Source organism: Drosophila kikkawai, chromosome 3R, assembly GCF_030179895.1.
Source record: "Drosophila kikkawai strain 14028-0561.14 chromosome 3R, DkikHiC1v2, whole genome shotgun sequence".
Lineage (NCBI taxonomy): Eukaryota > Metazoa > Arthropoda > Insecta > Diptera > Drosophilidae > Drosophila > Drosophila kikkawai.
The window spans coordinates 31463023-31750543 of NC_091731.1; the positions used below are offsets into that span (position 1 = coordinate 31463023).

General features: G+C 40.5%; 15 protein-coding genes across 49 annotated transcripts in view; 9 read left to right on the plus strand and 6 right to left on the minus strand.

The window, feature by feature from the left end:
* Positions 1–2794: 2794 nt before the first annotated feature.
* Positions 2795–8200, minus strand: LOC108077620 (putative inorganic phosphate cotransporter). Of its 2 annotated transcripts, none has more exons than XM_017171026.3 (3): positions 7974–8200; positions 4282–4545; positions 2795–4210 (listed from the first exon to the last, which is right to left on the minus strand). In XM_017171026.3, exons 2-3 carry the CDS (start codon positions 4486–4488, stop codon positions 2900–2902), a joined length of 1518 nt encoding a protein of 505 aa, XP_017026515.1. In that variant the 5' UTR covers positions 4489–4545; positions 7974–8200; the 3' UTR covers positions 2795–2899. The 2 variants fall into 2 exon arrangements, with proteins under 2 accessions (XP_017026515.1, XP_017026517.1); XM_017171028.2 differs by having other exon boundaries at positions 3955–4210; positions 4278–4545.
* A 1541-nt stretch (positions 8201–9741) lies between these two features.
* On the plus strand, positions 9742–179756 carry LOC108077683 (polypyrimidine tract-binding protein 1 heph). Of its 18 annotated transcripts, none has more exons than XM_070287490.1 (16): positions 9742–9760; positions 10673–10887; positions 30632–30661; positions 52014–52112; positions 104747–104788; positions 120676–120717; positions 143119–143242; positions 152214–152479; positions 161664–161987; positions 162063–162348; positions 162614–162807; positions 163596–163629; positions 170728–170820; positions 177203–177419; positions 177823–177900; positions 178041–179361. In XM_070287490.1, the coding sequence occupies exons 4-16, from the start codon at positions 52023–52025 to the stop codon at positions 178171–178173; spliced, it is 1923 nt and encodes a 640-aa protein (XP_070143591.1). In that variant the 5' UTR covers positions 9742–9760; positions 10673–10887; positions 30632–30661; positions 52014–52022; the 3' UTR covers positions 178174–179361. The 18 variants fall into 18 exon arrangements, with proteins under 18 accessions (XP_070143591.1, XP_070143593.1, XP_070143602.1 ...); XM_070287492.1 differs by lacking the exon at positions 9742–9760 and adding an exon at positions 9980–10265 and having other exon boundaries at positions 162063–162336; positions 178041–179387; XM_070287486.1 differs by lacking the exon at positions 9742–9760 and adding an exon at positions 9983–10265.
* On the plus strand, positions 85578–92528 carry LOC138927868 (transcription elongation regulator 1-like). Its single transcript, XM_070287503.1, has 4 exons — positions 85578–86368; positions 87456–87592; positions 89639–90184; positions 91576–92528. The coding sequence occupies exons 3-4, from the start codon at positions 90182–90184 to the stop codon at positions 92440–92442; spliced, it is 870 nt and encodes a 289-aa protein (XP_070143604.1). The 5' UTR covers positions 85578–86368; positions 87456–87592; positions 89639–90181; the 3' UTR covers positions 92443–92528.
* A 10108-nt stretch (positions 179757–189864) lies between the features above and the next one.
* RhoGAP100F (Rho GTPase activating protein at 100F) lies at positions 189865–234194 on the minus strand. Of its 12 annotated transcripts, none has more exons than XM_070287505.1 (12): positions 232908–234191; positions 226482–226547; positions 226196–226429; positions 202112–202741; positions 201773–202049; positions 200593–201710; positions 199099–200212; positions 198939–199018; positions 198560–198872; positions 197386–197639; positions 195180–195315; positions 189865–195114 (listed from the first exon to the last, which is right to left on the minus strand). In XM_070287505.1, the coding sequence occupies exons 3-12, from the start codon at positions 226280–226282 to the stop codon at positions 193460–193462; spliced, it is 5664 nt and encodes a 1887-aa protein (XP_070143606.1). In that variant the 5' UTR covers positions 226283–226429; positions 226482–226547; positions 232908–234191; the 3' UTR covers positions 189865–193459. The 12 variants fall into 12 exon arrangements, 8 of the variants coding, with proteins under 8 accessions (XP_070143606.1, XP_041630505.1, XP_070143610.1 ...); XM_041774571.2 differs by adding an exon at positions 211729–212238 and having other exon boundaries at positions 201782–202049; positions 226196–226547; XM_070287509.1 differs by adding an exon at positions 211729–212238 and having other exon boundaries at positions 201776–202049; positions 226196–226547.
* Positions 234195–234338: 144 nt separating this feature from the next.
* FeCH (ferrochelatase, mitochondrial) lies at positions 234339–235997 on the plus strand. The gene is made up of 5 exons (XM_017171249.3): positions 234339–234473; positions 234531–234912; positions 234971–235072; positions 235130–235451; positions 235514–235997. The coding sequence occupies exons 1-5, from the start codon at positions 234437–234439 to the stop codon at positions 235826–235828; spliced, it is 1158 nt and encodes a 385-aa protein (XP_017026738.1). The 5' UTR covers positions 234339–234436; the 3' UTR covers positions 235829–235997.
* A 125-nt stretch (positions 235998–236122) lies between these two features.
* Positions 236123–237373, plus strand: LOC108077651 (nucleosome assembly protein 1-like 1). Its single transcript, XM_017171066.3, has one exon. The coding sequence runs from the start codon at positions 236211–236213 to the stop codon at positions 237306–237308; it is 1098 nt and encodes a 365-aa protein (XP_017026555.1). The 5' UTR covers positions 236123–236210; the 3' UTR covers positions 237309–237373.
* Positions 237374–237580: 207 nt separating this feature from the next.
* Rift (Riboflavin transporter) lies at positions 237581–242162 on the plus strand. Its single transcript, XM_017171405.3, has 2 exons — positions 237581–238171; positions 240525–242162. Exons 1-2 carry the CDS (start codon positions 238050–238052, stop codon positions 241882–241884), a joined length of 1482 nt encoding a protein of 493 aa, XP_017026894.1. The 5' UTR covers positions 237581–238049; the 3' UTR covers positions 241885–242162.
* Positions 242163–242706: 544 nt separating this feature from the next.
* Positions 242707–248917, plus strand: LOC108077747 (DDB1- and CUL4-associated factor 5). Of its 2 annotated transcripts, XM_017171215.3 has the most exons (8): positions 242707–242915; positions 242986–243530; positions 243603–243786; positions 244361–244627; positions 244688–244962; positions 245029–245159; positions 245228–245921; positions 248262–248917. In XM_017171215.3, exons 2-8 carry the CDS (start codon positions 243314–243316, stop codon positions 248750–248752), a joined length of 2259 nt encoding a protein of 752 aa, XP_017026704.1. In that variant the 5' UTR covers positions 242707–242915; positions 242986–243313; the 3' UTR covers positions 248753–248917. The 2 variants fall into 2 exon arrangements, with proteins under 2 accessions (XP_017026704.1, XP_017026703.1); XM_017171214.3 differs by having other exon boundaries at positions 242707–243530.
* Ir100a (Ionotropic receptor 100a) lies at positions 245986–248134 on the minus strand. The gene is made up of 2 exons (XM_017170962.2): positions 247195–248134; positions 245986–247138 (listed from the first exon to the last, which is right to left on the minus strand). Exons 1-2 carry the CDS (start codon positions 248055–248057, stop codon positions 245986–245988), a joined length of 2016 nt encoding a protein of 671 aa, XP_017026451.1. The 5' UTR covers positions 248058–248134.
* Positions 248918–249530: 613 nt separating the features above from the next.
* Positions 249531–255399, minus strand: Acf (ATP-dependent chromatin assembly factor large subunit). Its single transcript, XM_017171213.3, has 5 exons — positions 254812–255399; positions 250827–254447; positions 250581–250759; positions 250023–250479; positions 249531–249955 (listed from the first exon to the last, which is right to left on the minus strand). The coding sequence occupies exons 1-5, from the start codon at positions 254931–254933 to the stop codon at positions 249853–249855; spliced, it is 4482 nt and encodes a 1493-aa protein (XP_017026702.1). The 5' UTR covers positions 254934–255399; the 3' UTR covers positions 249531–249852.
* A 521-nt stretch (positions 255400–255920) lies between these two features.
* Positions 255921–259855, plus strand: Set8 (SET domain containing 8). 2 transcript variants are annotated; one of them, XM_070287238.1, is made up of 4 exons: positions 255921–256069; positions 256313–256744; positions 256818–258736; positions 259546–259855. In XM_070287238.1, exons 2-3 carry the CDS (start codon positions 256465–256467, stop codon positions 258701–258703), a joined length of 2166 nt encoding a protein of 721 aa, XP_070143339.1. In that variant the 5' UTR covers positions 255921–256069; positions 256313–256464; the 3' UTR covers positions 258704–258736; positions 259546–259855. The 2 variants fall into 2 exon arrangements, with proteins under 2 accessions (XP_070143339.1, XP_017026776.1); XM_017171287.3 differs by having other exon boundaries at positions 256818–259855.
* Positions 259856–259974: 119 nt separating this feature from the next.
* On the minus strand, positions 259975–267099 carry Afti (aftiphilin). The gene is made up of 4 exons (XM_017171327.3): positions 266518–267099; positions 265004–266298; positions 264778–264925; positions 259975–263240 (listed from the first exon to the last, which is right to left on the minus strand). Exons 1-4 carry the CDS (start codon positions 266660–266662, stop codon positions 261652–261654), a joined length of 3177 nt encoding a protein of 1058 aa, XP_017026816.1. The 5' UTR covers positions 266663–267099; the 3' UTR covers positions 259975–261651.
* A 169-nt stretch (positions 267100–267268) lies between these two features.
* On the plus strand, positions 267269–268068 carry ATPsynE (ATP synthase, subunit E). 3 transcript variants are annotated; one of them, XM_017171401.2, is made up of 2 exons: positions 267269–267426; positions 267555–268068. In XM_017171401.2, the coding sequence occupies exon 2, from the start codon at positions 267596–267598 to the stop codon at positions 267839–267841; it is 246 nt and encodes an 81-aa protein (XP_017026890.1). In that variant the 5' UTR covers positions 267269–267426; positions 267555–267595; the 3' UTR covers positions 267842–268068. The 3 variants fall into 3 exon arrangements, with proteins under 3 accessions (XP_017026890.1, XP_017026891.1, XP_017026892.1); XM_017171402.3 differs by having other exon boundaries at positions 267391–267496; XM_017171403.3 differs by lacking the exon at positions 267269–267426 and adding an exon at positions 267463–267487.
* A 150-nt stretch (positions 268069–268218) lies between these two features.
* Positions 268219–269907, plus strand: spn-B (spindle B). The gene is made up of 4 exons (XM_017171400.3): positions 268219–268768; positions 268830–268991; positions 269046–269389; positions 269443–269907. The coding sequence occupies exons 1-4, from the start codon at positions 268714–268716 to the stop codon at positions 269905–269907; spliced, it is 1026 nt and encodes a 341-aa protein (XP_017026889.1). The 5' UTR covers positions 268219–268713.
* The window catches only part of NK7.1, a 49259-nt gene continuing 31644 nt past the window's right edge, over positions 269907–287521 (minus strand). For both annotated transcript variants that reach the window (XM_017171009.3, XM_017171013.3), the window contains 2 exons: positions 284111–284487; positions 269907–271749 (listed from right to left, as the gene is read on the minus strand). In XM_017171009.3, coding sequence (XP_017026498.1) covers positions 270823–271749; positions 284111–284487 — 1304 coding nt within the window. In that variant the 3' untranslated portion in view covers positions 269907–270822. The remainder of the gene's footprint in view (positions 271750–284110; positions 284488–287521) is intronic.

Genomic DNA, 287521 nt, shown 5'->3' on the forward strand with positions numbered 1-287521 from the left:
TATTATATGAGAGTGGCAGCGGTGGAATTTCTGTTAAATAACTTAAACTCCTCTTTGGTGGCTTTTGAAAATGAAATATCAAGTTTATTTTTATGAGAAGATCTGATATAAAAATTGGTTTATTTTATGAATACTTTTATTTATTAAACTTTATTTTAAGCTTCTTAAAAATATATTTTCAGGAATTATTTTAGAATTATTTTGTAAGAAGATCACAGATTAAAATGAACTGATTTATTGAGACATTTATTTATGTTTTTTATTTATTATTTAAATATATTTTTAGTACCTTAAAAAATGTAATTATTGTTAGCTGTATTCTTGGGTTTTTCATAATATTTTTCTAATATTTCTTATTAGTTTAACTATAGTATTTTAATGAAAATTTAAGCTTATTTATTTTATTTGGTATTCTCAGGTCGGTGTAATAATTCTAGAAAAAATTGTTTTTTAAATTTGAGTTGCTGGGCGCCAGCTAAAAAGTTTTACGGGGATGGAGAACATTAATTAGAAGCTGCCACGCTCGGCAGACACGCGTCCAGGTGCCTAAAAAAAAGAAAGTTGCCAACGTGCAACAACATTTTCAGGAACAGAAGGGAGCCGGGGGGAGTTGCCAAAAAAGTTGCTCTTAGTTTGTGTTGCGTTCGAGTTTGACTTGCAGTTAAAGTTGATTTTTTATATACACAACCAAACACACATACTTCCACGGTAAGAAAATGACTAAAATAAGTCAAGAAATTAATAAAAATAATAAACAAAAATCTTTTAAAAATTCTTTAAAATTTTAAAAATATTTCCTAATACAACATAATTTTCTCTGCTTAAATAGCTACTAAAAATAAACATTTTCTCTAAGTGCATTGCCCTTTTTGTTGGCTCTGGGGAGTTGCTTTTAATTAAGGCCATGCGTCAGGCACTTAAACCAGCCTAAGAATCCAGAGGAGGCGAATAGGTAAGGGAATGGAAAGCTCTGCAGGTGGTTCGGCGGAAAATGCATTTTACCAGCCAGCCAGCCAGCATCATTAGCCTTCTTCTTGTGCTCTTGCCATCAGGTGCTAACTTTTAAGCGTAACATTTAATTTGCCGCTGAAAAGGAAGCAACATATGCAGGAAGTGTAGGACCCAAGGTGAGTCGAGGCCGCAGGATGGGGGGGTCAGTTATAAATAACGTAATCTTCACGCACGTAATTCAAATGTGGCGGATGGGGCGTGTCTCGGTTGCGTCTCATTTAGCGCACGTAACCAAATAATGACCGAAATGATGCTCCTCGCTGATGGCCAACGCGGCGTATACATAACGCGGCGACCAGGATTGAGGGAAGGGGGAGCAATGGCATGAAATGGTATGGAATGGTGGAAAAAAAAAAGAAAAGTAAACTGCGTGCGTATTCTAAATAAAATAAAATGTAACGTAACGAAGCGAAATGTTTTATCAACGTGCCGGAGCGCACTAAACAGGAGATACAGTGAGGGAAATGGGAGGATTTTTATATTTTTTTTGGGAATTAAGTTATTAAATTAATTAAAAAATATAAATTGAGACAGCAAATTAATAATTAATATTAATATTTATCAAAAAAATGCTATTATAATTTTTAATTTTGTATGTTTTCTAAAGAAACAAATTTTTAAATGTTGAAATTCAATTTAAAACTGTTAAAATATATTTTTGTTTACATTAATTAGCTACAAATATCTAAAAAAAAATTCTATAAATTAAAAATAAATCATTTTAAGTTGATAATTAAAAAGATTAACAGGTAAAATAAAAAAACGAATGTTTTCTATTTATAAACAAATACTTAAAAAGAATTTAAAATTAATTTTAGCTTTCTTAAACATTTTTCTCTCTTAAAAAACATTCTTAATATTTTTTTAAAATTATTTTCCAACTATAAACAAAATCTTAAAAATATTTATATCATTTTCCTTAACTTTCTGCACCATTATAAATCTTTTCCAGTGCAACTGCTTCCTCTACCCACCACAATTTCAACCACTGACAGATGGCTCGCTGACCAAAGCGGCGCCTGTGGTCCACTCTAGCCGCCACCACCCCCATCCCTGCCTCTCAGCCATCACAGCCTCGTGAATCGGCGGCGTTTTGGTAGTATCCCCCCGCTGATTATCGCTTCTCGTTCATGTGATATCTGTTGTTGTAATTGTTTTGCTTTTGTCGTAAATGGGAAGGCGCTGCTCTCCGAGCAGGAAGATAGATTGCAATTGCTACGGGCCATTACCAGGATGAAATGAGGATGAAGGTAGCCAGGGGCGGGCACAAATTTCTTGTCATTAAATTAAAAATAAACGACAATATTTTATGCGCCTATAAATATGCAACGGCAGCAGCAGCAGCAAGCGGAAAGTGAGCAGCTGTTGTTATTTATTTATGCGATTCCTTGTTGTAGTTACACGTTTTAATGTCTTCCTAATGCAGGACTTTTGCTCAGTGTCCATTCTAGAGCACAGGTGTGCCTCTATATAGCTGGAGAAAAAGACGGCTGAGGGGTGGCTCTGGCTGGCTCTAAGCCTTGTCCTAGAAGAATTTATATCTGTTTGGTTTTGCTAGAATTTTGCCGTAAATTATGTTTAGCAATTGGCAGCAGGAAAAGGCTTGGGGAAATTGACATTTTGCAATTGCATCATGCTGCAACTATTGCAGCCGGATGAATTATTGATGGTCTTGTAAATCAACAATAAATTGAGATATTACCTTGAGGCATGATTTTAGTTTTTGATGAGAGATCTCTTTCTCAGTAATCATAGAATTTATAAATAAATGCAAAGCTTCATCTATATGGTTGAGATTGTATTTATAGTACAAAAATATATCGCAATAATTTGTTCTTAGCAGTCTCCTTCCATTTAAACAATAAAAACGAATAAGTAAATCTACTTCTCAGGGATTTTTACAATTCAATCTTAAAGCTACACCATTGCCATCCAAATTCTCCGACCCCATTTCCAGCTTGGTATGCTGGAAGAGCTTCTCCTCGGCTTTTAGTTTCCGCCTCGCCTCTTTGGAGTCATTCCAGGGCTGGGTCACCGCTGTGCCCCAAATCAGAAAGATCACATTCCCTGCGAAGAGACCGGCGGCCACAAGAATGAAGACCACCTGCCATTGGCTACGCTGAGTGGAGTCCTTGACTAGGACGCCCACAACCAGTGGCGTTAGCAGGGACACCAGATTGGTGAAGCTGGTAAGGATTCCGGCCAGGATGCCAGCATGATTAGGCGACAGATCAATGGTATTCAGTTCACTGCCAATGGTGGCTGCACTGCTCACGCCCACACTCAGGGTTACAAGAACCAAAACCAATGTCTTCTGATCTTCGCCCACAAAGGCAAGAGTTAGCAAAATGGAGGCTGGTGCCCAGAGGGCCACGCTCGTGTAGGTCTTCCTCAGCGCCGTCAGACTGAACCAGTTCTTCTGGAGCCAGAAATCCGCGATGATCAAGTACACATAGCACATGAACCACATGAGCAGGAACGGCAGAGCCGAGTAAACTGCATTTTTCTTCATGTCCAGGTGAAGGACGCCGCTTAAGTAGGTAGGCAACTCCGCCTGCATGGTGGCCAGGCCCCAGGTGTCCGCACACCTGGCACAGAGCAAAGCCAACACAGGCACCGAGGTAAAGATGCCTTTCCATGGGATCTCCATTTTCTTTGGCGGATCCTTGCGCTCTTCCCTCTGCAGATCCCCAACGATGTAGGCCTTCTCCGCCTCGCTAATGCACCGGGCTTCGGTGGGCTTATTGGCTCCCAGCAGTAACCAGAGCAGGCACCATACTAGGCCCAGTCCTGCCGCAGAGTAACTGATCCCTGGCCATCCTAAGGGTGATCCCGCTATCATGCCCGCACCGAACATGGCCAGGACATTGCCGCAATCGAAGCCCGTATAGGCAAAGGCTCCGAGTCGCGTTCGCTCCTTTGTGGGACACCAGTTGGCCAGGTGCTGGTGGATGCACGGCCAGGTCACCTGGCACAGACCCTGCATCAGTCGGATGCCACAGTAGGCCTTCCAGCCAGCGGCATAGACACCATGAGGTGTCAGGGCACTCAGTAGCGAGGAACCCAGAGTTCCCCAGAAGAGCACAGCCTTAGAGCCGAAACGCTTGCACAGATAGCCGGCGGGGAACTGGGCCAGAGCAGAGCCCCAGTAGTAGCTGGACAGGACGTACGCCTTCTCCGTCTCCGACCAGTTGTAGTGCTATAGAAATCATGGAAAAGGGAAAAGCCAAGTGAGTCAGGGTGCCGGAAGCTGCCTTTTCGCTTACCCACGGGCGTGTCGCCATCGTCACTCGATGTCGTCGTCGTCGTCGTCTCTGTTGTCGAGGATGTGCCATTGGTCATGGCCACCATGGCAAAGCCCACATTTAGCTGATGGATTGTGTTGGCCGCCAGTCCAACGAAGAGCAGGGCCGCCTGCAGGTGCCGCATTCCCAAGCGACTGGCAGGTTTTCCTGGCACCTCCTCCATGTCAGCCATTTTCTCTAGATTTTATTTCTAGTTGTCTATTTGGTTCAGTGACAGCCTCTGGAGAATCTAGAAAAGATAAATGGCATTTTGGATTTTATTAGTAGTTAATTTATTGCTTTATTTTAAAGAAATTAAATTGTAAATATATTAAAAACTTTTTTTTAAAGGTTCTACATTTACAATGCTTACTCAACGGAAGAGTCAAGTTTCTTGAGTTGTTTTTGGCTTAAACTATAACACTTTTTACATCTCGAGTTACTACCCATGACACATTCTGTTAAACACTTGTCAAGAGTGTAATAATTTTTATAAATATCAGGTTAAACTGCTTACTGAGTAGTTTACTGATTTAATTATAAATTTGTGGAGTGGATTTAAGGTTAAGAATTTGCTTATTAAGCTTATTGCTTATGCTTTTATTTTATGTACGTATTTATATTTAAATGAAACTTACACTCATAAAAATTATTTTCTATATTTAAAAAAAAAATTAAAAAAAAATAAATTTATGACTTTTTTCAGTTCTTTTCTTAATATTAATTAATTGCATTTCTTTTGCTGGTTAATTTTCCATAGAAATCATGGCGACTTCGCAGTAAAATGTAATGAGAAAAATCACACAATTACTCTTATGATTCCCAACTAGTTCTAACACCCCAGGAATAAAGCAACGCTGTATCTTTTTATACATCTCTTAATTTAGCTTTATCGTTTAATAAATTAAATATAAATAATATAAAAAAAATAATAATAATAATATCAAATTCAGGAAATGTTCAACATTCATTCTGAGAGTGAACTGTTTCAAAAAATGACTCATTTCACTCAGGTTTGGCCCATCTCTTTACATGATTTTCCAACCAAATGACCATTCGAAAGCATATCTATACCTAAACATATCTTTATCTAATCAGATTGATGAGAGAAAAAGGGCAGCCAAGCGAACTTGCAAGCTTTTTGCTTTTTGAATCTCTGTTCCAGCTTCGATTTTAGCCAAATGCAATTGCAGAAATTTTGTTGCACTTCTGTCTGGGCAAACACACACACACACCCCCTGAAACCCTTGTATCCTTCTCCCCCTTTTTGCCGGATATTGCTTCTATGAAATTCCCTTGTTTGTTATTTTAGATATTTTTCGGGTCTTGTTATTTTTTGCGATTTTTGTGCTGTGTTCCTCTGTTGTTTGGCCAATCTGCCTGAGCCCGACTCAGTTGGTGTGCAAATTTCCTCGATAATACCCATACGCAATGGGGAGAAAAAAATATAGAAACAAAAACAAAACGAGAACGTAAAGAAATAAAAGAGTAAAAACTGAATTTAAATCTCAGCATTTACAATTGTATTAGCGCAACTAACAAGATACTTTTTCAGTGCCACCCAGATACACTCCCACACACACTTTTTTTTATTCAATTGTTCTAATAGTTGGCAACGTGTGGACGACTGCCAATCGTCGAAAGTTGGGCTGTCGGTGTTCGGTGGGTGGTGGGTGTTGGGTGGTGGCACCACCACGCCTGCTGTCCACCTATATAAATGCCGCTCAAAATAAAAACAATGACATAGATGAGATATTCAGGGAAGTGTATCGAATACGAGATGTGCTCTACTAGCTGAAAGGAATTTATGCAAGTGGTTGGGGTTTATATTTATTTTAGAAAAATATAATAATAATAGGAATCCCCAAATCTTTTTTAAATTTATTTATTTGAAGAAGAAATATTTATTTAATAAAATACTAATATTTAGGGTAATTTTCTAGATAAAATTATATTTTATATGAGGTATACCAGCAATAGGAGTAAAAAATTACCTTAAAATGTTTCCCTATAATATAACTTTATAAGATATAAGATATTTTTAACTATAATAAAGCTTAAAATTAAAAAATGAATTCCTCTCAGAGTTTTTTTTTTTAAATTTCCTTATAATTCCCAAGTAACTATTTTGAAATTTTGTGAAATTTCCTTATAATTCCCAAGTCCATGTTCAGGATATGAATATCTTAGAAAAATATATTTATGTTTAATGAAAATATTTCCTAAATTTGAGCTTATAAATATATTTTGCGAAGAATTAAAATATAGTTTAAATAAATAAATATGCAATTTTTTTGTCTATTTGTTTATCAATTAAAAATCACCACTAAATAAAAGTTCTTTTTTAGCACTCAATCTCATAAATAATAAATAATTATAATTAATATCAATTATTCTATATTATATCACTCCATTTCCTTTTGAGTACAAAAAATATCCCATTCATTATCGATTCGGTGATTGATATAATCACCTTAGATAGCAACTGAAAATATATATACAAACTCACATAAAACTAAGCTCATTTTGTATACACTGTGGTTATATTTTAGAAAGGAAGACAATGGAAACTATATATATATTTAGGGGAATTTTATAAATACATATAGATGCTATTTATATGTATTTAAGACTAGAAACCAGGGATGGCCGCATGGAAAAATGTATGAAAATAATCGTGAGCTGCTTACCACTTTTGATATGTCTGTCTGTCAGTCTTTTTGGCTTATACAAACACACGCAGACAATTTTTATTATCAATGCCCGGTGTGTGTGTGGTGATAAAAAGAATGTTTAAAAATATATATTTTTGGTTTCCAGACAAGACAATATACAAAAAGTTTGGCCTTTAATTTAGACACGTGTCATGGCCCAAAAATCATATCAGTTTTTTGATTAAATAGGGGAATATTTTATGTTACAACAGGGTTAAAGTTCAACGAACTTGCTTTTTGTTTGATGAATTTTATGATGATCAAATTATTAAAGACATTTTTTCCATAGAAATCTTTTTGAACTTTACTGTTAATTGAAGATTTTTTGTGATGATGAAATCTTGAATTTATTTAAGAAATATTTGCCACAGAACTCTTTCTTCAACTTCCATTTTCAACGAAGATTTTTTTGTGATGATAAAATCGAATAAATCTGAGAAATTAATTGCCAGAGCAAACTTTTATTAGCTTTATCAGCAAATTGTTTTTTTTCTGTTTTGTGGACCCTTTAGTAATTGAAGCCTTAATTGTTTATGCGCCAACATAAACAAGAAAGCGACATTCCCGCCGGTTTCAGTGAGTATCGGGTGTAGAAAAAATATAAAAAAAATCGATTCAATGCGTTTAGTTGGGTGTCCTTGTCTGTGTATTTAGATTTCAGAGTGTGTTTTTATTTTTTGGGACCAAGTCTGCACATATTTGCACACTCGAAATTGTTTAGTATTGCATTTTTGTGCCACATTTTCCAAATTACTTCAAGCCTGACACGGCCATTTTTTTGGGTTCGTTTCACTTGAATTTTTGATTTTAGTTTTATTTCATTTTTATTTTATTTCAAAACACTAAAACCACATTTAATTTAAAGAATTTACTGCAAATATCTTGGGAGGTATGCAAATATTTTTGTGCAACATTGTTGCCATTGCTATATATGCAAATATCTGCATTCACTTGTTAACCGAACCTTTTGTTGCTGCTGTTGTTGCTGTTGTGTACTATTAATATCTGATTTTAATTTGGTTTTTGTTTTGATTTTGTTGTTCGACCCGTTTTTCCGATTCCGATTTGCCGCGTGCTTGTTAGTTAGCGCTTCTTTTTCCGATCTTTCTATTTCGAAACTATTCTATTATTTTTCTCTATTTGCTGTGCGCGATCGCCTTGCTCCCGCTGCCGAATGCCGATTGGCGCTCTCAATTCTACTTAATTTTATTTTATTCGAAATGCGAGGCGACGCGTCTCGACTGTTGTTGGGTCGTTTGTAATTATTTTCTGTTCTCGGCTCTCTGAGCGGGGAGAATCGGGAAATATAAGTCGCGCCGCCAGAGAACTGTGGGGATTTTTTACGATTTTTTAGGTTTAAATTAAAATAAATGAATTTACGAAATCTTAAAAATTTAAGTTATATCGCTAAGCAGATTTTTTGAAAAATATTTGGAAAATACGTAAATTATGAAACTAAATCCAAAAATATTTAATAGAAACACCGGGTAAAATGTAAAATATAAATATTCACTTTTGAGAATCAATCTTTTAGAAGAATTTTGAAAATATCGTCAAAATTGCATTACTTTGAAAACTTTAAACCTTTAAATCCTGCAGCAGTTGTCATCTTAAAGATACATTTTCTGTATGGATGTTTACTAACAGCTGTTAAATATTTCTAGAAAGGGCTTTAACTAACAGCTGTTAAATGTATTTTAAAAATATTTAACAGTTTAAAAATATTTAACAGCTGTTACAGTTAAAGACCTTTCTAAAAATAATATTTCTACTAACATCTGTTACAAATTTAAAGTCAAGGCTAATAAAATAAAATAATAAAAGTATGCACAGACAGATATTTAATCAATTTTTAACATTAAAATATACTTAATTTCCCATAGTACAATGCCGACAGCGTGAGAGACGAAAATTTGGCGATCGTCTCGTCACGCGTGAGTCAGCACGTGGTATCAGTTAGTGGGACGAAAGTGACGTCAGCGGAGATCAGTGGGAATTCTAAACGTACAACGGAGGTTCAGATAATAGGAGTAAAGTTTAATTTTCAGTAAAGTTGAAATTTATTAAAATTTTTTTTTAAAGTTTAAGAAACCAGTCGACATTAGTTAACCAAAAAATCAGCTGTAAACTAAATAAGTATTAAAATAACCAAAAAAGAAGACCTAGACATTTTACCTTGACTGTAAAAATATTCTTATCTAAATGGGAAATGTTTGCTTTTTGATTGTTAAATTTTTTGGCCGCAGGCCAAATTTGATTTTTTGATAAATAAAATGTTTATGGTATGGTAGAACAACATTTTTCATATTTTTATATATTAGTTTACTTAAATTTTTTTGCAAAGAAGTTTATTTATTTAATTTTCACTTTATAATATTTTTCATGTTTATTTTCAAATTTCAACGTATTTACTATTTAAACAAAAGCCAAATGCTACGAAACCAAGGCGATCGTTTGGGACCGGAGGTTGTAGTATCAGATGTGGTTCGAATATCAGTATGGGTTTGAGTATCAGGTGTTGTTCGAAACTAAAAAACAAGGATTTTAGGGGTAGTGACAGCTGGTCACACTTTTACTCGATCAGCTGGCCACATTATAAACATCACCGATCAGTTTTGTTGTTGTTGTTGCCAAAAGAACAAACAGAAAGCGTGCAGCGCGAGTGATTTAAATTAATTAATACTTGATTTGCCGACAGCCGTTAATGCGCATGTGGCGCCTAGAAAAGTCATAGAAAATAGCGAAAAATCCGTGAGTTCTCAAGGCAACAAGAAGAAAATCCAACAGTTGGAAGAGTTGAAAGTGTGCGAGAACAAAGCGGAGCTGCGGATAAAAAAAAGCGCGCAGTTGACGAATTTGTGGGAATAATAATAAAGTGGAAACACACACGCAAAAACGTATACCAAAACGTGGGCAATTATTGCCGAAATAATAGTTTGACTTTGATGTCATTTTAAAGTTCGATCGACGCTTTTCCAGCTCCGCCTTCCAGTTGGCATTCGGTTATACGTCAATCCCTTTTGTCCCGTTTCGGTCTCGTTCCGTTATATTTTTTAGTTTTCCCCCGTGTCCTTTCTTTCGCGCCTCGTCTCACCTCGCCTCGTTTGTGTTCTTATTGTGTGTGTGTTTTGTGTTTCAATTGGCCACGGCGATCACCTGGCCACGTAAAGTAAATAGATCGAAAATCCGGAACGATTCCGCCGCCGGTTAGTCCAGTTACCAGCGAATAGGAAAGGAAAACAAAACAGAAATCCGCGTGGGTGCACGCACTGGAATACTCTGGAAGGATCGTGTGGATGCACCCCTTCCGAATTTCAGTAAAAATACAGTGTTTGCTCGCAAAAGTGAAAAAGCTTTAAATTGTCAGAAATAATGTTAAATAAATGCATAAATCTAGTAATTTTTTAACGTACTTTCAAATGTGTAAAAGTCATTGTTTGTAATAATTATCATAATTTCCTAAGATATTTGATCTTAAAGTAATTTCCAACTAAACCATGTTTGTTTTATTCATTTTATTATTCGTTATTTTATTGTATTATTACATCAGTCAGATACTTGATCTTTAAAATTTGGAAAATATGTAAATAACTTTCATTTTTCGAGTAATATCTATTTCTGCTATATTGCAATATTTGAACATCTTGAAATTTTCAATTGCAGTGTTTACATTTCATTTGGATCATATGATATATCCTATATTTCTTCGTGTAACGTCCCTCTTCTTTAAACAAACGTATTAAAATTATCAAAAGTGATTCAGATCAAAAATTTTAAACCCGGTATTAATAATAAAACAATAAAAGCTGTGGATACAACATTCAAAAACTATATCAACAGCAAGAGAGCAAGTCTGCTGCCGTTTTGCTCAACCTTTTGTAAGTTTTATTTTTAAAATTTTAACCCATTTTTATTGTATTTATCCTCGCCTGCATATTACTGTAATATTTATCTTTATTTTCAACAATCTCTCTGTTTATTAATACATTTTTATCATTACCGCTTTGTACCCTTGGCCTGCCTGATTCCGAAATTCCGGATGCTCAGCTCTCTTTACCTTTTTTTTATATTCAATTTTTTACCTGCTGCCCACGCACTCTAAATAACTCCCCGCTCTGTCTCTCTTTTACTTTCGCTGTCTCTGTCATGCACTCATTGTCCGTGATTGCGTTTTGTGTTTCTTTCACCTTTTTTTTTTTTGCTACCTCATTTTATTTGTATGCCCTACAATTGATGGGGTATGTGAGTTTTTTAGGGGGGTTCGACTTCAGGTTAGATATTGAGCCAGAATTTGTCTAAATAAGTTAAGTATTATTATTTTACATTACCCCAATTTATTTAGGTATTTACTTTTTCCCTCTTTCTCAATTAATTGCAAATCCCATAATTATTTATTAATTAAAAGAAATATTTGAATATTTGAAAGTTGACCTTGATTCCAGGGGTATCTTTAATGTCTTGAGTGATTTTTAATTTCAAGGGTCTTGTACTCTGATTACAAATTGTTTATTTGGTTTTCTTTTGTTGCTGCTGTTGTTGTCTTATTGTGCAATTCCACCGATCTCATCCCCTTTGTTCTCTCTCACTTGGCCCTTTTCTTTTGATTTTTGTTTCGTTTTCGTTTTTATTTATTCACCTTTGATTATCCATCGTCTGTCTCTCCTCCTAGCTCTCTTTTTACATAATTTCGCTGACTCATTTTTGGCATGCTCAATGTAATTTTCATAATTTTTTTGGTTACTGCGATCCGCCCATTGCCCCGCGGTTTGCTTTGCTTTGCCTCGGCTGTGGTTTTTGTGGTTTTGACCACACACAGGACAGATCCGCCATGCACCTGACTTTGACTGCCGTGTCCGAGTATAGGTTTTTCATTTTGTTGACATTTTTGAGGTGACCTGTGGCTGCCGTTTCTCGCTGGCTTTTGGTCAAACGGGGGAATCCCACGGGGGGTCACTGGAGCTATTTATTCTGTTTAGTTTCAGTCGCGGGTGCTAATGAATACCACCAGTGGGGAGAGTCAATGTGCAACATTTCGGGTTCCACAGGGAAAACATTGAAAGATTTATGAATGAGTGTGTGATTTTGGCTCTTTAAGATGTAGTTTTCTGTGAGCTTTGAGGCTGCTTTACTTATTTTATATTTATTTTGAGAAATTTTATTTATATAAAAAGGTTTGACTGAGCTTTAAAGACCCTAAGGATATATAAAAATGTTTAATAAAATCATCAAATTGATTTTATTTTTATTAAAAGTTAATTTATGGGAACTTTATCTTCAAAGTGTTTTCAATATGTTATTGAAAATTTTTTTTTAATTAAAAAATAAAGGGACAATACTATTGGGGCTTATAATTTAAAATTTTCTCAGTTTAATTTAAAATTTAAAGGTTATGGGACATTTATAAGGAATGGATTTTATTTGTATGGAATATTTAAGTTATAGGAAGTGGCTAAAGGTTCATTAATGACTATTTTTATTCAGACCTCCCATTGAAGTCCCTTCCACACGCACAACTCGAATTGCATTCCGGAGCGAGTCGTGTTCGCTTTTTAAAGAATAAAAAAGTTTACGTGAAAACAAAAAAAAAATATATATATGAATAACACTCACAGTATCCAGTATCCAGTGTCGTACAACTAGCGCCGTTATTTTAGACACAAACGAGTCATTTAAAGAGGGCAAAGTGGGGGGCTCACTACCCAGCGGGTTGGAAGGGAAGGTTGCAGGGGCGACGCGACGCCGAGTCAAGCGTAATTTGCAAACAAAAAGCCATTAAAATATCAAATTAGCGTCTGGCTTTGGATGTGCGAGTACGGGATTTAGTGGAAGTCTCCAATTGTTGTCGTCGTCGGCAGTGTGTTTGGCCCCCCCTTGCCACGCCCCCACACATCCCTGTCCATTGGTTTTGTGCAAAATCGAAAGTAAATGAAATGTGGCACCCGCATATGTGCTGCATTCAGTCATCAATTTGTTGATTAACAGTTGTCAGTCTTGTACACACCGCCCACTTACCCAGCTACCCTCTTGCCACCCCCTTCAATATTTTTTTTTACTCCGATAAAAGTCGCGTGTGCTGGATACACCAAGAGAAAAAGCATTAAAAAGAGGTTTTTTATGTGTTTAAAATTATTGTTGTTTCTGGCTTAAGTTTTTGTATCTTTATATATTGTAGAAAGTCTGGTCGTGAAATTTTATAGGTTTTATTTCAGTGTAAAAAGCGGAAATATGAAATAATTACTTTTTTATAGGTAGTTCTAATTAATAACCAGTGTTAAGTGCTATATAATTATTATAAGGGGAACAATGTTGTTCCATAAAATCAAAATATTATAACTAGTCCCTACTTATTTTCTCTCTGTATTGTACATAGTTATCAGGGGGTTTTCATTAGTTTTCTCTCTTATCAGCCATTAGAAGAAATTGTTTCTGTTCGCCACAAAAAAAAGAGTCTCGTTTGCTATTTCTAGATAACCGAATTTACACGCCGCATTAAACTCCATTTGTTTCACTGCCAAGGCTGAATGCGTGCGGTAATAAAAGATAATTAAAATAAAAGCATAACAGAAAAGAACGAAACAGAACCGAAACCGAACAGAAAGCCAAAAGCTGAAACACGTTTTACCTGTACTGCAATCGAAACTGAGTCACTGGGTTGAAAGAACTTCTCGCTTGGGGATGAAGCCCAGTACAAAATGGTTTATTTTTTTTTTTATATTTATTTGAGATGTACAGAAAATGCGACAAAAAAGCGGACTAAACGGGGCGGCAATCAAATCATCAAGAGCAAATTTATGACGGTCTGAGGCAAACAGACCCCTTGCGCAAACTGCGTCGAGAATAAAGCCGAGATCAATGGATCGTATCTTTCTCAGAGACCGGGATCTCCACAGACAGAGACAGATCTCCCTGCTCCATATTTGGATGAGCTTATCTTGCCGTCTCCCTTGCGCCAAAGCGAAAAAAGCGAAAAAATTCTGGGGGCCTGGAGCCACGCTTGCGCATTTTGTTCATTTTTGGTTTTGGTTCGGGGTTCGGTCTTCAGTGATCGTACCCTTCCCCTACTCGTAGTTACTCGCATATATATATGTATATGTACGTACGTATACCCAAACGCGTTTCATAAATTATCAAGTTGAATGCCCAGTTTCGAAATTTCAACGGGCCTGACCTTGAGCACAAATTTTCGGGGCTTCGGCGCTTCAGGCTTCTCTCTCGTGTTTTTAAGTGTGTGGCGCGATTGTATCTGCATATGGTTTCTATACCCGGCATTCACTGAAGGAGGGTATGCTGGAGTGATTTAAAAAGTTGGGTTTACTCTGCTTCTCTGTATGGGAAATGAGACTTGTGAGATGTTTAGGCAAATCTGATTTTTCTAAGCTCAAAAAAGTAAAGATTCATTTAGAATTTTATGGGTTTTATACAAAAATCTTTTGCTTAAAGTCTTAAAGATTGACAAAACAAATTCTTATTCAATGCCCAACCATACTTTATAGTAACTTAATATTTAATGTGTAATAAGATATTAATTTAGGGATTTTTAAAATTATCATATAGGGAAGAACCCAAGAACTTTAGTTTCTTTTTAAATAAATATAAACGAAATATAACATTTTACAAAAATTATAAAAAAGAACAAACATTTGTATAATTATTGGGTACCCCAAAGTCGCAAGATTCAGGCTTCTCGTTGATTTTTGTTTTCACATAAATTTGTTACATATATTTGTACGATGTTTGATTGCTTCCGAGCCAAGTTTTGGTTCTCTAGTAGTTTCTCCGTTTGCGTTCTTCTCCACTCGACGCTTTCAAGCGTTGCGATTCAGTCTGTTTCTCACAGCTAATGGTTGCTGAGAGGAAACAAAAAAACAAAATTCGAGGAGGCCAAATCTTAGGGACAAGTGCGCAAAGCCTTTTCGCTTTGGTTAATTAACGCAGCCATACAAATTAACTAACGCACATGCGTAACCCGAAATATACACACACACTCTGCCGGAGATTGTCGGCTGTGAAATGATTAATGATACTCATTTTTTTTGTTTACCTCGACTTTACTCTTTGAACTTGGCTCTCAAACAATACGAGCAGAAAAAAGTGCGTGTGTCTGGTAACTGAAACCGGTTTGGGCCCTCAAATTTGGCACTCTAAAGAAATAGAAGAAAAAAAAATCAAGCCTACACCAGTGGGAAGGTCGAGTTGATTAGGATTGATGGACTATTCCCAACCATCTAAAGGCATTCAAATCTTTAGTATATTTATCCAAATATATATCTGCACAAACAAATATTAGATTTAATTATGTCTGGCGTGGAATTTTCATTGATTTTCCAGACGAAACTCGTAAAACATGAAAGGCCAATCAGCGCACACGCTCAGAAATGAGATGAAATAGGAAAATCTGCTTCGGAAAATACCCAACGGACCATCATCATCATTATCGAGTTGTTTAGTGGCTGGTCGGGGAGAGGGGGGGTCAGTATTTATTGATATTGGGCATGATCGATCTTTTTCTGTTTGGCTTAGTTCTCAACCTCATTGCCTCCTTGCCGGGATGTGTTGAGTGTGTAAAATGCGTCAATTTGTTAAGGTGTTGATGTGTGATGCAAATGAACACGGCGTATGAGTATATGGAGATGATGACGATGATTTTGCCTGTCATATTATGGGGCATTATGCGGCCAGTGTGTGTGTGTGCGGGGGTTTTGGGGGTGCATGCATCAATTGGGGGAGATGTGCCGCATAATAGACCGCTCAAATGGCCCACAAACCGACGGACACAACACATCAATCGAGTGAGGTGGCGATGGCCGTGTGTTGTCACTCACTCTATCATTCACAAGGGGGGGAGGTTGGAAAATCCCCTCTACAATTCTCTGCAATTTACCGTTGATAATTGTACACTGGAAATGGGGAATAGATTTGAGGTTTTGCCATTAATCGAGTAACAAATTTGAATAAATATTATGTGACTTTAATTTTATTAATCTTTCTTGTCAATCCAAAGCTTGGTCACTCTAATCATATTTATGATATGATTTTAAATGTCGCAAAATCAGAATTATAATCAGATAGATCTTATCTTATTCTTATCAAAATAATTTTAATACAATTATATAAATTTAACTTAAAATCACAATTAAAATATATTCAAAAAATAAAATTTATAATTATCATAGCGGACCTCAGTCTTATCACTCATCAGGTATCTTCGATCAAGCTATAAATTTAGAACCAACCTTTAATCGGTTGCTGATACTTTTCTTTTTCCGTGCATCCCGTTTATTTTTTTTATCAGGCTGCACGTATGTGTCAAACATAAGCTTGACAACTTAAATACCACACACGTTACCTTTATATGCTAAGATTGTGTGTGATTGTCTGCTAGTGTTTGCCGTTTGATTGATAAGAAAGTGAGACGACAGCTGTTCGGTGTCTGGAATTTGTTCAGCTTCTTCGGTTGCCGGGTTAAAAAAAAAATAAAAGAAAAGGGGAAGCACGAAAGGGTTTCTAAGGGGTGAACGTGTTGCTTCTATGTAATTAGGGGTGAAATTTTTGTCGGTTAAACCCGATACTCAAATGTCAAGGGTTCAGTGTCAAGAAATCTTAAGAAGTGCCCAAGGACACTTATAAATAATGTACAATACAATCATTTGTAACCACATAAGCTACTATAATATCTCCATCAATATATTCATTTTATCAATATTCTCCACATAAACACATCATAAGTTAACCGCCAAATAAAACTATCAGACAAACAAATCCAACTGTAGATAAACAAATAATCACTCAAATAAATGAACACACATTCACCACACATCCTTTCTATACTTGGATGTATATTCAAATTCTATATCCCTATGTACATACCAAAATATATATATATTAATAGTATTTTATGCGCTTGCTGTTGTGCTGTTCCACTTTTTTTTTTTAATTTTTGTTTTGTTTTGTTTATTATTTTATTTATTTATTGGCCACCATCAACCAACACCCCTCACTATATTCTGCCTGTCCCTAAAAGCTGTTTTATTGCCATATCTCTGTTCCTCTCTCTCTCTCTCGTCTGCACACTATCTCTGTTTATCTCTGTCTATCTTTCCCTCTTTCTCTGTCTCTCTCTTTCTCAATCCCTGTCTCTTGTTTTGGTAGCCTGTCTGGGGCCCTGTCTTTATCGTGGGTGTTGCGCTATTTTGAAATGTTTTCTAAACATTTATACAATAATTTTAAATGCCATTTTCACAATAAAAATATTCTATAAATATATTCACACAATCGAATGGGGAATGCTCCTCCTCGTTTTGTATTCTATTTTATACTATTATAACCCGCTATGGCAAGTCTTCTGTATAATTCTACAAGCTCTGAATATTTTAAAAAAGTTGTACCTTTCTTTTTCTTCTCTTAAATCTTATAGAGTTCTAGAAGAAAGAACATTTCCTTTTCAAAATTGCATTTTATTTTATAAAAAAATTTAATAAATTATTCCTACAACAAATATGGCTTAACGCCAAAGAGTATGCAATGTTTTTTACGAGCTGTTTGCCGGGTATTTTATGTCGTTTGCATAATACTGCCCGTATAAAACTATCGTAGCTTTTTTTTTTTCAATAAGGCGACTTTTGTCAAAGTTTTCTTTCCTCAGCTCATTTTCCAAGGCAAAAAGTTTTTCCTAACTATTTTTCCTAGACCCTCCTCTCTTTCTCTCTTTCTCTTTCTCTTACTCCCTATTTCTATCTATATCTCTATCTCTGTGTCTGTCCCACTTTCTTCTTGCAAGCTTAACAAAGATCATGCCTTGCATTATCAATATATATTGTATATTTGTGTACAAATCAAAACACCACCTCCAGAAAACCCCAAGATATATATATTGATATATAAACGAAACTTGTTGTCTCATATCGGAATTGTTTTGTTCTCTTTCGATTCTTACAGGCGCCCGTCCGCTCCCCCTTCTACTAGTACAACCACTGCTACTAGCTACTAGCACCACCATAAAAAAAATATATATAAAAAACAACCAAAACCAACACCACCACCAATCCAACAGCAGTGTCGTGTGCAGTGTCAGTGTGTCTTGAAATCGAAATCGAAATCAAAATCCAAATCAAAATCTCAATATTTGGCCAAGTTGGCAGGCACAGCAAGCCGCATAGAATATATTGCTAAATAATACTACTTGATGTGTGTTTGAAAAATAATCAAAAAGATATCAAATCTTTTTGTGTTGACATCCAAATGTGAGATGTCTTAATCCCCCGAGCCTTAGGTGAATGTCAAATGCAAATTTATTAGAGTGCTCCCTGGCCAACGAAATTAATTTCTTTGAATGTCCATTAAATCGCCGGCCAATTACTTGCTTGATATTCAGTGAATTTGTGTGTTCTCATAAATAATCAGGAGAAGGAGAAACCATCTATTAATAACCCTATCGGCTAATATATTGTGTATTATATTTTTAGTTTTCTTAATTTGTATTTTGTATTGTGTGTGACTCGATTTTTTCGGTTGTCCCTTCAGCCCCCTAACCAGCCTATTGGCTCACTTGAAAGTTCGTTAGTTTTTGTCGCGATATCAAGAGTTGCTTTTAGCGAGCCGAAATCAAAATCATTTATCACTAAACTTAGAAGGCGCCAGCCAGCGCTGAATGCGGCTCCACATGTGTGGGTTCTTCTAAAGTGGGTGAGTAAATCAGCAGCAAATCTTATCACATAAATCTACCCATATATATATTTATAAATATACATACATATATCTATCTGATTTCCCTTTTTATTTTAAGACATTCGGAAGTATCTATGAGGGGGGCAGCTGTCACATAAATTCATTCGGGCGTTTCGACTTTGACTTTGAATGAGAAAAAAGGTGGCTGCCTGAGCTGCTGCTGCCTGCACTTTTGTGGCAGTTATTAAAAATATTTCTTGTGCATATAAGACAGACAGTGCGTTTCGGTATAAGTAGAGGGTCTTTTTTGGAAACCTTTTTAATGCTTTTAATATAAAATATATCGGAAAACATTTTAAAAACATATTAATGGCGTGAATTATTATTTTTCTGATATATATTTTTTATAAAATTCAATCTTCGAAGAATATCTGTTTATAAGTTGTTTGTTTAGGCTTCTGAAAACAACTTTCCCAAGATTTCCTAAAAAACTTCCACTTAGTTTTTAATAACTAACATAATTCTAGCGTGTAAAAACTGAGTTAATCATCAAAAACTTTGCAATTTTTCAAGACCTTATAATCTCGTATCGCACTGCATATGTATATCCAAACTTGGCTTTATTTTTTCCTTCGTCTTATCTTATTTTATTTGATTCACCCGCTGCATATCATTTATGCAGACGCAGACAGAGGGCGACTGGCTTCTCTGCATGCTAAATAGAGTGAGCTCGAGTTGGGGTTCCACTGAGAATGCCAAGGAATACGAGTAGTTAAACTTGCTTAGAGGCGACACGCACATTGCTGGGTAAATTCTCTCCTGTCCTCGACCTGGCAGAAGAGGGGATTCATAGATAACTTTGGGTCTAGCTTGGGGGCTTGCCTTGTGGCAACAGCTGCTGCTGCTGCACTTGAAGTTTGTCTTACAATCGCAATTGCATTTCGGTGGTTGCGTGAGTTCCCTGCCAAAATGTGTTTGTAATTGAATTCAATGGAATTATGGAAAATACAAGAATCGTGAGAAGGAAATGGAAGCCAAATAAATATTGTATAAAAAAGATTAAATAAGCATTCAGTTACATGTAAATCCAGGCCAAGAAGTCTTTATTACATTTCGGAGAATTTCACAAATTAAATTTTATTAATTGTTCATGAAGTATTCTTTTTATTAAATATTAAAAAATCATTATATTTCAAAGAAAATAACGAATAGATTGAAAAAGAACATTAAATTTGATAATCTAGTTTTTCAACATTAGAATCTATAGTTTCAACTTTAATTTCCCAGCGATGCTTTTCAATATATATATAATAGCTGAAAACCAACATGTAGATGTTCATTTCATTTCATGTACAAAAGTATAGCGCTCGGTGTACATAATCTTTATGTATTTTGTTTATTCCATTTAATGTCATCATATTCCGACAACGTCGCTCCAAATGCACTCAAAAAAACGGAAAAAAGAAACCAAACTAAGCGCAAACACACGACTTTTGTTGCTCTGTCAACATGGTGGTTTGAATTTTGTATTTTTTCTAGCTAAATAATGACGCGAACCAAACAAAAACAATGAAATTCAGGGAGAAGTAGCAAGCGGGCAGTGCAAATAAATTTTGAGCTTTTGGATAAATAATTTTTTATGTAGCAACAGCAGCAACGAATGACAGATCATCGAGCTTTGGCTCCATTATGGATTTTTTTCCATTTCCTAATTATTTTTTTGTTGCTTTAGACTCCCACGCGTTTTCCATTTCAGTTGTTTTATATATTTTTTTTCTGCTGGGAAATAAAAACTACTTGAAACTCCCCGAACTGCCCTCAAGTGCTGGAGCAAAACTATGAAATGCGACACAAATGTGTGGATGGGAGCTCATTGAGGCCCATTTACATGGCCTCAGCAGTTTTAAGTGCATTTGGACATTAGCCCCACCAACGAGCAAGAAAGACAAAAATCTCAGAGTTGCCGAGGGGCTACTATACACAGCTTGTTTGCTCTTCCTCCATCATCATCATCTTGTTCCCGCCTTTCGTTTGTATTTTTGCAGTCGGGAGCAATTTTGCCTTAGAATTTATTTCAATTGCTCTTAAACGAAATAAACTGTTCCGATTGCGATGTTCTCTGTGGGTGAATGCGATTGCGATTGCTTCTGCGACGACATCATCACCTACAGCAAGTCATTAGAAATGTGGCCCACGCACTCCGCCGCGAAAGCAATGAGGCAATTTTCACAGGCAAAATGTCATATCCATAAACCTGATGTATTTATGTGCAGGTGGAGAACAAATTAATAATTTTAATAAAGACAGTGGAAGAAAATAGTCAATTTTTAAACACTAACTTGATAATTTTTAAAAAGGTTTGCTTAATATTTATATTAATTTACAAAAAGATTAGGTCTTTGTTTAGTTAATAAACCTTTTCTAGGAAATATTTAAAAAACATTTAATTTAACCTTTAATTTTATTTTTTATGATTTTTAGCAATTCTTAAAATTTGTGTACATTTATTTTCAAGGCAAACTCTTTTTATTCAATTTTTAAAATTAAAAAATGTCAAGGAAATATTCAAAAATTTGATTGAACTTTTAATTAAAAACATTCTTTTACTTAAATATAATTTTTAATTCTTTAATTTGTTAAAATTTCACACCTTTTACTCTGCTTAAAATCCTTTTTATATAATTTTCCCTTGGCCAATTGTTGCAGTTGCTGGGCTTCGTTGGCCTGGGCCTGGGCCAACTATCAGCAATAAAATCAAAAACTTTAATTCAACAAATTAGCCAAACAGCAGGCGGCGCTCCCGAAAACAAGCCAGAAAGCAGGCACCACCACCTGTTGCTGATTCCCTTCCTGGCCAGGCCAGCCCTGGCCTGTGAGAAGATATCATTAAATTTCACTTAAGCTGTTCAAGGAGCCCCAGACAACTCCAGACACCGAAAACAAGAACGACAACGACAACGGCAATTCGTGATGTCGTCGGGGGGCAAAAGAAGGAGGAGGAGCAGTTCCCTGCTCGACGTCCAACGAGCTCCAGCTCCGGGGCTTCAGACAGCAGCAGCAGCAGCAGCAGCAAGTGCCAAAAAAGTGGTTTAGTTTTTTGCCTTTGTTTTTCGCCCCCATTCCCCGAGACATTTTCCGGCGGAGGCGCGTGCGGCGCTGTATTTTCCCGGGATTTCCCCCCCTCTTTGCGCCTCCTCAGCTGCTGCTTTTGATGCTGGATGCTGCTGCCTGCTGCTGTTGCAGTGCGTGCGAGTTGTTGCACTTTGCGCTTTCGACCCACATTTGTCTCTGGTCGGGATTTTCGCCTCGGATTGCCTCCGTCTGCTCTTGCAGTCCGTGTCTCCGTATCTCCGTCTCGGTGTCTCAGATTTTCTTCTTTTTCACAGTGTTTGTGTTAAGCATTTCCTCGTACAATTTAAATACCCAGTGTTTGTCAAAGGCAAAGGGGTATGATGGAAAAGGTTTTATAAAAGGCTTGTTGAAGAAAAATAATAAGAAATTATTCTAAGATTTTTATAGATTAAAGAAATTTGTGTTTTTTGTTTATAGAAGCTTAAAAGTTTATACTTTATCTTTAAATATTAATCTCAATCGGGTATTTTATGGTCGATTTACTTTGACCAGCTTCTTTCTTATTCTTGTTGTTATTGTTTGGCATGGAATTTGGCTCTTTTGTGTATTGCATTCAATCTTTGCTCGGATGCTGTTGCTGCCAGGCATTTTTGCTTTAGTTTCTGCAGTTGCTAGTTATGAGGATGCTGTTGCTGTTGCTGCTGCTTCTGTTGCTCATGTTGCTGCTGCCTGGCGTTGCTCGTTTCGTTGGAGATGTTGCTGCCTTATCCACCAATGTTGCCCTTAAATCCTGTGGTTGCTGTTCTCTTTTTGGCTCGTGGCTCTGGGTGTTATGTGTGTGTGTGTGGTACGCTTCTCCAAGGTTGTTTTCCACTCGGTGGCATTTTTAAATGAAGTTTAAGCTGGTCCTTTTGCATAATGCACTTCCTTTTTGTGGTCAAATAGGCGGAGAAGAGAGAGTATGTGGGAGATGTGTTGCAGGAAAATGCCAGAAATATTTGCTGTCTGTTTGTGTGAGAAACAAGACTTACAAATCATGGAACAGACTTGGTTATTTTCCTTCATTTACTGCAAAAAGAATACCTTTCTGCCTTAATAAAGTATAAGAAATTTAATCAGGAGTGGAAAATCCTAGTAGTCTTTGGCCGACTTCTTCAATATTTCTTTCCCTATTTTCATTTGTATTTATTTTTCCATTTCCATTTCCATTTTGCGTGAGCGACATTTGATATTTGCCAATTTTATTTCATTTGCACTGTGGCAAATTGATTTTTGCATTCGGTTGGCATATTTGATTTGGTTTCTGGGTTATGTTTGCCACACTATTTATTTGTGTTTTCAATTAAATTTCTTGTGTTGCAAATAAATAACATTTCTTGCCCCATCTTCTCTGGCTTTTATATTTTAGCATTTTTTTTAGTCTTGGCTAGAGATCATTTCTTGGTCTGCTGACAAGATTTCAATTTGACTTATGGTGGCCTGTCGCTTTACACGATGGAAACCACTCGTTCTTCTGCTCGATCTCGCCGCTCTCTTTTTGTGTACAATAATATATCTTATAGCACACGCGTATCTGAGGGATTGCCGACTATGCAGCAATCCTACAGCTAACACATGTTTGGCTAAATAATTAAGATTTCTGGCATTGTGTGTGCGCCAAGTATTTGGCATTTTTCTCATCTCTCGATGTCATCCAAAATCGGGCATGCTGCCAGCCAGGGGCCAATTTCTACTCCTTTCATCTCCCCATCAGCAGCGGCCCTTTTGTCTGAGTTTGGGCCCAAAACTATTTTCGGGGTGGTCCAAAAGTGTCCATTCTTCGACTTGATGGGATGTCAATGTGCTTGGCCTGTTAGTCATGGAATCAAATATGCAAATCTTGCGCTAAATAGGCAAGACAAGAAGATAAATATTTACACGAGACGTTAAAGGCGTCTTGGGCCTTGTCTGATAGTTGTTGGAGGGTTTAAGAGCCCCTGCACTTGAGAAGACAATGAACCTAAGGTTGGAAAAAAGTACATGTTCCAAGTCGAGAAGAAGACTCTTAAGCTATAGGAATACACGTTGATGAATTAGTCATCGCCACAAATAGTTCTTTGGAATTACTTTTGATATTCTTGAAAACATTTGTCAAAATTATAAAATATCAAATAAAAATTTCCAACCTTTCCTAATAAAAAATGCTTTATGAACTCAATTTCATAATCAATTTTAGTAATATTAATTCCGCCTCTTAAATTCGTAGAAATTCAATTATAGAATCCACAATTTTTTCTCAATAACTAAGCTTTTAAGAACAGATTCGCCCTTGCCTTTTCTCGGAACATAACTAATCAATATTAAAAAAATTTGATGACAACATCAAATGCCCACTGAACCGGTCACTCACGCCAAGTCTTCCCCTATCACTCTCGATTTTACCCACTTTTTTTCCGCCTTATCTCGTCACAAATGTTCTCTATCAAAATCCATAATTTATGGTAGTAATATTTCGTTGGTTGTGTTGAAGTGTGCCTCGCTCATTAGGCGCGCCTAAATGATCGTAAAAATCAATAAAATTTCGCACAGATTTTAAATGTGTGCCGTTTAATGGGAATGGAGCGTGTTAAAGCGAGATGGAAAGCTTAGGCATTTTAGATAAGGATGAGTCCCATATATAGTAGACTATATATATGAATTTGTAGGGGAGCTCGTGTGCGTGGTCTTTTTGATGATATATATTCGTGTTTGCCGTCGGACAACAACACAACACCAGCAAGCGAGCGAGGCAGGTAAATAGCAACAAATTAGATAAGCGATTTATTAGCAACAAAGATACGAGGTAACAACAATTGAAACGATTACAGCACAGCAACAACAATGTAAATAACACATGGGAAAAGGTTTACCATGTGTCTGTGCGTTTTATGCAAATTACCTTTTCACACACTATTAAACGCTTGAAAAGATGTCCGTTTACCACTTTGTGTGCTGTCCAGTAAAAAGTTGTGTGAATGAATTTTATATTTACCCATTTGATTAGAGTAATGACTCACTGTATTCGGGCTAGCATTCCCTATTTTTTTTACTGACTGATTAGGGGAAATTTATTTGATGAATAGGAAAAAGTATTAAATAATTAGTTTGATTTGAAATTTTATGAAGAAGTTAAGTTAAAACTCTCTCAGATGATGCCTAAAAAGAAGCTCTCTCGTTTGCATTGCTTGTACCATGCAGGCAAAGCATGCAAGAAAAAGAGAGAGAGAGAGATATTGTAGACGAAAGTGCAATAGATGCAACATTTAGCGATCTTTTATTTATATGAAGTCTACTAATATGCTTTACGTTCTATTCCATTGTAATTTTACTAATATTTATAACATATCATTTTCCATTTAAAATTAACTTTTTGCCAAAAGTTTTTGCTCACCTATCTCGACTTATTTACGCTTTATTGTATTGATCTTATGTTTAAATCACCAATCCTATCCTACTTATTTATCTATTTCTTTGCTTAATTTCCTTGCTAGAAATTTATTGTAGATTTCCCATTTATCACACGATACTCTCTGTTTTGTTCTCTGTTTAAAAAAGAATCTTGCTGCTTGGTGGTTGTGTAAATAAACGCGTCTCGAATAACAACGAGAGGCGAAAACAATTGAAAATAAACAATAATATATAAACAGGGTCAGTGGTTTAACAACAAAAAAATGAGGTTTTGCTGGCAGCGGAAGTTTGCATGATAATCTTCTATGGCCTCTGGCCTCTGTTCTGTTCTTTTCTTTTTCGACTATTTTACTTTTTCCCTTAACCCATAAAGTAGTGTTTAAATAGGCTAAGGATATCCTTAAGCTCAAACCCCACAAAGAATATGTTCTATTTACCTTTCTTTTCGTTTTAGGTAAGTTTGTTGTTTTGTGGTTGTCTGGGGGCAAAAAACAGTTGTTAGCATGAGTCAAACTGTAAGTGAACACACACCAATTCCTATATATACTACATACATACCTATATATTTTATTTCTAAAACGTTATATCCTAAGTAGACTTAAGAGCAATCCAGCTGTAAATGCAGCTCCAGTGTTAACAGCAGAGAGCAAAATGCTAAAAGAATTTGAAACATTTTTGTTGGTTTTCGGAAAAAGAAAAAGAATTACATATAAAATGTTATTGGTCTGTCAGTCCGTTTCCTAGAATATTTTTCATAGCAACAGCAGCAGCAGGAGGCAGCCATTGCTAAAGCTGGCAGATATTTTTATATTTTTTTTCGATTTGATTTCTGCTGTCGTCGAAATGTATTGTGCATTTTGTTGCCTCTGCAATTGAATTGCAAATATTTGCGCTACAATTTCTTCTCAGCGTGCCATAGATAAATAAATGAATTTTCGATTGTATTTTATTAACAGTAAATAAAGTTTTAATTTTCACATATTGCGTATACGCTCCGTGTGCGCTTCGTCAGTTCATTAGACAAAGTGGCTTAAACCAGGCAACCAAGATACCATAAAAAAATTCTAGAAATTCTATTCATCTCGCTGTGTGGAGAGAGCTTCAGGAGCTAAAAATAAAGTTTACGATTCTATTTCCTTTTTCATGTCGCTCGCCTGATGCTGTTTGTTGCCCGATAATTGGGCGTGTGTGTTGTCTGACAGGGGGCTGACTTAATGCGGACCTCTTGGCGGTCATAAGTCAATAGTTGGGGACGTTTTAATGGCTCTTTCGCCGTGTAAATCTTGGCGCTAATGAAAACTTATGAATTTGGCTGCTGCCACCGCTGCTGTCTTTCTGCCTGCCTCGCGCCATTCAATTTAAATTTTGTATATATAATTCATGTTGGGTTTTATGGCAGGCCTGCCCGAGATCAGAATGTTGTCCATCACATGCCGTTTGGTTGCATTTCCACGTTTTTAACGACCATGTGCTTTTCCCCATTTTCCCTCCCTATTTTTCTTTTATGGCTGCTTGTCAAGTATGCCTGGCTGGTAATGTTTTATTAATTGAATCGTCAGAGTCTGGCGAGTGGTTTTCAGGAATTTGCATAGATCCATCTAAATTGAGAGAGTAAGAGTAAGAGAAAGTATATCTGTACAATTATGAATCATTTCTCCAGCACGATATCGTGACATCAATCTTGAAGCACGCTTCTGCTAGAGACCACAGTCTCTCAGTTTTATCCTCTCGCTTTCATTGAGCAAAAGAAAATTTAAGAAAATAATAAATTTCCATTGTTTCATGTTCAAAAACAATAGTTTTAGTATTTGTTTTACAGCTAAATGATTTTTAAAACATATTTATGAGCATAAACAAATCCCAAAATCCTTTAAATTATAGCTTGTTTTCATTAATTTCCTTATTAACAACCAATTAAATTGACTCAAGTGATACACCAAATATTTGAACAAGATTTCTATATAGAATCATTTGCGGTTTCTAAAAAGAAAGATAAATGAACATGTTTCAAAAGATCTATTTTCCCATGGATATAAATGTCAACTATAAATTTGTGTCGTAAGGCGATCAAAGCTCTTTCCACCTACTTAAAAATTAAACTCTAGAGAAAACAAGAAAAGGGGTACCTCAAAATTTTCCCCCGAGAGTCTGAATTTAGATTTTGTTATTAATTTTTGTTTTAATTTTTGCAAAATCACCGGAAATAGCAGCAAAATGGAATTTATGGATGTAGCCATAGTTTTGTCGGTTGCGGCGTATAAACAATGCAACAAATTGTATATTTTTAGTGCCATAATTATGGCATGGATTTATGGCCGCCACAACAACGCATACACACTTTGGCTGTGTGTGTTTTTAAGGCTCATAATAATCTGAGGGTAATCTTTGTCGAAGATTAATGCGACCAACCAGAAAGTGGCTAATGTCTCGAACGCTTTTAACAAAATTATCAATTCAAAGTGGGGGCGCCGTCTTAAATAAAAATTTGCTATATATTCCAAAGAGAGTTGGGAAAAATGCGTACAGTGCGTTTCATTTGTAAAGAGATAAATGGTTGTTTTAGCTTTTAAATCTTAATTAAAAGTGTACTGTCTGTTACAGCTTAAAAACTTAAGAGATTTAGTTTGATTACAAAAATAAAACTTTTAGAATTTTTTTTGGAAACAAACAGCTTCCTCAGAAGTACAAAAACACAACCTATACATCTAAACGCATTTGCCAAGTTTCAGGTTTCTTTTGATCTATGATTTCCATTTAATAATAATATTTATTTTCCTTACCCATTGATTAGATTCTTTTCATAATTTTGTTTAATAGTTTCGTATCGCACCGTCTCCATGCTCAATGAAATAAATAAATATTTAATATTTTTTTGGCTGTGGCTTATTTGTCCACTTGATCTCACACTTGTTGCTCATAAAAAATGCTTTTTTAAATATGTCTCTCAGGAAATATTCCATACACTATTCTATATTGTCTTAGGCGACGGCGTGGGTTGAGTTAGAATCGGTTCGTTTGGTTGGAGCGTGGCCAAGTTATGCACTTCTTGACGCCGAACCAAAAATAAATCGCGACGTATAAATAAAAAGAAAATAAATTTGATATGTGCATATAGAAAATATAAAGGAAAATGTGTGTTTATGTGCGAGAGATATAGTTGTCTGATAAACTAAGAGGCAACGTCCACCCAACCGATGGGATAGCAAATTAATTTGCCATGATTTCTGATGATGTATTAAATGGTTTTAGATGGTTTAGAACGAGTATGATGCTCACCTGTGTTAAGTGAATTATGCGGAAAACTATTTGGTTTTGGCATTATGTTCTCTTTCATTCTAGAGAAATTAAAAGAGATGAAACCTGCTAATAGCAGGTTATTATTTTGAGATTTTAATATTCAATTCTTAATTTTAGTTACATTTATTTTCTATATATTTATTTATATATTTTTCCTGCTTATATTTCCTGAGATCTCAATTTCTTGACCAAATCTCCAACTCCATCTCAGTGCATTTTGGCCTGATGATGGGTCTTGACGGCCTTTTAGCTAATGAACTTTGGCAGGCCAATGGCAGCTATAGAGAGGCAGCAGCCAGAGCTGGAGGAGCTACAGCAGCATAATGAGCTATTATGATGCCTGAGCTGAGCTGCACAAGCTACGGTGTGTGGTGGCTCCTTGGGGCCATGGAATATGGAATTAAGCAATGTCCATTTAGCATTTGAAAGGCTCACGTTTGACCCAGTGTGTGTGTGCGTGCTATGGCAAGGCTTTCAACAATATTCTTCCCACCTTGCTGCTCCACCTCACACACACACACACACGTGCGCCAATTTGTATGCAAGCCTCAGCGCCTCTCGGTGGCTCCTTTGGATCCTTCACTCTGCTCCTCTGGCTCCTTTTGGCTTGCATCACGTCGCTAAACGATTGCGCTCTCGAGTGCAATGAGGTCGCTTCTGCTACTTGTTCTGCACCATGTCCTGCTTGTTCCCCTTCCACGGGAACAGCTGCTAACCCGTTTAAAGAGCGCTTCGGAGATCAGAGGGCTCCAGCGGCGAGGTTAGCTCATTGGGTTGTGTGCCCCCATCAGTTTGCTAATTGCGTTTGCGCAGATATAAGCCAAGCTGTGATATAAGCCAAGAACAGAACTAGGTTTTAGGCAAAGGAATATCTTATTTCATAAGATGTAATAGTATTTATTTGTGTTGTTTTTGATATAAATAATTATTATAAAATCTATAATAGATAAACTAGAATGTTTCTTAAATCGAATTCATAAAAATTGAGCATATTTTTCTATAAATATTAGTTTGTTTTATAATTGTTTTTGAAAGCCACTCTTTCTTTTTCCCAGTGAACATTAAAAATGGAGCTAATAAAACTTTAATGATCTGTTTCCCCCCACTTGTGGCAGCGGCGAAAGAATAACTGAGAAGTTAGTCTCCTTTTTTTCACTTTTTTTGTTGTGAGGGATTTTTGGAATCACGTGTAAATATTTTCGCACAACTGCAGTCGAGCGTAATGTATTTAGCTGTACGTGCCGCAACTCCAGTTAGTTTGGTCCCATGCTAAGGACGAGCGCTTCGGCAATCGCAATTTGAAGTTATAATTTATTTAAGCATCCATTAAGGTGCACATATTGATGATACCACCCAGGATGTTGCCGCAGCAGCTCTCCGGGAGCCACTTGCCAAAAGATGTACCCAGCTCTTGAGAGCTGAGTGCAATTGCTACCTCGACAACGCCCGGGCAATTACTTTTGAGTTATTTGGCTTAATAGAAATTCAGCGAGCGTGCCGTGTTTGTCTTGTTCCAGCCATTACCCTCACTTCAAGTCGAACTGGAACTCCTCCTTCCAGTGAATCCCCAGGACTCACTTTGATTTTCATAAGTAAATGTTGGACCTTCTACTTCTTCCTTTGCCTAGCCAAAAAAAACCTAACGAACTTGTCTCCAGAGAAATGTGGGGAGAGAGTGTAGGCGGAGAAAGTGAGTTGAGGGACAGCGCGTTGAGCGCCTTTGAGAATCGATTATGAATTATTTGAGCTGACCGAAATGACTTATGAGACACAAAAGAGGCCAACAGACGCACAATGGCCAACACACACGACGGGGGCAAGCTATCATTGTTGCACGTTCAGTGGGAAAAAGAATCGTTAAGGGCTGTGTGATAAATTTGCTGCTTTTGTCCTGCGGCCAAAGGATACTCAGGCTGCCTCTGCCTTTTGTTGCCATTTTGACACTAATAAATTGAACAAAGAAAAAACCGCACATACTAAAGCAAACAAAAAAAATATTGATATTAATTTTTTCGCACATTCCTGGACCCGGTGATTTATGCCTCCCCACATTTTGATGAATTTTCAATTTTCAATTTTCCAACATGCCCATAATTTATGCTCGAATAACATTTACTTACAATGAAATTTAATTTTCCGTTTTCCTCTTCTTTTTGCTTTCAGGTAAGTTTGCACTACGACGAAAAAGAAAACGTAAGTTGAAATCATTTTTGGCCATTAATTTATTTATTAATTACCTCGAGGGGATGGCAAACAGCCAGCAGAAAGCGAGCAACTTCCTGGCCATTTCCGTGGAAACCTTTTAAATAATTAATAATGCGCAACGTAATCGATTTTCATATAAATTGAGATTTATTTCGCCCGTCGACGAAAAACCAGCAACAAGACCTAATTTATTTTCCCCAGTTGCGCATTTTTATAGTGCAATTATCACACGCTCCCCCCCAAAAATTCACCTTCGCCACATCCAGGATAAAAATCCTATAAATTAGTTAAGCAAGCCGAAAAGCGAGGGAAGCACGACGACCCTAACTACTTCTATTTGGACAGTTGATTAATCGACAAACGCATTATGTTTTCCTAATGTCTTTTTCCCAAACTCAAATGGGATGGTCCAAGTGTGTGTGTGTGGTGTGGTGTGGGCTTGGGTTTGGACTTGAGTGTGGGTTCTAAGGCCTTTTGTTGCCCTTGTTGCGGGTAACCGATGCCCAATTAAGTCGTTGCTCAAAGTGTCATCAATAGGCCCCGCAATTGGAAATTAATTGCCAGCAAATTTGCCCTCCAACTTGTCTTAGGTATCATTTGCCACAAAGAGCAGATAAACGATCTATTAGGTTGAGACTTTTGTCTTTTTTTTTTTTCTTCGCCTTTGCTCTATTAGGTTTCACCTACTTAGCGCTTTCAGCCTTTTCCCCATTTTTCCCCCACATCTTGAAAACTTTTTCTCCTCGGAAATAGTTTCTTGGCAGTTTTCTGCCCTTAATTGTTTCAACTTCAAAGTTAATTTTATTCGGATTAAAGTGAAGTGTATGCATTGCCTCCTTTCATCCAAAAATGCAGTTGTCATAAATCTTTTGCGTGACTTTAGAGGAAAATGTATGAATGAATGGGTGGAAAAGTGTGGGGGGGGGGAGGCAGCAGGGTGCTCAGCTTGTTGTGCTCAATCAAGGCGTCATGGTGTTGTCTTCTTTTTTTTCTCTGCGTGTGTGCAATGGTTGATAGTTTAAATGACATTTACGAGGGGGGATAGTAAAATATTTTATAAAAAAAAATATAATAAAAAAAAGTTGAATAAATAAATTGGTTGTTTAAACAATTGATTAAGAAGGATAGGTTTTCAAAACATCTTCTATTCTTTGTTTCTTATTTCATTAAATATATATTTTCTTTTAAAAAATTGTCTTATATTAAGTATATTTCCTTGAGATAATCCTTGGGACAACCCTCCCTAAAATGGCTTTATTTTTCCTCACCGCCGCCCATTTGTCCCCTTCTTCAATTGCAGTGGCGTCGCTGTGTGCCCCCACCGGTTGGCTTTCCGTCACTTTTATTTTTCTCTCTGTTTTGCCTTTTACTCAATTATGAAAAGAAATTATTAAGTGCGAGCTGCGCTAAATTAGCGCGCAATTGAGTGTGGCCAGGAGAGGGGGGTGGTGAGGTGTGTGGAGGAGGGGTAGGAAAAGCGGAAAAAAGGTAGAGTGGGAGTGTATAATATAAGACAGCCGACTTTTCCCTGCCTTTAATGCGTGTGCCATGTCTTTGGATTTCTTTGGCCACACTGTAAATAATATTTAAATTATTTTCCATTAAGATTTTTGATCTCCATCAACAGAAGATTCGATTTAGGCATCTCTAAAATTCTAAAACATGTTTATTTGACTAGAATTCAATGTATATTATATATATTTTCCAGTGCATAAGTGGCCTGTCAGTCTGTGGCCTGTTGTTGGCTCATAATTTTTGCCACATTTCTAGCCAGACTCTGCCACACGTACAAGCTGCCAAAGGCGTGGTAAGAGAGGGGCAAAGATGGCCATAGCATGTTATAAATGGCGCATATTTTGTGCATTTCATTTGCGTGATTTGCCAGCCAAAATGTAGCATTTTCCTAGTGAGCTCCGAGTTCCATGCAAGAGAAATGTCTCTGCATTGTCCCACCAAAGGGAAGATATATACCCCGACTGACTGCCTGCCTGCCTGCTTGCCTTGCCTGGCTTGCCTGCCTGCCTTCCGACTGCCGCCTGACGGATGATGATGATAATTCCGGGAGGCGAGTGGTGGAGTACAGGGCACCAGAGAGACCCAACTGACAGCAGGCAAAGGCACTTTTGCATCCCAATATCCAACAGGTGGCACTTTGGCCACAGCTACTTAGTTGGGAATACTGGGGATTTCTCTGCATTCTGCTTGGACGTCTGCCAAAATGCATTGTCTGGCGTCTCTCCGTATCCGTGTGACTCTCATCGCTTCGGGTTATCAGAGCGAGCCAAGATGGATGTTTAATTGACCGCAAATAGAAACTATAAATTATGCCAACGAAAGATCTCCCACTTCGTCTCCCGACTGTCTGTTTTCCACACATTTCAAATTCAGATTCAACCGTTGCTAATAGGAAAATTGCCTTAATGAGGTTCGAGATTCAATAGCGGAGAGAAATCATATGGCATGGTGTCGTTAAAAGTCACAGCGATTGTGGAAATTTACAATTCCGATAGATAAATTTATATATTCCTTTAATATATTAAGTAACAGTGTGAAATATTATAGCAATTTTTATATATTTATAAATTGTAGAAGAACCTTTAAAGTGTTTACTTTGAATAGTTGAAATACTACCATGAAGCAAGTATTTGGATTAGCAACCAGTTTTTAATTTAAATAAAAATTGTCATTGATCAATGAAAATAAGAAAATTTGTTACAGTCTCCAACTATCCGATCAAGTAGGATATATATATTTTTCCACTGCTTAATTTACTTTCAATTTCCCTCGGGTAATAAAATTTTTCTCAAAGCCCAAAGTCAACACAAATTCTGCCCAAATTCTGCTTAAAATAATAAACAAAAGACAAACCACTTGGAAAAAGAGACATATCATCAGAACTCTGAGACAGATATACACATATTCAAATCTCTTATTCTCAAGGGGACGACCGAACCTCGCCAGCTAAACATTTATGCATGAGCCAGAGATCAACATTTGATCATCAGAGATTCCAAGGAATTGGAAACTAAAAATTGCACAATCCTCAAAAACGAAGCTAACATATTCACAAGATCTTTTCGTCAAATGGAATATGAGAATAGCTTTTGAGGGTTCTGTTGAAAAAAAAAAGAAAAGGTGATGTCTGATGCTTGGCGATTACAGTTGCAGTTCGTGTTGATTTCCATGTTCGTGTTTATTATGCGATTCAGCAGACCAAAACATTAGCAATCTAAATACGAAACATATTCCCCAAACCATCAGTAGAGAGTAAACAAATCGTAGAATACGAAAAACCTTGTAAAATTCCATGATGTGATGTGTGTATCTTGAAGAGACGACGACGAACGCTTTCTTCCATCACCAGCTGCTGCTATAGCTCGTGACTCAACTCCCTTAATTAAAAGCATGTGTTTTTGAATTACTTTTAATACGATTACTAATTCCCTGCTGTGTTTAGAACTTGCTTAATGAGTGTAAAGAAATAATCGAGAAAATTAAGAAGAACCTCACAAGCTATGCTTCAAGTAATAACAAATGTTATTAGAGCGTAGAACAATTATTTTTGCTTGACAAACTCAAATGTGTTGTAGAACCTTATGATTTCTAAATTGTTGACCAATTCATTAGATTTATATGTCACTGCAATCTGTGGCTTGCCACACATTCTGCGGCTTACAAGTTGGTTTGCGCAGTTACCCGTGGATTTCCCTTCGCATGTGGCAACCCAGAAAGGCAGTCAGTCAAGTCAAGTCAAGCAATCCGTATTTAATATTATATCAAGAGCTTTCAAAGTTTGATTACTTTGCTGATTCCAAGTGACACGGATACGCGCTAAGTGCCTTCAATTGCTGTCGATCTCTCAATTTATAGAGAGAAGTCTGACATCTGAGAACTATATATTTCCGCTGCAATTCAATTATGACAAATTTAGTTTATAAACTGTAAAAGTGTGTTTGTGTTAATTACACTCCTTGTCATTTGCAGGCGGACAACCCGCTGACAGGACAATTTTAAAGCCTTCAGAACTTTTCCAACGGATCTCTATCCAAAATCCCATCTGAACTTACGCGCTTTTCCCCGCCAGCCGTGTGTGCATGAGTTTTTCACATTGTTTGGCATTTTATGAGCGTGAAATTAAATTAATTAAAACTATACGACGTCCCTTGCACACACACACATAAGCAGAAAAGCTGTCGGGAGGCGTGTCAAACTTGGTCGTATAACCAATTTTCTGTTGCAGTAACGTTTTCCGTGTTAGCCCAACTATGTAGCTGTCTGTTTTGATTTTACCTGGGTCCTACGAGTATGTGTGTGCCATGGAAGGGTTTAGTTGGCAGGATTTTTCCAAGGGAACTTTATTGAGAATACAGGTGATTATTTACCTGGTTAATAAACGTTGATTACTAGGCTAGAACAACTTCTCATTTGGAAGCGTTTAGTGAAAGTATAACTCTTGTAACGACCCCTAAAAAATGCTCCTACATTTTAAATAAAGAGAAATTATGAAAAACCTATAAACAATGGTTGCAAAAATTATATTTAAAAATATTTTCCTTACAAATAAATATGAATTGCCTTAACTCATGTTACTGATAAAAGAAAACGAGTCCTGCAATTGTGTTTTTCCCAATTAATGGCCGTGTCGCAATTTGATACTTGCTCAAACGAAATTCTCCTATAATTTCAGTGAAAACTGAATGCACACATGAAAAGGCTTTAAACTTATATTTACCATTCAGCTGGGGACATATTAAGCTGTAAAAAAACGGGATTAAGTTTCAGTTTGTACAAAAAAATAACAAATGAAAAATATTAAAAGATATGCATATAGAGCCAAAGCCTGCCAACTAATTGCTGATATCTGTGCGTGGCAAGGACTAAGCTGCTTGCAGCTTTCACACGCTCTCGAGTATTTGTGCAGGATGTCAAAGGTGCAACAACTAAAACGCTGACCATTCAACACGTCAACGGCGGCTTAACTTGTTGCAACTACGGGGAAGCTGGCAACTGGGAGGCCAAAAGCCAAGGGCTTAGCTGTCCGACAGAGTTACACCTGCAGCTGACCCATTCGTTCGACCTGTGGCGAGGTGTCCTGATCACAAAAAGGTCCTGCCCTGGCCTCGGTCTGGCCCTCTTGTCCTGGCCCCAAAAGGGCTGACTCATAAATTATGTAGAACGTGAAAATGCAGCCAGGTTAAACACGTTTTCTGTCAATTTAATTTGTAATTAGTCACGGCGCTCATTTAAAAGCCCGCGTCCAGGGAGCTCTCTGCTTCTGGCCAAAAGCCAGGCCAGGCTATGCCCGGCCCAGCTTCTTGGCTTTAATTGAAATTGGCAGCTGCTAAACCCGCAGCCCAAAAGCCAGCTACTTGCACGTGATTACCTTGCTAATTATTGTGTGAGGCTCTTCGAGGAGAGGAGCACGACCCAAGTGTCATCATCCATCTCAGCCAGAGTTCGGGCCCAAGGGCCGCCTCTACGTGCCGCAAAATTCACTTAGACCTGTCTCTTCCTATCGAGTCGCCTCTATTAATAGTCGCATGCTAATCAGACATTAAACATGATTCCGCTTCTTCAATTTGCATTCAACGGCCAGTTTGCCTTACGGAAAGTACAATGGCATTTGTTTTTTACAAGTACTTTAGACTAGGTGAGTCAGTCTTTTTACAAGCTGCAGAAATAAAGCAAAACGAGTAGAAACCCTCTAATTTATTCATGAGTTTTTTATTAGAATTATTTATCGTTTTAATTATAAAGAATTTGTTGGACATTGCTAAAGGTTGTTAAAGCGGCATTTTAATGGCATTTTTTTATGATCAGTAAACATTTAACTTTTGAATTTTATTTAGACTTGAACTACTGAATTTTAAATCAAGATTGTTCTATCAGCACTCTATAAATTATATTTCTTATAAATTAAAGATTATTTTTAATGAAAGGTGTTGGTAAATTGCCTTTAAAGGCTATAATTAGTTATTAAAAATCCTATAAATCACTTAGCAAGTAGTTAAACAAGATTAAAAATTAAACAAATTGTTTAACTAATATATATTAACTACCCAACTACTCGGGAAAATATTCAGTAAATGCTCAAGCCTTTATTTACTTCAATTAAAGCTCAACAAAATTCCTGGTAACAGCTGTTTCTATCATATAAATCAACTTGCTAAAGTTAAGAACTAAACCCACTGACAGATATAGCGTAAAACACTGTAAGACAAGTACATCCGCTTGTTGCTATCCTACCAGGAAAAAACCCATAAAAAGAACCGCCAAAAGCAAGTGAACAAGTTTCGTTTCCTTTTGCCCCGGCAGACACAAGAAGCCTTAAAAGTTTCACATGGCTTAGACGATAAAGCCCAGCCCGAAATTCGCTTGAAAAACTAACATACAAATTGCCCCCAACGACACCGACGACTACAACGACGACGACGACGACATCATGATAATAGTTGTTATATAATTTCATTCAGTGGCGGCTTGTGGTTGTGTTGTAAGTGTGCCGAGAGTATTGTTGTTGTTTTTAGCCGGCCGGCAGCCGGTTAAAAGTAGTTGGACAAGTTTTTCCACTTCCACACGCACACACACACTCACACACAACAGGCGACAATGAGGGAGAGCATCGAGAAGGTACTCGGAGATACAGCGTCGGTGCGCGCAACGACAGAGGACTCAAAAGTCCTCGTCTTGGAGGTGCGCAATATCGAGCCGATCTCGACGAAGCAGGAGGTCTGCGCCGCACTCGCGGGCCAGTTTAACTTCGAGGCGGAGAGGGTGAAAGTGCGGAGCATGCGCCGCAGTTTTGCTGAAACCCAAACTGCGATAATCAGCCTTCCCGTATCCCTTGCCAAAGCCGTCCTCCATAGAGGTGAAGTTCGGATTGGATGGACCATCTGCAGGATCCGGGAACGAAGTGGTCCCGTGAGGTGCTTCAGATGCCTAGAACCTGGGCATATTGCGATCCACTGCAAGGGCCCTGTGGACAGGAGCGGTTGCTGCATTAACTGCGGCGAGCCGGGACACAAGGCGGCTTCGTGCAACAAGGAGCCGTCTTGCTTCATATGCTCTGCGGCCGGAAGGAAGGAGACGAGGCACAAGGCAGGCGCCAGGGGATGTCCAGCCTCGAACAGTGGGTATGCGAATCCCAAGCCTGCATGCAGTTGATTCAACTCAATCTGAATCACTGCAGGGCTGCGCAGGATCTCCTGTCGCAGACGGTGCGGGAGCTGGGCTCGGAGGTGGCAGTCCTGAGCGAACCCTACAGGGTCGGTACCAGCCGCGTCTGGGCCACTGACCGCTCTGGCAAGGCGGCCTTGTGGCTCTGCGGAGCGGATGCTCCGGAGATGTGCGACACCAAAGCAGCGGAAGGCTTTGTCCGGGCGAACGTCGGCGGCACTTGGCTGTACAGCTGCTATCTGGCACCCAGTCTCTCATTGGAGGCGTTCGGCAGGATTCTGGACGAGCTGAGCAGCGATCTGCGTGGGCGGAGCAACGTCGTGGTCGGCGGCGACTTCAACGCCTGGGCCATGGAATGGGGATCCTCCCGGACCAACGCCAGAGGCCGAGCGGTGCTGGAGACCTTCGCCTCTCTGGACGTAGTCCTTCTGAACGAAGGCTCCCGGCAGACCTTCAGCAGGGCCGGGGTGGGCTCGGTAATCGACCTCACCTATGTCAGCAGTGCGCTGGCCAGCCGCGCCCGATGGAAGATCAGCGAGGCCTATACCGCCAGCGACCACGAGGCTATCGAGTGCTCGATAGGCGCCGCGCATCGCACGAGTGGGTCCCTACTCCCGGATAGGAAGGCGTTCCGGCAAGACACCTTCAGGCCGCGGGATTTTGCATATGCCCTCGAGGGCTTCACGGCAGGCGAAGCAGACGGAGCCAACGAGACGGCCGACAAGCTGGCATGGGCCGTGGACGGCGCTTGCAGGCAAAGCATGCTACTGAGAAGGCCGTTCAGAAAGCACCACTCCCCGGTGTTTTGGTGGAGCGAGGAGATCGCGGACCTGCGCCGTAAATGCCACCGCAGCAGAAGATTGATGCAGCGAGCTAGAGGCACCCCGCGCCTTCTTGCGTGCAGCGACCGCTACAAGGCAGCAAGAAAGGAGCTTAAGACTGCCATTAAGAACAGCAAACGAGAATGCTTCCTCAAGCTGTGCGACGCCGCCGAGGAGGATCCATGGGGAGGAGCCTACAGAACGGTAGTAAAGAGGCTTAATGCGGGTGGCTGTGCCCCAACCGACCCGGCGACGCTGGAGAGGATAGTTGGCTCCCTGTTCCCGAGCGGTCGGCAGGTCTTGATCTGCCCCAGCACCGAGTTGGGCGACATCCGTTGGGTCACGGAAGCTGAGGTTCTCCTTGCCGGTAGAAGCCTGAAGCCCAAGAAGGCTCCGGGGCCAGACGCGATTCCGAGTAGAGCAACCAAGTTGACTCTATCGCTGCTGACGTCCGAAGTTGCCGGCCTGTTCAACAAGTGCCTTCTGGAGGGGACGTTCCCCGACAGATGGAAAAGGCAACGTCTGCTTCTGCTGCCCAAGCCAGGCAAGCCACCAGGAGAAGCATCGTCCTACAGACCGATCTGCCTGCTGGACTCGATCGGCAAGGTGTTCGAAAGGGTGATCTCAACCCGGCTGAGCCAAGCTATCGAAGCCGCTGGTGGACTCTCCCCGGAGCAATATGGCTTCACGAAGGGGAAGTCTACGCTGGACGCCATTGCAAAGGTAGTCAAAGTGGCGCAGGATGCCATTGCCGGAACCAGGTGGAAAGGAGGAAGCAAGTCCTACTGCCTGGTGGTCACCCTGGACATCAGGAATGCCTTTAACTCGGCAGACTGGAGCCGTACGCTAGAGTCCCTGAGGAACTTTAACGTCCCTGGGTACTTGCTGAACGTAGCTCACAGCTACTTCAGCAACAGGGTACTCTTGTTGGACACGAGCATGGGTCCCAAAGAGCACAACGTCTCAGCCGGAGTCCCGCAGGGCTCTGTCCTGGGTCCTCTCCTTTGGAACGCAATGTACGACGGTGTGCTGAGGCTTCCGATGCCAGTCAGCACCAACCTGGTTGGATTTGCGGACGACGTCGCTATAGTGGTGGTAGCAAAGGAGCTAGCATCTGTGGAGGCGCGCGCGGACACGGCCATCCAAGCCGTAGAGTCGTGGCTGGCGGTTGCAGGTCTGGAGTTGGCGGCCCACAAGACGGAAGCGGTCCTAATCTCGAGTCGGAAGGCGGTGGAGACTGCTAGCGTGCTGGTTGGAGGGACGAGGATCCGGTCGCAGAGGGCGATCAAGTACCTGGGCGTTATCATCGACACCCGGCTGTCCTTCAAGGAGCACCTGGAGTACGTCCACCAAAAGGCTAGCGGCACGGCTGGAGCGCTCTCCAGGATGCTGCCGAACACTAGAGGTCCAAGGCAGTACACGAGGAAACTCCTCTCATCGGTGGTGACCGCGCAGATCCTGTATGCGGCACCAGTTTGGGCTGAAGCTATTTCGGTCAAAAGCTACATGCGAGGAGTGGAGGCGACTTACCGGCTATGTGCCATCCGGATCGCATGCTCGTTCCGGACAATTTCGGAGGACGCGGCACTAGTGATCGCAGGGCAAGTCCCACTGACGGAGCTCATTAGGGAGAGGAAGGAGATCTCCGAATCCCTACAGGACAGGCGGTTACCACAGTCCTACGCTGAGGTGAAGCATACCGCTAGAAGAAGGAGCATGGAGAACTGGCAAGCTCGATGGGACTCTTCCCCGAAAGGCCGGTGGACGCACAGGCTCATCCCAGACCTAGCGCGATGGGTTGAAAGGGCGCATGGCCAGGTGAGTTTTTACCTCAGCCAGGTGCTTAGTGGCCACGGATGCTTCCGCCAGTACCTGAAGCGCTTTGGCCACGAGGCGGAAGGCTGGTGCCCGGAGTGCGGCTCCGGCATAGTGGAGGATGCGCACCACGTTCTCTTCGAGTGCCGCAGGTTCGGCCTCGAGAGACAGGAACTGGAGGAAGCAGCGGGATCCTCGATTAGCGCCGAAACCTTGGTGCCGAGGATGCTGGAAGACCCAAAAGTTTGGGAAGCGGCAGAAACATTTGCCGCACACGCCATGAAGACCCTCAGAGCGATGGAGCGAAGGCGGAAGGAGCGGCCGGAGTAGGGGCCTCCACGCCCGCGAAGCAATGCCTGGCGGCGGTACCGCACGGCGTGAGCTTCTATTCCCAAGTACCTGTTCCGTCTTGTCCTAGTTGTAACTTTAAGTGTATTATAGTTGATTAGTATTGTAAGATGGAATAAAAAAAAAAACACAACAGGTGAGCTCATCACCTGTGTAAGTCCGCGATCAGCTGTGGCCAAGTCTCCAAGCAAAATCTCTACAGGCGGGAAAACAAAAAAGCAAAACAGCAACTAGAGTGGGGGTAACTTTGGGGCCTTTTTGAAGTCATTAATTTGACGATGCTAAATGGGAATTTATGTGTCTACTGCAGCGAGGCAATTTCTCATGCACAAACATTTTTCAACGCCTGACAGATAGACCGAAAAGAGTCACTCGCACAGGCCCAAAACTCGTTCGTGTTCTTCAGATGTCATTAACACTCGTTGCCCGGCATGACCAAAACAAAAAAAAAATAAACCACCAACGGATAACAAAAAAATGAAAGATTAAACAAGGAGAGAACCAAAAATGGAGACAGCAAAAGTTCTCAGAGGCCAAGACCCTCATTACGCAGGCTTTACTAAAAATTATTAATAACCAAGTTGCTAGCTGTCTACGTAAAAGGATTCGCAGAGCCCGAAATGGTGTATCTTATAGATACGCACTGTCTACAGTGCGTTTCATAGATGTAAGAAGGCTTAGACTCTAAATTTTCTTAAAATTTTAAGTATTTTTAAATGAAAATGGTAAATAATTCAATAGAAAAAAGATTTGCTTTACAATTATTTTTATTTTTATTTTTCCCTTTCCTCAATCAAATCCATTTCAAACATAAACAATTACTCTTACTACCCTAATACAATAAGATCACTTATTACCAAACTCTTTCCCAAAATCAGACTAATTTGGATCCCTAGCCACATAGGTATACAAGGCAATGAGAGAGCAGACACAGCAGCTAAAGAAACACACAAATACCCTCTAATATTTACAGACAACTTCAACACCAAAGACATCACACAACTCCTTAAAAAACACTATACCGATAAACTGAACAGTCTTCAATCACAAACTACCCAATGGTACAAACAGATCTTACTAAACACCCCAGCAAACTTCTCTTTCAAAACCACAAACCTCAACCGACAACAACAAATTATAATAAATAGACTACGACTAGGACACACACAACTCACAAACGCCCATTATATGAATAGATCCCTAACAAGTATCTGTCCCTTTTGCAACACCTCAGCGATAGACATCCAACACATTTTAATAGACTGCACTGCACTTTCACATGTTAGAACAATTTGCTTTTCCAATGATAACCCAATCCATCTCCTTGCGAATCCAACAGCAGCAAACTCAAATAAAATTATATACTTTCTACACAAAATGAATCTCATACATAAAATTTAATTATAACATATTCCACACACATATCTTTGTTAATACACTGTAGAGCGGAAGGCCTCGGCAGCCATTGCTCATTATCCTTTGTTAACTTTTAGTTTATAACTATTAGTTAGCATTAAATAAATAAATAAATATTCTTTAACTTTTCATGACCTTTTGTCTTATATTTATGTTCTATACTGTTTAAAATTGTTCAACTGATTTATGCCAATGCCTTAAACAGTTTACGTTATTAATTTCTAGAACAATTCACCGCTGGATGAATCCCAAAAATGGCATAGTTGAAAAAAGAGCACTTGATCCCCTTCAGTTTTGGTTTTTTGGTCTCATTGTTATTTATTTTTTCCAAGTATTTTCAACTTTTTTATTGTATAATTCATTTAAACTCAAGGCATTCAATTTCACACTATAATGAAGCTCATTTATTTGCCAGGCAAACCATGAAATGAGAGTACGACAAAAGCTCGCTCAATGTTTTGCGAGTTTTATTCTTTTGGTTCTTTGATGCCTTTGTCTTTATTTATTCGATTTTTTTTGTTGACAACTCAATAGCTTTAGCCTGTTGCGCAGCCGCACAGTCCAAGGTTGCAGCAATCAAACTTTTTAATATGGATATGGTGTCTTTTCCCCACTGCACAGCAGTCGTCTGAGCAAACTAATTTTGTAAAAATCTTTTCGGTTTTTGTTTCAAACTAATTTTTGTGTGGATGAGAACGTGGCAACCATTTGTTTGGGTTGCCTTTGCTTTTGTGTTTTTTGTTTTCTGATGTGTCTTTCTTTTGCATTTGTTCTTTGTGGGTTTTTGCTTTTTTTTTCGACTAACAAATTGCGAAAAATAAAAAATTGTTGCCAAAATGAGAGGGTATACCATGGATGATGATATTTGGGAGTTTGTTAGGTTATTCGAAGATACAAATACCCAGCTTGAAGGTATAAATAAATAAATGGATTTTCTTAGGTATTAAAACTTATTTCTTTCAAAATCTTTTTAAATATAAAAAAATATATATTTCGAATTAGTTTTAAATAAACAAACGTTTCAGAAACCACAAATATTTAGCTATTTCATAGAGTTTCTTTGATGTTTTAATTTTATAATTTGTTTTTCATTTCAAAATATAAGAAAGGAACATTTTCTTTCACTTTTTAGATTCTTTCCATCCTCGAAAAAAAAGAGAAAAAGTGAAGTGATAGGTAGAAAAATCTACAGAAGAGAAGCAAACTCTTCTCCACGAAACATTCGTCGGGAGTTATTGCTTCGAATATCATCAGGTGTTTTCATTTAATTTGCGAAAAATGTTTGTCTGCAGTCTGCGGGGCTGGCTGGCTGGCCAAGATGAATGTTACGTATACGTCTAGATGGTTTGGGTGTAGCTTTTAGTACGTGGTTGTGTGTGTGTACTGTGTAGATAAGAATGATTGAAACATTGTGTAATGAAAATGAGACAAAAAAAAAAAACCCATAACAATTCTTTGTGAGTTTCCATTTCCCCCCAAAAATACGAAACATCTTGAATTGAATTAGAAAACTTTATCGTTGCAATTGCAGCTTTCATTTCTGTTGGTGGAAATCCTTCGCCTCATTTGCAGGCCGAATCGGGCACCGTACCTGTGATTGCATGTCCAACACCTAAACCTAAACCCAAACCTAAGTCCAATCCCAATCCCAGACCCATTGTGCGTTGACATTTTTAATTACACACAGACACACACACTGCGATGTGCCAACTGAGTCGCTACGACGAATGCTAAATGATGAATGATGTTGCTGCTCCTGTTGGCCAACTTTGGGGAGTCTGCTTGGATTTCGCATGCAGCATATGGAATGTGAAGGGGGTTACAACACAGCGAGAAATCTTGTCTTAAGTTGGGATGATACAGTGTTATAGTGTTCCCTCGGATACTACTTAACCCAAACGATCTCATTCGGCTCCATTGCAAAGCTCTCTCACAGTACTCTCAGTCGTCATGCTTGTACTTTGCAGGAATTTCCATGTAAATAGTATTTATATCATTATTTTTGCTCAGTGCAGGGAAGTTGCAGCTTGCAGGCACCAACTGAGCCGCCTTGCCATCTGGAGGAGGCTTACCCAAAGCCTGGCGAAAGTAGCAGCATTACAGCCGTTACACACACTCTGTCTAGAAAAGAGGAGGTTGCTGCTACACTCTGGCACCTCCCCTCTACCCAAGCCTCTGCCTTCCCCGTCAACCAGGCAAATAAAGGCTACGCGCTGGTTTAGGGCGTGAGTGGTAGATCAGATCAGAATGCAAAAAGGCGAAATCCGTTGACAATGTCCTGATGTAAAGCAAACAAAGGACGATGAGCCTGAGAACTGAGAACAGGAGAGTGGTAGATGGGGGGCAGAAGACGAGGCAGCGAAAGAGACAGCAGCCGAGATGGGTAAAGGAGACAAACTGAGACTGAGACTGGATTTTCTATGCTTTTCTCGCTGCCTCCTTTTTGGTTACTGCTTTCAACACTAATGCAATTTGATGCGGCACAAAACCGCACACATGCACTTTTACCATACACATGAGTGTGTGTGAGCCAACAAAAGCTGTTAGCACTAACAACAAAGGGCTGCCGCAGCAACAACAGCCAGGCAAATCCTTAACAGAAAAGGATTTTCAACACATTTGCTTGTGCGTTGCATAGTTTTAGGCGCTGCACGGATCCCGCTAAGTCCTCAGACACGCCCACACCACCACAAAAACACACACAGACACACCACTTGCCGGCCCCCCGTTTCGTTGGCTCTCAAAAGAAGGCTATTATTTCGCACCTGTCTCGAACAAGAACTTCTTTCAGGTCATAGAGATGACAGCGATCTATCAATGAAAAATATTTAAATTTTTTCCTCTAAGAATTATATAAATCTTTGAGAGATAGAGAACATTTTTATGGATGAAAACCCTCAGACGAGAGCGTAATAGAAAAATAGCGAAACTAAGCGGTTGTTTTAATAGAGTCTTTTAGCAACCGTTTATTTTGAAAATAATGATTGAACAGAGACTTCCTCTTGTCTGCTCAGACACAAATTTAGCTTAGCAAGTAGTAAGTATCCCAATTTTTATAAAAATATCTAAACAAAAGTTCAGTTAGCATCACTATTTCCCTATTGTGGCGTTGCCGGTCTTATCATTATCACGGTCGCTTCCTGTTCAATAGCCATCCCCGCCCTCCAGAACCTTTTTGGCGTAAACTGAATTTATGCAAATGCTCGCATTTCGCTTTTCAATTTCGCTCGTCTTACAATTCCATTTCCCCTGCCCCTGCCCTTCGTCGCTTTTCACTTTTCCTTGATCTCGATGTTGCAACAAGTTCGGTTCCGTTCCATTCCGTTCCGTTGTGGGGCCTGCAACTTTTTGACGGCAGCGTGTTTTCCCAGCGCATTAAGCCAACACCGAGTTTTGTGAGTGAAATATGGGCGTCATTCTTTGCATAAAGTGCCAGCTCAATACGGAGAGGAAAATCCTTGGCCACAGGGCAGCCCCAGCACGGCTCCTCCTCCAGACCATCTCTCTCTCTATTTACTTTCACTTGTCATGCTAAATCTGCACAATTTCTTGGTAAGATTTCGTTATTGTTGCCAAGGCATCCGCAGTGGTTGTGATTGTGGCAGTTACTGTGGCTGTGCTTGTGCTTGTGCTTGCTGTGATTGCGGATTCCGGATTGTGGGTGGTTGGCTCTGGGCTCTGTGGTGCTGTGGCTGCTTAGTGTCACAAATCTAAACGATTTGAGCTTTTTAATGCGATTTGTGCGCCTCTCCTCCCCGCTGATTGATGCAGTCCTTGTCATCGAGAGTGCATGGAAAAACCCAGATAGGAAATTTGTGTGTGTAAAAAATCTGTTTGATTGTGGATAAAATGTATGTCACAGAACATGTGCTTAAAAATTAGTACTTCCCACTATTGATAGTTTCATTTATGGGTTTAGTTTTTTACAAGTTCAATGAAAGAGACCATGAAACACAGATAATTTTAATTATAATTAATTCCTTACTTACTTAAAAATATTCAGTAAACTTACAATAACTCATTTCGATTAGAAAACTAAATTGTTTTATACTTTTAACAACCTCTACTGAGTACAACCGTAGTTTTCTGTTTTATTTTAATGAAAGCTTTTACTTTCCGCTTATTTTACTTGCACTTCACCTTCTACAAAAGCTTAGCAAAAAACAACACAAAAATAAAAAGGTAAACTGCTTCATTAATTAATCATTCAAACGCAGCAAAAAAGATCGACTGTTGATTTATTGTGTTTTGTTATCTATTTAAGAGATTCTTCCATTGATTATGCAAATTGATTGGAAGTAATTGTACTCATGACCAGGTTCAATGCTCTTGGCCAAATGCAGTCGAGTCGAGTTGAGTTCAGTTGAGTCAGCGGCCAGCGGCCACCTGTTCATTAACCAGCCGCCTTTGCGTTTGTGCTGTATGCGATATCAGTGCCAGGGGCGCGGCTATCCCCACCCCTTATATTTCGTCAAGTACTTGCACTTGGAAAAAGAATTCATCTGAAAGGGGGAAGTGGTTCTAAGAGCTAAAAATATATTAAATATTAATTAAATACTTTGTGAGAGGAAGATTCTTATAACAAAAGCTATGAAATGTGAGAAAATCAATCGTTTAATAATGCTTTTATTATTATAGATGGTTTTTTAAAAGATCTGTCTTTATAATATATAAAATCTCGAAGTATTTCTGGCTAATTTTACTTACCTTTGATCGTTTTTCTTGGAATAGTCGTATGTTTTCAGTCTCTGTAAAGCAAATTTCATATAATTCTAATTATATTTTTGCTCAGTGCATGGCCCCGTGCAAAAATGTTCGCTTGATTTGCTGCACGATTGGCACAGCTGTTGCTGCTACCTCTACTGCTGCTGCAGTGGCAGTTATTGCTTTTGCATCTGCTGTTATTGTTGTTGTTGTTACTCCGGGCTTGATACCCTGCAGCTGTGTAGATGCGTCGCGCATGCCCAGTGAAGTGGAAAACGCAACAACGTCGACGACTACGTCGGCGACAAATGCCATGAACTTGCTGCAGGTTGCTGCAATTGTGACAGGTTGCCGCTGTCGTTGTAGCTGTTTGCTGCCTGGTTCGGCCTTCAACTTCGCTCAACTGAACTTAACCGAATGATGTATGATTGCCGTTTGCTGTTGTTTCTGCTGTTGTTGCTGCAACTGCTCATTAATCATTGTTTTCGTGGGCGGCTGGGCGAGCTCCCCCTTATCCCGCAGGCCTAATTGCGCATGCAGCTTCAATGGCAACCGTCCCGTTACGACGTTTCGCTCTCATTGCTGCCATATTACATTTATTATCCTGCTCGAATGGCCGAGCCATGGTTGTGTCCACCACGAAGCTGGACAAATTAACGCGTGGGTGGACGGTCCGGGCCCAATGGGTGGAGCATTGCGACAGGACGAGGGCGTGGCAGGGCGACTAAAGACGGCTCGAGCCATGCATCAATGTCCCCTGATGAAGAGGCGATAGCTGGGGAGAACACTAGTAAAAAAATCATGGAAATTTGATGAATATAAATAAATTAAACTGGTGCATGATAAATTAAATTTAAATATATTTTATAGACATTTTCCTAGAGATGATTTAAAATATGATATAAAGTATTTGAATTCTCCAAATTCTCAAGTAAAGTCTCAGTGTAAAACTTTGAAAGTTGGACATTTATTGCAAGAGCACAGTGTCCATATGGCAGCCACATGCGGACTCTGGCAGAGGTTCATATACCACTCTAATTTCTCAATTCTCGATTCTTCGCCAGTCCGTTTCTTTGCTTCTCCGCTTTGGACATTCTCCCTTCTCCGCCGTAATTTTCTCCTTTCGCCAATTCCCGTTGTTGTGTCGCGTGTCAGCATAAAAAGCCGGCAACAATGTTGAAAAAGTCAGTCAGGCAACGTCAATTTCCGTTTGTTGTCGTCATTAAAATGCAAGCCAAGCCATGCTCCGTTGCACTTTGCCACTACTTTTGATAATGATGACGGACTGGCAACTCCTGCTCCAGCTAAAACAACACAAAAAACATGCTTAAAACGAGTTGAAATTCTATTAATTAGTTTGCCATGCTGCCCATGTAAATGACACTTTTGTAGCACTTAAAGCAATTTGCTGTGAAATGCGTAAACAAACTGACAGCCGACTGACAGTTAGTGAAACGGAAGGTGATGGGGTTACACTTGAAATAAATATTATTATAATTTAAAATAAATATTGAAATTAATATAGGGAAAGGTATCTTTGAATTTGGGATTTTAATGAGCCAGCATGAAGATAAATTATTGGTATAAAAGTTTATAAAAATAATAAAAACAAGTCTAGATTTAAAAATTCCAAACATTTTATAAATTTCTTTCAAATTTTATGATTTCTTATGAGTTATTACTTGTCTATATAATTTTTCTCATTATAACAGTCTATACCTGAATTCGTACTTGGGAATTTTAAGAGCACTCGTCGTAACCAATTTGCCCCATTTGCTTTTTATATTTACTTTTTCCATTTATAAATATATTTAATCTTTTTATTTCAGTGTAGTTGACTTGCCGTCAAGTTAAAATGAGACATAAATAGTTTTGTTATGATGCCTAGAAAAAGTTGTCTTCGGTAATCGATGCCATTGACAACTCATTGAGTGCTGGGGCTGGGGAAACATACCCATTAACACGTGCCTCTGCCTAGGAGACCCCCCAAAGCTGTGAGAATGAAAAGGGGAAGCTCGTTTGCCGACAAGTGTAATGCGATAGGAATATTGTTTGCTTAAATGTTTTACCAAAATATTTTTTAGTTGAACACAAATTGCTGAGGAGGGGAACAAGAGTTTCCAAAGGAAGGCTGGCAGACAAACAAAACCAGAAGCAGTCGCCGCACTAAAATCGAGGCCGGAAATTGAAATACTGTCGGGAGTGTGCACGCGGGCATGCAACTATTTTTATGACGTTCACTGTCCGTGTCCCTTTCTTCACGCCCTGGCCATAACACATTGTCCGTTTTTCTTGTTGGCTGCCGGTTGTTGCTTTGCCCAAATGCAAAAGTTTTGACAACATTCGCCACTTTGTCATGCCATTTTAATTTTCAACAATTTCCCTTGCACTGCAAACAAAATTTGTGAAGATTTCTTTTAGAAAATTAGGAAAAATAATTGTTAAATAATGATTAGTAAAAATAAAGTTTTCACTTAAGGGGGTTTCCTGAATTAGGAGGCCAAAAAAATCGATTTTTTTTTTATTGCTTAAATCGATAGATAAACTATCTAAGAATATACCACAAAAATTTCAGAAGCCAATTCGAAGTATTTTCGAAGATATAGAGATGAAAGCAAAGGAGCGCCCAGCAGGTTTGCAGGCGCTTGGCGAACTTTGAAGCGCGTTTTCTCCACTTTTAATTTTTACGATTCTTTCGAATTGGCGGGAAAGATAACAAAAAAACTACTGGACCGATTGAAACGAATTAAGGCTTATTCTCTTTAGAATTAAATTCTCTTCTATTTGAACTAAAACGGTTGTTGAAAACAGCTTTTTATATTTTTTACAGCATGTTAAAGTCAAAATTTCATTTTTCGGGATAAAATATTGACTTTAACATGCTGTAAAAAATATAAAAAGCGGTTTTCAACAACCGTTTTAGTTCAACTAGAAGAGAATTTAATTCTGAAGAGAATAAGCCTTTATTCGTTTCAATCGGTCCAGTAGTTTTTTTGTTATCTTTCCCGCCAATTCGAAAGAATCGTAAAAATTAAAGTGGAGAAAACGCGCTTCAAAGTTTGCCAAGCGCCTGCAAACCTTATCGGCGCTCCTTTGCTTTCATCTCTGTATCTTCGAAAATACTTCGAATTGGCTTCTGAAATTTTTGTGGTATGTTCTTAGATAGTTTATCTATCGATTTAAGCAATAAAAAAAAATCGATTTTTTTGACCTTGTAATTCAGGAAACCCCCTTAACAGATATATAAATATATAACAGAAAAGCAATGTATACTCTACTGTTAAAAGGAATGTACATGATGCTTTGCCTGCAATGTACAACAAAGCAGCAACCCCAGCTAAAAAGTTCCAGTAAGAAGTGACCAAGAGAGTTTTTTAGGCGATCTTTGCGAAGAAAAGAATGTCTTTACTTAACAGATATATGACAGAAAGCTATTTATTCTTTTTTGTTAAAAGAAATTTACATTATTTATATTTTCTTGTAGAAGCTTTGCCTGCAATGTACAACAAAGCGGCAGCTGATAATTTCCACTCAGAAGTGAACAAGTTTTTTAGGCAATCTTTGGGATATTTTAGTGTTTCTTTTTAGTTTATATGAAAATTTTTGTTTCTGTGTTTTCTTATATCTTAGTTTCACTCTCATTCCCTCTCTCCCTATTCTCCTTCTGTGATTTACTTTGTATTTGTTGTTGCTGCTCGCTTGCCACTATTTGGCGCTGCTCTTTATTCTCGCAGCTTTTTATTCTCCTTTTTGCTCGTATTATGACAAAGTCGAAAAGTTTTTATTGGTCGGGAAGAAAGGCGCAGCAATGGCAGCGAAAGGGGGCTGAACTGCTGGCGAGGAGGCTGGGTTATGATTTATTTGCCGCCCGAAACGAAACTGAAAATGAAAAAGGAAAAGCAAAGTGCAGTGTGCTACGAAATGAAGCCATCAAAAACGTTGACATCGTTACGCAAAAGCGGAAATGACAATGATGATGGGCGCCAAATGAAACGTTGGTCACGCCTCCCCTCCCCCCGGGTTTTCTTTAGCCCCTTGCCGCCCTTCGAATGAAATGAAATGCAATGCGGTCGTGATTCGTATGTATGCGTGTGTGTGTGTTCATCAAGGAGAAAGGATGTGAGAGGGAAACGATTCCTGTGTTGGCCGCCATTAAAACGCGCGAAATTGAAAAGGCGAAAAATTGCAATGCCAACGGTGAATTGAGAACTGCTGGGGCAATGGTAAAAAAAAAGGTAAAATAAAAGGGTTTATGTGTCAGAGGGGAAAAACGGCAGCAGCTGTGGCATTGATTTGGTAATCAGCAAGGCTCAATCTGCTTTTTTTTATTAAGAAAATCGTTTTATTTAACAAATAAAGATTTAAAGGACAACAAACAATTGAATAAATTGATTTCAGTAAGCTTTTTGATTTATAAATTGTCTTTGTTTGGTTTTTAAGCAAACTAAACGGCTTAATAAATCATTTATAATTGTATACATAGCCACTTAAATCACCTTAAAAGTTTGGTATTAAAAAACAAGGAAAACTAAAAAAGTTAAAACGAATTCTTGACTTTCAGTAAACATAAATGTTTTTATGGCAACTACTCAAAGTTGTTTATTAAAAGGGATTAAAGATGCTCTTGGGAATAAATTGTATGCACAGTTTTGATAAAGTTTCTCAATTTTATATCTTTTTTTTTTTTTTTGTGTTGGCCAGCAAATATTTTCAAGGCATTTTTTGTCTTAAGTAAATGGATTCGTTCTCAAGTTTTTGATTATCTGACATAAACTTTTTTAAAAGCCCTCTTAAAAAACAAAACAATATCTTCAATACAAAAGTAGGTTTTGTGATTTCAATTTTGATTTCTTATAAGAATTTAAGGTAAATAAAATAGTAATTTAAAGGATTAGCTTTCATCCTTGTTGGCTCTTAATAAACGTAGAAAGTGATTTATTAGATAATTGCATTTTTAGAGCTCATAAACTCACCCCATACACTCGCCTCCCTTTCATAATTTGCCAATCCTAATCCAAATCCAACTAACAAATCTCTATCTCTTCTGTTTGCATTCACAGGTAGCGACCATGATGTCCTGCCCCCTTCCCATGCAATTACCGATACCGATTCCTTCAATACACAAAACAGAATTTGCACCGGTTCACATTGGAGTAAAGGTAAGTTGATACTGAACGCTTATTACATTTAACCATTATCCATTATGCCTTGCCTGCTAAATGTACATATATCCTTTTTATAAACCCACCTACAGTCCTCCCCATTTAAACATTTGTTTGCTTCCTATTATTTAATAGTAAATTAAGCGCATAAATGCGAAAATCATGCAAATCGACGGGATGTGGAACCCGCTGGCAGAAAGTCAACAAGTGGGGCAAAATGCTAAATGTAAATGTTGCCAGTCAAAACTGGAGCACACGAGAGCACTGAGAAAAATGTTTCGAAGTTTTGAATCAATTATTTAGAGCTTTTTAGTTCATGTAAATTAGAAATTCTATTTCAAAATATTTGTTAATATTTTAACTCGGTAGAACATTTCTGGTAATTTTTAATTTATTTTTGAACGTTTCAAGTTTTTAAATTCTAAGTGAATTCCAAGTTAAGTTAAAAACATGAAACATTAAAATATAAAAAAAATAATATGAAGATAAAAAAAACTATTTAAAACCAATATTCCTGTCCAGGCTCGAAGGACCAAATTTTTGCACGAAACAGTCTTTAGACTAACCTTTTTTTTCTGACCTTTGTTTTATTTTCTCATTTATATCTCTAACAATACTTTCCAAATTTTCTCTCTCTGTACACACGCACACATGTCAAAGAGCTTCGGTCTATTGTTGACATTATTGCAAAACATATATATACATAATCGTACACCCATGAAGGCAGCCCTACAACAACGCAGATATTTACGTGAAATAATGTGTGGCACTAAATCAAATCGCTGTTGTTGCTGCCCCAAGATGGCGCCACGCCTCCTGCTCCGGCGGGCCTCCTTTCCCGCCCCTCATTTGACTACAGCTTTAATGCGAAGTGATCACATTTTAATGATACCAAAATGCAGTGCACATTGTTGAAGAATAATGATGTCAAGCAGTTCTTTGGTGAAGGAAAAGCAGGACGGTGGAGTTTTGAAACATTCCCACGAATTTGCGACGGCATCACGTTTGATAAATGCTGCAGCACATTTTTCTTGATTTTGTTTGTGTTGTGTGTCCCTTTTATTTTGTTGTTACTTTTTTTGTTTGTTGTCTCCTCGCTCACCCCCCATTTTAAATGCCATACATAAATCTATTTTTGAATGAAAGCCACTCGCAGGATGCGTGGCGTATGCGCAATATTTTTACCCCGCCGTCCAGCCAGAAAGGATATTTTCATGCGTTTCGTTCCGTTTGTTTGTGGGTTGGTTTGTTATCTGGAAAGGAAGCTTGTGCTTATTGTTTGCATAATGGACGCTCGTTAGCGGGGGTGAAGTCCTTCAAAAAGAAGTCCTGCAATCCGGGGGAGGAAAAAAGAAAGAAAAAAAAGACAAAAGTATAAATAAAACTCGCAACTCGGAGGCTTAACCAATATAAATGCGCTTTTAATTTGTTCCCCTTTTTCGGTTCTTTTACAGCTGTTGTATGTTTAATAAATGACACACAGTCGCCTGCAGTTTGGTCAGGATGATATTTTTTTTAAGGAAAAGCAAGCAAGGCAAGCTTTTTATAAGGGTTATTTATTGTAATTGATTCTTTAATTATACATTTAATTTAATACAAACATTTTAATACAATTTAAAGATATCAAATATGAAAATCTCAAGGCCTTAGCCCTTTACGAAATGCTCTTTTAATTTAGCACCCCTCGTTCCCTTTATTTTTCTTGACAGTTTTACAAATGACACGCCACACAGCCTGCAGTACATATTCTCAGGGCTTTTTGCAAAATTAAATGGTTTCTGCCCACAAACCCACAAAAAGATATAAACAAAAGTGTTTGTCACTTCAAAGGACAAATACAAATTTGCTTTATGCCCGGGATTTCCTTTGTGCGGTTTCTTGTGGAATGCATGGGGATATTGTCAAAACAATTTGTGCGACAAACAGAAATTCGAAAAATAATTGAGTGTCGAGTATGCAGAAAAGTATGTAACTGACACCCCGACTGCCCTCTTATTATTTTCCCACATTTTCCAATACCGAATCCTTTCTCTGCAACTGGCGATTAAAAAACAATCACAGAGTGTCGTGTCCCTTCATTTGCATTCTTTTATTATCCATCAGCTCAAAGGTTAATGAGTAGCCAATAAATTGTGATTTATTAACAAACAGAAAAGCTGAAAAAAAAAACGGAAAATGAGAGGGAAAAATGCCACTGCAGCTTAACCGCTGACAGGCTTTCACAATTATGAAAACCAACCCGGCTCAGTTCGGTTAATATCCCGACTAATTAAGGCAAATCGCAACACGCAAAGTAGTCCGCTGATAACCAGTTCATAAAAAAAAGTAACGGGAGGAAAAAGGAAGGTATATATTTAATAAAACGTTGGCGGAAGAAGAAAAGAATAAAAAAAATTGCCTGAAATTAAACGAGCTGCCAGGATCCCGCTGACTGCCGCCGCCGTTAAACCCAATTTCCTGCCCCGAGGTGCCAGCGGTGGAACTTACACTTGACCGCGCAGCATAAATCACGAGGGGATGGCCAATGGCCCCCAAAACAAGGGGGGAGAGGTCGCTTGGCCATCTTCGTAGGCCATAAAAAAGGCGTTTAAAAAAATATCGTGTAAAGGTGAGGCTGGCAAAAATAATATTTAATAACAAAAGAAATGCACAAGACAATGAAAAAAAAATCTGGATTTTATGGGGCAGAATAAGAGGGGTTGGGGCTGCATCTGGGTTTTTTCCTTTTTTTTAAGAATTTAATTTAGTTTGTAATGCTTAAATTGTTGATAAATGTTTGTCAGACCAGTTAAATTTCTGGCAAAGAAATATAAATAAAAACTGAATGCAGCTGGCAGAAAAATCATTTATTTATATAAATAAAAACTAAATTTAATTATTTCTTTCTGCATTTGATTTTTGATATTGAGTATCTCTCAGATTCCTTAACTATTTTCTTCTTTGGATTTAGTTAGGGATTAGAACGCATAACTAAATCTTTTGGCTGACGTGACTTGGTTCAAAGGCCTTCAAGCTTAAGGACTTCCGCTATCCCTTCAGCAGCAGCAGCAGAAGCAGCTTGTCCAGCAGAGCCACTCAGGTGTGCTCAGCTATTCCCTTTGCCAGCTTGAAAGATGGTGATGATGAGAGCCCACCATTGCCACCCACTGTCACGCCTGATTCACCCACTGACCCCACTATACCGACCATTGCACCGCGAACTTAAAGGACAAGACAGAGGGCAGAAACCGGTGACCGAGCCAGGAAATGCTTCCGTTCCTGATTTTCTTCTTGTTGTAAAGGTTTTACACTGAAAAAAATCTCAAAATGAGTAGTTTATTTTAATAAAATAAAAAAGAGAAAGAGATAAATATGTTAAATACACAAAAAGAGTGGTACAAGTGAAACAAACTAGTTAAACCCCAATAAGTAGGCAATGCTTTTTACGAGTTAGTATTTCTATGGTCGTGATATTTATTTATTTCTTTGTAGTATTCTTATTGTTATTATAAAATATCCTTAATTTGTAGAACATTTATACAAAATGTATAAATATTTCCCTTTGTGCATTTCCAGTTTCTTCCTTTTTTGGAAGCGTCTTTATCTTGCTAGCTGCTGCCCGGCAGCATACACTCGCATTTATTTTTCTTATGCTTTCTTATTAATAATTTAAGCTGTGTTTTACTCCGCGACGAGGAGGACAACGCATTGTTTGCCGAGTAATGTTTGTCTGTCTGTCTGAGAATCCTGAGGATCCTGCTGCTGCTGTTGCTACAAAGGATTGCGTCCTCGCTTACAGTTTTTGGGGCGTGTTGTGTTAAGCGCCCTACTACCTCTCTCTGTCTTTCTTTCCTTAACCCATCAGCTCTCTGGCTCCAGGTTGTTTTATTTTTTATTTCCACTCAAATTGTTTTATTTGCAACACACACACACACATATACACCCAGGGAAGACCCCAGACGCTTGGCTTTATTACGGTGATTTTTCTTGAACGCATTTCGTGAGCTGCCACTGTCTGCTCTCCTCTACTCTTCTCTCCTCCCTTTTACCTTTTGTAATTTTTATGATTTTATTTGGCTGCCTTGGCCCCAAACTTTTGATATGCGTTTTCCCCTCGCATTTTCCTTTTTCTTTATTATTGTAATTCATATAAAGGAGCAAGCAGAAGCAAGCTAAAAGCAGCCAGTAGTTCGTTCTTCTGCTTTTCAACTCATTCCACTCAATATTTGCCTTTGTGCGATGCGTAATAAGCAAGAACAACAAAAGGGAAGAAAACCTTTTCAAGAAATTAAAAGGGAAACTCAGGTGAAGACCGAAATGGTGATGGAGGGGAAATCCCGAAGCCATGACCGAATATTCGTGGTACAATGCACATTAAACACGCGCAAAAAATGGGATATATGAAAAGGGTTTCAACTAGAAAATACCCTAGGAAAGGATTTTAATATTATAAATATTGAAATTAGGTCTTTAAATAAATTAAACATTTGTATGTTCTTAATTTTTAAATATAACAAAAGTTCCATTAATATTTTTACATTACTAGAATTTTCTTTATTATTTATAAATTAGCCTATAGAAATATATAGTTCCTGAATATCCTTTATGCTCCCTCAATCTGCCTTATAATCCACCAAGGAAATCGTCTTTTGTTGTCCTTTTTGGTGGAAGCTTTGATTCCTGGCTTTGTTGCTCGCTTACCAGTGTTTCTTTGGCTCCATAACAGGCGTTAAAAATTATAGTTATTTAGTGGGATTGCGAAGGCACGAATATGAAGTGGAATATGTGCCAAGTGTGAGGCAATTTGGCCACCGAAAGTCTCAAGGACCTTGGCACATTAGGCATGCACGCATGGCCATCTTTTAAAATCAAAATTCCGTTGGCCCATTAGGTTCGTTCCCTCTTCTCTTTTGACATAATAACAACAAAAGGCTAACAGCTAACGGCTAACGGCTAATTATTCCCCCGTTTACGGCCGACGGCAGCACAAAACAGCCGTTAAACGGAAAATATATATAATATAATATTTTGTGCGCTTCCTCTGTGCGTGTCCAAACTATTCGGGACACGCAACTTGCAAAGAAAAGCGGGAAATAACACAAGGACTTGGGGGTTACGCGGGCTGCTGTTGTTGTTAGCCTGGGATGCAAGACAGTTAACATGCTGCTTGTTGCTTGTGGCATAAGTCAATTTGGCCGGAACAAGCACAAAACAAAAACTATTCGCCATGAGTAAGGGGTACAAGTACTATAGATACCCACACGAATGAGGCAAGCACTCAACGAAAATGGGTTTGGTTTTTGGGAATTGTGGCTTGAATAAATATAGAAAAATATGTAATATTAAAAATACAACAAAAGTTGTTGAAGTAGCAGGAAAACTTTCTTGTTAAATCGAGTTTGCAACTAAAACCCTTTGGGAATTCTAAAGCTAAAAGCGATGAAGCGAGGATACACCAGGGTCATCTTGTGAGCTTTGGCCTCCTGGAATTATTGTTTATAAAGAGAAAATCTAATAATTCAATTTATAAATACAATAAAATAAAAAAATATCAAGAACTCTTTCATAGATTTAAACTTTCTCCAAGTGCATATAGTACAATACATTTATCTACGGCACATATGTGTGCCATCGAAAAGGGATATACATTAATTTCAATTAAGGCGTTGCGAAACGCCCCATTGCTACTTGTCCTCTCATTCGTGCTGCCCTGCGGCTCCCAAGTCTGAGAGGTCCTTCCTCCAGTTGTTCGTTGTTCTTCTTCTGTGATTCCTTGTTCTTCTGCTTGTCAAGCCTGCGTTTTACTTACTATTTCCAGGGGGAGTGTGGGGGGGGCAGCGAGCATTATTTATTATAGTTGCACACAAAGGACAACAAGGACAACACACACAATGGTGGTAGGGCGAAAGAAATGACACGAAATGATGCAATTCCCAGGTGTCTCGTTAAAATTTCAAGACGCAACATTTCCCAAGAAGAATCAAAAGTCAAGAGAATGGAAACCTTGAAACGAAATCTTAAAGCGTAAAGTGATTTCTAATAACCACAATTCTAAGCAGGATATGCTCCTGTAATTCTAATTTTTAGAGTAAAATTTATACAATAAATATGAACATTAAATTGCAATATTCCTTGGCTTCAATTTAAAAAACTCCTTTGCCAGGAATAACTTTCACATAGAGGACACTCTGTCCTTTTTAATCCCTATTAGTTGCAGTTTTCTAAAAAATATTCGTCGAACGGTCGAACGTCGATGGAAAGTTGAATGAAAGCCCTACTGCAAACAAGCCAATTACTGCGGGACACTTTTAGCACTGGCAGGGGAACGTAGTCAAAGCAGAACTTACCGGGGCATCAGGTGCGCCTGGTGGAAAGCGGCTTTAACCCTTAACAGCCCCCCAAGGAAGCCGGCAACGGAGGACGAGGACCCATAACGCACACACACACATCCTTGGCAACGTTGACTTTGGCTTTACAGTTCAATATTTATTTTCGCGATTTTCACGCCGTGTGCAGCAGAAAGATTGCTTTCTCTGCTGAATCACGGCAAACCGAAAAGGAAGATGTCCTTCGTGCTTCGATGAAAGTTACCGGCGTTGTCGTTGTCCTGGCCGTTGTCGCATGTGGACACAACAAACACAAACGGACACATGCATTAGATGAGCTTAAATGTCGCCCAGGCATCCCATGCTCCTGCTTCTGCCCCTAGCTCCTGGGCTTTGTTGTCCTTGTCGGCAGGTGTGCGACTCGCCGAAAATGCGAAGGAAACTTGTTGACCAAAAACTGCAAAAGACAAACACACCAACGACGACGACGACGACTGAGACACAAACACAAACAGTGGAAAACTTTCGGCAAGCAAAAGTGTTGGGCCAGAACAAACACATTGGCCAAATAAGCATTATGAAATTTGCAAAAACTTTTCAATTGAAAGCGAAACGCACTGACAACGGCGGGGAGAAAGTTTTACCGAAGGATAAATGCAGAGAGAAAAAGGATTACTAGCTAATTTAAGTGATTAATTGTTAACGAAAGTTTTAAAGAGACTTTAAAATCTTAAATAATGGTTATCTGACCTCTAGATATTATATTTTAAAAGTATTTTCATACTCAACCCCACTTCTTAAACTAAAGAGCCTATAAACTTGATAGAAGTAATCATTTAAAATCCCCTAAAATAAAGAACCCTAATTTTCTGTTAGTGTCTAAAACACCTTTAGACAGCAAAGACTTTTTTGGGGCGCTGCGATTTATTTGCATGTGTGCCTATAAATTTGTAATAAAAACTGCAAACGACCGCAAGGACTGGCGCGGATGGCATCCCTAATACAGTCATCTCTCTGGTTTTGAGGGGCAGGGGTGTGCCGAGGACATGCCCAAATACCCATCCTTTCCACCCCCCAATACCCTTTCTTTTTCGCCATCGCCAACCCCTCGACATCGGTCGTCGTTGCTGGCTTTTGTTGTAACTCATTTGGCATTATTATGTGAACTTTTTATGGCCTCGAAGGCTCAACACGCGCTTCAGGGCTTCAAGTGTGTGAAGGCGGCCAAGGATGAGGTGGGCAAGTCCTAGGCTCTCACACACAGAGACATCAATAAATTTCCATGTCCTCCTTATAGACGGGGTTCTTCTCTCAAAGCTTTGGGTAATTATTATTCTGGTTTATGATTCGGTTTTTGCGACGGCGCGTCTTTACAATTCTCTTTATTACACATCGAAGTGGTGAAGGTGTCGTCGTGTCCCGTGTCGGCATAAAATTTTTACTCGCCTTACGTGTGCATATATCCCAACCATATGTTTATGTGCAATATATTAAAGAGTTCTCTCTCTCAGTTCGGAGTTCTATGGAAAGTAGGCCAAAGTCTCATAATTTTTATGGCGCAGCGAATAGTTAATGCGCTTCTCATGTCTGGCCATGTGGATTTGTCGGCGGCTCTTTTGTGGTTATGGCCATTTCTCTAGTCCTGATTGGACTAGTTAACCCAATGAGTTCTGGCCTGGCCTGTGGCCCTCTTAAGGAAGCCAGCAAATCTAATCTCGGGTTGATAAAGGTCGCCACAAGATGATGCTTTAATGACATCAAAGTGTAGCCAACAATAAAATGAATAGGTGAAGTAATCTGGCCTCGGTGGGTAGATGTGTGGCATGCAACAAGGGGACAGTGGAGGAAATTGTGGGAAAATTTAGGCTAAGTGAAGAATTTTGTGTTAGGTAATCAATAGAAAACCTTTGTAATTCTAGAAAAACCAAGAATCCTGAGGTTTCTCATATAAAAACACCTTGAAACTATTATTATTTCTATTGGAAAAACCTTAGTTATAAAGGGTTTATTAAAACATAAAGATAAACATGGCCAAAACAAATTATATATCAACCTTTGGTTTTTAAATAAATTGTAATAATTTATTTTAATTATTAAAAAATTCATGAAAATCTTCTTTTTCATCCCATTGTACCTTTATCCTCATCTCCTCATCATATGGCTTTGTCGCTCTCGTAATGCCAAACATAAAATTCAAAATCATAAAAAAAAAGGAAGGCAGCAACAATAACAGCCCAGGATTCGCATTCGCATAGAAAGCAAATACAAATATTGACATTGGAAATGCGATTGCTTTGGCCAGAAGATTTCCGCGTGTGTGTATGTATGCTGTGGCGGGGTTTCCAAATGCCGTAAATGTGTGTGCACTTAAGGAGCTGCTCCCACGAAAGGATTCCCTTTCGTTGGGGCTTTTCTTCTTGGCTTGCCTTGCCTTACCTTTACGATGCCAATATAAATTTGTATTTACATTACAATAATAAAAGCGAACCGAACCACGCACAGGGCTATTCAATACGGGAAAAACTTGCAGCAGCCGCAGGACCGATTTCTGATTTATGGCACTAAAAGTGCACTCAAAGTAGCAGTAGCAGGAGCAGGAGCAGCAGCTTTGCCTGGCAGCCAGCCTTGGCAATATGGCGACGTTTTTTTTAATTCCGCAGATAACAAAGCACTTGTGGCCGCCAAGCGAATAGCGAATGGAGCAATAAGCCGGGCCTCTCACGGCCTTCTAAGGATCCCGATGCCAATCCGGATACCCCGCCCACTTCCACTCCAGATAAAAATCAAAACTTAAGCGCCACGCGGTGGTTGCAACAGAGTGCAGTGGGAGCAGGACTAGAGCTAGGAGCCAAAGCTGCAACAGGCGCTGCGATAACAATTTCTAATAAAACCACATGACAGCCATTTGCCACGCCCCCACACACACATGGCGGGGGGCTACACAAAGAAAAATAAAACAAGGAATTATACATAGTTGCCAATTTGTAAACAGAAAGATAAAACTAAATTTTAAATTTAAAAAAATTAAAAAAATGAATGGATACAAAGTAAGGAAAAGAGAATAAATATTTTATGTTGTATGTATAAAACAAAATTACACCATGATTATATATCGAGATTTTAAATATTGAAAGGTATCACATGAAACGATAAAATTTCGATATTTTCTAGACCAAGACCTTAAAAAAGGTATTTAATTAACATTTCCCTTAATTTTAGTTTGATATATTAAAAGAATATCGCTATACCGCACACAAATCGAAACAGCTTAATGTTGCACTCAATATAATATCGATAAAATCGTGTCTAAAATATCAAAAATTATCGATATCTGAAAAATTATAGTTTCTGTAATTGTCTCTTTCAATTTGTATGGAACCGATATATAATAAACAGAATATCTATTAGTGGCAGATAAATCGATTTTATCGATTTTATCGATACAGTATCGATATATTGATGTATTTTGCCATCACAAGGCTAAAGTCTACGAGGATGGAGATTTTCCGAGAGTTAATTTAGCAATCTTCTTAGTTTCTAGTTTCTTTTCAAGTACATTCCCTCTTTTTCTCGCAGTGCAAGTGTTAGTAGCGCCAGGAGCAAGGATTATTGCGCCGATGAGTTTGCCTTGGCCATAAAGTCGTATTATGCATGGATGTGAAAACCAGACCGAGGCTCAGCCTGCATGCAGGCGTAGTCAGGCCAAAGGAGGCAGGGAAATTGGTAATATTTATTGCCCAGCGCGTACACATGGCGGATACTTGATGTGGCACAGCGATTATATAATTGGTTAATTACTCACAAAGCGCTTGGCAAAAAGTTGGCCACTCGAAAAGTTTTGAAGCCGCAGAAAATTAAGCATAATATTCAAAAGAAAATAAGTCCAACCAAAGCGAACCGCTGTCTGTGCCAGATTCGACAAAAAAAAAAAAATCTTGGCCAGAAATCGGCGTGAAATACTCGAGGAGAGCTCAAGTGGGGCGCCATAAAAAAGTGAGCTCCTCAAAGTTTTCCTCGAGAAGAGGGAAAATCGGGAAGAAAAGCTGGGAGAGAACCCTTTGCTTCTTTGCCTTGCAGATTTCTGCCGTCGTACTTATAGCTTATTGTGTATGAACTTTTTGAATGGCACGGAAATGAGTGCGAGTGAATTTGTTTATATTCTGTTTTCTTTTCGCGAGGCAACAACCAGTCTTGCCTATTTTCGCCCAGCTCTCTCCTCCACCCTTTGTTGCGGGGCCCACGCAATTTGTCTTAAGTGGCCGCCACTCTGCCACCGCTCCCTGTTTTTTCCCATTCACCCATTTTTCCAGGGTAAAAACCGCCGAAACACCAACCCGCTCCGTTGCGTGTGAAAAAAGCGTAGAAAACGGCATAAAGTATGCAAAGCATTTGCATTTAGCATTCAACAAGACAAACACAAAATGAAGTGCGAAGCGTCGAAGCCGCGACAAATTTTCCAACTAACTGGGAACCAAAAAAAAGAAAGAAAATGAAAAAGAAAAGGGAAAAGCACGAAGGATGCGTAAAAGTCGGAAAAAAAGGGTTGCTTTCGGGTTCCTCGCTGGCTTTTGTGCTGACAAATTCAGGCGTGATAAGTTTTATGTGCGCTTATTTGACTGTTTTTAAATAGACCCACGAAAGGATCAGAATTGGTGTGAGAGGACGGCTCGAAGGAGTTTTAGGCCAAAGTTAAATAATTGATGTTGACAATCAACAAAGCAAATAAAGTAGAAGTAGAGGGGCGTGCTTCGGGTGTTAAGCGAAATGAATGAATAAACGCCTGGGCGAGAAAGGACCTCCTCGTCATTATACTTGAGGCTCTTCAACTCTTTAGCGGTTTATTCGCGCGCTAAGCTGTAAATTCGATTTCATTAAATGTATTTCAAGTTGATTTCCTAATCAGCTAAAAGAGGTTATAACAGGTTGGCTGATAAGTCCCCGGTCTGACACATAGATGACGTCGCTAGTATTGAATGCATATTATTTTTATATAGTACTAACTTTCAAATGATTCGTGTAAAAATTTGACGTCTGTCAGTCAATTAGTTTGTGAGATAGAGCGTCTTTTGTGAAGCAACTTTTGGTATTGTGAAAAAAATTGAAAAAAAGGAATTTCGTGTTTTGATAAAATACTGTTTTCTGAAGGGAAAAAATACAGTGGAAGCGAAAACTTGGCTTGATAATGAGTTTCCGGAGTCTTCCCTAGGGAAATCAACAATAATTGATTGGTATGCAAAATTCAATCATGGTGAAATGAGCACGGAGGACGGTGAACACAGTGGACGCCCGAATGAGGTGGTTACCGTCGAAAACATCAAAAAAATCCATAAAATGATTTTGAATGACCGTAAAATAAAGTTGATCGAGATAGCAGAGGCCTTAAAGTATCAAAGGAACGTGTTGGTCATATCATTCATCAACATTTGGATATGCGGAAGCTCTGTGCAAAATGGGTGCCGCGCGAGCTTACATTTGACCAAAAACAACCGTGCCACAAGTCATTGAGAACGATGGCAAAAATTCATGAATTGGACTTCGAATTGCTTCCCCACCCACCGTATTCTCCAGATCTGGCCCCCAGCGACTTTTTCTTGTTCTCAGACCTCAAAAGGATGCTCGCAGGGAAAAAATTTGGCGGCAATGAAGAGGTGATCGCCGAAACTGAGCCCTATTGTGAGGCAAAACCGAAGGAGTACTACCAAAATGGTATCAAAAAATTGGAAGGTCGTTATAATCGTTGTATCGCTCTTGAAGGGAACTATGTTGAATAATAAAAACGAATTTTGACAAAAAAATTTGTTTTTCTTTGTTAGACCGGGGACTTATCAGCCAACCTGTTAGCATAGAAAGCAATTTTAAATTAAAACCCTTAGTTAGAAGTATTTTCCAATACAATTTATTGCCTGAAACTATAGATAAATCTTAATTAAATACCCTTCCCTTTGGTCTCTCCAATCACTCTGAAAGGAAAATGCCATTGTCTTTTTTCGTTGCTATAAATATTAAAATCTTATTAACCAGGCCTCAAACCAAACGTGCCAAAACAAAGTCCAAAAAAGAACAAAAAAACGCAAAGGGAGCAAAGGATAAAAATGTGTCAATTGGGAAATCTATTTTGCGGATTTGGAAGCGCACAACACCACTCAATCAAAGGCTAAAATCACACACATGTCTGGCTTGGGGAAAGGTGAACACAGAGGCTGCTCAGCGGGGCGGGACCGGGGCTGTACACACCTGATTCCAAGCCCACAGCCACGCATATTTAAGTAAAACTTTGCCGCCGCCAACGTCGTCGTCGTCGTTGTCCACACATAAATAAAACATTTGCGGCCTGCGGACCAAAGGAGGAAAATGGGAGATGGATGACCCATTGGCGCAAGATGACAGGCAGCAAACGGAGGATAAGGAAAAGAAGGAGAAGCAGGAGCTGAGGCAGGAGAAGGAGCAGCAGCAGCAGCAGGAACCAAGCAGAACAGCAGCGGGCCGGATGCAAGATACAGGAAAATCCCTTTACGAGCCAGCGGAAGTGCGTACAAAATGATACAACCCCCGCACTCCGCGCCATTTCACTCTCCACACCCGAGACTTGGTCGCCTGGTCGCCGTGTGCGCTTGGTCAAGCAGATAGTCCCCCGCATCGGTATGCACCCTGAAAAAAAAAGTACAGGGAGATATGTACACTGGGGAAAATCATATCCATAATTCATGCATTGAAAAGCGAGGACATCGGTTGAGTTTAAGGATGTTAAAGAAAGTTAAGGGGGTCTTCTCATTCAAAAGCCGTTTTTTGGACCCTTTTTAAAAAAATTCTTATTTGAAAACGCAAAGAATAATTGAAAACTTTTTTTGTTTATTGTAATCAAAAATGTTCAAAGTAACTAAAAAAGTTGTTCTTGCCTCGATACGAGGGTTGTTCAAAGAGTAATGAGACTTCAAACTTGGTGGTCGAAAAAAAAGGTGTCGTCCTGGCGGCCACGATTCAGGGTCTCCAGAGCGTCCGAAATGAAAAATAAAAACGGAGTTTTAATCAGAATTGATGTCATTTTCGGGTGACGGAACAGATTTTTTTTTAAATTTTTTTAAACAAAATGGCGGCCATTCAAAAAAAAAATTTCGATTTTGGGCTTTTTTTTTGTAGTTTAGTGTAAAAAAAAAATAGAAAAAAAATTTAAAAAAAAATCTGTTCCGTCACCCGAGAATGGTGACAATTCTGCGTCGACTCCACTTTGTTTCATGAAAATCGGTTCAGTTGAACTGGAGATATCATGGCCGCCAGTTCGAAAAACGTGGTTTCGAGATAAACGCGTTTGAAGTTTGAAAAAAGCTCATTTTGCGAAGAACTTGCTTCACAAAAAAGGCTGTATCTTCTAAAGTATTTCGAATTTCTAAAAATCCTTTTGGGGACATATACACACCATCCCAAGCTATAAATAAATGCAAAAAAAAAAAAATCGAAAAAAAAAAGTTGCCCAATGAGAAGACCCCCTTAAGCTGACAGATGGAATTTCCAAACTCGTGACTTTAATTTGATGACAAAGTTTTTCTCTTTAAAACGATAACTTTATATATTTTCTAAATATATACATATGTCTTGTCTTTGTTTAACTCAAGAAAATAATAATGCCAAAGATCAATAAATTGACGTTTAACTGAATTCTAAAGGAGAAAATACCTTTCTTAGTAATTTGTTAACTCTGCAGGCTCTTATAGCCTCAAGATCCTTAAGTTTTTTGCACTTTTAATATGAATTCTTTATAGAATTTAGTAAATTTTTTATCGCAGTGCAGAAACGCTTTTGAAAGACAGCGGCCAAAGAAAACGTCCACGGTTTGAGGACTTCTTCCAAGGGGATAAAGACGACGATAGATGTGGGGAAGAGAATGGGAATCGGAATAAGGATGAGGACGAGGACGTGGACGACGACATGGCCATTTCAGCGTGCAGCAAATTGAAATTGAAATTGGAAGAAGCGAAACGAAATGAATTCTGGTGGCGCTAACTGGCCGGCCAGCTGATGGCCGTCTTTCCGCCGGCTTCCTGCTGCGAAAAAGCTAAACTGAACTCAACTGAACCTGAACCGAAAAACCTGAGTCGAAACGCATTTGCTGGTGGCATAATTGGCGCTTATTTCCTGGACAGATGACGACCTCGTCGACGGCGTCTCGGCATTTCATCAAATGTTTTTGCGCCTGTCGCTTTTTATTGGTCACTGGAGGATGAAGGCTGCTCACAGAAAGAGGGTGTCCTGTCCAGCTCCCTGTGCACTGTGATTGACAGCTGGGCGAAAGAAAGAAAGTTTCGCTTTTTTGTGTGCTCGCGGGGCACAGATTATGTATAAATCTCAATAAATTTCAATAAGCAACAAAAGTTGTTGTGCCCGCCGCTCTCTCTCCTTAGCTGGTCTCGGCTTTTTTAGCTGCCTTTAAAACTTTTTATTTCTGAAACTCTCTCTTGTATTTTTTATGGCCCCCCAAAAAGTTGTTCTTCTCCTTTATAATTCCACTATTGGTGCACTCCGTCTCAGTGTGTGTGTGCGTAACTTTATCAAATGAAGCGTATTAGGGCTAAAACTTTTAATTGGTCAAATGGTTGACAGATTGTGCGCTTAAGTGACTTTTCTATATACGAGATCGAGGGAGTATATGCAGCTTCCTTTGCGTGTGTGTGTGTAAAGTTGACTTTTGCACTTTCTGGCGAGTCCAAAACAAACTAATTTTAATCGGATTTTGCAGATGTTTCTTCTCAAAGGAAGACATGGTTTTTGTAATCTGTAAAGTGGCATTTTTGTCATTTAAAAACTTTAAAATTTTTTGGGTTTGCCAAGGCAAACGTTTGCTTAAGTTAGGTTTATAAATATAAGTAATTTTGAAATGACTAAATATGGCCAAAAACACCTCCGAATTATTCCAGCCTAAATATTTATATTTAAGCTTCCAAAAATCAATTAAATATCCATCCAACATTCTTTATTTTCAAACAATATTAGCACAGACAATAAATAAGCATTTGCTCTTGTCAATCAAGCCGTCTGTCGGCAGTCAAAATTAGAGTAAAATACTTGAGGGCCTACAGGGCGACTTTCCGCTCACAGAGCGTGAAATATATATATCATCATGTTTTTGATAAAATATGCTGAAAATGAGATAAGCAGCAGAAATCCCATTGGTGCTTATGGCAGCGGAGACAAATGCACGAGCACACACACAGGAATTGGACGGAATGGAAAGGACGAAGACGCTGGCAAAGGCTAAGGAGTCAGGAACACTCGCGTGGATAAACAAACATGGGGGATTGGGACTCCGGATTGGGATTGCCAGAATCGTGTTGGTCCAGCATGCCAGGGATTCAATTTCTCAAAAGGAATTTTTGAGCACCAAGAAGAGCACAATGTGGCAGGCAGGCAGGCACAGACATCCGCAGACAACGGAACAGATTTGTCTAGAGAGGGGGGCGAAGCGTAAAAGTACGTAAAGCAAAAGGTTACCGAAAGCAACTGCAAGTAAATTACAATTTAAGTGAATTTTTCATGGTGTCGACAGCAGCAAGTTAGCCCTTTTTCCGCTCCCCGGCCCAAGAATAAGCTCAAGACCCTTAAACAACAGGGCCAAGTGCGAAAGCAGTCAAAACCTCAATGAGTGAGAGCCCGCCCCGAAGATTTGTCGGGTGCAAATTGAATGAAAGTGGCAGAAAAAATGTTGCTAAATTATGCAGCAGCATCAGAAGCATCTTCTCGCCCAGAAGAAGCTGACGAGCTGCCTCTGCCTCGGTGGCTCATGGTGAAACATCCTTGATGTATCGGATAAGCTAATTTACTGAGATAAAAGGCAAAGGGGCCAAAAATTCAAAGGAATGGTTCGTAGGGCCCTCCTACGTCAAGCAGCTTAAGTCTGAGCCAAAGTCAAAGCCAATCTTTCTCTCTGGAGTGTAGCACATTTTAACTCTTTGCACTGGAAGAAAATTAGTATCACATGAATTTTTACTAATTAAGCTGCTCAGAGAAAAATCAAACTAGCAACGTCTTGTATAATTCAGATTAAATCTGAAATTAGTGGAAATACGTAAATATTATCATGCAAATTACAATATAGGAGATTTGTATGCTTTAAGTACATCTTCTGACCTAAAAAACTAATATCTACTGCCAAGAAGTATGCAATGATACAACTAATAACACAATACTTTTCCACTGCATACTTTTGGACTGCCTTTTAAGTGATTTCTAATCTCTAGAGACATTTCGCAACTCCTTTGATTAGTTACAGTCTTAATCTCCAGTCCCAAATGATGCCCGCATCCTTTGATTCCAGTTTAAAGGGATTATCCCCAGTGCAAGGGATAGTTTACCCCCACACTCACACGCACATTACCACCAAAGTTTAACCCACTTCAAGGGAATGTGTGTGTGTGTGAGCAACAACGTTGTCAGCTCGCTTTAAAGCTAATAGCAGCCACTTCATTTGTGTCACTCGATGGCACTTCACACGTGACAATGACAACGAGGAGCAAAAGCAGCAAACCAACAGAGAAACACACAAAAAGACACACGCACACACAAGTGGGCGGATGTGTGTAATGTGGTGGTAAAATGTGAGGGGCGCCACGCCCCCAGTAAGTTTACAAAATCTCCAAAATAAATACACGTGGGATTTGCATTAGCAGCTCCTGCTCTGACTTCGTATATATATGTATATATCTGCTCCTAATGGCATCCAACATATGCAAAAAGTAACAAATTATATGGCACATTTACTCCTTCGTGCAATGGGACCGTGAATGTGAACGTGAATGTGAATGGAAATGTGAACGTGGACCCTGTGACCCTCAAGTAGCAGTCACGCAGTGTATTAACTGAAATTTTTCTAGGAAAATGGCAACAAGATTAACAGTTGACAGCGGATTTGATCTAATCTAGCATGTAATTGTTAGTACTTAACTGCTGTCTTCTCTTTACATTTATTTATATATTTATAATGGTGCGATTAATAACTTGAAATCAATTCAAATTTAGAATTCTTTATGATTGCAAACCTGCAAATATTTAACAATTAAGTTGCAGCTGAATATCTATCCTACTCGCAATCTCCTCTTGGGTTGGAAACTTGACAAGAGCCACATATATTTACAATTATAATTGATGAAATTATCCGTTAATATTTGTGTTTAATATTTTGTTGCTCTCATCTAACATTTATTAACTTCCATGTAAAAAGTGAGAAGCTTAAAATGTATACTAAATAGCGTGAAATGCAACCATTACATGGTTACTACCTAATTTTTTGCACCCACTGCATTTAGCTTAAACCATTTTCTAACGCTTCAGTTTTGATTTGTCGCCGGGAACACGTTAACCTGCTAATTGGGCAATTTGTGTGCGTTGTTTAGTCAAACGTTATTGAGCCGTTAATTAGTCAAATTAGTTGATGTCAGCCCGATAATTTTGGGGCCTGACAGACGACGACGGACACACATCATCTCACCCACACAGCAGTCGGATGCTTTTCACGTGTGGCAAATGCAATTGCAAAATGTTTTCGCCCATAAAAGTCAATTGAGTGTTAAATTATTTTTAATGAATTACACGCAGTCCGAGCGTATTTCGCATCAAGTGCATTCCGCGGAAGAAAATGAGAAGAGGCAGCTTTGGCTTTGGCTTTGGCTTTGGCTTTGGCGCCTTGAAATTAACACTTCTCAACCTAATTTGATATTCATGCATTTCTCATGAGAGACGATGACGCCATGTCAAAAGAAAAACTTTATCCGTGGCGGCAAAGTGATGGGCGGAAAGTTGCAAGGAAAAGTGTGAAAATTCCCCAGCCACCCCCTAGCGATGGCTCCATTTTCTCCTGTCCGTGCCCATGCCCGTGCTGTTGCGTTAATTTTTGTAATGTTTTTTTTTTTTTTGCTCTCTTTTTTTTCGGGAAAAGTCACTTTAATGATAAAAGCCAACAAAGGCGCAACTGGGCTTAGTCCTTTCCGTGAGAGACTTTCGTTGAGGCCTGGCGTGTAAGCCTTTTTCACGGCCTTGTTCAACATTTCTTTGCATATAATTAAAAGCCAAAAGCAGCGCGAGCTCAAGTTAAACTGGCTGCCAATTTCTCTTTTTTTTTCCGTCGCGTTGCTGATGTAATTTTCAGCCACAACATATTACGGTCTTTAAGCTGGCTTAATGCCCATCATCGGCTATCTACCTACCATTTTTTTTATGCACTTTGAACAAAAAATGTGTCTTTGCTAGGTTTTTAAATATATTTTGAGCTCTTTGGGGAGAATATAAAAATTAAAAGGAGTCGGCAATTGACTGAAAATGGGTCTAAAAGTATCTTACAAAATGTTAATTGTAATTTTTTCTGTTTTCTATATTTTTTATAATTTTCTTAATTTTTTTTTCGTGTAATTACACTTTTCTCCATCCTTTTTAGTGGCCTGCATTATGTGTTATACTTTTAATCCTTTCTTTGTGTCCTTGAGCGCACCTAATCCTTAGTTTACACCTGCCAATTCTTTTTGGATTTTTTTTTTTTTGTTTTGTTCCCTTGCCCCAATTGAAATTGATTTGAATAATTTATGCCTGCTCTTCATTTTCCCTGTTTTTTCGACAAATTTTTATGGTATTTCCTCTGGAGATTTTTTCCAATTTTACGGCAAATTTCTGTATGGAAAATGAAGAGAAACAAGGCCCATTATTTTCGACCCCAGCCCCCGAACGCTATTAGTGGTAATTCCTTATGCATGTGTGTGTGTGTGAGAGAGAGTGTTTGGATTTTATTTGCAACCCCTCGTGCTTTTCTTCATTTTAATTTGCATTCTTGGCCTTCGCCGGGGTTGGGGGTTGGTTTTTTTTCGGGTGGTAAGTTTGTCACAATTCAATCAGGAGGCTGTTTTCCTTTCAGTTTTTTTTTGTTTTCCTTTTTTTCGAATTTCGGGGGCTTTAATAAATAAATACGAGCACAAAATTACATTTGGCCCCCGAGGGGAAAAGGCAGGAATCCACTCAATAACTCGCAAGGTGAAATTTTCCTTTAGTCGTTTCCCCCTAATCAACAGCAATTCACTTTCGCTCTCTCAAGTGATGCTCATATGAGGAAAATGCGAAAAATCAGAAAGGGAATGGGATCGAGTGGGCGGGTGGGGGATGTGGAAAATCCCAAGAATTGAGAGAGTCAAAAAATGTGATTTGAATTTTTGTGTTGCCTTGTTTCATTTCTCTTTTGGCCAATTTGCAAATTTGTACAAAGGGGTGGTGGTAGTGGCGGCAGCGGCGGTAAAGCAAATAAACAGTTAATGCTTTTATGCAAATTTATGCCATTAACACAAATAAGCCACACACACACTCACACAGTCGAAATTTGAAAACAATTTGTCACTCAAAAGTCACTTTTGCTTGCCATTTCTTTCCCCGTACTCCACCTTCTCCCAATACATTTCTCTTTGTCTTTTTTTTATCTACAAGCTTCTCCTTTTTTCGCACACACGCACACACACGTGTGTGTGTGTTTGGCAGGAAGAAAAACAACATCAGAGTACCAATAAAAAAATAATAAAAAAAAACTAGAAATAATTAGCGAATTTGGAAATACTCTAAAGAAAATTTAAATATAATTTTTCAAAGGAAAGAACAATATCCTAATAAATTTTAAGCAACAAAATAAATATATATAAATAAATTAGCTCATAAAATATATTTAATTATAATTTTAATATTTGTTTAATGTTATTCACGACCATTTATATATATTAAAAAAAAAAAAACAGTTCCTTCAAGAAACATTTACTAAACAATTAGGTTAAAAGTAAACGGACTAAGAGTAATAAAAAAATACAATTTTTAAATCAAAATACCCTCAGCAAGGGTATTAAAAAAAAAGTGACAAGTGCAGAAGTAGAATAAAAAGCCCGGAAAAGTGAGCCCACTAAAAACCAATGATAATGAAGATGCCTAGTCAGTGCCTTTGGGGGATGGAGGTGATTTAAGAATAAAGAGGGGTTGCGGTAGCCCAGGTTGTGCCTGTGGCAGTGACAACAACACTGCCAAAAATCAAAGTCACTGAAAATTAAAAGTAATTTGTTTGCTAAAACACCCAAGACATTAGGCTGCTGCTGCTGGCAGGGGAAAATTGAAAGGGGCCGGGGGGTTTCGGCTTGGGTTTTCCTTCAAGAGGGGATACGGCCAAATTGAAATGTGAAACTCATGCCAAGTGGCAAGGAGACAGCGACGAATCCACTAAGTGTGGCAGTTATAAATAGAGCTGCGTAGTGGCAAAAAAATAAAGTAAGAAGTAAAAAACAATAAACTGCACATAATGCTCAACAGTTGGGGGTAGTTAAAAATGGAAATAAATTAAAAAGGAATTTTCAAAGAGGTCAAATAAAGATTATAGGAATATATTAATACAGCAAAGTAATAAAATCGAAGATTAATAGAAAAATAACAGAATTTATTCCTGTAAAGCATATAAAATTAAAAAAATATATAAAATTTTAAAAAAATTAAAAGGTTTATTTTAAAAATAAATGCTAAAATAGTTTTCCTATCAATTTATATTCTTGTTAATATTTTTAAAAATAAATAATCCTTTTGTTTGCCCTATAATTTAGTAATTATTTATATATATAAACCCTTAGTATTTATAATATATTTGTATTATTATGAAATTGTAGAAATTTCGTTTTTAAGCTTATTTTAAAGTAGTTATTTTTATTAATTTGCTGTCCGAATTTTTAATACAAATTTTACAAACAAATAATCCTGTAGTGTTCCCATAATCTCTTCCAAAATCACAAAAAATCTTAGAAAAATATATATACTTTTCTTGCCCCAACAACTTGACCTCGTCTGTACACTGAACAAATCAAAGTGAATTCTCATTTCTCCTGCTCTTTGGCTTTGGCTATGTGTATGTGTTTGTGAGTTGATTTCTCGCTGGCAGCCCGAAAGTATGCAATGAACAAAAACGCATTAATAATTGAGGAGCTTTGGTGCTGCCACTTCTCAGTGCCCCCTTGAAAACCCTGCCCTCCTTCCCCTTTTTCTCACCCAATGCCACCCACCCATCTCCTGTTTCCTGCTGACTGTTGTTATTTTAATGCAGCATACATATAAATATATGGAAATTACATTTAAATTACATTTGATCTTTTATTTAAAGTTGCTGATTAAATTCTGATTTTATACTTCATTTCTCGCTCTCTCTCTCTCTCGTTTCAGGTGAGTTTTTGTGGCCTTTTGAAACCATGTTTTACGTAAGTTTAAAGTTTCTGTGTGTATAAATCAGTAAATGATGATAAATTATTATTTATTCAAAGGAAAAGTGCGAAAAAATAAGAAATCTATTTTCATTAGGAGGTCTGCCAGTCGAATTTAGAGGGATCTCACCCCCCCAAAAATTCACTTCCCCTTATTTATTTATTATGCTAAAGTTTGGCCTGCTCTGCCTTTTGTTGTTACTCCCAAAGTTTGGCATATTTTGAGAACTTTATTATTAGCCTGATGTTCGTTCTTGTTGCGGGGGCCCTAAAAGGATGATGATTTCTCGGCAATGTGCGATTAAATTTGAATACTTGTGAAAAATTCTTAAAAGGGCTCGGCCGCCTCTCTTAAGAAGCATTTCAATTAAAATGCCAAAAAGGAAAATGCCATGTCGAACGACATAAATTTTTATATCGACCACAACAGTGATAGAGGGACAGAGGGGAAAAAATCCAGCCTGGCAGACGACGACGACGACTTTTGCTTAAATGCTTTTGTGGCAAGAGCCACAGAATACGGCAAAAATGCAGTCCCAAAACTGGTTTTCATTGCAACCGCAGCAGCAGGAGGGAAATACCTTTCGCAAATGGACTTGTTTGCTTGCCTTCCTGCCTGCCTGCTGGCTGGCTAGCTTTGACTTTGCCTCTTGAACTTGGCCAAAAGCATATTGCATTTGTAACACGCTTCTCGCTTGACTTTGAAATTTGAATGCAACGCCGCGCCGGCTTTTGTTTTGGCCACGAACGCCCTAGCCATGTGAGAATGTGCTGCCCCTGCTTCACCAACTTCATTAGGGTCAATAAACGCCAGCTAGCACATAGATGGATAGATACTCCTGCAGATTCATAGATACACAGATGCAGATACTAAGCTTCTATGGCCATATCCATGGCTGTGTGGTCGCGATCGTGACAGGCAGCAGCTGAAGCTGAATGCATTACTCCGAAGCTGACTGGCTGGCTGGCTGGCAGTTGCTGTTGCCAAGCTGAATGAACTGGTTAAAAGCGAATTCCTAGATGGTTATAATAACTGGGAAATTTAATTGAGCGTCGGGGAAAATATTTTATGGGTTTAACTAACAAGAAAAGTAGGTTGAAAATGTATTTAGAATTAGTTGAAATTATTAAAACTGTGTACCTTTGAAGGCTAATTATTTGTAAGATTATAAAATGAAGATTTAAAGATTACTTCGTCATTAAAAGATAACTTCTTTCAAAGGATTTTATTACTTAAATTGTTAGCATGCTTTATTAATAAGCTATTTAACATTATAATTAATTTTCCCTAAACATTAAATCTGTTTCTATACAGAACTATACTCTGTTTATATTATTTTTTATTCTAAAAAGTAGTTAGTAAATATGCTGCAACAACAAAGTAAAACTCCTCCAACAGCGATCAGTCATCAGGCGGAGAATTCGTCGTTGTCGTGGCCAAAATGGTCAATGTACTCGTACTCTTCCCGGTCTTGGGAGCCTCAAGTGGTTCAACTTGTCTAGCGGCTCTTGGTTCCTCTGACTCTTAGCCGTCTTGGTCGTGGTCTTGGTCTTGGTCTTAGTCTTGGCCATGGCCATGGCTGCTATTGCTGCTCTTGGCCCAGACAGAGGCAAGTCGGAAAACGCGACTGGCTGTTAGAATCTGCATTCTTGCGAGGCCATTCAAATGCCTAGCCAGCCAAAGAATTTTAACACTGAGGGAAAAGTAAGAAAAGGAAAATGACAAAACTATATATTTTAGAGAAAAAACTAAGTGAGATTAAACTAATATTGTCTTGAAAATATCAAACGAAAATTCTATAATTTCTATTTTCTTAACACTTTTTTTTTCTTAAAAACAAAATTCTAATCATTAGAAATATATTGAATCTTGATTTTTCTTTATGCATTGCCACTTTAGACTGCGCGTCAGTTGTTGCTTGGCTGTCTGCTGCGCTGATTTGCCGCCGGAAGTTGGCCAATATAGCTGCTCCGCTTGTTGGCCAACTGACGGCCCCGTTGCCAACATCTCCCGCTTGCCACTCTTCTACTAATGTTAGCCAACATAGCTCCGAAAGCTCAGGGAAGCTGCCCCTTATTCGTCCTTTTCGCAGACTGTTGGCCAACAGCAGAGCCTTTGCCCCTTCAGCGAGAAACAGAGAGAGCAAGGGAGCGAGCTTTTCTGTTGGCCAAGTTGGCACAATATTGCCCCTTCGTTTGGTATAACAGTTTGGCAAAGGCATCTCCTAAAACCGGTTTCCTCGCACACACCAGTTGCGCATTTATTATGCATGGAATCGTGTGGCATGCCACTTCTTCCTGTTGCTTCGCCGCCTTGTGCTTTGTGTGCCAAGTTCTGCTGTGGAGGTACTACCACTCGAACCTACAGACTTGCGAACTTGGCTCAGTGCCTGGCAAAAAAAAAGCCTCACTTTTCGGCCCCGATTGCGATCAGTTTTCTGTGTGTGTCTTGCCTCTTTTCTCTTTCTGTTTTTGTCTTCGGCTGGCTCGTTAAACCTTGGCCTTGAGGCCCTTAAATGGTTCGCTATCGTCGAAATAAACAAAAAGGAGAAATAAAACAAAAACATACGAGAATAAAAATGTGAAACAAAAAAACGAGTAAGAAAATTATTGCAGTGGCAGTTGCCAAACTGGCTTTGGACAGCTTCTATACTTGGTTTGCCCTGCCAAGGATGATATTTACTTACTGAAAATGAAGTCTTTGTAACATTTTTATTGGAAATAAAATTCTGAACATTAAAAAAACTTAGAAAATTATACAGAAGTAAATAGGAGTCCATTTAGACATGAAATTCCTACATATCCTTTAATTTAGACCCTTTTGCTTAGCTTTTAAAATGTAAAAATAATTTTAAAGATTTTCTAAAATATTTTTTAAACCCCTTTTCTTTCTTACAAAGGCTCACTATCTATCCACTGACTTCTCTGTTCGTTGGCATAAAATCAAAATCCCAACTTGGCCTTCGCTTTCATTGTCTGGCTTACTCTTTATATTTGTTAGCCGGCTTGGCTTAAAGCCAACTTGTAGCCTCTTTATTGCGGCTTGCTTTTGATTTCATTCAAAATCATTGTTTGGCCCTTGCAAAACTTTTTGGCTAAAAAAAGAAGACATTGCTAATGAGCTGCCGTTAGTTTTTATTTAAACTGAAAGCCGAAATGCACTACGCCGTAAACGCAATCTGCAGCCAAAGAAGAACCGTAAGCAGCACAATAAATCACAATTTAAGCGGTGCACGCGGCAGCCATAGTCTCAACCGGCAATATAATTCCTTCCAATCAGGGCTTCTCGTTCTCCTCCATTTCGGTATTCCTTCTTTCCGGCTGCAACGCGGCGAACGAAGGTCGCCAAAAGGTAAGAACTCCGCTTCGAAGGCAGCGTCTTATTATCTTCTCCATTGTTGGCTGCTGCTCCTTGTTCCTCCTACCACCAACTCTCCTCCAACTGCCTCGTGCTGGTCCTATGGCTCCACCAGCTTCAACGGACTTGATTTCAGTTACCAAATTATATTCTACAACGACTTTTGACTCCATTTTTCGGCTTTGGTCTGCTGGTTTTTTAGGGGTAGCCAGGTTTTAAGATGGTAATTAGGGTATATTATTTAGGAGTTTATTGAAGGATGTTATATTTATTAAATAAATAAGAATTTAAAACAGAAAATTACGATTTAACCAGTAAATATTTAGGGGAATTTTAAAATACAAAAATTATATATAATTTCCAGAAGTATCCTTTAGTCTTCACACAGATTTCTGCTTCTAGCTTAGCTGCTCCTTCGTGTTTTCTCGTGAAATTAAAATTGCTTAAAAACCCTTTTCGCCCGTTTTCTTTTTTCCCCCTTTCCTGATTATGATAGGACACCGACTCCCTTTTATTCTTCTATTAAACCCAAAACTTGGCTCTATTTACTTGCCAGTCATTGTCTATTTAGTTGCATAAACCTTTTGTTCGAAAAAATAAAAAAACCCATTGTAAGTGGAATAATTATAACAAAAGAACACAAAATAAAACTTATCCTTGCATCCTTTTGAAGGACTCCCTTTCGCTCTCTCCAGAAGCTAAACCAAATATGCTTAGGCAGCTTTTCAACGCCATTCACACTTGGCTCAAATTAGGCATATAACAAGTTTCCTTTTGTCAAATAAAAAAATAAGAAAAGTGGAGAATGAGGGAATGAAATGAAATACTTCTGTCAAGTGGCAAACATAATGCTTTTCTGGCCAAATCACGCTAATGAAAAGCTCGGCCCACATCAATAGCCGGGAATCGGGAATAGCAGGACTCAAGGAAGGGAGACTACTGCGAGGTAAATAAACTTAAAAAGTGCCACTCGATGTGGGGTGCTGGTTGCTACACGGCAATAAATATAGAGTGAGTTTGGAATGATAAATTATGGAAATAACAGGCGGAAAATAGCTTTGGGAAATTTGAAAACTGAGAATAAACAATAAAGGAAATTGTGACAAAGTTAAATAATAGGGAAGCTACGGTTTAAAGTATCTTTGGAATATCTAGCTCTCTTTGAGATTTTTTATATAAAAGGATCTGGCTAAATCGACTCGCCTGGAGATGTTGATATAAAATATGAATACTTAAGGGGTACGGAGATGTGTTCTTTTGCATGTTAAATAGCAATACCCTTCAGAAAAAAATCTTATATTCATATATTTTTATTGATAATTTCTCGCCGTGTACTATACAAGTATTGGTTGAGTGGTCATTCAGTCAGTCAGTCAGTCAGTGTGCCAGGATATGCCAAGTAGTTGTCGCCCATTGCTTGGCTTCCTTTTGGCCTCCTTGAGGAGAAGGACGACGCCCTGGTGGGTTGTTTCTTGGCCCAATCCGCTTAGTGCGGCCACCGACTTGCTGCTGCTGCTGTTGTTGTTGTTTTCTGCCCTTATTGGTTGTAAGTGGTTACAATGAGATTATGCTTCATTACGCGAGAACGCCAGGACTTTCCGACTCGCTTTCTTGGCAAATCATAACGAGCCATTAGCGTGGCGATAATAGCCCTAGCTGTGGCTCTATATATATATTTTTATATATATTCAGTATATATAGCACTTGGGCTAATGGACGACGTGGCTTCGCTTCGATTGATGCAATTGCAAAATGTTTTTCCTGCCTTTTCCCTTTTATTTTTCCCTCTTTACTGCACCCACACACAGACACATATACTCGGACCGAGAGGGAAGAGGGGACGTTGGAATCTCAAAAATGCAGTCTGCAAAAATCCTCAGACTCGGTTGATGATGATGAAGCTGTTGTGGTCGCTGATGCAATGATGCCTGCTGCTGCTCCTGATGCTGCTCCTCCTCCTCTTTTCCCTTTACCTATTTAACCCTGCTCTGTCCCTGATTCCCTTGTTTCCTCTGATTCCTGCCCGTAATTCCACCGACTCTCTGCCACAGGGCCGCAAAATGCCTGTCGTTGCCAAAGTTGCCAAACTTGTTTCATTTGCGGTCCAAATATAATTGCGACGGCGTCGAGACTGGGCTCTTCGCTCGATTTATATGCACTGTGATTAAAGGGGGGTGGAAAATGATGAAGAAATTTTAACTAGATTTAAATTTAAGCAAAAAAAATAGATGTTAAATGTTTTCTAAATTGTAAAGAACTGGCTCCACCTCTAGGTTGCACTTAACAAGGTCTAGAGTCTTGGAAAATCAAGGTTTTATAGGTTTAGAAACACCTCCTGCATTTATTTAACTTTTCCCTTCACTAATTCTTAATATTTCAATATTTTCATAAATATTTTTTTGCGCCGTGTGCACCTTGCTTTTGAATCTACCTTTATACCGGCTTGCTCCTTTGCTGCTGCTGCGCTGCCTTTTGGCTTTTTTGGCTGGAATTTTGTTATTGAAAATGTTTCAATGTGGAAGGCGTCCATGGACCGGGTGTGGAAATCGAAATCGGATTCGGAATCTGAATCTGAGGCTGAGGCTGAGTCTGAGACTGAGCTTTGGGTCAAGGGTGGGTCAATGAGTGAAAATAGGGGTTTACGTTGAAGAAGCATGCATTTATGTTTGGCGGGCAGAAAATTAATAAGAGAGGAGGAGGGGCTGTACATAAATATTTACTGGAATAACACAAAGTTCATGGCCAAAAAGGGCGGCTTGCAGCTTGCAGCATGGCTTTCTCCCCTTCATGTTGCATGCTCCACTGAACTGAGAAAAAGATTAGAGACTCTGTGGGGGAAGAACATACTGCCCGACGGGCAATTATCTTGTTGATGCCATGACAAGATCGAAATAAAGATGGGCGCTGCTGCAGCACCAGAAATAATGATTATAATAAAAACTATACACAGAGATCGTTCTGCAAGCCATTTTCTTCAGGGAATTCCTTGGCTCAATTTGCATTTGCCTGAAGATCTTGCTTTCGGCACCATAAATTCGAGTTAAAATAAACCAAGTGACAGACCCAGCTCACCATAATTCTATTGCCATGTGGTTTGGTTGGCTCGTTGGTTGGTTGGTAGCTTGGCTTGGTAAAGTGGAAAGTGGGGGCAGTTCAGAGGCGACACATACCAGCGGCGACTTATGGCCAAGAGCAGTGTCGGTCGAAAGGAATGCCGTGAGCCAAGTTAAGCCCAAGAAGAAGCCCGAGAAGCAGGAGAAGCTAGCACTCTTGCAGCTTGCAACTTGCATCGGTCTCTGTCCACCGTCTGCAGTTGCATTCCCGTCTCTGTCTGTGCGCGTTTTTGCCATTTATTACACTGGAGAAAATGAATATAATTATTTTCTTAAATAAAAATAGATATTTATGAAAATTAAAATAATTATTTTACCCTTGGAAGGAATGGTTTCTTACTAATTTTTGTTCAGCAAAAAAGTTATTTATTATATTTTCCAACTTTTAATTAAAATAATTTTCTCCCAGTGCCTAGGAACGGCCAAGATAGAAATGGCTAGAGTAGAAGGCCAACAAAATGGGGTATAAGAAAAAGAGGAATACTTGCTGCAGAAGAAATATTCGAGTGAATTAAAATGTGGCAAGTTGACTGTTTCGTGCATTTCGTTGTTGCTTCGCTAGCTTGGCTTGGCTTGGCTTGGCCTGGCTCCTTGCCTCCTCGTCTTCTACTCATTCTCCCATTCCGCCATTTTACCATTCCACCATTCGCTCCTGGGGTTCTTGGGCTCTCTTTGGTGGGTCGCCAGATTCGCTTGGCTAGAGCTGCGACTTCCAGTTGGACTTGCACTTGGACTGGAACTAAGACTTAGTCAGAGAGAGTGGGATTGGGTCTGGGACTAGTAAATGCTGTTACCGCATATTTCTCTCCAAAAAGCATTCAACTTGCTGGGTTTTCTGAATGTCGTCTGCGGCTTGAGGGCTTTGCTTATTGCACCCTTTAAGTGGGTGAATTTATTTTGGGGAAATTTAATTAGAGCTGTAGGAGAATTGGTAATGCATTGGCTTACCTTTTCGTTAAGAATTATTTTGCTATACATTGTAGATTGTATTTCATAGTTTGGTTTTATACTGGGAAATCATTTCAAAATTATTTACATATCATGTTCCTTCCTGCTTTTCCAATTTGTTAATAAATTGGCAACTTGAAATATTTATTGAAAATTTAATTAGATTTTCTATCATCCTATTAACATCTTCCTAGGGTACTTATACTTTCGGCCACTAAGACTCCCAGCTTTTCCCCCTATATTGCCCCATGTCAGTCTCGGTGTTGGTCTTGGTCTGCCAGCTTGTTGCACTTGAATTGCCAAAGTCAACGGCACTGGGGAGCTCTGGTCGCTCTTCTTGGCCGCTTGCCTCTCCTCTAGCTTTGGCTTTGGCTCTGTTGTTATTGTTGTTGCTGCTGCCAGAGCTTAGCTGTTGGTGGGTTCTGGCCGAGATTGAGATTCATTGCCTGTTGCATGCCTGAGCCGTTCGACTAACTGCTGCATTGCTCCCCCCGTTCCCCATTTCTTGGCCAAACATCCTGCAGAATTATGCGACTTTATACAGACAAATACACATAAATAAGCAGCAACAGCAGCTTCAGCGGTAACATGCACATACTTAAGGCTTTATATATGCTGCATGTTGCTTGGGCCGCGTCGCGTCGCGAGTTGCAAGTTGCTAGCAACTGAGACGATCTATGCGGCTTTATTTGCGCGATGGCTGTACTTGTTTGGCCAACTTGTTGATGCAACAATGTTGGCTACAAGTTCACATTTCCAATCTCGAATCCCCCGTCGGATTTCTGAGCCTTTCTTTGCATTATCAGATTTTACAGCCAATTGAGCAGAGTTTTATGTAAAGCATTTGGGCCATTGCCATTTTTGGCAACCAATTTTTACGGCTTAATCAATATTTGAGCTTGAAATTTATTCTTTTTATGCTCTCTGCAGGTAAGCTGCGTTTTACATTTACTTTTTTTTTATGTTGTTGTTTTTCAACTACCCATAACAGTTGGGTGTTTTTTCGTATTTTTTGGGGCTAATACTGGCTAATACCAAGGGGCCAAGAGGGATGGATGCCAAGGGGTGCAAAACAAACGCAAATCATTTAACGAGCCCGGCTTAGAGATTGGTGCGCATATTGTTTTATATGTGACCCACGAAGGCCTGAATACTCTTCTCACCTACAGGATACACTGGAAATAAATGGAATTCGATTAGAAAATTATAGAAAATATTTATTTATTAAAATATATGTATAAACATTATCTTAGGCTTTAGTATTCATGTTTCAAAATCATAGAATATAAAGTTTCTTTCCATTTATACTTCGGATTTTCTATTTTCATATTTCCCCTTAAAATTTCATCTATTAAAATCTCTTAACACTATTATTTACTAGTTGAAATATCTACTTAATACCCAATTTTACCCCCAGTGTAGTCTCCATGAAAGTTGCCAGCAAATTGCGCGTAAATCCCATAAACCGTTTACAACTACAACAGCTCTCATCGGGCGTCATCGATGACGATGACGATGATGATGACGGTGGCTCCATGTTGTTGTTATTGTTATTGCCATTTGTTTTTGTTGCTGCTGATGCCACAACAGCCGCCTGCAACAATAACAAAGCGATTTTTATGCACACAGACATTGGCTCGTCGTCGGTTTTAACGCTACTCTAAAAGCGTTTTTCTTTTTCTCATTTCATTCTTTTTTTTCTGCTGTCGAGAGGTGGAAATGTTGAATCAACCCGCTGACAAAGCTAAAACCCTCGCCTCGGTTTACGGACTAGCCAGGCTAAAGGTTCTTAAAAATAAAGAAAAAAAATTCAGCAAGTACCGTAAATGAAATTTATTTTTATTAGTTAAAACTCATGGCATTATTTGCATGCTGAGAAGGCAGACAGAGGGGGACGGGCAAAAGTGCATAAGGGATTTGTCTCTTTTGCAGAACGGATGCTGTCCCTCAATAAAGGTGTTTTATGGTCCCCTCTTGATTGAGAGGGCTTTAAATATATTGATGATTATTGGAAATAAAATCTAATTGGTGGATATTGCAGTTTGGGAATTAGAGGAATTAGTTATAGAAGTTCTCAATGCGAAATTTACTATGTAAAGTTTATTGTTTACATATATAAAATTTACTACTTTTATTAATCTATTTATAAAATAATTTTTGAGGAAATTATAACTAATTTTTAAGGACCAACTTTAGTTGTTCCCAATGTTTTTTTAGAAGGAAATATTCTTTCATTTTCTAACCTATCTTCAGCTCAAAATTTTGACTCTTCAAGAACTCTTTGCTATTTAAAAATCACTTTTTTTAATACACTTCTTTTGGGGTCCCAAAAAACCTTCCCTTACTTAGCAGAAAGCTTTGGGGTTAAGCTTTCGCTTAACAGTGGCTACAACTACCCCTCTGGATACTGTTAGATTCCAGAGCTTCCCCTTACAACAAATTCTACGAATTTCTACCCCTGATTCTTGGGGGGGTTTACACCCCTCACACTCTCTCCGAGAAGCACACACACACAAACTACTCACAATACCCACGCGTATTTTGCACCTTGGCGTCATGCGCTCTGTCGATTTTAGGAGTCGACGTCGGTTTTTTGGCCATCGGGAAAAACAGTCGCCATCGTCGTCGCCATTGTCGCCGTGCCTTTTCCGTTCGTCAGCTTTTCACGAGGAACGCGCTTTCCACGCTTCGGCATTCTGCGTTTGCTGCGTTTCTCAAGGGGGGCGGGGTGGCATTCACTCGGGAAGCTCACCTGAAAAGCCGAATGGGCCACCACCAACAGCAACACCCCCTTTTTGGGCCACATTTCCGAAGCAGGTGTAACAATTATTATTTTCTCGTTGATTTTGCTGCCGACGTCGTTGTCGTTTTGGCTTTTTTCTCCCTCTCCCTCTCTCTCTCTTTCTCTTTCTTACACCCTTACTCGCTTGCACCTTTGCACCTTTTGGTGTGTCCTTGTCTCGCTTGCACCCACGCCTCTTTGGGTGGCGCACACGCATGGCGCATGCATTTGCTGTCTCACGTGGGTGGGTGTGTGTGTGGGTGTGCGAAGTCCGAGTGTGTGTGTCTGTGTGTGTGCCAGTAATGTTACTGCAACAATTGCGATTACAATAGCAACAAGAACATAAAAAGGGAGAAGGTGGAGAGGGCGTGAGTTTGAATGGGGGGGTTTCCCTTTCGGGATTTTAGAAAACGAAGCTGAAATACGGACATTACTCCTCCATTTCCGATCCTCAAAAGTCTTATATCCTTGTTCCCCTTTTCATAGACTATGCTCTAGATGAATTTATTTAATTTTATTGGTTTTTAAAATTTATTATGCATTTCATTTATAAAAAAAAGAAAATAGAATGTTTATACAAATTACTAGGGTTTATTTTCTTTGAAATATACCGCTTTTTAAAATATTTTTCCTGAATAAAGCATTATTATAATTTTATTTTTAATATTTCCCGTTACAATACTTCTTGTATAAGCACCATATTCTATTATAATCTATCTAAAACTCGTAGTTAATTGTTTACACATCTAAGTAGTCAGAATTTCCGTATATTATTAAATTTCCCTTTTTATAATATCTCAAAAATTGTGGGTAGGAACTATTTTACTTACTGTCTTAATATTTTGAAATCTAATTTTAAGGTATTATAGGTAAATGTTTTCAGAAGACTTTTTAGATTTTTTACAATTTTTGGTAGGTCGAGGAATTGTATTAAAGACTTTCCTCTATAAATCCCCTTATCAAAGTTAAAACTTCATTCCATTCCTTGGAAATGCTTGCAGTATAAGAGTTCATTGCTTATAAAGTGATCTTTAATTAAATATACCTATTAGTAGTTATATACATTCTTGTGGAATGTAGTCTTCAATTTATATAAAATATCTCTTCATTCTTTGGAATTATTTTCGTGGTATAAGAGCTCATTGCCTTGGAACAAAAGGCACTTGATAATTGCGCACCTGAGAAGAGCAGGAGAAATACAAATTAAAACCCACTACAGCCGGCAGGTAGCATAGCAGCAGGTTAACAACAACAGCTGAGAGCAAACACACAGAGACAGAGAGAGAGAGAGAGAGAGGAGAGAGCATAGCAAAGGTGTGCTACTGATGACGAACCACTTTTTTTTTTTCAAGTTCCTTGCCATATTTTCTCCGCCATAGAATTTTTTCGGAGTCGTCGCTGCCAAGAGGAGAAATTCCGAACGATGATGAGAGCCGATGCCGATGGGTTCTTGGTTTTGTGGGTTCTCGGTTCCTCTCGTTTCTCGGCTCGGGTTCGCTTGGGTTTTCGGTTTCGGTTTTTGCGGGCCCGAAGTCCGGTTCTTTGGAGAAGGCCCACTGTTGCTTTATTTTGGTTAACAACACGCTCCTCTGCCGCCGTCGCTGCCTCGGCCAGCGTCTCTGTCAACGCCGGCGCAACAGATTCACGGACTCCGAAACAAAAAGGTATATTACCTTAGAATGCCAGTCGTTCTTACTTCAGTCTTCGTACAGTCTTTGCTTTAACCCGTTCCAAACTCTGTCCGCCGCTGGCTCTCTATAGGAATAATATAGTAGTGCTCGTCTTCGTACTCGTACTCGCACTCGTATAACAACAGCCTCGTGTCGCATCCGTAGCCGTATCGGTATCGTATCGTATCGTATCGGTGTGCTCCGTGTTCCCGCTGGTTCCGTTCAGTTATCATCATCATCATCATCATCGTCATCCGTATCGAAAGTCCGGTGGTTCTACTTCTACTCTCGCAGTCGCAGTCGCAGTCTCTGCCGAAGCCAACGTCGCTGCCACACAGAGCGAAAACCCACCACCACATCATCATCATCGCAGCACACACACCTCCGCTGGCCAGGCGACATCATCCTCTAGTAGTAGCAGCAGAAGCAGCAGCAGCAGTAGCAGTAGCAGCAGCACGCCAGCAGCAGCAGCAGCAACTCACCTCCGAAAATTTCAATATCCAAATCAAAGTCGGGTTCAAATCGAAAACGGCCGCAACAGCAGCAACAACGCAACGCAACGCAACCTCTCAGCACGCGGATAATGATAAAAAGAAAATAACACGCGCAGTTCACATTCAGTGCCCGACTTGAACAGATCACAGCCACTCCCGAGAACTCTAGAGAAATTTTACCGAGAAAGAAATAATAATAATAGTAAATAATCTCAGAAAGAATCAATCGAAAATCCGAAATCCGCTTCCGGCTTTTTTGCGCGTGTGTGACTAAAACCAAACAAAGCAAAGCTAAACTCTAATTTTCATTTTCCCCCAGTGCTACTTCTCTAAAAAAAAATGTAAGAAGAAAGATAAAAAAATTATAAATAAAAAAACAAGCCAAGAACAAAACAGAATAAAGCAAGGCTTACAATATTTTGTGCTCCCCGAGTTAGAAGAAAAAAGAAAACAACAAGTAATAATTTAACAATAAACGAAAAAACGAGCCGAGAGTTCGTTGCTCGAGAAGCGCTCTTCAATTCCCAAACTCATCGCGCTTCTTATAGGCCTTGGCAACAACAAGTTCTGAGCCATCAATCTCTCGTTCGCTTACTCTCTCATTCTTCTGGAGACACTCTTTTTTCTTATTTTTGGGCCGCCGTTTAAGCCAGACACATAGGCCAAGAAATTTCCGAGCCGGCAAAACGCACAGAACAAGCCAACAAAGAAACACGTTTTTGTGTTTGAAAAAAAAAAGAAAGAAACAGAGTAAAGGCAGAGAGGCTAAAATAAAAGCAAAGCAAAACAAAAAACACAGAAAAATAGCAGGCGAAAAATAAAAAGAAAGAGGAGAGAAAAAAAACGCAGACGTAGCCGACTTCTTCTGGCCATAAAACCTTATGGCCAAGAGCGTTCCAATAGGCCGCACACACAGCTCAGTTCAGCTCAGCGACTCGACTCCTCTCTTGGCCACTTGTCGCTATTGCCATTGCTATTGCTATTGCCACTGCTAAGTACGCATCCGAATAATTCCCGTAGTTTATTTTTATTGTTGTAATTACACGTCTGCTGTTCTCGCACTTGGCCTGGCCCACGCGGCCATCCATGGGCTTGAACTCTCGCTTCGTTCCTTACCTGAAATTTCCACTTCTTGTATTATTTCTTTTTTTTGCACCAAGCCAAAGTGTGACTCAACAACAAAAAACAAAAAAGTAAAAAACAGAAACCGGTAAAGCCAAAGAAATTTCGTGCGTGTGTTAATCAGAATCAGAGAGAGAGTCTCAGAGAAGCTTCAAAAAACGTGTTTTTTCACAACACAACAATAAAAAAAGAAAAAGAATTAAATTATTTACACAGGGAGAGAGGAGAGCACAAAATATTATATGAGCAAAAACGAAAAATATTCCATACAATTATTGGTTCTTTTTTTTACTGCTTTTGTTCCAGAGCCATAATTACAAGTCTCCGCAACTTAACGAAAACAAAAAAGAAACAAATATTTATTGAAAACAAAAACAAAAAACAAAAACTCTTCTTCACTCTTCATCCAAAACTTCAACCGACTCTGACTCGACACTTAATTGGTAATAAGAGCAAATTATTATTAAATATTCATGCCCATTGTGTCTCGTTCTTTTTTGTTGTTTCTTATTTTGTGCATATAACTATTATCCATTCGTTTGTGTTTAATTGTTATTCACTTCATTTGGTTTCCAATTTCTACAATATATTTTGCTATTTTTTGGAGCTTTCATGTTTGGATTTGAATTGGCAAAAAAACGACACAAAAATGTATAAATAAATTCCAAAATGTTATCAATTTATTTGTGAAGAGCTTTTCATTTGATTTACCTTTACAAAAAAAACATTCAATTTTCATTTATACCTCACAAGGTGAAAAATAATCACACAAATTCTCTGTCATCTCTTGACCAGCAATCAGAAACTGAAATAGAAATGCAGGACACAAGCCCAGTATAAATATATATCAACAAAGAAATCAAAGCGAAAGAGTTCCCTGGTATTTTTCTAGGCCCAAAATCCGAAAATCCCTCTCCAAACCCCAAAACCCGCCCCCAAGAAACCCATCAGTCATCAAACAGAAACCATTAAAAAATCAAAATCAAACCCAAAAGACAACAAAATATTAAGTAAACACAAAGAAATCACACAGAAAGGCACAAAACGAGAAGCAGGAAAAGAAAAGATAAAAGTGGTGAATTGTTGCTAAAAAATCAAGAAAATCTGAAGAATTTCAGTCGATACAGAACAGTATTTTAAATTATATTTATTCGAATTAAGTGTAATCGAAGATTTGCAGAAGATATTTACACGAGAAATCAAAGAGAAGAATTGTGAATTTTATATAAATTTATATATACATATATATCCAACATATATCTATATATATTTGTATGTTCGGTTGTTAATTTTGAGCGTAATTTAAAGAGTGCTGTTTTTTGCGGAAGGGAGAAAATCAATTAACAAAGGTAACCACAAAGGGAAATCCGAAGGGCGATAAAAGGATAGGAAAAAGGTGATAGCCCGATAGCTAGGTGGAGGGATAACCGCGCGAATAAAGGTTGTTAAATCGAAAATTAAGTATAAATATTTACAAAAGAGCGAAATCAACCCGTTTTAAGTAGAGCAACATATCAATCAATCAGCGCATCAAAGGGGACAGAGGGCAAACGATGAGAAAAATCAAACAGAAAAGCCAGAAATGAATTAGATGTGTATAAAATAAATAAACCCCTCGATATTGCAATTCGAATTAGTGTTTGTCCAACACAAAAAATTTAAAATAGAATCATTAATTGTCTATGCATACTGACTTAAAATATCGGTTGTAACGAGGCGTGTAGAGTTAATTTGTAGGTTCTAAGCAAGCAGCGTCAATCAGAGACCCAATCTCAATCTCGAATCACTCTCTCTCTCTCTCTTTCAATCACAAGTAGCTTAAGGTAAGACGGGGCTTTAAGATTTTAAGGGAGTTTTTGGGGGATCGCCGGGTCAAATCAATGCCTCGATCGACAAGAAATCGCGTTTTGACAATCACACGAAATTAGCGTATTTCATATATATACACATCAGATCAGATCAGATCAGCAGCTACTGACTCTGACAATATAGGATTTATATATATACATCTCTACTGTATCTGTACGGCATATATTTATAAAGAACTTTTGCTAGCTTTTAGCACACTTTACAGATCCTAAATCGAACCTCTATATTCTACGACAATCTCTAGCGACAACAACCAATTCTCCTCTTGGTAAAAACTTCGAGACTTAATCCTAAACAATCTACAATCAATCGACCTACAATCAATCCGAACTTTAAACAATCTTCGAAGCGGTTTTCAAATCTCTATACACACTTATTTACAATCAATCTCGTCTAAGATAGTAGTGATATATATCGTACATTATAGAAAATATTAACGCATAAAATACGCTCAAAATCAGATAGCTATAGTGGTTACGTGCTCTATATTTTTTCCTGTCCATCGACTTATCGTAGCAACAATTCGCGTAAAGCTTAACGACACACAATTGGCATTATAGCGCATATTCTTAGCAAGAACATCGAAAACTAATTCAATTGGCATTATATTCGATATATAGATAACAGCAAACAGAGCTCATATATATAAAAAAAATATTATATATTCACCAAAACACACACAAATCAAATCCTGTGCAATTATCCCCCAAACTTAAAAAAAAAACCACCCGTCAAGAAAATACCAAAAAAGTAACGATAATCAAAAAACTTCGAAACGCGCCAAAAAAGAATTCAATCAAAATACAAGAAAAAGCTTAAAAAAAACACTCAAACAAATACGAGATAAAATCAAGTGCTAAAAATAACAACAAACACGAAGCGGAGGAGATTTTTAATCAACATTTGTTGCCAATAAAACTGTCATCATTGCCGCGTTAACAGAAACCACGGCGTCAGCAGCGATTGCAGCGCTCAGTATCAGCAGCAGCTCTCAAGCGTCGCTCGCCGCCAGCGCCAACGCCCCTGCCACGCCCACAACGCCCACGCTCACACCCACACCGCCCACGCCCACGCCCACGCCGCCCACAACAGCAGCGACAACGGTAAAGAGCGAGATCGCTGCCACCGATTCGGCCGAGTGTTCCCCTATACAAGATTTAATCATGGTAAGCGCCGCCCAAAAGAAATCCGATCCTAAAATCAGCCCAAAGATTACCGAGTAAACCGCACAAAAAGCATCAAGATATCAAGAATTAGAATTCGCAAAATTATCACCAGAAAAACAAAAAGAATATATAATAATACCTAATTCGAAATCAGTGTTAGGAACCACATATCTATCTTGATCGAGGCCATAACTACCCATATCCAACTATATAAAATGCAAAAATATATATGAAACTTGTACAGTTTACTATGCAAAAAGCCAAGTACTAAACTTGATTTTTTTGGTTACCTCTCTCTCTCTCTCTCTCATCTCTCTCTAAATCTATCTGCCATTATTAATCTATCTATAAATATATCAAAATATAACTTTCGATCAATTTCAAATAGATCTAAAATGTGTCAATGGTGCTGGCTTTATTTACTTCTAAGTTGTAAATATTTTAGATCTTGAGTTGATTTGGTTTTAGTTTTAGTTTTAATGATCACTTAACACCTTGTATATATGGTTTATTTTTAGGTTGTGTTTTAGGTTGCCAAGAGCCATTGACATTAAAATCTAATTAAAAGCCAAACACATGATTTGGCCACGAGTAAAAAATGAAAAACTTTCTCGACTTCTTTGCTTCTGCCTCACTTCTTTCGCATTTGTGGCCAAATTGTGTGAGAGGAGGGCCTAGATCTTTTGAAATTGAACAAGAAAATCTCTGTGCCTCTCTCTGCCTCTGTGTCTGTTCTGTCTCTTGTCTCTATCTCTGCCTCTGTTCCCATCTCTATCTTAATGATTCTATTTCTGGTTCCAATTGTAGTTTTAACTATCCACTGGTAGCGCTCGCTAAGCTCAGCTCTGTGCCCACTGTCTCTCTCTCTAACTATCTCTCACCTGCCTTTTTCTGCTGACTCTATCTAAGATGCCACTTTTAAATCACTTCCTGTAGCCCAAAAAACTTTTATTCTCCAGCTCCACAACCCTTAAACGCAGTGTTTCTGAACTCAAACCTATTGATTCGGATATGTTTATGTGGAATTGGAATAGAAACAGGTGTTTTTATTGCAGATAAAGCTTAGTTTTTGTGTATATTTTTATTATTAATTATTAATTAACAAAATGTTAAAGAAAATTAAATAGTTCTTACAACCTTTCAATTCCAATTCCACACAATATTGTATCTGAATGGATCACGGGTCTTGGGTAACCTTACAGAGGACTCCCCACCACTCAACACACTAAACTTTTCAGTTTGTTGTGACTTTATTTTTGTATTATTTTGTTGTGAAAAAAAGAAGAGAAATAAAAGAAATACAAGAAATACCAATTCAAAAACCAAACTGAAAACCCAGACCATAAAACCAAATACAACAAATAATCTGAACCTGAACCCACCACGCACAGCAAATGCAATTGTTGCACGCACCGCCGTCCACGCATCCGCATCCTCCACATCCGCATCAGCATCCGCATCCGCAGCAGCAGCAGCAACAGCCGCAGGTGCATCCCTATCAGGCCATGCAGGTGCAGCACCAGCATCAGCAGCAGCAGCAGCATCAGGCGGCAGTGTTCCACCAGCAAGTGGCAGCCATTGCCGCCCAACAGCAGCAGCAGCAGGCGCAACAGCAACAGCAGCAGGCGCAGCAACATCAGCAGCAAATGCAACAGCAGTTCCACTACCAAGCCCAAGCTCAGGCTCAGGCCCAGGCCCAAGCCCAGGCTCAGGCTCAAGCTCAGGCCATGCTGCAGACATACATGCAACTGCAGGTGAACAGTGTCCCGGTGACGCCCACCAAACCGTCGGCGGCAACAGTGGCAGCAGTGGGTGCTGTGGGTCCAGTGCCCATCTCCGTGCCGGCGCAATTCTTCGCGGCGCCGAGCACACCGCTGACGATCATTCCGACGATCATACCGGCCACGCCCACTTCGGCGGCCACCACACCGACCAACAATGTAAATAATACAGTTAATCTATCAGCCGTAACTAGAACTACTACCACTACTACTAAAGAGCAGCCGCTGGCAGCCGGCGGTCATGGAATCCCAAACGCTGGCCAACATCAGTACCACCAGCATCAGCACCAGGAGGTTGCCGCCTCCATATTGGGTCCGGCACCCCTGATCCTGGCCAGCGTTCGGGGTTGCAGCAGCGCCAGCAGCGGCTGCAGTTCTGCATCTTCTGATTGTTCTATGCCATCGCCAACTTCACTACACTTATCTTCTCCTAAAAAGGTTTGTGTGTTCACTAAAAAAGAAAATGAAAAAAAATGAAAACGCTTTGAAAACAACTCTCTCTCTCTCCTCCTTCATCCATATAGATTAACTCTCTTCTTCCCCTTTTTAAAACTAACTAACTCTCCCGCTTTGCCTGCCGTTTTTTGTGAAAAACTAACACTATCTCTCTCTCTCTGGATTTTTCATCACTCACCAATGTAGAATTTGTGTAGAATTTTCTCATTTGCTGTTGTAATCCTGAATGTTGTATATATTAGCTTTTGTTATTTTAGAATTTAGAGAAAGAACCTTAAGTTAGATATAATAACTCTGACACCTACTTGATAATTCTTATATTTTTTACTCTAGGAAGAATGTATCTTTTAATCTATTTTGTACTTTTGCCTCACAATTCTAAGAATCGTTCTTGCGTCGTTCATGAATCCTTTATATAAAATTAACTAATATCTTATTTAAACCATAACTTAGATATGGCAAATACTTTCTACACTAGGGGAAACGATACTTGTAGGGGAAAATTGCACCTAAGTTTCTATAAAAAATAATATATTAAATTAAAATTCCAAGAATAAAGCTACAAGAATCAAAGTTACCTTTAAAAACATGTAGCATAATAATTCTTAGAGCAAAACTTCTTTCCTTGAAGGATTTCCTTTCCCTTTTTCTGCCCTGCCTTGTTAGGGTGTGAATTGAAAGACAATTAAATGCCAATTAAATAAAATTATATATGAATATAGGGTTCATGCCGTTGGAGCTCCTTTTATCCTTCACTTGTGCTTTTTTATTGGCCCACGTCCGGCCAAAGGATCCCTTATTTTTTCCTTCTTTTTGGGTTGTGTGAGTCAATTGCGCGTAATAAAATAATGTGCAACCGCTCGGCCAGCTGACCAGCATACAAATGAGGTCCTCCCAGCCGATCGGGTTTCTATATAAATTCAGCACGAATTTATGGACTCAATCTCAACTTTGTGGAAACTCCTGAAGGCCAACAAAAAATGGGGTTTTTGCTTTAAAAAAAAAAAGGAGAAAAACGAGCAAGCTCGACTGGGTTTATTATTTTATCAGTCATAACTATCGCGTTGCAGGCGGACATTAACCGCAATTGTTTGGCCAGCACTTACACTTTGTCCCCGCCAACTTTTCCGGCTGGACTTGGTCCTTCGCCTGGCCACATGTCCCCCATATTGATTAGTGGGCGTTGAAAATGTCGCTGCAATTTGTTGGCGCAAGCTGCAACCTACTGGAATTTTTTTTTTTTAAACCACCCACTGGAGAATGGCAATAGAACGGCCAGTTGTGTGTTGTGACCCTTTGCTCCTCTTTCAGTTGTATTTCCCCAGTTGTTTCCACCACTGTGGCCAGTGTCGTGTATCGCCCCCGTATCCTGTGTCCTTTGTGTTAGGTGTCCGAGTGTCCGACGTGTCGGGTGTCCACGGTGCGTATGTGTGCTCTGTTTGTTATTCTACGGAACGGGTCTGCCACATTTATTATCGATTTATCGCGGCCAGCAAGGAGCTGCCTGCAATTACCACAACACCCTTCGATCCCCGTCCTCTCATTAATGTTTAAACTGTACTTAAATGACTCTATTATAAGGACCTTTTACCCCCACATTCCACCGGGCCACGTTAAATTATCTGTAATTGATTTTGTTTAACATACGGACACCTGACGGTGGCAGAAAACCCGCCCACATTTATTTAAATCGTTTGATTTGCATTTGTTTCATTTTCGATCTGCAGTCGGACATGAAAATATTTTGTGATTAAATAGTTTTCGCCTCGATGCTCCTGCTGTGTAATTATTATTGTTTCAAGCACACAAAAACGGCATACTACGGCTCAGTTGTATATTCAAATTAAATTCATTTGTATCGGAGTATTATTTGCGTATTTGTATGACACAACCGCTTTTCCAATTTCCACCTGTAATTCCCATTGTTGGCAAATATTTTCCACGGAAACAGCAGCAGCAGCAGCAGTGAACTGCCTAAGCAAATAAAACTGAAACCGTAACTGAAACTGAAACTGAAAGCCGGCGACAAACAACCCCAAGGTGCTAATAAAGCACCACAAAAACCGCAGGATAAACAAGGATATTGACAGTGAAACATGAAAGATTCCACTCTCTGTGTTTGGGTAAATAGAAAATTTTTCAAATTAGGCCAGACTCTCGGGGGGAAATAGAAATAAACATGTTTCGCTCAAGTGTCGCGCGGAACTCGCTTTGAAGTGTCGAAGTCAGTCAGCCTGCACTTCTAATAATATAAATAATAAGCTGGAAGCTGGAAGCTCAGAGAGAGAGAGAGATCCAGCCGGCCCTCGGCCAACTTACAAACGCACAAATAAACTTTTTAAATTTAAAAATTCATCAAACTTTCAAGCCGCGCACGCCGGCAAGTCAAACAAACTAGATGAGCAAAGTGACCCCCAGTCTTTTGCTGGGGAACAGAATCAACAAAATAATAATAAAAAAAATATGTATATATAGATGTGAGAGGAAAAAATTACATTAATCCGTAATCGAAAAACTTGACTGGGAACCTTGGAACACGTTGAAAAAGTTTTCTTCGCGTTGAAATTTATAACAGCATTTTTTTTTTTGTATTTTATTTTATAATAAGCGATTTACAAGCGCGCAAAAAAGTGTTTTTCAACTACAAAATTTCAATTATTTTTGCTCCAGGGGTTGTCCGGCAATAAAATAAATTTGAAATTTAAATGCAGCAAAGATAAAGTCGTTCCCCTCCCAAAAAAAGTGTGTCAAGAAATGGGACAAGCAATATGTTGCCCGAAATAAGTGAGGGCAGGCGAAAAAAGGAATTGCTTCGTGCTTGCATCAAATTGAGATGAGAAAATAAAATTCAATAAACTCTTGTTAAGCACGCAGGCAGGCAGCAGCACCAGTGAGGAGAGGGGACAGCAGCAGCAGCTGCGTGCTCCGAAATAGGACAACGTTTTAAATATTGACAGCTAGAAAAAAGGGGGGAGAGTCCTGCCTGGTATCCCTGATGACGAGGCTGCCGGGTAAATAGATAAATCAACCCCAGAGACATGTACACCAAGCATTTTTGCATTGATCAAAAGGCTAGGCAGCATCAGCAGCAGCAGCAGGGGGTTTTTTCGGCTGGCTTGGACTTGGTCGAAGGACAAACAGGACACGGGACAAAGCATTGTTATGATTTATCCGGCTCCCTCAATCGATTTTCATAGCACACTTTTTGGGGCTCATAAGAGTGGCCTAATCAAAGCGAAAAATAGGTCTTGAAGTGGATATAGAAAGAACTCTCTTTGAATGTAGAAACTTCATATGATTCTTTCATATTTTTTCCCAGATTTTTTTCTATTAAATATAGCTATAAACCAAGTGAGTTTCAGTTATTTAACTGCTCAACTGTCAGTCTTTTTTTTACTCTTAATTAAATTAATTATTCGCAGGCCCACTGTACGCGTGTCTTGGTCTGATTTTGAGCTTGGAGGATTCTCCTCCGCCTGTCGCTGACAAACAAATTAAAAAGTTATGACTAAAAACGTTTTCGCGCTCGGCAATGAAATGAAATTTGTTCGCTCGGACAACGTTCCCTCTTCCAGAGTAGTATATTCTCCAGTATTCCTGCAGTATTCCTTGGCAATGCCGCTGGCTAAATTTAAATTGCTTTTGTTGCGCTTTTGTAGTTGTCTAGTTGGAGCTGCTCCTGGTCCCGATGATGATGATGATGATTTTCCTTTTTGCCAGCGCAAGTTTTCTTTGTTGTTTGCACAAATAGTTTTTGTCGCCAACGCGCTGCGCAGCCATAAAAAAAATGCCAGATTTCCTTTTGAATGGTGCGGCGTGTGAAAGAAGATCTCTAAAAAAAATAATATTAAAAATAAAAAAAAAGAGTAGTAAAAATGTGTGTGTAGCTGCGAATTAAGTTTGCAGTTAAACGGCCACGGCTAAGCGCATTAAGAGAAAAGTTTTTGCATCCAATGGCGCTTTTTCGTTTTTCCCTTTCCCCCTTAAATTACTACTACCACTATTATATTTTTTCTGCTGCTGCTGCTGGTTTTTGGCCAGAACTTTGTTCCGAAATCATTAAAAGCTTAAATGCGGCGACCAGCAGCCAGTAGGAGGAGAAGTGTACGAATATGAATATGAATATTGAATGTGCGCCGGAATGAGTGACTGAACTGAACACTGAGGCCATTAAAAGCGACGTGCCCTGCCCTTGTTTTAGCCCTCACCCGTCCCCTTACCAAAAAAGCCAACTTGCGGGGTTGTAACTTTGGCTTTTACGAGCGCAGAATGTTTGCCCTCCAGTGCACTAATCCACCGAGCACACACACACACACACACACACACACCGAGCAGGAGCAAACTAGGAAACTAGGGAAACTGGGGAAAACTACTGGCATAGAGCTACCCCCCACATGTGAACCCAAGCCAAACCGGGCACTCACTCACTCAAACTGGAAGCGACAAACTAACTTATTAATATGCAATGCACACTTTGTTGCTGTATTAATTGCAATATTAAATTTCCACTAATACTCGCTTAGCAGGGTCAGGACCAGGACTCGCCTTACCTATTGCACTGAGCTGAAAAGCTTGGCCTTAGTAAATAATTACAGTCTTTAAGAAAGTAATTATAAATATTATACTTCTTATATTTTAGGGATACTAAAAGGAACCATGTTCTTTGGGTTTTAAATGAGTAATTAATACATTTCAACTGATATTTGAGAACAAGGTGTATACTCTCAAGGACACACTGTAAAGAAGGTTTCTTTAAAATAGATTCTTAAATATAATTCTTAAATATATATTCCTAAGATATGTAACTCCTTAGTAACTTAAGAACTGCTTGGTTTCTCTTTCCTAAAAAAAATTCTCAGCAATACACCTTGAACTTCAAGGAAATCCTCTAATATTAATTACTCCTCCTTCAGTTACTAATTTCTCTCAGTGTCTTGCCTAGCTTGTTCCGCCTGAAAAGTTTCGCCGCAACTTTTAGCGGAGTAAAGTGAGTTGAAAACACCTAGAACCAAGTAATTATTACATGTTTACGTGCGCCAGGACGGCGTGCATGCCTCGTCGCCTATTCCTATGCCAGGATACCTCGGTATTCCTGGCCCAAAAGGATGCGTGCGTGTGTGTATATATGATCCTTGGTTCATTCGGCATGCGGCACGGGTGCGCTGAAAAGCGATACTAATGATAAGTTCTGCTTGCCAGGAGTCCGTCAGCGAAATGAACTCAATTTGCTACGTTTTACATTACCGGGCGAGCCCATGAGCCAGTCAGTCCAGACATCATTTCCATACGTGTGTGGAAATGTTGGTAGATGTTTTTTTTTTTTTTTTTTTTTTTTTGGGGGGGAATTTTCGTGCTCGGTTGCCCGCAGCTTGTGATATATGTGGCTGAGCAGGGGAAATTCTGCGTCTGGCAGCTGGAAATTGCACTCGCACAACGCACACAGCCAGAGTTGAAAAAGAAATCTTTCCAAAAATTTTATAAATGTTTAAAAGGTGCAGGTAGCCAGCCGTAGAAGGTAGTACCTGCATCGATGCCAGACATAATGTTAGCTCAACTTGGCAGTTAACCAAATTTACACACTCGCAATCTGAGAAAGAGAGAGGCTGCAAGTGATTTCATTAACTAGAGTTGGGCAAACATCGAGCAGCAGCAGCAGCAACAGCAGCAGCAGCTGCCTGAGAAATTAATTTGTTCAAAAATAAGTTTTCCGAGGGCAAAGTTTTTCGTGTTTGCATAGCACACTTCTCGGGGCTGATTAATATCCACAGGCTCCCCACCTTCTTCCGTCTAATTATTATTGTAGAGCTGCGCGCAAAACGTGTAGAATAATGTGTGTCAGGGTAAAAGTTTGCTAAAATTTGAGTGCCCTGAATTATGCAGTGTGATAAATATTTTATTTTCAAATAAGAGAACACATGCTAATGCCTAATTTGTGGCCCTGCCTGCTCTCTGGGAGCTAACGAAGTTGAGCCTGATTAAATGCAGTTGAGAGTTGGGGTTGCCGAGAGAACAATTGTCACCTTGACGTCAACATCAACATCAAATTTTCCGCTAGTTTTATATGCATAAATGCAAAATGCCAGCCAGAAGGCAGACTTTTGATGAGTTGTGCAATTTCCCAGGCAGGCCAGGCAGTCAGAGGAACAAAAATAGAAAAAAAAAGCCCTGGCTATTGTCGCCTTTCAAGTGATTTTTCCTCTAGCATCCGGAAAAAAGCCAAAGACTGCGCTTGATTGTCTGTGTAAATGCGGCGCCAATTTTTTATGCTCATAAATGCAGAAGGCAGGCAGAGCAGGCAGACCAGCAAAAGCGACTCCACTTTCCACTCAAGTTCATTGTATTTGCATGGACGACCCGAAGACACACCCCCCCTTTTTTTGCCCTGGCATATTTTCTGCTGTTTCATCATTCTCATCAACAGACATTGCTCATACGCCACGTTGTTCGGTGGCAACAAAAGCCGAACTGCAGTTCATATAATTTTTTTCCTTCTATACTATTTCCCACTGCCGTTCTCCTTGCTTTGTCCGAACCAAAACGTTAACAGTATTTTCAGCATTTTCGAGACAGTTTGTCATAATTCCATAGAATCTACTTGGCATTTTTTCTCGTTTGTGCTTGGGCTTCCTACTGGTGGCTTCGGAGCTTTTTCTTGTGACGTTTTATTGTGTCAACATGACAAATCGTCAAGTGTCGGGAGAGGCTTCAGGGGGGGTTGAGATGGTAGGGGGTTTAAGAGAGAAATACGGGGTTTCCCCTTATTTAATTTGAAGGTGGTCTTTAATGGTCTAAATGGAAGGTTGCACCGAGCGAAAAAGGGTTGGTTGATGGGTTTATTTTAAGTTTATATTGATTATGTTTATGTTTAATTTTAATTTATTTTATTAAATGTATTGTTTTATGATTTTATGTATTAAGAAATATTAAATATGTTAAATATTTTATTAAGATTACTATAAAAATAAAGAAAACCTTTGAAAAAAATAAGAAATTTGTTAAATTCCTATTTTTTAAATTTTAATTTTAATATTTTAACTTGAGGTAATATTAAAAGCAATAATGAAGTAATTGTTAAATTAATTTTGTTACCAAATTTCTTCTTAATTTATTTATTTTAAAGTTACTAATTCCCTAATTTCTAAAAGTATTTCTGTCAGTGCCGCTTTCTTCGTTAAATATCCCGTTTATACCTTTTCCCCAAAGCTTGACCCTTTCACCTTTTCTTGTGTGTACCTTCAGATAGGTACCTGGGATTTGAATTGTTTCACTTTTTATCAGCTGGCCCATAAATTCCATCGCTCAATTACAATATTTGGACCATCGTATGCAAATTTATGAGCATTTTCATTTCGATCAATTTACTCTGCTACTATTTCTCGTCCTTCTCCTGCTCCTCCTTTGACTTTTCCACAACCCAAAAGTCGAAGTGTGACTGCCGGCTGTCTGAGTTATATTTATGCTTTTTACGGCCACCTCCGAAGGAGAGAAAAATTTATTCATTGAAGTTTTTACAGTCAACTACACACCTCCTCAATGCGGTTAGCCATCGCATCATCATCCACATCCTCCTGAAGCTGAGCTGAGTTGAGCTGAGCCCTCTGTGTGTGTGTGTGGTGTGTGCTCCTCCATGGTCTGACGTAATCATTCATACTTCATCAAGTTGACCCGACTATATGGCTTGCTTTTCTATTCAGACCTCGAAGCAGGACCTGCTGCTCCTCACTGTCCCTGCTTCATTGCTATGCAAACTGCTCCCAATGGCTACGTTTAATGGTCAAGTGTGTAAAATTGCATAGCAAATCGCTGGGATGGTGGAAAAGTGGAAAAGGAGGAGAGAGTAGACAGGCCAACCGTCCGACCGGAGAGGAAACGATTCCGGGACGACCATTGCTCTTAGATAAACATCTTTGCCATCTGTTTTTGCTCCACTTTGCTCAAGTTTTGCGTCCTAGGGTACCGGGTACTGCCTGCTGGATACTGGGATCCTGCGACTGCTGACTGAGTTACATATTGATGTGATTTACCACTCATGTCTTTGGGGCCTTCTCTGTCCCCGGTAAATTGTTTTGGAATTCAGTTTCGAATCGATTCTCCTTGAGGCATGATATACACGCCGATACAGCCGATTCATCGCACATTTTATGCCTCCGTTTGAGGTCCAATTTGAACGTGTGTTTGGGGCCATAAAGTATCATCGGAGCAAAAATAAATTGAAACTTCACCTGGAGTAAATTATGGTTGAGCTTCTGGTTGTTGTGTGTTACGTGTCGTCTTTCCTTTAGTAGTTTTAATGGGAGCAACAGAAAATGAAATAAATACTCTTTAAATACTCTCTTCTTTCATGAAAAATCACCCTTCACTCATTTGTTATATGCTAATTTCTAGCTATTTTCCAAGTACCTGGGCCTCTGCCTCTTCATCAATCAATTTTCAAGAAATTCGTGAGCTGCCAGGCGGCAGCTCTGTCTCGTTTCCCATTGTTGATTTCATTATAATTTCGATTTGCATAACCGAATGTCTAAGCAACAATTTAGCACTGGGTCCCCCACGGTCCAAAACGGTCGCCAGGGACTCCTTTTCACTGTCAATTGGTCCAAGGATTCCAAGCTCAAGTGGGAGTTATGGCCTCTGCCTTTGCCTCTGCCGAGTTTCAGTTCCGAGTTCATCATCATCATCATCATCTTCGGGGCGGAGTGTATCAATTTTGGGGGCCTCACATTTCATTAGCTTGTCAACATTTGTGTAGCCCGACGAGCCTGTGATGTGATGGCCATGTCTTTGACACTTCAGCCTGCGGCGTGCTCCTCAAATTGTAGTTGCCATGGCCATGTGCCTCACAGTCAGAGCCACAGCAAGATGCTTTGGCTGCTTGGCTTAAACAGTGCTGTCTTTTATTAAGGATTCTGTCTTGGATTTATAAGATATAAAAGTATCTAAGACTTAGTTGAAGAAGCCCTTAAAAAACATATGTTTTAGGAGTGATTCCAAGGTAAAAGGGAGGGAAGAATGAGCTAATTCATCATAGAAAGGTATACTAGATCTTTATTTTAAGGAAAATTACTGTCTCAGATTCTTAAACCCCTTTCAACCCCTGAAAACCTCCAAAAACCAGCTAGAAATTGTCCAATTGAACAGCTCTCTGTACCCGAGTCAATGCTTGAGTTGAAGTCGTTGCCCTAAATAGTTAAACTGCTTAGCGAGTGTCTTGCGATTTGGCAGACTATGCCACATGCTCCGGTTGCTATGCAAATCAATTTCCCCCCGAAGCTACTTCTGAAAGCAGAGAGTATTTGTTTTGCTTTGGCCTGACGGTCTATACGAAGTTCATTAGTATTTTGTTTAGTTAACTTTCCATGTACAATATATCGGCAGGGCAGGCCTAGGCTTTTGAACTTTGATACCCGGAGATTTTCGAAACGCTTTTGTGTTCACTCAGTTAATTTGTTTTAATTGCCATAATTTCATCCTGCTGTTGCTCCTGCTGCCTCCTTTTGCCTCTTTGATTTTCATGCAAATTTTAAAGCGCTTAAATTGTGGCGTACACACAGAGGAAAGAGGTGGGCTCCCGGGTGGGAGAGTCAGGTAACGAGCTGTACAAAACGAAATCCTTTTTTAACAAAGGAGCAGGAGAAAGAGAACCAAGAACGAGCAGGGGAAATCATAAATTTTGCCCAGAAGCCATAAAAGTGTTCAGCTTCAGTTTGGGGGAGAGAGAGAGCTCAAAAGCAAATATGCAATACGCTTGCTATCGATATGCCGAAATCTATGCTCCTGTTGAGGTCCTTTTTTTTTGTGTCCTAGACAAAAAGAAGAATCCCCAGCACGTAAGAAGAGAGTTGCTTCTTCTGAAAAAAGTATTTTATTTATTTCTGCCCTACACAAACACACACACACACACTTGGCACACGGACATATTATCGGCAAATGTTATTAGGGCTGCTCCTTTCCCCCGAAGTATGCAACAGTTTTTTGCTCTTTTCCCTTGTCCTGTTTTTGTTTTTGCTACTTTTTTTGTTGGGTCCTGCGGGCAGACAACAACAAACAACAGGCAGCCAATTAGGCGAGCCAAAAATCTGGTTAACTGTTGCTTTACTCCGATTTTTGGCAGCCAGCCAAGAATTTTCTTTATTGCAATTTAATAGGCTAGCCTGGGTTTCTTTATTTAATTTTTTTTGTTGTATTTTTTGTGGTTGATAGATAGTCAAACGCATTAGGCAAATCGTAAATGTTCCAACTTTTTTTTCTTCTGCTTTTTTCTCTCCACTTAACGCAAATGATGTTGATATAGCCGATAGACAGGGTAACTTTCTTTTTTGGGGTTTTTCCAACCCACCCCAAGTAAAGAAAGGGAATTCCGCACATAAACACACACTTTGCCACACGGCTTTGTTGTTATGATTATTATTGCTGTTGTTGGTGTTGCTGCTGCTGTTGCTTCTCGGAGTTTTCCGCAGCAACTTGCTGTTTTTCTTCGGCACAAAAGTCGTTGAGCGTTAAAAGCAAACCCAAAAATGTTCTACAACTTTTGGTTTGAGTGTGTGTGTGTGTGTTGAAACAAGTTAATGTAAAAGTATTTTTATGCTTTGAAAAACATTTGCCAAGCCAAAAAATTATAAAGAAAATAATAAAGGAAGAACAAAAAGAAGAAAACCGAAGCGAAAAGAAAACAAAACAAAAAGTAGAAATAGGCAAGCCTATGAAAATGGCAGTGAGAAAATTCTGCGGTTGTTGTTGTTGTTCTTGTTGCATAAATAAAATCAAACAAAACGAATACAGAGATAAAAACAAAAGATAATTTAATAAATAGAATTAAAAATTGGTTTAAAAATTATTTAATGGAAACCAAAATTTAATGAATAATATTTTCAATTAAAAAAATTAACAAACTTAATATTACAAATAATTCATAAAAATTAAATGTTTTTAAATTTGCTAGCTATTTGCTTGAAATAATTATTTTAAATCACAGATTTTTGAATCTTAATAAATAGACTTAATATTTTTTCGAATTTGTAATTTAGAAACTCTTACCTACTACTCGTATTATTTCTCTGTGTAGGCAAACCCCCAGAATGCCTGTTGGTTCAACCTCCTCCCTTAGCTTTCCCGTTCGCTATCCTTGCTCGCATCATCAATGCCAAAGTGGGGGATTCCCATATTATCGTCATGGATCAGCCGCATTCGCTGTAATTTTGTTATAGGCACCGGCACGTGTATGTGTGTGTGTCGTGGGTGTATGTGTGTGTGTGTGGCACAAGATAAATGTCTATTTAAATTGTCCCTGCTTCTAGCTGCCGTCCTTTTGTGGCGTCGATTCCTCAATGGCATGGCCATGGCAATGCCACTTGACAGGAGAAGCGGCCACCCAACCTTCTATCCGATCCACTTGAGCCACCAACCGACAGACCGACCGACCGACCGAGGACTCCTCCCTAGTTAAATCTTTATTGTTATCATAATTTGCTTTTATCCGTGCTCAAAGCTTGTCGCATGGCAGGTTACCTAACCAAAGCCCATTCATCCTGCAGGGGAAGACAGAAAAAAAAAAAAAGAATACAGAACCTGAACGTAGACCCCGAGTTCGCATTTTTATCGTAATTGTTTTCGTGCATTTTTTTTTCTGCTGCTGGTGCTCCCTGTCTTGGAAAATGGAGCGTAAATAGCATTGAGCTCTGTGCGAGGCTTGTTTACCATTTTCCGGGCTTTCCGCTTGCTATGCAAATCAATAAAAGTTGATAATTGAGATTTCTTTAACAAGATTTCGGGTGTCACAATGACAAGCTCCTGTGCCTGACGATGTCCTCCTGATGATGACGACGATGAAACAGATACCGAAAGCCGGGGGAATATTTAAATTATAAGCGCCAGTAGACATCTCTAGGCGGTCTGTGTGTGTGTGTGTGTGTGCCAGTGACATAAATTATAATTAGATGGCGAAAATAGACCTTGAAAAATGATCCCTGGCAATTTCCTGAAAACGGTGCATCATTAAATGAATTAAGGAAAATCTATACCGAGTATCATAGAATAATTATATTGCTCGTTAAATATTTTTTTCGATTACCTTGCTTCATCTTCTCTCTTTCCCTCTCTCTTTGCATAATTTGATTTATTGCGTTATTTATGATTTGTCAAAAAAAAAAAAAAAATGTTAAAAATGAAAAAACCACCCTACCTACCTCTCTAGTATTTGTCGTATGAAATTTGATATATTGTGTGCCTCTAGATAACCCAGAGATTGTTGTAATTGTCAAATGTTTTAGATTTAAGCAAAGGCCAAGAGCTAAGCACTCTACTGACTAATTATTTTCCTCTCTTATTGCAGGTAAGGATCGATGAACAATTTATATATAAACTAAACTATTTGGTAAGCAATTTCGATACTTATTCAATACACTTAAGCTCCAGGGCAGGCGGCGCAATTTCAATTTGTCCCATAAGTATCTTGGGGGTTCTTATTTGTGCCGAAAAATAACCCGCTTCATTTGGCATTGTGGTGGCAAGCAGCCCGGCAATTGTGTGCCATAATTGAATTTTAAATAAACTCCGGCAGACACGCACACGAGAGTCGATTGCAGTCGGAGTCGGAGTCGGGATCCTTTTCCTCTCCTTGGCACTTGTCTACTTTTTAAACTGTAAATAAATTTCATCGAATTTCTTCGCTGCCAGGACAGCCTGCCTGCCTGCTGACAAAGACGTCTGCCAGACTAAGGCTCCTTAGTCCTTGCTTCGTGCTTCTTAGGTCCTGGCTGCTCCAGCTTCTTGCTGCCGCATCCTGTGCCATAAAGTATGCAATTTTATTTCAGTGCGACCGGCACTTACCTGGCATCACTTCTCCTTCCTTTTCTTATATATATATTTTTTTCTTATTTGTATTTTTGTTGTGCCACCGCCTTTGTGTTTGCCGCCTGAATGGCATAAAATATTTAAGTTTACATTTCTCGCACACACACACACACACCCCGTTTCGTGGTACACCTTCTACGTATACGTTTGGGGATCATCTTCTTCCTGTTTTGTTGTCTCGCTGCATTGACTGCTTTAGACTGGCCATTTTTATAACTGGATTTGCCCAGTCAAGATTTTGTTGAGGTGACCACCACACACACACAGAGAAAATATTATTTAAAATGATAGAAATCATTCGGGGGCTTGGAATCCCTCAAAAAATGATACAAAACAAGGCCAAAAAGTTTTACATAGAAAATTTCCACTGAATTTGGCTTCTAAAGATTTAAAAAATATTCTTTCCTCTGAGTTGGGTGCCGGAAAATTTGTATTAGATACTTTTAAAACGACTTAAAGTCTCTACTTTTGATAAAGCTTAGATAAAGATTGAAGAATAGATCAAAATTTCCGGAATAATGACTTAAGGTCAAGCTGAAAATTCCAAAAAATCTGATAAATTGCTCAAATTCCTTTCAAAATTTCTAATAGTTTTCGACAGTGCACAAATGCAACCATGTTTGTCTGGCTGTTTAATATTTGCTCAGCCATTGTCATGGGCAGAGCTTCACTTTGCCTTTAGCCTCCTCCTCCTCCCCTTTTGACCTGTGACCCAAAGCGAACCAAACCGACCCCGACCTGAACTGAACTGAACTGAACTGGCTATTTGTGCAGCACTTGGCTCTTGGTTCGACCGACTCTCGAGCTCTGATTACCGGCAATTTCGTTTTTCCTCACTGCAAATATAATTAAGTCAACACACACACACAAAGTGAGACACAACAACACAAACACAGGACATGCAGCAGATATATCTATGGCAAATAGTGCGAGTGAGTTGCATGTGCATTTTATTTAAGAGTTCAATAAGCAAACTTTGCACCAACCAACCAACCAACCGACCAACCAACCATCGGGGCCAAGAGTGCAGCCATTAGGTAATTAATTTAACACTTGGCCACACAGAGCCCGGCCACACGGCCACTAATTGGCTTCCATTTACCAATTGAGACAAATCCGGCAAGGGAAAAAAATCTAGAATAAAGTCCGTAGAGCTAGGAAGCTGATTGGCTGTTGGCTGATAGATCTCTGGCAAGATAGAAGAGCAAACAGCTGCTGCTGCTGTTGCTGCACACAGTAAGTCGAAATCAAAGCTACGGTAGTCATTAATGCCAGTTTGCGGGGCATTTAGGGTTCTCTTTGTGGCAGCCATGGCAATACAGTAGTTTGCACAGAAAGAACCAGGACCCCTGACATCAAAAACGCTTCAATGAACTGGTCAAATGTGAAAAAAGGGTCAGAAGAAGACGTTACGGTTCTCTGAGTATGTGTGGGCGATGGGTCGGGTCTCGGTTCGTTCTGGCTCGCTTTTGGGGTTGAGAGTGCCCAGTGAACCTGCCCGAAATTAATGTGCCACGTAAAAAGGGTAATTTCCAGAAGCCACGTCAAAGGTGCTGCTGCTGCTGCTTGGCCAAGTTCCAAGTTCAGGCCAAGACTTGTTGCGTGTCTTGTGCACTTTTCTTCCTGACATGACCCCATAGTCAAAGTGAAGTCAAGTGCAAAGGAAAGTAAAATATTTTCCTTTCCAAAAAAAAAAAAAGAGGGAAACTCTCGAATGAAAAGGGGTAGAAAAAAATTAACAGGAGAGAAAATATATCTAGTTTAGAAAGAAATTATTCTGTTTTGAAGTTTAAGATCTTCACAATAATTTAGAAACAAAAGAAGCATATTATATCTTAAAATAAGTAAAGATATAGCTATCGATAAAAATATATATTAATCATTTTGTACAATTTTTGAACAGAACTGCCTTGTTTATTAAAATATATAGTTAAGAAATACTCTCCTAAAATTGAAAAAGTTTATTTTTAAACAAGAACTTTTTTACTTTTTATGCAACCTATTTTCTCTCAGTGCTTCAAGTAAAAAAGGGGTAGCAAGTAAAAAAAAAATGCGAGGAAACATCAAAATAGACAACCTGCGAAACTTTTGCGATACCTAAAAGGGCTCCCCCCGCTCATTAGGAGGAAAGTCAAGGAGGAGAGTGATGCGTTTGGTGGCGCCTTTGGCATTAAACTCATTAACGGTAATTGCAACCTTTTTTTTTTTTGTGAAGAAAAAAGAGAAGGCGCTCATAGCATTTTTAAAACGCAATTTTGTTAATTAATTTTCGCACATGGCGCAACGGCTTGGCACATTTTCACTACCATCACAGACTCACTCACCCCCCATTGCCAGTCGTTACCGGCATTAGTCGATGATTTGGCTTTGAATATGTTGTCAATCAGCAGAGGAACTTCAGTGTCCTTGACTCGCTCCTCGTCTAAACATATCCCATTCGGCGCCACTTGTAGCTGAGTTTTCACTTTGGCTTTGGCTATGGCTTTGGCGTTTTGGCGCTTTTCGCTTTTGGCTTTTCAATTACGAAAAAACACGCCCCGCAGCAGCATCAGGAGCGGAGGTGGATTTTGTACGGATTCGGATTCAGTTGGAATAACGCGCTTTGGCCGCCAGAATCAAAAACCAACGGATCCGCCTCCTGTTGCTGACACATGATGATTGTCGCCCTGAGGGGCGTTGCCTGAAATAGAGGTAAAGAGAGTGCTCTTCACTTGGAGAAAATAATATAAAGTAGGATTTTTTTCATAAATTTCAATTCTTGTTGCATTAAAATTCTTTACATTTTAAACCTAAAAGAAAGCAAAAGGTTTTATATTTTATATAACTTTTTTTTTGCCAAGTGCACATTCCGCTTTCTACTTTTTCCGTTGGCCTCGAAATAATTTGTCTTGCGGCCAAATGTTCTATTATCGGTCGGAGTGTGTGTGTGTGTGTGTTTGAGCCACTGAAAAGCGAAAAATAATATCCTCACTTGTAGCGCACTCCAGAGATGCCCTGCCCAGATACAGGACGACGAGGGCTTGTTCCCAGACCCTCGAGGCGGTTAACTGAATTTGAGTGAAAAACGAAAGGAAAGCCAGGAGCAGCTTAAGGAGCTTCTGTGATTTATAAGCATGTGCTTGCCAACCTTTCGCTTTTCACTTTTCCACTCCTTTACAATCAGCAGTCCTTTTCATGGGTCAGTGCAACGCCTAGACAGGGGGGGAAAACTCATCCTGTCACTGTTGTTGTAATCAAGTTAATTGCAGGGAAACTCAGACACACAGAGACAGAGAGAGCAAGCCTGAGCGTAAAAAGAGAGAGCGAGTAATTATGAGTAATTGCTATTAATATAATATAGCCAGGAGCTGGCCAAAAGGACATATATTCATAGCGCCCAAAGGCACGCAATGAAAATATAAAAAAAAAACACCGCACAAGGCGCGCATAAAAAAACAACGAAAATTATTCACAGAACGGAACAGAATACATTTGATTATAATCTACGTCAACAGCAGCAGCAGCAGTAGCAGTAGCACTGGCCAACAACAAAGAGGGTTGTTAGCCCTAGACAAAGCTCGAAAATTGATATTAATTTTTCCGCCTCCTTCCTTTTTTTTTGTTTTTTATCCTGAGCCCATGGAATGTCCATAAAAAAAAACTAAGTAAGAACAAAAGACCCAGAAAGAGGAACAAAATGTTACGAGCCATTTGCGAGCGCCTTGTTATCGGGACACGCCCACCACGAGCGGTGGGCGCAATGTGTTTCCTTGGCATTAATTTTTGCTATTTAGCAACGCAGGAAACGCGCTGCGTACAAAAAATATCAAATTAATTAGCGAGGCAAAAAAAAAAAAAAGTATAATAAAGAAAGCAACCACAATTTGTAGGGCTAAATTAAAATCTTATTTTCAGGCTGGTTAAAGCCCAAAGGAAATGTCACAAAAGCAGGCCAAGTGACCGTGACCGATTTCGAGCACAAAATGAGATGGTTAATTTCGATAAAGGCTTTTAAGAGAGCCTAGGTCAAAAGGGATGAAAGGAAGTAATGGCCAGGAATTTACGAGTCTGAAAGATATACTAAGTATTTATTTTTAGACTCTTTAATATCTTCACTAAAATACCTTTTAGCCACAAGAATTTGTTTTAAATTAAAGACCTATTTCAAGGCTGAGAAAGTGACCATGACGGATTTTGTGATTTATCTAAGGAAGCCCGAAAGGGATAACCTGGCAATTCGATTTATGCTTTTAAAGGGATATGCTTTTTTGGCATATCCTTCCGATTAAGGCCCAACCCACATAATTATACGCAATAATTAAGCAGTGTGTGTGTGTGTGTGGCTAAAGAGATGCCATTTGTCAATCTGACATTGACAAACTCGCTGGTCTAGATTAGAAAACACATGGGCCCTGGGGGTTAAAGCCATAATGAGTGCGAAATGTAAACACACAACAAATGCCTGCGGTCTCTTGGCCCACAAAAACAAGGACTTGTCCCGCAAGCGAACTTGCTTTTGTGGCCATTTCGGTGCATGTACTATGTATATTGCCATTTGACTTTTGCCTAAACGCTTCAATGACTTAATTATATCCTGTCTCTAAATCACGACTGCGCGCATTTATCTGTTTCTTTGTTTTTTGGCAAAATCTGTAATCTGTCTCGAGGAATTTAACTGCCAGCCACGGGCAAACTATTTTCCACAGTTTGAAAAAGCAAACAAAAAGGGAAAATGGCAAATGCCAAGGACTGGGGGAAAAACAGGGAAAGTGCTTTTGCAGTCAAAGTTTTTAAGTGTTTATTTCAATTATTGTTTGGCTCTGCGTGTTGTCTGCTCGGTGTTTTTTTGGCTTCGGGGAAGGGGAACTTAATTTTCTGCATTTTGGAGAAGGAACTGAGAGAGAGGGAGAGAGAGAAGAACAGTAAACAATAACAAAGACTAGTTAAGAAATGCAAAAGTTTTTAGCGTGAAAGTTGGGTCCTGCAGGACAAGAACTCCCCTTTGTTTTCATTTTCATTCACGTGCAGTTACTCAATTTTTGCGCTTAAGAACGAAAGCACACAAAGAAAAATGAAGTTACATTAACAATACATTTTTCTGATAATTTTCTAGAAATTTTTAAATGTGAAAATATGTTGATTACATATTTTTGTCAAGGATCCATGACAATCTTATATTTAATAAGACTAAATTGTTGTAAAAATAAGTTTTAATATATATATTTCTCAGTGCCATAAGCCCTGCTACTTAGTGGAGAGAAAACTCTTTCCACTCTCTCGCACATCGACGCTTTGGCATAATTTAATTTTACACTTTGCAACTAAAGCAACTAATGTTGAAGCGCTGCAACATTGTTGCCCAACATTGCAGGAGGGAAAGAACTTGGCCAAAAACCTCAACACCCCTCCCGTCTTCCCCTTGCTTGCTGTTTGCCGTTCGCTGTTTGCTGCCGTTTCCCCTCGAGCCTTTTTGGCCTGCGTCTGTTTAGTGTTGCGTGTCGCCATATTGTTTGCTTTATGTCACACACTCGCCAGAACACAAACGGACTCACTCACTGGTTTATTTGCTCCGACCGCCATATATATTTTACTCTCAGGTAATTGCGGTTTTTATTTCACAAAAATAATAATAGCTGCACCTTTGGGGGTGGCAAGGTGTACGTACGTACAAGTTCGTGTGATTGTGTGTATGTGAGCTGGATGGATGGCTGTCGGAAGTTGTCAGGCTACAACAATGGCGATAGCGCCAGCGCCATCTTAAAGCGGACACAAAAACACACGACGGAAGACATGGCGACCACTTTAAAGCCAACAGCTGAACGCTAATAAGACACACACGCAGACGGGGATCTAAATCTAAGGGAAAGCATCCTGACGGGGATGTGTGTGTCTGTGTGTAAGGTCTAACACTCTGTGGACTGTAGGTTGAAAAACAGTTGCATTCGTAATAATAGTGCAAGTGGTGAGAGTCCTTAGACAATCTTTAGAAATCGGCATCAAGGATGCAAGACAAACCTCTTGAATTAGCATTCATTATAAATTATACTAAAAGTATGTTTTGGCCCGAGTAAAAGTAGCATAGCATACTTTTGGACAGCTTTTAAAGAGATTTTAAAAACACTTTAGATGAAAAGTCTTTCAATAAATACAAAATATTTATAGTAACCCTTTATTTATAAGATTTAAAAGAATATATAATTAAATGCTAATTAAATAATATTTTTTAAAGGTATAGAAATTATTTTGGAATTTACTACTGACCAATTTTATTACAAAAGGGATTTTTCTAGTTCTTTAATAGTTCTTTAAAAATTCCAATCCCTACTCCCACTTTAATATTTATTTTCCCTAAATTATGCAAATCCTATTTAATGCTATAATTACAACCGCGACTGTGTGTGTGTATGCGAGTGAGTGTGCAGCATAAACCCTGTTAACACACTTAACAACAAACAAAGCTACAAGCAACGCCTGGACGGGCACACACCTCCTCCCTCCTCCTCCTCTTCATGTTCTTCTCTCCTAGAGCCCCTTTCTGGGCCCCCAGTTTTCCAACTATGAGCATAACTTTAATGCTCATTGCTTGGCTCGCTGCCTTGACTTGGCTCGGCGCCAAATTTAAATGAACTGGGTCGCCGACTACGATGACGATGAACTGCAGAAGAACCCCGCATTCAGATGAATGTATGTGAAGGGTGTGCGAAGCGAAGGGGTTTAAGCGTAAGGGAAGCTGGCAGGCAGGCAGGAGATAGGTTGCACTGTGAAAAAGGGGAATTTAGAAAGGAACTGCCCGCATTTCATTGAAATTTAAGGTTTTTTAAGAGATTTGTGTGATTAAACCAATTTAATATATGTCTAAAAGTATGCTACTCAATACTACAATACCTTAGGGATCTAAAACCCAGTTTAAATGGCATACTTTCAGACAGAAAAAAAAGAGTTTTACAAGAGGTAAAAAGAAATAGTTTCCTTATGGGATTAAATATTATATTTTTCTCCTTGAACTCTTATATTTCTTATTTATTTTAAAATTAAGATATATTTCTCACAGTGCCTGCCGCCTGAGCTATGCATTTGCATGGGGTCTTAATTACATAATATCCGAATGAAGAAAATTTGAAATGCCCAGCGGGCTCTTGAGGCCAAAACAATAAGAGCCAAGGCATACGGTGTATGTGTGTAAAGTTGAATCTGAATCTGAAACCGAAACCCAAGCCCCAATACCGATTTCCGGGTCGGTGGGAGTTTATAAACAATAGTTCATTTGTGTGCGCTCCCGAGGCAAGGTGGCCTTAACCCGTCGCAACCCGCCTTAACCCCTGTTTCCCCAACTAACCCGCATAATGTGCTTACGCTTCATCGATTGACCGTTGTCTGTGTGTATTTGCGTATTTGCTCTTGTGTGAATGTGTGTATAAGAAGGAGGGGTGAATAAGGTCGAAGGTGAGCTGCTGCTGCTGCTGCTGCGTGCTGCTAAAAATGTTAATGCAAATCATTGGGGAAATCAAAAATGGCTACAGAAACCCCCCAACCCCTGAACCCCTAGAAGCTAAAAACCCTCGAAGCTTTTCAGCCTCCAAACATCCTCCACAACCTCGCAAAGTGCAAGTGAAAATTGTGGCCAAGATTTTCGTAGTAGGCATCCTCGCTTCATGCAATTTGCAAGGGTTTCCCAAGTGGCCTTTCCACGCTGCTCCATCCATCTATTCCATCCATCCTCCTCCCGCCCCCCATGAGTTTGTTGTCAAATTTGCGCAGCAGCAGCCGCTTCCAATTGCAGTGGCAAAGTCATTAGCATAAACGTAGAGCGGCGAAAAGTAGCAAATCCATTAAGGCTCCAGAATGGATCCAGCAACCAGAGAATGCCACACGGCATAGGCACTCGACACGAGCGGCTGCTGTTGCTGCTGCTGTTGCTTTTGGCAACTCTTTAAAGATTTATGAAGCGTCAAATATTTATTATGCCCGCTTTGCAATATAAGGCAGTCGAGCACGCGAGCCTCATCTTGGCACGGAAATAGTCCATGGCGAAAGGAGACGACCATTCTCCTAAGCCTTTGGTCCTTCCCTGTCCCCTCGTTCTGTCCTCGCCTTACAAATCCACCTGCCTGACTGCCAGCCTTCCTGGCCCGTGCGAACACTTTTTGAAATTGCAAAGCGGCGCAAATAAATAAAAACACATAAAAAGTAGGCAAACGCAGAGCCAGAAGAAGCTCGAGACTGTGAGCCTTCTCGGCGCAGACAGAGGCGGAAAATAAAAAGCAAGGCATAAAATAAAATAAAACTCAGGCGGGGAAATGAAATGAATGAGAGCGCAGCCCACGATGATGGGTCCAAGGAAAGCCAACAACAGAGCACCGAAAGAAAAACTATTAAAAGTAAAATTGTAGCTTAATTGGAAAGAATTTTCTAATATTTTAAAAAAAAAACTTAATTCTAGGAAATACAATTTGTTTTATGAGAATTATAAGAAATCAGATTAAAAAGCTTTTGAAACAATTATTAAGGGGGTCTAAAAGTATAAAATACATTTTAACTTTAGTTAAATCTATATAAGAAAATGCATAATATACCTTTAAATAGCCTAAACTTCATGTACAATTTACAGAAATACATAAATGATGACAGTTTTAGATGAAAGAGTTCCAAATAGTTGAGATAGCTTAAAAATCATATGGGAATTACTGGAGAAAGTTTTAAAATACAAAGAAAGAAACTAATTTTAATATAATGGTTTGTATTTATTGAAACAAAAGTCCTTAAATTTTATATAAATTAGAAAACACCTCGCTCAGTGCACAAAAATGCAGAAGGGAAAGCAAAACAAAATCAATGCGCGAAGCAGGCTGAGCCCGAGTCTTAGTCGCACTTTTACTTTTCATTTTCCGGGGAGGACAGGGCTGGATGGATGATGACTAAGGGGAGAGTGTGTGTATGTGTGGCACTTCAACCCTTTCAACAACTCACGAGGACACGGCTCCTGCAGCAACCTCTTCGCGTGGCGTTGAAATATGTGGCCCCAAATATGAAAAATCTTCGCACGAGTCTCTCCCACATTCATATACTCTCGTAAATATATATATAGCATATTTTTGCAGTAGAATCAGCAACAGGAGCTGGAGCACGTGTGTGCGGCGGATCCACCCTTGTTGCTCAGCAGTTTGTTAAAGTGTTGAAATATGTCAAACATCGTCGAAAACCATTTTATTTGACTGAACTGGGCGCGACAGTCGTCGTCGGCGGCGGCGGCGGCTGCCCTTTGAGCGAATGCAAAACGCTTGGCATATTTTTAGGCACACACAACCAGTGACTAATGATGATGATGTGTGTGTGTGTCCCGCGCCGTCTCTGTCTTTTGCGCCCAACTAATGAGGCGCATAAATTGTACACACAAAAATCTCCACGCTCCAGAACAAAGTTGCAAATTTTATGAGCTTCGCAGGCTAAAACAAGCTGTCAGCAAATGTTGCTACACTCTGAAAAAATATAGAAAATAAAAGAGAGTAATTAAGAATATTAATTTGCAAGTGGCTTTATATTTTTCTTAATTTTATTTGTGAGTCTAAGAACAGGCAGTATTATCCTTTAGGCAGAGACTTTCCTTAGATTTTCTTAAGTGCACCATAGACAATATCTCGTGGCCAAAGGCACCTACCCACCCACACATATGTGTGGCTCTGACTCCCCTTTGAGCTTGTCTACGAATTCAAGCAGTTAGAGACAATTTAATTAACGCATTTTAGCTGTCTCCCCTGCCAGCCTGTTCTTTGCTGTCGTCTGCTTGTCATTTGTCATTTGTCAAGTCAGCTGAAGCTGTTGCCTACTTTTGGCTGCCCTCTCTCTGCTGACGGGTCAAAAACGGAAGAGCTCTACTTTTGCGGAAACTGGAATAGAACCTAGAATAGAGGCCCAGAGCCCAGCGGACCAGTAGACCAAAAAATCGTGAACTAGAACTGGTAACTGGGCCTAAAAACCACCGATTCGGTGGCGGGGATCCATTGCGCATCAAAGGAGCTGACGAAATGCACGTCACGCTCCAATTTGCATGCCACGCCTTCGTGCTGTCCTTCGAGTCCTTCGACCCCTTCACTCCCACTCATCCGAAGGGACGAAGGATATAGCAGCCAACCAGGCCACATGGCCAAACAAAAAAGAGTTTTGGGAAAACAAAAACGGAGCAGCGAACCCGAGAGCCAACCGCAATTTGGTCATGTCCAACTCAATTTTCGTTACGTAAACTGCATCATATGCCGGGCATACGAATAGGACTTTAGTGTTGGACATAACCTTTTAGTGCACTTGAAGAAAAGTGATCAGTTTTGAAGGGTATATATTGGGAGATAAGGAAAATCTATAGCTTAGATGAAGGAATAGGGTAAATGGGATATTAATGTTAATGTTAAAAGTAGGTTTTAAAGGTTAAATCTTTCAAGAAAAGATTTATAGCATACTTTTAGGTGCCTGTAAAAGTGATTTCAAACCGTAAATTATGAAAAACTGAGCATTTTTAAAACTATTTTCGTATTTATTTAAAAACTATACTTACTACTACATTCTTAAAACCCTCTATTACCATTTTCTTATGTGTAAAAGTCTAGTTTTCACCTTGCATGTACATATTTTGTTTTCGCTGACCAAAATAACGCCGCAAAAAAAAGGAAAAAACGAAACCGAAAAAAATAATTCCCCAGCCGAGCCTCGATGGCGGCTTCTCAGGCGCTTCAAATTTAATTAAACATGCACACGTGAGCAAATGCAAATAAATAAAAACTTTATGGCTTTTGGCCATGGCCAAAAGCGTTGGAAAAACCAACCGGCAAACGTGTGGGCGACTCGGCTCTACTATATGCGTGCGTCTCAGCATTGAGCTCTCGTTGTTTGGTTTTTGTGTTTGCTGGTTTTTGGTGTTTGGTGTTTGCTAGTTGGCGTGCTTATAAGTTTTTAAATTTGCACAGGCCAACCAAGCGGCAGTGGTGAAATAAATAGAATATATTTCTATTTTTTTCGAGACACACGTTTTAAATTGAACGGCTTTTCCCGTTTTCCCACTGGTTTTTTGTTGCATATTTTGTCATCCCGCGGATGAATGATTTATGCAGTGGCAGCTGCTGCAGAAAACATTGCATTGGCGGTAACACAATTTAATTGAAATGCACTTAAGGACTTAGGCTCTCTTTCGCTCTCTCTTTCTGGTTGTATTACATTTTTTAATTACGAGACGAACTACAGCTTTGCATATGCGATTAAGGGCTTAAATACCATCAGCAGCTGGCAGGCTGCTGTTCCCGTTCCGATTATGCAGCTGACAAATGTCATTTTCTAAATTTTACAACTCTGAAAGTGCAGAAAACTCATATGCAAGCACATGGAAAATTTATGATGAGCATAATAAAATAGAACAAAAAACAATTTAACTTTTGCCTGGACACACATTGTGGACAAAAGGGTCAAGAAGAGTGGCAACCAGCCAGCCGTATAAATCCTGCTGCTGCGGGATTTTTGTTAAAAACTGCATAATTCATATGCAAGGGGAAAGGAGAGAGAGAGAGAGGAGTAAGGGCAAAGGGCAAACCAGCTTGGAGTCAAGCCGCAAAAGAGCTGGCCCCGGCCCTGTTGTATTTCATTTAAAATTTACAAGTTAACAATATTAAATATTAACAGTTATTTATGCATTTTTCGGCACAAATCAAAAATTTACATACATGGCAGAAAGTTTCCTCGTCGTCGACGTCGTCGTCCTCGCTGGACCTCGTCACAAGATGAATGTGTTGATGCATGGTCCTGGCATGGCATTTTTCATATATGCAGGATCAGAGACACACACACACACATTTTCCACATTTTATTCGACAATATTCTCTGGTCCTGTGACTCTGATTCCGATTCAGCTTCAGCTTCGGAGCTTCTTCTGTTGATTTAAATAATTTGCTTTTGGCTTTTGTGTACTTTCTGTGTGTGTGTGTTGTGTTTGTGGGAAAATATTTTTGGCATATTATGTGTGCTTTGCTTTGTTCATTGTTTGACTATGAATTTTTGTTTATTTGCCACAGCTTTTCGTCCAGCTTAAATAATAATATTCTAGACTTTGCTGCTGCTGACGGGCAAACAGCAAATCAATCTTAATTTATTCAAATTTATTGCCACAACTTGAGTTGACTTTTTGTTGCCGTGACAATTTTGTTGAACTCAAACGGAAGCTGCCGAACAATGCGAAAAGTTTACTATAATTTCTATACAAATATTTAGCTGTAATTTTGTTTTACAAATTTCTGGAAACTGTATTCTTTTTTTCTTTGGTTTTATTGTCTGTCTGTGTCTAGGCAATGGCCAGACGAGTATGCTTCTAATGCCTTGGCAAATATTTACTAATTTCTAAGCTGCAAAGTCTTGGCTGGCGAAAACTTTTACATTTTCTGGCAAAAACTTGCGCTGCCACCTCCGCCCTTTTCCCGCTCAAATATGCAAATGAGTTGAGATCCGAAACTTGCCTGCTGGTAAAGTGCCTTGAAAGTGGCAACAAACAAGGCCGGCAACAAAAGCATTAGCCTAAAAAGTGCATTGCTCGGATCCTATTCCAGAATTCCGCTCCTGAATCTGGTATCCCTTATCCCGAATCCCGGCTGCGGTTGCAGAGTGCATTTCGAGGCAGACGAGAGAGGAGTCAAGGAGTGAAAAATAAATGGAGTGTGTGACTGGCAAGTGGCCGGGGCCCAGACCCAAAACATCGGGATTACATTTACACAGGACGTCGGCAGGCGAGGTCGGAACGGGGACAGGAACAGGGCACTGGGCAGGGAGGCGGAGCACGACTTTTGGTAATACGATGATGGTGCCTGTAGATGCCCTCATGGTCCAGCCTTCACTTGCTCCTGAATCCGCCTGGATCCCGGCGCCTGCCTTCCTTCATTCCCTTAGTGTGTGCTAGCCGCGAAAATGCCAACAAATCATTGCCAGGACAACCAGCCAGGCCAAAAGCAGAGCTGAGCGTATACACAGTTAGAAATTAAGGTATCTAAAGTAGGGAAATTAAGCTATTCATTTTTAGAGTTTTGGAATTCCAATGTATTAAAAATCTAAAAAAGAAAGGACTTTCTAAAAGGGTTTTCTTAACTTTGAATAGTTTTTTAGAGCTTTTAAAATCCTTATAAATGTAATTGAACTATATTTGAAATAAATAGGTTTTAATTTCTCAGTGCATTAGCAGCAGCCGGCAGCAGACAGGCATCCAGCAGCTAACAGGCAGCAACATCATCATCAGTCTGAGCCTAAGCCGCATTTTGTGGATTCAGATGTTGCAGTGGCACACTCTCCCACACACACACTCGTGCTCGCACACCTACCACCTGCCGCGTACCTGCAACAAACGAGGTGGTTGCTGCCAAGTGATTTCTGGTCTAATGTTTTTTAATGTTGCTGCTCATGCAGCTCATGTTGCAGCCATGTTGTGTGTGTGTGTGGGTGTGTGTGACGCTGATGATATTGTTGCTGTCGACAGCAGCGGTTGCTTTGGTCAGCTCACCGTTGTTGTCAAGTTGAAAGAGTTGAGGGAGGTGAGCAGAGGCGGATGAATGCACCTGCAAGGACACACTTTTCGAGTGGAGAGAGAGCAGCCCTGGCTAATTTTTCGCTCTTTGTGTTTGAGGTAGATGCTCTGGAGTCGAGTCTATTAGCATTTGACAAAGTTGTCCGGCGGTTTGGCCTCACAAAACCTCTTTCTCTCTCCCTCAGTGTGTGTGTGTTGCGGCTCTGTTGCCGAATTTGACACAACATTTGTCAAACCGCAAAATGGCTGCCACAACGTTACTTTCATTATGCAAAGGGTCAGCCAGACAAACAATGGCATCAACAGGAAGAGCAACAGCCATAGCGGTTCGGTTTCATTCTCGCTCCCCAACAGAGATCCAACCAACCATCCATCCATCCATCCACCCATCCATACCCATCCTTGTTTTCCTTAACCCCTTAATGACATTTGAGTTGGTTAGCCCCGTTTGTTGGTCAGAGCCGGGCTAATAAGCTGCGATTTATCAGCTGCCAAACAGGACAGAAAACCCCTCGTCATAATGATGGCAAAAAATAGCAACAAAAAGTTGTAATCAAAGGGAGTTTTTCGCTAAAATATTTAAAGAAAGTTTGAAACTATTAAAAAGGATTTTTAAATAAGCTTAAATAATGTTTTTTACTTAAAAGACTTGAGTTATAAAATAGGAATTTAAGTATTTATAATTTTTTAAATATATCTTGGGCTTAGATTTTCCTATTTATCAACACATTTCTGTGTGTTTTCCTATATTTATTACTTAAAATCAAAAATATTATATACCCACCCTGAACGACAGTACAAAAATATGTTTCAGCGAATCGATCAGTCATTCATATGCATATTTTTGCTCTCAAAATCGCATTACAGAAGATGGAGTACCCCCGGCGTATGCGTAATTTCATTGCTTGCGGTTGACCAGGAAAATTGTATTGCGAAAATTTGCCAAATGCAATTGTCACAGCGTGATTTAGCTGCCAAAATCGATGACAGGACTGGCAGGACTCTGCTGGTCCTCTCTCTCTCTCTCTGTGCGTGTGTGTGTTTTTGGGGATGAGAATAAATATGGCCGTTAGAAAGAGGAAAAGAGGAAATCAATTAGTGCAAACATATTTGGCAGGGCGCTAAAAGCCTTGACAGATGATGATCGATAAATTAGCGAGAGGCCTAGGCCCTCGGGCGGATGTGTGATATTACTGCGTACATATATATTTATGAACTGTGGGGAAATTATTTATTTACAAGTTAACGCTTGACCGCCTGCTGATGCTGATTTCCCCCCCTCAGCCAGCTGATAAATATTTGATGGGGCTTTTTTGTTGCCATCCAGCCAGCGAGCCTTGTTTATTTAGCAACAATTAGCAGCTTACAAGCCAGGCGTATTATTGATTTCCATATGCATAAGGATTAGCGAATGTTTCTGTTTTTTCTCCCATATTTTTCCCGCCCTCGAAGCATGCATGCAGTATGTATTTTCTATGCAAATGGTGGGTGTAGATGTTGTTGGGGCCATAATTAATAATTTAATTGCTTCTGTTTATCTCTTAATTAAAAGGGATTTATTTGACCATTACAATACAAGCGGACACGACGCAGGCAGCACTTTACTTTTTATCGCCTTTGCTAATTAAGTTCCATAATTAATGGCTCAATATACAATACATATACATATTATTGACAATTGAGGCAAAGATATTATCCCCCTTACGGCCCCACACAAATCTGACCATCGCTTGTCGATGAAGATGACCACAAAAAGTGATTAGGGACCGGGCTTAATTAGATTTGATTGCTCAAAAGATTTGACAAAACCAATTGCAATAAAGCAAATTCAACATGCTAATCAAATTGTCTCTCTCTCTCTCTCTTCTCTCTCCCTTTATTTACAGGTGAGTTGCCCACAAGATTATGGCCAAATGCCGGCTCAATTAGTAAGTAGAAAGACCGACAAATTCCACTCCACTCCACTCCATGTCCACTTCCACTTCCACTGGGGGCCGAGGACTACAGAAGGCCTGTCAGCAGCAGCAGCACGCCCTCAAGTATGCTACACTAATTTAATTTCAAGGCATATTTGCAGTGAGTAGCGTCTTTTCTGCCTATTTGGCACAAACCTAATTAGCCGCGAAAACAATGGCAACCAACCGCTGGCAGCGCGTAGCCCTCTCGTAGCGTAGCCCCGGCTAATTTCCATAATTGTTATTATAGAAATTCAGCAGCCATAAACAAAAGGTTAGTTACTTGCCTAATGACTTGAAGTGCGTCCTGCTTGGGGGCTTCAGACCTAGGGACTCGGGCCTCTGCTCTCAGCTCCCTTGACTTGATAAACATGTAAATGCGCTTATCATCCTGCTAGGCAAAACTTTTCTCGAGCTCTCTATCAGTTGATTTTTGAAGTACACGTTAAGAAATTAGAACTGTGATGCTTCTAAATCAAGGAATAACCTTAAAAGTAAGGCTTTTCTTCAGTTTCTTTTAGATCTCAGGCATTTCTGATATAAAATACTATAAAAAACCTTAAAAATTGCCTAAAAATCTCTCCGATAATCCTTCAAAAATCATTTCTCGCCGTGCAGATAAAAACCGCGCATTCATAACCCGACAAAGGCGAAACCTCTCACCCAATGCGAAAATGATAGCTCACAACTTTTCAACTATTTGCCAAGAACACAGGATAGGGTGGTGGTTTTGTGTTTATATATTTTCTGTTTAGTCACCCTGCCAGAAGGTGGAAGGGAGGACCAAACAACCCAGCACTAATTAGGCTGTGGCGTTGATTTTTATGCGCCTCAAAATTGAAACGAAAGAGCCGGCCGCCACACTAAACGCTTTTAAAGACAGATCTTAAAGGCTGTTCTACAGAACTTTTACGAGGCGCAGACAGCCAAGGCCCAAGAAAAGTTGAAGAAGGGGGCTAAAGTCGAGGAAAAAGTCGGCCTACAAAAGTTCTACGTTGTTCGCTGCCCGTTGAACTTTACAACTTTCGCAATACTTGGCCCTTCGCCGCATTCAGTTGTTTGTTTTTGCCGACTTTCGGGCCGTGTCCTGGACAAAGTGACGACTTCAACCGGACGCCTTTCAATTATTAATGCCCACTGTATGCCAGTGCCAGTGCCACAGCCACTGCCATTGCCATTGCCACCGCTGTAGTGTAGTTTAATTAATTAATTTGACAAAAGTTTCGAATTGAACTTCGGCAACAGTCTGGCTGGCTGGCTGGCAGTCGGTCTGCGGCTTTAAAAGCCAGTCTTAAATAAGTCCAAATCAATAAAACAAAATAACCCAAAAATACAAAAGAAAAGAATAAAGAACTCTGGAAAAAATCAGTAAGCAAACAGTAAATTAATTGTTATTTGTATGCAAAAGGCTTCTCTTTTACGACTACAAAACAATGGCATAAGAAAGGCGGCATTCTTCTGGCTTTTCCTGCCTACACACACACACACATTCACATTGTTTTGGCATTTTTGCTACCTGGCACCGGCTAGCTTATGGATATTTATGAATTTATGAATATTTCAAATGAAGTTTTCATTAAGTGCATACATATCCTTTGACGTCGAATGCAGTTGTTGCTGGAATTTTCCTTGACTTTACACATACACACACATTTCTGGGCAAATTCCTCTGATGCCTAGATTACGAATTTAATTAACAATCTGCTCTTAGCATCGCCTTCGCCACCTGCTCCTTTTTTGTGGGCCAAATCGAAATTGCAACAGGAACGGCTGAAATGTAACAACAAAAGGGCCTGGCACCACGACCTCAAAAATGTTTATGCCGCACTTCCGTTGCTGGTTTTGCTGCTGCCGCATGAGTTGGCTATAATTAAAAATGCTATTACTGCCAACTTCATATAAATTTTTAATTAGCAATTTTTGCTATTTTCCTACTTTGTTGCCGCTGCTCGGCACTCGCCCACCCAGACCATTGTAGCTGCTGGCGAACTTTTTAAATTAGCACTTTGTTAAACACCCTGACGAAAAAGGTAGCATAGCATCCTGCTCGGCATAAATTGTTTTTTAAAAGGATTTCGTCCATTGCCCCCTGCTCAGTGCTGTTTTCCAACGCCCCCTCCTCTTGGATTTGTTGCGGAGGCCACAATTTTTGAGGCAACCGAAGAACGCGTGCCACGGCAGCTGTTCGCACGCATTAAGCTCGTTGTGGTGCGGCAGCTGTCATAAATTTTTTAGATAACAACAAAAGCAGGAGGACATGCCACATACACGGCAAGAAAAGTGTCCTTCATGGCTTCTGTTAAATTATTCAGTAATCTTACCCTTAAGATTAAGAGAAGGTCTAAAAGACACTTTAAGACAAAACGAAATGCTTTAAAGCCAAAATGTGACTATTTTCCTTTGAAAACCTATTGTAATTTCTGTTTGTGTATCAAATAAAGCCGCATATAAAACCAAAGCCTGCTTATTTGCGCTTTAAAACTTGATTAGCATGTGAAAGGATCGTCGCTGACTCTTTGGCTCTTTGGTAATTATTAGATTTTATGCATGGCCGCCGTATTACCACTTTTCCGACGGCCATAAACAGACGCAAATATTGACAATTATGGCCTATAATTTGACACCCATCGGTGGCAGAAGGACACGCATGAGGCCAAAAGGGTTAACAATTTAAATTAAAAGAGCATCAGTCAGGCGAGGCTCTCAAATGTGCATATACTTTACGATTCAGCAGCTTTTGTGTGTTATTTGCCCATTCCGCCCCCTGACACCCCCACAACACGCACATTTCATGCATTTTAATTAAAATTAAGTTCATTTTTATTACCACCACAGAGAGAGGCAGAGAGATAGGGAGAGCTAGTTCGTTTTGGGCGCAATTTTTACAATTAAATAAAGATTTTATTATCATATGCCAGCACGTCTTTGTCTGTAAATATTTAAGCTGCAGGCAGGCAGGCAGCCAGCAGGCAGAGCGTATAAAATTTACTTGAAGGTGTCGCGTCGGCATATTTTAAAAGCGTTTTTGTTACCACCAGGCAGCAGTAGCAGCAGCAGCAGCAGCTTCGCGCCAGTTTACTTAGCCAACACACACAGACACCCCGAGCCCTTCATATATGCAAATTTATGTGACATTGCGGCAAGCACGCGTTCACTTTGGCTTAAGGCTCTCTCTCTCTCCTCGCCCAAAGGAATTTCCGGTGTTGTGTGCGGTGGCTTTTGTTTTCTAGCTGACGCTGCAGCAGACAAAATGTGGCCCAAATGTATGCAAAGCTTTGTTTAAAGTGTCATACAAGCGATACGAGCTGGTGTGTGTGTGTATATGTGTGTGTTTTTGTGCGACTTGTTGGCAATTTAATAGCTCCGCGACCTGCTCCGCCGTTTATGCATATTTAATAGTTGCTATTTTTGCTAAGTGCTCAAAATTATCGTCAGCAACTGAGGCATCCACCGAAAATCTGTCGCTAAGCTCTTAAGAACATGAAGCATTTACAGAGTTTGGCGGGTCGAGTCATTAAGAATGCACAGGGAAAAAATTCACCTGGAATATTTAAGTGTTTTCTGAGATGATTTCTAGAATTTTCTATGATTTATAGAAAAGGAAATTGTGTTTCCCTGAGATGTAAAGTTAATAATAAATCAAATTTTAAGTTTAAAATTAATTTTAATTGGTTTACTTATACAAAACTTTAAATTTTGTGGGGATATTTAGACCTAGCTAGAATATTTGTATATTTATCATAATGAATTAGACATTTTTAAACCCAAATATCGAAATTTTTGTAATGCCCGCTTTTGTGACACTTGAAAAATAATATTTCCCTTTTCTATTTTTGGCCACATGACACAAAAACCGACTAATTAAATGTCTGCCTCAACAGGCCTGGCCTGTGCCTGCCTGCGAAAAGTTACTCTCGACCCTCTGACTCCCTGACAAGTTACACAATTAGCAGCTGGCAAACCGAAAGTTGCTCAAACATTTCAATGAATTCTCCAAATTCTACTCTCTGGCTCTGCGGCAGAGAAAGTTTAGCCCACCGAAAAACCCATTTTCCGGGTCCCCCATTTCTCTGCCCTGCGAAATTTTCCATCAGATGCTAATGAATTGCTGTAACTGACTTGCTTCTAGTTCCGAGTCCCAGGATTTATGCCATGAAAATTCAAAGGTAAATAGCATTTTTACCCGGGGAGAGGGTTGGGGGGTTGCAAACTTTAATCAAGCGATCCCTTTGTTTGCCAGCCACGCCCTCCCTCCTCCCTCATCTCTATCAAGTTTGCATCAATTTCAATATTCCCACTGTTTTCATTTAATTTCAGCAACTTAAAACTTAATTGTGCGCTTCCCTACTTCCCTTTTTAGTTTTTTTCTTTTTTGCTTTTAAATTTGCAAAAATTAAAGCAAGGAGGAGGTCCTCGCAACAGGTTGCCACAACACAATCTCTCTCATATTTGGGCGAGGGGGGGAGAGAATGAAAATGCCGGGGAAAACACCAAGATGAGATTGCAACGCAGCAGGTCCCGGGTCGGGGTCTTGTAATTTGCAGCACAGCCAGCGACAGCGGCAATGATAGTTTCCCCACCGCTTTTCCACCTCCAACTCCCACTTACTTTCCGTTATGAATAGCCATTGAAGCGGGCGAGGAAATGCCATGAAAATTCTGGGGAAAGACCTAGGTACTGTGATGCTGCTGGCCCCCCTGCAGCTTCATCATTTAAAAGCGCATTAAAAAGTTTTTAGATTAATTTCGCTTCTTGTTTTTGCCACTGTTTGCTACTTACTCTTCACTGCTGACGTTTTGTTTTCGCTTAATGTGGCGAATTTTAATCCCAAATTGCTGAAATTTAAAACTCGCTAAAGTCTGTAGCATAATTTCTGTGGAAAAATATGCTTATTTTTTCTATCTTCCTTCTCGTGGCTGCAACAATTGCTCCAGTTACTAATAGGTTTTTCGTGTTCAGGGTTCACATACGTTTATTTATGAGCTAACATGCAAAGTGTAGTTGCTGCTGCTGCACTGGCAATTCAATAGCTTTTACCTTTTCAATACACATTTGCCAAATCATCAATATTTTTCCTCATCTTGCATCTGGGAACGATATACAAGCATCGTCCCAAACAGGAGGATACTGCACTGAGAAAAGTTGAAGGATACAAAAGGATATAGAATAATAGATACATTTTCTGGATATAGAAATTGAATTATATAAAAATATTTGTAAAATGTTATTAAGCATTTTAATATTTTAAAAATATTTTAAATTATAAGACAGTTTTTCTTTGATTTCAAAAACCCCCAAAATACTCTCTAATATGTTCCTAAAGACCCTCTGAAAATACCCTAAAAACACTCCTACAAAACCCTTAGGAACCTACCTTAAAAACCCCTGAAAACTTCCAAAAAAATCCCCTTAAAACCCCCATTAAACCTCTAAAAAACCCCCTAATATCCCTTTTAAATTTTCTAAATAATTTTTTTCAGTGCCCTTCTGGGGTTAACAATGTTTGTTCTGTCTGCCAAACGGGTCCAGGTGATCTGTGGGGTTTGGGGTTGGCCCTGGCACTCGCTTTCACAATCATTTTCAATAAATTTATCTGCAATTTCAGTGGATCCCCACTCGCACACACACACATACAACAAATTTATAGAAAAGAGGAGCTCCTTGTTGTCGCTCGAATTCAATTCCAAGCAGATTTATTTTTCCACCCAGTTTTCCCATTCATAATTTTCATCAGAAGAGAGAAGCCCCGTTCGCTTTTTATTTGTAGGGCTTTTGCTGCTGGCTCTTCTAATCCGTCGCTGATAATTCATAGAGCAGAATGCGATTTTATTTGGGTCTCCACTTGACTGGGTCTGGCATACTATATATATATAGTATATTTACTCTTCCGAATCCTTTTTCGAATTTAATTTTTATTATATTCATTTCTATGCGGTTTTTTTTTTTGGGTCGACCTTTCTCGCCACAAATTATACGCAATTAAGCAAATTTGTCTAGGTCTCCGAAAGGAAAATGGGTAAAAAAAAAATCAAAGCTCCTTGGTCTCAGGTCACTGATTAACAACCCCGACAGCCGGCAGCAATCCTATGAAAACAAATTGCAAAAAAAAAACAAAAAAGGATAAATAAAAATAAAGAACAATAACAGGGAGCAACATGTAAATAAATGCAAAGAAACGGAAAGACAACTAGGAAACGAGTCTCTACAATGCGACGCCGACCTTTTCCCATGCAGTTGCCAAAAAACAAAGTGAAAAATTGTAATTAAAATAAGAATAAATCAGGAAGAGGTTTATTTAAGCTAAGATTTAGTTTTGAAATACGTAAAAGAACTCTTAATAATTATAAATAATTAAATACCATAAAAACCAGTTAGTTTAAAATGTATTTAAGAAATATAAAACCACTCAAAGATACTTAATATTTTATAAATATTTCTCATAATTAAAACTCTACATTATCTGCAGTGTATGAAACCCGGGTTTACGTCCGGTCTGTCCTGCGGTTCTCTAAAAGACGGCAGAGAAGCGACGTGGCGGGGCGAGTTCATTTAACTTACGGCGCGTTTCCGATTTACCGCAAATTTGAAAACCAACAAACAGCCAAAAATTCGCCCAAAGGCCTCTTCTGTGCAATGGCAAACAAAAGAGCCAAAAGCCGACAAGTAAATACGTAGCTGGCGATAGGGAAAGTAAAGGATAGCAAACGGAAAAATCCAAGGGGGGAAAAAAAAACAGAGAAAAACTCTGTTGAGAAGCTGGAGGAAAATTTGTAAAATTCAATTTTCGCCCAACCCTTTTTGGTATTTTTTTTTGTGTGTTAACACTTTTAACTTTGATTTATGCAAAAATTTCCACTTCACTTTGCACATAGCCAAAAAATTTTCTCCTTCTGGCCCGTTGATTTGTTGATTTCTAACAAATATTTGTGAGCTTTTCCGATAAAAAAATATTTCCCCCAAAAAAAATATAAGAAAAAGGGATGGACAAGCGATGACTGTCAAACGTTGTCGTGGACCCCATCGTCAATGAATCATGGCGTCATTCTTTCTGTCACCTTTTCCCCGCATGTACTACAGATATTTGTTCTGGTGGCTCGTCCTCGTCCTCGTCGTCATCGTCTGGCTTGATTCTTTTATGTGCTCGTGTCATCCGTCATCTCTCTCATCGGATTGGAGGATTTTTTTTCACCCCTTCCTCCCTCCTCTCGTTAGTGTCACGGACCAACACTTCCGGTTCACTCAATCCGTAATCCTTCGCCACGAGAGTGAGGTACCGTTTGTCTACGCTCTGCGTTTCATTTATCACTTGGCACTTGGCCCACTCTCGGTTTAATATCAATTTAAATTTCACAAATTTCATTGCCAAAATGCGAGGCAAATTATTCATGACCGCCCTTCATTAGCCATGTCATCGGCCATCATCATCATCGTCATCATCAATGTTGCATTATTTTTAATGGCAATTATGAATATTGCACACACACACGACCGGGATTTTTTCTAGCAAATTAAATGGATCAGTCCCGCAAGAGGGACTCTTTCAATAATTTAATTGCCCAAAGAAGAGGCATTGCAGACAAAAAAAAAAAAGGAGATATATATGGGGCTGCCTCGCAAAAACATTAATAAACCGGAAGCACAGCACGAGCTCTCCTGGCGGAAATGGGCGAGAAAAAAAAAAGAATACAGGACACCCGCTGGGGCCGCGGGGGTGTTTCCCTTAACACACAAAGTCCAAGCACACGGGTTCACTAGCCCATCATCAACAGTTTTGTATGTTTATCTGTGCGCGAAAATGCATTTTTGCATACAACATACAACATAACCGCAACAGATGCGGTCGCTTCAATATAAATGCAGTTACAAATGGCGGACCTCCTTCATTTTTTCACCCCGTGTGCGAGCGGTGGTCATTACAGCGAATTGCGTTTGCCAGTGTGTGTGTGTGTGTGTGTTTTTATGGTCCTGTGTATGCGTTTGCCTGTTTTTTCCTTGGTCATTTCCGTTTTTGTTGGGCCTCTGCCTGCCTGCCTGCCTGCCTGCTGCTGCTGTCCATTATGCCGGCTGTCCTCGCTCATCACCAGGCGGGGCGGAAAAGTGTGGGGAATAATTCGGAAAAGGGGTTACCAGAGAGAAGTCCTGCCTGCAACAATGCAGTGGTCATTTGGCTGCCCTGACTTTTGTGTGCGGCATATGTTCACTTGGCAAAAATGGAAGTGATTTTATTGCACTAACATATGTGCGAGAGTCAAGCTTAATATGAATAAATCTTTGATTTAGGTAACAAAATATATAACTTTCTTGAGGGTATCCTAGGGATATAACATGTATCCAAATTTCCTAATAGGCGTTGGGTTTACTTCAACATTTTCCCTTCCCTGCAATCCCTCATAATTTCCCTCATAAATAAACCTTGATAAATTTTCTGCCAGTGCCACGTCTAGTTGCATTAATAAAATGCATATGACAGACAGCAGGGAAAACTGGCCAAAAAGGGAGAAAATCGGGAAAAGCGATCAGAGAGAGAGTTGAAACAACATACACATACAAATAACGCTAATTATGGGGACTTATAGTTGGCCGGTGCGATGCACCTTTTAAAGCGGATTTCTTGTTAAATGCATTTCCGCCGAAAAGCCGCTTTCCATCAGCTACCACAACCTGACCCAGGCACACATTCATACACACAGACACACACTCCTGCTGTGTCATTCACGCAGGACAAACACAATCAAAGCGCTTTCAGAGCCGACTAATGAAGAGCAAATGCAAATGGTCCTTGCTCTCTCTATCCCAACGAACATATCTCTTTCTGCGGCTCATTAATGCGCAAAATCAAAGCGGCAAAAGCAGATTTCTGCTTTGCCAGGAAGCAGACAGCAGTGGCAGCATATTTGTCACATGATTACCGTATCAAATAACACGCAGACACAGAGACACAGACAGGGATTACACGAGGCCGAGACATGACTATGGCTAGCTGCCAGGCTAAACCATCCTGCAGCCAGTAGCCTCCAGCCTGGAGCCTCCATTCATCCCTCTCCGATAGGATCGGCCGTCATAAAGCAAATTTCGCGTTTCGCAACTGAAAACCACAAGCACCATAATTTGGCACTATCCACAGTCGCCAGCGGTGCCCGTTTCGCCTCGGTTTGGTACGGTGTGGTGCGGTGTGGTGTGGCCTAAAGAAGCGTCCAACCATTCCATCACATTCACTCAGCCAACTGTCCAAAGTGCACGGTGAGAAATTGTTACGGAAATTAGTTTAAAATGTGTGTAAAAATGGGGTATGAAAAATGATAACATAGCTTGTAAGACACTCGTTTCAAGAGATCCCAAAATTCCAGTAGTTTAGGAAATATAGCTTTTCTTTGTGTTTATAATTAAGTCCCCATTAATTCCCAGTGTAGATCTGCCATCCTTGCATTCGGGGCCATGGCAGGACGGGGTACAACGAAAGAGGAGGAGCTGGCGTCGGTCAGGAGGAGCGGACAAAGACAGCCCGCAAGCGTGTGGCAATAGACAATGTCTATGCATATTTGTCATATGTGCAGTCCCGGCTCGTTGTGGTCCTGCTCTCACCCTGTCTCACACACTCACACACACATACAGAGTCACAGGCAGACACATCCTGCCAAAACTGAAATTGAAACTGTTTAGAGCCGTCTCTCTGTGTGTGTGTGTGTGTGTGCTGGCCTCGTCGCCTGGCAGGCAGATAATTTGCTTGAAAACCCATTTTCCGGTTGTTGTCTCAATGTGTCCTCTGTGTTTTTGTGTGTTTTGAGAGCTTTGTTTGACAACTTTCAGGCCGTTTTCAGTGATCACTGTCACGGAACTGGCAAGGATCACTTGAAGGCTTCGAGGAGCTGGCCTTTTTTTTGCTACTCGTTTCCTTTTTTTGTTTGCCTATTTGTTTGTCGTTATGACCGTCATGAAATTCAGGTTTTTAAGCTGTGCCGCACATGTTTCGCGCTCTCAAAAACCTCTTAGGACAAGTGCAGCTTTGTTGCTTTTACGGCCCACAAAACACACTACCAATTGTCGCTGTATTTTGCACGAAACGCTAACTTACCTTTGGCACTGAGGATAAAAAGGGGTTATGTTTTTTTAAGGAGGCTTTCTTTTTTGGGAGATTTTAGTAGGGAGTTTTATGAAGGTTTAGAGTTTTTCTTTTAAATTAGAGAATTTTCTAGGGTAGTTATTCTTTACACACACTAAAGTGTGTTTTTAAAACTGTAGAGGTAATGATTTTCTTTTAATGTCTGGGAATTAAGCCAGCGTTTCCAGGAAGTCCTTATAATTTCAACTGGTTTTAAGGAGTGTCTTGCAATTGATGATGTTCTTATTTCAAAACAAACAATTAGTTAACTCTAAACTTCAAAAATTACACTCTTTTTCTCTCTGTAAAAACCTCAAAAAAAAAAAAAAAACCGTAACGCCTCACATCAAACGTGGCCCAAATGTTGGCCGCCTTAGGAATACAGCACTTAACGGCATCGTTGGCTTGGCTTAAGTAGTCGCTGCCTCTCCGTCTCTTTCGGAGATTACTGGGAGAGCAACAGCAGGACTAGTCACGGTCTCCTCAGCTATTCCATATTCATAATTGCTAATGGAATATGCTGTGACAACCGCAATGATGACGAAGAGAGTGAGCAGAGCGCCCCATCATCATCATCATCCGCCTCGTAATGACGATGACGATGGTGATTATGAGCTCACGGCCCACTACAAAGTGTTTTTAGCCTCCCCTTCCTGAAAGAGAACTCCCTTACCTCACCCATATATTTCCCAGAGCTGTTTTCGGGGCCATTCCTGGGAGAAATTAATTTGCAACTTGCGAGACATTTGGCGCTGGCGTCTATTTACATTGTATATATTACGTATACGCCACCGCTGCTCGGCTGCTCGACTACTTGGAGGTTAGGTATTCAGAGGCGGCCACAGCTGCTTCTCGAAAAAATGTGGGCTAATTTCTAGTCGCCGCCCGTCACCTGCAGCTATTTTCACATTTTCTCTTTTTTTTTTTTTTTCGTCCCCCATTCACTTTTGGCCGTGTTCTTTTGTTTTTTTGTTGCCAAGTTTTTGGTGGCTGACTGGCTGGGGCTCTTTGTTAATTGGTTCAGTCACCTGTCTCTTGATCTGCCAGTCAAGCGCACACGACCCGTGGAGTCGATGGTCGCACCACCATCTCGCCATTGCCATCGCCATAGTCATCAAAGTGGCACCACAACCGGATGGATGGTTGAAGGCGACAACGCTTGCAGGAAAATACGAGTGACGCGGAGGAAAGCCATGGAGGAAGGAAGGACGGAAGGAAGCCGGATCCTTGGGCCCGCTCCATTTGCCAACCTGGCCAATGAACGTTTTAGATTACAATAGGTTAGGCCAAGTCCAGGATGGTGTCCTGCCTGCCTGCCTGCCTGCTGGCCACATTAGCCAGTGGTGGCTCGACCGCAAAGTTAGCGCTCCGCTCCGCCGTCCGTCGTTAACTTAATTGGCCATCACCACCCACTTTGCGGGTTTTTATGGCGGCGTCGTCGTCGTCGACGGCAACCTAAACCCCAGCCGAACCCCAGGCCCTTCCTTGCCCAAAAAACCCGATTTGAAACCCCCTGGAACTTTGGCTTTGTCGACGCGTCGGCTGTCACATTTTTTGACATTTTTATTCTACATTTTTTGCTATTTAGTTGCTTGTGTTGTCCCTGTGGGCTGCTTCTGCTATTTTCTATTAGGGGTTCATTTTTTCATTCCTTTTTATTTTTGTTTTTCTCTTTATTTTTTGTCACCTGGCTGAAATGTTGTGGCATTGCCTACTTTTTAGCGCAGTGTCTCAGCGTTTATGACTTTGACTTGGACTAGGAAATGCACTGAGGGAAAGTGGATAATGTAATTACATTTTTTAATTGTATTAAATATATATAATTGAGCTTTTCCTGTTTTAAATTTAAGTACTTCCTCTAGTTTTTACTAGATTTTTTTCTAGTGCATAAAATCGACTAGGAATGTGGAGGCTTCTCCATTGGCCTGTCGTTTACGCTCGGTTTGGCTCGGCTTTCTATTTTTTGTGATTAATAGGTGTGTTAATGGATGTCATTTTGATGTTTCCGCCAGACGCATGTCCACAAAAACCGAGTCCGTCGTCCAGCCATCATCCTTCCTGCCCTCCCGTGACCTCCCGCCGTCGCACGCTTTTCGGGCCGTGCTCAGTTTTATGTTTAATTTGAGCATTTCTCGCTAATTTTTAAGGCTCGCCATTAAATGTAGATAATTTTTTATGCTTTTCTTTTGGTCGTCGTCGTCGGTCTGCTGGTCGTCCAACGTCCATTGCCATTCATTTACCATTTCTATGCCTAGGTTTATGGCCCCGCCCCCGCCCTTTTTGTGGGCGCGTCGTAAAAGCGAAAATGTAACGAGCCAGCGTCACGAGCTTGTTGCAAGTTCGTCTCCGCTTTTGGGGTTCAAATGCTCTGCCCCAGTTGTTAAAGCCTTTTATTTGCTGTCGTAGACAAATCGTTTAGGTATTCCTCGGCCCTTGGCCTCGTCGGTTCCTTTGCTTTTAATTACTCGCAAATTCGTTTTTAAAGTGCGCTCGCGAGTTGGCCAAAAGTGGCTAGCGGCACGAAAAGGCTTAAAATCAATAGCCAAAGTTTGTGTGGTGGTGGTGGTGTACGACGGTGGCTTTAAAAAAAATATGTTCTCGTTGGTTGGTACATGGCATAAAATGCAACATGTTTTTCGCCCATCCAACGGCCACGCCTCCTTCTGTTTTTATTGCCCTCAACGCAGAGAGAGGGACAGCAGGGGTTAAGAGTATAGGAACTGTAAGGTTTATCTTTGGGGAAAAAATTTAAGTATTAACTAAGTTCTTGAAACATTTCAAAACCTTTTTAAAACACTAAATTCCGATTAAGATTTTAACTTATTTAAACTAAATTTTATTTTGGAATACTCCCAAATGCTATTCTTGTGACCATAGCTGTTCTCAATGTTGCAGCAGGCGCAGTAATCGATATGTAAACATGCGAGTTTGCGTTTCGTTGAATGCCAAATGCACAGGCAGGACGGTGCAGAGGATGGCTGCGAAGGATATAAACGGGTTGTGGGTGTGTGTTCGGGGGTGTGTATAAATTTAGAAGCAAACACGCCGACAAACCAAAAAACAACAACGCCGAACACTGCCGAACGCCAGAGCAGCGACAGCAACAAGCTGCAATCGCTGTGGCATGCAACATGTTTTTATATATAAATCAATTACTTACCAAACATGAAGCCAGCGGAGAAAAGGGGGGAAGCAAAGGGAGGCGTGGTGGCACCCAGTCATGGATTTATGGCCATAAAGATGGGAATCCTTCTGTGCGTTCGTGACACTCGGTTTCGGTATGTGCAGCGCGCTCGGCCGCAAGTCCATTAAAGTTATTCAAATTGTTCTGCAATTTGATTAATTCCCGATTGTGTGCCCGACGAGTGTGCCGCGCTATCCAAAGCCATAACTAACTTTGTTACCGGGGATTGCCCTTCCATTTTCTCTAGTTCCCTGCGTAAACGAATTAACTATCTTTAAGCCCCCTGCTGCTATAAAAGCCATATACATAAACTCACGAATTTAACAAGCCAAATCGAATTAGCAGCCGCGAATATTAATTGAGCTTTGAGCGGCGACCGTGAGAGCCCTTCCAAAAATTAGAGAATCAACCGGAATAAAAATTGAAATTGACGCGTCAGATTTCCGGTGGGCGGTGGAAGAGGGAGTGGGAGTGGCATTGAGGCCGAATCCTCGAGGGCTGAAAATTTGTCAACGAAATTTTGTCGGCCATGAATTGATATAAATGTGGGGCCCGGCGGCGAATAATGCGCTAAATAAATTGCGAAAAATTACATAAAATATTTAAGCGCATTCAAGTGTGGCGCTATAAAAAATGGCGGGGCATTAAAAATGTTTTTTTCCCTCCTCCGGCTTTTTTTTTCGTGGGAAGTGAAAGCAAAGCGAGCGGCAAATGGCTGACAGGCTGAGAAGGAGGAGGCAGTAGGAAGGGAGAGCTATGGCAGGGGAGAGAGTCAAGGTGAATAGACAGGCAAACACACAGACAAAAGGAAGGACGGGCAAGGATAACAGCCAGCAGCAGCGGCAAACAAATTATTTGTACATATAGCCGTGGGCAAATAGCTGCCTGAATATTAGACATTTGAGAATTGGCATGGCGAATTTTGTTCATTGACTTGCAACCCCAGCAACAAAGCTGTCACACAACAAGAAATATTAAAGGAATATTTTTCATTAAAGGGAATATATATATATTAAATAATAAGCCAAGTAAAGGTTGAAGCTTAATGGCTGAAATTTAAGAGCTTGCCTCTCAGGATTCTCTACTATTTAGTCAAAGTTTACATCATATTTTCTTTAGTATTTCTCTAGATTAAAAAATAAGTTTTTATATATATTTTTTTCTGCGTGTGTTGTGCACCTGCCATGCAAATGTGAGGCAGGCGCGTGTGCGCTCTGCTGTCTTGGGGCGGAAGGTCTTTAAAGTCGGGCAGACAGAAAACAAACCGAAATGTTTGTTTCGCCGTCGTTTCCTCCCAGACCCAGACGCTTTTAATGCATTTTTTATTGGACTGCTGCCGCACAAAACGACAAGCAAATAGAGAAGGCCATAAAAATAAATAAGGCACACCGTTTCGAGGATGTGGAGGGGTGTTGTTTCTGTTCTCTGTTCCTTTTTTTTTTCCTTTTCTGGGGTGTAGTACACCCACACACACACCCTTCAATAATATTAACACCCACAAACCCAAAGGCGAAACGCGAGCGCAGCATATTTTCGCTATTGCCATTGAGTGTCCAGCCGCCATAAATTTCAATGCTATTGAATTTTGTATGAACCCCGGAACAGGGCTCAGGGGTCTCCCAGGTCTCGGGTCAAGCTTGCTCTCTACTCCATACATACGTGCTTCGTGGCCGCTTTAAAAAGGTATAATTTATTTTAAAAGAGATCCCCTCAACATATATTTATATACCCCAACCCAATAGGGGTGGGAATCAATATCCCAGTAAGATTTATGCCGCCCGGTAATCGTTGCTAAGGTCAGGACCAGGAATCTCTGACTGGGCTCATTAGAAATGCCAAACGGCAAATGCTTGTCATTTGCATATATATACACACGCATGCCAAAAGAAAAAAACTCTTTAGACACTTGGGGAAAAAAGGATCAATTTGTTATCAGAGAGTCCTTGAAATATCAAACTAATCTGTTGATAAATAAATAAAAATTCCAGTTTTGAAAGGAGAACCCACCTCTTATATTTATTTAAATTAATAAGAAATCCAACCTTACTCTAATATTAACTCTCTTTATTTTCCTCATATTTATTTTCTTTATCCCCAAACTTTTCCCCAAGTGTCCTCATATATACGATGTCGCATTACAGGCGAGTGAATATCTTAATAGAGAGCACAAGTCGCGTGGCGCGAGGAGCAAATAAAAAATTGCCAAAACTTTCGGCCGTGCGTAAAGTGTTGGTTGAAAATTCCAAGGGGGAGAGGGTGGCAAAAGAATATCAATGAAATTGTCATACACAAGTAAATGCTCCCAGATAAAGAACGAAGAAAAAAATAAAGGAAAAGGGAGCCAAGAAGTCGCCAAGGAATAAGGAACACGGTGAAGGGGAAAAACGTTTGCTACCTTGGCTGGGCTGGGGGAGTTTTTCTACTGCATTTGCTTTCAGAAGTGTAGTCAGTGGCAGACAGAGATACAGACACTCAGATACAGATACTCGGGGAACACATGTTTTGAATAATTTATGCGGGCGGGCGCTCGAAATGTGCCCGCCAGGAGTTTCCCAGGGTTTTCCTTAGCCCAACCCCTCGATTTTTCCCCCAAACCAATTGCTGGGCCTGGCACTAGGCCAGGCAAAGTTTTTTGCTCTCTCACACACACACACACACAGGAGAGAAAAAAGGTGATAAATGCATAAGCAGGAAAAGTTTTGCGCCTCCTTTCGATTTCGCTTTGTGAGGGCCCAGAGTCGACACTGGAGTGTGGTGTGGCATGGAGTGGCAGGGAAGGAGTGTGGAGTGGAAGTGGAAGTGGAGTGGAGTATACTAATAGCGAAATTGCTACAAATCGTTTTGGCCAAACTTGCGCAAGTTTATTTTCCCCACTCAAACACACACACACACAGAGCCACGTGCTCTTTCTCTCTATGGAAGTCAAAGTCATTTTTTCTCGCCTTTCGACATTCTAATTTAGCTGCGCTTCAAATATTTATGCAAACAAATTGAAATAAAAAGGAGTTCCCGTCTCTCGGAAGCAATAAAAGCCAAAGCGTAAATATTTAGTGGTATCCAACCGGCTGGATCTTCTTTTAAAGGAGATGCTACAGTGAAGCTAGCTTAAAAATATAGCATACTTATCAGCATGGCATTATGTTTAGTATCTCCTGTGAGGGTATAATCATTGTTTAATTGATATGAATCTTGGTATGCATATAGATCTTAGAATAAATAATCTAAAAAGAAAGGATTATAAAGTTTAACCACTTCTGAGCCTTCACTGTTGGCATAAATTCTTCCTCCCCCTTCTTTAAAATAGAGTGAAAAAATATGAAATAAAATGTCTGGCAAGGAGTAAGATGGATACTCCTACTCTTAGATACAAGTATTTCATATTAAACTTGAGCACTGAGCCGGTGACTCGTTCTTGTTGCTGTGGTTTCCATACCCGTGCTCCCCCATCCCGTTCCCAATCCATTCACCTTGCTCTTGGCAAGGAACCGCAGCTGTTACACTTTGGCGGCATTTTCATATAATTTATTGCTGCCGCTGCTTGCTCCTCCACGGCGGGCAGGTGGTTTCCTTTGGGTTAGGTTTGGTGGATTGAGTAGGGTTTTCCAGCTTCATATCCTTGTCTATGCGGCCGCAGCTACAAGTTGCGTTTATCAACTGACAACTAGCTAACAAATAGCGTGGCCGCCTGAGTGGTTGTCTCATTTGGGCCTACTAATTAGAATTTATTAGATGCCTTACGCTTTAAAGACTTTGCTCTTAAAGTCGTCAAGTCCTTGACGCTGCTGCAGAGGCAGCAATATAATTGTTATTTCAATATAGGGGATGAGCGCTCTGGGGGTGAACCGGAGATTGCCGCTTTGTTATGGCTGCAGTTTTCCGCTGTTGTTATTTTTACCTACATATGCAATTTTTTGCACCAAGGCTGGCATTTCCCAAGCTTCCCCCCTCCGCTCACATATTCTATATATGCCATCGTCGTCGTCGCCGTTATCATCATCCTCATCATCGCCATCATCAATGATGATATTGTTGGGCGGAAGGCAGGGACTGAGGGGCAGGCGATAGTCGACATCAATGAACCGATCCGGTGCACCAGCGGAAATATTGAGTCGTATCTGTGTCGCGACCGAAACAAACACACGGGGACTGGGACAGAAGAGGTTGACATAATAGTATAATAAATTCTATAAATATATTAATGTAATACTTAAATAAGTAAGCTAATAATTACATACATTGAATAGCAGTAATTACTTCAAGAATAAGCCAACGTTTATCTGAGAGTCTGTACATATTTGCTATAAGCAAAATATAATAATCTTTCTAAGACCCTTTTAAATATTAAAGTTCTCATTATGAAATCAATTTCTGCCTTCAATTTCCATCTTTGACTTGAGTTTAATAACCCTTTTTCTACTAAATTTTAAATGTCACACATTTCTAAGGGAAGTAATCCCAGAAAACCCTCTCTTAAAGCATTTGATCCCCCAGAAGACCTTATGCTGATGACCGCTGCTGTTGTGTGCTGTACAGCACAGACAGTCAGACAAAACGAAAAGCCTTTAATCGACAGCAACATATTCGATTTTAATATTCATATGCCGTCGTCATAAATTCATGACAAAGAGAGCTGTGGAGCACAACACAGAGGAGGCCATGCAATATATGAGGGCGTTGATATGATGTGCCCGTACCGTGCCCCTTTGGCTACCCCACCAACCCGCACTCAGTCTTGGTTGTGTGTGCCGGAGTTATTATCAACTCGGTGCTCTCGTGGCTGAATTAAAGCCGAGCCAACTGACTGGATTGCTGACTCACTGCTTACTCCCATGGCCATTTTGTGGCAAATGAAATTTTGATAGTGGACGACGACGAGACAAATCACAAGTCATGGAAGGAACTGGAAGAGACGCAGGAAAACTGCTCATTACGCAGGAATATTGGGAGGACGCCGGACTGCCTTCTAATTTGGGCACTTTTATTTTTGCCTCGTGTCCAGGCAACTCTCTCTGTCTTTCTCTTTTTTTTCTGTAATAATAATACCCCAAAGTCCCCTTTTTCGACTGTGGATAATCACATGGTGGTGTGGGTGTGCATATCATTTGCCTTGCTCTCAATTACACATGATCTGTGTGTGCGTGTGCTTCAGCTTTTCAGCTTTGCTCCCTTTTTAAAGCGTCTTCGAGTAGAAAATCGCATGTGAGCCGCATTGTGGGAAATTAAACAACCCCCCAACCCCCAAAGAGAAAGGCAAGGCCGACCGACCGACTGGGTCCAAAGGGATGGACAAATACGGAAGACACAAGAATTCTGCACTGGGATTAAAGGGGGTTTGAATTCTAGAATTTATTTTGTAATAATATTTAGAGATTCAATGCTCCTCTCTGGTTTCCGTTTGCTTATAATTCCCAAGTCCTTTTTCGAGAGTTCCAAATAATTTTATTATTTTTCTTTTCAATAAAAGCTTTTTCTCTCAGTCCCTGAATTGCTCATTACAACAATAAAGGCAAAGCAAGTGTAGGCTTTTTTGCTAGCTTCTGATGACGCTGACACCCTTTGCTTCCGTCTCATCCGTACTCCGTAGTCCGTAGTCCGTATTCCCTTCTCCGTATTCCGTGTCCGTCAGCGTGTCGCACTTCAAAAACTTAACCGTTAGGCATATGCGTGATTATCTTTCCACCGCTGCCTCGGACAACAACAAGGGCCAGCAGCTGGGGGAGATGGGAAACTGGAGATGGGGGTATATCCAGCTAGCAACCCTCAGAGGCAACAATTGCGCGCTGACCCAGTTACCCGGCAACAAAGGCGGAAGCAAAGGAAACACGCTGAAAGAGGGACACACACAGACACAGAGAGAAAGAGAAAGACGGAGAGGAGACAGGAGGGGACTGAAAAGGCACATGTCATCATAGAAATCAGTGAGTGCCCAGAAAACTGCCCACGCCCTTCGGCAATGGGGCGTTGCTTACGTTGGGTGTGGGAAAATCTAGGGGGTGGCGCTGGGAAAATTCATTAAAATGGCACAGAGGCGAGACAACAATGAAACGGTCCACTTGGGTTCTGTGCCTCCTCCCCCTTCACCCTTCGGGAAAGTGGACAGCAGCTTATCGTCCTGGCCATATGTGCCATAAACGCACACGGGCAAGGCATCAGGGAGCGGGTGAAGGAGGACTCACATAGGACGCCCAGTTGGTAATCAAATATTTAGCATACTTTTTAGAAAGCATATTAAAATAACATTTCCGGTCAGCTTGGCAAAAAGGAAATCGTCGCAAAGTCCAACAGCTCAACTGCTGTGGAGGGCATTAGCCCAGGTTTTTGAACCGTGTAATGCACACCCAACCTCCATTACAACACTTGTGCCAGCCGCCAGCCAAGGATATATCCCACGGAGAGAGCCGGCAAATCCCTGTAGCATGCCACGCACACTGGCACTTGGGGAGCGTTAATGTGCCATAACGAATGCATTAGAGACCGTGTACTAAGTAAGCGCAGTTAGTTGGCCACCCGTTCCTTTTTTTTTCGCAAAGGGGTAGGGCATTTAAAATTTAATTACCCGACACAGGAACGGGCCCAACCACCTCCCAGAAAAACAGCAGTAACCAATATGCATTATCCTAATAATGTCCGCAAAAATAAGCCCTTTACAAACAAAAAAGCGTATGTTAAATAAGTGTTTTTAGTGTTTTTGTTTGTCCAATTACATTTTGGTCAGGAAAGCATTACAAATGAAACGGAATTTATTATTAGGGTTGGCTTAACAAAAGGGTTTATCAAAGGGAAATTTTAAAATAAAGGTGTTAGTGGAAATATTAAAAGGATATACTTAATTGGAAACTATAATTTCCCTTTAAATTGTAAAATAATTTATTAAAATATTAAATATTATAAAAAACCTGCTATTTTAAGCTAAATGCTTTGCTTTTTTTTCGCTGGCACCCAACAAGTATGCCACATTTTTTGGGAGTAAAGAAAACATATGTTGAACACAATGCACAGTTTCTGCTGATATCATTACTCACACGCACAAGAACACACAGCAAATCTCACACACAGACAGAGAGTTTCCGGTTTTCTCTTTTTTTTTTTTTGTCGTTTTTTGTGTGTGTGATATTATCAAGTGAAGTGCTCCTGCGGTTTGTCTATGTGTGAGTGTGCGTTTTGGCTTTTCTTATTATTCCTATTACCACATGTTGTTTTTGTATTTAAGCTAATTCCTTTATGTGTGCGGATGTATATAAAACGTGCAGCCGTATAAAAATAAAAACCAAATAACAAATAAGAGAACAACAAAAGCAACAAGCCGCGCCAGCAGGCAAAAAGCAAATAAGCCAAAAGCGAAAGCAAAAGCAGAAAGCACAGAGTGGCAGCAGAGTAGCAAAAGCGCGCAGCATGATGATAAGCCAAGTGGCGAATTCAAGCGTAGTCAGCATTGATAGCTGATGTCTGGGGAGCGGCGAGAGAGTGGGGTAGCTGGTAGCTGCTGGGGGAGGCATAAAGGTGCCTACTTCACACAAAATTACCCTTTTCAATTTGTGCGGTGTGCAGAGTGTGTATATGTGAGCTCTGCTCTCCCCCTCAGCAATTTCTCTTCCTCGTTTATTGACTTTTTGTCATTGCCGCTAATGCATAGCAGCAGGAACTGAACAAACACACACACACACACACACACATAGTCGCATCCTGCTTAGCACAATACAGTCAGCATCAGCAGTAGCTGGGAGCTCTGTAGCAGCTTTATTTTTATGGGGCGCATTACATTTAATGTTTGGCTTAACTCGGTTACTCTCGATGCTCTCTGGGAATCCGACTCCTGGCTTTTGGTTTCGATTCTGATTCAGACACGGCAAGAAAAGAGAGGGGATAAGTAGTTGAAACTTGAATAAATTAATGATATTTGTGAGTCATCAGGCTTTTTCAGTCACAGAATTTAAACTTGAGAATTCTAAGGACACTTTTTGTCATATATGTTGCCAGCAACATGTTTAGCAACATGCATTTCTAACTGGCAACATTAAAATCTATTAAACTTTAATTTATTTATATTTATTCATTAGCAAAAGCAATACTTGATCCACAATTTCCCTCAGTGCTTGCTCCCTTCGATGGCTGCTGCTTGTGCTTGAACTTCCGCTTCTGGTTTTGGCTTCGACTCGTTGTGTGAGTGCGGTAATTAAGTGTCACATGTAATTACAATACACTCATGTGCTTTGTAATTAGAGTTTAGCGCTGCAATAAAGCAAGAGCAAAAAAAAGCAAACAGAAAGCAGAAGCACAAGCAAGGAGCACAAGCCGAAACGAGAACCTCAATGCGCTGCTGCTAAACCTGCTTAGCTTGGCTAATTCAGATGAATATTTCCCCCGAGCTCTGCAATTATTTGCACTGCTGTTTTTTTATTATTATTATTATTATTTTGGGAGGGGATTAACCAAGTGGATTTAGTTTTGATGAAGCTGCTGCGGTGGTCAGTAAATAGCTAAGCTAACACCGCATAATGATTACCTGCTTGGCACAGTAATTTCCACTTACCTTGTTGACGCTAACCAAACTGAAAAACCAAACCTAAACAAAATCCATGTAACCAAGGCCCAGTAGCAGATCCTAGATCCCAGTTCGCTCAGCTCAGCTCCCACTTGCCAGTTCCCAGAGAGCTGGGCAAATGCTGCTCTGCTCCATGAAGAATCGCTGTAATTTATTTAACTTGCGTAAATATTAAATATTTATATTGTTCTCTCTCTCTTTTATTTTTCTCTTTTTATGTACCGTACTCGTATACGTATATATATACTTCATCTACTACAACTACACACCACCACTACTACTGAAAATAAAACCATCTGTAACCATCTTCAACTTCTGTCTGTGCCTGCCCTGCCGCCTGTGCCTCAACTACAAAACTACAAACAAACATAAAATATATAAAATATATATATATAAAATGTATAAAAAAAATAATGTATTAACCAACTGCCTGTGCCTGTGCCTACCTTGCTCCTGCCTCCTGCATCTGCTCCCGCTCCTGCATCTGCATCTGCATCTGTATCTCTGTACCCGCACCTGAAACTACTACCGTGTGCGACTGTAAATCAGCGCGGAAGCGACGAACTTTTGAGTCAAGCAGCAGTCATGGCGCCCGCTTCCGACAATAACAATCAGGACCTGGCCACAAAGAAGGCCAAGCTGGAACCGGGCACCGTTCTGGCCGGCGGAATTGGTAAGTTTTCCCCCCTCCTCAGCTCTATCTCTCTGTCTCTGTGTCTCTTCTTTCTCTCTACCGTTGCTATTACCTTTACCTGTTACCTTTACCAGTTAGCTGTTACCTCTGCTTCGTCCTTTTGTCTTGGCTTAAGCTTTTACCTTTACCTTCACCAGGTTTTGCCTTTGTCCCCTGAGCGACGCTCAAGTTAAGTGCATTTTGCAGCCATAGTCTTGGGGTGCCCCGTGGAGGGGTTTTGTCTGCCAATTAACCACGCCCACTGGGAAAATCGGTCACACGGGAAGAAAATAAATAGACTAAGACAAAAGGCAATAGGGATAATAAGTAAGGAAGAGAAATGGTGGAATGTGAAGCCACTTATTGAGTGTGATATTAAGCTTTAGAGTTGACATTTATGGAAATAGGTAAAATTAAACATTTCATATTAGAACTCGAACCTTTATACCCATGTCCCTCTTACATTTTCACATTTTTCCCCCGTGCAGCATTAGACTTAAGCCTTCAACTTGGCAACAAAGTCGCCAAAGTCGCACTTGAGTGGCCCAATTGAAGGTGCGCGCCCGCGCTTTGATGCCTATAGCCAATTAACCTACTAATTAGCATGGAAAACAAGTCAACGGCAAAAACATTCTGCTTTCTCCTCTCTCTCTTCCCACTTTGTGGAAATTATGAAGGGGAAAAATGGTGGTTCCGTACGCTTTGCCTTATGACCGTTGGCCGCTGACTGGCCACGCACTGTGTCGACACATTAATTAGCCGCACAAATACACACATATTCGGCGGTGGCAGCCCCCAAAAAACCCACCCTATGCATATGACCGCCGCAAAGTAATAAAGCTAATCAAAAACCGCACACCAAAAACCCGACGAAACTGAAGCGAAACCAGCAGAATGAACCACACATTAGGCAAATATTTGACAGGCTCGCAGGAGCACAGGCAGGCCTCGCTAACTGAAAACCGAAATACGGAAAATCACTACCCACCCACCCACAAAAATCCAGTGGACCACAAAATGATTGCCAGTGTAAACAAATCAATAGGCAACAATTTCCGCTGCTGAAATTCAAAAGTAATCGACTGCCTCCGCACGGCGATTGTTTTTTGGGGTGAATTTAATTAACGCCACATGCAGTCAGCCGCCGACGCCAGGTTGCAGGGCACAGGATATGGTATCGATTTCCTTTTTTTTTTTGGGGGGGAAGGTGTTTTTGAAAATGCTTTTGCAATTTCGCTGTAATTAACAGCATTCAGTGCCGGCAGCCACATGGCGGATGATGGCGCTGTTGGGGCTTTATATATGTATGTACTTGCCACAAAGAGAAGGCTTGAGTATTAGCCGCCAGACAGTCAAAGGTCAGCGGGAAAATACAAAAAAATAAACAGGAAAAGGAAGGGTGTAATGGGAGCAAAAGGAAGCCTGTGAATGGCAATCGACGGAAAGCGAGAAAAAAAAATGGAGAGTGTACGCAAAAGCGGAAGCATAATATTTATTTATTACTTTACAAAGGACTTTTCTATTAATTAAAAAGCAACAAGCAGACACACACACCAACAGAGAGAGAGAGAGATGTAAAGGCAGTTAGCGGTTCACCTTTTCACCCTTCCTTCCCTTTTGGCGCCCCTTTTTGCCCATTGTATTCGATGGCCGCCGCCGCACAGACGACGACTTTGACCCAACGGCATTTTGGTGGCCACCTCCTCTTCTTTTGACACCTGCCACCTGCGGCCATTTTAATTTTCCACGCAAAGTTCTTGAGCAAACACACACACACCCACATACAGAGGAAAAGCAAGCGAAAGGCAGCCATTAAAGTCGCGCTTAAAGCTGGGAAAAGAAATCCGTGAAAACCCAATGAATTGGCAACGCACACTTAAAGCATCGCACACACACAAAAGGCAGAAATAATAACAAAAGGAATTGCTAAATAAATGTATAAGGACACTTTTATTGCACTGCAAGAAAAGAAGAGCAGGATCGCAAGAGAGTGAGAGGGGACAGCGCAACACAAAGGCCAGACAAGTAAATAGCAGGAGACCGAAAAGCAACAATGAGCATTGTGTGGTCGAGCCTTAGATAAACACACGCACTCCTCCACGTTCGATTGTAAGAGTATTTGTGTGTGCCACTAAACCAATACATCGATAGCCCTGGACACTCACACACACTCATGCTTATTTCCGTTACACGGACTCCGCAGGACATGCAACAAATTTTTCACGTAAATGTAATAAAAACACTTTGGCATGTGCAACGCGTATAGAAAGGGGGGGAGTGGTGCCACGCCCATCCACTTGAACTGAGTGGCTACTATGGCCTGTGTGTGTGTTGGTTTAGTGTCCTGGTGTGTGCGTGCGGCAATTGAATGAACCAAGTGAATGGGAAACAAGACTCTGACTAGTACTGGGACTCAGCAGCAGCTGAATTTTCGGCCTGCTAATAAATAGTTTCGCTTGATTTATTTGATTTTTTATTATTAGGAATATTTTATGCCAGGTATACGAGACCCCAGGGAGTCCAGAAACAGTACTAGCTAATTCCCCAAAAACTACAGGCAAAGAAAAGTCAAGTAAATACAAGAAAAAGTTGTAAAAGAAAATAGTTCAATAAAAGTAATTTATTTTTAGAGTTAAAGAAGTTAGAATTAAAGTGAAATGAAAAGATAAATTTATGAATTTTCTACATATTTGAAGCTGAAATAGAAATTAGAGAATTTGGAGATTTTAGAATTCTTCTTGAAAGTCTTAAATAGTCCTTAGATGACTTTTTTCTTGAAACAAATAAGAAATTAAGTATTCTTTATAACATTCTTTTTGTTTCATTTATTATTTTATTTGTTTTATTTTTATTTATTTTGTTTTTTAATTTCTTTTTGATTTTTGGTTATTATTTTTCCCTGTGCCTCCGATGGCGTGGCCATGTCGCGTGTCCGGCTGGAAACATCAAGCGTGGCCAGAACCGTGTTTTGCTTTTGTTGTCGCCACACTGGCCATACACACAACACCCTCCACACCACACACACACACCTCCTGCCGTTTCAGTTTGTTGTTTATTGTTACAGCTCTCACACATGCATCGCAGCCACGCTGTTTGTATAGTCCACCAACATTTGTTTGTTTATTGACCGATTTTGGGGGCTTAATGGTCAGCTCACCACCTATGCCGCCTTTGGAAAAAATACAACGAAACTCCTTTGCTACGCAGCTGTTGCCGTTTGAGTATAAAAAAAATATATATCCCCGGCTTTTAGCATGGCTAATTCCTCGCCCAGACAGGCAAGAGAATATGCTAAAAAAAACAAAAAAAAATATATTTACAAAATTTGTATATATCCCCGTGTGCGCATATTTTCATTATGCATGACCGGTGATCCCTTGATCCCCTTGCAAATCTTGAAATCAACTTGAACTCGCCCACTGTGGCGTCATGCCGCCAATTTAAAGCTCAAGTGTGTGCGAGCGATGATGGGCAATCCCTTTTGCTGCTGCTGGCCAAACACTTGAACGTTTTTATTGCCATAACCAATAAGGCGACAGTTTGGCAAGTGTCCGTGTCCGAGTCGGAATTCACGAGTCCAGTGAATCCTGTTGAATCCTGGCGTGCGCGTGCCGCCCTGTCTCGAATATCATTCGCACGTCTCCTCTGGTCGTCTCTACGCGTTGCGTGTAAATATTTTCGCAGTCAATAAAATAATATTGTCATAATTTTTGCCTTCTCTCTCTGTTTCAGTTTATTTTTTTTCTGTATCAATATTGAGACAGCATTGAAAGGAGTATAAAAATCCGGCCAGACCAAAAGGCAAACAGCAATTGTCAACTGGTTTGACTCCGTTGTCTGTGCAGCCATTTATGGCAGTCACTGTACGTGAGTGCGGTAGGGTGTGGCTTGACTTTTGGCCTGACTTTCCTCGCGAAATATGTATTTCTGTGTGTGTGTGTGCCATTTAATTAAGCATACGCCCAGTTGGCCGCTCTTGTGTGCGTAATTTTAATGCACAAATGAAGTGGAAAAAGTTTTGCCAGGACCAACAAACCAAAGCTATGCTTTGCTTACTGCTTTTCCTTTCCTCGGTTCAACTCTGTTGGTTCATAACTTAAACAATTGATATACTTTAGGGGCTTGCACTGCCAGAAAAGATTATAATTCCCATATAAATATTAGAATTGCATTGCCAAGTATTAAATTTAATAAAATAAAGAAGAATTGTTATTTGAAATTATATAATTTTTACTTGAAAATATTAAGCAGATTTGAAAGACCCCTCTTTTTCTTTAGTGGACTCGCATCCTTGGTTGCAATCTGGCAGTCTGGTCCTGGCTATGGGCTGTTTGACTGAATGCCACTTGACTGCACACAGACATGGAGAAGTCCTCCTAGACTGCATCCTTCCAAATGCCAATGCATTTTCCCGGCAAGGAAAAGCTCCCCATACATGTATGTATGTGAGCGGGGGGAAAAAAAACTATTTTCGTAATTGAAATGCAATTAAAATTTGTAAACGTCGTCGACATCAACGTCATCGTCATCATCCGGACGAGACCCAGCTGCGTACGTTGACTCCTTGCATTCGCAGCCGAAGGACCCGCTCCATGACAAAATTTTTAATGAATTACATTTCTTGCGGGTGTTAGGCCCGAGCTGCAAAAAGAAAATCGTTATTTTCAATTATGGCCCAGAGAGAGAGAGAGAGAGAGAGAGCACGTGTGGAGCCGGGAAAAATGAACACTGCCTGTGTTTGCCTTTGGCATTGGGTTTCATTTGCTGCCAAAAAAATTGTGCCATGATTGATTATGCGTGGGCGAATGTTTAAATTAAAGACAAGGCCGGGCAAGGCTATGTAAATATCATTAAGTCCTTCGGCAAACAGACAGACCGACAGACACACACAAGTTTGCCCAACAATTTAAAATTTATGATGTGTGAGCTTGTAAAAATCTAATTTACCATCGCATAATTAAAGACGCTCGAACGCTCGTATTTATTCAAATTATATATTCGAATGTTGACACACCCAAAGGCTCAGAAGTTTTTGGTTAGGGGAAAGGGAAAGCGCGGTGTATGGAAAATTGAAAAAGAAAGGGAAAGGGAAATGGAAATGGGCAAAGGGCGGAGCTTATAGACAAACACTGGCTGGCGTCACGTCATGCTCTCACACATTAAATCATTAAATGCCGCCGTGTAAGCATAAATTTAATTGTTATTAACAATCAGCACTTATTTCACGCCTCCTGTTTTCCCGCCTACCACACACACTCTCACACACTCGATCCTGGGGGAGAAAACCCTTTTTCTTTTGTTCAACGACTCGCTTTTTCCATTCATTTTCATTTACATTTTTCGTTTTGGGGTTTTCTGTTTGCTTTATGAATTTAAATTGTCATTAATTAACTTCGTATGAAGGGGAGGGAGAGTCGTTGCAGAGCAAATTATTACACATACGCCGCATTGGCCGCCGGACAGACTCACCGACTGACCATTCATTACGGCCCAACCATCGTCGTCCGAACTCAATTACAGTTTGTAAACTTTTCAATTAGCTATAAATAGTTTATTTATGTATATTTTTCGTGCAAACTCATGCTGAGTGTGTGCCGAGTGTGTGTGTGTTTAATTGAAAGCAGCTGCCTCTGGTTTTCATGTGGGGTTCGAGGCGGTCATTAATACCGTTGAGCTTTGGCCGCTTTCGTCCTTGCAGCAGCAGCAGCAGCAGCTCATTTTAACGCCCAGCGAAGCGAATGATTGCTATTCATATCATCATCCTCTCACGGCACATTGACAGTCAACAAGCATCGCGCATTGCACGCGCCCAGCATCATCATTATCGAATGCAAATTTTTATCGCCACTGCACTTTTTTCGCTTTTTATTGCCAGCCAGGGCAGTTAATGCATTTTGGGTCTTGTTGATTTTAGCATTGTCCTGTAATTACCAGCGAGTATCAGTGGAAAAGAGCTTCTCATACTCGGAACAGATGGTTTTAAATTTGTGATTAATTCGAAAGTTGGCCACAAAATTGCATTTTATTGTTTGACGTGCAAATATTTGCGGCTGATTTGGGTTATTTAACATTGGGAAGTTAATTAAAAAGCAGCGATTTCATAACTACAAAGCAAGTCTAAATATCCGCAGGCCTTGGACACGAGTCTGACTCAAATTGCATAGTTTTTTGCTTGACTAAAAGTGAATACAGTGAAGCCTTTAAATCAATAATATATAACTGAGATTTGCATTAAAAAAAAATATTTTTAAAACATTTCAAATGGAAAACTATCAAGGAATATGTTCCTCAGAAGATTTCTAATTAAAATACCTCGAACATATCCTTTTTAATACAGATTTCACTGTACTTGCCTTAGCATTTGGCAGCTGTCAAGCTCGTTGGCTGCATTTCCGGTTGTCGGCGCCATCTTCCTTTTCAATTATGGCCGCTCTGCCTTTTGTCGAAGCCATTTGAACAGCCGCAGGCGCTCCTTCACTGTCGCCTCTGTCGATTCGTGGCTCGTTTTCACACCGCGTTTTGTTTGCGATTTGAAACAAATGTAGCAGCGAGAGGAACATCTACTGAAAAACGAGAACAAAAAAAAGAAGAGCTGCCGAAAACCGAATTGAGTTGAGTTGTTGATGGCAAAACGTCAAAAAATCCACAAATTCTAGTAGTTTTTTTTTCGTTTGTTGCATGATAGATACTTTTACATATTTTCACCCCTCCGCTGCACCATTTTTTCCGTCAACTGGCCCAACGGCACTTGATTTGTTGTTTGTCTTTTGCAGAACATTTCCGGTGCCGGCGTGGCCCTCGCTTTTTATTTAGTTTCGATTTCCAGCAACAGCAGCAGCAGCATTTTTGCTGTCGTTTTTGGCTGTTATTTATGGGGGAACCGGCGAGTGATGGAGCAGATCTCATCGCTCTCCTCGCAGTAGTTGCCTGCCCATCCATGCCCATTGATTTTTAATAAATTTTTGAGCTGCCTTTTCGAATGGTCGATTGAATGAGCGCTTGGCCCCAAACTATAACGTCCAGGTCCAGGCCCCGACTGCATAATTTCGTTTCAGCTTCATTTCCGTTTCGAACTAATCAAAAAGTGTAATTTCCGATTAGTTGTATTCAGCATTGACCAGGGAAGAGGGCAGGCTCCCCTCTGGAGCACTTCTGGAGGAGAGTTCACCGAGTGCAGTTCGAGTCTCGAGCCTCCGACTTTTCCTTTTTAGTAGTCCGGCCACAAAAGGTGGGGAGTATGAAAAAGGGACCTTTTCTGTGGCCCGGTTTTCCTTGCATTGTGTAATAAATCGGCACATTGACCCCCAAGACCACCGTCGTCGTCGTCGTCTGCTGGCCTGATTGAAAGTGGGGAATTGGTCGGATAATGACCCTTTTACATTATGAGTTATGAGGGCGAAAAGTTCAGAGGAGAGAGCCAACTATCAATTTATCTCAATCTAGGTAATTCGTAACTCACTTTTTGGGGCCAGCAAATGGTTAGGTTAAATAAGATAATTTAACTATTAATAAATTAAAGGAGTTGTTAATCTTCTTCAAGTTTAACTTGCCTTGCAATTTATTATATATTTTTAAAATTTTATTTAAGCCTTTACAAATCTCAAAGTTTATTTCAAAGTTTTTATTACAAATTTAACCTGTTAAAATTTATTTTTTAGGCTTATTTTTAAACCAAAGTTTCAAACTTTTTCCGTTCAAACCGCTTTTAACTTTAAAACCTCCCCATTTGGCTTTAAATTTGAGCATAATTAAAACGACAGATGGACTGAATCCGGAGTGGCAGACCACGTTCACCCGTGGACTATCTCTGACCATGTGTTTGTTGGCTTGTTTAGCAAACAGTCGAGGCGGAGGATGAGCCTCTGACTGAGAGTGTGTGTGTTTGTGTGAAAATCAGTAGGGGAGACTGCATTGCATTTGCATATGAACGGAATGGCTGGCAAACGGTTCTGGTCTCTCCTGCAGGTGCCACAAGAAAATAAAAAGCGCACAACACAGACCAACACATTAACAGGTGTTGACTAAGCGCCAGACAGATCCAGAGCCATCCTGATGCCATTCTGCCCTGCACATCCCACCTTTTGCAACTGCAATTCACCCATAAAGAGTGGCTAAAATTTGTTTATAAAAATTTAAGGTACTTTTGGGACAGAGACCAGAGAAGGTTAGGGTTCACTAGCCGAAAAAAGTAGTTTTCTTTTAATACAAAGAAAAGTTCAAAGGATTTTATTATATATTTAGCTTACCTAAAGCTACCTTTAGTTTATATTAGAAACTTTGAGGATTGTCATGATTTTAAAACCCACATTTTCGCTCAGTGCTGCGTCAGGGATATCCCCAAAATTTGGCTGCAATCGCTTCCAGGGCCAAAGGCAGCCTAAAATCCCATTTGTGCTGCACACCACTGGGTGGGTGGGTGGATGGTGGGTTGGGGGCCTCCCTGTCCGCTTTATTTATGCAAAAATAACAAACAAGTCGAGTATTTGAGGGCGGGAAAAAAGAGAGGAGGTAAAGGAGCTGCAAAAAGTCGGACGGGGAACGGGAACGGAGTGGCTAAAAGCCTCAAACGTTGTCTGTGCGCCGGACATTGTCGCCGTGTTGCTGCTGGATTATTCACAGCCGTTGAAAGTGTGCAATGAATGAATTTATGGTCCTCCGTTCTCCGCCCAACTCCCAAGCTTAACCGGGCAAAGTGTATACAAATGTGGCAGCATTTGGCCATGTTATCAACGTTTTTATTTCGTCCTTTCCTCTGCCTGCAAATAAAACCCAAAAATAAACAAATTAAGGGAAGCGCGGAAGCGGAAGTGCAGACATCTCTGGCCATTAACTGAGCCGGAGATGGTTCCACCGAGAGGGAGAGAGAGAGAGAGAAGAGAGAGACCTGCAGGGATTGTCAGCTGTTTAATATTTCAATTGGTTAAACAATGTTCGCTTATGTGTTTCTCCTTTTTTTTTGTCTTCATTCCAGCCAAGGCCTCCAAAGTCATCCACTTGCGCAACATTCCAAACGAGTCCGGCGAGTCGGATGTGATTGCCCTGGGCCTTCCATTCGGACGCGTGACCAACGTCCTGGTGCTCAAGGGCAAGAATCAGGCGTTTATCGAGATGGCCGACGAGATCTCCGCCACGTCAATGGTGTCCTGCTACACAGTCAATCCGCCCCAGATGCGCGGCCGCATGGTCTACGTGCAGTTCTCCAATCATCGGGAACTGAAGACGGACCAAAGCCACAATGTGAGTACAGAAAAAACTATAGTTAAGCTTTTTTTATATAGGAAAGATATATATTAATAGAATAATTGAAAAACTGATACTTCAAACTAAACATTTAATAATTCACAAAGGTTTTCCCTTTTGTTTTTTGCTTTCTTAAATCCCATAATCGCTCAAGTTAAGTTTCCTTTGAAGACTTTCTCCCTAGAAACCGATATCTGCCTTTAGCACAACTTTCGGTCTTAAGTGTTATTAATGTGGCAATTAAGTTTTCTTCCTAAAAAGGAAAACAAATGAAGCAACTGCGATTTATATGCAAATGTGGGTCGCTTCAGCGTTGAAGAACCCTCTGATTAATTACACTTTCTGGGCAACTTAAACCCTTTCCCAGGAGAGAGATTTGGACCCATCATAAATGCACACACCCATACACACACGCGACACCCACTTTGGCAGGACATCTCTTTGTGGGTGCTTGTAAACCAATTTCTAATTTTAATTTCGTAAGCCACAAAGTCACTGGCAAAGTTTAAAAAGCTTTCAAATAAATACACATGGCCGCACACCAGCACACACATTGTGCCACAAAAGCAACAGTAAAATGCATAGTTTTTGGGGTTTTGCGGACACGCACACACACACAGAGAGGGAGATACATAAATACAAATGAAACCACACGCATACCAAGGAGACAAACGAATCAGGAATAGAGATGCCAGCTGCTTAGCTCTCCGAGTCAAAAGCATATTTTGATTACTTAAATGAAAGTGGAGGGGGGGACGGAGGGGGAGATAACCGCAACAGCAGCAGCAGCAGCAGCAACAGCAACAGTAAGAGCAACAACAATTGGGCCAAAAGAAGGCCCAAAGCGAGCTTGTCACCTTTTGTGGGCTATGCCCTGCCACCTGACGGTCTGAAATTCTGGTGCTGCTGAAGCTGGAGGCTTGCGCTGATGATGGTTTGGGTGGTGGTGGTGCTTGGGGTGGCTGGGATGGTTGAGCCCAAAAGCAAACTACTTAAAAAGAGATCGTAACAGCAGCAACAACGAAAAAAGGTTAAGAGGCTGCAGCACTGGCAGAACAAGAACCAAAGTACACGAAAAGAAAAGGTATTTGAAGGGTAAAGAAAATTATAAAAGCTAAAGATTAAATATAGAAAAACCCTTAAAAAAAATCTTCAATGATCTTTATAAACCTTCAAAAAATATTGAAGCTTCTAAAACTGAATTCTTAACCAAAAATTGAAATTTTCTTCTTTAGTTTTTACTTCCTAGATTTGGCCTAAATATTCTATTAAAAATCCTTTTTAAATATATAATATTTTTTCTTAGTGTAGAGACCTAGCCTATGACTTAGGTGACACGGCAGCCACAATAGCAACAGTAGAAGTAGCAGCAGCAACAGCAGCAGTAACAGGCAGCAACAGCAACAACACAAGCAGCTAGACCAAACAATACAGTTACATTTCACTGATTACCTTTTGGCTGTGGCCAACACAGTGGGTGTATAGTGTGTGTTGGCTGGTTGTGTGGGCAGATTTCTCTTGTTAACTACTAATCCTAGTAAAAGGCCTTGTTGTTTGGCCCCGCAGACGACAACGTGAGACAAGTCAGACGAGTGGAAAAGTCAACGCCGTTGCTGCTGCCACCGTCTTCTCTAGTGGAAAATCTCTTAAAATGCAGGGGAGTGTGTGTAATCTTGTGTGTGTAAGAGAGTGTGTGTGCTGCTGCCAACATATTTATACAATTTCTCATTTCATTCAGTTTTTTCTTTTCTGTGCCCCATGTCCATTGTGAAAATGTCTTGTCTTGGGGTCCTTCTTCTCCTTGTTCCCCTCTGTGCCGTCCCTCTGTAGCTGTCTCTTCATTGGCTTTTGTGTCTTGTTCTCGTCTGGCTCACCTGTGCCGCATTCAGTTGATTGTTTGGTGTCCTGACTGTTCCTTTTATTTCTGCATTTTGCGTCATATTTCGCCGCCTGTCATTTGCTATTTGTTGTGTTGCTGCTGTCGCTAGTGTTCCTGCTGCTCCTGCTTCGGGTCCTTTTTCCCGTTGCTAGTGCAATGTGGCAAGCTGAAGATAAGATGCTTAGCGAATTGTTGTCAGCTCCTTGAGAAAACTTAAGAAATCATATATGAGCGGGCTGATGTCAGAGAAATGTCAGGAGACTAGAAGAGACACGAGAGAGACAGCGACAGCGACAACTCCTTCTTTCTTTTTTTTAATTCCCTCGTTAGTTGGGTATTTCCGTAAATACCAAATTTTCCCCAATTTCCTGTTTTGTGAGATGCTTTAAACTTGAGCCGGAGAAGGGAGAAAATCTATTTCATCTGCTAAAAAAAAGGGGCGGGGCAAGAGAGACAAATCCATTGCATGGCCTTAGGGGATTTTAACCCCACGCACCTGAAGGCAAAAGCTGCGACGACAGGCAGCAACAGCAAATCAGCAATACAGGATTTCCAAATCATCTGCTTCCCTCTCAGAAACACACACGGAAAACATATACATGCACTGGAAGAAATGTAAAATGAGCTAGTAAGAATATAGCTGTGGGATGAATTCCTTTCTAGAGTTCAAAATAGTCTTTGAGAATGATTAGAAAAAGGGTTTTAAAACTATAGAGTTGAGAAATCATTATTTAAATTAAAGTAAATCCTTTCAGGCATCTTATTTCTAAAATAAAATATTTTAAGGCATTTTTCTGGCAGTCTAAAATGAGATTTCCAATTCTTCAAAGTTATTCCCTCAGTGCACCAAAGAAGACATCTAGTCGCACACACATGTGCAAATCCAACGGCTGAGTGATTGCAAGGTATAGAAAATAAAACAAATAGGATGAGGAGGGAAAACCCAAGCAACAGAAATGAAAAATCCCGTAGCATACTTTCCAGCAATCCCCACTCCCAGCAGCAGCTCCCGACATTTATGTTGGCAATTTGGCAGTCAACCGGCAACGTTGCCGTAGATATAGCTGTAGCTGTTGCTCCTGCGTAACAGGATTCTAATATGTCATGTCGTAGGGATGTCCTTTCACCTTTTGCCACAAGCAAAAGTAGCAACATCCTCATTCCTCCATTCCTCCATTCCCCATCTCCATGCCTAGAACTCTCTGCGGAGCCCCTGGGTTTCCGTTTCTATTTTCGCTGATGTCTTACTCTAGCAACTTGCGCTTCGACGACCCTTGACTAAGATGCCAGTGCATTTATCTTCATTTCTGGCAAGTTCACGCGGTTACGACCGCAACGAGAGCTGCCCACAGAGCCACTCTGCTGCCCCCCAAAAGAACCCCCTTTCCCATGGAAAAATCCCAACCCCAAAGGTCCGCAACTGGCATTGTTTAGTGGGTTTCAAATTTGACATGTGATTGTTTTCTGTGTGTGTGTTCTTTTTGGTAGCGATGGCACATCTGTTGCCCTGAGTTTTGTTTTTCGGGTAATTTTGATAAATTAATTTTTGAGCCTGGTCTGTGGCCTCTTTTACGGCCAAAAAGGGTTGACAGCCACTTGGGGACGACGAGACCGAGACTGAGACCGAAACCCACCCGTGTTGTCTGAAAAAGAATTTGATTGAAATATAATTTCCCTCAAACAAAATCCCCCCAGTCTAATCTCCTGTGTAACATTTGCCATTCCTCGGGCTTCATTAGATCCGCACAATTGATTAATCGCTGTATGAATGCCCAATGAAGAGGCGCCTTGAGCTGGGCTACTCGGTCTTCTAGCCTCCAAGGGGGGTCCAGGCGAGTCGAATCGAGTCGCGCGTTCAAGTGCGAACAGCAAATTCAGGTAATCATCATAATTGGCAATCGGCGCCCAAAACAGCCAAACAGGAGGCCCAACGGCAGAAGACAATCGACAATGGAAGCGAAGCGAGTTCTACGGTCGACTGCAGCTCATTGAATGCACTTCAAGTGAGGCACTCTAAGAAAAAAAGGAGGGTGTTTTGAGGGGATTTTAGAAATAAATGTTAATTAAAAAAAGATATTTAAAAACAAGGATTCTTAAAGCCAGAGTATCTTCTGCTGAAAACCCAAGTCCCCAGCTACTGATTTCTCAAGTTTACGTAGAATTTTCCTCACCAGAATTTCCCTCAGTGCTTATTGCAAATGCATTTCCCTGAAGAACGCTTGTTTGCATGTGTTTGCCGTGTGTTGTGCGAATGCATGTGTTAACTGCTCTGTTGTGTTGTGTTGTGTGTGTTTGCGGGCAGGTGCTGGCTTTCCCTTCAGTGATAAGGTTACCTTGTAATTAAATTAAATTGCCGACTACAGAGACAAGCCATAGAGAGAGAGCTGCATTTTCCGGACGCCTCCTGTGGCAAAATCAAACAAATGAAAAGCGAAAATCCCAACTAGAGAGAAAAATACTAAGTAAAAGAGGGGGAAATAACACCCAAAGGTGACGGACAGCAATTGTCAATTAATGGGGCACACACGTGAAAATTAGGCGGAAACACGAAGGAGGATTAATTTACAGAGACCCCGTTTGACACCTGGCAAAAGGGGGGAAACTAATACAAATGTCAAGCGATTAAGCCGCAGAAAGGATCAAGCTGATTAGCAAAGTCTTAGGCAGAGACCTCGCCGCGTCTATAAATAACACCGAAAGGGGATAAGAGTTGTACATTTGATTTGGTGTTAATAATATAAACCAGGCTCAGCGACACACACAGCTCGATGTGTTATTTAATTTGCTGCCTGGCCCAGAGACAGGCCTGTCAATGCCTGTTTGGGAAAAGCCCAAGGAGGAGGCGAGAAAAGCGAGGAAAGCGAGGAAAACGAGCTTATGGAGCCTTTACTTTCGGCACGCTATTTGTCTAACTCTCAGGGTTGTGCAGTTAAAGGATTTCGCCCAGGCAAATAACTTGACATATCTCTGAACAGAGCGCTGAGCTATCTGCTGATGTTGTTGCTTCTGCTCGATGTTTATTTTTCTATGCGCTGTTTTTCTTTCCTGTTTTCTGTTTTCCCATTTTATTTTCACGTTTACTTTGCCCCACGTCCGCCGTCGAAAGGAAAAGTAAGCTAATCTTATTGTTTTCCCAACAGCAACAGCAGCAGGAGGAGGAGCAGCAGCAGCGTATGTGGCTCCTTCTCCTGATCCTGATCCTTTGAGTTATGCGGATGCCAGTGTTTGCTTATACTTGCGCCGCGCGCTAAAGCTTTTTGCCATTTTGATTGGCGACGTGTTGAAAATGGATTTAAATTACATTGTTTCGCCAAGGACGTGCGAGCAAGCCAAGCTATAGCAGGATAACAACTGCTGCAAAACCCCGAAAAACCGACAACTGACAATTGACAACTTTATATATGTATATATGCAGTGACTTTTCCAGCAGTTGTGTCAATATTTTCATTGTATTGATTAGTTTTGCATTACCAAAAAGAGGCTCAAGGAAAGGGGGTGGCAGAAAAGAGTTTCCTATTTTCCCTTTGTTTTCACAGGCGTATTGACTTATCCCTTTTTTGTTGGCCAGCGGATTTTGCTACTTTGCGTAACTCGTATTTATTTATGTGGGAATATGTTCGCCAAAAGGCTTTTAACACACACACACTTTGCGCGGTTTGCTATTTTTGCTTATATTTGCCTTGTGCATAAATAAGACAAATATGGTTTTATTTTTTTTCCTTTTGGTAGAGAGAAACCGCAGCTTGGACTGACTGGGCTTGACCGTAAAAACCAGGCAGATAAACGACCCACAGCAAAGTAATACATAATCCGGGAGCTCAGCTTTAAAACTTAACTACACAAGTTCATAACTTGTAGTGGTTGGTAGTTGCCCCGAAAAACTTTTCCCCTGGAAGCTCCTTTGGATACGTTTTTTTTTTCGGTAGTACTAGCCATAGCCCCCTTACTTTTCCCAACTTGGCTCAAACACTTAAGCCAGCTCTCGAAAAGGGGCGACGACACTTGAGCACTTCTTCTCTGCCTCCTTGAAAAGGACTCACTCGCCTGCAGTTTAAAGTGTGCCTGTCAAGGAAAATGCTGGGGGGAAAAAGGTACTCAGTGTGACATTGCAATGAAAATAAACTTCCTGCCTCTGCCAGAAAGGAGAAAAAAGCAGGAGCAGCAGCAGGAGCTGCTATGAAACAAAAATATTTATGCAAAACCTTAAGTGAAAGCAGCGTCAATATTTTTTTGGCGCCTGTCGCTCTGCGGTTTTCAGGCTTCAGCTTTTGCCTTTTGTCAGCCATTTTCCGGGTTTATTTCTTATGCAAAAACCGCATCAAAATCATAAAACAATTGCCGAGTTCTCTTTTCAGCTTGTTGAATATGGCAAAAGTTTTGCCAGCCAGCTTCTCCTGGGCTTATGCCAGTGCAGGCTCTCTGAAAAAAGTGAATACCATATAAAATGAACTTCCTGAAGAGTGTTTTTATAGACTTTCAAAATAATAATAGAGATAATAATGGAGTAGGTGAACTATTATTGCTTATTTTTGTCAAGTAAATGTTTCTTTATTTAACCCAACTTGTTAGTTCTCATTCATAAAGAACCTCTACTGTACTTTAACCATCTCCAAACTATTAAATTTGTTAAATATTTCTTGGCTTTTCCCACCATATGTGGCCATCAGAAAAAGATTTTAAAGAATCTCCTGAATGCAGGCTGCACTTCCACAGGAATCTCTGTTTAATGCATAATAGTTTTCACCAAAAATCTATAAACTTTTCACAACTAAAAGCTTAAGTTGGGGGGAGCAAAAAAAAACAAAAAAAAAACAGCAACTTGGGTAAAGTTTTCCGATTATGATTTAGCAAGTTGCTCTGCCGGTCGGTCGTATCCCCATGGTTTTCCCATCACGACGACGTTAGTTAAATGCTCGGGAGACGACACGTGTGTCCTTTGTCCAGATTTTCCCACTGACAGCGTACCGATCGATAAATGTGCTTATCAGCAACTTTGCCGATATATAGTACTCATTTTGTTTGTGCTTATCAAAGCGCTTTTGGCTTATCAAATGTGGCCTTTTATCGCGGCAAAGGTGAAGGGAAGCCGCGAAAACCATTCCATCGATATTAAATTATAACAATGTGGTGAGTAGTGCTGTGTGTGGGTGGGGTGTTTGCATATCTAATCAGGCCACAACAACAATTCGGGATAAGGGAGAGAGGGCGCACACAATTGACTCATTAACAGGCAAAACCGCGACAAGCCAAAGCCCAATACAAACACACACCCAACCGTTTGTTATGTTTAATGATGTTGGTGGTTGTGGTCCCTAAACTTTAACCCTTCCCATCCAATGCCATTGCTCACCATGTGTCCTGCAAGGATAATTAGAATGGCTTAGCCTAATATAGGTGCAAGTGCTGCCAAAGTTTGGTTTGGCTTTTGGAGACTGCAAAAGCGGCAATAACCCTTTATGGCACTGTGAAAAAAAGGGGAGGTATTACGAGAAAAGAAATATAATTAAACAAGAAAAATACTAGAGGAAATAGCAACTAGAGATCTTAGGGATTTTCTAGATTTATCTTCTTGTTAGTTTAATTTTTAAATAAACCCTACACTTTCCTCTCAGTGCAAGATCCCTTCCCTTAACTTTGTAACTACTTAGTTTCCCTTTGCTTAGTTACTCTCTCTTTGAAGTTGTCAGGGCAAAGTTATGCACAATTATCAAAGTGCTTAAACGCCTGCCAATTTGCCACTTGACAGGCAGTTAATGTTAACCAACTTAGTTACTGTTTAAACAACAACAGTCAATCCCCAAGCCAAAGGGACACAGGGCATGAGTAATAGATGGGCTAAGGAAAAACGCTTGCCAGCAATTACATTACAATTTTTACACAATCAACGTCATCGTCATCATAATAATCAGGCAAAGTGAAGTATCAAATTACGCGCTGGCAGAAGGAAAGCGAAAAGGAAAAGGAATAGAAACCCACTGATGGCATCCCACAGGCATTTCGGGCCGGAATGGCAATCGAAGATGAAGCAGCCGCATCATCATGCCCATGCCCCCTGCCCATTCCCCCATGATATATATCCTAGTCTTAGTAGGGGATACACATCCCACATACGCCCCATCGTCTAGCGTCTCGTCGGCACTCTCTGGCAATTCTAATCAATTTTTATTATTTTTACAAACTTTGGCAGCAGCCCCGGCGAAGGAGCTCACGTCGACCTGCTCTTTGTTTCAAATGGTAGCGGAATTTATCTAGGCAAAGGAAACAAATAGCACGCCTGGGGAGGATTTTTCCCCGAGAACTTTTCTTGCCACCCATCCTGTTGCGCTGACAAACGCACAAGACGAAAAAAAAAATACGAAAAATAAAATAGAACGCGCAGGCACAGGATATCGGGGATGCCAAGGAAATCGTAGGAAAAAATCAGAGGAAAATCGAGGGGGTTGCGGGAGGCAGGTGGGCCCATGGCCATGGGCGGTCGAATGTGTTTACGTTATGATTTTCGAAATCAAAATTCAGCACGAATAGGAATAAATTTACTTCCGAATGTCATTAAATTGTTTTCCGATAGAACGTGTATATTTCACGCAAGAAGTTTTTTGTTGCTCACTAAGAGGAGGTGGCCGTATCTGACATCCGCTTCGGCATCCTTGTCATTGGCAGGACTCCTAGGACGAGGGAAAACGGAGATGGTTTCTTCTCCCTCCCTCCCGCTTCCTTTTATTATTACGATACTTGATATTATTGATTTTGATTGAGATTTATGTCGGCGGCCACGCAGGAGGATATTCCCTGTCTGCCGTGCAAATGTTTAGCATATTTCTGCACTTGGAAAAGAATTCTGGGAGATGTTAATTGAATCAAGAGAGAATGGGTTAACTGAATCTTATATTTTTAAGTTATTAATTGACTAACTAAATTACTTATTAGGTTTTTTTTAAGGTTAAATAATTTAATGAATTGTAAAAGACATGAAGATTCCATTGGAAAATCTTTTACTTTCAAAAATGGCTGGCCTTTCCTCTTTTAAAATCCCTTAAAATCTGAGTTTTTTAATTTTCATATTTTATATTTATAATTTTCTTAGAAAAATATATTAAAATTCCTTTAAGTGCACCTCTTCTTGTCCTCTTTTTGTGTAAAAAACTTGCCCAGCTGCATAAATTTTGTGCACTGCCAGGCTTTGCTTTGCTATGATTAATGCGCAAAAGTTTGCGCCTTTAACTAATAAAAGTTTCCGGCGTTGCCGCCGTCAGTAAATTGACTCAACATCTAATTTTTTTCTTCTTTTTTATATTTTTACAGAATTCGGTTGTCCAGAGCGACTACCGCATCCAGTCGCCGGCGGGCGGCTCCCCGCTGCCCTTGTGCGCCGCCAATGCGACCAGCAACAATGCCAATAGCTCCGGCGATAGCAACAGCAGTGCCGTGGCCATCTTGCAGAATAACACCAGTGCCGTGAATGCGGCTGGAAATAATACCAATTCGGCCGGAGGACCCAACACCGTGCTGCGTGTGATTGTCGAGTCGCTGATGTATCCCGTATCGCTGGATATACTGCATCAGATCTTCCAGCGTTATGGCAAGGTTCTCAAGATCGTCACCTTCACCAAGAACAATTCATTCCAGGTGGGAAAAGGATATTGATTATCTATGGGAATTTAAACTAAGTTACTTGTATGATTTTCCTTGTGTGTTCTTTAGGCCCTCATCCAGTATCCGGATGCCAACTCGGCCCAGCATGCCAAGTCCTTGCTGGACGGCCAGAACATTTACAATGGCTGCTGCACGCTGCGAATTGACAACAGCAAGCTGACGGCACTGAATGTAAAGTACAACAATGACAAGTCGCGGGACTTTACGAACCCCGCGCTGCCTCCGGGTGAGCCCGGTGTTGATCTAATGCCCACAGCCGGCGGACTGATGAATACCAACGATCTGCTACTGATCGCCGCCCGGCAAAGGCCCTCCCTAACAGGTGATAAAATAGGTAACACAAACGGAACATTTTCCCGAATTTTTCATTTATGTTTTTTCTACGCTTCAAGTTGCTAACCACACACAGAAAACGCTTACTAAAACTAACCACTTAATACACTCAACAAAAATACGTAGCTATGCTTTGTTTCCACTATTTTTTGCCTTTACACCTGCTATCGATTCGTATTACGAGCTTAAGTGGCATGCAACTAATCAGGATAACGCAAGGCACTGGCAAGAATCCAACTAACTTTGATTAATTGGATTGATTTCAGTCAACGGCCTGGGTGCCCCTGGAGTCCTGCCACCCTTCGCCCTGGGCTTGGGCACTCCGCTAACCGGAGGATATAGCAATGCCCTGCCCAATCTGGCCGCCTTCTCGCTGGCCAACAGCGGTGCCCTGCAGACAGCCGCACCCGCCATGCGCGGATACTCGAATGTTCTGCTCGTCTCGAATTTAAATGAGGAGGTAAGTGTCCCACTTTAAGAGTTTAAAATTTAAAAGGAAATGTAAACCTTGCAGATGAAATTTGTAGCTCTAATAAATAGGATTAGCTTCTTGGGCTTTTTAAATACCATTTAAGACTTTAAACTCTTGTGTTTATTTAAAAGAATTTAATTTTGTGTATAATTCTCCATAAAAAATTAAATATAAACCAAGGCAAATATGTTTCCAAAGATCCTTTTAATATATTTCCAATCATTTCATTTTTGTGGCCAATATTACAATATGTGCCAGTGAAAAAATCCCTACTGTAAGCCCCTAAAAAATAATTTTATATAAATAAAATATATATTAAACTGATGGAAGTTTAAAAAAAATGTCTCTTTCACACATTTTTTACATCTATCTATATCATGTTTAACCAAAGGCTTTCAATTAGTTCACATTCCGTGTTTGTCCACATTTTTTCTACAAGTATTAACTATCATTTAACATTTTTTTGTTTCAAGCAAACAAATACCTGACAAAGCTACTTTGATTTTACATTTTATTTACCATCAAATAGATTACCTTGTTATATTTGTACTCGTATATATTATATGTGTAGTGTATCGGGGGGATCTGTTCCCCAACCAAACTCCGCCTCAGCCTCAGCCTCTACCTTTACCCTTCTCTCTTTCCCAGCCAGATTCATCATCTGTTCATTTAAATCTCTCTGTTTTAATCTTTGTTTTATTTTATTATTTGTAAAACATCTGAAACGAAACTCTCGCTAACTGACGACAAACTCTATTTTCTCTTTTTCTCTGTAGATGGTCACGCCTGATGCTCTCTTTACCCTCTTTGGTACGTCTGCACAACCGAATTACTACTTACTCTTACTATTAATTGCCAGTTTTTTTTTCCCAAATTTTATTTGTTTGTTGTCTCGCTGGGGCAAGGGTAGACCAAGGACCAGCTAAAGATATCCTTGAGCTCTCTACTAAACTCTTTTACTATATCTTTTTGAAGTCTAAAAAGTGGAAAGCATATTCTCTAAGGTCCTGTCTAGCCTTGCCCAGTCACAACGTGTCCCTTATATATATATATTTACACTCCTTGAACAATTTATAAGTAGTTTACTTGATTATTCATTGAATTTACACTGTACGAATCGAGCGAGGCCAGCTCTGGGTCCTATATATCCTTTTTCTCTTCTGTTTTTTGTATACTTTTGTTGTGTTTGTTGGTACTTCCGGGGCTTTGGCATTTACGCCATTTACGTGCAATCAGCAAAAGTGCCATGAATTATTTATGCACTTCGGGGGGTGGGTGTCTGTGGGTTAAACAAAGCAATAGCTGACAAAAATGCGGCACAAACTGTTTAAAATATTGAAAAAGCCTTAAAAAGTAAGACAAAAAACCAGGCAGGAACCAAACGTTGGCTCATAAAATGCATCCGCCATGTGGGAAATATAAAATGGCTGTAAAACTTTCGACCTCTAGGTTTTCTAACGCCCAACCTAAACCTAAACCTCTCTGGTTCTGGCTTAAAGCGATCCTGTAAACTCTGAGGACAGCTTCCCGATCAGGACATAAAATCCATTTAAATGGTTTCCCTGTATCCAAAGCCAAAGCCATACCCTGAACCTTCAGCAAATGGCTTTCTAATGGCTTTCCATCAGGCAACTTGAAATGGAAATTGAAATAGAAATAGCAATAGAAATAGAAACCGTTCTGGGTTATATCCATTTATCCTGTCATAAGTTCTGCTTACAAATTGTAAAACAATGAATATATGTAACATATATATGTTTGTACATATATTAAAAACATGTAGCAAGAGGCAACTGGCAACAAGTGAGAGAGACCGCACTGTAAGGACTCGTTGCTGCAGTCCTTGTACCTACATCCTGTTGCTTCTTCTGCTGTCTGTGTGAAATTACATGAATTAAGTGTGTGCTCGTGGCCGGGGCTTCCATTGTGAGGCGTGAGGGTGTAAGTGTCTAAGGACTTTGCTGCCAGGACTAAAATGCATGCACAAAACACATGCTTTAACATGTGCTCATCCTGCCACACACACACACACGGACACACACTCGCTTGCAGGCGGCACAAAAGATTGAGTGCGGAAGTGCATAGCTATAAAAATGTCCATTTATTTAGTTATCATTGCGCTTGTTGCTGTCGCCCATTGTTGCTGTTGCTTTGCTTAAGTGTGTAGGCACTGAGCGAAAAAGTGGGTTTTACAGAAGCTTAATAAAGCATAGAAGGGGGGATAAATTAGTTGAAAAGAAATTGTATTAAAATTAAGCAATTTTAAGTAAGTTACAATATATTTTCGGGAAAGATCTTTGTAGAGTAATTTTTAATTTAAGAAAAAATATAGACAAATCATAGTTGTTACCTTTTAATTTAAAATATAAAAGCGTATTTAAAAACCTTGTTTAATAGCTTAAACTCCATTGAAAATTAAGAGTAAAGTCAGCTTAAATTCTTTACAATTAAAGCACCTTTGCTACTTCCAAAAATATCCATTTAAAGTAGAATTTTCTTAACCATTTCTCACCGTGCATTTTGTGTGGTTTTTTGCCCCTTCTCTCTGGCTTTCTTTCACTCTATAATACACACATATATACACATAGTGTGTGCACCTTTTTGTGGCACACACAGTCATGATCATTGTGTAGTTTTTGCTGGCTCTCACAATTGAAATAAAATTTACTTGTGACTTTTCGTAGCTCGTTGGCTTGGTTAGCCGCTCGCTCGCTCGGTTGGTTGGTTGGTTTCTCCTAGAGAAGGAGGAGCAGCACTAGGATTGTGTCTCCTTGCTAGTTTTTCGTCGTAGTCTCTCCGTCTGTCGTCTGTTTGCCAAATGAATTTAACTAACTTTGTAAAGTTAATGGGGTTTGCTGTTTGAATTGCTGTCCCCGACATCATCCTGCTCCTTGCTCCTTGCTGCTTGTGTGTAGTTTATTATTTTATGGGATTCCCAGTTGACTTTTCACTTGCGCTGCATTTCTCCATTTCTCCGTTTAGCTTGCTCCATTATGTACTTGATTTAATTACCAAAACACATCGATTGAGCAAGTTTTTGTCCGGCAAACAAGCATGTGTGGCGCATAATTGCAGCATAATGGATTTTGGTTGCCATACAACTCCGAGTCCAGTTTCCTTATTCCTAGAGATACAATCTCTGGTGAATTTTTTGTGTGTGTGTGCTCCTTTGTTTCTCCCTCTTTCTCTGGTGACACAAAACGGTTTGTTTGTGGCCAGAATCCTCCTTTGTTTGCATGCAAATGCATTTAATTTGAGTTTAAATACCCAAATATAAACTTTTGCCAAACAAACGAAACGAAATGGAGAGGTGAGCGGTTGGCTGAGGGAACAACAGGGGGTTAAGCCGCTTGAACTTAACCCTTGTGTGCCTGCGGTTGCTGCCTTTGATTTATATTTACAAATTGCACTCGGCATTCTGTCAGCAGCAGTTCGGTAGAGAGGGCTTATCGCTCAAAGTAAACAAAACTGTTGCCGAACGTATTAATTGCTTAAAAATTGTTTCTGTTTGTGGGGGATTTGTGCAACAGCAGCAGCAGCAGGAGAGAGAGAGGGGAAGCAGTCTGTGGAAAATCCAGGGAAAATCCGATCAGTGTTGCAACAGCTAAAGTTACAGCTTGGCAGCTGACTGCCTGGCTGCCTGACTGCCTGCCTGACTGCCTGCCTGACTGCCTGCCTGACTGCCTTCCTGCACTGCTAATAAAGCTTAGATTGCTGATTAAACGCTTCGAAGGACTCAGAGGTCCATAAGCGTAAAAGTAGGAAACTCCTCAACTTCCTCCTCTTCGGATACCCCATACGCCCTGTTGCACACAGACAGACGACGAAGAGATGTCGATAAGTCGAACGTTAAGCGTATTATTATTGGGGTGCCAATAGATTTAGATAAACTCGAAGGAAGGCAACCAGCCAGCGTGTAATTGACGGCCAGAGACACTCTTCTAGCAACTAGCAACCAGCAGCTTGCAACTTGCGACTTTCGACGGGCAATCAGCCAAATGGCAGGCTAAAATTTTATGTAATAACCTTTTGAATTTCCAAGTAGCTCTAAGCAGACAGGGGACAGACAGAAGCAATGCCAGTGACACTTGGAAGGAAGCTAGCTAAACAGTTACACTCTGGAAAAATGAGCTAAATAGTTTACATCTCTCTTGAGAGTTTTTCAAGCAAATAAGTAGCTTAAAAAATATTGAATCTATAAGTAATTCATTACCCAGTCTAGTCTTTATAACCTTAAATAACCTTAAATTTCCCTATAAAATACATAAATTCTAGTGCTTTTCGCCCAGTGTATTCTAACAGAGAAGTGGCAAGCGAATGGCAAACCGGCAAATGGCATAACGGCTGCTTTTGTTATGTTAATGCCAAAACGCAAGGACACGTAACAACAATTTCCCACATGAGGCGGGGCCACCTTTTGCCTGGGTGCCAGCGAATTTAGCACTTCAAAGGGTCGGGGGTCAAAGGGCGCGACTAGGATCAGGACCGAGACGCTATGCGGTTCGCTGCCTCCTGCGCTCACCTGAACGCCTCGCCTGCCTGTGTGTGTTTGCATATCAAATAATAAAAGTGGCAAGCTCAGCTCAGGAGACAACAAACAACGAACGCACTTCAAACGCGTTTGGGATTGATCTAGCTGGAAAAACAGCAACAGCAGCAGCGGCAACAAAAAGGCCAAAACCCTGGAAAAGTTGGCCAGGAAAAAAAACCCTTTTCATTCGGTAGGCAGTCAGACATTTTATTAGTTTTGACAGCGCTTTGTTCGTCCTGCGAGAGAGGACTCAATTGAAAAGGACCTAAAGGCCCCCCACTTCTGGGGCATGGCCTGCTCTCCAGACACTTGACACATGCCGCTTAGCCTGTCAAGGCACTCAATAAGGTCCTCGAAGGCCCAGGAATCACCCCAATCTAACCCTGCTCTCTCCCCCAAATCGAAGGCTGGGATTGAGTTGCCCTTTGCATAACAATAAAAGAAAACTTAATCAGTCTGCAAATCGTCTGGGAAACACAACCCATAACACACACCCAACGCATATGTGTGGGCCCATTGTAATCCGCTTATGTAATTGTAATGACGTGATAAAAATTTATATCATTGCCGAAAATATTGTCGAAACGTGTTTAATTGAATTTTTATGCGTTTAGCGTTAGAGAGAGAGACAGAGATCCGGGCCCGGCTTTGTGCGAAATAATTTCATAAAATTTTATGCGCTACATGTTGCCACAGCACAGAGAACGCAGAGCAATGCAATTTGATAAAGTGCCCTGCTCTCCGCCCTGAACACCGCCAAAAATTAAATCCAATGTGCAAATAATATCAATGAATTTTTCATAAATCGCTTTCACAGCGCCAATGCGCGCGTTCGGAATGTGATTAAATGGAAGTCGCAGTGAATTGAAACTGTCGATTCAAATTCTAAATTCAGGCGGCGGCAGGTGAAAAATTTAAGAGGCGAAAAAAACTTTACAGACTCTCTGCCGCATAATTCTTCATCTGGAATATGCCCAAGCACAGGACTAATGGGCCATCGGGGAATCCCGGGGCTCATGTCTGCATATGTTAGTGTCGCTAAACCAGAAAAAAATATATATATATAAAAAGAAAAAGAGAAGGCAAAAGTAGAGGGAAACTGCTTCTCCGATAATAAATTATTATCAAGTCTGTCGGTGGAGAGAAGTCTGGGAATACCGAAGCTGAAGCCGAAGCTGAAGAAGAAGCCTGTGGTTGGGCGCACTTTGCATGGCAACCGTATTGCTCATACGCCCCGTTGCACGCCAAACTTCAAGTTATGCTGGCACTCCATACGCTCCACTGCCAATACCTGCAGATGTGGCTGTCTGCTGCTCTAGTTCTGGCTCTGCCACAGCTTCAGCTGCAATTGTAGCTACCAAGAAATATTTTTTGTGCTGGCCAAAACCGAAAAACGAAATGAAATTGGCCGGCATTTTGGCATAAGTCAAGTCGTCGTCGTCGTCGTCGTCCGGCGGATAACTGGTAACAGAGGGAGTCAGTCAGTCAGGTGGCCAGTCGTCTGTATAAAATGGATTTACTGCCAACTGTTGAACTGTGTGCTCCATCCTTTTGCTCCTGCTCCTGCTCTAACCGAATCCTTCTCCTACTATTTACTACCTGCATTTCCATTGCTACTTTTGTAACTTGTTAGCGCACCGCTCGCTTCGCTACGCTCCGAGTGGCTGGCATGGCCCTCACTTTTATGGCCACACAGCTTCCTAAGTTGGGGTGCACAGCAAGAAATAAGTATGGCCATGAATATGGAGGGGTTTTTAGAGTGGTTTAGGAATATTTCGAAATAAAATTAGGCACTTAAAGCTAAGAGAAGAGACCTAGAAACCAAGAAAATGCATCTTGATTGTGTTTAGTAGAAAATTGGTTAATTGGAAAACTAGTTGCTATAGATTTTTATTAAATTTAATAACCATTTATACTTCAAAATTCAATTTTAAAATTTAATTTAAATCATTTAAAATTAGATCTTCAGGAAAATGTCGCAAAGTAAATGAATTTAAAAGCTTAGCAAGGACTTTTCCTAGAGTGTATACATCTCTATTTTTACTTTTTGTTCTCCAAGGTGTGTGTGTGTGTTGAAGTAGTTGAAAATTTACTTTGCGCATTATTCGATTTGTTGTCTTGGGGCAAAGAGGAGGACTGCACTTTACATTGTTTGCTTTGGGGTCCGACTCCAAAGTCGGACTGTTGTAGCCATTGCCCTTTGGCCACCAACTCGAGCGGCAACTATTTTTTATGCTCGATGGCAATTTGCGCCCAGCTTCAAATTTGCCGCTGATTGGCTGCACAAGTCACCCAAGGACCTTCGGGCAGCTGTCAAAGCAAAAAAGAGTCCACTGACCGCCGGAGATGTCCACTTAAATTCTTAAAGCCATCTGCCAGACTTAATGCAGTCCCTCCTGCAGCTGAGTCCTTGCGTCCTTGGTCTGGCTTAATATTGCATAGTTTGCGGGGCGCCAGTAAAGCCATAAAATACAATTCAATAACGCGTCCGCCCGGCAGCCCGGCCAAAAAGTTGCACACCTTGTCTGACAGCTGTAAAATCCGTGGCCTTAAAACCCAGGTAAGACGGTGGCTTCTCCTCCTGCTCCTGCAAAAGAATCCTTAGCCGGAGTTCGAATTGAAGCTCGTAAAAAATAGCGCAGGAAACTTATTGAGCCAGTTATGAGTTTCCTCGTACATGATACTAACGGCTTGGCCCGCGGCAATAATGCGAGTGCCTGGCTGCTGTCCTGGGGATCCTCTGGGCAAAATGGACCCAAGAAGGTGGCGGCGCTGGGAGGGCTGATATATCTCGCGTACATGTTATGGCTTTTTGGTGGGGTGTAAAACTTTTCCAACGGCCTCCATAAACCGCTTCGAGCTGTCCGAAAATGCAAGCTGCATCGCGGGAGAAGCTAAAGGAGCTGGATGAAGCTGGAAGAAGCTGCAAGAAGCTTTATGCCATACTTTGTCCAGGTGCAAGTTTAAGGTAGCGTCAAGCTAAATAAGATGGGGTTGAACTTGAAAAATGTAATACCTTCGTATAGGAAATTGAATTAATATATAATATACAATAATAATTAAAAAATTATAGATCTTTCTAGACTCAATAAAACTGTAATAAATAAAATCTAAGAATTATATTTAATTCTAAATTTATTAAGACACAATTTCAAGCACTTATTTGAAGGATTTCCCTTGTAATTTTCTTATTAGTTGTCCCTGCTGGCCTCGCCTCGCTTTCGTACAGCCAATACCCAAAACTTTTATAACTTTACTGGCAACAAACGCTGGGAAACTAGAGCCCAGTGGCAGCAAAAACTCTTGTATACTCATAATCCTCAACCGTTCTCCATTTTCCCCTCTTCTTTCTCTCTCTCCCTTTTTGGAAAACGCAGGTGTATACGGCGATGTGCAACGTGTAAAGATCCTGTACAACAAGAAGGACTCGGCACTCATACAGATGGCGGAGCCCCAGCAAGCTTATTTGGGTAAGTCAAACTCAAACAAAACGCACTTTCACCCCGGAAAACCGGTGGAAAACACACACAGACACCCACTGCGAAATGAAAGTAATGAAAAATCGCAGTCTGTGAATCCTGGACAGAGCAAACAACAACAATAACTACAAAAAAAATGAGCAACTGCAATTTGCAGCTTGTTTAAAATGAAAATTCCAGCAACATGAAATTCCAAACGGCGGCGGTGCATTCCTTTGGCAACCGTAACCGTTCCCGTTGCAGCAAACAAAATGTATTAATAATAAAAATTGTTAAGGCGTAGCAAGGGGGAATGGGAACGCAGTGGAGAGGAGGTGGCATAAATGAAATTTTATAAGCGCTTTATTACCAGGAGGCGCAACACCTGGTCCAGTTTTTCCACCCATTTTCCGACCAACAAAGGCAGTAGCAGTAGCAAGAGCAGCAACAGCAGCTCGACGGGACATGCCAATCATTTTATTGCATTTATTTGTGTGCACTTTGGCATTGTCAGGGCAAGAAGGACCTCGCCCCAGGATCTCTCGCCTCGCACACGCATTAAGCGAAATGAAAATTGTCGCGTTAAGAGCAGCCAACCGACGTGCCAAATTCCACTTTATTACAAAAACAGCAAGGCAGCCGACAGCAACACCTTTTTCAATTTTCATTTCGATTTGGTTTTATTCCATTTAACACGCCAACTATACTGTATATATATCTGAGCTGGCATGGGGCTATCTTCCCCAATTTCTCTTTTCTCTCTGTGTGTTTTTACACCGGTCAGAGCCGCGTCAGCACTCAGCGGGCTCGAGCTTCCTTCATTTGTGCCTTTTTATACGCAATTCGCTGGAAAAATAACTCAAAAAGCTGTCAAAGTGCAGCGGCCCAGCTGGATGGCGCTTAATTGAAAACGACAGCCGGGCGAAAATTCCCCCCGATTGTTTTCTTTATCTTTGACAGAGTTCTTAACTACAGTTGTCATATAGAGTTATTAATTACAATTGTATCATTTTAAAAAATATAAAAAAGGGAAAGGGGAATCAACTTACACAAAAGAGGCTGGAATTCTCTTCTTGAAATAATTTTAAATACTTAAAAAAAAAAGATGAATACTATCCTTGTACTCAACTTCGAAATCATATTTCTTTGCTAATTAAAAAATCTTTAAACCTCTTGTTTTAATTATAAAATATTATTTCGAAAATCTCCCCATTAAAAGCCATGAGTTTTAAGCACAATTATCATTTATTTCACATGCCATAAATATTAAGTGGCTACCAAAAAGAGTTATTAGCTGCTTATGACCAATGAAAGCACATTGTGCCGAGCTCCTGGAAATCTGTTCGAACCAACGGGCCGCCATCGGAGCGCGTTAATCGTTCGCACATGTAATTTATCAATTATATTTTCCGTCACGATTCCCTGACACATTCCCACAGCCCAGCTCTGCGCGCTCTGCTCTGTTGTTAATAAAGTTTAAATAAATTTAATCTGTTCAATAAATGCAATGGTCGATCGCAGCGGAAATTGCCAGCAAATTGTGCGCGTCTGGAAAAGCGTAAGCTACTGCATAATGAATGCCATCAACTGTTTATTGATTTAAATAAAAAGGAAATAAGTGCAGGTTCAGGGCACACACACACACACGGGGTTGCGCACATAAGTAATGTCTGTAGGGTATACGCCATTCCGCACATTCTGGCGTCTGTCCACCGTCTGTGGCCTCAATTTCCTTTTATTTTTATTTTTATTTATTTATTTTTCGCCATCAAAATATGCTTTGTGCCTGTACTCAATTAATTTTTTAATTATAATTATGTAAACATTGCAACCTGCAGTGCCGTGGCGGTGCACCTTGTAAACCGCTGCTCAAAAGCATTCCCGCTTTGAGATTTTCTTACTTAATTAATTGGGTTGACAAAAGGGGGGAAACTATGGAAGCACAAGCTAATCAGCAGAAGCTCTTGAAAATGCATGGCTAAATTTTGAAATCCATTTCGGGATAATAGTCCTCCACCCCCCCTTTTGTGTGTGCCGCTGACAGTCAACTTATTTCGGTGGCGTATACGCAATGCGTTGTGTTAATTGAATTCGTCCGCAAAAATTGACAGAGTTCTGTGGACCACAAAATACCGACCCCGTTGGTTTGCCAACTGCAGTTGATAAAACTATTGTGCAGCATTTCACGCAAATGAACCGACAAAACCAAAGCCAGTCAACTGTTTGACCAAACAAGCAAATTAGAGAGGAAGTCGACAACATACCTTCCGCTCCCAAACAAAACAAGAGGGAGGAGCTGAGGTTCCTGGTGGAAATTCGAACCAAATGCCCCGGGACATGTGAAAATATTAATGGGCATGCGGCAGCATATAGACTACTAATGTGCCGCAAGGACTGCCAAATGGCAAACACTTCCGCTGCCTTTCGCTACGTTCGCCAAGCCCAGGCTACACTATAACAAAAATACTAGGATTTCAAGTGGAAATGTAGTTATTTTCCAAGTTTCAGTTAATAATTTAATCAGGAAATTCATAGAATTTAAGAAACAATTTCCACAAATCTCTAAAAATTCCTAGAAACAATTATTTTAAAGCCTAAAAGTCGGCAATGCATAATTATCCCTGGAAAAATAGATATTTCTTGGAGTTTCCCAGAATATTAATTGGGATTAGCTAGGAAATTTCCCAAGAACTCGAAACAATTCTATGGGAAATGCCACCTTTTCTAGTATAGTACACCCCCTTCCAATTTCCCCAAGTGTAGCCCAGCTACCTGGACACCAGGTAACAAGTCTGAAATGGAAGCTCCGTTTGGGGCAGGAGTGCGCACTTATGCACTCATAAAATATTAACAAATTCATTCGTTACTTTGCCCAAAACTCTCCGCCAACAAACAAAGACGATTACCGAACAAGGAGCAAGGAAAGCAGGAAACAGAAAGCAGGAGATGTGGTGGTAAAGCGGCAGGATACACGAGAGGGCAGGGATGCAGGACAAGGAACAGCAGCTGTCCAGGGTCACCAACTCACCCCATGCATACGAAAGTGTCTCGTAAGGTGGTGTGCGTTATGGCGGGGGCCACACACAAAATACGGCTACAATTGCACACTCAGCATACGAATTACAGCGTAAAGGCGCAAAAAAGTTTTCTTTTTTCTTTTTTTCTTTTTTGTAAGTGAAGTCAACGGAATATCACGAGGGGGAAAGCCTGGGAAAAGCAATGAGAATCGGACGCCAGAATGGACAACCAACTTTTAGGGGGGCCCCAAACAAACTGCGACAGCAATCAGAGGGCGCTGAGCTGGGAAATAGACAAAAACACACAATGAAAAAACAATAAGCATGCTAGGCATACACTGGAATTAAATTTGGGGATAAAATTGTAGCAAAAAATTCTTAAAATTACCTTTAAAATAAGATTTTGATTCGAAATGAATGGAAAATGGGCGTAAAAGATTTCCAAATTTCAAACTTTACAAATTTACTTTACTATTAGAATTTTCCTATTTTAATATGTTATATTTCCTTGTGTACTTTATAAGCTGCGTCTACTTGCTGGCCAGTTCGAGGTGTGTGTATTATAATGGAGCATTTGTTGGGTGGCAACTGGGGAATCAGAATCCAAATCAGAATCGGTATAGAGGGGGCAAAGGAGTGCGATGCTGGGCGGGATTAAGTTTTTGCGCAACTTATTACCAACTATGGACAGAGGCAGACACAAACGTAGACACACAACACAACGCACACCCCCTCCCGATACTATGGAATTTATAGGCACACTCACAGCTGTGTGTTGTGTGTAGTTTCCCCTCTCTTTTTCGTTTTGGCAAATAAATTTCCTGCTTTCTGCCGAACAAATTACTACAAAATATTTTGCATAAGCGTACGCATAAAGGCATTTGCAATAAAAACAAACAAACTTGGGCAAAACATACAACGTACGGCAGGCAGACACAGCACTGGCAGCATTCTATTGCCATATATATTATGGTCGATTACGCATACGCCATGTGTGCCATGGTGTGTGCTGGGAAATATATATATAGAGTTTAGTGAAAGTTTTCGCCTGGAAACACTGGACTTCTTGGGTTGACAATGCTAAGTGACTGTTTGAATGACTTGGCGACCGGCACTCCGTTTTTGGCCACAATTAATTACGGATACAGAGAGAGTCGAGGATGTTTTGCATAGTTTACGGGGCCAGAGATAATAAAGTGTCTGGCCGTAGATCATAGTCAAGGCATTGCCGGACATTAATCGTTCAAATCGTGAAAGTTACAACTAACTTGAAGGCACACTCACCTGAGCCAGGGACCACACCTTTACTCTCACTTCCTCTAGAAAGAGAAGGAGCAGGGGGAAGGAGTATTTTCTGAGTGGGGTCTGGGTCTACGTCTCCCCAGTGAATGGTGCTTAAAAGTCTTAAGCCCAGAACTTCAAGCATAAAACAGGGGGCAAACCCTCAAAAGCCTCCTCCATCTCTCCGAGTCATTTCACTTACTTTTTGAGGTTTCCCCCGTTTTTTTCTTAATGTTTTTGTTAGTTAATAATGATTTCTTGTTGATCAGCCTTAGCCTCAGCCTTGTAATTAAAAGTTTAAGATACTTTTTGGGTAGCAGCTGCAACAGAGCACTCCTGCCTCTCCCCATTAATCTTTATTACAAGTGTTTTGTCATACAGCAAAAAAAAAAAACCGGTAAGAAAAAAGGATGCTTAGGCCATATGAGCAACGGGCCTTGTCACTGCTGCTCCCTTTTATTTTACAATTTATTATATTCCCTGGTGACCGGATTTGGTTTCATTTTTTCTGTAAAATCATTTAATCCATTAGGCCGCGCGCACACTACGAGCTGAAAGCGGAGCTGACGGCTGAGAGCTTATCCGCGGAAAGCTTATCAGCGATCGGAGCTTTTTGCAGCCGCGCACATTGCGAGCTGAAGCTGATGTTGATTTGTAAATGTTTTTCAAGCAATACGTTTAAAAAAAAACATATTTTAATTCTTTAATATTTTTAAAATATCGTTGTTAATGCGATGACATATTTATTTAGATCATCATGACATTTAAATTTTCGAAATCGGACCACCCAGTTCTCCAGAATATGGTTGACAAAGTACGTTTTTTTAGTGTACTTTGGCACCCTGTATCTCGGAAAGTTGACAATATTTTTATTTTAATAAATATTAAAAAAATTCTTCATACTTTTGTATATAACTGGACAGAAATTTAAATTTCTGTTACTTAAGCGCTAATTAGGGCAATTTTTTAAAGAATAGTCTAAAAAATCAGCTCGCGTCAGCTGCTAACAAAATCAAACATGTTTGGTTGATCAAACAGAGCGGAGCGGAGCTGACCTTATCAGCTTTCAGCTCCGCTCTCAGTGTGCGCGCTCTCATACAAGTAGTGTGTTTGTTTCAGAGAGCTGATAAGCCGTCAGCCGTCAGCTCCGCTTTCAGCTCGTAGTGTGCGCGCGGCCTTAGGCAAACAATAAACGGCTGAGTAAGCATATTGCTTTACAATAAAACACTGGCAAGAGCAGCAGCAGCAATGATAAAATGTAATGTAATTTATTAATATAATGCACAACATGAGAATTGAGAAAAGTTTTCGGACCTCTAAGCCTTTGGATGACGAGGCAAAAAGAGATCTCTCTCCCTGAAAATTAAATAAAAAAAACACGTAATCGAAACTTGAATCGAAATGGGAAATGGAAATTGAATTGTACTTAAGTACAACTTACTGCACTTGCATTCCCATTCGATTCGATTCGATTCCCATTACATTGCATTGGAGAGCCGCAGGTGTTATGACTGCCAGGAATATGAGAAATATAAGGCTGAGAGGAGAGGGGGAAGCGAAGAAGGAACCGCCCGAAGATGGCCAACTTTTGTTTGGTAATACTTTTACGGCCAAACAAGCATTTCAGCTTGTATAAATCACCAAAGGCAGACGACATTGATAAAGTTGCAGTTACATTTCAGTATGTAAATATTTGCCAGCACTTATTGCTGACTTTGTGCGACTTCAACGATGGCGGTTGGTGTCTTTGAACTGCACTGAGGGAAAAATAGGGGGGGCTAGAATATATATATACTATTAAATACATTTCCAACATTTTCTCTAGCCTTAAATGAATTTTTAAAATATATTTTGTCTTATAAACTCTGCTAAAAATATTCGTATTTTCCATATAACTTTTCTATTTGCGTGTATATTTATTTAAGGACCTCCCTGGGGCTTGCAAAAACAATTTTATCGCTTGTGGCCCAACATATAAATTGCAGTTTTCCAGATACATTTATAGTCAACAAATACTCTGGACAACAACAAACTTATCTAACAAACAACAAAAGTTTGCAGTCGTTTTAACATGTTACTTTTTTTGTTTCTTACAGCCATGTCTCACCTTGATAAATTACGTTTATGGGGCAAACCGATACGTGTGATGGCCAGCAAACACCAGGCCGTGCAGCTGCCCAAGGAGGGACAGCCGGACGCAGGACTCACACGTGACTACTCCCAGAATCCGCTGCATCGCTTCAAGAAGCCGGGCAGCAAGAACTACCAGAACATTTATCCGCCATCGGCGACACTGCATTTAAGTAACATTCCGTAAGTATTTCAGCTTAAAGGTGGAAACAGGTGGATGGGCAGCTGCTCCTTGGCGCTTCTTGGGCACGACAAGGCAATTACAATTACCGCTATGAGCAGCAGACACCCCGCGTGGCATCCTCCTTCTCGTCTGCCAAATATGACAAAGCACCCCGCCAGGTTTGGTTGCTGCTACAAAGGCAGTGGGGGAGGAGGAGGAGCCCCTGCCTGGGTGCCTGTCTGCCGTTTGCTGTGTGAATTTATGAGTCGAAAAGCCCCTTGGAGCGCCTGTCTCCCCCCTGCCAGGCGGTATCAATGGACCAGCCGCACAGCGGGGCCACCATTCAAACGAACACCCTTAAATCGGTGATTGTTAATTTTAAACCTAACCAATACCCAAAACTTTCTCCATTTCCATTCACAGCTCGTCCTGCTCTGAGGATGACATCAAAGAAGCCTTCACCTCGAACAGCTTCGAAGTCAAAGCATTCAAATTTTTCCCGTAAGTAATTGGCAGAGAAATGAAAAGGTTTAAGGAAAATATAATTAAATATTAGTTTAAATTCTTAATTTTCTTTCTCTGTTATCACTAAATCTTTCCATAAACACATTTCCTAACAATTTTTCTTCTTTAACTTTTAGCAAGGACCGCAAAATGGCGCTGCTGCAGCTGTCATCCGTGGAGGAGGCCGTTCTGGCGCTGATCAAGATGCACAATCACCAGCTCTCCGAGTCGAATCATCTGCGCGTGAGCTTCTCCAAGTCGAACATCTAGAATCCGATCCGTAGTCAGGTTCACTGAACCTGACTGGGTGCAACCGGCAGCTACATGCACCACACCACGCTACAGGTCTATTGGCAGCAACAGATACAATCTATAATCCGCAGTACAAGGAGGATGCATCCGCACTTTAACTGATAATTAAACCCCATCGAATCGAATCGAATCACCAGCGCAAACCCCAGCCCAAACCCAATCAATTCAACTAAAAAAAAGTGAAGTAACCCAGCGGCAACAATCGATGCATGAGCTATATACCAGTTTTAATCATAGGGAGACCGGCGAGGAATCCTCTAACTAAATTGCTAAAAACCACTAAGAGTTAATAAAAAAATATTTGAAATTTAAAGAGGAAATAGCATTTCAACTTACGAAGCACGCAGACAACAGAGAAACCACAACAACAAACAAAACAAGAACCCACTAAACAATCAGCAACATCGTAACTTAAGCTTAACTTTAAAACTATAGTTGATAAGTATATTGCATTGCATAACATAAAAACAAACAAAAAACAAAAAACAAAAGCAAAAAAATCTATAAAAAGTAGAGAGTAAAGTAAAAGAGCTGAGGAGATTGTAACTTAGAGATATTTTTAGTGCACTGTACTGTGTTTTGGTTTTAAAAAACGACAGAAAGTCAAAACGAAAGAAGAACAAACTAAGCAAAAAACAAAAAAAAACGAGAGAAATTATGTTAAAAAATGAATTAAGGCAAAGAGTTTTATTATGTACATGATGCTGTTATTATATTTTAAATGAATGCAACTTAACTATAATTTTTTTACAAAGTATGTATGCAACATTGAATGCAACACAATCGCATAAACGTAGCTCGTAAATGTTTTTCATTTTGTTAGACTTAAAGTGAAAGTTAAGGCGGAAGAGAGAGAGTATTTAGAAAAGACCGAGAGTCCCGAATTGCACATTGAATTAGAGCCAGGGTGAAGTCGATGTGAAGTAATGTTAAATGCAACTTAAGAAGAATTGTATTACAAATCGAAATAAATCTAAAATCCAAAACCCAAAACCCAGTCGAAGATATATCCTTATGGCACACACACACACACAGACAGACACACGGAATAATAATTTTAACTGACAGTTAAAACCACGTAACGCGTACGTAAAACCCTATGTGTGTGTATGTAATATGTAAATGTTGTTAAGCTAGCGCAAATTATACACAAAAACGATCAAAACGTTAGACATTAGCGATTAGGCGTGTATGTTGAACTACAACAAACCATGAAACAGGAAATTAAACAAATTTTAAGCTACAAAAAAGAAAGTATAATCTCAAAAAAAAAACTAAACTAAAAAAACAAAATCAAAAGAAAGGTAAATTATATTTAATCATAGGCATATACTGGTAACGAAAGACATATACGTGTTTTAGCAAAACAAAACTGAATGATTTTTTGATAATTTTACAAGGACTCCCCACAACAACAACAACAGACAACCCACACACACAGGATACACACACACCCACAGATACACACATATATATATGAAAGTTTATATATATTTAGAAAGTGAAATTATTTATACGTTGGCGCAAAAGAACAAAGAAAAGGGTTAAAAAAAGATCTAAAACTAATTGTAACTTACAAGGATATGGATTTAGTTAGTAAGCATGAGTAGCAGTGATCGTAATTTAAAATTAAAAACAAAACAAAGGAAACAAATCACAAAAAACAAAAGAAAAAGCGACGAAGACGGTAACAATTAAATGAATGAATATATTTAAACAAGAAAACCAGAAAAAAACGTGTACGAAAAGCAACAGTAAAATATTGTAAAATGTAAAATTTATTAAAGTACTATATTTACAGTTATCAAAAAAAAGTGGCAAAATCCAAGAAGAAGAATGTAAAACGGAAGCTAAAACGGAAGAAAATGCAAACAGGATAATGAAAAGGAGTAAGGAGTACCAGAATGAGCTCAGTTGACAATGCCTCTCTACCTACATTTTTCCACATGCAACACAGAAAGCTTACCAAAAAAAAATAACGTTTTTGAGCCAACTCTAGCGTTTCATATACACACATAATGCAAAAACTAGCTACTCTAAACTTAACCTTAACCTTAACCTTACAACCTATATTTATCACACTTACATATGCTCTATGTCTATGTCTACTCCTTATATACATATTATACACACTATATACACGTTTTGTTAGCGCATCGAAGCCAGGTAAAGCGATATGATATGATATCTACATATATCAGAACCCACGACTGCTAGAATTTCAAACGAGAACTCTTGACAAATCAAAATTTCATAAAAGTATTTAAACGAACTTAAAAACTCTACAACAAACCGAAGCAGAGCCACGAATTATACAAGTGCACATCCCCCTCAGACTTGAACTTCAACTACAAAACGGGAAAGGTTATGGAGGGATCAGGAGCAGGATCTAGATCCTTTGGCATGCAGCGTTCAAAGAGTAATCAAATATTTAGCCCAACGATATAATATAGACACAAAATGGCGACCCACTGCGTGTTAATGTTGAGATAGTGAACAAGAGACACCGAGAGCAGCAAGCGAATTAATAGAACTAATTACGAAAAACTACAACAAACAAATAAGCAGATGGAGTACACTAAACAAAAAAAAAAGTATTACTTTACCAAGTAGAGAGAATCACACAAATAATTAATTTACCAGCAAAGAATACGGAGTTGCATCAGAACAACAGCCAACAGTTTAAAGTTGCAAATCGCTGAAGAGAGATTTTACCAAAACATAAACATTAAATTGAAGACTAATCGTGAATTACAACATATATATATATATATATATATATATAAATTTATATATATACAGAGGCGAGAGGCACATGTTCCAGTGTTGTGAGGCAACGCATGCATGCATACTTATGTGCTACTTTTACAGTTAGAAGGAAACCAGATATATGATATATGTGTACATGTAATTGTAGCTATAACTATATATTAATGTATCGAAATAGCGATTGCAGCAGCAGCAGCAGCAGCCAGAGAGTTGAAACTAAACACAAACTACAATCAAACAACAGAAAATCAAAGTAAAACGTAGAGAATCCAAAACCGAAACAGCAACAGTTTTGTTTTACGAAACAACCAGAAGGCGCAAAAACATATACAACATGAACAGAAACATATCAGCATTGTTTGACATATAAATGTGTAGTTAATTTTTCCAAAACACCCAACCAACCATCCATCCATCCAGAATCTTCAGTTTCAGAATACACACACCCCACACAACAACACCCCGGGTTGTTATTAGAGAAAAAAACAACACAAGAAGTTGGCATTAAGCAGAAGATTAGTATATTGCATGATACAAATTGTTAGTTTTTTTGGCAAAAGTCAAGGATAAAAATAAAAATAAAGAGTATTTAGGGAGAAAGGGAAGACGAACCGCAGAAAGCATATATAGGGAATTTGTTCAAAGTTTTTGGCGGCAATGACAATGCTTTGGCGAGAAGACATAACCAAGTTGAGATATTAATAATTTGTACAGTTTTTAATAGTTTTTTGTGAATTTTCAGTGAAATGTATCCTTAGTAGCGGAATTTTTTTACTTGTGTGGTTTTTTAGCGCAAATCAAAAAGAAACAGTTGTTACGTTGTTATGGTTTTGTTTATTTGTGTTTTTGTACAATTAGACAAACGTGTATACAACCTAATATACAATAAACATAAACATGTACTTATAGTTAGCAAAATCTGTATGTGTTTGACATTCGAATTGCGTTTCCAAGACACACAAACACCGAGTACACACAAAACAAAACAAAAAAAGAGTTAAAAACAGGCAGAAGTTCCTACTTTTTAGTAAAAATCAATTAATAATACATAACTAAACAGGTGACAACTTGCAGCAGTGAATTTAATACGGAATACACATAAAGCGTAAACAATTTGCAATTTCAATTTGAATTCGATCGTCAGTTTCCTTTACACTCGCCTGCTTTTTATCGTGTTTTCGATTTCCTTGGTCTGTCTTAACACACACTTGTGAATATATATATATATATATATATCTGGTGCGCGGTTTTATCATAGGTCAGGCATTATTGCAAAATTTAAATAGGGTCCAAGTTTTAAATATTAAACAATTAAAACCTTACGATGGTACGTACGACTAAAGGTGAGACAAAACGAGCATGGCTAGCGGTCAGTCACACATTTGTTTTCTAAATTGGTACCCAATCTTCAGGAGATATATATATATGTAATGTCGGTCTAATCACTAATCACTAATCACCCTCCCCCCCCCCCTGTGGATCGTTGCAACTGAGAGCGAACTTAGCAATCTCTGACCCTTCGAATCTTGAATCTTGACTCTTAACTGCTTAACTAGCCCAACTGCGAATATATAGACACGCGAAACAATCAAACTTGGAAGACATTTCTTGAATCAAATTTTTAGTATACACCAGGCAAGACACTTTGCTACTTTTGTGCTCTCTAATTGTACAACTTAAAGGTAATACAACAAATAATCATTTTACGCTCTAAACGCAAAACTTAAACAAACAACAAAAAACCTAAAAACTAAACTAAAGCGAAATGAAATGGCGATGTGTTTATGTAATGCAAGATTTTTCTCACCAAATTTTACTACAAATCTCTTATGTGTATTGTATATAAAATGGAAAAACAAAACAAAAACTAACGAAATCGAAATGAAATGAAAACAAAATGTATTGATATATATAATTAAATGTATTGCGAACATGAAACAGCGTCAACGTCAAAAACAAAATGAATTAACAACATCCGAAAGCAGCAGCTACGCGACTCTTAATTAATTTTTAACAAAAACCTAATGATACATTTTCATATTGCAATCGAATTTGACTTGACGACGAGACGACTTGGCACAAAGTAAAATGCGAAACGGAATCTAAATGAAAAGAAGTGTATTGTATGTACGAATTACGAGCAGAGTGTGCTTGCTGAGCTGAAGATACTTAGAACTAAAAGATTAATAACTGGGGACGCGACGACGACGAGGCAGTAACTAAGAGTGGATGTGGAGACGTTGCGTTGGCATCGAAAATATTCAATTGAGAGGGCGCAGCATTGAGATTGCATTGATATGAGATGAATATTTGTTATGTTACAAGCATTAATTAATTAATTATTATAATATTAATTATTATTGAAAATATTTGAGAAATAAAGATAAAATACAAATGATTCAAATCATTAAACGAGTGTGTTTTCCCTTTGATATTTCTTACGGAAGCCCTACAATTAGTTATTGTTAAGTTTTTAAGCATTATAATTATATTTACTGTATTTTTTAGATAAAAACCAGAGAGAGAGTGCGACTTGACAGCTCACTTCTCACTCACAATTACTATGTTTCCTTAGTTTCCTTACTTTTTATTGTATTTTATCTCCTAAGTTTTACATTTTCATGTTCACAATTATTGTACTTTACTTATGAGCTTATTTTTAAAGAAATACAAGAAATTAAAATGGAAGTTTTGTTTCATTTTCTATCTGTAACATGGGTGGGAAGAGAAGCCCCTTGTGCCTGAACTGTTCCCATCTCGGATTTATAGCAGCTCCACTTTATAGCAGTTGGCCAGTAGAAAGGTTCATTACCTGGCTGCATCTTTAGCAAGGAGGCGAACCACAAACTAAAGGTAAGAATTTCATGCATTGTAGACTGAGTTATGAATTTTTCAACATTAATTTTGTTCACAAAAATTATCAAAATAAACAGCACCCTTTTTATACCCTTGCCAGGGTATTATAATTTCAGTCAGAAGTTTGCAACGCAGTGAAGGAGACGTTTCCGACCCTATAAAGTATATATATTCTTGATCAGCATCAACAGGGGAATCTTTCTAGATATGCCAGGAAGAAATCGATTTTTTGGCCCTTTTTGCAAAATTGTATAAGGGGTTACATCATTAAAATGTTTGATTTTGATAAAAAATTGAATTTTCAAAATTTTTAAATGAAGTATGCAGATTTATTAACTGTATAAAATCTTGCACAGAACAGTTTTCCGATTTGAAATTAATGCTCTTTTGCTCTTAATATAAAAAATCCGATTTTACAATACAAAATAATATTTTTCTAAGTCAAGGAATCATTTCCGACCCCATAAACCACATATATTCTTGATCAGCATTAACATGCGAATCTTTCTAGACATGTCCGGAAGAAATCGATTTTTTGGATTTCTTAAAATTTTAAATTTGGTATGCAGTTTTTTTAAATTAATAAAAACTAACACAAAACTGCTTTCCGAATCGAAATTAATGCATTTTTGGCTTAGCTATGATATCTTTTAATTGTTACCTGCAAGGGTATACAAACTTTGGCTGGCCAAAGTTAGCTTTCTTTCTTGTTTTTAATTTAATTGCAGCAAGCTGCCAGGAACTGAAAGCGGATGCCGATGGCGAGACGAGAGCGTTGGCAAGGAGGATCAGGACGAGGAGGAGCAGAAGAGGACCAAGCCGAAACCACTGGGAATGACCTCCGACATTCTGTTTCTTTTATTTATTTAAAGCTGAAGTAAATAAAAAACCTTTAGAAATTTGTTATTTTTGACTTATGAGGAGGATGCGGTTATTTTTTGGGTGGGATAATTTAAACAGGCTCAATAGAAGGGCAAACATCAAATATTGCAAAATTGCTAGATGAGCATCACTGGCAGTTAGTGAGAAATAAATGCAAAAAATTCAAAATAGCTAGATGAGCTCACTGGCAGTTAGTAAGATGCAATTTTGTCCCAATAATGCAAAACAGCTAGATGAGCATTACTGGCAGTTAGAGAGATTCCATTTTGTCCCAATAATGCAAAATAGCTAGATGAGCATCACTGGTAGTTAGTGAGATGCCATTTTGTCCCAATAATGCAAAATAGCTAGATGAGCATCACTGGCAGTTAGAGAGATTCCATTTTGTCCCAATAATGCAAAATAGCTAAATGAGCATCACTGGCAGTTAGTGAGATTCCATTTTGTCCCAATAATGCAAAATAGCTAGATGTGCATCACTGGCAGTTAAAGAGATTCCATTTTGTCCCAATAATGCAAAATAGCTAGATGAGCATCACTGGTAGTTAGTGAGATGCCATTTTGTCCCAATAATGCAAAATAGCTAGATGAGCATCACTGGTAGTTAGTGAGATGCCATTTTGTCCCAATAATGCAAAATAGCTAGATGAGCATCACTGGCAGTTAGTGAGATTCCATTTTGTCCCAATAATGCAAAATAGCTAGATGTGCATCACTGGCAGTTAAAGAGATTCCATTTTGTCCCAATAATGCAAAATAGCTAGATGAGCATCACTGGCAGTTAGTGAGATTCCATTTTGTCCCAATAATGCAAAATAGCTAGATGAGCATCACTGGCAGTTAGTGAGATTCCATTTTGTCCCAATAATGCAAAATAGCTAGATGAGCATGACTGGCAGTTAGTGAGATTCCATTTTGTCCCAATAATGCAAAATAGCTAGATGAGCATCACTGGCAGTTAGAGAGATTCCATTTTGTCCCAATAATGCAAAATAGCTAGATGAGCATCACTGGTAGTTAATGAGATGCCATTTTGTCCCAATAATGCAAAATAGCTAGATGAGCATCACTGGCAGTTAGTGAGATTCCATTTTGTCCCAATAATGCAAAATAGCTAGATGAGCAACACTGGTAGTTAGTGAGATGCCATTTTGTCCCAATAATGCAAAATAGCTAGATGAGCATCACTGGCAGTTAGTGAGATTCCATTTTGTCCCAATAATGCAGGATAGCTAGATGAGCATCACTGGCAGTTAGAGAGATGCATTTTGTCCCAATAGAGCATCACTGATGCAGATGAGCATCACTGATGCAGATGAGCATCACTGATGCAGATGAGCATCACTGATGCAGATGAGCATCACTGATGCAGAGGAGCATCACTGATGCGGATGAGCATCACTGATGCAGATGAGCATCACTGATACAAGTGAGCAAAACTTTTCATTCGATTTGGCCGCTTTCCAAACTGGGGTAACAGGCGAACAGAAACCAGCAGCAAGCAACTGAAAACTGGTATAAACTGTTATAAAAACATTTGGGCAAAAATAATAATTGGTATAAACTGTTATATTTCATTTTATGCATTTATACCTATTTGTTGCCGACAACAACAGCTTGATGGCAACAACAACCTTTTTACAACAACATCCCTACAGCAGCCCATCCAAATTTCCGAACATTTCCAAGCAAATTGCCCGTTTCCCAAATTGGGGTAACAGGCGAACAGAAATCAGCAGCAAGCAGCTGAAAACTGGTATAAACTGTTATAAAATGTCCAAGTTCCAAACCATTTAGGAGCCGGCGCAAGTTAGCGGAGACTCAAACCTTTTGAATCCAAATTTAGGTGTTATTTTACAACTGCACCTGGGCATACTGAAACTGATCGTCGTTAAATTCAAATTCAAATTTGGCAGTTAAATTCAAATTTGGCAGTTAAATTCAAATTCAAATTTGGCAGTTAAAATATTAAAAAAAATTTGTTTAATTCTAAAAAAATGCTTAAATAAATATAAAAAATCTAAAAAATGTTAAATTCAGAAAAAAATTTTAAAATTCAGAAAAATTTTAAAAATTTAGAACAATTTTTTAAAAATTTAGAAAATTTGTAAAACATCCGAAAAAAATGTTTAAAATTCAGAAAACAAATTTAAAAATTCCCCAAACGATCCCAAATACATGCCGCCTTCACAAAAAAATTGCACATTGATTTCACCATCTTTTATTGATTCATATTTGTGTGTTCCATCAATTACATTTACATATTTAAATTGCATTTATAAATATTTTAATTATTTACGCCTGCTGCAGGGTTTTAACTAGCCCGGAGCCAAGATCCGATCACCGTCCTCCACTGCCATCGGGTTGAGATCTGTCATCCCAGCTGCTCGCTCCTCCAGCTTCACCTCTGCCGATCAGGTGATCATCAATCAACAATTACAATGAACTTGATGAACTTGTGCTTCCCAGATCCCTGAGCACGCTCTCGTTTTCGCTATTGGAGTGCTGTAAATATATGAAATAAAGCTATGTAAAATTAAATTAAATTATAGATAAGTTTTTAAGAAAAACTGAGTAAGCAGTTTTGTTAAGCGCAGAAATGCCAATTCGGAACAGCATTCAGCATGGAATTTCATGAATTTTTGGCCGAGTTATGAATTTTTGAACATTTGTTTTGTTCACAAAAATTATCAAAATAAACAGCACCCTTTTTATACCCTTGCAGGGTATTATAATTTCAGTCAAAAGTTTGCAACGCAGTGAAGGAGACGTTTCCGACCCTATAAAGTATATATATTCTTGATTTCATAAGGGGTTACATCATTAAAATGTTTGATTTTGATAAAAAATTGAATTTTCAAAATTTTTAAATGAAGTATGCAGATTTATTAACTGTATAAAATCTTGCACAGAACAGTTTTCCGATTTAAAATTAATGCTCTTTTGGCCGAGTTATGATATTTTTAAATAAAAAAAAATTAAGAAGTTTTTTAATATAAAAAATCAGATTTTATAATACAAAATAATATTTTTCCAAGTCAAGGAATCATTTCCGACCCCATAAACCATATATATTCTTGATCAGCATCAACAGGGGAATCTTTCTAGACATGTCCGGAAGAAATCGATTTTTTGGCCATTTTTGCGAAATTTGATAAGGGGTTACATCATTAAAACGAGCAAAAATGGCCAAAAATTTTGATTTCTTAAAATTTTAAATTTGGTATGCAGTTTTCTTAAATTAAGAAAAACTAACACAAAACTGCTTTCCGAATGGAAATTAATGCATTTTTGGCTTAGCTATGATATATTTTAATTGTTACCTGCAAGGGTATACAAACTTTGACTGGCCAAAGTTAGCTTTCTTTCTTGTTTTTAATTTTATTGCCGCAAGCTGCCAGGAACTGAAAGCGAATGCCGATGGCGAGACAGAGAGCGTTGGCAAGGAGGATCAGGACGAGGAGGAGCAGAAGAGGACCAGGCCCTATAAAATGAATTAAAACTGCTCTATTCAAATAAGGTATTGGGCCAAATCGGAAACTTCAACCCCCCTTTTCTCATCTAGCTAGGATCAGGCATTGGTATACTTACCTCGATCATCTAGGTCTCGAAGCCCCCGCAGATCAATAAAAGACCAATGAACAGATATTTTATTTATATGTATATATATTTTCATTAAATAATGTAACATCGCTTTATTCTCACGCAAAGAACGATTGGGGGTTTAGTTTTTTTGTAATTGGTTTTTTGCTTGTCAGAATTATGAGATAATTATTATTGTTATTTTGTTCGGATAAAATAATAATGTTAAGTTTACTTGCGCGCTCGCTGGGCAATCACACGATGCACGGCGCACACTATGTATATAAGTAATTGCAATTGGATTTCCGCCTTGTGTCCTTGTGTCAAATTAGTCACTTGTCAATATATATCATTTTTATCGCTATATGCAAAGTATATGTGTAATGTAGCGCCCGGTTGGGGCTTAATGTCTATATTAACGTTACAATTTACTTGTTACTTTTTACTTGTTTGTTTTGTTTGTTTCTTTGTGGCAGTGGTAAATCAGAGTATTATCCGTTCTAACGAATCCTCGCTAATGTGTTGTCGTCTCCTCGAAATGCTCGTTCGTGTCAGTTGGTTGGGTTCGGTTCTTCCGCTTCCGCTTCCGCTTTCGCTTCCGTTGTGGCTTCGCTTTGTCTGATAGCTGTCTGCTTATATAAGTACTGAGAATCGCAATACGTATATAGAGATATATACATATGTTTATTATACCATTAATTGTTCTTGGGTTTTCTAAGCATTTAGTTATTAGGAGAGGACCAAACGAAGAAGGCGCTAGTTTTTTTTTATCATGGTAGCAAACGGAAAGATCTAGATTTACGTTAAGTTTAATTTGTTCTCTTTTTTATATATGGTGGGTTTTAGAAAATTATTTCAAAGTACGATCGGAATTAATTTTGCCATTAGATTGTATTCTTTAGGGTATTGTTTACGCTCGCCCTCGCCTGTGTTCCTTCCGCCTGCCCTTCGATAGGTTTTTGAACTATTTGTTAGACTATTTCTTATTGCATTTAATTATTAAACTTGCATATTAAGTAGGTAGCAAAATGCTGGTGGTAATATTTGTATTATTTCCGCTAATATTTCACTATTACTTTAGGTTTTTCCGTTTTTTATGTTTACACCTCGTTAAAGTTCAATGACGCGCTAGAAAAGGGTTTCTCAAATGAAGAAGTTCTCGTTTAACAAAAGGCTCTGAACCTAAAATGAAACTCTGAGACTTTCCATGACTTGGGGATCTTCTGCAAAATATTCGCATTTTTTTCTGGGTTTCTCTGATTCTCGATTCTCTACGCAAATTCTCTCTATCTCTCTCGGTAGAGAGTTGCTTGTTGGTATTCTTCGTTCTTTTTTTGTTTTATTTTTTTGTTTTCAGTCTTTTCAACAAATTGATTGCTTGGATTTTTGTAAATTTGTTTGCTGGATTGTTCTTGTTGTTGTGGCTGCTGCTGCTGTTGTTGTTGTTCTTGTTGTTGATGTTATAGGTTTCAGTTTAAACTTAGCAAAAGAAAAAACGCATTTTGCCTAACGTTTGATGGAGCATGCTCGTGATGTGTGTGGTTACACTTAGTTTGTAAGTTTTTCTTTTTGTTGTTTTGTATATTACGCCTACTATGTTATAACTCGCTAAAGCCCTGAGCATTTGGTCTCCATTTACTTGTTAAGTTCGACAGAAGAAATCTTTGCCCCGCTCGAAAAATCGATAAATCGAAAAATGGAAAAATCCCCGGTCAAAGCGTTCTCAAAGGTGGGGGTGGTTTAGGGGGGAAACGAACAAACGAAGGAGGGATCTTCTTTGTGGAAAAGTAAATGAAAGTTTAGGCACATTTAATACATACATAAATTCACACATTCACTATATATATATATATTTATATACTTAGGCATATGCACTATCCAACTTAACCGGATCCAGATCGTAGCTGAGCTCTCTCTCCCATTCAAACTGCCTTCTCCGAGATCGATTCGAGTCGTGAACTTAAGTGGAGGCCGAACCTGTATTCGATTCTATTCGTATGCGTATTACTTGCTGTATGTATAGCCTTAGTTACTGCCGCTAATTTTTATAAGTGTTCGATATTGTGCAATGCATTTCGGTAAATTAGTTCGATTTCAATTATCAATTCATATTTGCCATTCGCCCAACAGTTTGGTTTCGGTTTCGTTATCAGTTATTTGGTGTGTGTTTAGTTAGTAGTATGTTAGTTATACTCTAAATTAAATGCATATACAATTTGTAGTACTTGTTGGTAGCCTTGTCTGCCAATCAATCGTGTTTAGTTTAGTATTTAACTATGTATTATGTATTATGTAGTTGCTGCTCGGCCGCTATTCATTTTAATTTAGGTTCTGTATACATACTTTCTCTATATACGTGTGTGAATACTTTGCGTTAACAATTTACCTTACCCCTCATTCCTCCATCCAATTTGTTAGCTTTTACTTGCTTTTAAATGTACGATATGACACAGTGATATATATTCCATAGTGTATGCTGCTTAAGGTTGCTAAAGTACAAGTACAAATACATATCATCGAACAGGATCGGGGCCCAGAAACAAGCGCAGCACTCCCTTTAAGCGGCAAAAGCCAGGCATATATAGCTTCAGCGTTTTCCCCAAAAAGTTCTATCTGTCCTCCACCACCACCACCAACTGACCAGCTTCAGATCGTATTATTCCCAGTCTGCCACCATTATCCACATCTTAGGGCTAAGCTAACTACGACTATGAAGCCACAACAACTCGCAAATCAATCAAAGTGCTGTCTGTCCGACTCTATAGTACTCGCTCCTACTAGTTAGTATCTGGTATTTGTAGAATATGTCTCGAATTTGTAACCTTCGGGTCGGGGTCGTTCAACGATTAAAGCTTTTTGGGGTGAACAAAGAGGGAATCAAGGGGAATCGAGGGTTATCTAGGGATAATCTCTCTTTTGGGGTATTGTTTCTCCGATTATGGGTTAAGACTAGTGTTTAAAACGAAGGCGACAGCTGTAGTAACATTGACGTTTCTTTGGTATGTGTTAAACGACATTAAAATCCTAAAATCAATAACCAGGTTCTTGGGGCAGCTACAACTGAACACTTTTCCTGCATCTCGCCTCATTTGTTTTATTTAAAACTCTACTCGCTATATGCAATAATTAACAATTCACTATATAAAAATCAATTTGCCTCAACTAGATGTATGTATGGTTTATAACTCTTTGGTTTTCTTTTGGTTTTTGAGAATCATGTTTAACACTCTCCGTTCCTTCGTTCGTATAAAATAAATCTGACAACAATTAACCGAATAATTTGCTATTTAAAAACACTCCCTCGATTGATTACTCTGTATTTAATTATTAAAATCAAATAATGCACAATCTTGGCTATATCATTTTGAGTTAATTGATGAGAAATTTGAATATGAACTTGAACTGTAATTTCTTGTCAAGGAGGAAGTGGTTGTATTTTCTCTACCTTTTCCCTATTTCCTTTTTATTCTGTGGATTTATTATTGCTTACTATGCTCCCTGGCTGGCCTAATTAAATAATAGATTAACGCTATGCTATATAATATATATAACTGCGATGCTATGACTAGAACTAGCTTGAACTGACCGACCAGACTGAATACTCTAGCTAAAGCACAAACGTTGTAGTAGTACATTGATTTCCTTTTGGGTATTTACAGTTTCATAGCATTTTTTAATGGGGGGTATATTTTTAATGCGGATGTTTCTGACTTTGTTATAAATATGTTTGGTATGTAGGTTGTTATACGATTTCTTGTTTGGGGATTAAGCACAGTACTTGGCCAATACGTTATAAAAAGCTTTGGGAATCATAATTGCAGTAAAATCCGTCTTAATCGCAAAGCGTGTTTAATTTTTTGTTATTTTTTTTATGGTATATATATTTTTTAGCTTTACTTTTTTGTATTTTATTTCATTTTTTTGTCTGTTTTTTGTTTGTTTTTTTTTTCTTCATTGTTTTCTATAATTATGTTTAAATGGTTATAAATATTATACTGTACTGTATTGTATATTAGTGTGTATATCAGACTTTGTTTCATACAAAAACTAAGCACATCGATTCGTCAATAAATTCATGTATTTGTATGTATCCGTGTGTGGTGTGTGTGTGTGTGGGCCTAGGCCCCTGTATATAAGTCTGTGTATAAGAGGCATAGAGAAACTGTTGTTTAGGCAAGTATATATTGCTCAAAAAGTCGTCCAATAGTTCGATTTCGATTTAGATTTAGATTCAGATAGGTAGGTTGCCATATATATATATAGTATATAGATAGAGAGAGTTGGTCACATTGAAACACACATAGCACACGGTAGCTCGGGGCTGTGGTTAGAGATTACGGCTAGAAGGACGTGGAGTGTGTGTAAGTGGGGGGTATGTATGTACAGCTTTCTAGGGAAATATGCAAAAATATGTCATCAGCGTATTAGAGGCATATATGTTATATATAGTAAGTTTAGTATGTATATTTATAGAAATTGTCTGTGGTGTGGCTTTGCTTTGTCTCTGTTTCTGTTCTGTAAAAATTAAATGCTCGTTCAACCTTTTTGTTAAATGTTAAATTACTTGTTATCATTTATTTCATACATACTTAGTTCATTCAAAAATACTGTTTCGTAAATGTTATTGAATTCGGATTTATGTTAGCTGAATGCGTTGTTAATTTTTTATTTTAGGAAGTTTTCAAGCTGCCAAGGCGCTAAGCTTCCATTAAACACACATATTACTTGGTATTTCGCTTGGTTTATTTATGGTTGTGGATTCGTTAACGGTTTTATATTCGTTTATTTGCTTCTTTTTCGTATCTTTTTTGTATCTTTTTTGTATCTTGTAAATTTGTAAACTGTAAATACTTCAAAAGAACACGGCGTTCAGCATAGTATGGCATTCATTTATGTACTTTTTCTTTCGTTTTTTGGGACTACGCTTATGCACTTCTTAAAATCAAGTTCCTAGTTAACGCTATTTACACAATTAAGCTTAAGGATCAACAAAAATCTGGAAAATTGTTTACTAAATAAAACTCAATTTTAGAAAGACTAAATCCTACTCTGAAATTATCATTTAAATAAAAAACTCTCTCTTTTAAATCTCGCGCATAAGCGTAGCTTTTAGTTTATTTTCCCTTTTTTCCTAACCACATCGACTGGTGCTTCCTTACTTGAGATCATCGTACTCATCGCTACCGTTCTTCGAGTCACCCGAGGACTGGAATGCCGCCATCACAGTCGTCCTGTGATGATTCCCCTTGTCGGCTCCTAGCTTATCCTGGTTACTACTACCGCTGCCACCTCCGCCATTCTTCTCCGACGGCTTCTCATCGAAGGCATCGAGGAAGGGATTCGTGGCCGCATACTGGGCCCTATAAGTTCCCAAAGTATGGTAGTTGTTGCCCCCATTGGCAAAGGGACGCGAGCTGCTCGAGGAGCTAGTGCTGCTCGTGTAAAAGTCATAGCTGTTCGTGGAGCCCGTCATGGAGCTTACCCCACTGCTGCTGGCAGTGCCCGCCCCGGAGCTGGAGTGGTAGGAGGAGCTGCTCGCCGAGGAGCTGCCAAACAGAGCTGCCCCCGTCGAGGTCGAGCCATTCTTGGGCAGGGTTCCATACAGATGCATGGTATTGTGGTTACCATTGCCATTGGTGGTGGTGAAGGGACTGGGATTGCTACCCGAATGATTGTGGCTGCTGCCATTGCCATTGCCTAGGCCGCTGCTGCCAAAGAGCGTGCTGCCATAGCTCCTGTGCTCGGAGCCTGCTACCGATCCCGAACCCGATCCCGTTCCCGAACCCCCACCCATTCCCGACTTACTGCTACTGCTGCCCGAGTGCCTGGTGTCGTTGTTGTAGGTTGTGCTGCTACTGCTGGCCCCTATGTAGGTCTTGGTCTCCGTTTCCGAGGACGAGGACGAGGCCAAACTGTCAAACAGTCGCCGGCCCGTGGACACCAGCGAGGAGGAGGCGGTGCTGCTGGCCACCTTGCTGGTGGTGACTCGCGATGGCGATGCCAGCTTCTGGCTGTTTGTACTCGCACTCGAATCCGCCGAGCTTGTGGTGTACTTGCTTATGGCTCCAGTTGTGGCTCCTGGCTTGGCACTGGGCGCCACCAGCTGGTAGGTGCCCTTGGGCAACCCGTCGCCTCCGCCTGGCGGCGATGGTGAGTCCGGCGACTTGATCGGCGTGAATTGCACTCGCGGCTCTCGCTTCAGATACTTGGACATCAGCTGGCTGGTGGTCATGGCCTGCGACTGGGCCAACAGAGCGTTCGTCGAGGCCGACGACTTGTAGGAGACCAGATCATCCGAGTCATCGGAAGAGGTGGTCGGAGCCGACGTGGCCGTGGACCCAGCACTCAGCACCGTGGCCTGCGACGAACTGGAGCTGGAGGTGGCGCTCGACTTGTTTTTCATGGCCTTGTAGTCATCGCCGGTGGAGAGGCTGCTTCCGGCATTGGATTTGCTGGGCGTGTAACTGCTGCTGCCATTTCCATTTCCGTAGCTGCTGCTCTTCTTGGCCGCATCCAAGCCGGAGGAGTACTTGGAGCTGTAGCTGGATTCCTCGTTCACCAGGCTCTTGGACAGCGATTTGTGCGGTTCGTAAAAGTCCACATTGGATTTGCGTGCCGTTGCTCCGCCGCCATTGCTGCCTCCCGAGGCTGTTGCCTCTGCTTGGGTAGTGGGCGTGGTGATCTCAATGGGCGCATCCTTCTGCAGCGGCGGCTTCTTTTGCACAATGGAATAGGGGCTGGAGGGCTGGTCGATGATCTTGACTTGCTTCACGGAAACGGGCGAGGCACCGCGCTTGATGGTATCCGTGCCTAGAGAGAGGATTACAAGGGCATTAGCCAGGTAATCTCTGGTAGCTCTTATTACCCAGACTTACTTTTACCCGATCCGGAGCCGGAGCCCGAGCCGGAGCCCGTCGAGGCCGAACTACTGCCGGGGGAGGGTGTGCCTGGAAGTGGCAGTGGCGATTGGTCGGGAATTGCTGAGCCCACTGAGGCCCCCAATTGATAGGGCTGCAAGAGATTACAGAAGCGGAAAGAGAAAGAGAGAGAAGGGAGCAGGGCAAACCCGCCGAGTTGGTTAATCTGCGATTGGTCTTTGGATAGCTAAAGGCATGGAATATGGGGACATGGATACTTGGGGGCGGCGCAATACGTGCTGAGTCTTGGGTAACAGTGCAGGGAGAATTTTTATTAAAATTTCGACTAGGTTTTTTTTGGTGTGTTAGTGTGTTAATGGGTGTTCTTCGTGGGTGTGTGGGTGTGTAAGTGTGAGACGACACATTCAACGTACACATTAAGATTTCATAGCGAGAAAAGACAATTTCAGTACGTGCGCGGTGCAAATTCTCTTAAGGATGGCGGCCAATTCGTAAACCAATCGGGAAATGGGTTATATAGTTTGTGGTTTATATAGTTTTTGTCTAGGTTTTAAGGTATTAGGGGAAAAGCAGTGAGGTGCGGTGATCTGAGGTGAGGTGTTCTACATCCAAACGAGGTAATAACTTAAGGAATTCACTCTTAAAGTTAAAATGTCATTAATTGTAACTAAAATGTAGGTTAAACGGGATCAAAGAAAAGTGACCCCATTTTACAAGCTCTCCTTTAAGAACGAATTCCTCAGAGTGCATGAACTTTGTGCAGGTGATATAGATATAGATTAAAGGGATAGTGATGATATATAAATAAGGTGCTATATAAACTCTGGATATTTCATACTTTATCCCCGAACAAAAGGAAAACCCAAGTGATCTCAATGAGTTTCAACTGAAGGCAGTTAGGAAATGTAATGCTCTTTAAGTAGTGTTTCCCCAAACCATCATCTTTGTACTCTACTCTACATCAGCAGTGCTTCGAGTTTATATAATGGGGGGTTCAATCATGAAGGGAACTTCCAAAAAGGAAACTAAACCAGCAACTGGAACTGAACACTAGTCCTGGAAGCGGGTGTGGAATGCACAAAGGATGGTGATGATTGATGGAGTTAATTTACAATGGCAGTGGTTTAGCATTTACATGATGTGTGTTCTTTTTTTTCGGGTTCAGCATGTATGGATAATACATATTGGACATATTGGAGTTGGTATACAGAGAGATATAGAGAGGTGGGTTGGAATATTCGTTACGAGTATGTTATTTGTTACCAGTAGTGGGCCAATCATGCTTAACACGCCGTTCAACATTTATCACATCGCTCAAATAATCATCATTATTACCATCGGTATATTATATATCACACTGACTTGTCGGAGTATATATTAATATATATATAAAGATATATATGTAAGTCACAATTACAACGTCACAGCAAATTATAGGATTTACTTTATGCTATTTGTTATTGCTTGGCAATATGTTATTCTTGTAAGAAGCTCAAATCAAATTGACAACAGATAATGCTTGGTTAGTTTCAATAGTTAAGTAGGAAAATATCATCATATATATTTGTATCATCATCGGTTTTTCTTTTTTCTTTTGCAGAACGGTCAACAGGAAAAGTTAGAAGAGCAAGAAAATGTTTTTGAATGGTTGTGAAGTGTTTTATATGGATTTTTGGTTTCGCTTTGTATGTTGTTACGTTTAGTGGGGGTGAAAATAAAAAAATACCTCTTGAATTTATAAAGAAATAAATTGTAAAAATTTATAAAAAATTAGTTAAAGTATCAACTAAAGTTAAAGTTATAAAAATAAATATTTGATTTAATTTCTTGATTTTAAAAGACATTAAAATCTAGTTACTTTTAATTTAATTAATAAAAAATTCAAAAAAATTTTAAATATTATAAATACCATTATATCCACTTCTGTCAAGTATAAAAACTATTAAATATAATATTGAAAAAAACAAAAGAGATCTTCCACCCTAACCATAGCTTTGGATATTAGTAAGAGTGCCATGTGTTGTGTGTTTAATGTGAATGAGGTATGTTCTGTGGGTGTATGTGTGGTGGTGGCTGAGTATTTATGGTTATTTTGTTAATTGTTTCTTGTTTCAATTGTCATCATTTCTCATTGTTCGCATGGCTGTTCTGTTGTTCTGCACGAGTGTCTGTGTGTATGTGTGTGTGGTTACTGTTTGTTTACCTGTTGCACCGCTTGTTGCAAGGCTCGATGCGATTGAGCTAACTGACCCACTACTGATTGATACAGATGACTGTTGGCTGTGGCTGAGAGCTGAGGATGGCCTTGGGAGAGTATGTTGGTTACCGAAGTGGACGAGCGCAGTAGGTTGCCCGCCGCCATGAGCTGCGCCTGCTGCTGCAGTAGAAGTGCCTGTCTGTCCGCTGGCAACGCACTGACTTTGCTTCCACGCTGCCCTGTTGACTCGCCGCGCCGACCTGTCTACATAGGACTCTGTATTAATCAATATTAATGTGGACGCGAATCGAGGTCATGTCGGTGAGGCTGAGTGGGATGTTATTTTTTTTTTTTTTTGAAAGTGGACACTGGATATGGTGGAGTGGTTGAGTGATTTTGGTTTTATACGGTTGGGTGTCACGGTCGCCACTTGTTTTAGTTTTAATATGTTTTTCTTTTTAACTATTATTTTTTTAATATATACATATAAATTTAATATATTTAATAATGTTATTTATGGATGCTTTCAAGTTAATTCCAAATATAGAAATAAAGAAATCTTTGGAAATTTTTATATTGTTTAAAAATTTGTATATTATATTTTAAATTAAGAAATATCCAGAAGATATTAATTTATGGGTAAATATTTAATTTTAAAATGATTCAAATATTTAAAATATTTTATTTATAATATTCTAAAATCAATTTAAATATTTTTAATATTTTGTAAAAAAGTCAATGATATGATTCTATTAATTCAATTCAACTGATCAATAAATTCATGTAAAAAACATTGGCAACCTGGTGATTTTCGGACTGATAGACATATGTATGTTGCGAAGTGTATGTCTTGTTTTTGTGTGTGGTTTTGCATTAACAGCTAACAAGTGAGAACGGTTCGAGTGCCGCACTTGAGTTCAAGTTTAGGTTTTAGGTTTTAAGTTGAAAAGAGGTCGAGCTGGGTGGCGGAAGATCTTGGCTTGGAAAACAGCTGCTGATGCTGCATTGCATCCAAAGCAGAAACAAAAGGAAAGGAATCAAACTCTTGCAAGTGTGTGTGTGTTTGCTAAATTGTCTTATTATTTTTTTTTAGTGTCCAGTGTGGATTTTGTGGTTTTTGGGGTTGCTCTGAGGGGGTATTACTCGGTTTTTGAAGTATCGGACACTGGGAGTACGTTACCTGAAGCAACGCCGGCCATATTGCTCATGCTGCCGGCTGTGGCCAGACCGCCCACCATCATTGCCCCAGCAGCGCCGCCCATGTGCTGCGCCAGCTGCTGATGCTGCGCCTGCGGCTGCGGCCAGATCTGCAGCAGATACTTGAGCACCGCGATCGGTTGGGCGTGATCAATGTCAGCGCCCGGCTGCGCACTCGCCGAATGCAGCATCAGCGGTGGACCCATCACTGTGGCCAGCGCCTGGGCGGACATCTTGTTCCGCTCCGAGTTGGAGACAACCAGCGACAAGTGGTCGAGCAGGAACACCAAGGTGGCCTATTAAATGTAACAATTTTGATCAGATTTCTGGTTGGGATTCGTCGGATTCCAATTGAAACTTACCCTGTTCGCCCGCGGCAGGCAGTCGAGGATGCTAAGCATCAGTTTCGCATTGCCCTCCGGGTCATCTGGCAGGCAGACAGCTGGAGCATAAAACAAAGAAAGGCTTTTAGTTGGTTTTTCAAGCTTAGAGATCTAAAAGATCCCTGGACCCTCTGCTTACCCAAGGCATCCACCGTCATCTGGAAGAGACAGCGCGTGAACAGCGGCTCGGGCAGCTCCCTGAGGTAGTCCTTGAGCACGCCGGTGATGACGTTGATGTCAGGAACATGTTCCGGGCTCAATTCCACGGCACGGCTATTACGCTCAAAGGCCTCGCGCAGCAGCCGCTTCTTGGTGGCGGAGCCGCACAGTCGGTACAGCCCGATTATATCGAGCCCCCGCCGTTCCACCTCCTCCACGCAGCGCCTCAGGACGATGGGTACTGGCGCACATCCAGGCGCATTCTTCGACTCTCTGTTTACCACCGTCTCAAGATCGGCGCCAAAGAGCGTTGGATAGCCAGCCCTCAGGCTGGGCAGTCCCCGACGCTTGTAGAGAGCCAGTGGATCAGTGTGCCGCATCCGTATGTATATCGTGCCCCTGGGTTCCACCTTCAGGGCCAGCTGATGAAGCGGAGACTGGCGCAGGATGGCGGATAACGAGATGGCTCCACGATAGCACAGCTTGTGCCGGTGCTGGGGATCCCAGGAGTAGACCAACACATCCAGCTGCTTATTGCCCACCAGGTCCAGCTCAAAGGACTCATCCCAGTCGAACTGCAGATCCCCCGAACGCACCACTGTCCTGGCCTTGTGTACGCGATCGCACTCGATGACGCAATACAAGTCCCTGGTCTGTCCCGGCTGTGCTGCTCCTCCGCTGGCTCCTTCGGGCGCCGTTCTCAGGCTGCGACCTGCCAGCAGATGGATCCATAACATGCCGGAGACACCACCGATATCCACAATCGGCTTGTCCAGCTTGTACTTGGCAAACTCCGCCGGATTGATGTCGATCTGACGGTGCTGTCGGGGCAGTGTGGCACTTGGCGTCGGTGCCGGACTCTGGTGGCCACCGGTGCTCATGATGCTGCCGCTGGGACTGGCTGGGCCGGCAGAGAGCTCTAGTAGCTGCCGCATCCGCCGTATGCTAGGCGAGCGTATAGAACCCGCTCCGCCGATATGCTGCGAGGACATGGAGCGCACGGGCAAAGCGGAAATTGGGCGGGTCAAGCCCATATTGCGATCCAGAGTGCCGGTGCCGAGGATGTGGGTTCTGCTCGAGTAGATGCTCTCCGTCTAGGGGGGAAGATGAATACGGAGATTTATAAAAAGCAAATGAAGAAATCATTTCCGACCCTATAAATCATATATATTCTTGATCAGGATCAACAGGCGAGTCTTTCTAGACATGTCAGAGAGAAAACTAAATTTTTGAATTTTTTTCAAAATTTTGTAAGGGGTTACATCATTAAAATTTTCAAAATTTGATTAAAAATCGAATTTTTTAAAATAGTAAATTTAGTATGCAGATTTTTTAACCTTCCAAAAACTAACACAGAAAAGCTTTCCGAACTGAAATTAATGCATTTTTGGCTGAGTTATGATTGATTTTTGATATGCAAGGGTATCAAAATGTCTGCTTCCCTTAGTTAGTTTTCTTTTTTTGTTCAACTTACATTTCTCAAAGCATCGTGGATATTCTCAGCGCTGCAGGAGAATCTCTGCGCCCGGGGCTGGGCAAACATATCCCGGGTCATTCGCATCTGTTCCGCAATCGCCGAGCTGCTGGGCGCCCGTCTCAGCCAGGCACGATACTCATCAGCCGTGAATATCGACGGACTGGCGGTGATCCGCTGGCGCAGATCTCTGCCCCGCCGCACATCGAACTCGGGCGCCGAGGTATTGCCATCGTTCTCGTCCACCAAGCGATCGCCCATCCGCGACCGAATGCCACCCAATCTCACCCCGGGACGTTCCCTGGGCAGCGAGTTGAACTTATTGAGATCCGCTGTTCCGGCCAACATGGCAGCGGCCGCTGCAGCCGCACCGGGACCGGGTCCCGCTCCACGCGGCATGCTGCCAATGGCGGGACGATTGTAGTAATAGTAACTTGGCCGCGGTCCAATGGTCGCCTCCGTATCGCTGGAGTAGTCCAGGTTGGGCCTGGAGCGACGTGTCAGCGACTGTGCTCCGCCAGCTGGTGGACCGTACTTGGACACACCGCCGCGCTGCTGGTCGTAACGCCCGTAGCGTCCCAGGGTGCCGCCCACGCCCACGGGCATCGGTGCTCCGCCAGCCGATGTCCCCGGCTTCAGGCTCGAGCGGAGCAGCGAATGCCGCCCCAGGGAGTTGGAGTAGTCGGCATACTCCACGCGAGGTAAGTGCTGATCCGAGCCGGAACGCGGGAATCGAGCGTGCTGCTGGGCGAGACCCACGTTGCCGGTGCCCGTGGACATCCTTCTCGAAGGACCCACCACAGGCGGACCTCCCGGCTGTCCCGGATAGAAGGCATGTACCTTTTCGGCCAGACTCTCTAGGGTTCCAGCATTCTGGTAATAAGCATGCGATGGCGCAAAAGCATGCCCCTTCGTCGGCTGCTCCGTAATCACCGAAGAAGGCGGTGGCGGTGGCTTGTAGCCCCAGTTCGGGGGCTCACCCATGGCTCCTCCTCCTCCGCCGCCGCCGCCTCCACCGCGGGTATTGTAGTACATGTCCAGCTGCTCCGACTGCGGACTGTAGTTGTTGAGGCCCAGGCCCAGGCGAGATCGGGACTCGGTCATTTCGCGGCCATCTCCTGGAATAAATGGAGGAAAGAAAATACGGATTAGCATGGCGAACACGGCTTCCATTTCAAACTACCTGTACGTCTTTCACGTGATGAGCGCGGCCTAGGCATCCGGTCCGTCTCGTCCAGATCCTCGTCCCGCAGATCCCGCTTGATCACCACCACCGGCGGCGGCTTCTGCTCCGGACGCGACAGCGTCGGCGGTCCTGGGGAACCTGTGCCGCGATTGCCGCGCCGCTGACGTATCGCTAGCACCAGGCGGCGCGGAATTGACATGATGATGACGACATCGTCCAGCGACATGTGGGTAACATCGACCAAGTTAACCGCCAGGATTTCATCGCCCACCTGGAGGAAATTTAAGGATGGATTTAGAATGCTTCTAAAAGGTATCCCTTCTCTGAACTCACCCTTAAGCAGCCGCTGTTGTAGACCGCCGACTCCAGGGCAATCCTAGAGATGAACACACCATCAGTGCGATCTGCTCCGTTGCCCTCGCGGATATACAGGCCCAGCGTCTGTCCCGGCCGCTTGACAATCTCCACCAGCTGCACCGTGTGCCTTCCATCCGCCTTGTTCATCAGCTTGTGGGCAGCATCCACGGCCTGCTTGCTGCCCATGCAACGGGGTTCCAGGATGCGGACTATCATCTCGCCGCGTCGCTCCACCGCCTCCAAGGCCGCCGCCGTGTTCGGATCGTGGTCATTCTCCACGGCCTCTATCTGGCGAAAGATCTCGGAGCTGATGCCGCTGACCTTGCGGAAGTCACCCTGCAACATCACCGGATCCTTGACTCCCCCACCGCCAGAGTTCGACATGGAGCCGCCGCTCTGGCCACGATGGTTGCCATGATGCTGCTGCTGCTGGTTGCCATGATGCTGCTGGTTACCCTGATGGTGGTGGTGCTGCTGCTGGTTGCCCTGGTGGTGCATCTGCTGTTGCTGCTGGTTACCCAACGAGGACAGCTGGTTGGCGGGCAGCGGGCCGGGCGGAGCACGTCCCGGGCTAGCAGTAACATCAGGAACTGATCTTCCATTCTCCTGCAACAAAACCAAAAAAACAAGGATGTGAAAATATAGTTAGTTTCTCGTTAGTTTCGTATTCATTATCGTCGAAAGCGCCGGCGGAGGAGCTTAATGCAAATCTCGAGTGCAACGCGGCGCTGCATAAATTAAACTAATTGTTGCCCCAGCTGCTGCTGCTGCTGATGCTGCTGCTACTGCAGCAGCTTCTGATGCTGCTCCACTTAAGCCGCGCTAAAAGATTTAGCTTTGCATTAATTAAGCTAATTTTGCGCAGTTTTCTATACGCTTCAGGGATAGATTGCAGTTCAGCTAAAGTCTATTTAAGCTTATATTTAAGGTGTTTGTGTTTGTAATTACCATAAGCTCAATTCTATTATTGTTATTTAGTGCTTTTTCTTAACAATTTCTTTCATTAAAGCTAATGTTACAGAGGTTTTTACGAAGTTTAGCAGAGCTTTTTAACGGAGATATTTTTATATCAGCATAGCTTTCTACATGTTCATGCGTTTAAATGTATTAATTTCAAGAAAAAATAGAACACAAAAACCTTTATTTAATATAAGCTCATTTAAAACTAACTAGGTGATCTCTATCCCTCGGAACTTGGTTTATATAAAGTGTCTAAGCATTACAAAAGTTTACTTAAATTAAGTTCAATTACTAAATATATAAATAGCCTTAAACTATATCCCTTACTTCCCTTTTCCAAAACCCTTTTTAAATATTCAAGCCTTCTTTTTAATGGTCAGTTTCCCCGCAGACCGACTTTCTGCTTAGTTAACAACTCAATTTGCTGGCAAAATGGTAATATTAGTCACAAGTCCTGCTAGTCCTGCTGTCCTGTCAATCAAGTGTGGCCTAGAAAGTGTGTGCAATAATTATTTCGTCAGAGTCACCGCTGACTTCCACTTCTTTCCACTCACGCCAACTGTAATTTCTGTCAGTGGCACATCAGGAGACCCAAGGATACGAACTGTACCCGGCACGTGACGTTCACCAACGATGATGTCACACGGCGGTCAAAAGTTGGAGGAAATCCCACCACTTCCCATTCCTCTTCCTCCTCCTTTCCCCTCCCAAAAAACCGGACACGGCAACAATGTGCAACTTTGATTTTCCCCCCCCAAAAACCGTGGTGTGGGCGCCCATGAAATTGGTTTTAAATGAAGTTGCCTTTTGGCCGAAGCTAAACGAAGTTTTTAATGGATTAATGTAAGGGAAAGGGAAGGGCATACGACGTAAATTGTGTGGTCAGAAAAGCGGAGAAAAGCCTGCAGTTGCTCTTTCCTCTGCGGTTGCCGAAAAATCATGTTCGCAACTGCCCGCAACAAAAATTAGAGAGCAAAAAAAAAAAAAAAGAAATCTTTGAAATTGCAAAACTTTGACATGTGTCGGTGAATGTCTCTCACCCCTGCTGGCCCTCGAAAAGTTGCTCTATTTTAGCAACCCCGGAACATTGTTGCTGCTGTTGTGTAACTTTGTGAAACTTGCAACAGCGGCAAGGACACGAGGAGCAGATGTCGTTAGGACGGAAGTTTTGGGCGTCAAAAGCGTCTGCCGGCGTCCACGATGCTCTCTCAGTCAAATGGGCATTATTATATGCTGTGCATATTCTATGAAAGTCTAGTTACACTCAAAAAAATTATGAATATCAGTTGGGAATATATAATAGCTATTTTCCCAGTTAAATAATTTAGAAGGTATAAAGTTTAGAAACCTTTATTATTAGTTTTAATCGATGAAAAAAATAAGAAAAACCAACTTTAATAACTTCTAGATATTTATTTAATGTTTATACGTTTTTTAAGAATATTTTTGCACTTAAAAAATATTTATTATTGAAGGAAAGAGTTTTGAATAAAGAAAAACAAAATTATAAACATATTTTTACTAGATTTCTTATCTTTATGAACCTTTAGGGGTATTTCAGTTTTCTCAAATGTATAACTTCTGACAACTTTCTAGGCACTTTCTTAACTGAAACTTATATTTTTTATAGGCCAAATTGCAACTTTGGTCTAGTTTTCATCTCAATTTAATACCCCGTGGCAATTGGTATAAAAGTTTCTGTTGGCATTAAACTATTAAAGTGTGTTTACTGTAATGGTATTTTGGTGTTTGTTTGCAGTTTGCCAACTGCAAATGCATAAGCATATAAATAATTCAGTCGAAATACCAGGGCATCATTAACACACACACACACACAAATACATACAAAAAAACTGGTCATTTATGCCGCCCACTTGCGTGAGTGTGTGCCAAGAGTATTTGTGTGTGTGTGTGTGTGTTCCGAACGGGGCGTGGTTCTGGCCAAACAACTGTATTCAATAAAAAAGGAACCTGCCTGCTCAGGCTCAAAAGGAGAGAAGAAGGCGGAGCATTGTTGATGGCACCCTATTGTTGTTGCTGTTTACTAACGAGAATGGTCCGACTACAACAACAAAGGCAACTGGAACGAACAACAACAACAATTGGAGCAACAGCAATATTAAACAGTAAAGTTTGTTAATCGACCAGTGAAGTACTCAGCAAATTGTGGAATATTTCCAAATAAGAGCTGAGATTTTTAATTATTAAATAAATAAAATGAAATGAGAAAATGTAAATCTTACAAAAGAACACACAGAAATCTCCAAATTTAGCGCCTAAAAGTAGACAATAATTATTGGTAACCAGTACTACCTGCTGTTAAGAGCTGTATTAGGTGAATTTTTAGGATAAAACTATAGTATGATGCTCTAGTGAGCTTAATATTTATATCTTCAAAAAGAATCTTTAACATAAAAAGCGCATTTCTCAGCTTCATAAATACCATATACCTCTTTTCAAATACCTTTCACAAAAACAATAAATATTACCAGTGTGCATCGCGTGCAGGTTTGCTTAGGCCTGAGAAGGAGGAGAAAAAAACACAGAGCGTTGCCTAAATGGACACATGAAGTGCCAATGGAACAGCAAACACCCCTCCGTCCGAAGCTGTCAGCGGGAAATTTATGCATCTACATGAGGGCAGCCCTGGCAGCAATGTCCTGGCCAGTGGCCCTCGTCCTTTTGCCTCCTCATACCCAACCTCATGTGTTCCCTTGTCAAGTTCAGTGTAATCATTTTCCAGACTTGCCTCACTCTCTCTTTGTCACACGAAAGTATTAAAATTCAATTATTCATTCGTTTTTCCCAGAAATGGCACGATGCCCTTGCATAAGGGTATCTTTAGTTTGATGATGGGTTTATAGCTAAAGTTATTATCTGTCAAAAGTCAGGCATTGAAAGTAAAAATAAATGTAACCTTTAACCAAGAATAATTCAAATTTAAAATATATACAACCTTGATCTTCTAACAAAGTTACTGAGAGCAACTGACTGCAGTCTCAAGCAACATAGAAAATGTATTCATTTTTTCGTAAACATAATAAGGTCATGTTACAAGAGAATAAAACAGAATTAACATTTCTTTCAGAGTATTACAAGCTCCTAACCGTGGAAACTAGCCTTCCCCTTCCATTATAACTAGTTTTCTTTTCTTGCTAAATTTTCAGCTGCATGGCTGAGGGCGTTTTCCACTCACTTTGCCGACATAAGTTATTTACAGCGAGTCGCGTACTTAATTAGTAAGTGCATAGTTTATTAACCGGCAAATCCAATAAGATAGGGGGACCTGGAAATTGCCATGGGGGGCGAGAGGGTTCAAGTGAATGCAAATTACCAGGGCGGGTTTACATTAAGCGTCTTTAGGCAAAGTCAAAGTCTGGCGCACATGTGACTCAGGCCAGACGAGGGAGGATTCCCCCCACTCTGAACCCTCTCTGTTTAAACTCATTTCGACTTCATTATGTTCTTGCCGCTGACTAAGCAGTGGAAGCCTACTGGAAGCCCAATCCCGCCCAGATCCCCCATGCCATGCCCGCAGGGTGGTGACGACAACTAATTGAAAATCCTCAAGACATCACACATATTGAGGATTGACTTTGGCAAGCTTTTTTAATTATGGATGATTCTTCTTGTGACTTGGGAGGAAAAACTAATTTGGGAAAGCAGAACTGAAGAGAGAAAAAAAAAGGAAATACAGGCGGGGTCAAGGAATAAGGAGCAGGCAGAGGAAGCCATTAGAGGAAGTTGCGTGACAACACAAATCAATAAAATCGTTTTTAGTGCTTTTGGCAGCCAAATAAAAACTAAACACCCGAGGAACGGAAATTGACTAAAATTGTAATTATGTCAGAGCAGACGCCATTAACTATCAGTAACTGCTGCTGGCCAAGGCAGAAATATTTCAAACTGAACTATAGTTATTAACCGATTATACAAGTTGTATGACAATTTACACGGCTTCTTAAAGGTATTTTAATAGATTTATTTAATAGTAAAGAAGTGTAAATAGAAATTCTTTTATAAATCTGTTTTAAAACTCAATATAAATGTAGATTTTTTGAGTAGAAATCCCTAGAAAGTAGTGTAGTGTTTTTGGTAATTCCACAATTTTATTTCCCTTAGTGTAAGTCCCCCAAAAACCGTAGGCATTAGCCAGGTCTAATCACTTTTCGGCAGGTTGTGCTACCTCAAATGCGGTGAAAGTGCGTCATTTCCCCGGGCCTGGTTAATAATTGACTAGCCATAATTGTAATGACTGAGCCTCAGTTCGATTTCAAGCTGGCCTCCTCCACCGCGGCTGACTTGCCACCCGTCCGTCTGCCAGCTGTCCTCCCCCGCCCTGAGTGAGTCCTTTTGATTGATTGATCAACGCATTGATTGATTGTAGCGGCGTAGCGTGTGATTTAGCATGATGTTGCTGAACCGACGACCCCAAAAATCCTTTTGCCTTTTGTCTAAATGCCTTGGGACGCTGCTCATTCTCAGATTGGCCAAACAAAAATGAGAATAATTGCTTTGACTTAGCAGCGCCTAGCTATGGACATTTGGAATTGATGAAATTGATTCTGTATCGCCATGGTCGTGTAATTAATAATTCCCGGAATAGTAGCAAGTCATGTTATTTGTCTAATGGTGCTCAAACTGATCAAATTACTCATCGCTATTCAGGGAATGCCAGCCCAAGCTTTTGATAAATTTGTCTCGGCCATGGTTTTGAATCGTGCTGCCCAACTTAACCACTTAAAAGGAAGGAATTTTAGGGGGAAATATAAAGTAGCAAGTATATGGTGAATACAGCATAACATTTTGGTTAACAAAATAAATTGTATGCCATTTGGCACGTGTATCCGAAGGCTTCCATTGTTTCTCCTCCAGGGCATTTGGCCATTCATTTGGCATTCATAACGTTCGCCACATACAAACAGAAAGGCATTTCCTTGGGCTAAACTATTCCAGGAAATAATGGAAACAATGCAAACCGGACCAAACCCAAGCGAACCGAAACGATACCAAAACCAAATTCCACCTGAACCACAAACAAAGGCCAAATAATTATAAATTTAAATGCCCAGTGAAATTCCCTGGGCGGAAGGCTTGGTGAAGCCAATTACACGTCACCCGACCCGGCTCTCTCCTCTGGAATTTACCCAATTCACTGACAACGATTACAATTAAATGCCAAATGCACAACATTCTCATTCTCTCGCTCGCCCATGTTAATAATAGTTGTCAGTTGCAGCTGCGCTAATGTCAAAATATGTGGCACAAGACCAGAGACCCAGGGAACAGGCAACCAGGAACAGGGATCGATTGTTGGTGGGGAATCAGTAAAGGGTTTAGGATTGGAAATAAAGGAAAAGGGAATATAATAATCAGGATTAAACAACTTAAATGAGTTAAATATTATAAGGTTTCTAATACTTTAGAAAATAAATATTATAATTTTATATTAAAAGGGAAGAGATCCCAGATATGTTTGCATAAATATTCATCTTTGTTCTTCAATATATCCAGCACCTACTTAATAAATTAACTTGAAGCTTTTACAGAGTATTTTCAGCACAAATTCAATATTTAAAATCCTTATCTTCCATCAGTGTTCATATCGCGTGTGCCCTGTACCAGAGCTGGTGTCCTGAACAGGAATGTAAGCAGGAAAGCAAGCTGGAGCTGTGGCTTGACTTGAATCAGATTGGATGGCTTTGGATTGGATGGGAATGGTAAAATAGGGAGGGAGGGGTGCCTTTGCTGGTGCCAGTCGAGATAACCGCAAATTAAGGCAAACAACAAAGCAACAACCACGACGACAACGCTGGTGACACAAGCCGCATTGTGGCGGTGCTACTGACAGCCAAGGAGCAGAAGTTGCCTGCTCGAGCCCGCACTTTCATGGGCGCACCCGGCGTATACGTGATTTATTGATTAAATTCAAATTTGCTGGCAAACACAATGGGTTTGAGAATGCCAAGATGGCGTCAAACGCATTCCAGGCATCGCATTATGCAATTAGATCCGGACAGAGCCAAGAGGATGCCAGGACATCGGGATATCAGGGCATCAAAGGCCATAAGCTCCCAACGTCGTCCGTACGCCGTATGCCTCCGCATCCAATCAAAAGTGTCGAGTGACAGGATGAAGCGTGAAGATATCCCAGCCGAAGCACAGAAGCCCCAAAGACTGAGTGGGCGGTGTGCAGAGTGCAGGACAAACCTTTCACTGGCTCCGGCCACTCACATCACTCACGAGCACAAGGACACCAAGCTGCTGGGAACTGCAATTGCTTTTTCTCTCAGCTAAAAAGTTGGAAGCTGGGAAGCTGGGAAGCCTGAAAGGTTCGAATTGCACTCAAAAAATGAACATGAAATTGCCTAACAGAAAGAATTTTAAGGAAATGTGAATATGCGAATGTGCGAAAGGATAAAATCAAATTGCAAAAACAGACCACAAGGTTACCAAATATTTTATAAAATATTTTATTGCATTATCTTGCTTGAATATTATGATTTCCTTTGGAAATATTTCTAATTCTTTGGAAAATATGCAATTTTAAAATATATTTCAACTTAAGTTCTTTCATTTTACTGAACAAAAAATCCCCAACTACGTATCCTTAAATTTTTCAAGTGCCTGAAACTCCCGAAAAAAAAATTTAATTACCCAGCCGAATGGAAGAAGTGCGCAAACAATTTCGTGCCTGCCATTATCTATGCAAATATTTTTAGCACCCATCGTCCCCTCACAGCGGCTGCATACTTAATGGGATTTTATTTCAATATTTCAAGCACCCTCCGGATCCGACGGGCCAAAGTAGTTGAAAGTTGCAATCTGCGGCGAGTGTGTACGTGTGTAAATAAACAAAAAAACGATTATATGTCTAAGTGGGTTCTCTGATTGTGCCCGCCCCCGGCCAACTCTCCAGTTTGTTTCACTTTATCAACACACAAGTTCAAAGTTTGCTTATTTATTATGCTGTGTTTTTATTGCCTTCGTTTTTTTTTTCGCAGTTTTAAAGTAGTTGATTCGGTTTGGCAGATGGTACATTGGCCTCTGGTACGCGTAGCCATGAAATATGCATTATTATTTGTTTTACGCATATTTATTTATTCATTCATCCGCATGACTGTATAACCAAAACAGCTGCGGTCAGCAAAATAATATTAAAATGAATTTAAAACCGTTTACTGCTAATCAATAATTAAAAAACAATGATGAAAATTATGCCAAAGGCTATGAATATTGAATAAATAATTTCATTTCATACAGAAACAGAATATATGTATTATTTAAATAAAATGTATGTTATTTTCTATGATTTAAATATATATTCTTTAATTTCCATAAAAATAAATTAAAAGTTTATAAGAAAAGGAAGAAAATGTTTTATTTTTTTACTTTTCACTTCTATTTTCTCAACCGCAACTGTAAATAAAAATTGCTTGCTTTCCAGGGTAAAAACAACAACAATATATAATTTAAAAAAAAATAAATAAAATGTGCACAAATTGCACACAACAAAAAATAAAAAGGGGAACAAACCGTTTATGGTTGAAACAAAAATTGAGAATGGAGTTTGAGTTCGGGGAGCTTAAGCGTCTAATAGTCGCAACTGGGGGAGCGTGCAAAAGGCAATATTTATGCATACCAATACTTGGGCATAAATATTAAAGTGAAATATACTCGTGCACAAAAAGTATACACATATATATACATATATATGAAAATGTCATGCAAATTCGTTTGCTTTCGGCTGCCGTGAGGAGGAGCGGGTGGCATTCGTTTGGACTTGCGTATTTTATGCAGACTTATGACATTTCCAGCGCTTTATGGCTCCCGCTATTATTGATGTGGGTGTAGTTGAGTTCGCCTCTCCTGGCATTTTCCACACATAACAGCACAACAGCAGCTACACACACCGCACACGAGCATGATATTGCAGAAAAATATTCCTTTGAAGCCGCTCTAACTCAATATTGCTCTGGATGATGGCAACTCTCGGCATTATTTAAAGCTTTGTATTTGAGGGTACTTCAATTTTTAAATTTGCATTTCATATTTCAATTTCTGTTTGTAGAATTTATTAACTTTTGAAAGGGTGTTTTTATGTAGAGTTTCCTGTTTCATGAACTCTTTTGAAGCCAATCATTCCCCGGTAAGTGTGTATTAAGGTGTAGAATTCTTTAGATATAATGTTTAGCCTTTGTTGTATTAATTTTACAATATTAAGTTTGTGTTAAGCATATCTTTATTATTTTATATATTCATTACTCTACTGTTTACCTAAAAATTTAGAATATATCTCAGCAAGTCAAGTCTTTATTAACTCTAGTAACTAAATCAGCTCAGGCTTAAACAAAGTCGCTTTTGTATGGAAAATGAATGGGCCGTCAGTCTCGAATTTAGATTATAATCCCAAATCCCATATATACAGCTCTTTGATGATGTTGAAAGCCCGGGAAAGAGGCACATAAATTGTGAGCTCATTATGGGAGTACATTGGATTTGCTTGCCGGCATTTGCAAAGGAAATCTAAGCGATGGCAACGGTTATGTCGATGTCAGGGCCAGGCAATATTACTTAATGCTCTATTAATAAATAAACCAAACCAAAGCCCACACACTCACACCCACACTCACCTTGCGATGGCTGCTTCTGGTCAGGAAACATCCTGTGGTGGCGCTATCGCACATTAATTTTGTTGCAGCCAACTTGCTTGCTTTTGCGTCGAAAGGTTATATATTGAAAGATGCCTATATATATTCGTGTATAAATATATATAGAGGGATATGTGTGTATCACGACGTCACACACGCACTATCTCGCGAGGATATGTTGAATTTTCTAATTTAAATGATAGTTTCGTTTACGTTTTCGTTTCGATTCGATTTGATTTGATTTTGGTTCATATACTTAATTCGCTGTATGTTTTATCCTTGCTCCTTTGTTCGGTGGTTTCGTAACGCTTACTTAGGTTATAATTTGATACGTATTTTGTTGCTCCCGCACACGTCCTAAGGCTTAGTTCCAATTGTATCATTTCATTTCGTTTTGTTTCGCTCGGTTATGGGTTTTATCCGCTTTCCATTTTCTAAGCACACAAGAGCCATGATAACTGTATCTATAAGTGTGCCTGTGTATCGGATACACTGAGGAAATACATATTTATTTAGGGGGATTTTTTTAGATTAGAAAACAGAAGGGAAGTTCTTGAATGGCTAATTGAATGTGCACCTTTTAAATTTTAATATTTTATACAAAATACAGATCAATATTCACTAAAAACTTCTTTAGTGTGTAATATATCTTCTATATTCTCTTCAAAGATATTGTTTATCTCTTTTTGACCCCACTTAATCCCAGTGTAGATGCCTTGTGGCACACAGTGCGTGTTTGTCTGTGTGATTTCCTTTTCTCCCTCTGCCTTTTGTTGCCAAGCGAAATATTTATGTTTGCCTTTCACGCTTCACTGCCAATGGCGGATGGCAAAATTGGGAATGGCGGCTAGCGGCTGGCGGCTCTCCATCTCTCGCCGTTTGCCAAAACGTTTTCAAAATTTCTACACAATTGATTTAAATGGCGCTTTAAGTGCGGTCTGCCCGGACACAAGCCCAGTCCTCGCCTCCCAAAACTGGGCAGCGAGCCAGCAAAGTAAGTGTGTGTTTCGTGGAGATGAAGAGTAAGTGGAACCGCCCACGGCATCGAGTACTTTACGCCTTCCACACAGACCGGCGAAAATAATTTCGCCGGGCCGTGCAAAAATTTCATTAATTTCAGGCATACTAAATTAAAAACGGGGCAACCCACCAGAACAGCCAACAACAAAAGCCGGGACTCTACTAATTTGCGGAGAACAAAGTAAAAAAAAGTTGGCAAAAGAAAAATGGGTTTTCCTTACTTAAAAGCAAACGAAATATATCCGCGTGGGTGGTGAGTGTTAAAAGCCATTACAGACTATCAAGAAAAATAAGAAGAAATAAAAAGGTGTTGGGATTATCCAAGTATAATCCGAAAGCCAACAAGAAATGGCTGACAATTAAATAAATTGCTTTTACAAACTATCGTCCAAGAAGAAAAATTGCTTAGGAAAACATAAAAAAGGGTTGAAAAAGAAAATCTATACTTTATGCGGGCTAACTTAATCTATATTTATGGTTTAAACAAATAATTAGCATTCCAGTTATGAAAAACAAGAAAATAAAATAGAATATCATAGAGAAAGGAATTGAACAAAATTCAATTTATTCATTTTATCATTTTAATTATCAATTTTGTGACAAGCCAGACTGGTATGCCAGATTCTTGGAAAATAATTGAGCTGTCTCTGGCTGATTTTCTGGTCCCTCCTTTTTGATATTGCACTGAGGCTGGATGAAGAAAAGGCTTTAACAAAGGCTACACTAAAAGAAAATGTTTAAAATGGATGTAAATTAAACCTAAATAAAAATTTGTCAAGGCAATAACTTTAAATTCGTTTAAAAAATATTTATATAAATCCAAAAATAATTATTAATAAATACAACAAAAGTATAACATTTAAAATACCAAAACCCAGAATTTAGCTGCCTATTTTTCCCCACTGTGTAGATATAAACAATGCCTTGAGCTCTAGTTACATTTCCCGCGCGGCTGCTTTGGCAATATAAACCGTGCGGAGGAGTCGTGGTGCGTGGGTGGCTGCCTGGGTTTTTGTGGGTGGCCTCCAGTTTTTCTGGGCGTCTTATTCTGCAGACGTGCTAAGACCAACAGCGGCAAGTAAATGCCAAAAATTACATTTTGCCACTTTTACAGACGGAAAGATGAAGCCCCCGCATGAGAATGGCCTGAGAGTTTTTGGCAAAGCGGCAGAAGCAGCAGAGGCCACGCGGCGTATACGCAATGTGGCCCAAGCTACGTGGGTTAGAGTTGTCGAAGATAATGGCTGCCTTGGGCCTGTGTCTTGTGTCTCCCGTCTTGTGTCCCCCTCTCCCGCTGTCCCTCTCTCTCCTATCTCTCTCTCTCGCTGTCTCCTTTTGGGGCAATCGTCGGGCTGTTGAACCTTGAGTGTATGTGTGAGTGTGTTCGTCTGCCCCCTTTGTGAGTGTGTTGGCGTGGGTTTTTGGATGGTTTGGGGGTGTTTTAATGCCTGGGTGTGGGTATCTTTCAGTGTGTGTGTGTGTGTGTGTGTGTGCAAGGGGGCGTGAGCGCGCGCATTTAGCAACAAAAAATTTTTTGTCTGTATATGGGACAGTCCAAAAAAAAAGCAAAAAAAAAAAAAATGTGTAAGCACATACAAAAATGAATAAGTCGTTGAAGAAATTGCGTTGAGATTGGTGGCTCGTTGCGTATACGCAGCGTTGTCTGGCTCTAATAAATTACATTTTGGTTGTCACACGCACAAACACAAATACATACACACACCCAGAGAGACGCACTGAAGGACACGTGCACTGGAGTTGACTATTTTTGGCGCATTCATTTTGTATTCAGCGAAATCTCTTAATATTTCAAAGCAATAATTTTTGGATGTTTCAAAAAAGACAATGAAGAGTATGAAAAGGCATAGAAAAATCTATGGAGAAGTATATTTTTAGGCCGAAAAAAAATGTAAGAAAAATAAAATAAAATAAAACACTATTTTTCACAATTTCATATAACTTCAAATTTTGTTTAACATTCTTTTAGACAAAATCAAAAAATTGATTTCATAGTTTATCTAAGTTAAAACTGTTCAAAGAATTTTCCAAAAATTATATTAAGAGATTTTTAGAATACTTCAATTTCATTAGCTTCCCATTTACCTAGTTTAAGCTTAGCTCTTGGGTCTGAAAATATATAATATGTATGTGTTCCCTAAGACAGTTTTAATTGACTGACGTTTTCGTTTCTAGTTCGCTTTTTATTTTGTTATTGATCGAGCCAAGGCAATTTCATGCGACATTTAAGTTTTATTGTCGCGTTTCGTTTGCTTTTCTGCAATCATTTTTAGAGTCCGCCCGCAGCGATGACGATGATGATGATGACGATTTCGTTTTTGGAATCGTTTCTTGGAATTTTTGGTTTTCGTTTTGGGTTTTTTTTTTGGGGACCCTCGTTGAGCGCGCGCGTTTTTCTAGCGCCGTCCCCTGCCGCGTGCGTGAAATACTATTGAATAAGTTGCTTTTTAATGAGTTTTACTACACGCCACGAGCTCTGCAGCCGCACTATATACACACTGCTCTATGTGTGTGTGTGTGTATATATATATGTATAATCGTATACTACTACGCACGCACGACGCTGCTGTTACAACGGCATTAATCAACGACGGACGTTCACGATTTTCACGAGAAAAAGCGTCCGACGCGCTCAACTGAACTTTGCGTATTGAATGCGCGCTGGGGCCCGGCGAGCCAACTCCGAATATCCGGCACTCGGAAAAGTCGGCAGCAGGCCGAAGTTGCTGGCGAAAAACATCTCCATTCTTGAAATTAGAGCAAATACATTTGCAAACAGGAAAACTCTCACGCACACACACACAAACACATCATGAAATCTCTCCCGCAACATTTTCTTGTGTAACGGGAGCGAAAGCTTTTCCCACTCGGAAAACTTCGGCTTTCGTCGTGACGAGCACTCTGTGTGTGTATGTATTTGAATTATTTAACACGAAAAAATTGGCAGTCGGGATTTGGGGAATTGTGTTTGATACGCGCGCCAGGATGCCAGCAGCGGGTCCTGAGGAGCAAAGGCAGCAGGAGCAGCAGGAGCATAAGCAGCTGCAGGAGATGTCTGCTGGGGACGTCGGTGTTCCGGCATTGCCAGATGTGATTTTCAACCGAGCGGTCTTGAACTTGTCCAAAATGCCCAGGACATTCGCTTGGCATAATTGATTGCACAAGTTAAACAGGATGATAAAGGGTGATATTAGACATGGCCAGGACAATTGGAAATATTTTGAAAAGTTTTTCTTAATTTGTATATTAAATTCTATAAATATTTTTGAATATTTAAAGCATATTTGTAATATTTAAAAATATTTATAGTATGTAATATAAAGATTTTTTTATAAAATTAAATTTTATATATTTTCTTAAAACATCCTCTAAAAAAATGAAGCAAAGAAGAAAAAAGGTAATTTCTAATATAATATCAAGAATGTTCCTTAGTTTAAAATACCTTTTATTGAACATCAAAAAATCTCAAAAAACATAAATCTTCGAGACAAATAAAAACGAAATCATCGAATTATTTATGTTTTCCTTTATTTAATTTTGATTCACTTACTCGAGGCTTAAACCAAGTCCCAACTGACAATCAGGATACAAAGCTTGTTTGGACATCGATACAGAAGCTTTCCCTCGATGAGCTTCGTTATGTTTTCAATGCCCTGCCAATGCTCAATCATCCTGTTAAGGGCTTTTCCTCGTAAGGGACAGACAGCAGCATCTTGGTCTGGCATCCCCGGCTAAGTGAATCCCACTCAAATCGTTTCCATTGGACCACTTAAGCCTTCACTTGACTCCCACACCCAATCACCACACGAGAGTGTCCCTAATCCCAACATCGATAACAATTATATATGTATATATTCATTTATATGCTCTGGACTTGGACTATGACTATTTAGGGAAAATACTCCTCCACTTGTCGGTGGGCAAATGAAACGAAATGCCAGCAAAACAACAAAAAAAAATGCCAATCATGACCCAACTCAAACAAACGTTCCGGGACCGCCGGCTGCCATGACAGACAAACATTATGAATGATAACGGTAGCACGGCGGCACAACAATGGCCAGCAAATGTTTGTTTATCAAGCCGCTCGAATCAACACAAAAAAAAAAATAAACAAAGCGGTTAATCAAGAGAGTGGGAAAACTGGGAGGCCAACATTATGAATAATTTTAATAACCCAGTGCCGATGACACAAACAGATAAGGAATTGCCATTAAAAACGCATTACAATTTATAGAAAGGCAGAAAAAAACAGTGCAAGGATTGCAGATAAAGGACTATCAGTGGTAGCATAGTGTGTGTGCAGAGAGAGAAAAAACAGGCTTTTATATGATTTATTATTAAATATAATAATTCTTTAAAGTATACTCTTAGTTAGCATAATGAGTTTAATACTAATTTTATATATTTTCCACCATTATCTGTACTTTATCAATATATAAATACTAAGAACAGTTCAGTTTTATTTCATTTTGTTAAAAGTTTTCAATAAAATATATCTGAACTGAAATTTAAGCTTCATAAATTTTCTTTAAACAACTAAATTCTTTTTTTATATTCAAAGAATTAAACCATCCTGAATGAATAACTTGATTCCTTAATTTATTTTTCTCTCTCTGCTTCGTGTGTGGGTCACAGGTCACATCATTCATAAAAGCTGCAAGGCACACACAATCACCCATCCACTCTCTTCTTACCCACACACACACACACACAAGTACATAACATATATCGACACCACACCACACACTAATGTGGGTCAGTTTGGTGAGACTCTGACGCTTCTGACCCACCAATGCAGCCATTCTGCAACGGCAACCAAACGCTGACAGGCAATCAACTGTCAGGCTGGGCGACATGCAAAATGCAAGATGGAATGCAAGGCGAAAAGTGTTTCCCAAGGAGCAGGCAATGCAACCGCAACTAGGCAAACACGAGCTCCCCGAATCGCCCACCCGAAAACCCCCTCTCAAAATACACACCACATTACGTATACGCAATGGAGTTTGCTCTACGCCACGTTACGTATACGCAACGTTGACGCCTGCGCGGATAAGTTGCGCCAAGTCAAAGAGTGTTCGCAGAGTGTGTAGAGAGTGTAGTCCCGGCCGGGTCATCGAATTTATCCGTCCGCACGCAGCGTCGGCCGCCGGATGCGAGCGGCTAATAACAAACTTCCGGAGAGGAAAAAAATTCTTTGTCATCGGAATTTGTCAAGCGCAGCAAATTGAGTTCGCGCGCTGCCTGCAACGGAATGGGATTTCAATTGGGAAATGTTGGTAAAGGAAACATTTTGGGCAGACCTATTTGTCTTGTCGAAGTTGCAGCTTAGGAAATTGGTAGTAATAATAGACCAAAAGCTTGTAGTTTTGGTAAATCAAATTGAGATTACAAGTTTTCTTAAAGCCTTTAGTTATATTTTAAATATAAGTAAAATGTCTACATAATATACAGACTCACAGTTTAAGGTATAACCTTTAATATTATTGGGCAAATATTATAAATAAATAAAATTCCTTCCATCAACTCTTTGTCAAGTTTATCGGCAATACTTATATAGTTCCTGGAAAGGTCCAAAGTACAGGTAAGCCTCTTCAAGCCAAAGTTAGAGTGGTCAGACCAACAACAAACAAATAAAATAAAATAATAGCAACAGCAAAAAAATGCTGGAAAATCGGGAAAAGGCAAAGGCAACCGGAGAGTACAAGTTGGGATTTTGATGCGGCTTTGATGCTGCTGCCTTCGAGTGAATTATGCAAAAGTTTCGCCTGCTCTTGCGTGAGAGGTAAGCCGCTTAGCGATTCGAGTTCAAAGGTAAGCCCCTCGGACCCCCACGTTAAATTGCCCTTTAAGTGCCTTCATTGGCAATTAATGCCGCCGGCATTTGCCTTCGCATTTCCCATTTGCCTTGGCACTAGACTAATTGCAGTCGGCGTTAACAACTAATCGCAATTGGCGTGAAAATGCCACATCAACTATGTATGCAAGCAGCCGCCACCCACCTGGATTTTCCACCCACTCGGATTTGAGCTTCGCCCCCATCAATCACATTTGAAATGTAACTGGCTGTGAAAAGCCTTGGCACAATTTTGGTACATGTCTTCGCCCCGAGTGTTTTGCCTGTTAACGTGTCGGCCCAAGGCCTGGCTTAGTTCTCGCCCCGGCTAATTGATGTCATTTTCCTGCCTGCCTGTGGTCGCTCTGTCTGTGCCCTTTCAAGTCTCGTCTAATAATACCCAAAGTTTGCAAATGCCCGCAGTATAAGTGTCCTTGCATTATCCGAGAGAGAGGATTGCACACTAAATGTCAAGACACACGCATACGTGAGTCGCTCGAAGCACATTATTTTATGGCCAAGAGAACATTTTTTAATGAATCAATAAAATCTTATTTTTATCAGGGGGAGTTAGCAGCAAGGTAGAGTACAGTTTGACATTTAGATAAATGGTAGTTATAAATAATATGAATATTAAATATTAATATAAATTTCGGAGTTCTCTCGAAATATAACAAGAGAAAGTATTTTGTACAGGAAATGCCCGTAGAAAACTAACTTCGGGATCTTTTTGCAGTCAAAAATTGATCATAACTAATTAAGAAAATCATCAAATTCAATTAAATATATAAGGCTAACACTTACAATATTCTTGCAATTAAATTAAATATTTTCCTTAACCCAATTTCTAAAATCCCCGCACTACAGATATCTTTACATTATCCTCATCAGAGTTGCCCATTAAATTCTGACCACAACAACCACTACCCATGTTTTCTACACAATTTTTTAAGCTAAAAAAGTGTGCCATAAACTTTTGCTTAACTCTGGCCACTCTAAGGAAGCACAGCCAAGGCGCAAAAGCCAAAGAATTATACAAAAAAAAAACTAAAAAATAAAGTTACGATGGGGTGGAAAATCAACAAAAACGAAAATGGTTCGTATTTCTCTACTACAAAAGCTTTTCCCCCAACGGGAGAGCTGAGGTAGAAGAGACTTTCTCACACAGAGAGAGAGAGAGAGAAACGTTAACCCACCCACCAACCTTAACCCGCCAAAGCCCCTCGGTATCTGTGCCAAGCAAATGCAAAATACGTTAAAGGTACGAAAAAAAAAAAGTAAGGAAAGTCTTTGGGGTGGAAAATGGGGGGTTTCTGTCGAAAACGTAACGAAAATCCACAGCAAAGCAAACAGAAAATTTGAGCAAACCAACAGGGCGGACAAGGATGGGTTAACGAGGGGGTGTTAAGGCGGTGTGAGGTGGTGGGACACACGCAAAGCCACGACCTATCCACACAACAATCGTGTGTGGTGGTGGGTGTATGTGCAGGTGCTGGACGCAGCCAAACACTTGGAGGAGGCGACTCGCAGGCAACCGAGTTTACATGTGAGTGGCATAAACCGCTTTTAGTGCAACATACACACTCAAACGCACACGCACACTTAGATATATAGCGGCACACAGATGATATAGCGGCATTCCACGGATGCTGCTGCTGCCTTCTGTAGAAAGGTTGTTGTGGGGTTAATTTCGTTTTGGCATTGCAATTTCTGCCACTGCCATGACTCGCTGCTCCGGTCTCCTTTTTTGCACTCGAAATAAAATTGATTAAAAATTATTTCCATTTCGAAGTACCAAACAATATCTGTGGCATCCCAGATATTTAATAATGAATAATATAAAATAGTACAGATTTTTCCTAAAAATAATAATAAAAAATAAGAAATTTGAATATATAAAATTCTCAAAATTTAAATTTAAAATATATACCCAAATTTTCTGCCACTGCACTCTCTTTGGCAACTGTGTTTGTTTGCCTTTGCTGTGGAGTGCCCTCAATACGAGCGAACATAGATTGCATAGAGACCTCCATTCCATCTCTCGCCAGCACGGGGCTGTTGATGTTTTCGTGGACCAAAAAAAATATATAAAAATATGTCATACGCAGCTCTACGTTTGCCACTTAAATGCCAACGGCAAAGCCCCAGCTCAGTTCGGTTAAATCCGGCTCAGCCGACGGGCAGCCCATTATCATTACCACAAGGCTGAGCTAATTCCCGCTCATCATTTTAATGGGCCGCCCTGCTGACGGAAATAATTAAAAATAAGTTAAGAGCGGCACAGAGGTAGGACCCCTGGGGCAAGGATCCTTGGCCGTAAGTCAACTGTCAAATATTCTACCGAAATATTCATTCGCAGAATGTTCAGATGGCTCTGCAAAATATAAACACGTTCGACAGGACACTGTTTCCCGATGGGAACAATGACAGGCAAATATTTTACGTGCACACGCAACAACACAAAAGTCTTCGATGAATATGGAGCATTTCAATATATCGACTGTCGACTATGGACTGTCTCCTGCCTCCTGTCTTGTGTCACTTGTGTAGTTGCGCAAGACTTTTGCAATTAGTTGCAAATGAAGGGCACGTAGTAGCTCAAGTCGAGCAGCTAGCTAGAGAAAACAAAAAATTTCAACGCACGTAAGCATCCCTAACAAGGTAAGCAAAAGCGAGAGACAGTCCTTGAGCCAGTTGTCATATAGTACATGGCTCACTGGGCCATAAGCAGGTGGAAACTTGTGCCGAGATAAGGAAATTTCCTCTGTTTGCATAGTCGGGAACCTAACTGCTGACTCAATTAGTTAATTAATTGATTGCAATAGTAACCAGGCAACATCACTTAAGGACTTGACAAAGTACTTGTCTTTCTGATTTTTTTCTGTAATTTTTTCTGAAATAATTTTGTAGAAGGTGAAGTATTATACATCATATTTAAACCTTGCCAATTTCCACGATCCTGTTTCCTTTAACCCCTGTCTTTGCCCTGTCAAAAGAGTATCATTTTGGCATTTGAACGTCTTATTATCAAATTAATCAGTGTGCTGGTGAACTAATTCCCCCCAAGGGCTTCAGGTTCTTCACTGCTTTGGCGCTTGGTCCTTTGCTCCTTGGTTCTATTGCCCTATCACGGCGCTTTCCAAGTCAATGCACCTAAAATTAAGCTTATTAAGCGCCAAGCAAAGTAAAACTTTTTGCGCTGCGTTGGCAGCAATTAAAAAAACCGCTACACCTGCTACGTTGCCAATTAATAGTTTTAGCTCGCTTTTATTTTATTATTCTCTTCTTTTTTTTTCAAAATCATTTGGCAACTAAAACAATAGAGGAGGGGGGACTCCAGGAAGTGCAGCAAGGCAGAAACGCTTTTTCTGGCGAGCAAATTGCAAAGAAAAAGAGGGGAAAAGAAAAACGATGGGAGTATCTAAAGGAAGGAAGATGGAGAAATGCTGTGCCAGTGTTTGTCTTGGCGAAAAGTTTCTGACTCTGCTTTGTATCTGTAAGAACGCGGATACTGAGAAAAAAATATCTACGAAAAATATAAAAAATAATATAACATATCGCATTAAAGTTTAAAATATGGAAATATTATCAAAAATCTCACAAAAAAGGCTATTTATATTTTTATAAAACAAAATATCGATTAAATGCACATATTTAGAAACTTTCAGCATCCAACACTATTTTCATCTTCATCTACATCTGCAGCTCCTGCTCCTAATTCTGCTCCCACTCCTGCTTCTCCTCCTCCTCCTGTTTCTACTTCTGCTCCAGCTGAGGCAATATCCTTATCTGCATTGAGCCTAGAATCCTGTGCCAGTCGTCGCTTCTAGTTTCTTAGTTTCCTGGCAGCGCCTTCTCCCCAATTGTTGTTGGCAGCTTCAAAGGTGGCCAGGCAACTGAAACTCAAACACAGCCGATGAAGAAAGACTCCAAGAAAGGAGAAAAAAGAATACTCATAGACTCCAGACTGCGGCTGCCTAAATGCCCGCCATTTATTTGTGAATGGCACTCGACAGACTCCAGGCCTAAAGAAGACAGGATAGGGGACTGGGCTGAGGATGCTTTATGCCATCATCTTGCGCCATTTCGGAGCACTAAACGTGCCGCTGCATGGCAAACAAGTTGGGGAAAACTTTCCGCACAGCCTCCAACGAATACATCAAGGGGGCCGATGGCCACAACCGCAAACTATTTTCATAAACTTTCATCCTTCAGGCAACTAATCATTTAAGCAACTGAAAGCAAGTACTCCATCAATTTATTTTTAGAGTTTTGTCATCTAAAACAACATTTTAAAGCTTAAAAAGCGGGTAATAGAAGAGTAAATCTCAGCAAGCCTATTTGAACCATTTTCTCACATTTTATCAGACCAACAAAACCCAAAATTCATTACAAGTTTAGCGATAGAAATAAATTCGGTTAGGTTCTGCGGCAATTATATTTATTTATCGTACTTTAATTCAAATTTAATATGACTTTATTGGGAGAAACCGCCTTTGTCAGTCAGACTTTCAATTAAATTTCAAATGCAGCCAATGTGCTGCCACTTTTCATCACTCATGCATTGTTGCACATAAATCAAAATAATTTACTGCCCGGACCGGCATGTGGAATTTATTGAAATTCCAGCAAAAAAAAAATATATAGAGATGCTGCAGATGCAGCAACTGCAACTGCAACTGCCACTGCCACTGCCATGGAAAATCGGATGGATGGATGCTGCACAAAACAATCCCATTGAATGGTTTCGATTTCGCAACCCCTCCAATTTGTAATTCAATATGCTGATTTCTGGCGCTCAGCCCCCGCCCCGCCCTGCCCCTCCTCGACCCGAGTGCAATTGCCTGTTTGGCTGCCAGTCAACACTCGTATGCCAATAGAAATGCCAACGCGTCTCACTTGACCAACTTTTTGCCAAGTGCCAGGAAAAGCGGAAAAGCGGAAGGGCAGAACAGCGCAGCTGGGCGAAGAAGCAAAGCAGCAGAGCAGCAGAGAAGCGGAAAAGCTGCTGCCTGCTGGCAAAGTATTGGCAGAAAAGTTTGACATTCTGCCCGGCAGCGTCTTATTTCAATTAAAAATTGTTTAACAAATCAATTTACAGAGCCTGGCGCAAAACTGATTAAAGCCAAGGCAGCTATTAAGGCCAAACAAGAAATGCAATTTAAATGCATTTTAAAAGATGCTTCGAACTCTGAATACCCTTACTGAAACTGAAAGATATAGGGTAAAAAGTAAGGTATGGGTAAAATTTTCCCTATAAATTTATACATTTCTTGGGGTTATTTTCAAATTATAAACTATTAAAGAATTATTATTTGTTTTGATAATAAGATGCCTCAAATACTGCTCAAAATAATTTTATAATTAATTAAATAAATATTTTGTGTGACTTATTTTGTTATTTTTCCTGCAGCTATAATGCCTCAAAGCACATCCCTTGAAATCCCTAGGATTCTCTGCTTTCAAAGGGAATCGAGCAGTGCAAATTGAATTCCTTGCCAACCCAGGTCCGCGGGACGATTAAGATGGCAGCTTCATCTTGGCTGGTTGTCGGTGCAGCGGGTAAATTAATTTATTTGTTAAACTTTCCGATGTCAGGGAGCCAAAGTCAAAGTTTGCTACGCGGCAAAAAGAAAAATAATCAACTATAACTAAAACAAACAGCCAGGAGTGTCAGAGAAGGAGGAGGAGGAGTACGAAACGGGTGGGTAGTGTGTGAACAGGGTGTGGCTGTGGTCTAAATGCGCCGGCAACCGCATCTCCAAGGACTTATCCGCAAGGACTTTATCACAAAGTTTCTCCAAGCGGCTGGCTGACTGGCAAAGTTCTTACAAGACGGCTAGAGATGGTGGCTCTTGCTAGGATTACACTTGGGAAAAAAATAGTTATTCTTGAAAGACATTATAATTATAGAAGCTATATGGCTTTTAGAGGCCTAGAGACCTGTGAGTCATAATATAATATGTATTTTTTATAAGACTAAATGATTGATTATCCACAGGATACACACATTGTCTAGGAACCATCCAAGAATCATCATCAGTAGAGATATAAAGTATAGAGATGTAAAGTCTCAATAATAACTTTTTGAAACACAATTAATTGATTATAAATCCTCATAGAATCCCAAGAATAAATACCTAAAATAAATCTCTTTTTGACTCTACATTCTTTTGCAGTGCTTTTTGGCATTAAACACAATCTAGAGGAGCACCTTGCTCAGTTAGGTGCCTAATGAAGGGGCAACCCCATAGAGGAATAGGTGCCTGCCAGGTGGGAGCAGTCGAGCAAATACTCTTATCCATTCCACTGGAGCCCTGGGTCCCAATCAAATTAAGTGCTGTCGGACAGCGGGATTAAACCCCTTTGTTCAGCCCAATTACTCGGCATTCAATCGGGAGTTCATTTCAAAAATTGCATTAAACTGTGCGGTAACTTTGATTAAAGTCCGATAGATGGTATGCCCCATGCCGCACGTGTGGCTTGTAATTGAATTTGTCGCCGGGTGTGTGTGTGTGTTGTGTGTGTATCGCTTGCATTAAAAAGTGGCGAAACATGTTTCGTATTTTGTATGTAAACACCTCCGTCCGCCCACTTCAATGGTGGGAGGCATGGCCCCAATGAAAATTTCACCAGAAAATCCCCATACCCATCCAGGCCATATACACATCGTGCGCGGCAACAGCGGCAGCATATAAATCAGATTTTGCAATTAAGCCTTCATTGAAATTCAGGCGTAAAATGTAAATTTATTATGGCAACCACGAAGGTGACGAGGGCCGAGACGGGGGCTGTTTTCCTCCAATTGACTGACAGATTGAGCCAGTTTTCCCGCACTTATGTCGGTAAAAAGAGAGCGAGCACTGTTCTTAAAAGATTGCTCAGTCACGGTTTAATTGGTCCGCCAAGGACGACCACAACAGATAATTGATGGAAAAGTTGAAACAATAAGATATACATTTGAAATCAAAGCTGGGAAAAGGTTCATAATGAGTAGAGGAAAAATAATTAATTTTATTGTATAATTTATTTAAAAAGAGTGCAATGAAGTTCTGATTATAGCCTATAAAATGAATTTCTTAATGAAATATGTAGTCTTTGTTTCATATTTAAATGTTGTATTCCCTTAACCATTATTTCATTTTATACTTCATCTTATTTCAATGTAATTATCCATTATTATTAATAGCTTCGATTAAACTACTTTAAAATGACCTTTAAGCCCTAATTATTCTGATAAACTTACAGTGACTTGTTTATTTTTAACTATGCTGAATCAAGCATATTATAATTAGCTTAACTACTATATTGGAGCATTAAGATCACAGCCCTATAATACTTCATTAATTAAATCCCTCGCAATTATGTATATGTGATAAAGGCTATCCTTAAAATGCCACAATGAAAAGGTTAAGTTATTCCTTAAAATATATTAATTACTTTTGGAGAAGTTTGAACTTAATAATTAGTATTAATTGTCCGTGAAACTTTGCTTTTTAGACTAATTTTATGCCTCCGTTTTAGTCATATTTTCCCTTTTTAAAAATCCCTTTAAATAATCATTGTTTTTCTTACCTTTCTACGTCCACAACAAAGCATTCTTCGCACACGCGAATTTCCAGTAGCTGCTTTCAATCGAGTAAACTTCTTCTTCCACTGCATTTATTAGTGGGGATCCGATTGGGGAATATCCTGCGTCCTTTCCTCGTTCCTCCTCTCTCGCCTTTGGGTGGGGTTCGTCGTTCAAAAGGCAACTATTCTATTAATTGCCGTCTGTTTTCATGGGACACGTATAGCTCGAGTTGCTTGCTGCGATGGCATTTGGTCAATGCTGAACACGTTCCGTTATTTGGTTCCTTACAAAAATGCGATATAAAAATGCAAGTTCGATTTATTCGTTGCTCGTTGTGTGTTGTGAGTAGAGTTCCTGCAATAAAACATAGGGAAAGCGGAGAGAATAATGAGTTAAAAAACGAACGACCAAGTATTTACTGTCACTTGATTGTCAACAAGCTTGCACACACTCAGAGACAAACACACACGCTCTATTCACTTGACACACCCAAGAACAGTGTGTCGAAATTATATTGATTTTTAAATTTATTCTCCTATGAATTTTTAATTTTAAAAGAGAGTTCTTCCTAAAACTTTCTACAAAAAAAATATTAGCGAACCCTTTTAAATTTATTTTCTAGATAAAAACTCATCGATTGTTCCACTGTGCATGCCTATGTGTATGCGTAGGAGTGTGTTGAGTGTATCTGAGCATGTTTAACTTAATGAAGCTTTACACTTCGCGAGCCTGGAGCCACGAGCCCGACATGTGTCATATGCATTTGCTTGACAAGGCATTCGAGCACTTGGACAGTTTTAGCCCCTCCCCCCTCAACTCAGAACTCCCATTCCCCAAACCCTCCTTACACCCCTCCTACCATATGCATATATCGAGTAACTGTCTGCGTCTGATTTTATAGCGCTGATAATGCAATGTTTGCCCTGCTCCTTAGCTTTTGTCCGTCCATTGGCAAATAAAATGTGGTTCGCTTAGCATACACACACACACACACACACACACACAGTGGTTGGTAGGCTGATGGAAATGAAAATAGAGGACAGAGTGAGAGAAACAGAGAACGGGGAGTACAGCAGGACATTCCTCGGTCTCCTCGTACGATATTGGGTCGCCCTTAAAAAAATGCTATACATTCGGATTTAAAAGAAAACGTGAAAGAAAAAATCATCTTTTTAATTATAAATTAAAGTTAAAGAACAGATTAAGCATAATGGATTAAAAACACTTAAAGTATCACAAAAATATTCGACGTTAATGTTCTAAAAATAAATTTAAAGCACATGTTTCTTAACAAAAGCTACATGACTTCCCATTAATAGTTAGCAGCTTATAAAAAAAAAAGGTCGCAGTTTGCATATAAGACTTAGTATATATATAATTCCTCGTTCTTTACAGCCTTGGCAACTTGACAAAATAAGCACACTCACATAACATACAATATAACTATCTATTTATGGTAATGAAGTAGCCAAGCAGACAGCCTGACTGGCTGGCTTGCTGGCCTTAAGGCCTTTGGGGCTAATTGTGTTGGCCTGGTTTTACTTGGCTATAAGAAAATTATCGTCTAAGCTGAGAAAATTATCGTCTACGACGTTAAACGGCTCAGCGCTTAATTTGCAAGGTAATGGAAAATGCATTTAACCGATAAAAATATATATTCACTTCATTTAACAATAAGCTAACTCTTTTAGTTCCATTTCTTTGGAGAGAATGACTGTGGCGTCGAGGCATCGTTGATATTATTTTTAATTAAAAAGCATTTTGTGCGGCTAGCTGCTCTTGTTTCTGTGACTCTACAATAGAAACGGGAATAAAAACAAAAAGAATGTCGCAAAAGAGATGCGGAATTGTTTAGATAAACCCCAATGCTCTCTGGCACAGCCCCCCCAACAATATGAATAAACGAACACATATGTACATACATCTATTTTCATTGCTGTGGGGAAGGGGAATGACTCGTGTGCCCTTTGGATTTAAAGTTATTAACGCTACCAGTCCCTCAGATGGGAAACTTTTCAGACACGAGACCTTTTTCAATATGCATAAAACAATGAAAGAGAAAATGGCCACTTGGAGAAATGGAAACTTTGACTTTGACTTTGAAGATAATTTTTTAAATAATTTTCTTAAATAAAATTATTAGGTTATAATAAATAAAAATTATTTGACTTACTTCTACTATCGTAATTCAAAACCTTTATAGGGAACTTACTCCCTAGAAATGAGTAATTTTTAAGTTCAAATTTGAACTTTAAGAATTTTAAATACACTTCCCTGTAAATCCCTTCAAGTAACTCCGAACCTCAATACCAATATTACATCGTCATCATTGGCAGTAATGATCATTGTCATCACCATTAGAGGCACGTAGAACCTAAACTAAGCCAGTGGAAGCTTTGCCTGGCACTTTGCCCACAACTCCAGCTGAGATTTTGTTGCCATAAAACACTTTTGTCGGGCCTGCATACAGATATATATACTTGACTTCCACTAAAGATTCCCACAGAGCCCCCTACTCCCTTCCGTAATTGCAATGAAAAAAGTTACAATCGTGCACAGGACATTCAGATGTACAAAGAAGAATGTCGAGCCATGTCCTCATGCATATGTAAGGGGGTCCAGCTGCGTCAGTGACAACTGATTTCCTTCTTGGGATTCCCTTCTTGCAACTCAGTGCTAGTTTTAGAGATGCCAACGACCCATTTATGAGAGAAAAGTTGTAGAAAAATATAACAAATATGATTTAATTTAAGATTTAAATTCATTAAAGTTAAGAAATTCAGTTGGTTTATTTACTGTAACTAGATCTTGCCAGTTACCTCTTCTACTTATGTATCTTTAAACTAAAATAAAACGATATGAAGAAATTTTCTTAAATAAATATAAAAATGTATAAATTTTCAGGCTTCAAAATATCTTAAGAAACTTACAGAACCCTCCGAATTGTTTAAGTTCTCGGATAAATTTGACTTAACTTTATGGTCTTTTAAGTTTTTTATGTAAATTTCTACGATTGCTTGAAGAAATCTAAGCTCTCTCATTGGTTGCAATTTTAAATTGAAGCTCTAAAACATTCACCAAACTAAAAATATAGCCTCGATAAAAGTTTCCCAGCTGACATCACTGTCTGGGACAGCCCAGAATGAAACAGAAAAATGTTCTATTCATAATTTCCTTTGCAGTGAGTGCAATGCATTTGTACGGAAAAGTAGGGAGTAGACAGTTGGCAGTTGTTGGATGTTGAGCCGAAGGAGTTGCTGGTTGCAGTTAGAACATGCAGATACAAGATACTTTGTGTCACAGCAACAGCACAGCGACAAAGTATAGCAATCAGCCAAGAGAGAGAAATACTGGCCCGGGTGTTGATGAAACAGCAACACCAACAGCCAGAAGCAGCAGCAGCAACAACGTTTACATCGAGGACAACTTTTGCCGCCAGTCGCCGGGAATGTTGTCTAGGCACGCATAAAATTTATTATAATGACATCATAAATTCAGCCGGCAATGATTCTTCCCATGTACATAATTCAGAGAGGAGAGTGTGCTTACATACATACATAAATGAGTGACAAAGCCTTGGAACGCCCTCGGTTCAAGCGGCAAAAATTGCAAATCATTTATCAAATAATAAAAAACAGACAGGAAAAACATAGCAAAAGAAGAAGAAATGGCAAAGCTCAGCTAAAATGTTGAAGGATCTTACCTGCAGGGTCTGAAGTTTCACATGAAGAAAAGCCATTCATAATAATGGGGGCTGGTAATAGCACTAAGCTAAAAATACTATAGAAAATGAGCTGTTTAGCGTCATTTAACCAAAGAAAGAAAACAATAAAAAGTATTTGTCTATTTAAATAATTAAATTAAATATTAATTAACTTTTTAAACACACTTTATACAACTAAAAAGCCTCAAACTATTTAAATTTACTCTGTATTTTCCTTTCATATAGTTTGTTTTATTATTTTATAATTTCTGCATGTCTTTACTACCTATTTAAACAATTGTATAGATTTTTGTCAAAGTGTAATGGCACCCCATTTTGGCGATGCAACAATATTGACAGCGATCCACCGTGGAGGGCACGTCGGATATATCGATTGCTCTTTTTTGGCTCAATCCTAACCCCATCGCATTATTTCGTATTGTTATTGCTGCGTTCAAGTTTATCCGTACAACCCGCTTCTGGCCCGATCCCTTGTCCACACATTAACTGGCATGTAGCACCCGTTGAAGAAATAACCACGAAAACAGAGACCCACCACCACTGGCTAATGTCGCAGGGGGCTGGCACTGGCACACCCGCACCCACAGCCGCCACTCCCAACACCAACGACAACCCCCTCAAAGCCATTTGGATTCATGCGAATGCACATAGACTCACTCGCATGCACACCGAGGAAAAAAGTGTAACAATTTTTAAAGAGAAAGGATAAACTCAAACATAATTTTTAATAATTTTAAAATTTTGATTTAGGTATTATCTTTGATCTAAGAATTTTAAATTAAATACAAAATATGAAAATTAAGAGCCTTTGCTCAACATTTTTTCTTTTGAATAAAGAACTCTATAAGAATTATTTTTTCAGTGCATTCGATGCGCCCCATGTGGTCTTTGTTGCCCATTTCAAGCGCGAAGTTGGCACGCTGCTTTGTCACCAGGCGACAGTGCAACATGCCACCCAGCAACACCAAAACTTGTAACTAGCAACTTGCAACTCGCTACTGCTCGCCACTCGGACTCCGCTAAAATGCCAAAAATATGCGCGCAACCATAGAAACTGAAAAATCTGCGGGAGAACCCACGGTTTTATCTAATTAGTGAGTTGAGAATCAAAAGGATGGAATTATGGTTGCACACAGCCATAGGATTTGGCCGTTGAAGCCACCACTTCACATAGTACTGCAGTAGTTGGCATTAACGTATGAGTTTAAGAGGATCAAAATAAAGTGCATAGGAATTTGAAGAGAGAGTTTATTTGTAAACGTTAATCTACAACTAGTTTAAGCTACTTACAAAGTGGAATAACAATCCATTGAGATTATGTTTTTTAAACTTTTTTGTTGTTTTCTATCGAATAAAAATATATTTAAGGTTATTATAAAGCTTAGATTGTTGAAATGAAATCCCTGATCTTGTTTTTGTGGTATTGCTATCCTTAAACATTTGTTCTACCTCTCCAAAGTTTTAGTAATAATAAAAGCTTCCTGAAATATTTTCTTTTATATTTTATCCCCTATTATAACCCACACACAATGGACTTTAAAAATTGAATAAACAGTAAATAAACTCCCAAGTGGCAGCCTTAAATTGGTTTCTATTGAAATCCCATTTATGTCCAAATATATGGCTTCGGTTGTTGTCCCACTTTATTATACAGGTCTAAAATATTTTTTAGAGCTAGTTTTTGTGTGGTTTAGCTTAAAATTCTTTTTTTTTTTAGAGGCTTTATTTTCATGGTTTTCGGACCCCACACGAATTTTCCTCCTCTGTTTGCTTGTAAAACTGGAGCAAAGCTCTTAACTCTGAGGGTAGTTTGGTGGGCTCTTGGGGGAGTTATGGCAGGGTGAAATAAAATGACGGCTTTGAGCGAAAAAAAAAAAACAAAAAACCACACAAAAAAGCATTTCTGATTGTTAATGTCGCGGTTAATGTTTTGCTTTCTGTATCTTCTCCCCCAGTTGTATACTTTTTCTTTTTCCCTTTTTCCCTCTTTATTTTCCTTGTTTTTCCGCCTGTTGGTTTCTCAGATATTTCAACTGCACTGGAATGAGTGGGAACGTAAAAGACTTTGAAGCTGGAGGAGCATCACCGCAAGATATTACATTTCTCGTCGTTTTCTCCGTATTGTTTTGATGAAACGCCGGGCTTTGATTGGACTCCAGAAATTTCATTCTTAATTAAAAAATAAAATAATTGGAATAACCCAGGGCAAATGTAAAGGAGTCCAACTGGGAGCCATAAAAGCACAGCATGAGTTTTACTGTTTCAACTTTAGAGTTTTAGATTTTAATTGCTAGAAGGCAACAACGATTTAAGTTGGATAATTTAAAAGGTTATTGCTTAATTGAAGTGTTTTTTATAGTCAATAAAAACTATTGCCAAGATATATAATCTTGAAGCACGACATTTAGTGCAACATGCAATTTTAAGTGAAAAATTACATCCTAAAATATATGTTTAACATGTTTTAAGATAAAAGAGCGAAGAGTAAGCTCCTTAATAAAAATATGGTAAGCAAAAGTAAATATTACAGACTTGTTATTTAGGAATTAAGTATTTTGTTTGCTTTTTCATTAATATTATATTAAATCGATTCAAGTCCTCAAAGTCAGCAAAAGTAACATATATGGAAAACATCGATTTTAAATAATAATTAAAAGGAAAACCAATTTATGAAGGTTTTATAAGTCGGCTTATTGTGGATATACTTTTCTTGACCTATTTTCTGGATGATTTATTTATTCCTTCATAAAATTCCGGTGATAGAATTTGGAAAGTATATTCAAACTTTCTATATTAAACCAAATTATTAGAAACTAAACTTTCTATATTTATCTAAATTAGTTAAACCCAGATAACTTATAATATTATCAAATAAAATGATCTCGATTTATCAGCTTTCTATAAACAGCAAACCGCAGTTCTTAACTTTCCCGGGGAAAACCCCCCTTTCCTTTAACCCCTAGAAAACATCCCATTTTCGCTGAACTCACCTGCAGTTTTGGGAACTTGACGTTTTTTCGTCTAATCCGTGCCAACGTCTGCTGCCCAAGTTATGAGAACATGAGATCACAAATTGCAAATGACAACAACATGGCGGAGCAGGGGAGGGATGCGGCGATGATGGACCAGGATGACGACGGGGTAGGAAGAGGCAGGGGGTTGGAGGAGAATGAGGATTCCAGTTGCAGTCACCGGTCGTAAATGTGTGCCGTGTTGTAAAGCTGAGGATGCACTTTGCTCTCTTCCTTTATGGCTCTCTCTCCTCTCTTTCCTCTGTATTCCTTGCTCGCTCTTTTATTTCGGCTTCGATTTGTTTTAATTTCCGCTGATGCTGCTGCTGCTTCCGGGGGCTGTGAGAATACGCGATGATGCAAAAATGCAAGAATGCGAGGCTACGTTGTATTTGCTACCGTTAGAGACAAACTGCCGTTTCGGTGGTCATTGCATCCTTTCTCTTCTCGGTTCTCTCTCCTTTATCCGTTCGTTGCTTTTCCACTACTTTCGTTGGCCGTTTCACAATTTTTTCACCACCGCTGCTGCTGCTGCTGCTGGTGCGACTGCTGCTGCTGCGACTTTTTTGCTGCGGCATTTTTTGCGCAATTTGTGAGTTAATTTCAACATGTTTTGGTTCACAAAAAACTGCAACTTATCTATGCGTTTTAATTGATTTCTGCGCGAGTGTGTGTCAGCGAGTGTATGTGGGTGCGCGCGGGTGAGAGTGTGTGAGTGCGGGGGAGCCAGCAGCGGAATGCGTCCGTGTGGCAGCGCGAAGCTTTCACAACTATGCGAATTTCCTGCGTACGAATTTCAGTATAATAAAATATCCTGTTCCGTTTAGAGCAGCACCGGAGAGAGTGGGAGAGAGTGTCCTTCTGCGCCGACGCCGCGAATTTGGAGCAACTCACTGCTGCTGGCGATAACACCAACACGCATACCAATGCGAACGAACACCCACCACCGCCGTGTGGTGCTCCCTTCCCGTCTCTTTCTGTCACCCACTCCAACTCCCACTTTTCACTTTGCTGCGGCGGGTTTTCCCCCGGTTTTCACGGCACTTTCTTTATGTTTTTGATATTTTTCAGGTTTTAGTCGCGAAACAGACGATGTTGTTAGTGTTTTTCTCCTCCAACGCTGGTTGCATTTACAGTAATGGCTCCAAAAAAACGGAGAACTTGGGGACAGGCAACGACTCGCAGCGAACGATGAGTGAAATGCAACGTGTGGGAGGGAGACGGCACGACAGTCAGCTTTTACCGTTGCATACAGAAGCGCAGGCGCAGGATGTCCTGCTGAAAGTTGGTATTTTTTTTACCGAGTTGCCAGATCGTCTGTGCTGCCCAGTTCAAGACGTTGTCCAATAGTGCTGGCAAAAAATCAATTTTTTCTACTATCGATTTTTCGATGTTTTTACGGGGAGTATCGATAGTGCTCCGACGTTTTGCCAGCACTATTGTCCAACTCTGTGCAACTTTCCGGTTGTCATTTGGTAAAAAGTGCAATATTTTGATATCAAAACACAATGTTTATGCATAACAGAAACCTGTGCAGGCTGGCCAGTAAGTACATGTAATGGAATATCAATCACAACTCCAATAAAACTCACTCCCAAACAGGCAACCTGGCCGGCAGTGTCCGCCACTTGAGCGGCCAGCCGCAACCCAAGACTGCAATTCTAATGCTCAACATGGGCGGCCCACAGCACACGGACCAGGTGCACGACTACCTTCTCCGTATCATGACCGATCGGGACATGATCCAGCTGCCCGTGCAGAGCCGCCTGGGGCCCTGGATTGCCCAGCGCAGGACGCCCGAGGTGCAGAAGAAGTACAAGGAGATTGGCGGCGGATCCCCGATCCTCAAATGGACAGAGCTGCAGGGCAAGCTGATGTGCGAGCAGCTGGACAAGATCTCACCGGAGACGGCGCCGCACAAGCACTATGTGGGCTTCCGTTATGTGAATCCGCTAACGGAAAACACGCTGGCCGAGATTGAAAAGTGGGGTGGTGATGTAAACAGCTAAGGAGGTCATGAAATAATTCTTACCTTTCCTTAGAGACAAACCAGAGCGCCTTGTCTTGTTCTCGCAGTATCCACAATACAGCTGCGCCACCTCCGGCTCTAGCTTCAACTCCATCTTTACCCATTACCGCAAGAAGTAAGTGGAGATTTTACCAAAAGATAGATTGGTTTTTACATTAGTTTCTGCTTCTAGCAACCTGCCCTCGAACATCAAGTGGAGCATTATTGATAGGTGGGGCACCCATCCCCTGCTAATCAAGACCTTTGCCCAGCGCATACGCGATGAGTTGGCCAAGTTCGTGGAGACCAAGCGCAACGATGTGGTAATCCTCTTCACTGCCCATTCCCTGCCTTTGAAAGCCGTCAGCCGAGGCGATGCCTATCCCTCGGAGATTGGGGCCAGCGTGCATATGGTAATGCAGGAGCTGGGTCAAACGAATCCATACAGCCTCGCCTGGCAGTCCAAGGTGGGACCGCTGCCCTGGCTGGCACCTGCCACCGATGATGCCATCAAGGTAATGTTACCTTTTGCGTTCCTATTTACTCAATTATTTTACCTTTTCCTATTTCCTTTTAGGGCTATGTCAAGCAAGGCCTGAAGAACTTCATCCTGGTGCCCATTGCCTTTGTGAACGAGCATATCGAGACTCTCCACGAACTGGACATTGAGTACTGCGACGAGCTGGCCAAGGAGGTGGGCGTGGAGGAGATTCGACGGGCAGCAGCGCCAAATGATCATCCGCTGTTCATTGACGCCCTAAGCAACATTGTGGCGGATCACCTCAAGTCGGAGCAGGCGGTCAATCCCAAGTTCCTCATGCGCTGTCCTATGTGCACCAATTCAAGGTGTCGGGAAAGCAAGAGCTGGTATCAGCAGCTGTGCTCGCACTAGGCTGGAAAAGCCTGCGTCAGCAAACATTTTTGCATTCATTTGGGTTTCTAGGGGATTGGTTTACACACTGGCTTCGATTGCTTTAACATAAATAAAAGACACTGCGCAACAATAGCACATGTACAAGCGGAAAATGTATAAAATTAATTAAAATTGTTTAAATTTTAAATTAGTTTCTGAGGGATTTATATCAAAAGGAAAGGTTTAAATTGTATTTAACCACGACAAAGTGTAGGTTTTGTTTTTTGTACCTCAAAAACTCTGAAGATCATCCAAGATTTCTACATGATAGAAATATGTAGTACTTGTAATCCAGAGTGCCAAGCTCTAAAAGCATTTATAAATTCATAGAAAATCCAAAATTTCAAGTAGTTTTTGCATCATGTTAAATGTAGAAAAAAATCCAGACAAGCTACTCCGACCTGGAGGAACTCAAGAGCCGGAATTGAAGCCTGCCGAGATCTCGGAATCCTTGCAATCGCTAAGCATCCGGGAATCTACCTTTATCTGCGAACCAACGCCAAGTCCAGCGGATCTGCCCGCTCAAATTCGGAAGGCCTTCCTCCGGCATATGGTCAGTGAATTGCCGGAGCAGGTGCAGAACAGGATACGGGCCCTCAAGCTAAATCAGCTGCACCAGGTGCGCATCTCAGAGCAATTCTACCGGGAGGTCTATGAGCTGGAACGGCGATTTTACGGCCAGAGTTGCGCTGTGTTCGATGCAAGAAAAAACATTTTAAATGGAATTGTGGAGCCACCGCTGCAAAAGGATGACTCCTTCTGGCCGGAGACACAGTCGGATTCTTTAAATCTGGACTTGGAGAATAACGAGGAGCTGCGTGAGTTGAGGAGCCGAATTCCGCCTGTGCCGGCAGATACCTTGGGCGTTCCTCGCTTCTGGCTGACTGTCTTTCGGAATGTGCCTTTGCTGTCGGAGCTGGTCCAGGAGCACGATGAACCGCTGCTGGAGTGCCTGCAGGATGTGCGTTTGGGCTACGATCAGGACAGCTATACGGTTAGCTTTCAATTCCGGCCGAATGGCTACCTGCACGACACATCACTTCAGCTGACGAAGAGGTACTTTCTGCAACACTCGGCGGATCAGGAGTACCCATTTCTGTACGAGGGTCCGGAGATCGTGAGGTGTGAGGGCTGTCACATCCACTGGCGCGATGGGTTCAATTTGACACTGCAAACCGTGGAGAGCCGACGGAGGCGAAGTCCTCGCTTCAAGGTGATGCCCCGCGAATCCTTTTTCCGCTTCTTTTCCCCACCGCAAGCCATGGATTTGTCCCTAGCTGATGAGAAGACCAAGCAGATTCTGAGCAGCGATTTCGAGGTGGGCTTTCTCTTGCGTACCCAAATCGTGCCGAAGGCTGTGCTGTTCTACACGGGTGATCTGGTGGACAGCTTGAATGAGTCTGGGCTGGAGAATGGCTCGATCTCGGAGGTGGAGGGGGAACAGGAACAGGGTCAGTGAAAAGTATTTAAGTGTTTAGGGAGCAAATATAACAATTTAGTAATAATAAATAAAAAAGTATATAAGTCCTTGGTACTTTAATCCTCCGTTTCCTAGCAGGAAAAACTAAAGCTTACCCCAAACTTCATCGGCCGTTGAATCCGGATTTGAATTCCGGCAGTGCCGCCGGAATCCGACCGGAACTGCTTTGCTCCATTCAGAAACTGCTTGGTCCAATTGGGTTTGTAATACAACTATCGATACAAAACCCTCGATATTCGAGTAATCGAAAACAGCTGTTATTTCCCATACACTCGCCAAACGTTGTTTACTTCAAAAAGTTTAAATTCCGCGATTAGCCCCCTCAAATGGCCAATAAAATTCACAGAAGCTGGTCGCGCTTTTCCCTAGCTTTTCTTCTATACCTTCTCGATATTCCGGCACCCGCCTCCATTGACAGCGCCACTGAAAACTCCAGCAACAACATTGCATAATTCGGTGGGGAAAATTGGAGCTACGACTTTGTTTTTATTTATTTGTAACTGGAGCCCCCATCCCTCTCAACGAAGCTAATTAACCCCACCAATTGATTTTTGCCAATTGATTTTATTAAAATCGATTCAAGGCAGAAATTTAACGCTTTTGGCCTGCGCATCCCATCGTACAAGCGGCACAGTGGCTACACAGCCACTAAAGACTGGGGATCAAGAAATCTAATCGCCGCGGAGATCATAAATTAATTTGAAAGAGTACACTTCGAAAATGAGCCGGTACCAGGTGCAGAGCAAGAGCCGAGGAGCCACTGGTGGTGGGTCTCCGGGGCCAGTCTACGGCGTGGTCTCGACGTTGGACGACGCCGCTTCGAATCCCGCGGATTTCGACAGGTAAGTGGCCCCAAAAATCATACTTTTTTTCTGCTGCCGTTGGCTTTATTTTGGTTTTTTGCTGACGCTCTTTTCGCCGAGAAAGAGAGACGGAGAACCAAAACCAGTTTGGAGTCGGGCTTTAAAGCTTTCTTTTGGCTGAGTATCTTTCTCCAAATTTGGTTATATGATTAATGACCAATATGGTGACTGTGCAACTTTAACCCATAGGGTCAAAGCTAAGTTGTCAATAAACTATTTATTGGGGAAAATTCCCCTATCGTAGGCGTTATTGTTTTTAAAAATAGTTTTAGTCATGGTTTCCATTTTCAATTGCTATATTACTTTGATAAGTTATATTTTTGTTTTGGCAAGGAATTTATAGTAACTGGGTTTTCCCTTTGAAGATAATCTTACTATTACTACTAACTACTTACTATAAAATAGAATAAAATATTAACTTTTTTAAAGTCTTCTTTAAAATAAACCCATATTCCTTATAATGAAATAGTTTGTTTTTTATAAAAAATGTAATGTTTTATTTTATAAAGTCTGTAAAATAGTAAATATAAATAAATAAGTAATATACAAATTCTGAAAAATTCTTTAACCACAATATCACATTTTTTACTCATTTATAATTAAAAACACGAGTCCAAAATAGCTTCACAAAATAGTTAGACATTTGTTTATGATCCTAACACCTTATCAAAATTTAACCCATTTTCCCCCGAAAGGGTCTTTAAATCATAATACTGAATTTAAAACTTTAAAATTATAGAAAAATCGTAGAAGTTAACTCTAAGCTTAAGATTCAGAACCTAACCCCATTTTAAAGCATTTCTGACTTTATATAAACCATTATTATTTTATTTTATTCAAAAAGAAAAACAACAGTTCAAAAGAAATTAAAGGCTGTCATTAATTTTTCAAAAAATTAATATTAAAATATTATTTAAAATTATACAAAAATGTAATTAATCATGTAAGTCAATTTAAAAACTCCATCACTATTAATCCTCATATGAGAATTGGATTTTCAAGGATGTTAATTTAGACAAGATCATTTTTAAATTTCTCCAAAAAAAAGATAAAGTTTTGTAATTAATAAAGTTTGTTATGGCTGTGGGTTAAGTGGATTCCGTTTCCAATTGCGATTCTTATCGTCCTCAGCCAGATACGTGCAGACAACGGCACTCCATGGAAATATGGTCCCAATTAATTGAATTAGCAGATTAGATGCGGATCGTATGTGACCACCGGCACACCACTCAATATCACTCGAAAATAAGATTAGCGGCTAGATGGATATATCTTAAGAACTTAAACTTTTTATTTCTATAATTGGCTATCCAATCGAAGTGATTAATGGTAGGAAAATTTAATAATTATTTTTGATAAGTGATATTTAAATTCACATAATTAAAGTTGTAAGAATGGGAAAATTAAAAATTAATAGAAGTATCTAGAGAAAGTACTCTTATTTATTTAACTTTTTTACCTTAAAGATATTCCTTTTAAATAGATATTTATTTTATGGACCTTTTCACAAGTAATTTTATATTTTTTTAAATCAAGCATCCGCTTTACTAAAATAATCTATGCTAGAAATATTTACGTTATTGCTTAAATAGTCCAAATTTTGCTTTAAATAGAAACAGCCTTTTTTTCCTAGTGTAAAAAATTCCTCAGCCTACAAATATGTAATGTTAAACCACAAAACCCTCTTTTAATCGCAATTACTTCTCGGTTATCTGTCCAAAAGACAAATATAATGAACTGTAAATGCCACAACCTGCCTGATAATAATGAGTTTTTAAAACCTTATCTGAAGCATTGAGCGAAAGTAACACCAAATAAACGTTTGTGATTTGTAGAGCCATAAACCTAAGAAAATATCATATAGTAAGTAGTCTACAATGTAGCAAGCTTTAAATAGTGTATTTTAGAGAGTGTGAAAATTACTTTAGTTTTTAAGTTTTTTATTTAAATATAAATAAACAACAAAATTAGGTAAGACAGACATTTTGAAGCATTAAACGAAAATAACACCAAACAAACGTAGAGCCATAAACCTAAGATAATATCATTTAGCGAGCTTTAAATAGTGTTTTTTATAGACTAAACTAAACTGCATTAGTTTACAAATTATTTATTTAAATTGTAATAAAATCCAAATCAAAAATCGGCAAGCAAGACAGATTACTTTAAATTATTTATAGTAATCTTGTGACCTATATTTCTACAAATAGAAGTTATAAGATAAGATACACCATGTTTCCGATGTTGTAACCCCCTCTCAACAGTTTTCTTTTATCTTCATTTGAACTTTTCTTACGAAATTAATCTTTAATCTTCATTTTCCCACCCACAGATGCCCTCCACTTGAGGTGAGGAAGAGTGAACTGAGCTTGTTCCTCAACTGGGGAGACCCCAAAAAGCAGACCATGGAGTTAGGGTCGAAATTCAGAGATCGCAGCTGGATCGTCGATCTATTGGCCATCTTTTTTGGCATCGGCACCTGGCTGGGCGTCAATGGAACCTTTATACAACTACCTCTGCTGGTGGATGAAGCCCCAGAGGGCTGGAGTCTGCCCTCGTACCTCAGCGTGATGGTGCAGATCGGGAACCTGGGACCCCTGCTCTACACGGCCATTCAGAAATATTCGCCAAAGAAACTGAACGATGGCTGGACCATCCATGGAGTGCTGCTAGTGGGTGCCATCTCCTGCCTGCTGACCGCCTTCTTCTACAACCGAACTGCTCCGGTCAATGGGACGGATCACAGTGTGGCCCTGTTTGTGCTGACCTGCTTTACGGCTCTGAATGCCTGCACTAGTTCTGTGCTCTTCATGCCCTACATGGGTCGCTTCAAGGAACAGTACATGGTCACCTACTTCATTGGCGAGGGACTGAGCGGGCTGCTGCCCAGTGTGACTGCTTTGATCCAGGGCATCGGTGAGAGTGGCGAGTGCACGTTGGTGAATGTAACCGAAACGGGAGATCCTATCTACGAGCTGTTGAAGACACCACCAAGGTTCGATACCCGGGTGTTCTTCCTTATCCTCTTCGGACTGATGGTCCTCAGCTATGTGGGCTACACCCTGCTCAATTCGCTGCCCGTGGCTAGGCGGGAATATGCCCAGGTTACTGTCACCGAGGGCAACAAGTACGTCTACGGAGAGGCGGATAACCAGCAGCAGGCTGTAAAAGTGGAGAAGCTTTCGAAGGGACAATACACTTACCTGCTCCTCCTGATCGGGGCCATATCGCTGTTCAGCAACGGAATGTTTGGCAGCATTCAGTCCTATTCCAGTGCTCCCTACGGCTCAAAGGCGTACCATTTGGCGGCCACGCTCAGTGTGATTGCCAATCCGGTGGCCTGCTTCATGGCCATGTTTCTGCATTTCACATCGCTGCGTCTCATCACGATACTCTCTATATTGGCGGGTCTGCTGACCAGCTACGTCTTCACCACGGCCGCCCTGAGTCCTCTGCCGCCGCTCCATGATCAAACAGTGGGCGCCGTGCTGGTGGTTACCGCCTGGACCCTGCTGGTGGGAATCGTTAGCTACACGAAGCTGGGCATCACCACCGTGATGCGGGCTCAGGGTGGCCAGTCGCTGGTCTGGGTGGGCGCCATCACGCAGCTGGGCTCGGCAATCGGTGCGGTGGCCATATTCTTTGCCATTAACTACTCGAATCTGTTCCAGGCCGCACAGACAAGCTGCTGACATATCCAGGGATGCAGCGTGAATTTATAGAAGATTTTACTGTATGCTAGTTTAGTGTGTGATATTTCCCTATTTTCCTATTTGTAATTCCATCGTCACAATGAAGACAATACCTGAGAAAATACGTGAATGGCGAGTTTTATAAATCTGATGACTGTTGGAGGTGATATCAGAAAATACTGCGAAGCATGGAGGGGGCTCAAAATATTTAAGCATTTACCTCTTTATATTAAGATGTGGTGAAAAATAAATTAGTTGTTTTATGACAAGTTATTAAATGTTATTTGTATTAAAATTTGGGAACATTTAAGGTATTTTACCTAAATTTTTCAACTTAAATATTACTGAAGCAATGGTATTTTCATAAAAAATCACACGAACTCAGGAGGAAAAGTGTCATAATTCCCACAAGAGGTGGGATAGATTTTGTGTGCTGTAGATTTTGTGTGTTATTTCCCTTGATTACCGCGATATGCTTCAAAAATGCTACGAGAAACTTAATTAAATGTTTGTTTAAAAAAGGATCTATAGCTTTTTGATTCATATGGAATTTAATTACTTTTAATTGGTTTTATTTATTGATGGAATTCGTTCTCAGAATGTAGAGTTTTACTTAGTTTTTCAAATTGATTTTAGACCACAAATATTAGGTAAAAATGGAAAATTAAAAATTATTCTAGGATACTAATTGTGATTAACGATTTATTCTACAAGATATTGTATCTTGTTTCATTGGGATAAAAATACAATAAATCATTAAAAAATAAAATAGATATAGTAAACAAAATAGGGATCTAGTAATCAACAACAAATATTTCAAGTTATTTCATTTTCCGAAAGCTACGTTTCCATCAGAAATCAATCTTTGCAAATACTTAACTTAAATTTAAGAATACATGTTTTTTTAATCCTTAAAAGACTGTCAATTTGATCTACCTTTCTGCTACCATCAGCACAAGGTGAGGCCACTTTTCGCCCGGTCTCGCCCCACTGTCGCTAGCTGGGCGAACAGCTGTTTCGTTGGTTTCTCGGTTTGTATACTTTCTGGAAAACATTTTGATTAGGGGAGCGAGCAGCAATGATTAAACCAGTCCGTCGCAGCTCCGATTTCGTGGCTTTACTTTAGCAACTTGTAAATACATTTCACCATCAATTTCTGGCTGTTTAAGTGATTGTTTAAATGTAAAAAATAAGAGTTTTCAGCTCGAATTTAAACGCAAGATTTAGTCGAGTGAAAAAGTGAAGAGTAGCAGCAGTGGCAGCAGCAGCAACGGCAACAGTGGGAGTGTGAGGTGAAGTGAGGGGCGATATGTGTGCTTCGCTGGCCCCCTGGAAGCCACAGCGTAATCCGAATTCCCAGCCCTAGCCGCTCGCCTTGTGAGAAACTCCAAAACAAATCCAAATCCTTATCCAAATCCCTGCCGGCATTATGAGCCTGTGGCAGAATCTGCGCTCTTTGGAGACCCGGAATCTTGACCTGGCCCTGGGCCAGCGGGAGAACCAACTGGTGGCTGGCCACCTGCCTGCTGCCATTTTCCGGCACCGTCTCAGTGCCGCTGAGAATCTGTATCAGCGCAACCTAACCGGTCACTATGGCTGCGTGAATGCCTTGGAGTTCAGCCAAGGAGGACAGTTACTGGCCTCCGGTGAGTAGTGGTGCCGGCAACCTGTTGGTTAGTCGTTCTAACATCTAAATTAATCCCTTTGTAATCCTCCAGGTGGCGATGACAAGCGCGTTTTGTTGTGGAACATCGACCGGGAGGTAGCCTCCCAATTGGGGAAACCTCGCTCCATGAACGTGAAGCATGCCAGCAATATATTCTGTCTGGGATTTGATATCCAGAACTCTTATATACTGTCTGGGGGGAACGATGACTTGGTCATCCAACATGATCTGGTCACGTAAGTGATTTTATTTTTATTGGAAATTTTATGGGTTTTAACTACACTTTTTTCGACTTCTAGCCAAGTTTTTTTTAGATTTTTATATCTTTTCTTTAATATTTATTTAAAAAATAAATTATATATAAGAAATATTTAGAATCAAATGATTTGTTTAAAATTAATATACTAAAAAGAAACAAATTTAACTAATAGAACATACAAATAAAATAAAATTACAATAGAATTAATAATGAGAAATTAATATAAAATATTTTAAAATTAAATAAATATTATATATATTATAATCTTGAATTTAAAAAATCAATGGAATTAATTGGAATAAATTTGAAATAGAATGAACAGAAATGAACAAAAAGGAACCGTTTTGAAATAAACAAAAATAAATTGAATATAAATATATATTTTTACTAAGAAAAATATATGTAAAAAATATACATATCTAAATAGAAAAAAATTAAAAAATATATTAATGGCATAGAAATAATTAACTTATTAATAAAAATTATTAATTATTAATTAATAAATATGTAAATGTATCTTTCAAATTCTCTCTTGCTTTCCCCCTTAAAAGTGGCACACTCCTAAGGCACTTCTCCCACGACGGGCCCGTTTACGGACTGAGTGTGGACAGGACCAGTGGTCATTTGTTCAGCGTGGCCACAGAGCACGGCGAGATCCTAGTCTACGACCTAAGGGCAGGCAAATCCGAGCCATTGGCCATTGCCAAATTCAAGACACCCTTCAATGCCGTGGAGTTTCATCCATTAAATGGCAACTTTCTGGCCACGGCCAATGCCAAGCGAGGCGCCATGCTCTGGGACCTGAGGCATCATCAGCAGTGAGTTTCCATTGCGGTATTCGGGGTATTTTAAGCTACTAATTCTGTGTGTTCTCCCAGGGCCTTGTGCCAATACAACTACATCCCGGAGTCTCCCAGCTGCATGAGTGTTCGCTTCAATTGCAATGGCACCTTGCTCCTGACCCTACATCGGCGTCTGCCGCCGATACTTTTTAGTCCGGGATCACCAGAGCCGGTGGCCACCTTCTATCATGACGAATACTTTAACTCCTGCACCATGAAGAGCTGCACGTTTGCGGGGCCACAGGATGAGCTGGTGGTCTCCGGTTCGGATAATTTTAACATGTTTATCTGGCGAATGGATGGAGTGGATTGTGAGTTAAACCAAACAAATTTAAAGTTTTCTTTAAATGTAAAATAATCCGTCTTTCTTGTCTCAGTGGAGGAGAAGAACCAGTGGGTGGACACTCCACCGGTTATCCTTACCGGCCACCGATCCATAGTCAATCAGGTGCGCTATAATCGCCAGCGCTGCCTTCTGGCCTCCTCGGGCGTGGAAAAGATCATTAAAGTAAGTTGGGCGAGGCAGCAGGAATCCTTAAATTAATATTTCTATAATCCTGCTCCCCCCCCCTTAAGCTGTGGAGCCCATTTGCCCAACAAGGCTGGGAGGGTTCCCTCACCCAGGCCGAAGAGCTGCCCTATTGCACTCGCACTCTCCACCGCAATTCCTCGGATTATGTCTCTCAAGACTTTAGTGCCCGCAACACTGACGAGGATCAGGTGATGCTGGCCTTCTTCGACACTCTGGTGCAGCGTGAACTGGAGTCCTGGAGCACTGTGGACAATCAGAGCAGCAGCAGCAGCAGCAGTTCGGAAACCTCAACAGAGCGCAGTGAGCTTAGCTCGGGAGCGGAGGAGCCCAGCGATGAGGAACGCGAGGATCCGGATCATCACAATCACGATCAGCCAACGACCAATGAACAGGAGCAGGATAATGAGCAGGACAACGACACGCCCAATGTCAGTGAACTTAGCTGGCAGACTCATCCCAATCGCATCTTCTATTTGATAGCCAAGAAGCGGAGGGCTTTGCTCCAACTGGCGGTCAGGGGCACCACCGGGATGCCGCGCAGCGTGGACCAACTGCTTCAGCGGCTGCTTGGCGAGCAGAAACAGGCGGCCACACAGGCGCGCATCAGCGACTGGCTGGAGGAGACGCAGCGCCTCTTTGGAGATGATGAGCTGCCCACCACCTCGGCGGAGGCGGCAGCAAGGGAGCAGCATCGTCAAACTGGCAGGAGTCCACGCAGGACGCAGGAACTGAAAGCAGGTAAGATTAAGCCTTTTTTTAGGGAATATATATTTCAGAAACTGTTGAAAAACGTGATAAAAATCTAATCATAAAAGGCAAACTTATGACCTAAATTGAGATTGTTGTTCCGTCGCAACTTCCTGCGCTTACGCCTCAGAAAAATCTCCGCCAGACACACAATTCCCGCCAGTATACACCCTATACTCAGAGCATAGAAGGCCAGCTGGACGTCGGAGAGGGTGAGCACCTTCCACCGCCCAACGTCTAGCTGAGCCAGATATTCCGGGAAACGCTGAATGCTCCACTTGGCCCGCTCCTTGGTCTCGCCCGTCCAAAGTCCAACGATACCAGCGGCCACCAGGCGTAGGACTATCCGGTTCACCTCCTCCAAATAGGGCGAGGGACGTGGCAGGACATAGGCAATGTGATAGCTCTTGGGACACTCGGGTATCTTGTGCACTTTCTTGGTCATCACATACCGGATGTCACTCAGCTCCAAGCTGGCGGAGCGTGTTACCCCAGCGAAATGTCCCCTCTTGGACACCATTTCGATGAGTCGCTCTTCGCCCTCGGCAACCAGCATCATTTTGGAGTCCAACCGTCGATACACCGCCGAGTCACTGCCATAAAAGAGGTCATCCTTGAAGGCAGGATGCTTGATGTAAATAGGGAGGCCGCTCTCATCCAGTTCCCTCATGGTATTCGTATCTCTATAGTACAGGGGTCGGATGTAAACAGTGGCCAAGCTGGACTCCAGCAAGGCACCGAATATCACACTGACCAGGCACAGCGAAGCCACAAAAATGCGCTCCGAGTGGAAGGGTGGAAAGCGGCCGATATTCACACGAACCCAGACCACCCAAGTGTCTATGAAGATGCGTCTGGCAGCTGTCCTTAAATAAGAATCTCTGCTTACTCCATCATCCTGTATCCTTTCGATGTTTAGTCTGAGATTGAGAAGCCTTAACAAGAGCCAGACCAGAGCACCCAGGAGACCCACCAGCAGGAAGCAGAGCCACACATCCGTGTGGACAGCAAAGAGCGGCAGGATGGACTGGGGAATCCTTTGAGCCTTTTGCACATACAGACACAAGTCGTCCATGTATACAGCGGCACTGAACTGCATCTGTGTGGTGAGGTAGTCCTTGACAAAGAAGCCCGCAAAGATGATGTCCACCTCCCCTCGATGAGCACGACCCACGCCGCCACTAAAAGAACCATCTGGCAGGCGACCACTAGAAAATAAAAATTGCTATAAAATTGCAAGATGCCTTTTAAAGGTTTCTCTTACCCAAAAAACTCATCATCCGGCCATAGATAATCCGCTGTGAAATTCAATTGTTTGGCCACTGTTTTGGCCAACTTGGCATCCGCTCCTGTGACGCTCAATACCTTCTTGTTTTCGCCATCTCCCAAGACAGCCGAGTAAACAGAATCGAAGATGTATATACGCAAAGGATAGCCATTGAGATTCTGATAGATTTGACCATAAGTTTTGGGATCCTTTACCCAAACAATGCTCTGCTGAAAGGGATTGTAGAGCAGAATACGACCTGTACTTAGCTGAATATAGTAAATGCGACTATGACCATGTTGTAGCCAGTTTTGGGACATAAAGTCCTTTAAAATCTGATCATCCTCAGGCAACTGATTCTCTAGGGAGAGTATATAAAAGCCATCGGTATTTATCAAGTTATTCCGACTTTGTTGCATATCCTTCACATCCTTAAAGAGAAAGAAATGATGTCGCATGGCCGTAAATTCCTCCTTCTCATTCTCCTCCTCAGAATTCACTTTGATTTGCACTGAATTCCTCGGCTGCTTCAACACAAACTGCACAATGCCCAGGTCTGCATCACTGTAACTCCTCAAATGAAGCTCAAGGCCACCCTCCAGTTGGGCCAAAATGGAGCCAAACACCTGCCTGCAGTCCTTGTCCGTGTTATTGGCTTGACCCAGGGTTCCTCCCACAAGGGTCAGCAGCATAATTAGCTGCAGAGTCGCCGACATATCAATGGTTACTGAACCCGCGACTGAGATTGTGCAGCTAACAATAGGACAGGACAGAATACAAAGGATACCCGAGTGTGGGGCTTGACATCCTGCTAGCCAAAGTATTTGCTTAGTGTCAAAAACGCTGACACCTTGGGGCATATTGCTACCAACAATTATTGGCAAGTGCCTGGGGTTTGTTGACTCTGCTTGACTTCCAACTATGACTTGGTGTTTATGTTGTGGTTTAGTTTCTTGATAAGGACTTGAAACGTGCCACAAACTTTAAAAACAATAGGTAGCACAGGTTTTATAAGAATAAAATAATAAATAATAATAAATAAATAATTAATTCATATTTTCCAGTTGACCCCCTGCAGTCCACCCTCGGGCCAAGTGAACGCAAGCGGAAGAAGTCGCATCAGCGGGTTTCAGTCCTCAAACACAGACGTACTAATCGTCGGCAACTTTCTGGATCCCATCCAGACAACGATAGTGTCGCCTCCAATGACACCGAATACCTGGACGAGGAGGAGCAGCCTTCCACAGGGGATAACAATAACAGCAACCATTATGGCCAGGCCGACGAGGATACCGCCAGTACCAGCAGCAGCAGCAGCAGCGGTGGCAGCTCCTGCAGCAGCAACACCACCACATCGATGACCTCCATGGAGGCGCAATTGTCTCAGGCTCCCAGCACATCCAGCTCGTTTCCCTTCCTAGCGGAACCGGAGGCCAACAACAATAGCCAGCTGACTTCCAACCACAATCATCCTCCCAAGAGCGTCGTCAATGGCCTGATTCCGGACATGTGCAATACGGAATCGACCGCTTCGACAACATCTTCGTCCATGTAGACTGGACCCCATACACATACATACTATATATATTACATTTAAGCTAAGATATAACCCAGCTTCATAGGCTGAACTTTCATTTTGATAAGCAACACAACCCATCCTTCTTTTGGATCTCTTTTGAAACCACACACATTAAACATAAAGGCATAGCTTTCATGGAAAGTATTATAAACTGAATGAAAGAAAATTTCGATAACAAAAGTGTTCGATATTTTCGATATCATTTCGGAATTTTTATTCCATCCTCATGTACCCTTTTTTTTATTGTTTTCGCAAGTAAATCATGTGATTTAAATGTTTTAAAAACTTCATAAAACTAATCAATATCATCAATGTATTTTTTTTAGGTTAATTTCTATTCCTTCAGTGTTTTACCAATTATCAACTAATCAGTTTTACTTTTTAGCGTAACCCAGCAGACAAAACGTTCGTTTATGATATTGAAAACGATAGTTTTGCGGGTTTCAAGCGGACAAAACGTTCGATTCACCTGTCATGGGTTTTGTGGCCGAAAATAAGATTTCGTTTGCTGACCTTTCACATTGTTATCGGATATAATCCTGAAATCCTTGCTATACTTGTTCGCTATTCGTCTGTTTGCGCGTCCGTTTTTGAGCATTAAGCAGAACTAATGCGGAAAATCAGATTCTTTGTCCTTATCACCGCTTTTTGTCTGCTGGGAAGCCTCAAAAAAAGTTGTATTTCTTTACTTACCGCTTCTATATCCAGGTTAAGCCTTACTAAAACTAAACAAATAATTAATTCAAATCGTTAATTTCTTTTTCACTCACTTCATTTATTAATTGTGGAACCTGTGTGTTATACTTGTGTCTACAATAATTTATGAATACATAAATAAAAAGTCTCGAAAAATCAACAGAAACGAATTTGCTTTTCTTGCCTTGTGTGTGTGCGTGCTTGCGCTGAACTTTGAACTTGCTCGCTAAGATTAAACATAGATTAGAGAGTACACTTAAGTCTAGGATAATTGAATGTTTGTTTGTGCTTAAGCCTACGGAACGAACTGAAACTACGGCTAACTAATTTACACACGATCGGCTGGGCTGGCAGAGATCAGCGCTACGATGGCAGCAGGCTCAGCAGGCGGCGGCCTCCCCCTCGTTCATGTCGCTGGGCTTGAATGGCAGTTGCATTTCCTTGCAGCAGCCCATCACGAAACGCTCCAATTGACAGCCAGCACTGAGGATAACAGAAAAGAATATTAACATCAAATGGCAAATAAAAGAAAGTCTGGGCGCTAACTCACTCGTATATCTCGTTGCCTTGCTCGTTGTACATGTCGCAGTTCTTGAACACCAACTGTATGTCGCTGAGTACCTCCTCGTTCAGCTGATAGGCGCCCATGTTTAGCTTGGACTTGATCTTGGCCAAGTCCATGGGCGTCTTGATGATCTGATGATAGTCGGGCACCTCCGATGTCAGCACTGGTCGCAGGAATGGCCAAGCCGCCTTGTGCTTCATGATCTGCTCCAGCAGATCGTACAAGGCGGAGCTGTTCAACGGCAGGTTGTTGTTCTCGTTCGTCCGTCGGCCACTTCGCCGGTGATTGTTGTTGTTATTGGTGCTGCTGTTGTTATTGTTGTTGTTGCCATTGCTCTGGCGGGCGGACTTGTCGAGGGAGAGACGCATCGAGTTGCGGGAGGAACGAGAGCGTTTGGCCTGCGGCTCATCCTGATCATGATCGTCGTCATTATCACCGTTCACTAGGGTAGAAATAAAGGATATATATTAGAATATGTAATTTCGTTTTACTAACTAATAAAAATACACTTTATTATGCATAATTTAGCAAATTTAAACTCACTGTGACTATGACGGCGTCTGGGACGTTGTGTCTCCGTGGTCTTGCACTTTTTGCACACAAATTCTGAGCGCGGCTGTCGCTTAAGATGAACGCACTCCAGGTGATAGTACAAACTGCAGCGAACGCAGCGGATTTCACTGCCGTCATAAAAGCAGGTTTGACAGACCTTTTCCTCTTCGCTGTTTGGCAAGAATTTATAAATTATTATACGTAAAAGATATATGGACTTCTAAGTAAGAAACTTACGCCTCCTCCTCCTCTTCGTTGTCCTCCAAAGAAGCCTCATCGCCCGCTTCGCTGCCCACTGCCTCACCGTTGACCTCCTCATCGATTTCTTTGGATGTGAGCCGTTTGGCGCGTAAACTTGTGCGCACACCCCTCGCTGGACGGCCATTGAGCTTGACTGAAGTACGTGATGAGGCCTCGCTCTTGTCATCGGCCGTCTCCTCCTCTTCTTCTTCCTCATCCTCCTGATCCTCCTCCTCCTCATCATCATCATTATCGTCCTCTTCATCCTCTTCTTCTTCGGGCTCATCATCCTCCTCGTCCTCCACAATAAACTTGCGCTTCTTTTTGGCCGCTGCCTGTTTCTTATCCTTTTCGTTTTGGGCATTCTTCAGGCCATGATCCTTGACGCAATCCTTGCAATACCAGTTACCCTGTGGCACCGTCCTCATCTTGGGTTTCATACAGAACATGTGAGTGCCGCCGTTGCACTCATCGCAGAGCAGCATCTTGTCAGGATCGCTGCCACGCCGGCACACCTTGCAGAGGGACTTGTTGGTAGAGCGTCGCCACTGGATGCAATCGTGCAGGACATTCAGGTGTAGAAACACCTGGGCAAAGCTGGTGCTGGCCATCAGTGAGACCTCCCACTGATGCAGACGAGCCTCACAGGCGAGCTTTTGGGCCTCCTGCTTGGGATCCCACTTTTTCATGCCGTAGGGTTCCTTGAGGAAACGCTTACCAATGGCCTGCTCCACTTGAAGCAGAGCCGAGGCCATGTTGTGCACCTCGCTGGGTATATCAGTCACAGCCTCCTCCTCCTCAACCTCATCTTCGCTATCTGCTGCAGAGGGTTCTTCCTCGTCGGAGGCCACCAAAAAATGGCCAGGATCGCGATATGGCTTTTTGGCGTATTTACCCACCAATGCACCATCCTTTTCCTCATCTCCGACCTCCGCATGATCCTCATGTGACTCATTGTCTGTTGAACCGTTGGCCACCTCATCCTCCAGCTTACCGCCCGGTCCCCACTGCACCTTACCCTGGGGATCATAGTGGCCGGTGAGCAAATCATTTCGCCACTTTTCCATATCTTTGACCTTCAGCTTGCCAAGATCTCCCGTGTAGATATCAGTTTCGAACTGCAGTAGGCGATCCGCCAAGTGCAGGCGCATCACTTCATTCAAGTCGGTGTCTGGTGGGACTCCAAAGTTGGCCTCACCGTACTTGCGATGGGTCTCAGAGTGCATGGTGGCCAGGAACTTCTTGCGCATCGGCTCACTCTCCAGTTGGAGCACCTCCACGGGGCAGGTCTTCACATGCTGTTCGATGAGGGAACGCATCACTGTAAGCTCCTGCAGGAGTTCCGATTCCCTTAGACCATTGGGATTGAGACCCCTTATTAGATTATCGATCTCCTCCGGCTTGTAGATGTAGGACCATCGCTGCCTTTGGCCATTTTTCGGGTCATGAACAATGCAGTTGTGCTTGTCGCCGCTGCACATCATCAATTCGAATTGTGTGGGAGCTGTGGGAGGATCTGCATCCACTTCCATGGGCTCTGCAGTCCCATTCAAGCGATGCTCCTGATTCTCCTTATTCTCCAGCGATTGTTTGTTGCTTCTCCTGGTCTTCTTGTCATCATCTCCGTACAGTTTTAGGAGATAAAGCCGCAAGTCCTTGCGATTCTTGGGTAACTGAGCCTGATGCCGTATCTCCGTTTGCGATTTGTTTAGTGGCGGTTGCTCCAGGCACGTGTCCAAGCTATCCGGCGAGTGCTCCACAAAGATGCCTGGCATGGACTCTAGGACATAGTACTTCCGGTAACAACGATCCATGCCCAGGTAGACCAGAAAGTTAAAAAGCTGCGAATGCAGCTCCAAAACCTGCTGCTCGTGCTTCCTGTGCTGATGCTCCGACTGGGCATGCAGTTCGGCAATGCTCTTGTTCAGCTTGTCCACCATGGCATCCTTCTTGGTGGGCTCCACGCCTCCAATGGCCTGCTGATGCGTCTGGTTAAGCTTCTTTCTGTTGACCTCCACGGCGGCAAGACGTTTGTTTTCATTTGAGACGAGGGCTCGCAGCTCCTGCTTGGCCTTGGCCATCTGCTCCAGACGCTCCTCAATCAGATTAATGGTTCCCGAATAGGTGAGTATCTGGGACATGAGGCAGCGGATCAAAAGCATTATATCGCTGAACTTTAGTTTATAAACGGGTTGGTTTTTCAAAGCTCGCAAAATGTGAGCGTGTTTCAAGCGCAGCTCCAGACCGGGATCCTCTTTTGAGGAATAGCCATTGCGGTACATCACCCGCCAACGCTCGGCCTTCTCGTTGACCACGGCTCCAGAGCCCAGTAAATGCAGACGCAGGACTTCACTGAGGGTCAATGCATCCAGTGGGAGTTCGTTTACCTTGAAGGAGAAGTGCCTCTTGGAGTAGTAGTGACACTGGGCGGCCTGCGACATACTGCGATACGGCTCCGAGTGCTGGGATATCCTATCCAGATAGGTCACCGTGCACTCCTCCTCCTCCTCCTTTTGCAGATCGAAAACAGTGCCCAGGAGCACAAGCAGGATGTCAGACAGTGGCCCAGCAATCTCTCGGGCACTCAGCGCCCGGGTCATCTCGTAGAAGCTGATATTCTGTCGGAAAACCTCTATACCAGATAGTAGGCCCGCGTACGTGTGCATAAACTCGCGCATCATGAAGGCATCGCCCAGCAGTCGCTGGGGCAGGAGTGTGACAATCTGGTTGTAGCGGGGAAGCAGCTTCTGATCGGATCGCTCCAGGTCATCGGTCTTGCGGAGCAGCGAATTGCATTCGGTTTCAACGCGCTCCATTAGCTGTGCCTTTTTCTCCGCCTTCTCCCGTTCCATTTGCACCAGCCTCACCTGCTTCTCCAGTCGCACCCGCTCCATTTCCTCTGCCAGCGACTTTGCATCTGCCTTGGCCTTGGCCTTGGATTTGGCAGCCGATTGCTCATCGGTCACAATGAATTTGTTTAGAGTGGACTGCTTCTTGGCATCGGGCTTCTTGATTTTGGAGGGGGAATATCGCGGCATTTTGCCTATGAAAATGCTGGAGAAGTTCACGCCGGGATCCGTGACATACTGCTTGTAGGCATCGGGTTTGGGTCGCAGCAAACCATCCACGCGAGAGACATTGCTCTTGATGAACATGCTCAGGTTCTCCATGTTGAACTCCAAGCGAGCTCGTCGCAACTGATTGAAGGGCACATCGATCTCTGTGCTGGCATCGCCCTTGAGGGCTCGCAGGCGATAGACCAGGGCATCGGTGTCCTCGTAGATGCCATTACTGGGCTCAGGCACGGCCTTGTTCATATTAATGCCCACCACCTTGTAGGTGGTGTTCTTCTTGCCCAGCACCGTCACCTCCTCGCCGATGAAGTAACGCTTGCGCAGGAACTTGGCCACCAGCAAGTTCAGTGTATTGACCGCCGACTGGCGGGCATGCTCCACTACGAGTAGCACGGGTGCCCGCAGGCTTTGTTTGAACTGCTCCATCTTTTTGCGGGCCGCTCGCTCGCTCTTCCGGGCCTCCTCGAAGGTGAGGCTGTCCTTGCCGGTGGCCTCGCACTGCCACACCGTGGAGTTGATTACCATCACGTGCCGGAAGTAATTGCTGCAGGAAAATTAATAAATTCAAAGATTTGCATAAAATTCAAAACATTCCCTTGGCGCGCTCTCTTTTCCGCCAGGTGGCAACGCCGCGGGAACAGCTGTCTCTGGCGGCAGCTGTAAATGTTCCCGCCACCGCCACAGCGTTGTTTGTGCCCCAGGCCCACGAGACTCGCCACACACACACACACGCATGCTTTTACACACACACACACAGCGAACGCCGTGATGTACGCCTATGTACATCACATGCATGCGCTCGCAGCGTCGCTTTGTTGTATACTTTAGCGCAGTGTCTGCTTTGGCGTCACTTTTCGGTGGGCCCAGGGGGCGGGGTCAAGGGAACAGGATATAGAGGATGCACTTACTCGTAGTCGCGAAAAATGCGCTTGGTGAGGTAGCAGCAAAAGACTTGGTCGTTGTCATGGAATGTTTCGTTCTTGCCCTCCTTCTGATTCAGGTCGAAGCCGTCCCGCTTGCAAATCGGCATATTGGCAGATTTACCTTATTTTCGCGGAAATTCCAACACTAATTAATCCACGCGAGGGAGGCAACGGTTCTTTGCAAATTTCACAACGCCAGCCAGCCTAGCCAGCCAGTGACAAAAACTCAAAAGGCGCCGAAAATTTTCACGCCTTTTTGGACGTGCAAAATAAAACGGTTTTTTCAGACTTGGCGGTTCGCGATCCAGCGCACATTTACACGCGTTTGGTGGCCAACACTATTTCAACACTTTTAACTATATTGTTGTTGCCGTATTATAGTGATAAGTGTTGGTTTGTCAACTTCTTTCAGCGCGGAATCTTTTCACGCGCGAATCTTTTACTTTGCCAAAAGCGAAAATGCAAACAATGTTACCGCACTCCGCCGACGCGAAAAAGCCAAGGAATGCGGACGAAGCGAAGAGACCGATAAAAAAAGGAATTGAATAAACGGATTTATATTTCGTATTCTGAGAGAACAAATTATGGTTTACTTTTAAGACCGCTTATTTCTAGGTTTTTGAAGCATCGAATGCTTAAATAATAATGAAATCGCAAGCGAAGAGATCGAGATCTTGCCTATCGATCACGGAAACATCGTTATCATAGAATAACAATATTCGAAAGGTCGATCGTATTCGATAAGCCAACATAATACATAAATTAAATATAATAAAATTAATTTTGCGTTGCATGAAGGGTAAATTAATTAAATAATTGTATATTTTAAGAGATTCCACAGAGCAACCCATAAATAAATAAAAGTGTGAGATATTTTGCAAAAATAATCACGATAGTTGCAGTATCGGTTATTCGATATTCAAATTAAAGTTAAATTTAAGATTAACATTATAATAAATTAAATATCTTATTTCCAAAATTATAGTAGTTTTAACTAATAAAAAGCTTTTAATATTTTGTAATTATTATCCCCTCTGAAGTATCGCAAAATACCGCGACATCGCACGTGCGATAGTATCGTCGGTGTGGCCCCACCACTAGTACCGACGCAAAGAGAGAAAGAACACAAAAAAAAGTTTGCGGAAAAGTGCAACAGCAATTAATAGCTTAGCCAAATGCTGCCATTGCACATAAGCGATAATTAATTTTAAACAATTAAGAAAATGGCACTTTCCCGAGCGAGGTAAACAACAGCGCGGACTTTCATTCTCTTCTTGTGGTCTTCTTCCTCTTTCGCTCGCTTCGCAGCAGCTGCAGCAACAGTAACAACAATAACGGGGCGACGTTTTTTCTGTGGCGAAAACTGTACGCAGAGGGGCGGCGAGAGGAGAACGACAACGAAAAAAAAAACACACATGTAATATACAAAGTGTGTGCGAATGTTTTATGAGTTCTCCGTTTTTTTTGTTGGTTGTTTTTCCCTCAGCTAATTGCAGTCAGCTTTCCACGAGTGTGTGCGAGTGTGTGTGAGGGACGGGGGAAGAAACGCGTGTCCAGGAAAAACGCGCCAACAAAACTATAGCCAACCCCACTGCCGCCCACTGATCACGCGCGCCCCCCCGCCTACGCTCCATACCAATGATAATGGTGCGCAGACGAGCACGGCCCGCCAAGGAGTCGAAGGACACACATGGCGGAGCAGCAATCCCAGAGGGACAGCCCCTTAATGCGGCCGCCGCTGTGGCGGGCAGCCTGCTGGAGGATCAGTATTTTGCCAGCCCGAAGCGGAAAGACTGCCGCCTGATGAAGGCCAGCGAAAATCTCAATCTGCCGGAAGCCACAGCGGCCAACAGAGGCCACCATCATCACCACAACCATAACAACAACAAAGACAGCAAGGCAGCGGGCCGAACAATAGGTGAGTGTTTGCGTCGCGTCGTCGCGTTTTTAGGTTAGCTTACATAGCTTACATATATTGGCCATCATTTCAGGGGTGCCTCTGGCCACTCGCTCGCAGACGCGTACCATCGAGAACTTTTTCAAAGCCAACGCTGCCGCCGCCAAACATACCACAAATTCGGTGGCCACTTCCACAAATCACCACCAAGCAGAGCAAAAGACAATAGATGCCACTGGAGAGACGGAGGAGGAGTTGAAGCTGCAGGATGAGGACGAGGAGCAGCTGCACCTACAGCTAGCCGATGCCGATGAGGAACTTAAGCTATCGGATGAACAGCTCAATGAGGAGCTACAGCAGGTGGTAGAGGAACTCCTGTTCGATGGCAGCTCCACGGCCTCCTCAACTTCGCCTTGCCCCTACCAGCATGAGGTGGCGGCCATGCAGAAAATACAAGAAATCCAGGACATCCAAGAGATGCATGAGATACATGAGATCCAGGAGGTGCTGGGCACCATGGCCGACTTCCAGACTCACCGTTCGACGCTGCGGGACAGCCACAGTTCCACGCACAGCAGCAGCACCGACAACATCTTCCTGCAGGAGCCCGTGCTTACCCTGGACATTGATCGGACGCCCACCAAAGCGTCCAGCATCAAGATCAATCGCAGCTTTGAGGTGGCCGGAGGAGTTTTCTCATCACCACCCTCTGTGCTTAATGCCTGCGTTCTAAACGGACGCTTCAATCAGATTGTCAGTCTGAATGGGCAAAGGGAGGAACCGGTGCTGCCTTTACCGAACTTTGAGGTTGATCAGCACGATACCAGCTCCTGTGACAGTGGAGTAGCCTGCGGACTTACAGCTGCCACAGAATCACCAGCTCCGGGAGCGGGAGCTGTGCGACGCCGAAAGCCAGCCACACCGCATCGCATACTCTGCCCATCGCCGATCAAGACCGCATTGAAGGTGACGGCAGGCGGTGGGTTGATAAGCAAGGGAGGAGGAGGAGGAGGTAACACCGATCCCCTGTCGCCGCGCAAATCGCCACGCAAGCTGCCCGCCACCACGGCGGCAGTGGCCGCCTGCAAGTCGCGACGAAGACTGAACCAGCCAAAGCCACAAGCGCCTTACCAGCAGCCACAACAACCACAGCTAAAGAAACCACCGCCACAGCAACAGCAGCAGCAGCAGGACGACATTGTTGTTGTACTCGACGACGATGATGAGGATGAGGAAGAGGATGAGGACGATTGTCATGCCCTGATGAAGGCCGCCGAGGAGCGGGAGAACCAGAACAAAGCACCAGTCACAGCCAACAACAGCAACAACAAAGTGGGCATAATGGGCGTTAAAGCCATGCTCAAGCCACCGCCCGTTTCCAAGACCAAGGCCAGAAGCAAGGGCCCTGCAAAAGGTCAACTGCCTCCGCTTCCCTTGGCTGCCACAAATGGTAATCGCGAGATGACCGACTTCTTTCCTGTCCGAAGGAGCGTACGCAAGACTAAGACCGCCGTCAAAGAGGAGTGGATGCGGGGCCTGGAGCAGGCTATACTCGAGGAGCGCTGCGAGGGTCTCGAGGTGCGTCACTTTATGGGCAAGGGCCGGGGTGTGATTGCCGAACGAGCCTTTAAGCGCAACGAGTTTGTGGTGGAGTATGTCGGCGATCTCATCTCCATCAGCGAGGCCTCGGAGCGGGAGAAGCGATATGCGCTGGACGAGAACGCCGGCTGCTACATGTATTACTTTAAGCACAAGACTCAGCAGTACTGCATCGATGCCACCGTGGACACTGGGAAGCTGGGACGCCTCATCAATCATTCGCGTAACGGCAACCTGATGACCAAGGTCGTGGTGATCAAACAGCGCCCTCACCTGGTACTCCTGGCCAAGGATGACATTGAGCCGGGCGAGGAATTGACGTACGATTATGGAGATCGGTCCAAGGAGTCGCTGTTGCATCATCCCTGGCTGGCCTTCTGAGGCCGAGCAATCCTCGAGGAGTGCAAGAAGCAGGTAGGGGATGCAGGTCGGCCTTGAAAACGAAGACTACTTTTTTTTTGTACCAAGTTTAAGGCAGGGAATCTTTGAGGAAGCTCGAGGAGCTTCACCTTAGCTTTTATATACGTAGATTGCAACGCCTTAAGCCAGAGAAGAAGGGAGAACTGTTTTCGTGGACGGATATCTGGAGCATCCCCGAGCTTAGATCTTATTTTTTGAGGAAAAAAGTATGAAAAACTGTTAGTTCAAATATCATAACGGATAGCGACACTCACACACTCACAGTACCCCGCCCCTCACTTGATTGAAAAGGATGTGGTTCGATCACTGGGACGATAAGTAATCGAAATAATCGAAAAAAAGGGAATAAATATCAATGTTTTCCACAAGAGATTTAGCGAAAAATTATGGCAAAATCTCGGCTAAATGCAAATCGAAATTAAAAATAAGAAAAGTAATAAAAAAATACATAAATTTAAAGAAAGACCTAGACTCTAGAATGACTCAAAATTGATATTAAAACCTAGAGATTTCCCGATTTCCCAACTCGATTTCCATTCGTTTACCCAAAGATCAAACCCAATCCATTGCATATTTTTTGGATTTGTTAGCGTTTCATTTTGTTTAGAGCAAGGCTAAAATTAAGCAGAGATAATAATTATAATAATAATGATTACTAAACGCAAAACAAAAAAACAACTGTTGACCATTTAGAGAGAGAAATGATTTCGGAAGATCGATCGTAACACTATTTATAATTAGATATTTATATTAGATACATGTGTAATTTCTAAACTATTATTATGTACTATTTACTGCCATAGAGCTATATACACCGCCCTCGCACCCGCCCCCCTAGGAACTGACACTGTATCGTTGATTTAAATCATTAAAAGCCACACACAGCACTTAGGACATCCCATCCATTCACCACGAGGCTTCTCCAGGAGAGCAGTGCTTAGTGCTTCGAGTTAATTGATAATCTCTCTACTCACATGCAGGTTTCAAACGCATACTCACGCCACATAATATATATATATAACTATAGTTCCCCGTCCTTAGAAATCCAGCTTCACATTATGTATCTGTCCCTCAAAAATAAAGATTGTTTGAAATTTTCAGAACAACCTAAAACCATTTTCCCCCCCTCTTACCGATATCGGTTGACTCGAGACCGTTTTCTTTGTAGACATTTTCTTTTCGGTCTTCGTTCTTTCATTTCTGTATTTTTCAGTTATTTCTCCAATATTAAATTCATTTTTCAAATAGGTTTAATTTTTATTCTTTGCATATCTTTTTAATTATACAATATCGTAATACATATACATATATATCATATTTTCTAGTACATAGTTAATTTTATTTAAATCAAGCAGCAACCATCTCTCTATAATCATGTATCTTGTTTTTTTTTTCATTATTGACTTGACGAAAAATAAAACAAAATGAAAATGAGAAATCTATTCTGTAATTTACAGGTTAATATCTAAGAACATACACACTTAGTTTTAGTTGATAAATTGTTTATATAATTTCCAGACACACACACACACACATTCAACTTAAAGTGCGTAACACATAAAGTAAAAAATAAATAAATCAAAAAAACACACATTAACACAAAAGAAAACAAACAAAATCAATTAAGAACTGGAGCGGATTGGGTTTCGGTATATCCAAGGTGCTTTTTACCTGGAGATCATCATGGCAAAAACTGTACACTCGTGTTTACACTTGGAATGCAATGGGAGTTCTATCAACTAACGAATCCTAAATACATTTACAACGTTCTCGTTTAAGTACACAATATAGAAAAATTCGCATCAGGCGGGTTGGGGTTCGAGTCCTTCAATAAAATGGGTGGCCCCCGCATTCGCTTTTGGAGTATTTTTTTCGTGACAACAAAGGAAGTTCGTTTGTGGAATGGTTTTTTAGTGCCTGCGAGAGCGAAGAGTGAGAGGTATTTTTTCATAAATTTCAAAATGAACATTAATTTCCTGTGGTTTACTTATGGTCACCTAATGCTGATCTTAAAATAATTTATTGATATGACCATAGAACGCACAAGCTAGGTCTTGTAAAATCTAGCAAAGCTTCAGAAATCTTCTAAGTTACCAAATTTCAACATATTTTTGAAAATTTAAAAAAAATCCAATTATTTCTTATTAAGTTCTTAGTTTCTTTTACAGTTTTGGGACGCTTTATAATTTTTTTAACGTAAAATTTTAGCTTTGAAACAAATTTGACTTTATATTCTAATATTTTGACAGTTTTAAGTCAGAAAAAATTTTAGAAAGAAGAAACAAATTTACTGTTTTAAATAAATTTGATTTTAATTTGAATATTTTGACATTTTTTAAATCAGAAAATATATTAAAAACAAAATATTTTTATTTTAAAAATGTTAGTGAAATAAAATGACAAGTTCAAATTTAATAAAAAACTTTCAAATTAATGAAAAAAAATATATTTTGGTCCAAGACCCATGTCTTTAGTTTTCTTCTAAAAAAAAAAAAATCAAATTCAAGTAAAAAAATTAATTTTGTAATCCAATTATTGCACGCAGGGAAATCGGTTTTAGCTTGGTTTTTTCTTCTTTTTTTTTTCTTAATTTGGAAATCCTGATCTATGATCTACGATCTACAACAACAACAACAAGTACGCACAACATCAACAGCGTCAACAACAACAACATGAAAACACAGCGCTTGCATCGAACTAAGTACGTGTGTGTGACGGTTTATGATAATTATCAGACGGATTCATAATACTGACTGTCTCCTACGGGCCGCCTTCCTCCTCTCTACCCTTCGTAATCCCTACGTGAGGATGGTGGCTTCGCCCCTGCCCCCGCCGCCACCCAGTGGAGGCTGTTGCTGTTGGCGGCGATGATGCTGCTGCTGCTGCTGGCCACTCCTCAACTTCTTGTGTCATTTCTTGCCACCGCCAAAGCTCGGTTTCGGCAGAGCTCCCATAAACGCACCCGCATTCGTGGGCAAAGCGGGCGCCACAAAACTGAGATCAGGGATAAGGGAGATGCGCGGTGCCACCTTGGCGTTGCCAATTTGGAATTGCTGACGCTGATGGTGTTGCTGGTAGGTGGCAGTCATCAAGCCGCCTGCGACGGGTGCCGTTGAGAAGTCGTGCATGATGTGGATTTGCTGGGGTATTGCTGGCACATTGTTGTTGTTGTTGTTGTTGGGAACTAGATTGCTATGATGTTGTTGCTGTTGCTGCTGTGCCTGGTAGAGACTCAAGGGATTGTTGTAGAAATTAGCAGTCTGCCAGGCGCCCGAATTAAACTGTGGCGCTGGACGAGCCACAGAGGCCACTGGAGTGCTGCCCACAAAATCCGACCAATCATCGTCTTTGGGAGCGGCAGTTGCTGCTTGTGGAGTTCCCTTTCTGGGATTGCCATTGATATTGTTGTTATTATTGTTGGTGCGGGGCGAGTGCTGCTTTTGGGGCGTTGTTGCCACTGGTACTGACACAAAATCCGACCACTCGTCATCTTCTTGAGCTTGAGGAGGAACCGGCGTGGGCGTGGGTTTCTTCTTGGCCACCGAGGCGCTTATCGTCGGTGGCTTTGCATTCTGCGAAGAAAATAACTCCTCGATGCGTGCCATTTCCTCAGCATTAATGCTAGCCAAGGCATTGTCGCCCCACTCTATCGAGGCAGAAGCTGCCCCTCCTGATGATGATGATGATGATGCCTTCTTGGCCAACGGTATGGCCTGAGGCAGCAATATGGCCGGACTGAGGATCATCTGTTCGCCAAAAGTGGGCGTATCTAACCTCGAACGTGGCACCGCCGGCATCGATTGAAAATCACTAAAGTCGTCGTCGTCCTCCGTCGCCGCTGCTGAGGCTCCTGAAGCTGCTGCTGCTGGCAACTCGAAGCTACTCACTTTGCTGGGCGAATCCAGGCCAAAGGGCGGCTTGTACTCCACATCGCGGTACTCCTTCTTCACCACAGTCTCATCAATGATAATGCCAGTGGCCGCCATTTCATAGTCGAAATCAATGGGCGCCAGCGTGGTGGTCTTGGCCACCGCCGTATCCGATTTGGAGGGTGTATAGATATGGGTCTCCTTCAGCGGCATTGCAAAACTGGCAATGGAGGAGGAGGAGCTGCTGCCCATGATCTCCTCCTGTACTGGCACCGGCGGTAGCGGCTGGGTGGGTGGAGGACTAGCCCTCAAATCAAACTGCTCCGGCTCCGAGTGCTGCTGCTGCTGATGCAGCTGCTCACCGCCGTTGAGCTGGTGGGCAGGGCTGTCTGCTGGTAGAGCAGGCGGTAGCGTCGCTGCTGTTGGAGCAACAGCTGCTGCTGATGCCGCTGCTGGGGATTCAATATGATGGTGGCTGGACTGGCACTGGGATTCTGGCTTGGGTTCGCCCTGGGGTTGGGGTCGCTCTTCGTCGTTGGAGGGGGTGCTGCCGGAGATCCCTTCCCCATAAGCCTGGCTAGGCCGCGTTTCAGTTTGGCTCGCTTGGGCCCCGGCGCCTGTTTCCAGTCCTGCGGAAAGGAGAAAAGACGTGATTACTGCGGGGAGCTATCTTTTGGTGAGGACTTTAAGACATATTTTAGATTTATATTTTACAATTCATAGTCATATGTTGTGTTGCCTTTTATATTGGTAAAATCATTTAAATACAAATAAAACAAAGATATTTTTGGTATATTTAGAGCGATATTTAAACGTTAAACTCGATAACGTTCGATATTTAATCGATAATAGAGATATTTAAACCTTAAACGCGATATTTTTCTATATCGATGTATAAAAAAAGATATATCAATAATGAGATATATTAAAATATATATTTTCGATATAATATTTAGATTGAAAATATTTTTGGAATATTTTTTCGATATTATTAATATTTTAATTTTAAAAAACAGCGATTTGATATATAAATTCATATTTTCCAATAAATTAAAAATAAATAATTCAATTTCTTCTTCGATATGTATTGTTTTCGATTTGTGTATTATTATATTTAAAGCACCGATTTCAGAGCAACACAACATTTAATATTATGCTAGGAATATAGTACATGTTATTAGTATAAACTTGTTTTCTAGCTAAGTAAAAATGTGAAAATGTGGGAAGTGGGGTCTACTTTGTGCTGGCGGAGATTGGATGCTTTGTGGTGCCAAAGTAACTAGAACTAGGGGAACTGTGGATCAAGGGAATTGAGAAATAGCTCAGAAGTATATTGGCAACTAAAAAAAACCATAAAATAAAGTAAAAAGAGGTGGAAACACAACTACGACACACGCACAGAGCCAACGAAACTTACTAAAATCCAGCAAGGCGTCGCAGTGAGCAGTGAGATTTGTGTTAATTGTTGTATTGTTTGCATAATTGTTATTATTCGGATGGTTATTATTATTATTATTGTTATTGTTATTATTCATATGTGTGAGTGGAGGAGAGTTGTGGTGCAAATCGTTAGACAAATTGTGATTGTTTTGGGGCATCAAATCCATCAAGGGCAAGGGCATATCATCCAGCGGAGTAGCAGCCACGTCGTTGTCACCATTATTATCACCATCATCATCATCATCAGTATCAGTAGTATCATTGTGGTTGTTGTTATTGTTATTGGTGTGTTTAGAGGTAGAGGTAACAAGATTTATTTTATCAGCATTAGCCACCATCACGGTTAGTAGTTGGTCTAGTTGTTCCAATTGTAAAGTCTGTACATGTGATTCTAAATACATTTTGTTATCGTAAGGATAAACTTTTTCTTTGATTGTTTGTTTATAAAAAGTTCGAAAAAACTGTGGCAACATAAAACAAGGCAAAACAAAAAAAAAGTTTAACGCAAAAAAGGAGGAGCAGCCAATTTCAATCGAACGGCAGATCAAATCCGGGAAAGCGTGTGTGTGTGTGGGTGGTAAAAAGGATATGGAAGGGCAACGGAAAGCGAGCGAGCGTTTGTTGGGTGGCGGCAATTTCTCGATTTACGAAACTTGTGTAGCGGTTAATTTGCGGCAACTATACGAGGGAAGCAATCTCTTAGAGAGATCTGCAAAGGACACTCACCCTGGCAGCTGCTGCTGCTGCTGGCGGTGGGCTCCAAGGTGCTGGCATTGGCATTGGCAGGCGATAGTGGCTTGAGAGGTTTTAGAGGATCAAAACTCAAGTTGGCTGCAAAACGCGGCATCGATGAGTTCCACTTGTCGCCAAAGAGCTGAAAAAATCAAGTAGGAATTGTAATATTTTTATGAACTGAAACTCAAAGCTATTTAAAATGAAATAATATACTTACTATATTCCTCGAATCAATGCCCAGCGATCGCACAAGGGCATGCCTCATCTCCGAGCTGCCCCACTCGTATTTCAAAGCTCGAGCATGCTCGATGGCACCAAAATTAAAGCGCTGACACTGAGCCAACGCTCGACGCTTCTCAAGACTCGTACTGGTTGCTTCCTTGGACTGAGGAAACATCATCTCCAGGACTGGCTTAACCCGCTCGTCGAGGCTCAGGTGGATTGTGGCTGGTGGCGGCGGTGGAGGTACTTGAATGGCAGCCACAGTGGGCTCCGAGAAATCACCAAAATCATCATCATCCTCTTCGTCACGGTTTTGGACGGGCGTCTCTTCGGGTGTGGCAAAGTCTTGGAAATCATCAAAGCCATCATCCTGAGGAGGCTCTACGAGAGTAATTGCCTTAGCCTCTGAGGAATCTTGTTTGAGAGGAGTAGCTATCGCCAGGGATTCCTTGATATCCACGGTTTCAACAGCTGAGAAATCCGCAAAGTCACCAAAGTCTTCGAAATCGTCGTCATCTGCTTCCTGAGGCTCTGCCTGGTGTGACTTCTCCTCCGGAGTAATCTCTTTGTCTGTCAAAATCTTTGGTTCTGCTTCAAAGTTTGCAAACTGAAAAATAGAGCTTTCAGTTGGCTTCTCCTGCTTGGTGGTGGTTTCCTCTCTGCAGCTGGGGACCTGCTCCTCTTGTGGTTCCCTCCTCTTAAAGCTTTCATCCTCTGGTGACTTGTTCCTAGGACTCTCCTCTGTATGTTGGACACCGTCTCCATTTGGTAATGTGGGAGTGGCAAGCACCTCAATGGCAAAGAAATCCTTGGCTCCCTCGCGTATAAATAATTCTTTGGGCTTCTTTGGCGAACACTCATCGTCGCTGTCATCAGACACATCCTCCAGCGTGACTTGATGGCTGAGGACAACGTGGGCTTTGGTAATGGGTTCAGCAACTGCATTCGCATTCATTTCCCCTAAGGGTGAGAGTGTGGAAGCTGCTGATACGCTTTCCGTGGAGTACAAACTCAGACTGTCCAGCTTTAGGGAGGGCACAGACTCATTGGTATTCGTTTCCTCCTCGTCCTCCTCCAGTTGATCCACATCCCCATTCTGCTCCGCTTCTTCCTCGTCAAGGTCTAGACTTAAAGGTGGGGGTGTGGGTGGTGCCGTTTCCCTATAAACATCGTAATCGATCGACTGCTTCACTTGGTAATTAAAAGCCTCGGCGGTTTGTTTATTTTCCACTATATCATCCGGTGGCTTTTCCCGGTATTCCGTCACGGGATCCGGCGAAGGAAGGGGTTCTGAAAAGCGGGAATAATTTTAAATAAATTTATGCAGTAATAGTAATTGTTAAATTGAATTTATTTTTAATTAATTAATGTTTTTAATAACACAAACGAATTTTAAGTATTGCTTGATCCCAAAGAGTTGATCGAATAAAGCCAAAACTTGTACAGTCCGGGGGATACATCCCCTTCTCCAGATGAGATCTCCGGCTATGTTTACCCCTTTAAGCTTACCTTTTGCGCCGCTGACTAAGCCAAACTCGGAGTATTCGTCATTTTCGTCCAAATGTATTGTGGACTGCAAACCGGAATCGTCGTCCTCCTCCCCGAAATCGATGGGCGGCGGTGTGCTACAGAGTAGCGGGGGTACGTTCACCATTATTCTGATCGCCAGCTGCCAATTTCAGCAGATCCTGGCAAAAAAAAAGCGAACGAACACTTCCTGTTCGTAAAAAAAAACACAAAAAACAGGGAACGGTTCGGTCTCTTCCCTCCCTTTCGCACTCCTCTTTATCTATGTGCGCGAGCGTGTGTGTGTGTGTAAGTGTTAACGGCAGGTGTGAGAGGGGGGGTGTTTGCCCGTGTGTGTGTGTGTGTGAGCCACTCAAGGTCTGTGTTGGAATTTTCTTGTTTGCATTTAACACGCGTCAATTTTCACTTGTCCCACGATTTTGACAAAGCAGCCGCAGTCTTGTTTTACGGGAAAATATGTGTTTTAAATTTGCAAATTTCCGATATTAGCTGGAATTAGCCATGTTTTCGGGAAATCAAAATACTTTTTTCTTAGAAGTTAGTGTGACCGCGGCTGGTCCGAAATAACTATAGTCTTAAAAAATACTAAACTAAGCTGGTGCATTTTTATTTGTACTTCGAAATGTGGTCTACTTAAAAATACTACAAAAATTATAAAATACATGTATTTAAGAACAAGTAATCTGAGTTTCTTCAAATATAATATTAAAATATGTGACAGACATATAATTTTTTATTTTCCTCATATTACAATTCAAATCGCAGTAGGTGTGATCGCGCTAATTTTTTAATACTGCATTTGGTATATTTGTAAAAATATCGATAAGTCGTCTTAAGTTCCATCTCTCGTTTGACAGCTGTTTTAAGGTTATACTTCAGCTTCGATTTTGGGTAATTTTCGCAATTTTAACGAAAAAAGTGGACAAGAAAAAAGAGTAAAAAGCTTTTGCTGGTGTATAAAGTACCACAAGAAACGTACGGCCCAAAGTTTACGACTAACATCTCCCCCTTTATTCCAGTTTCCCCGGTTGGACCATTACATAACTCCCAGAAAAGAACCATGTCGCAGGCTCCCGTTCGCGTTTCGCCCCTGATCAAGTTCGGCCGCTGGTCGCTGCTCCTTGTGGGCATCGCCTACGGTGCCGCCCACCAGAGCCGCCTGTCCAAGAAGGAGGAGAAGGTGCGCGAGATCGAGGCCCAGCAGAAGGTTGTCCGCGATGCGAAGCTCGCCGAGGAGAAGAAGCGCAGCGCCGAAGCCGAGGCCCGTGCTTTGGCGGAGCTCTCCCAGCCCAAGCCCAAGAACTAGGCTGATGCAGGATCCAAGATCCTTAGTTCCCTTAGCTTAACGAGAAGAAAACAACAACAACAACATTTACACCGATACACTCACACACATTCGCCTGAAAGGAAGAGGAAGAGGAGCCGCAAACACCATCTATCGATAACACACGGCTATCGATCGCACCGTTCTTGCGCTTTTCTCTGATGTTTGTGCGAAAAATGTTCGAAATTAAATGATTGAAACAAAACAAATCTAATGTGTAAATAATATCAAGTGTTTGGTGAATAATTGGTCTGATCAAGGATGAGCAGCCGAGCAAAACAAAGATTTCGATAATCAACCTGGAGACTTGACACAGTGAGGATCGCTTGAGAGGATGGTGTGCTCTTAAATAATTTTATTACAAGGAAAACTAAGCATTCCTTAGTTTGTTCCAGAAAAAAAGCTTGACAAGAGCTTAAAGAGCTTAGATGCGGATACCATTGCAATCTTCTTACAATTTATTTCCAGAGGTTTTTGTTAAAGAATCTTTAAGACATTTTACCAGATTAATATTTAAATATTAAATGTTTTTAAATTCTTCACCTTTCCTTTAAACAATTTTCCTTTATAAAAGAGAAAATAAAGTAGTTCCTCTTATCCAATAACCACTGTAGCGCCGATTGACCTATTTTTAAAATGGCGCCAACAGCTGATTGAGGGCGAAAAGCCGGTCTGCGCTTTGTTTATTTCGCAAATCGTCGCTGATTACTCGGCTTGGCCTGTTTGATCGATACTTCCCCCGCTTCCGAATGATTCCCGAGGTGTTGAAACACCTTTCGTGTGGGCCCGGGCCATAAAATCACGCAATCCCATCGAGGACATGCCATCACACACTCCTTGGCGGAGCCGCGGCGATGACAGACTTTCTGGATCAGTTGCCCAAGCACATCAGGGATATTGCGCTGCAGGGTAAGGAAAGGGTGTGCCCAAAACTTAGTTCAAGTGTCGCCTAATGCCACTTTAACTCCAGTTAATGTCCTGGCCCCGGAGGAGGTGCTGACAACGCCGAAGATCCGCTTCCTGGACACGCGCTCCAAATCGCTGTACACGCTGGTGCGGAAGTGCACGCCGGAGGATGTGCGGGTGCTCAAGGATGCGGCAGCCAAGTGGTTGGCAGAGATGCCGCAGACGGGTGAGGAGGATTTATGTAATTTATGTAACAACTAATTAATTATTATCCCTAAAGCCGACTCCCTGTTCAAGCCCCTGGCCAATGTAAGATGGTCGCGTGTCTCCTTTGGCTGCTCAGCCTTGGATCGCTGCACTGGTGGCGGTGTGGTCACTCGAGGCATCACCGAACTCTGCGGAGCTTCGGGTGTGGGCAAGACGCAGCTCCTACTCCAGCTGGCCTTGTGTGTCCAGCTGCCCACTGAGCTGGGTGGATTGGGCAAGGGTGTGGCCTACATATGCACGGAGGATGCCTTTCCGGCAAGACGTCTGTTGCAGATGAGCAAGGCCTGCGAGAAGCGACATCCCCAGGAGAAGCTCAATTTTCTGGGCAACATTTTTGTGGAGCATCATTACGAAACGGTGAGTACAACCTTCTATAAAGATTTTATAATGCCAATCCTCTTATCCATCAGGAACCCCTGCTAAATTGCGTGAAGAATCGCCTGCCCCGTTTGATGCAGCAGCATGGCATTGGCCTGATCATCATTGATTCCGTGGCGGCTATCTTCCGGCTTTACACTGATTACCTGGAGCGAGCACGGGAGATGCGTCGTTTTGCCAACGCTCTGTTAACCCACGCGGACAAGTTCAACTGCGCTGTAGTGTGCGTAAATCAGGTGGCCTCCAGTGCCGTCAAGGAGGAGATACCCTGCCTGGGACTGCAGTGGGCCCACCTGGGACGTACCCGTCTGAGAGTTTCACGCGTGCCCAAGCAGCATAGAGCGGCGGATCAGCTGCTGACGGTTAGGAAGCTGGAGATTCTCTACTCCCCGGAGACACCCAATGATTTTGCCGAGTTCCTTATCACGGCCGATGGCGTGGTCGATGTTCCCGAGCCTCAGTTCACCCGCCCGCCAGCCAAAATGCGTCGCCTGTGATCGATTGAATTTTAATCTGTTTATTTTGTTTTTCATCTTTTTTGTTTTCGTTTAATTTGTTTGAATTTAAAATGTGTAATGGCGGAATCTGTTCAGCCATTATAATTTGTTTCTATTTTAATTTAATTTAAGGGAATTTGAAATAATTAAGCAAAGTACTTTAAAGGAAATTCATACAAATTCTTTTTTTTATGAAAAAAAAAACTAGACATTTAAACAAAATTAAGTTATTTAGTTAAGTTAAAATTGAATTAATAATTTTCAAGTTTGATTTAATTCTATTGTAATTTAATATACCTTTTTTTAAGCAAACTAATGTTTGCTTTTTAAAAATGTAATTTTAATTATTTGCAAAATCCTTTAAATTAAATTATAGTAGCACAATTTCCGGGGCTATGTCATTCCTATTTGTTGCCTTACTTAATTTTGTACAAACACTCAATAAATATGTTTCATTCAATTGCCATTTACAGGGTAGCACAGCTTACATATACCATGTAGTTTTTATAGTTCAATTAGTAAAATCAATTTTGTAATCGCCTCGTATACATTATCACATGAAATTCTCGAAAGTTCAGATTACAGATATATATAATTTTTGTTGTTTTCTTTTTTCATATATAGTTTGCAGCTCTCTCATTTAAATGCGACATTTACAAAAGCCTAGGACTCTTAGCGTTAAATATATATTTTAAATAAATTAAATACAAGCCTAAGGGTGAACGGATTACGCGACAATTAAATTACAATTAGGTTTACAGTAATGGGTTTTCACTTAGTTTTCTTTATTTGTTTTTTATGATTTTCTTTTTTATATTTAGGGATTTTTCAATATTTTTGGGGGAAATGTGAGCAATATTCGACGTTTTTTGGCACAAGTTATGGTAATTTGACTGTCTCTCTGGGCTTATTTCTCTAGATTTCCCGCATTGTGGCATCCGGATCCTGCGAGTCGTCGTGCGGTTCCGTAGAATCGCCATGCTCGCTCGCCGTATCCTCCTCCTCGTCCTCGTCCTCCTCCTCCCCCGAGGACTCGCTGTCCGGCTTGTTGTTGTTCTTGTTGTTGGGCTTCTTGTCCTGCCCCTCGGGGATTGGCGGCTGCAACATTGACAGAGCAATGGAAATCTTGCTGGCCGCCAGCTTGCTCTCGAAATCCATTTCCGTTAGCTGGCCATTTTGAATGGCCGCCCGTTGTAGACTCAACTGCAGTTCCCTGTGCTGCGGCGACTCCTCCAGCTTGATGTCCAGCTTTTCGGTCTGCTCCAAGGGCGCTGCCGGTTCCACGGTCAGGGGAATCGCATGCTGGTGCAGGCGCTGGTGCAGCAGCTGGTTTTGCAATTGACTCTCATTGTTGTTACTATTATTACGCTTTTCGCCGGCGGAGGACGACTTCTGGTGATGATGATCAGCAGATGCTGCCGGCGTTTCCATCTCTGTCTTCACCTGACTAGCTGCCGCCGCCTTGACGGTCTTCTCCAGCAACGCATTCAATTGTTTCTTAATCTTTGTTGTACTCTGCTTGCTATTAACGTTGTTATTTAGCGTATTGTTGTTGTTATTATTGCTGCTGCCGCGGTTTGGAGACTTTGGAGACTTTTTGGTCTCCATAGCACTCGGTGTGGCAGCAGCGCTGCCAACTGTCGGCGAACCGCCCGCTGAGCTTGTGTTTGTGTTGTTGTTGCCGGCGCTTCTCTTCTCGGCTGGCTCGCTGCCTCCTGTTGTTGTTGTCCCTGTTGAGCCTGGCTTATTGGAATTTGAGGACTTGTGCTCCGCCGCCTCGTTATTGGTGACATTATCCTGCTTTTTCCACTTGGTACGACGGTTTTGGAACCAAATCTTGACCTGCAAATAGAGAGAGACAGAAGGTTCAATACATGTGCAACACTGTTGTTGGCAGCACTGTCAGTTTTATTTTTTAGTGCGCGGGTGTAAAATGGTGTAATTCAGACTTAAAACAAGTGTATTATTGTGTTGTTATTGTTATTAAAGTTTCTTAGATGTGGCGGCTTTCACGGATAATGGAAATATCTACGTTTTAAGGGCTTTTAAAGTTTGTGTTCAGCGGAGCCCTAGGGCTTCATCCAAATGCGCACTGCGCTGTTTGTATGTATGTGTGTGTAAAATGACGCCAAAATGGACTTTTCTTTGATTGTGTGCATATTTTGCAAATAAAAATTGAATAAATCTGATCAATTTCGTACAAGAAGATTCAAGGGATGTAACACCACTCCTAACGTACATATATTTTCATATATTAAACGCAATTACACACAACATTTTTGATCATTGTTGCAGGGACAGTAAGTGAAGCCTCTTCCTCTTTTTTTTGTTTTTTTTTCTGTGTTACTTCTGATTGTGTGTGTGTTACACTGAAAACATTTTACACACGTTCAGAAATTAATTAAAAGTGAAAGTGATTAAAAAATAGTTTTTCCGAACATTATCTAAAAAAAATATGTGTATTAAATATTATGGAAGTAAACGAATTTATAGCATTGGTAAGTGGTAAAACCTTTAATATTACTTTATTAAAAAAAGGTTTCTATATTCCTGGTTTATGATCTTTATTTCACTAATGTAATAAAAATAATATAATAGATTATTACATCTCACAAGGGCTTTCGAATAAACCTTAAATTTGATTAATTCTTAAACCAACGCAAAAAATGATCTGACACTCTTTCAATTAAAGGTATAATTTCCCTTAATTCTAAGAGATCCGCAAAATGAGTTCCTCTAAGAGCCAGTTCATAGCCACATAATTACGAATGTTTATGCCCCATTTGGCCTTATTAGTGGGCGCACAACAAATAACTCGAGAATTGTGTATCCTCCCGCTGCACTGAATTATTCGAATATATACTCGCAACACTTCCGCCCCGTCAGTCAGCCGCTGTTTTTCTATTTTTTTTTTTCGGAGTCCAAAACAAGAGCAATGATGAAATGACAGGCGCACGTCAAAAGGCAAAAATCGACCCCCTTTTTTCCCCCCCATAATTTTCAACTGAGGCCAATGGCGCAACATAAAACATTTGGCTCTCATTTTCGTTTTCATTTCCATTTCATCCAGAAATGATGGGCCAGCTAAATAAATGAAAAATCTATTTAAATCGCGCACATAATTAGTATTTCAGCGGCATGTCTGCACACAAAATACAGATACAAATGCACAGAGAGAAAGGTAATGATTTACAAATTTTTTTGATATGCATTTCAATTGATTATAAATAATTATAAAAGAATTCTCAATAGGAGAAAATAATGGTAGCAATTTTTAGTAAAGGTTAATTTATAAATATACTGTCCGAATTATTTTGATTTTATTAATGGAGAAATTAGGAAAAATTCTACAAGTATTCTAAATATTACCTTTTTTTCCATAAAAAAAAAGTTCCTCATGAAAAACTTGCATTTCTCCCAGTGCCAGGTACCAACGCATACATCAGTCTCTATCCTTGCTATATGACATGCTCATTTTCCCCGAGTGGCGGAAAAATTATGAAATTAACATGAAAACGCCACACACCTCATCCTCACCCTCCACAGCCACAGAAAAATCAAATTGAAAAGAGGAAATGCTCAAGTACACGCTAAACAAACACAAGCACACACTGAATATGCAATTCTCGAATCTAAATACCTAAAATTTTCATATCGAAAATCAATTAATTGATTGCCAAATATTTTCGAATTTACCCCGCAATACACACACAGACACACTTGTGTGTGGAATTCAAAATGGTTATATACTCGCCGATAGATTGATGCATACGCAAATTGTTTATTTTATGGATGAAGATGGATTATGAGTGAGTTTCCTCACCGATTATATTCGGCCTTTTCCTTCAATTGGCCATTACTCATCCCGTGTGTGTGTGTGTGTGTGTGTGTGAGTTGCGGCCGCCACCCCGAAAATGTTCATTAGATACATTCATAAACAATAAAGCATTTCCCGTGTTTACCTTATGCGCACTCTTAATGGGCCAACCCGAGTGGATTCCTTCCTTTCACCTCTACTATAAATGCCTGAATTTTATTTTTATGGCCTTTCGCGGATGCGGGCCCTCATCATCGTCGTATTTAATTGTTGATTACTCGTATTCTCAAGTGCTTTTCGGCCTGGCCAACTGTGGCGGTGCCGATGATCTAATTGATTCTTGGATTCCGAATCGTTGGGATTATTAATGCTTGGGGGGCGTGATGCGTTATTTTTGTAAATATTGCATAAATCTCCATTAATAAATTTATTTCCATTCCTAATCTGTGTTGTGTTGTTTATATTCTTCCGCTTTTGGCCAGAGATTTCGTAGACTTTTCATAGTGTCAATAAAGTGCCTTGTTTGTTATGTTTTGATCTCGGCACTAGACCTCATTAAGGCGAAATGTGGAAATACAGTATACTATTTCTAAAAATATCCATCCAGAACTTGTCAAGCGATTCATGGCCCTTGTCGCTCTGCCTCACTGCCTCTAATGCCCCTTCGCTTTGCTTTTGGCGACCCGCTTATGATTTATTGACATTTAAGAGTGTCTGCGTGAGCGTGTGGGGCAAAAGATGACAGAAACAGAGCGCATAAATAGCCCAAAAGCCAAACACAAGAGGAAACACGGAAAAATTGGGAAAATCGATTTAGATTTTTTTGGTAATTAAATACGATTTTCTGGGAATTTTTTAAAGAACTGAAAATCAGTCAAAATTCATATATTTAGTATTTTCTAAGAGCAAAGACGATAGAATGGTTTTAAAATTCATATAAATTTCTAAGAAATATACAAAATATTTCCTAATTACTTCATTCACTGATCCATGACCATTTTTATTATTTCAACACCATTTTTGGATATTTTTCTGACAGTGCAAATGGCATTCGCCACCTAAATAGGTTTATGACAGATGCGTTTCAGTTATTTCCCTGGTCGCCGGTCTTACACATGTATTTCAATCAACGCCAGAAGATCTGAGAGTCGCAACAATCCTTAAATAGTCTGTGCCCAGTCTGCAATGTAGCTCTTAACCCATGCTGTTAACCCCCCTCAGTCTTTGTCTCAGTCTGTTGTGCGTGTGCTTAGTATAATTAATTTTCACATTCGCCGCGCACTTTTTCGAAAATAAAAATGAAAACGAAAAGGAAAATGATGTCTGGCCCAACAATGAGCAGCCAAATTAGGATGGGCGAGTGAGTGCTGGGGCGGGGGCCAAAATGCTACTTAGTAATGGCGGCTGCTGTACATAATTCTCTTGCGTGCCAAGAAAAATTTTCAACAATTTGCCGCATTCCCGGTTCCCTTTTAACAAATAATAATGTTTTAATGTGTAATTTAGCATATTTTCTTAGCTGTTTGTTTGCTTTTCTTGTTTTTGGTGTTGAAAAAAATATGATAATGGCCTCCAGGGGGGCGTGGAATGCATGTAGACACAGGAATAGCAGGTCATAACTTACATGGGAGTAGAACTAAGCTGCCGGTAATTATGCATCTAGAAACCGTAAATCAAATATTTAAACAAGCTGGCAAAGGCATTACCAATTCCCAAAAGCCACCCAAACCCAACCTTCGACGATTCTTGCTGCGTAATGAAACACTTTGCTCGGTGCAAATATACGCATTGCAATGCCATTACTAATTAATAACATAATCACTGCATTGCCTGTCATTTTGGATTATGTTCACAAGCGCACACGCAATGGCCACCACCCACCCACGCCGCCCTCATTTCCGTTTCCCCCCGCCCTCTAAATATGATCCTTGCCAAAAGGGTAAACGCACACAGATATTATGGGAATTGTGCTGGAAATGAGCTGGCAGTCACCGGATTAACTAGTTAGTCACTGTGAATTTAGCTGGATTAAATCGTAGTGGAGTTATAGAATTTATTTTTAAATTCAAAATGGTTGTAAATAATTAAGTCATATTGGAATAAGATATTGCGTTAATAATTATAAGCTTATAACTAATTAAAATAATTCTACTGATAAGTTTGAAACTAAAAAAATTGAAAGTACAATTGCTTTCCCAAGACGAAAGTGAAACTAATTTAGACTTAATTTAATAATTAATATTGCAACGAGTTTCTTGAATAATTTAACATAATAAATATTCACAATAATAGCTACCAAATCCCGGTGACTCGCTCCTGGCATCTCCTGCCGCCTTCCTTGCTCTGTACATTTGCCTTAAATTCGTTGTTTATTAATTTAATAAAGGCAAATGCAAACTGATGCCAGGCCATATGGTGGTAGTGACGACAAAACAATGCCATTATCTCTCCGGAAATCCAAAATCCAGTAAAATCTGCAACCCCTTTTGGCCGTAAATGTATTGTTTTCCGACTTTTGGGGTAAGGGGCAGCAGCAGCAATATGGAATTTATGCAACATCATTTACGTGTAATTATTACACATATGTAGTTAATACAATCGAGAGAAGAAGGGATGCTGCCAGGAATGCCATAAATCTGTTCGTAATGCAAACTGCAGGATAGTCCTGGCAATTCAACTTAAACACGAGCTATTTCATTAGAAGAGTATAACGACCCCCACAGAGCCAAAGAAGACGACTCATTTGGAAGCCATGTGTGAAATTAAAAAATTCAGCGATGAAAATTGGCATTGCCAGGAATCAAAATGTAATTTTCTATTCGCAATTTCTGCTTTCAGAATTGCAGAAGCTACAAAAACCAGAAAATGAATCAACAAAAATGCAGCGAGAGAGGAGAGACCTAAGCAATTTAGTTGATGACTTTCGCATCGCTATGTCGCTCGAAGCACACACATTTTGTGTTGCCGTAAAATATATTTCTTGTTTCCATTTGTATTTTTAGTTTTTATTTGATTTGCTTTTGTGGTTTTAGAATTTCATTTTATTTCGGTTGGGGTCCAAAGTGGCATATCAAGCAGCATAAATTATGCTTATTAGCTGGCTTTTTGGTTTTTTAGTCCAGATTGCTTGTTGTTGCCTTTTGCTTTGCCCAAAAGTTTTTAGCCAAGTTCGCCCTCTTGACTTTTAATTGGCTTATTGTGTTGTTGGCTTGTCTAGAAGGCTTTTTTTTCCCCCCCGCTTTGACTGCCCACTCACAGAAGCTGCCGGATTGTGTTCTTTTCAGCCAGTTGGCTTTCGCCCATTAATTACTTTCTGGCCGCTCAAAGTTAATTGTCCCGAAATTGTTCTCATATATTTCATCAAAAAGGCAAAGCTGTCAACTTCTGTTGACTTGCTAATTGCCAAGTGTTTAGCTCTGGCAGCCGTAGTCAAAAAAAAAGCTCTCTTCCTGCCGGCAAAAAAATATAAAAATTAAATTCAGACACCGCCCACCAATCGCCGACGAAAGCGATCGTTTTTGTCTACGCTCCGGCGATCGCGCATGCGAAAGTGATAGCGATAGTGGAGCACCGAGTACACGCGATCGACGGAGACGGGAATATCTCTATCTCAGAGATCTGCCGACGTAGCCCCGCCCTCGTTTTTTATTTTTATTTTTTTGAAAGCGTTTTGCACGAGTCGCCAATCGAGGCAGATGCGGCTGGTTGTGCTGCCTCCGCAGTCATCAAGGTTTTTTTTTATGTTTATGCAAAATAAAAAAAAATGGTAACAATCTAATTTTGGAAAGGAATTTTGAATAGTCGCTCACGTGATAGGATTATGTGATTTTGTCGGCATTATTTAAAAAAATGTATTTTTTGTTGTAAAAAAATTGTTAAAAAAATGTAAGAAAGATAAGAGAAATATATTAACCAGTTTAAATTTGTTATTTTACTTTTAAAATTTGAATTTTAAATTAAATTTTGTTATTTAATCTAATTCAAATTCGTTTTAAGGACCCCCACATATTTTGTCCGAGGCCCAATTAATTTATTTTATCGTTTTGCGCACAACGTTTTGCTTCTAACATAGTTTTCAGAACAAAATCCTTTTATGTGGTGACCACTGGGCGTATGCGTAACAATTTAATTAAGTTGTGGTTCCCAATAATACTAATAATAGCAAATTGCATTTATTGTTTTAAATTATTCACTGAGCAGCACAGACACATACAAACTTTGACATTTTGTGGGTATGGCCAAAATATAATAATATATAACTATCATTGCGACAATATTTATGGTATTTATTATAGAAAAAAATGAAACCTTTATTTGCCTTGCTTAAAATTTCAATTTAAAATGATGTTAAAAGCCCACGCTGCGTATGCTTTATATTTGCTTAGCCATTTTGTGTCGGTTGTGCATTTGTGTGCATTAAATTATTCATGAATTGATTAAATAATTGCCGACTAATAAAATGTAAATTAGCTTTAATTAGTTAATTAATTAGCCAAAGGCACACGAGTATTCATTACACACACGACCATGAAAGTGTCGAGTGCTTCTTTATAGATTCATAACGAATGATTTGATTTCGATTCGTAATTGGATTAAAACTAAAATTTATTGCAAACGAAGCGTAGCACATATTTGCCACAATTATTTCTGTTTGAATGCCGATAAAGTGTTCCATCAGTTTGGAATGCCATTAAGATATTTAATTGCCTAATGGCATTCGTATAAATGCTTTTCCATTTCCATTTACAATAAATAAGCACTTTGTTAATAATAAGTATCTAGCCTTTTAGAATGTCACTTTTTTTTTATATATATATTTTTTTGTGTTTGCCTGTGAAGGCCCATTTTATAAGTTATTTGATATTTATTTTATTGCTAGCCATTAAATAAAAAACGTAATGGCTTCATAGCCTGCAAATGGCAGCATTATTTGTGAAATGCATTCAGAAAATGTCTCTTTCTCTATCTCCCTGCTGCAACTGATTGATATCAATGGCAAATATTAACAATAATAAAGGGACAAGGGCAATAATATCCAGCTGCCGGGTGTCCTTGTTCTCGTTGCAGATGCAAAAATTAATTTAACGCAGCATAATTTTTAGCCTTTTCAGCCAACAGCCGACACAACCAGGCCATGAGTGTAAATAAGCTTGAAGCCGAGAGCCGGGCCAACAAATATGTCCTAGTTGGTTCGGGTCACCCATTATGTGGTGTCCTCGAAGATGAATTGCCATTTGATTTGTTTGTGCTGCTTGTGGCAGCAGTTTAATTTAATTATCGCATTTGTCATTTGGCCAACTGCCACTGAACGTTGCCTGCCTGCCTGTCTGTCCTTCTCTAGCCCCAGGAATTGCCACCACAACATCCACCGACCATACAATTGACCATATAAACAAACAGGCCAACAAATAGAGAGGTCAGAGCGGCAGAATAGGCATTTCCTATGAGTTGTGAGTGGTTACCATTGGGACGCGTTTCACTTAATAGGGTTTAGTTTCCGGATTGGTTTAGTGCTAGTTATATTAGGGCGTACTTTGCTTTTGTTTCGGAGTTTATGAGATGGAAAATCTATGTAAATTGAACACCTAAAGGAGTGACTTTGGTTTTTTAAGGGTTTCTTTATGGTTTCAAATTCAGGAAAATGCTTTCGTTGCATCTTAACTGCTTGATTTAACTGTATAACTCTTTAACTAGAACTCCAAAAGCATTTAAATTCAATCTTAAACTAGTTCGACAACAAATAAATCAACCAATTAGGTCGCACCTGAGTGGCCATTCATTCGGTTTTATGAGCAAACGATGGTAAACATTTCAAATGAAATGCCTAATGCAAATTGTTGAGACAGTAACACTGCAGACCGCAAATGAACGGTTGCCAGCACACGCCCCTATGGTGCAAGTATAGCAATGCGACATTATGCGGCAATGTGCTACACGGGAAACAATTTTGGCGAGTTTTTAACTTATTTTTAAAGTGTTATTTTGGTTTATAGTAAACATTTTTTAAATAAATTAATGTTGGAAATATTTTTTTAATTGTTTAAATAATTTAAACAGATTTTTAAGAATGGTTTGTGTAACGATGGTTGCAATTTTTCTTAAAATTTGCTTTTTTAATTGTTTCTGATTAAAAACATTTATTGTTGTCCAGATTTCAGCCTATATTCTATCACAAAACTACTATAAACTACTTTTTTTTTGGTGCACTGCTCTCTTCCCCTCGACAAACCCCCCTTTGCCGCCGGCACTAATATGCAAATGTAATTTGCTGCGTTTGGCGCGTGACGTTCGTTTGGTAATCGCAACACAATTACAATGTTGTCAGTTTTGCAAGAGTGTGGGTGCGTGTGTTGCTGTCTGGGTGTGTGTGTGTGCGTGTGGCTTGCAACGCCAATGCTGGCTGGAAAGAGTAGCTGAGGGGGTGGTGCAGCAGCGGTTGCAGTTGGGACAGCCGCATCTACGCGTAATTAATTGATTTTTATCTGGCTTAAGGCTATTTTACAGTTTGTTGATGACAGACGATGCAGACCGAAGCACGGGAGTCTTTCCTGGGCACTGCCCTGTCCCCAACCCCGCTGCATCTCTGGATGGATGCACTCGATGCCAGAGGGCAGCAGCAGCAACAGCAGCATATATGCCAACCGCACATTATGGCCGATGTAGAGTCTATTTAAAGCCAATTTTATGACTCTCACTTTGTGTGTCCTCTGCGTTGGTTTTTTTGCTGCTTTTATTTTCGTTATTTTCGTTTAGTTTAATGAGGTAACTACAGTGGTTATAAAGTAGTACAAACATGTAATAAAAAATACGGAGTCTTTTACTTAGGTTTCTAATTTATATATAGATTTCACTTTAATATTACAAGCAAGAGTTTGACATTTTGCACCACTGTATGCAACATTGTATTTCCCTTGACTAATTTGTATATAAATTAAGTTAGCACTTCAAACAAAGCCATTATAAAGTTATTTAAGGAAACAAACAATACACAGATCTCCTGATTAAATAATGTGGTATAATTATGAGTTTAAAATGCCACTGAGCTGGTGCTAGTAATTACCCGAGGAGTCGATGGTAATTTGATTCCAATTAACGTAAATCTCCCGCTGCAAACTTGATATCCTGTGTGTGTGTTGGTGTGTGTGTGTCCTGCGTGTATGCGTCTGTGTGAGCCGCATTCGGTGGCGGTCGATGGGAAAATTGGCAAGTGCCAATGCAAATGGCCAAGAGGCTTAATGCCTGCCCACAGCAGGATACACTCGCACACGCTCACGTTCACAGAGAGCCATGTCCTGCAGTTAATTTGCTGATATTATTGCTGTGATTAACACATACATGTTTATGTGCCCTGGCCATGTTTTATATATAAACAGTAAGGCACAACGCACAACACACACACACGGATGCCGCCTGCCTGTTGGAGTGTGGTGTGGGTGGAAAATCTGTGCATTGCACTTGAATTGACGTCGGTTTCTCACGCACACACACAAAACCGGCATATACACACAGAGTTATAGAGAGAGAGGAACATGTCCTTTGGCCAAAATGATAAATGGCTGGACCAAGCGGGCTTATAATATTAATAACACAGACAAAACACTTGAACATGTCGACATGCATAACATTTTGGCTCACACAGACAACAGGACATCAAACCGAATACAGAGCTAGAAAATTTGTTAAATAAAATTGGTAATAAAAAGTATTATTTGCTAGTATAGCTAAGGCTTTTTCTTAAGTTTAAATGCTAAACAAAATCTTTTTAAAAGAATTTTAATTCAATTTAAGAATTGGTGAAAAGTTAAAATCATTTCTCCTTGTTTTTCACATAATCTTGGTGGATTTTTCATAAAAATAAAGCTTAAAAATACATTTTATAAAACAAAAAGAACAAAAAGACAACTTTAAATTTATCAAAAACAAAAGTCAAAAGATTATTATAAATTATTCTACAATATTTAGTTCTGTCATATTTTTCACCATGTATTCCACGCACATCGAAGCCAAAGTGCTTAGTGTTTATGTGTATATATCAACTTGTAATTAATTGACTTGATGGAGAATGTAATTTAATTAAGCAAGCATTTCGATGTGACTCCTTGCCATATATATCCTTGTTGTTGCCATGGCCAATTTGCTTGGTTTCTATCTACAGTCACATATACATCGACACATCCCAGCCTGCCACCCACCGTTTTCCGTTTTCCAAAGTCCCACCCCCCCCGTTTGTGTTTATCTGCTTGGGTCTTTTGCCATGGCAGCCAATTAGTCTTATGGCATTTGAGTTGCCACACGGCGTATGCGTAACGTGAGATTATTAATGCAAATCGGGTTTGCATTGACAGGCCTCAGTTTTGACAGCTTTCAAAGGATTGAAGAGGGCATAGAAATGTAATGGGTGTACATTTGCGGGATAATACTGCAGAAATAGCAGGTACTTTGCAGCTAATTAGACACATTTGTTTAGTGTTTTAATGTATAATGAGAAAAAGGTGCACCCGCCTGCTGAATAAACATTTTGTTGTTCATTTTTATTGCTTTGAATTAAAAACCATTAAAGTCTATAATAATAATTCTCACTACGGTGTCAAGAAATTAATGGCTAATGTAAATATAAATATTATAAATAGTAATATATTACTTTCTTATTGAAAAAATGTGCAAGTTTGCAAGGTTGTTATTTCAAATGTAATAAGCATTTAATGACTACTGCTACGTGCTTAATAGATTTTTTTATTAGCAAAAAAAAAAGCTTTTAGAAATTTATTGATTCATGGAAAAATGTTTGAGAAGGAAGGGAAAGGTTATCAAAGTTTAAGATAGTGATTCATTAATCACTGCAAAGTGATCACTCATTCATTCATTTAAAAATGATTATAAAAGATGCCGATTATATAAACTTTAAGGAAAAAAATTATTGAACCACTTAAGAAAATCTATTTATTTATTTCTTCGAAAAACTACTGCCAGCAAAGGCTTAAGAAACAGCTTAAACGTCTTAACCTTCGGTTATTGAAACCCCAAAGCAGCTGTCAACTGCAAATGCAGATAACAAACGACTTTCCATGGTTTTCCCCAAAAAAGTATATCCTGCTCAGGACCAAAATCCGCAAAAGGGGTTTATAAGCCAAATTCGCCGACTAATTCGAGTGAAATGCTAAAGTTTTTGATTAATTTAGCGCCGCTTAAAGAGCAAACACACTGGGCATCGTTGTGTGGTTGTACATAAATTTTGTTGTTGCCCTTAATTGGCTGACAGCAGTTGGGCCCCCGGGCATGTCCTTGCGAAGTTAATTTATTCTAATTAGTCAATAAATCTCAATTTATTTCACAATCAGGCAGGCGACCGTGTGAGTGTGCGAGTTTGCTTATGCTTTAAGGCATTTCTGGCTGGCAAATTGCAAATTGTATACTCGTCCTGCTGCCATTTTCCCCCTCCTGCCGCTCAAATGACATGTTCGGGCAGCTGCTGCAAGGGCAACTGCAACTGCAACAAATTATATATACATATATGTATATATATAATTTGGCATAATAATTACTGAGGCATTAAGCAGCACATCACACCTTGCTTCCTCTTGTTATGCGCTTCAATTAAATTACGATAAATTTGCAATGGCTGTTGGGGCCATTTTCGATTTGATACCTAGTTGAGTAAATAATTTTTGGGATTATTCTGAAAGCAAATAGCTAAATCGTATTAGGCATATAATTAAACCAATTATTTTATATTTGTTTCGGAGTACAGTGGGTATCAGTATCATATTTATTTTGTTTTAAGTTGCCTATTCCCCTTTTATATAATTAAGGAAATAATTTTGAATGAGATTTATCATTAAAATAGTTCAAATATTAAGTTACAAAATAATATTTATTTGGTATTTCGTTCATTTAATTTTACTAGCCACTGTGGCAACCATTTAATTTTCATTTTTATTTACAATTCTGCATTTCCGTTAGCCGAGCAAATTAGTCAAATTAAATATTATAACCATACGCACAAAATACACAGACAATTGAATATTTGTGGGCAAATATGCACATTAGATTGGGATTATTGAGAGGCAGGGAAACATAGTTTAAAAAAGAGTTTAATTAAATTAAATGGCCACAATTGCTACTATGCTCTTTGAGCCAGCTTTGGCCAGCAGCAAATAATGTCACATTAAATAAACCAAATAATCCTTTAGAGAACATATGTGTTCCATTTAATTCGAAATGTTAAGCAAGGAGACTGAAAAACTGCGTAAAAATACGTTTTCTAGTAGAGAGAATAGCCTTTCTTTTGTTAATAAAAGTTAAAGTTCCTTATATGAAGGTTCCCAAGAACCTGTCTTATTTAGGCTGATCCAGTGTTTATATTTTTTAAATAATTATTATCCTCACCTGCGTTTCGGTGACCATCAGCAGTTTGGCCATTTCGGTGCGCTCACTGGAGCTGAGATACTTCTTCACCTCGAACATTTTCTCCAGCTCAAAGATCTGGCGTCCGGTAAAGGTTGTGCGGGCCTTCTTCTTCCGCCTGGCATCGGTGGATCCCGAATCTGAGTCATCTTCGGTTGTCTCCAGGGCACTGTTTGCATTACTCTGCTGCAGCTGCTGAGCGGGATTGGTACTGGCTCCCGGTGAACTATTGGCCGCCAGCTTGTCCCGTATCAGACTGTCGCTGCTGCCCGTGGGACTGATGTCCGGCGGTAGAGCCACCGTTGCGTTTGTGGCCGGTGTTAACTTCTTTTTCTTGGCCGCCGGCTTGCCTGAGTTTTCTGCAACAAAAGAGTATTTTATTGACTTGTTGCCATTTGCATTTGTATTGGCCATGTGTTTGCCTGGCTTTTCTATCGAATCGCAGCTGTTTAACCTCAATTGGGTCTCTTGGCTGGCTGTCATGTCATAATTGCTTGTGCAATTAGCCAGCTCACCCCACCGTCCAATGTAACAGCAATTGACTGGGCCAACTTTACTGTCTTTTGTTATGCATTTTTTCCCCTCCCTTCTTGGCTTTTATGTTTTTACCCTGTTATTTCTTTTAGTTTTATATGCTCTTTGATCGGCTTATTGGGAGTCTTATTTTACTTTTTCATAAATATACATGATTAAAAATATATGTTACTTAAACATATGATATTTAAGCAGGTTGGTAGTTTACTAATTCGTATTTAAAGAATATTATTTGAATTAGAAACGTTTCTGAAATTATATCTAATTTTGTTTAATATCTTAATTATTATTAAGAATATAAGTTAATAGTCAATCCTTTGCAGGGCATTTATTAACCCTCTTCGGTGGCCAATAGCCGACTTGTAATGTCGAATGAAAACAAGTGTAAACAGGGCTATATAGGCTATATGGTTTTGGACTTGACGGCGGGGCCGAAACGTGTCTGGCATGAGTCGTTCGTTCGTTCGTTCGCTTGTTGCCTGGACAACTTCAATTACCAATGCATAATTGAAATCTAATTGACAGTTAAATGCAAAACGTTCGATATCGCTGCCGCTGCCGCTGCCACTGTCGCTGCCGCTGTCGTTGTCGTTGTCGCATTGCTAATACGCCGCGTGGGCCCCAAAACGGCCTCATATGGCCCACTCGCAAATGCATGACACTGTGATTAATTAGGCGGGGCGGACGGGTGGACTTGTGGACTGGCGGTTGGTCGACATCAGTGCCATTGCCGACGTTTGTTTTTCTCGCTCGTCTCCTCTATGGCATTGTCGCCGCCACTGGCAATTGGCAATTGGCAATTTTCACTATCGAACAACCAATCCCCTTTCCACCATTCCACCAACCCCCCTTAGGGAAATAAGAAGCCGCGTCGAGTCGATTCCACTGGAGTGTAAAGGGCGCCCCAATGGCGCGAAATCAATAAAACTAAATGGCAAAACAAAAGCGAATACAAAACAAGAATACAAAATACAAATACAGGAGGGGGGGCTAAGCGTTAAAAGCCCAATAACAACAGGCAGGCAACTTGTGCAATTAGAGCAACAACAATAAAAACTTTGCACAAATGTTTGTTTATATATTTGCCGTGGCCGCTGCTGCCACTGCTGCTCTTGTTGTTCTTAACGCCAATTGGCAATTGCCATGTCATTTCCATTAGGCCCAGTCGGTGGCGGGGCATTTAAATGTCGTTTTGCCAAGTAAACAAACAAAATAAAAGTAAGTAAATTAACTACAATACTCTAAACTGTACACAGAAAATATATTATTAGAGGTTACAGCAAGGTAATATAAGTAATACAACGAATTTTGTAATACTTAAATATATAGCATTTCATTTTGATGTTATTTATTTTTATATATATTTATATATCCATCATAAAATATCAATTTCCGTTTCTTTTTAAATTTTATAAAATAAATCTAGACATTTTCTTTCTGTGTATCTTTGGCATGCTCGTTTTGATGGCAGTTCCATTTATGGCAGCTGCAAAACAAGTAATTAAGCGAAAATTAACTGATGACTGGATGTCAAACAATCGGATGTGGCGGCTGGCCAGCGTCTGGAAGTTCGTCATCCGATAGTCTTGCCAATTTATTGTTGTTGTTGTTGCCTTCCCCCTCAAGTCTGCTACGTGATTTTAATAACAATAAAAATTGAACACAACATTGAGCAATTATAGCGGCAAGCTAATAGAAAAAAAAAAACAATAAGAAGCTGCTACAAAATAATTCAAATGCTGTTCTCAACTTTGCTTATTTTTTTCGCCGATTGCCATTTTGTATTTTAATTATTGTTGTTGTTCTGGGTACAGCCATGTGCATAATATTGCTAATTGCATTTTCGATACATGTTCATATATATATATATATTTTCGTGCCATTCCGCGCTGGGTCGGCCTCTCTTGCGAATTAAATCATTTTAATGCAGCGCTCAGTTCAAATTTAAACAATAAATTCGCTTTCACAAATAAATACAAAAATAACAAAAGCAATCAGCCAAAAGTGCATCTAATTAAATTTTGCACATTTTGTTAAACAATTACAATTTCAATGGCTCATTAATTATCGAAACCAGCGCGATGATGAACTCATATATAAATATATATATTTGTATTTATATATTTCGCAAGCTATTTGTAAGGTAATTAAAATGGAAGGCACAGGAAACATTATCGACTTTATTCTGAAAAAAAATCTGTTTATTTAATTTTAATGTTTTTTCAATAAGCTTCTACGAATTGGTTTCTATATTGACCTTTGAATATATTAAAATTTCATAATTAGATTTTTAATATGAAATTTCTCGAAATCTTTAAAGTTTCTTATCAGTTCTTTAACAGTTCACAGAACTTTATTATTATAAACTGTTAAATTTTCAAAAAATAATTATGAATAATATTACTTCTATTTAATTTCCAATAATTTTGCATAATAAAATTAAGCAATAAATGGGCGTTGAAAACCATAGTAGCTGACAGACGAGTCAAAGCTTAACTGGAGTGTGGTAAATTCTAATGACCTGGCCATTAGTGTTGCCAAAAAAAAGGGGAGAAAAAAACAAGGCAAAGATGCTGCTGAACGGGCACGAGATGATGATGCCCGATGGGCATCATTTAAGTTGGCAGAACACGCATACGCCGCGTTGCCCGCCGTACGCTTCGCTGAAGCGTGTTGAGAGCTCTGTGCTCCGCTCAATTGGCAGGCTCGTCGAGCGTTGCCATAGAGCGCACATATCAACCTATCTACCTATTCGGGGCGGCGCCAATAGGAGCGATCACCTTAGTGAAGAAACACTCTAAGAAAAAATTATAACTTATAAAGAAAGTAAGGAAAATAAAAACTAGGGAAAATCCTGAA

Coding starts and splice junctions, on each gene's coding strand:
- LOC108077620 (XM_017171026.3), bottom strand. CDS start 4,488: ATGGCTGACATGGAGGAGGTGCCAGGAAAACCTGCCAGTCGCTTGGGA. Junction 4,211..4,281: donor GTGACGATGGCGACACGCCC/GTGGGTAAGCGA, acceptor TGATTTCTATAG/CACTACAACTGGTCGGAGAC.
- LOC108077683 (XM_070287490.1), top strand. CDS start 52,023: ATGATGTCCTGCCCCCTTCCCATGCAATTACCGATACCGATTCCTTCA. Junction 161,988..162,062: donor CCAAGAACAATTCATTCCAG/GTGGGAAAAGGA, acceptor TGTGTTCTTTAG/GCCCTCATCCAGTATCCGGA. Junction 162,808..163,595: donor TCTCGAATTTAAATGAGGAG/GTAAGTGTCCCA, acceptor TTTTCTCTGTAG/ATGGTCACGCCTGATGCTCT.
- RhoGAP100F (XM_070287505.1), bottom strand. CDS start 226,282: ATGCAGTGGAAGAAGAAGTTTACTCGATTGAAAGCAGCTACTGGAAAT. Junction 201,711..201,772: donor ACGTGAAAGACGTACAGGTA/GTTTGAAATGGA, acceptor CATTTATTCCAG/GAGATGGCCGCGAAATGACC. Junction 200,213..200,592: donor TCCACGATGCTTTGAGAAAT/GTAAGTTGAACA, acceptor CTTCCCCCCTAG/ACGGAGAGCATCTACTCGAG.
- FeCH (XM_017171249.3), top strand. CDS start 234,437: ATGTTTATGCATAACAGAAACCTGTGCAGGCTGGCCA. Junction 234,474..234,530: donor AAACCTGTGCAGGCTGGCCA/GTAAGTACATGT, acceptor ACTCCCAAACAG/GCAACCTGGCCGGCAGTGTC. Junction 234,913..234,970: donor ACGCTGGCCGAGATTGAAAA/GTGGGGTGGTGA, acceptor ACCTTTCCTTAG/AGACAAACCAGAGCGCCTTG.
- LOC108077651 (XM_017171066.3), top strand. CDS start 236,211: ATGTTAAATGTAGAAAAAAATCCAGACAAGCTACTCCGACCTGGAGGA.
- Rift (XM_017171405.3), top strand. CDS start 238,050: ATGAGCCGGTACCAGGTGCAGAGCAAGAGCCGAGGAGCCACTGGTGGT. Junction 238,172..240,524: donor AATCCCGCGGATTTCGACAG/GTAAGTGGCCCC, acceptor TCCCACCCACAG/ATGCCCTCCACTTGAGGTGA.
- LOC108077747 (XM_017171214.3), top strand. CDS start 243,314: ATGAGCCTGTGGCAGAATCTGCGCTCTTTGGAGACCCGGAATCTTGAC. Junction 244,963..245,028: donor GCGAATGGATGGAGTGGATT/GTGAGTTAAACC, acceptor TTCTTGTCTCAG/TGGAGGAGAAGAACCAGTGG. Junction 245,922..248,261: donor GACGCAGGAACTGAAAGCAG/GTAAGATTAAGC, acceptor CATATTTTCCAG/TTGACCCCCTGCAGTCCACC.
- Ir100a (XM_017170962.2), bottom strand. CDS start 248,057: ATGCCCCAAGGTGTCAGCGTTTTTGACACTAAGCAAATACTTTGGCTA. Junction 247,139..247,194: donor CCGGATGATGAGTTTTTTGG/GTAAGAGAAACC, acceptor TTTATTTTCTAG/TGGTCGCCTGCCAGATGGTT.
- Acf (XM_017171213.3), bottom strand. CDS start 254,933: ATGCCGATTTGCAAGCGGGACGGCTTCGACCTGAATCAGAAGGAGGGC. Junction 250,480..250,580: donor CAGACGCCGTCATAGTCACA/GTGAGTTTAAAT, acceptor TTTCTACCCTAG/TGAACGGTGATAATGACGAC. Junction 249,956..250,022: donor CAAGGCAACGAGATATACGA/GTGAGTTAGCGC, acceptor TGTTATCCTCAG/TGCTGGCTGTCAATTGGAGC.
- Set8 (XM_017171287.3), top strand. CDS start 256,465: ATGATAATGGTGCGCAGACGAGCACGGCCCGCCAAGGAGTCGAAGGAC. Junction 256,745..256,817: donor GGCAGCGGGCCGAACAATAG/GTGAGTGTTTGC, acceptor CCATCATTTCAG/GGGTGCCTCTGGCCACTCGC.
- Afti (XM_017171327.3), bottom strand. CDS start 266,662: ATGGTGAACGTACCCCCGCTACTCTGTAGCACACCGCCGCCCATCGAT. Junction 264,926..265,003: donor GCATTGATTCGAGGAATATA/GTAAGTATATTA, acceptor TGATTTTTTCAG/CTCTTTGGCGACAAGTGGAA. Junction 263,241..264,777: donor CAGCAGCAGCAGCTGCCAGG/GTGAGTGTCCTT, acceptor TCCTTTCCGCAG/GACTGGAAACAGGCGCCGGG.
- ATPsynE (XM_017171401.2), top strand. CDS start 267,596: ATGTCGCAGGCTCCCGTTCGCGTTTCGCCCCTGATCAAGTTCGGCCGC.
- spn-B (XM_017171400.3), top strand. CDS start 268,714: ATGACAGACTTTCTGGATCAGTTGCCCAAGCACATCAGGGATATTGCG. Junction 268,992..269,045: donor GGCAGAGATGCCGCAGACGG/GTGAGGAGGATT, acceptor TTATCCCTAAAG/CCGACTCCCTGTTCAAGCCC. Junction 269,390..269,442: donor TGGAGCATCATTACGAAACG/GTGAGTACAACC, acceptor CTTATCCATCAG/GAACCCCTGCTAAATTGCGT.